The sequence below is a fragment of the Chiloscyllium punctatum genome, chromosome 32, assembly GCF_047496795.1.
Source record: "Chiloscyllium punctatum isolate Juve2018m chromosome 32, sChiPun1.3, whole genome shotgun sequence".
Taxonomy (NCBI): domain Eukaryota; kingdom Metazoa; phylum Chordata; class Chondrichthyes; order Orectolobiformes; family Hemiscylliidae; genus Chiloscyllium; species Chiloscyllium punctatum.
Genome location: NC_092770.1, coordinates 19,074,435 through 19,362,792, shown reverse-complemented (window position 1 = coordinate 19,362,792; position 288,358 = coordinate 19,074,435). Strand labels below are relative to the sequence as shown.

At 42.7% G+C, this 288,358-nt stretch overlaps 1 protein-coding gene across 4 annotated transcripts; it reads left to right on the top strand.

Moving 5' to 3' along the window:
* Positions 1–99,807: 99,807 nt before the first annotated feature.
* kitlga (kit ligand a) lies at positions 99,808–284,561 on the top strand. Of its 4 annotated transcripts, none has more exons than XM_072551822.1 (10): positions 99,808–99,867; positions 187,335–187,448; positions 198,541–198,603; positions 211,668–211,826; positions 212,139–212,301; positions 242,343–242,468; positions 268,051–268,187; positions 268,273–268,334; positions 271,906–271,983; positions 275,043–284,561. In XM_072551822.1, exons 1-9 carry the CDS (start codon positions 99,853–99,855, stop codon positions 271,961–271,963), a joined length of 897 nt encoding a protein of 298 aa, XP_072407923.1. In that variant the 5' UTR covers positions 99,808–99,852; the 3' UTR covers positions 271,964–271,983; positions 275,043–284,561. The 4 variants fall into 4 exon arrangements, with proteins under 4 accessions (XP_072407923.1, XP_072407922.1, XP_072407921.1 ...); XM_072551821.1 differs by lacking the exon at positions 99,808–99,867 and adding an exon at positions 124,356–124,911; XM_072551820.1 differs by lacking the exon at positions 99,808–99,867 and adding an exon at positions 177,053–177,168.
* Positions 284,562–288,358: the final 3,797 nt, after the last annotated feature.

The window sequence follows — 288,358 nt, the reverse complement described above, 5'->3', positions numbered from 1 at the left end:
GGAATGCTGTGGGCATTCACATAGAGTGATAAAATGTATTTATCAGTAATATTAAAAAATTGAAAATGTTAAATTCTAACATTTTCCAACTGATCATAATTTGCAATATTATGTTAAAAAAACTTATATTTGATAAATATTTCTTCATGTTTCTCAGATCTCCAAGGCAAAGTAGGAGAAATCATACCTTTCGGTGAAATTGTAAAAGGGAGGTAGTGAATTGACGGCTTGTTATTTTTAATTCTGTTACTTCACTTCAGAGTGGTGTAAAATGAATTGACAGTGCACTTTCCTATATTTTACCCTATCACACAAATTCAGGATCTTTCTCAGCACCTCTAATTGTATTCTAATTCAGGGGCTAACTTGTGTATTGATCAAACATATCTCATATTCCACCGTGAGGTGAATGGCCGAAAATATTTTTGCCAATGTTCATTGGCCAAGAGATCTGGAAAAGACATGTACATCTGCTTCAAGTAAGGATGTTAACGCCTGTCTGACAATCAAGGTACAGAGACATCAGTTTCATATCTCTTATGGAGGAAGCTGCCTCTGATAATGCAGCATCCCATCAGCATGACAACAAGGTATCAGCCCATCTGGGATCATACACCGAAATTTTAAAACATAACTAAGAGAAGGATATGCAATTCATACTAATCTGCTATATAATAGGATCATGGCTGATCTCATCTCAGTCTCAAAACCAGCATCGTGTCCATTGTCCATAACCCTTTATCCCATTACTAATTAAAAATCTATCTCTTCCATAAATTTGTTCAGTGTCCCAGCATCCACCATATTCTTGGGTAGTGAATTCCCCACATTCCCAACCACTTGAAGAAAGTAATGTCTGAATATCTCTGTTTTAAATTTGCCATTCATTCACCTAAAACTATGACCACTTGTTCTAGATTGCCCTACAGGGGAAACATTGGTTCTACATCTACTTTGTCAACCTGCTTGAGCATTGAACTTGAATGCATGACCTCTTGACTCAGGAGTGAATAAGAAAGCCAAGCCAATTGAATCAAAGTGACACATCAGTGTCAGGTTTACATTTGCACAACCAACTTTCTGAGATTTAGCTTTAAAGATAGAAACATTTTCAGAGTCCAAACCCAGCAGCCACTGTATAAATTTTCTTAAGATAATCTGGAAACACGAGTACACCCTTTACTAGGCTAGCCAAAACAACTGCTTCCCATTGACAAAGTTCAATCAATTTCCAGGATGGGTTGCCTCCCTGTTAGTGTTCAGGACCAGAAAGGAATCTGACTTGCAGAATTTCCTTTGGAACTATGTTCCAAGCTATTTTCCACCCACTGTATCGTTTATCAATATAATTCTCAAATTACAAAGAATAGTTTACAAATGTTGGCTTGGTTTGTGTTCTGAGCTTAAAAATGTGTTGCTGGAAAAGCGCAGCAGGTCAGGCAGCATCAAAGGAGAAGGAGAATCGACATTTGTGTTCCCTCAAGTCTTGGAGACTGTAGACTAATTTGACTAATGAAGGCGTTTAAATTGGTTTTGATAGAGTTGACAGAGAGAAATGATTTACTCCGAAAGAACAGTTAAGAGTGATAGGACATCGTAGTTAATCAACAGAGAAATCGAAGAGCATTTTGTTTGCACACAGTGCAGTGTAAATGTGGAACTGACTCACCTAAAAGGCTATAGATGCTGAGGAACAATCATAGGCTTCAAGACTGATGGATAGATTTTTTTGTGTAAGGGGATCAATGTACAAAACCAGGGGAATACATTGGTGGGGTAGATGAGCTATAATCTAGTAATATAATGAAACTGGTTTGTGGGGATGAATAATCTATCCTTGTTCCCACTCCTAAAAATTAAACTGTGTTTCAAACTATCCAAATATTTGTGTTCAAGGAATCCAACCTTCTTCATTATTAAGCACATTCAGTGCTAATAAATATGTCTTCCCTCCCTTATAGAAGAAATTATGAATGTTTTCTCTGTGTACAATGTGACAAATTCATAAATACAATTTCTAAGAAGGAAGTTAAAGAACTTGTGTTTATGAAATAACTCAACACGTTTCTTAGGACTTTATATTGTCTTACTGAAATAGAAATTAGACTATCAATCTTTGAATCCCATCAGTTGATTTAATACCTGGGAGTTCCTGGGGTATTCCAAGGATCTTACAGCTTTGACGTGTCAGACCTAACTCAACTCTATTTTCCAAATAACATTATAGTGAATTTTTGTTTTATAATTCTGTTTTACTACTGCAGAAGTCACAGATGGCGTTTGGGAATAATCCAGCTGTAAAGAAACAGAGTTTAAAAAAAACTGCTTTCCTTTCACATTGGTGGTTGAACATCAGTACAATAACATCCTGCTGGGGAGCGGTTTCCAGGCATACACACCCTATCCTGAAACTCAACAGTGGTGATTTCTATTCATCTGAACGATTTGTTTACTTCCTTGCATTATCAAGGTTAAGTAAGCAGAACAACCCAGCCAGGAGATTATTGGTTACCATGACCCCAATATTATACTGGAATTCATAACTGGAATCCAGTCAGGGTTAACTTTGTGCTCCCACAGTCTTATTGCTGTGTGTCCACAGTGGTTGAATATTAGAATTGCTTATTGATGTGGTAGAAATGGGGAGCAGTGCCTACCTGAACAGATTCTGGCACTGCTGGTTCTCATCTCAGTCTTCAGGTACTTGTCAGTAAAAATGAGCACACTGGACCTAATTCCAATAATGTATGACTTTTCTTACAAATATACACATAAACAATGTGCACTGGCTTCTACTAGGGCACCCTAGAAGGCAGAATAGCATTTTTGTTTGAACTGGGGAGCTTTGGATTCACTCTACATGCTGGTCCCCTTTTAACTGTGACTGTTATTTGAAAGAATTTCCTCATTTTGAACAATTCTCCAGAATGTTTGTAGCGGAACAGTAGGCATCTATCAACTGGAGTTGTTTGATATTTCTTTGCGAAAACTTATCATCCCCTTGGTAATTCACGGTGATGTTTTCCAGTCATTTTTTTCAATGTATACACTCTCTCATTTTTCTTATTTATCTGTGTCCCACTCTGCAGCAGCTGTGACACTGGGGAGAAGCCACAGACCTCCCACGACCATAGGTGCCTTCAAGCTGAGCTGAACGTTGTGGGGGAAGGGATGGTGTGGAATGGAGGCAGGCTGATAGAGAGATTTTCATGTTAGGATCCACATACAACAAATTATAGAAGTATCACTTGACAGAGGGGAACAGCTGTTGTTTGGGCAAATCGCTGGAAAGAATTCAATCCAATTGGGAGGCAGTGAGCCTGAACCTCACAAGGAGATTGCTTTGACGGTGGTACATGACAGGAATGAGACCTGGTACTGCTGAATTCTTAACATTGGGCTGCAATCAAATTATCCAGCCAGTACATTCCAGCAGTGTACCCTCCCTAACCTAAGACAACATAGTAGCATAGCATAACCCATTAGTTATCAACTATAATTGGATAGCACTTAATAGTATCTGAGTCAAAATGTAATGGGGTCCAGTCCTAGCCCAATGTGTGACCTTAAAAGTAGTGCTGACATTCCAGAGGTGCCATTCAGATCTTCTCAGATGGTTGCACAAAGTTCACACTGACTATTGAAGGAATGACATTTTTGAACCATGTTTACTTGTAATGTGGGTAAGTCCAGCAGCCAATTGATAAGATAACTTGTTTCTTAGTGCTTCCATTGAGAGATAAATGCCAGGACACTGGGTGAGTTTCTGGTCCATGAAATGATACTGCGGGAACTTCGCCAGCCACCTGAAAAGGCAGACAGAATGACGGCTCTTTCAGCTCACCATTCATACAGTACAGCACTGAATTAATAGTTGAGCTATTCTGCTCAAGTCGTAGAATTGTACTTGAACTCAAAACCTCCTGGCCGAGAAGAAAGAATGCTACCTCAAGCCAAGAACACTGACAATCCCAGCACATAAAAGAAAACTGAAAGTTTAGAGCTGAACTTTCCTGCTTTCCACATACGTAAATCTGAGGGTGAGTTATCTGACCTTATCAGAGAGGCCATCTTCAAATAAGAAATTAGACCAAGGGCCCCAGCTGGTCTCTGAGGTGGATACAACACATCCGCCAGCACTCTGTGGTGTCTAGACCATTTTTTATCTCTCAATCAATATCACTAAAGGATTATCTGGTCATTAGAACATTGCAGTTTGGGGAATCTTGTGCACATATTGACCTATGTTACAAACAGTGACTACAATTTAAAAATACTTTGTTGTCTGTACGAATTTCAGGAATTCCAGAAGTTGTCAAAGGAGTTATATAATTACAAGTCCTGATTTTCCTTACACTCAAAATCGTGAGTTGTTACAATAATTTGATCCTGATTGTGGATATCATGCATTATCTGCATTTTATCACAGCAAAGACAGACTTTAATAAAAATACTTGAGATACCAGATCTCTTGAGGCACTTTATTCAAAGTGCTCTTGAACTGTAGTCATTGTTACTACAGTATAAGAAATATCACAACATTTTTCACAGTAATCTCCTACAGCCAAAAGATAAACAAACAGATCATCTGACTGGCTTAGAAATAAAGATTATCCAAAACTCTCCTGCTGTCCTTCAAATAGTGCTATTAGATCCCTTACTCCAGATTGAAAGGGCAGGCAGGGCCCTCGGTTCAACATCTCTTATGTCATCTATAGCTTGGTGTCATATTTTGTTTCATGATGCTCACATAATGACAATTACCTTGCCACTTACACACAGTGGAGCTTGTTATCTCCTTGTAGCCACTCAAACCCAGACCTTTTGCCTAGTTGGCCCACCTAGGTCTCTTAGAGATGTTGGCCCATTCCCCCATTGACTTCCAGCTCTCCAGCTACCATAAGTGATTGTGGCCTGCATGACTAATGGCTCTGCTCTTTGGCTCAATGATGCTGCCAGGTGGTGTGGCTAGGTATCCAGCATTTGTGTAACTGCTCCAACTCTCCTTCCTGTTTTTGTAACCACCATCAGAGCCTTCCAAATCACAAGTCCTGCCCTTCTGTTTATTTCCTTGGCCCTTGCCATGGCCTCTGGCTCCTCTTCTCCCTGACTTTAGCCAATCAGCTTGCAAAAGACAATAGTCCCTGCAGCAAGGGGCCAGAGGAACCGATGTGTTCTTGCCCACCATTATCACCTGCTGTCAGAGTCTGTCTGTCAGGAGAGAGAGTGAAAAGAAAAGGGAATATCCTTCATGATTAAATCATTTCAGTGGTAGGAATGGATGAAGGGAGATGGACATTGAAGACATTATGGGTGAATTTTAGTACCTCAGTTTTTACTGAAATATGACATCATTTTCAGGCTGGGACTCTAACTGTAAGAAGGAGGGCCTTCCAGCTGCTGGTTCCGGAATGCAACTGATTCAAAGCCAAACCTGGGGCTCTCCCATCAGGATGATGCAGCCACTTTGTCAGAGGTATGAGTTTTGATTACAGGGACCATAGCAGATTTCATAAGAATATAATGAAACATGGGACAGAAATAGGCCTCTTGCATTTTCCTCTTTTTTCAGCAAGATAGTGGAAAACTTCTGAAATAACTCCACCAAGGCCAGTATGCCGTCTCCAAGTCATCCATTACTTACACGTGCATAGTACTTGACACTGATCCAGCTTCCTCAGAGCCAGCTCTTAGAGTGAACAGAACTTCTGACACTCCCATTTATATATATCAGCCAGGGCTCCCTGATTTGTTCAGATTAATAGCCCGAATCAAGGTCAAAGCTGGCTGACCTTGTTATAATCACTACATCCCTCCCCCTCTGAGGACATCAGCTGGTTCCTTTTCTTTGTAGCTGTTTCTGGGGCTTGTTAGCACCGTATCAGATTCCTCCAACTCTGCCTCTGATACATGTAGAGTGTAAGTCATAGTAGGTCACCTTTTATGCCTGGCGCCTCTCGGAAGAAATTCATTCTCTTCTTCAGGTGGCAAAGGTATTGAGGTGGCAGCAACAGTCTTGTCCATCTCAGATTCCGAGGTATCGTCAACGCTTCACAGACAGGGAGTTTCCGGAACAGTCAGAAAGGCTGTCAAGTAGTTGGTCATGTACTGCTCCCGCACCGCTTGCAGGTTTGCAGCTTTCACATGGTCCATATGCTTGTTCAGGCCCTTCACACCTACTCAACTTTGTACGTCACTGGACCTGACCTTGCATTGACTATGTATCTTACCCATGCAGGGCCATTCCCGTGGTTCCAACACCAAACTTTGTCCCCTGAAGTAAATTGTCCCTCGAGCAAAGCAGCGTCTTGTGTATGTCACTGGCTTTCCTGATGCTATTTTACCCTGCCCTGAGGTGGGAAGGTCAGATTTAACCTGGTGCAGAGTTTTCTCCCCATTAGCAACTCTGTTGGAACTATCCCTCAGTTGCATGAGGGATGGTCTTATAATCAAATAGGAACCTATTTGGTATTAGTTTGGTATCTAGTAAAGCTATAGGCTGTTCCTTTGAGCCTGCCTTCAACATTTGGACTGCTCTTTCTGCCAGGCCATTCGATGATGGATGGTATGGGACTATCCTCATATGATGAATACAATTTGACTTTAGGAAATATTCAAATGCGTTGCTGGTAAAAGATGGCCTTAGTCTGTGACCAACACTTGCAGGAGTCCATGTATTGCAAAAGATGCGTGCATTTTACCTACTGTCATCCTCATGTTTGATGAATGAACTCTATACTCATCCAGCCACTTTGACAGGGCATCCACAATGACTAAAGAATGTTGAGCCCATGAAAGGACCTTCATAGTTGATGTAAAACCAATTCCAGGCTTTACCCAGCCATTCCTAGCCAAGGGATGACACTAAGACCGATGGAGTAGCAGATAGTGAAGGGCGGCACGGTGGCACAGTGGTTAGCACTGCTGCCTAACAGCGCCAGAGACCTGGGTTCAATTCCCGCCTCAGGCGACTGTATGGAGTTTGCACATTCTCCCCGTGTCTGCGTGGGTTTCCTCCGGGTGCTCCGGTTTCCTCCCACAGTCCAAAGATGTGCAGGTCAGGTGAATTGGCCATGCTAAATTGCCCGTAACCTTAGGTAAGGGGTAAATGTAGGGGTATGGGTGGGTTGCGCTTCGGCGGGTTGGTGTGGACTTGTTGGGCCGAAGGGCCTGTTTCCACACTGAAAGTAATCTAATCTAATTTAAAAACTATCAGAGAATACAGCAGAACATAAATAGATCGGAGAGTTGGGCAGAGAAATGGCAGATGGAGTTCAATCCAGGCAAACGCAAGATGGTGCATTTTGGAAGATGCAATTCAAGAGCCAACTATACAGTAAATGGAAAGGACCTGGGGAAAATTGATGTTCAGAGAGATCTGAGTGTTCATGTCCATTGTTCCCTGAAGGTGGCAATCAGATCAGTAGAGTGGTCAAGAAGGCATACGGCATGCTTTTCTTCATCGGATGGGATATTGAGTACAAGAGTTGGCAGGTCATGTTACAAAGAACAAAGAAAATTTACAGCCCAGGAACAGACTCTTCGGCCCTCCAAGCCTGAGCTGATCCAAATGTACTGTCCAAACCTGTTGGTCAATTCCTAAGCATCTGTATCCCTCTGCTCCCCACCTACTCATGCATCTGTCTAGACACATCTTAAATGATTCTACTGTGCCTGCTTCTACCACCTCTGCTGGCAACGCGTTCCAAATGCCCACCACCCTCTGTGTGAAGTAGTTGCCGTGTGTATCCCCCTTAAACTTTCCACCTCTCACCTTGAAAGCATGACCTCTCGTTATGGAATCCTTCATCCTGGGAAAAAGCTTGTCTCTATCCACGCTGTCTATACCCTTCATGATTTTGTAAACCTCAATCAGGTCCCCCCTCAATCTCTTTTTTTCTAGTGAAAATAAACCTAACCTACTCAACCTCTCTTCATAGCGAGCACCTTTCATACCAGGCAACATCCTCGTAAACCTTCTCTGCACTCTCTCCATAGCGTCCACATCCTTTTGGTAATGTGGCGACCAGAATTGTACACAGTATTCTAAATGCAGCCGAACCAATGTCTTGTACAATTTTAACATGACTTGCCATCTCTTATACTCAAGACCCCTTCCAATGAAGACAAGCATACTATATGCCTTCTTGACCACCCTATCCACCTGTGCAGCAACCTTCATGGTACAATGGACCTGTGTTGCTAGATCTCTCTGCCCATCAACTTTTCCCAAGGCTCTTCCATTCATTGTATAATTCGCTCTAGAATTAGACTTGCCTAAATGCATATTTGTCTGGATTGAAAGCCATCTGCTGCTTTTCCACCCAACTCTCCAATCTATCTATATCCTCCTGTATTCTTTGACAGTCCCTTATGCTTTCTTTTACTCCACCAATCTTTTTATAGGATTTTGGTTCAGCCACATTTGGAATACTGCATCCAATTCTGGTCACCACATTACTAAAAGGATGTGGGTGCTTTGGAGAGGGTGCAAAGGAGGTTCACCAGGATGTTGCCGAGTATGGAGGGCACTAGTAATGAAGAGTGGTTGAGTAGATTTGGATTATTTTCATTAGAAAGACACGGTTGAAGGGGGACCTGATTAAGGTTTACAAAATCATGAGAGGTATAGACAGGGTAGTTAGAAAGAAACTTTGCTCCCAGAGTGGGGAACTCAGTTACTAAGGATTACAAATTCAAAGTGAGAGAGGAAAAAGTTTAGGCAAGATATGCTTGGAAAGTTTTTTACGCAAAGAGTGGTGGGAGCCTGGAACACATTGCCAGCAGAGATGGTAGAGGTGGGCATGATAGCGTCATTTAAGATGTATCTGGACAGATACATGAATGGGCAGGGAGCAGAGGGGTATAGACCCTGAGAAACTAGACGACAGGTTTAGATACAGAATATGGATCAGCACAGGTTTGGAGGACTGAAGGGCCTGATCCTGTGCTGTAATGTCCTTTGTTCTTGTTCTTTGTTGCGAAGGGGCTGCTGACCGTAATTTTTGTCCTTGTTGGCACTCTGGGGCACTCTACACCAACACGTCTATGTCTGCATCCAATCCTGGCCACCAAACATAACATCTCACCAACATCTTCATTTTGGAAACTCCTGAATGACTCTGGTGGAGTTCAGCCTCTAGCTGGCGGTGGCCTTTGCTCAGGACAATCACTCTTGCTCCTCATAATAATATGACAGTCTCTACTGTGATCTGGTCTCTCCAGGTCTACAGTCTTAGAGTCATAGAGATGTACAGCGTGGAAACAGACCCTTCAGTCCAACTCATCCATGCCTACTAAATATCCTAAATCAATCTAATCCCATTTACCAGCATTTAGCCCATATCCCTCTAAACCTTTCCTATTCACATACCCATCCAATTCCTTTTAAATGTTGTAATTGTACCAGCCTCCACCACTTCCTCTGGCAGTTCATTCCATACACGCACCACCCTCTGTGTGAAAATGTTGTCCCTTAGATCCCTTTTAAATCTTTCCCTTCTCACCTTAAACCTACAACCTCCAGTTTTGGACTCTCCACCCCAGGGAAAAGACCTTGTCTATTTATCTTATCCATGCCCCCCATGATTTTGTAAACCTCTAGAAGGTGACCCCTCAGCGTCCAATGCTCCAGGGAAAACCGTCCCAGTCTATTCAGGCTCTCCCTATATCTCAAACCCTCCAACCCTGGCAACATCCTAGTAAATCTTTTCTGAACCTTTAAAGTTTCACAACATCCTTCCTCTAGCAGGAAGACCAAAATTGCACATAATATTTCAAAAGTGGCCCAAACAATGTCCTGTACAGCCACAACATGACCTCCCAACTGCTGTATTCATTGCCCTAACCAATAAAGGAAAGCATACCAAACACCTTCTTCACCGTCTATCTGTGACTCCAATTTCAAGGAACTATGGATCTGCACTCCAAGGTCTCTTTGTTCAGCAACACTCCCCAGGATCTTCCTATCTAAAAAGGTTTCAGTTCTGGTTGTGATAGCCCTTTGATATCCCCCCTCACCACCAGCTGGTTCAGTTTTGCCAGGGCTGGATCTTTCTGCATCGAAAATCTGATATTCAGCTGTGATTTCCATTATGGACCTTTTCAGTGACAGTACCACTAGTGGTGGATCTGCCAGAGGGAGGCAGTTCTAGAATCCGCATTTGCTACTCGACCTCCTAGTTGGTGTTTTAACTTGTAATTATACGCACTTAATTTTAGAGCCCATCGCTGAATTTGGCCTGAAGCTATGGGAAGCTCTGCCTTTTCCTCTTTAAGTAGTCTTAACTGGGGCTTGTGGTCCATTATTATTACATACTAATATCTGTACATGTATTCGTGGACTTTCCAGAGTCTGCACTCTGGATACCATCCTGTGAGATCTCTTTCTCAATTTAGGTCTACTGGGACTCTTGTTGGCTTGAGTCCGCATACCGACAGCAACTATAATGGTTTGCCGGCCCAGATCCTGAAAAAAATTCTGTTTGGTTGAGGTTTGGCTTTGTTTTGGGGCTTTGCTGTGGGCTGACCTAGAGTCTCTCTGCTCAGGATATGACCCGAGTGAGGCTATATAATTGCCTTCACTCAAGTGGTGTCCCCCAAGCTCAGTCAGACTGACGAGGGTGACCACTTTCATCAGAGCACTCTGCAACTCATATGCTCAACCTTCCACATTTTCCAATGATAAAACGAGTTGCATTGCCTGTTTGAAGTCCAGTTGGGCATCAGCCAGTAGGCACTTTTCCATGGGTTACATCATTAATCCCACTCTCATTGCCACTGAAATAACTCCACAGCGGCTGGTATCCTGCCACCAAGTCACCTTTTATTTACACGTGCAGAGTCCTTGACACTGATCCAGCCTCCTCAGAGCCAACTCTTAAGAGTGATGAGAGCCTCTGAAGCTCCTATTACTATTTTTTCTTTTTTTTGGCAGTGGTTGTTGTCATCGTAAACTTTAATAAAGCATTTTACGATGGTCCTCATGGTAGGCTGTTCCAGAAGGTAAAGTCACACAGGATCCATGGTGAATTGGTAAATTAAATACATAATTGGCTTGGTCATAGAAAACAGAAGGTGGTTGTAAAAGGTGTTTTTCTGAATGGAAGTCTGTAACCAGGAATCTCCTATTATCTCTGTCAGCCAGGGCTCCCTGATTGGACCAGAGTAATAGCCCCAATCAAGCAACTCATATTCTATGAGGTCCACCTGCCTGACCTCATTACAGTCACTACAACTTCTTTATCAATTCTACTGTGTTAACTTTTCCTATTACTTCCCTAATGCCCAAAATTCTATCCGTCTCTACCTTGACAATAGAAAATCACTGAGCATCTACAGCTCTCTGTGACTGAGAACACCAAAGATTTACAATCCTCTGAGTGAAGAAAATTCTCCCCCAAATGTTCAATTCTTTATTCAGAAATCTAAAGTCTTATATGAATGCATTCTTCCTTTGTTTAGAACCTAAAACACTAGCACTGCTGTCATGTCTGGTCGTGAGCTGCTAAAGGTTACTGAGTGAAGTTTAAATCAATCTAATTCACAGTTTAGTCACCCGATATCTCTTTGACTTGAGCTTTTTTTTTATCCGCAATGGAAAAAAATTGATCAAAGCAACTGTAGAATAAGTCAAAGATCTTGTTGCCAAGGAATAAGACAGAATACTGACATATGGCTTATTCAAACACAGAGCAGGAAAAGGCAGTATTCACCTCAATGGGACTTACAGAGGTCAGGTATATGTCACATCTACTGTTCGCTCTGTTCCAAACTTTTTAACAAAGTTGTGCCCTAACAGTACAGAAACAGCCTTTCAGCAATTGTGTTTGCTTCTTCTAACACACAATGGTTGCCACCAGCACAACAGCCTGCATTTGTACAACAACTTTAATGTAACAAAACAGCCCAAAGTGTGTCATCATAGCAATATCAATCATTTGATGCTGAGCCGCAGAAAGGGTTATCAGGACAGATGAAGAAAAGCTTGTTCAGAGTTAGGGTTTGAGGAGATATTTAAAAAATGAGAACTCACTCTACCTAACAGACCTTGGGGAAACTAAATAAAATGACAAACACAAAACAGATTAGCATGTAAAGTTAAAGCAAGTAAGATTGGGATGGTGTACTGACATGGATGGAGAACTGATTGGCAGGCAGGAAGGAAATAGTAGGAATAAACAAATCTTTTTCTAGTTGGCAGGCAGTGACTAGTGGGGTACCACAGCAATCAGTGCTTGAACCCCAGCTATTTACAACATCTAATAATGATGAGGGAACTAAATGTAATATCTCCATGTTTAAACAAAGCTTGGTGGGAGATGGAACTGTGAAGAGAATGCAGAGATGCTCCAGTGTGATTTGGATAAGTTGACAGGTGGCATATGCCTGACAGGTGAAGTCTAATGTGGATAAAAGTGAGATCATCCACGTAGATAGCAAAAACAGGAGAGCAGAGTATTACCTGAATGGCACTATTTTGGAAAAGGGGGAGGTGCAACGAGACCTTGGTGTCCCTGTACACCAGTCACTAAAAGTAAGAATGCAGGCAACAAGCAATGAATAAGGCAAATAGCATGTTGACCTTTATTGTGAGACATTTTGAGTACAGGAGCAGAGATGTCTTGCCACAGTTGTATAGGGTCTTGCTGAAACCATTTCTGAATTTTAAAAACTGTACAGTTTTGGTCTCCTTATCATAGGAAGAATGTTCAAGCTATGGAGGGAGTGCAACAAAGGTTTGCCAGACTGATTCCAGGGATGGCAGCACTGACATTTGAATAGAGATTGCGCATGTTAGGACTTAGCAATTCAGTGGAGTTTAATAGAATGAGGGAGGAATCATACAGAGACTTATAAAATTTGAACATGACTAGACAGGATAAATGCAGGAAGAATACTCCAGATGACGCCAGGGAGTCCAGAACCAGGGATAACAGTATAAAGATCCACATTTAGGACTGAGAGAAGAAAACTTTTTTCTCCCAGGCAGTGGTAAGCCTGTGGAATTTTCTGCCACAGAAAGTTTTCAGGAAGGAGTTAGATATAGTTCTCAGGGCCGAAGGGATCAAAGGGTATGAGGAGAAAGTGAGAACAGAATATTGAGCTGGATGAGTGGCCACGATCATATTGAATGGCAAAACAGGTTTGAAGGGTCAAGTGGTCTATACCTATTTTCTATGTTTTCATGGTGAAGTGTGGAAAAAGAGTAAAATCTGCCAATCTTTCTCCATAAAATATCTCAATCAATTGCTCACCATTGAAGACTTCCCAATGCATTGATAATTATTGTAGTTAGCTTTGTTTTTCAATGTATTATGTTTAAAATACTTACCCAAAAAGCACTCATTTAAGATACTTGGCAAGATAAAACCTTTGGAAGAGAGATGAGGTGATTTTATTTTGCCACAGTGAATTGTTTTAGTTTGGCTTGTGGTGACTGAAAAGGGGGAGATAAGTAGTTTAACTAAGAACTTTCAAAAGGAAATTATATATGTAGGTCTGTATCTTATTCTTTTCCATTTAATTTCAAGTTTGTTGCATTATTTGAAGGGATTTTCACTGTGAGGCCCAGAGAATTTTCTCACCATATCACCAGGTTGGATCCTATCCTGTCTTGCCATGAGTTATTCTTGTAACAACTCACCATTCAGAGGATATCCTGGAATTTACCAGAATCTTTGCATTCACATCATCTTTAAAACTCATTGTGCACCTGAACAAATGTCAGTCTGGAGTTGCATTGTATGGTTCCTGACATTAGCCTTGAACATGGCAGACAAGGGAGGTTTGGCATCCCGCTCTGCTGGCAGGGGCTTGGAGATCCTAATGGATGGAGTGGTTAGACTTCCCTTCCTCGGGACCAGTAGTTAGGTCCACAATACCAACCTGCTCTGAGATTGCCATCTGGGTCGGTGCATTCTTAGGCATCTAAGGAATGCACAGCAATATAGGAAGAAGGTCAATGACTTTTTCCACACTGCCATCATAGGTGCCAAATCTTCCCTCCAAAACCTCACATTCACTCTACCACTACTACTGTACCCACCTGCCATTAAGGCTCATGTTCTACCACTGTAACTATTGCCTGCACCATCTTCCCTCACTCACTCTTACCCACCCAAAAAACAACTTGCTAACACTGCACGCCCTCAACGCTTCCTAATCACTTGCCCATCTTCCCACTTACAGTAAACGTATTGGCTATTACTTCCATCTTCATTAATAGCTGCTTCACTCTCATTCCAAGAGGAAAACAGCCTACAATAGGGCAAATATAGTCAAGTAAGGTGGCGGTCTGCCAAACATTTGGCTCTTTATCCCTAATGTGGAGAGGATCCTGAGTGGCTGACTGACCATCATGAGTGGCTGACTGTGTCCAAGCCTCTGGACTGGTATTAAAGTCTGCCCTTGTTTATTGTGCTAGGAGTTCCTGAGCTAAGGCTATCCCTCTTATCTTGACTGAAGATGGCTGATGACCATGACTAGCTTCCTAGTTATGTGCCTGCACTGAATAAGGCAGGACAGAAGTAATGTAAGGTTGGCTTCACTGACTGAGGGTCAACACACTGAAAAGCAAAATAAAACAGTACAAGGCCGAAATGCTGTGAGCATCCAAATAGGGTCGAAGTGAACAAATGCTCAAAGAGTAAGTGTAACCTTGTCTAGTCCATGAGCTAAGTCCATGTCCCTGACAGCATACAATCCTTACTGCAACATAATGAAGACAATTGCTGAAATGCAGAAGAGTCCTGTAAGTGGATCAGAGATGTACTATGATGGTTCTTAGAGGCTGGCTTATGTCAGATGCCAGTGCCGTGAACAAAGGGTGCATGTGGGCAGTGCCCATGAAGCGTGCCCTGAGATCTTGATGCCTGGTGTCCAACATGAAGGTCCTTCAGAACAAATGGTGAGCTGAATTTAGTAGATACTCCTTTTGATTTCCACCTTGAGGTTCCTCAATATCTGATTTGTTTGGTCTTGGTAATAGAGGATGCTGGATATTATTGCCATGAGTTGTGTCATTTACAAGGTGTTTAACAAGCTACAATCACCCTTATTTGGCAATTCACTGAAGCTTTGTGAGACACTCATCTTTTTCACTTGTGAAAGTAAATAAAGTCGAGCGAGATTCTCCCAATGTCGAAAACAGTCTTAGACTCATAGAGCCAATGAGATGTACAGCATGGAAACAGACCCTTTGGTCCAACCTGTTCATGCCGACCAGATATCCCAACCCAATCTAGTCCCACCTGCCAGCACCCAGCCCATATCCCTCCAAACCCTTCCTATTCATATACCCATCCAAATGCCTTTTAAATGTTGCAATTGTAGCAGCCTCCACCACTTCCTCTGTCAGCTCATTCTATACATGTACCACCCTCTCCGTGAAAATGTTGCCCCTTAGGTCTCTTTTATATATTTCCCCTCTCACCCTAAACCTATGCCCTCTAGTTCTGGACTCCCCATCCCCAGGGAAAAGACTTTGTCAATTTATCCTATCTTCTGCCTTTGTTGGACTTCTTGTCTGATTCTGACAAAAGTCTCATCATTACCAACAATGCTCAGACCCAGAAGTGGAGAAATATAGAAGGCTATGGGGAAAGAGCAGGAGAACGGGAACCTGCACATTACAGGTACAATAAACTGTACTTCTGTGCTGTACAACTCTGCCACAAATAGCATTTGGAAAACCATTCTGGAGTGAGATGTAATCAAATCCTGAATGATTCCTGGGATAGAGGCAAAAACAAGAATTATGATCGAGATTATTAATGATTAATGGTTAAGGGGCTGAATCTGTTGTGTTTAAAGTAGTACAAGCAATTTTAAGGAGTGGATAGGAAATGGAATAGTTCACAAAATGACTCATCCATCGAGTGGGGAAATCCTGAACAAAGCAGAGGTAACATGAGATTTGCAGACTGAGCTGATTAAAAACAATTTTACGAGAACTTTTGCCCTGTGAGAATGGGGAGTTCGTCAGTAAAGAAAACAATGATGCAAAATCAACTTTAAATTAAAATAGTAAGTGTTGGGAACATTCAGCAACTCAAGCAACATCAGTGGACACTTTCTTTCTTTCATGGATCTGAGTATCACTGGCAGTGTCATTTGTCAGATTTTTGAACTAGGACATTTCAGAGCATACATAAGAGTCAGTCATGTTGGTGCACATCTGAAGTCAAATATACCTGAGATATGGTTAAGGACAACATATTTCCTTCCCTAAAGGATATTAGTGAACCAGATGATGTTTTTACAGGAAACAACAATGGTTTCATGGTCCCTATCACAAAGACTTGCTTTACATTCCAGATTGCACCTGCATGCTAGCTTTCAGTGACTCATAAACAAAGCCAGCCTGGTCCCTTTGGGTGCCAACACTTCCCAGCTTCCTATCTTTTATTTGGTGGGAAATTGGGAAGTGTTAGTTTTAGTCTGTTGATCAATTCTCAATCCATACTAGTTTATTACCATGAATCCCTTTCGCTCTTACTAACTGACGATGTGTGTGACCTTAGCAAAAGCCTTCTTAAAATCCAAATACACCACATATACTAGTACTCCTTCATTCATAGTAACAATGATATTCTCAAAATGAATTCTTTCAGGTTTTTCAATTAGTTTCCTTTCATAAATTCATTTTAATGCTACCAAATTTTGTCATTCTTTTCCAAGTGTTGAATTATCACATCTATTATTAGAGATTTGGATCGGCATGACCGAACGGCCCCCTTCTCTACTGTGTCATTTCTATGGTTCTATCAATTCTAACGTTTCCCCAAGTAATAAAAATCAAATTAACATGTCTGTAGTCCTCTGTTCTCCCTCTCCCTATGTTCTTAAATAGTGACGTCGCATTTGATACTTTTCAGTCTGCAGAAAACTTCTGGACTCTGTAGAATTTTGAAAGATAACCGCCATTGCATCCATTATCCCTATAACTATCTTCTTCAATATTCTGGAATGTTGCTTATTTGATCCAGATAATTTATCAACTTTCAGACCAGCTAGCTTTCCAAAAACCATGTATTTACTAATATTCGTTTGTTTCAGTTCCTCAGTTTCACAGTTCTGTTGAGTATTTCTGATGGATTTTCTGTATCTTCCTCCATGAAGACAGACACAAGATCTGTCTTTAACATCTCCATCATTTCCCTGTGCTCTACGATAAATTCTCTTATCACCATCTTTAATGAGCCCACATTTATCCGAGCTAATCTTTTCCTGGCAATTGATTAAAATTCCATCTGCTTCATTAGTGAAGGAAATCCACCATCCTTCTCTTGTTTGGCCTATATGTGACTCCACACCCACTATAATGTGGTTATAACTTAAATGATCCAGCAAGCCTTTCATACATCCTTGAAAGTGGAGTCTCAGGTAGATAGGATAGTGAAGAAACGTTTGGTATGCTTTTCTTTATTGGTCAGAGCAATAAGTATAGGAGTTGGGGGCCATGTTGCGGCTGTACAGAACATTGGTTAGACCACTTTTGGAATATTTTGTGCAATTCTGGTCTCCCTCCTATTGGAAGGAGATTGTGAAACTTGAAAGGGTTCAGAAAAGACTTTTAAAAATGTTGCCAGGGTTGGAGGGTTTGAGTTATAGTGATAAGCTGAACAGGCTGGGGCTGTTTTCCCTGGAGCATCAGAGGCTGAAAGGTGACCTTATAAAGGTTTATGAAACATGAGGGGCATGGATAGGCTCCCTCCCCACCCCTTTCCGCCTTCTGCAAAGACCATTCCCTCTGTGACTACCTGGTCAGATCCACATCCCCCTACGACCCACCCTCCCATTCTGGCACTTTCCCCTGCCACCGCAGGAACTGTAAAACCTGTGCCCACACCTCCTCCCTCACCTCTATCCAAGACCCTAAAGGAGCCTTCCACATCCATCAAAGTTTTACCTGCACATCCACTAATATCATTTATTGTATCCGTTGCTCCCGATGTGGTCTCCTCTACATTGGGGAGACTGGGCGCCTCCTAGCAGAGCGCTTTAGGGAACATCTCCGAGAAACCCGCACCAATCAACCAAACCGCCCCGTGGCCCAACATTTCAACTCCCTCTCCCACTCTGCCGAGGACATGGAGGTCCTGGGCCTCCTTCACCGCCGCTCCCTCACCACCAAACGCCTGGAGGAAGAACGCCTCATCTTCCGCCTTGGAACACTTCAACCCCAGGGCATCAATGTGGACTTCAACAGTTTCCTCATTTCCCCTTCCCCCACCTCATCCGAGTTTCAAACTTCCATCTCAGCACTGTCTCCTTGACTTGTCCGGACTTGTCCGACCTGCCTATCTCCTTTTCCACCTATCCACTCCACCCTCTCCTCCTTGACCTATCACCTTCATCTCCTCCCCCACTCACCCATTGTACTCTGTGCTACTCTCTCCCCACCCCCACCCTCCTCTAGTTTATCTCTCCAAGCTTCAGGCTCACTGCCTTTATTCCTGATGAAGGGCTTTTGCCCGAAACGTCGATTTCGCTGCTCATTGGATGCTGCCTGAACTGCTGTGCTCTTCCAGCACCACTAATCCAGCATTTGGTTTTCAGCATCTGCAGTCATTGTTTTTACCTTGTTGATTTTAACCCTACTGCGAATCCTCTTGCAAGGATGCCTGCCTTGAAGAAGTTTTCCTCCTCTCTCTACAAGAATCTCAGGGAGTCCCTCTCCCACTGCAACTCCCAGGTCATTTCCTCTGCTCTGATGCTCTTCAACCATGTTGTGAAACAAACTCGGTACCACAGCCACATTCGCTTCCTCAGTGCATGCCTCCATAACCAACTCATCCCACACAGACTCCAGACCACCTTTAAACCAGCAGAGTTCGGACCCGAACAGGACAAACAGTACAGACTACAGATTCAAAAACACCAGCAACAGTTCTCCTTCAAGATCCTCCGCTCCACGCTTGCAGCAATGCGCCAGCACCTAACCTCTCTCCAGTCAGCCCTGCCCCAGCTGAGGGCCACACTCTCTCAGAATTGCAAAGGACCCACTCTGTACTACATCCTCAGGAGAATTCATACTCTCAACAAACAGTATTTCAATTCCATCTCAAACATCAAAAACTGTAAGTACAACAAACTTTTATCCACCCACCTCCATAACCAGCGCTCCTCAAACATTCCAGAAGATTCCCCTGGCCTCGGAAACGCCATTAGCCATGCGGCTGATGCAGCTACCATCCCCACGCTGAGTGATGATGTCACTTCTGCCCACATCATGGCCACTCCCACAGCCACTTCCGGCCCTCACATCATCGCTGATGCCACACGCTCAGTGACTTCCGCCACCCCTACTGCCATGATCACCACCACTTCCGGCTCCACTGGCGCCACTCACCTGCATTCTGCTGACACGCCCCCCACAGACCCCACTGTCACTATCCCCACCCCCCAGAACCCCGAGGGGAACATTACCCCAGCTCATGCCTCCACCCCCATTCCCCCCACCATCACACCCACTCCAGGTACTGGCTCCGACCCCACTCCCAGCTCCACACCCGCACCAGATCCCAGCTCCCGGCCCTGCCGAGTTTTCACCATCCCTCCAGACCTCCCACTCACTGAGGACGAACGATCAGTCCTCAGCAAAGGACTCACCTTCATCCCCCTCCGTCCACGCATCAATGAATTTAATACACGCCGTGACATCGAACAATTCTTCCGTCGCCTCCGCCTCCGAGCTTACTTTCACAATCAGGACTCCCGCCCACCTTCAACACACTGCATCCACCTGGACACCCCGCACTGGCCTATTACCTGCCCTCGACCTCTTCATTTCCAACTGCCGCCGGGACATTAAACGCCTCAACCTGTCGACCCCCCTCCCCCATTCCAACCTCTCACCCTCACAACGCGCAGCCCTCCAATCCCTCTGCTCTAATCCCAACCTCACCATTAAGCCAGCGGATAAAGGGGACGCAGTGGTAGTTTGGCGCACTGACCTCTACACCGCTGAAGCCAAACGCCAACTCGAGGACACCTCTTCCTACTGCTCCCTCGACCATGACCCCACCCCCCATCACCAAACCATCATCTCCCAGACCATACAGAACCTCATCACCTCAGGAGATCTCCCACCCACAGCTTCCAACCTCATAGTCCGGGGACCCCGCACTGCCCGGTTGTACCTCCTTCCCAAGATCCACAAGCCTGACCACTGTGGCCGACCCATTGTCTCAGCATGCTCCTGCCCCACTGAACTCATCTCTACCTACCTTGACACTGTCCTATCCCCCCTAGTCCAGGAACTCCCCACATACCTTCGAGACACCACCCACACCCTCCATCTCCTCCAAGACTTCCGTTTCCCCGGCCCCAAACGCCTTATCTTCACCATGGATATCCAATCTCTCTACAGCTCCATCCACCATGACCGGGGCCTCCAAGCCCTCCATTTTTTCCTCTCCAGACGTCCCCAACAGTACCCTTCCACTGACACTCTCATTCGTTTGGCCGAACTAGTACTCACCCTTAACAATTTCTCCTTTGAATCCTCCCACTTCCTCCAGACCAAAGGCGTAGCCATGGGCACACGTATGGGCCCCAGCTATGCCTGTCTCTTTGTTGGCTATGTAGAACAGTTGATCTTCCGTAATTACACCGGCACCACTCCCCACCTCTTCCTCCGCTACATTGATGACTGCATTGGTGCCATCTCGTGCTCCCGCGAGGAGGTTGAGCAATTCATCAACTTCACCAACACATTCCACCCTGGACCATCTCTGACACCTCGCTCCCCTTCCTGGACCTCTCCATCTCCATTAGTGACGACCGACTTGACACTGACATTTTTTACAAACCCACCGACTCCCACAGCTACCTGGATTACACCTCTTCCCACCCTATCTCTTGCACAAATGCCATCCCCTATTCCCAATTTCTCCGCCTCTGCCGTATCTGCTCCCAGGAGGACCAGTTCCACCATAGAACACACCAGATGGCCTCCTTCTTTAGAGACCGCAATTTCCCTTCCCACGTGGTTAAAGATGCCCTCCAACGCATCTCATCCACATCCCGCACCTCCGCCCTCAGACCCCACCCCTCCAACTGTAACAAGGACAGAACGCCCCTGGTGCTCACCTTCCACCCTACAAACCTTCGCATAAACCAAATCATCCACTGACATTTCCACCACCTCCAAAAAGACCCCACCACCAGGGATATATTTCCCTCCCCACCCCTTTCCGCCTTCCGCAAAGACCGTTCCCTCCGTGACTACCTGGTCAGGTCCACATCCCCCTACGACCCACCCTCCCATTCTGGCACTTTCCCCTGCCACCGCAGGAACTGTAAAACCTGTGCCCACACCTCCTCCCTCACCTCTATCCAAGGCCCTAAAGGAGCCTTCCACATCCATCAAAGTTTTACCTGCACATCCACTAATATCATTTATTGTATCCGTTGCTCCCGATGTGGTCTCCTCTACATTGGGGAGACTGGGCGCCTCCTAGCAGAGCGCTTTAGGGAACATCTCCGAGAAACCCGCACCAATCAACCAAACCGCCCCGTGGCCCAACATTTCAACTCCCTCTCCCACTCTGCCGAGGACATGGAGGTCCTGGGCCTCCTTCACCGCCGCTCCCTCACCACCAAACGCCTGGAGGAAGAACGCCTCATCTTCCGCCTTGGAACACTTCAACCCCAGGGCATCAATGTGGACTTCAACAGCTTCCTCATTTCCCCTTCCCCCACCTCATCCTAGTTTCAAACTTCCAGCTCAGCACTGTCTCCTTGACTTGTCCGGACTTGTCCGACCTGCCTATCTTCTTTTCCACCTATCCACTCCACCCTCTCCTCCTTGACCTATCACCTTCATCTCCTCCCCCACTCACCCATTGTACTCTATGCTACTCTCTCCCCACCCCCACCCTCCTCTAGTTTATCTCTCCACGCTTCAGGCTCACTGCCTTTATTCCTGATGAAGGGCTTTTGCCCGAAACGTCGATTTCGCTGCTCGTTGGATGCTGCCTGAACTGCTGTGCTCTTCTAGCACCACTAATCCAGTAAATAGACAAAGTCTTTCCATGTGGTGGGGGAGTCCAAAACTGGAGGTTGTAGGTTTAAGGTGAGAGGAGAAAGTGCGGACTGCAGATGCTGGAGATCAGAGCTGAAACTGTGTTGCTGGAAAAGCGCAGCAGGTCAGGCAGCATTCAAGGAGCAGGAGAATCGAAGTTTCGGGCACGTACCTGAAGAAGGGCTCATGCCCGAAATGTCGATTCTCCTGCTCCTTGGATGCTGCCTGACCTGCTGCGCTTTTCCAGCAACACATTTTCAGTTAAGGTGAGAGGGGAAAGCTTTAAAAGGGACCTAAGGGGCAACATTTTCATGCGGAGGGTGGTGAGTGTATGGAATGAGCTGCTAGAGGAAGTGGTAAAGGCTGATACAATTACAACATTTAAAAGCCATCTGGATGGGTATATGAATAGGAAGGGTTCAGAGAGATATGGGCCAAGTGGTGGCAAATGGGACTAGAATAATTTAGGTTCAATAGTCACAGGTGAGGTGCCGGAAGACTGGAGGTTGGCTAACATGGTGCCACTGTTTAAGAAAGGTGGTAAGGACAAGCCAGGGAACTATAGACCAGTGAGCCTGATGTTAGTGTTGGGCAAGTTGTTGGAGGGAATCCTGAGGGACAGGATGTATATGTATTTGGAAAGGCAAGGATTAATTAGGGATAGTCAACATGGCTTTGTGCTTGGAAAACCATGTATCACAAACTTGATTGAGTTTTTTGAGGAAGTAACAAAAAGGATTGATGAGGGCAGAGTGGTAGATGTGATCTATGTGGGCTTCAGTAAGGCTTTCGACAAGGTTCCCCATGGGAGACTGATTAGCAAGGTTAGATCTCATGGAATACAGGGAGAACTAGCCATTTGGATACAGAACTGACTCAAAGGTAGAAGACAGAGGGTGGTGGTGGAGGGTTGTTTTTTCAGACTGGAGGCCTGTGACCAGTGGAGTGCCACAAGAATCGGTGCTGGGTCCTCTATTTTTTATCATTTACATAAATGATTTGGATGCGAGCATAAGAGGTACAGTTAGTAAGTTTGCAGATGACACCAAAATTGGAGGTGTAGTGGACAGCGAAGAAGGTTACCTCAGATTACAACAGGATCTGGACCAGATGGGCCAATGGGATGAGAAGTGGCAGATGGAGTTTAATTCAGATAAATGCAAGGTGCTGCATTTTGGGAAAGCAAATCCTAGCAGGATTTCACACTTAATGGTAAGGTCCAAGGGAGAGTTGCTGAACAAAGAGACCTTGGAGTGCAGGTTCATAGCTCCTTGAAAGTGGAGTCGTAGGTAGATAGGATAGTGAAGAAGGTGTTTGGTATGTTTTCCTTTATTTGTCTGGTCTCCTTCCTATCAGAAAGATGTTGTGAAACTTGAAAGCATTCAGTAAAGATTTACAAGAATGTTGCCAGGGTTGGAGGATTTGAGCTACAGGGAGAGGCTGAACAGGCTGGGGCTGTTTTCCCTGGAGCGTCGGAGGCTGAGAGGTGACCTTATAGAGGTTTACAAAATTATGAGGGGCATGGATAGCGTAAATTGGCAAATGCTTTTTCCTGGGGTCAGGGAGTCCAGAACTAGGGTGAGAGAGGAAACATATAAAAGAGACCTAAGGGGCAACGTTTTCACATGGTACGTGTATGGAATGAGCTGCCAGAGGAAGTGGTGGAGGCTGGTACAATTACAGAATTTAAGAGGCATTTGAATGGGTATATGAATAGGAAGGGTTTGGAGGGATATGGGCCGGGTGGAACTAGATTGGGTTGGGATATCTGGTCGGCATGGACAGGTTGGACCGAAGGGTCTGTTTCCGTGCTGTATATCTCTATGACTCCATGGCTGTAAGTCACTGAGTTCAAGGCCCTTGCCAACACCATCCATAAAAAAATTCTGTTCCTTTTGTCCTTGCATGTTTTTCTAATTTCCCTTTAAACCTTCTTCTGCTATTCACATCAGCCTCCCCTTGTGGTAGCAAGTTATAAGTTCTAAACGTACTTTGGCTGATGATTTTTCCTTATATTAGTAATCATATTATATTTATTCCCCTTATTTTATTCTCCTCAACAAGTGGAAACATCTCAATGTCCATACTGTCAAACACTTAGAAAATCATAAGACCTCTATCCGATCACTCCATGGATAGGGCAAGGAGCCTCAGTCCATTCAGTCTATCCTGACAGATATAATCTCTCAGTTCTGTTGTCATCCTCATAAATCTTTTGGCACTTTCTCCAGTGTCTTGAGTTCCCTCTTACATATAGAAGTTTCATATTCTGCCTACTAAAAATTCATAGAATATCAATTACCCATTCATCCCAACATAGCAGCAAGGGTGAAGGCCCTCAGAGCTGAGTCTGTCTTTTTAAAGTGTTCTTTGGGAATGTTCCAAAGCATTCCCTAATTTGGGAATGTTCAGTTGAGTCAAGACAAATTCTTGAGCGACTAGTGGGTTCCGTGAGATCTAACCTAAACTTGGAAGAATTGTAAACACTAAGGAGGGCTGTGTGGATCTCACAAAGAACATTGACAAGTTGGTGGAGTTTGCGATGAGGTTCAATGCAGGGAAGTGTGAGGTAATGCACTTTGGTTGGAAGGACACTAAAAGCAATGAAGGTATAACTCTAAAGGGATGTATAGCAGAGGGACATGGGTGCAAATGTGTACAGATCCTGAAGGTAACAGGACAAGTGGAGAAAGCAGTGAATAAAGCATACAGTATTCTGATCTTTATTGATAGGGACATAGAGTACAAGAGCAAGGAAATGCTGTTGAGCTTGTACAAAACACTTGTTACACCTCAACTGGAATATTGTGTACAGTTGTTTGTGCCATATTATGGGAAAGATGCAAATTCATTGGAGACACTGTGAAAGTGATTCCTAGAATGGCTTCAGATATGAGAAACTTCAGCTATGAGGATAGATTGAAGAAGTTAGGATTGTTCTCCCTAGAGAGAAAGAGATTGAGAGGTGATCTGATTGAGGTTTTCATAAGTGGACTGATCACAGCAGGGTAAAGCTATTTCTGCTTGTAAAAAGTATAAGAATGAGAGAGCATAGACTTTAAGTGATGTGCAAATGAAACAAGGTTGATGTGTGGACAAAATATTTTCACACATCACTTTGTTAGAGTATAGAATGCACTGGTTGGAAATGTGGTGGGGCAGGTTCAACTGAGGGCATCACATTTTTTTTGGATTGCAATGGTATGTAGGGGCAGAGAATTAGCACCACAGTAATAGAGCCAGTGCAGGCACAATGGCTTCTTTCTGTACTGTAGTAAATCTGTGATTCTGATCTTAAACTTAATAAAAGTGTAAAAATTTACATACTTTGTCTGACTATTTAAAGTTGGCATTACATGCAGTGTAAACCAATTCAGTTTCAAACAGTACATTATATGGATAATATTTACAATATTATTTCATTGTCACGCATACAGCTGAGACACTTCACTCATATTCCAGCACCTCAGTATACTGTGGCTGAAAGGCCATAGTGGCCTTTCCCTAGTATGCCTTAGTGACAATTGCCTCGATCTTTAATATGTATCTCAGCATGTATCCCGAGAGCTTAGGAAATATGCCTATCTGTAATGTTTGGTGGCGAGCAACTCTTTGAACTGAAGACCAGCAAGTTTCAAATAGTGGAATTCTAGCACTGTACTTGTTCTGAAAAAAGTGTCATATCAGACTTGAAATCTTAACTCTGTTTCTCTCTCTCTACAAGTGCTACCAGATCTGCTGAGTTTCTCCAGCATTTTCTGTGTTAGTTTCAGATTTTCTGCATCTGCAATATTTTGCTTTTATTTGAAACCTAGTTAAGGAAGTGACTCCAAAATACCAAGCAAATTAGTATTACATGTGTGTGTTACAATAAAATCCACAATTCTGTTATACTTCTCTTTTCAGAGCCTGACCAGAATGAAACTGAAAATGATTAAAAATAAAACATTTTTGAGAACAATTCTCATTTTTGCCAACTGTGTCTCAGCTGATAGCTTTCTCATTCCTGTGAAAAAGATTTGTGGAAATCCCATTCCAGAACTTAACAGCTCAAAGCTGCTGTATGTGTAATATAAAGGGAATGCTGTACCAATGGAGGACACATAAATTGAGGCCCCCCCTGCTTGCTTGTAGCTACATATTAAAGTTAGGATTAGATGGAATAAGATCTAACAGCATGACTTCCAGAGGAGTGAAGGAAGTTTCCTTTCTCCTGTATTCAATCAATACTTTGGAACCAAAGAGCAAAGAACTGTAGATACTAGAAATCAGAAACAAAAATAGAAATTGTTGGAGATGCTTAGCAGGTGTGGCAGCATCTGTGGAGAGAAAGCAGAGTCAATATCTTCTGTCCAGTGATCATTCTTCAGAACTGGAATCTGAAATGTAAAGAGAAAAATGTTCTAAATACTCAGAGGGTCAGATATCAGGCATGGGAAAGAAAAACACAGCTAGCCTTTCAACTACAATGATCATCAATTAAAACCCTCTTTTGATTCTTTCCTTGTCTCATTATCACCCTGTTTCACTTTGCTCCACCATCTCTTTCGTTATTTATTCACTCCTGCCTTCCACCCTATATCAGATCTTCAATTGTTTTTCTTTGCTCCCTTACACCCTGCCTTTTCACTGCCTCAAATTTGCTTAAAACCTGTTATATCTCTTGCTTTTTCAAGTTCTCCACAGATGCTGTCTGACTTGCTGAGCATTTCAAGCATTTTCTGATCTTATTTCAGATTCCTTACAGTATTTTGGTTTTGTTAGGTATTTATTGACTGTAGATGTCATCATTAATTGCCCTGAGAGTATTAAATAACAACCACATGTGGGCTCTGGAGTGATGTCTTCCCTAAGGGACAATTCTATTATTGACCATCCCCATTTGGCTCAAAGAAGGTGCTGACATATCGATTCTTTGAACAAATGCATTCCCTGTGCTGATGTCGCCCATATCCCTTTGGAAAAGATGTTAGGTAAGTGACTCTGGGATATTGACCTTGCTGATAGCAATAGGCTAAGATAGCTTAATTATTTTGTTTCTTTCTCAGATCGATCTCAGGAAATCTTCTATATTATCTAGTGGATGTCAGTGTCTTTAACTAGGGATACACCTGGTTCTAGTGTGTAGTTCAGCTCCACCAAAATGGAATATTACCATGACCCCGTAAACTTTACACCATTCTGGATATCCATCCTATATGCATTTGAAATGAGCTGAATTAGCTGTACACTGATATTTGTACATTTGAGGACAAGTAGAATATTTTGATGAATGATATTTTCAAAGGTTTCAGCCTGTAGTTTCTACTACCGGGCACCACATTTGTTGAAAATGGCAATCTTCATGGCGTTTTGGGTTTTGCAACTGTCCAACAGGTTTCACAATTTTTTTTCTTGGTTCCTGTCAACATAAATTAATTGAATTGAGTTTGTCAAACTTACCATGTTTGCAAATGAGCTCATACTCAGCACAACATACTCAATTATATGTCCAACACTATAGTAAATACAAGACCAAAACTGTAATTAATACAATCCCAGAACTGTAATCAATCTAGGCCCAAGGCTGGAATCAATACAATCGAGATTAGAGTGGTGCTGGAAAAGCACAGCAGGTTAGGCAGCATCCAAGGAGCAGGAAAAATCGATGTTTCAGGCAAAAGTCCTTCATCCGGAATGGAGGGCTTTTGCCCAAAACGTCAATTTTCCCTGCTCCTCGGATGCTGACTGACCTGCTGTGCTTTTACAGCACCACTCTAATCCAGACTCTGACTTCCAGCATCTGCAGTCCTCACTTTTGCCCTGTAATCAATACAATCCCACAACTGTAATCAATATATGCCCAAGGTTGTAGTCAATACAAGCCCAGGACTGTACTCAATACAAGCCCAAGATTATGATCAATTCTAAGCTTGCATATAATCAAAGCAGGTCCAGCACCATAGTCAGTACAAATCCAGGATTAGAATGAATATAATCACAGTGTTGAAATCAGTACAATATGAACACTCTAATAAATATAAACCCCGTACTTTAATCCTTTTAAGTCAACACAGTAATCAATACAAGCCCAACACTGTTTTCGTGGGGGTCTGCATAAGTACACATTGTGCTGAATCTTATATTATTTTTGGCCAAATGTAAGTTTCATTGAAAAAATATCCAAAAGGACTGCAGGTGCTGTAAATCAGAAACAAAAAATGGAAAAGCTCAGCACGTCTGGCAGCATCTTTGAAAAGAAATCAAAGTTAACATTTCGGATCTGGTGACCCTCAGAACTGGTTCTAAGCAGTTCTGAGGAAGGGTCACTGGACACGAAATGTTAATTCTGATTTCTCTTCACAGATGCTGCCAGACCTGCTATGCTATTCCAGCAACTTCAGCTGCTGTTGTTAAGGAAAATGTCACCCTGCTTTGGAAGCAAGGATCTGGAGGTGGATGTGGTGCACAGATGTCCACTACCTCAAGGACCAGCAACAGAGGCCATGGCACCAGAACATGCCAGCCTGGTCTGAGCTTGCCACCATGGCCGATGCAGTCTCGACCGTGTGCAGTCCTTCAATATAGGAGGAAGGTAAATGATCTTCTCTACTTCTCTACTGTAAGTGCCACTATCTTCTCTCCAATACCTCATAGTCACTACATGTCTGCTACTGTGCCAAATTCCCACCAAAGCTCATGCTTTACCAGAGTCACTATTAGCTGCAACATCTTCCCTCACTCACTCTCACCCACCCCAATCACTGACACCATTAATGCAGCATGGCCCTTGTGCTGTCTACTCACTCACTCAAGAGACTGCTTTTTTGTACCTTGCCCATCAGCCACAGTTACCAGGCTCACAGCGCTGCTGTATTGCATTACCATTTGGATTCAAAGTAACAAAAATAACAGCTGTGCCACCCATTTTCATCTCTCTTAATAGAGTCATGAAGATGTAGAGCACATAAACAGACCCTTCAGTCCAACCTGTCCATGCCGACCAGATATCCCAACCCAATCTTGTCCCACCTGCCAGCACCCGGCCCATATCCCTCCAAACCCTTCCTATTCATATACCAATCCAAATGTCTCTTAAATGTTGCAATTGCACCAACCTCCACCACTTCCTCTGGCAGCTCATTCCAGACACATACCACCCTCTGCGTGAAAGAGTTGCCCCTTAGATCTCTTTTATATCTTTCCCCTCTCACCCTAAACCTATGCCCTCTAGTTCTGGACTCCCCCAACCCAGGGAAAAGCATTTGCCTATTTACGCTATCCATGTTCGTCATAATTTTATAAACCTCTATAAGGTCACCCCTCAGCCTCCAATGCTCCAGGGAATACAACCCCAGCCTGTTCAGCCTCTCCCTATAGCTCAAACCCTCCCACCCTGGCAACATCCTTGTAAATCGTTTCTGAACTCTTTCAAGTTTCACAACATCTTTTCGATAGGAAGGAGACCAGAATTGCACACAATATTCCAACAGTGGCCTAACCAATGTCCTGTACAGTCGCAACATGACCTCCCAACTCCTGTACTCTATACTCTGACCAATAAAAGAAAGCATACCAAACGCCTTCTTCACTATCCTATCTACCTGTGACTCCACTTTCAAGGAGCTATGAACCTGCACTCTTTGATCAGCAACACTCCCTAGGACCTTACCATTAAGTGTATAAGTCCTGCTAAGATTTGCTTTCCCAAAATGCAACACCTCGCATTTATCTGAATTAAACTCCATTTGCTACTTCTCAGTCCATTGGCCCATCTGATCAAGATCCTGTTGTAATCTGAGGTAACCTTCTTTGCTGTCCACTACACCTCCAATTTTGGTGTCATCTGCAAACTTACTAACTCTACCTCTTATGCTCACATCCAAATCATTTATGTAAATGATAAAAAGTAGAGGACCCAGCACCGATCCTTGTGGCACTCCACTGGTCACAGGCCTCCAGTCTGAAAAAGAACCCTCCACCACCACCCTCTGTCTAATACCTGCCTCTTTCTCATTCTGGGAGAAAAACTTCCCACAATAGAGTCAAGTTAGAAGGTGTGTTGCTCAGCAATCAGGTCCTCATCCCTGATGTAGAGGGGATTGTGACTCTGACCACTATGAGCAGCTAACTGAGTATGTCAAGTCCTTAGACTGTTATCGCAGACTGCACTTGATTTACCTTGCTGGGATGGCCTTATCACACACTACCTCCTTTGACTTGACTGAGGTCTGCTGACAACCATGAGAAGTTTCCTTGCTTTGTATCTACTCTAAATGTCAAATCATTACAGCAGTACTGTGTGCCTGGAATCTGTGGCTGACGGTAAAGTGCAAAAACGCAAGGCAAAGCAGGGATTCTCTGATTATTCAGGTACACTTGAAGTGAGTAAGCGGTGAGAGAAAGCAAATAGGACAGAGAGGTAGCCTGGTCCTGTCCACGAGCAAGGTACATGTCTCTCAGTGTAAAGTGTCCTTGCTGCAGGATTACAATGATAGTTGCCACCGTACCCCAAGGTGCTGCATTGAAGTGCAGAAGCACTGTAAGTGGATTGGAAATGTACCATGAGAGTTCTTAGAGGTTGGCAGATATCAGATGGATGTGGGGTTTGTGTGACCAGTGCCCATGGAGCATGATCTGAGATGCTTGTGCCTGATTCAAACATAGAGGTCCTTAAGAACAAGTTGTAAGTTGAATTTGCCAAGTACCCAGTCTGACTTCCATATTGAGATTTTTTGATAGGATAGGGAGATGTTAAAGAGGCAAGTTCCAGCATTAGCAATGTTGTAGTATTAATAGTATGGTGCACAAACGCTAATCCCTCTCAATAAGCAACTTATTGTTACCTAATGAGGATCTGGCCTCAACACCCACAATGTAGGTAAAAGGCACAGCAAGTGGCTTCCAGAGTCAAGGTATGCTTCATTGGACGTGCTTCAAAGTTCCGTCACATTTCTCACTATCACCCATGTTCATTCAGGCCTCCATAACGTTCCACCTAATTTTTATTTTCTTTCGGTTTAGTGTTTTGCAGAAGTACAAAACAAAGAACATGCATTCATGTAGCACTTTTCACAACAACAGGATGTCTCAGAAATAATTTGCAGGCAATTATTTTGGGAGATTAATTGTTGTTATATGTAGGAAAAGCAGCAACCAACTTACTCCCAGCAAAACCCCATGAACAGCTATTAAATAATTTCAATAAATGGTCAAATATTGACTCTTAGGTGTTTGTTGAGAGATAAAAGTGGTGCAAAATTGCTGAACATATTGGACTCAGCATGTCAGGCAACATCTGTGGAAAGAAAAACAGAGTTCATGTTTCAGGCCAATGACCATTCTAACAAAAGATTATCAAACTGGGATGTTAACTTCAAATGGCTTCCTTCTGTGTTATTATGCAAGAGGTAATTTGTTCAGGAGAAGTCTTTGGCCTATTCGTGTTTAGAATGCTAATGTTTCAAATCCTCTCTGGTCCAGTATTTGAGACTGTCTAGACTGCATACTCTTACACCCACTGCCAGTGTGGGGGCTTTCAAGTAGCTGACACTACTTCACTTCTCCGGACCGGACTTGCCAACTTTTCATTCAAGTTACCAGTGGTACATTCGTCAACACACCCCACCCCATGTGAAAGCAAGTGAACAAAATTTATCGTACTGCCGTGTTTATATTGGCTATTTGTCACTGTTGTGGTTTTGGGATTGCTTTCATAACAGTCTAAGGTAGTACATGTAAATAACCTTCCAGATATCTAACCATCCCCAGAAGTGGTGAATAGATGAATTCAAACATTAGTCGTGTTTACCTGAAGCCCATGCTAAACATAAATCAACTCCACATTCCATATAAAGGAAGTTATTATTAGAAACCTTGAGCTACCAAGATGTAATTAACCTTACACACCATTGACCAGGTCATGCATGTAGCCAGTCTTGCATAGAGATTATTGATACCTCCAGTAGAGGCCCCAGAAATATTCATTCCAAATTCATTATCCTGAACAAAATCTTGCCTCCTATCACCAGCAGCTGATGAATGTGGTAGCTCTTCATACGCAGCCTTTCTGCACCTTCCTCCAAGAGGAATGCAGTGTTATCATTGACGGTGGCAGTGGCTGTGAGGATATTCTGCAGTCTAGACAGTCTCAACCACCAGACGGAAGAAGATATGTGTGTCCAAGTGCTGCAATGGTAAACCAGTAGTAGATGATGTCAAATTTGAAAGTAGTATTTATAAATACTATAACCCTAAAGCTTTTGGAGCTGCTATTTGTAGATTAGTGTTGTATGGATTTCTATAAGAAAACAAAGGAAGATTTGCCTTTATCTAGTTTCATTCACAACCAAAGGACATTGTTCAGTGCTTTATGAAGCATAATTGCTGTTATAATGTAAGAATTAAGACGGCCAATTTGCACACAGCATTCTCCTGCAATCAGCAATTTGATAAAGACCAGATAATCTCTGTTTGTGATTAAGACTATCTGATAGATATTGACTAGGAGAATAACTCTCCTGCTCTTGGTTGAAATAGTTCCACAGGAGTTTTTATGTCCAGCTGAGAGAGCAGTCTCATCGCAAAGACAAATTACAAACAGTGTAGCACTCCCCCAGTACTGCACTGAAGTGCCAGCCCAAATCATGCGCACGTTTCTGGATTTTGACTTGCCCACAACCTCTGATTCACAGGTGAGTGTACTGCCCACTGAACCAGAACATTTTCCTTTCTGCTCTTGCATTGAGCATGAGCATTAAATTATTGTCAAAGGGATGCCTGTAAAGATGTTAACACTGCTAATATCTGCAAATTTCATGAACAGCTATTAAACGGCGTATATAGCAGAGAAAGAATGATTTGCATTTCCATAGCCCCTCTCACGAACTGATGATATCTTGACAGTCAGTGAAGTACTTTGGAAGTGTAAACATTGTTATAATGTAGGCAAACAATGTTATCATCACTGAATCCCCCACTAGCAACATCTTGAGAGTAATAATTGATTAGAAACTCAGCTGGACCTACCACATAAACGCAATGGAATCAAGAACAGGTCAGAGGCTAGGGATACTGCGGCAAGTAACTCACCTCCTGATTCCTGAAAGCCTGTCCACCATCTACAAGGCTCAAGTCAGGAGTATGATGGAATACTCCACATTTGCCTGGATGAGTGCAGCTCCAACAGCACTCAAGAAGCTTGGCAGCATCCAGGACAAAGCAGCCTGCTTGATTGGTAACACATCCACAGCATCCACTCCCCCCAAAATCGATGCTCAGTAACAACAGTGTGTACTATCTACAAAATGCACTACAGAAATTCACCAAAGATCCTTAGACAGCACCATTCAAACCCACAACCACTTCCATCTAGAAGGATAAGGGCAGCAGATATATGGGAACATTGCCACTCATCATCCTGACTTGGAAATATATCACTGCTCCTTCACTGTCACTGGTCAAAATCCTGGAATTCCCTCCCTAATGGCATTGTGGACTGCGGCGGTTCAAGAAAGCAGCTCAGCCCCATCTCAAGAGCAACCAGCCAGCGACACCCACATTACACAAAATGAATACATTTTTAATAACCAATGCATGCAGCATGATCCCACAAACAGCCATGTGATTATGACCTAATATTCTGATCCAGTAACGGTCAAAAATATTATCCCGGACACTAGCTGATTTTCTTCAAAATAGTGCCGGGGTCTTTTACATCTATTCAATCACTTCTGACAATGTAGCACTGTCTCAGTACTGCACCATCAGCCTAGATTATGATATCTTGTCTCTACAGTGAGACCAGAATCCACAATTTAACTCAAAAGTCTAGTTTTATTGGCCACTCCTAATTGCCCTGAGAAGGTGGTGGTAGACCTTTCTCATGAATTGATCACATCAGGTTTGATGCGACTGAGGGTCTAATTAGCCCCCATCAAGAGTAAGGTTTACTGGAGTCATTTATAGGTCAGACTGAGTAAGTAAGGTGTGTTAAGTATTGATAGGGTGTTTCTGAATTCAGCCACTTAGTATCAAGTACTAACTTCAAATCCAAATAGGTGGAGAGAGAACAGATTTGAGGATGAAATCTGAAAGCCCTGTCACTCAGGGAGCAGCTTACAGGAAGCAAAGCATATGGTGATTCTGAATCAGGGAGTACCCAGATTATCTGCAATAATAATTTACGTTTGGAAAGTACCTCCAGAGAATTCCCCTGGTAATTTCTCAAGAGTGTTCGACATAAAATTGACACTGTGCCAATGAGGGAGTCTTTTGAAATGGTGACTGAAAGCTTGGTCAAAGAGAAAGGATTTAAGAAGTCTCAAAGAGACTGATGAAGGGAATTCCAAAGTATAGGGCTCAGTTTGCTGATGGCACAACACCAATGGTGAGTAAAAGGAGTGGAGTATATACAAAAGGCCAGAGTTAGAGGAACATAGAGGGTTTGGGGAACTTCAGAATAATTGGAATTTGAGGACAAAGATGAGAATTTTAAAATAGAGCTATTAGTTGATTGGGCTGGTGATCATAGGGACGGATGGCTGAGCATGTTCTCTGCTGGTTAGAGATATAGGTAGTAAATGTATGAAATTGTACAGCAGTAGTTTAAATGTCATGTAAACTGGAAATTCCTTTACATGTCGCAGTTTATCCTGAAAACCAAGGTCAGGATTCAGGCATGCCACTGAAGTGCAGCAAGCCATTCAACTGAATTAAGTGAAGGGCCAAAACACTGAATGTCACCTTCAGAAAGCTTTGAGACAAATAATACTCATATTGTTCAACAGAGATGCTGACTTCTGAAAGATCTAATGTAAGGAACAGCTGCTCCCAGGCCCATTGAATATTTGCTGGAGTAGAATATACACTGAAAGGAGAGAAACAAAAACCTGCCCTTACATAAGACAATCCATAAGCTCAGATAATCACAAATTAGTTTTTCACATGTAGTCACTGTTGTAATGTAGGAAACGCAGCAGCCATTTTGAGCACAGCAAGCTCCCACTAACTGCAAGGTAAAATGTATTTTAATAATGTGGGTTAAGGAATAGACTTTTACCAGGTCAGTCAAAAGAACTGTCCTTCTTCAAACAGCACAGCAAGATCTGTTTCTGGTAAGATGATGGTGGAGAAGGACGCTCCAGCCAGAGCTCCTCCACATCCTCCGGTTCTTTTTCTTTATTTTCTCCCTCTCTCTTCTCAGCCTTGGACACATGGCCCAGCCTCTGAAGCAGGGTTGGCAGTCGGCGACCCTGAGTGGATATGCTAGTGACCTGTCGTGGGAACACCACTGCCAGCAGGTAGAGTGGAGATACCAGAAACCAGTGGCCCAAAGCAAGGATACCAGCAGCTGAGGGCAGGAGCAGGGGTAGGAGCCCAGTGTGGGTGTGGGGGTATTAGCCCAGTGTGGGAGTGGGGGTATTTGCCCAGTGCAGAAGGGGGGGTGTTAGCCCAGTGTTGGAGCTGTGATATTAGCTCAGTGTGGGAGCAAGGGTATTAGTCCAGTGTGGGAGCTGCGGTATTCGCCCAGTGTTGGAGTTGGGGTTATTAGCCCAGTGCAGGAGGTGGGGAATTAGCCCAGTGCAGGGGTCAGTGTATTAGCCGAGTGCAGGAGTGGGGATATTAGCTCAGTGTTGGAGCTAGGGTTATTAGCCCAGTGCAGGAGCATGGGTAATAGCGCAGTGCGGGAGTGGGGATATTAGCCCAGTGTTGGAGCAGGTGGTATTAGCCTAGTGTGGGAGCAGGTGGTATTAGTCCAGTGTGGGAGCAGGTGGTATTAGCCCAGTGTGGGAGCCGGGGTATTAGCCCAGTGAGGGAGCAGGGGTATTAGCTCTGTGTTGGAGTGGGGGTTATTAGCCCAGTGTTGGACCAGGGGTATTAGCCCAGTGTGGGAGTGGGGATATTAGCCCAGTGTTGGAGCAGGTGGTATTAGCCCAGTGTTGGAGCAGGTGGTATTAGCCCAGTGTGGGAGCAAGTGGTATTAGCCCAGTGTGGGAGCCGGGGTATTAGCCCAGTGAGGGAGCGGGAGTATTAGTCCAGTGTGGGAGCCGGGGTATTAGCCCAGTGTGGGAGCTGGGGTATTAGCCTCGTGCAGGAGTGCGGCTATTAGCCCTGTGTTGGAGCTGCGGGTACTAGTCCAGTGTGGGAGCAGGGGTATTAGCCCAGTGTGGGAGCCGGGGTATTAGCCCAGTGAGGGAGCGGGTGGTAGCAGCCAGTAGTCAGACCGTGTGGAGGCTCCCTGCGCTTGTCTGCTATGGAGAGCCCTTGGAGAGAGATTGTGATGTTTGTCTTTTTAACTTTGCATCTTGTTTTTCTGGGAGAAAGTGAGGACTGCAGGTGCTGGAGTTCAGCGCTGAAAATGTGTTGCTGGAAAAGCGCAGCAGGTCAGGCAGCATCCAAGGAACAGGAGAATCGACGTTTCGGGCATAAGCCCTTCTTCGGGCTTATGCCCGAAATGTCGATTCTCCTGTTCCTTGGATGCTGCCTGACCTGCTGCGCTTTTCCAGCAACACATTTTCAGATCTTGTTTTTCTGACCTATCATTATGCTGTGTATCGCTGTAAAGTAACTTTTTTTCTTCATTTCTACATTCTGTAACTCAGGATTGTACCTCAGTACCTTTGTACCTAAGATGGCACTGTATGTGGCGACTTATAAACGTGTCGCTGTACTCATTTGAGTACATGTGTCAATAAAGTTAATTCAATTCAACCCAGTTCTATTACAGAGAGATCAGAGAGGGTATCTCATATGTGCAACAGTACCTAGAGTATTCCTCTCAATAAATGTCAGTCTGCATGGCAGGTGATGGTATTGAATTAAATCAATAAATCTGGTTTCATTAATGGTAACCATGAAACTATCACTGATTGTTGTAAAATAAAAACGTAGACAGTTCTCTAGTGATTGTTATAGGATAGATGTTCAGAGGTAGTTTTTTTACTCAGAGAATAGTAGGGGCATGGAATGCGCTGCCTGCAACAGTAGTAGACTTGCCAATTTTAAGGGCATTTAAATGGTCATTGGATGGGTGAGAATGGAATCGTGTAGGCTTCAGATTGGTTCCACAGGTGCAACATCAAGGGCCGAAGGGCCTGTAATGTGCTGTAATGTTCTATGTTCTATGTCCTTTACAGAGGAAAATTACCTTCCTTAACTGATCTAGCTTCCATTTCACTGCAGATACACAGCAATGTGGTTGACTCTTAACTGCCCTCAGAAATGGCCTAGCAAACCACTCAGTTCAGGGTAATTGCTAGTCTTGTTGCCAGTGACACCCACATCCCATGAAAGTTTTTTTTAAAATCTGAGGAGTGGGAGTTGCGAGCAGAGTTCAGATTTGAAGCAAAATCAATATGACGGCAAAGTTTTTTCACAAAACAAATGGCTAAGGCCTGGAATGCATTTCCTGAGAGTTCGGAGGAGGCAAGATCTTTTGAAGCATTCAGAAGAGAGCAAGGAAAGGGAGCATGCGCAGAATTACAGGGAGAAGGTGGGCCAACGGGACAAGGCTAATTTCTCTTTTGGAGAGCCAATACAAACTAGATGGGCCGAAAAGCCTCCTTCTGTGCTGTAAAATTTCTGTGATTCTGTGAGCAATGTGTATGAACCCCAAATCCGAGTACACAGGAACCTCGAGTATCCAAAGGACATGGATGGGGAGTATTTCGTTCAGTTAATTGAATGCCAGATAACGTAGTTAGCTATGCATCGGGACCTTGCAATCTTGTTGAGATAATCTGGAATTTGGTTAATCGAATGTCGGATAATCGAGGTTCCTCTGTACAACTAGATGATAACGATAGGTGATAACAGACAACCAAAATCAAGTAATCCTTGCCCACTGACACCTCTGCATGTTAGTAAGCTCAGCAGTTTATTGCAGGAGTAATTACAGCGATATTCACTTTGTTGGGGAAATAACTGGCATGGAAAATAACGCAATGTATTGTCACTGATAGAATCAGAAATATCAAGGAGGCTATATGGCCCATCATCTGCTCTCTACCCTACCCTACACCCTTGCAATTTCTTTTCAAGTATTTATCCAATTTCCTTTTGAAAGTTACTATCTTACCTGTTGCCAACACCCTTTCAGGCCTCACATTCCAGATCATAAATTCACTGTTAAAAATCAATTCCTCCTCTCCACCTCTGTTTCATTTGCTAATAATATTAAATTTTGGCTCTCTGTTCACTGACCTTATGCTAAAGGAAACTATCTCTCCCTACCTTTTAAAATAGAATAGAAATTTATTATCACGTGTACTTTTACGTGAAAAATACAGTGACAGGTTTTATAAGTCACCACACCACGGCATGTACATCAATAAAAGAAGTCATATATAAAAACAAAATAAAGTAAATTAAGACAAAGTTCATTACAGTTCAGTTAATGGCACCTGGGCTCAGGGATTAAGGAATAATTGAATACACTGAAGAGACAGCTGGGACAAGCCACCATTCTGGGATGAGACCATCATTCTGGAACAAGATCACCATTCCAGGCTCCCAGAATATTGGCCAGAAGCCTCCGCCAAAGAGGACAGCCCTGCTGGGCTGAGACCATCGCTCCTGGATGAAAACACAATTTTGAACACTTTCCCTTCTGTTCCATGGAAGGCAATCCTAGCTTCTCTAGTCACTCCATGTAATTACGATATCTATAACTATTTTGGCTCTCTATATAACTATTGTGTGCGGCATGGTGGCACAGTGGTTAGCACTGCTGCCTCACAGCGCCTGAGACCCAGGTTCAATTCCCGCCTCTGGCGACTGTCTGTGTGGAGTTTTCACATTCTCCCCGTGTCTGCGTGGGTTTCCTCCAGGTGCTCCAGTTTCCTCCCACAGTCCAAAGATGTGCAGGTCAGGTGAATTGGCCATGCTAAATTGCCCGTAGTGTTAGGTAAGGTGTAAATGTAGGGGTGTGGGTGGGTTGCGCTTTGGCGGGTCGGTGTGGACTTGTTGGGCCGAAGGGCCTGTTTCCACACTATAATGTAATCTAAAAAAAATCTATTTGGAAACCTTGGGGATCGAATACTTATGTACGTGAAACATTGGACAAGGTGCAGGGAAAGGGACTGTTAATAAACTGCAGGCTATTGTCTCAGTTCTACTCACCACTAAATTTTATAGCTTATTTTAATCAGTCGCTGATGCTTACTATTTTAATTAACTTCAGACCCTAAAGCAGGTTTAACAGGTGAACTTTTCCTTTACCTGAAAACAATAGACCCACATGCCAGACCACTGTTGCTTTCTCTTTTCAAATAGGGGGTGATATAATCTTGTACCTCTCAGTTACATGATCCTACATTAGTTTTCTCACTGAATCGTATCAAATTCTTACAGGATGTGACAGGGTGAAAATAGGTAGAATGTTTCTCCTGGTTGGTGACTTTAGTACCAAGAGATGTTAACCTAAGATGTCTCAGGTTAAGGGGTGTGCCAGTTAAGACTGAGCTGAAGTGGAATTTCTTCACTCAGCAGTTGACAGGTCATTGGAAATCTCTACCCCAGGGGTTGTAGAAAGCTCATTATTAAGCTGGTTCAAACCAGAAATTCTGGAGATTAATGACATTAAGGCATATGGTGACAGTACAATTGACATTGAGGAAACCAGCCATGATGTCAAATGGCGAACCAAGCTCAATAGGCTGAACAATCTATTCTTGTTCTGAGGTTCCTAAGAGACTAAAAAACAGAAGTAGGATCGTTATATCAATAATTTGCGCATGTCAATGTAATCCACTGCCACAGTCAGTTAGCCAACCAGTTATTATTAGCAGAAACAAGTTCTCAACTGTTATATTTGTAAAGATAATGAAAATAATAGGACAACTAACCCTGAGGGCGCGAGGAACGAGAGCATGATGGGGGAGGAGATTGGAGTTCAGGATTGAGGCTATGACACAAGGAAAATTAGATTGTGAGAAAAGATTTGGATGACATGTTTATGCAAACCGCTCCTTAGAAGTTCCTTCTACCCAGTCTTGTGAGAGAAATTGCGGGATATTGGCCACCAGCTCAATTCAACAATGAGTAATGGAAGTTTAACTCTGATGAGATACACTGGGATGTAACATGATGAGAGTGCAAAATTAGACAAGGTGAATCATTAGCCCATTATGTATCTGGCTCCCATTTCTATCTCCATTCCTTTCTGAGGAGAGTTCAGAAGGTAATTAATAAAATTAAAAATTGATGAGGCCATTGTTTTATGTAGTCAGATATTACGTTTAATGTATTGCATGAAAACCTGGTGAAAACAGATTTAATAGTAAAATCCACAAGGCAATTAAATAACCCCTGGCAAAGGATACACAACAACAATTCATATTTATCTAATGCCTGTTTAACACATTAAAAATTCAAAGGAACTTCATAGGCACATTTTAAAGCAATGATATGTACTCAGCTATGTAAGGCAATATTGGATAGATGTCAAAAAAGCTTGGTCAAAGACTTAGGTTTTAAAGAGTGTCTTAAAGGAAGAAAATAACATATAGGGTATGAGATGTTTAGAGAAGGAATTCCAGAGCTTAGATCCCAGGGAGCTGATGACCTGGCAGTTAAAACTGCAAATGTTCAAAGGCAAGAATTAATTGAACAAAGATATTTTGAATGGCTATGAGGTGAGAGGAGAGAGGTTTCTGAGATTGTGGGGCACAAACGCTGGAATAATTTGAAACAAAAAATGAGAATGTTAAATTCAAAGCATTTCTTGGCTAGCTGCCAATGTGGATCAACAGGTGATGGGCAAAACAAGACCTAGGTGAGAATAGAGTTTTGGATGACCTCACATTTGGGTAAATGTAAAACGTAGGGAGTCAGCCAGTAGTGACAAAAGAACTAGAAGCAGAATGAAATTCTTTAAACTTTTATTCAGTGACTTTGATGTCCTGAAAGATCAGCAACAGCAGATGCAATAGTCACTTCCAAACTGAAATTGGAGAGCGGGTGGAATTGGACAGCAAAATAGCTCTTTTAAAGTGGCTGTTGAATGGACACCTGCTCACTGGATAGAAAGTGGAGCAGTGTCTAAAGGAAGATCATTTCTGTTGCTAATTGTATTTCAGTCTCATTAGAAATATTCGTAACAAAAGAACCCTATTTGTCACATGGTGCCCATGTCAATATTAACCATGACATGGCCACCATTTTAAAGCCTTGGCCCTGCTCTTTATGCATTTTATTCAGGTCAATTCCAATGTGCATTTGTTCAGCCTCCCATGTTTTACATTATCTGTAAACTTGAGCTCAGCTAAAACTTTACTTAATTGCACCAAATCCCATTCACCCAACATTGGTTCCAGGACTGACTGTGATTATAAAATTAGCGTCCTTTTTTTTCAAATCCCTCTCTTCTTTATCTCTGTAATCTCTCCAACAACTATAACAGTTTGAGATGTCCTACTCCCACAAATCCACCCTTTCATCAACCTCAGTTTTCATTGCTTCAACAGCCACATGCCTTCAGATACTTAGGCCCGAAGCTTTAGAACTCCCTTTTTAAATGCCCATTTCTATCTCCTTCTCCTACTTTACAACATTCCATTTTGACACACCTTTTGATCATCTTCACGAATGTGATTCAATGTCAAATTTTGATTGATAACGCTCCTGTGTAGCATTTATGTAATTACATGTTGCTGTTGTTGTTCATCTTTAGCCTCAATCATACAGTGCTATTTATTCCCAAATGCTTACTGCAAGTCAGCTCCAAGATTGCAAAGCAAATGCAGCTGGAATATTAACAGTATTAAACTCCTGGCAGGAACTTTAGTGATGGTTAATCTCTTTGAGCGCTCCTTGGCTCTTGGGTGTGTGGCTGATATGCTATTTACAGTAGATTCACAGTTTAAACACATTCCACAAATGATACAGTAAACATGCCAGACTAGCGTCAGACCGCAGCAAAGCTCTGACTGGCATTACCTTCCCTTCGTCAACTGTAGCCAGAATCTCTGACACATGTGATCATTTGCACATTGCTACACTGACTGACTGAGTGCTTGAGGCTCCAACAGGAAATGTTGCATTTGCACAGCACTTGTTGACCGTTCTAGGTGAGTCTAATGCTTGCAGCCTCAGCATTTCCTAATAAAGCCTGCACTGTTCGTCAGTTATACACATTAACCCAGTATGTAGCTGAACAGTGCTTTAAATGTAGAAAACACTGGCTAGGCTCCAGTTAGAGTATGGTATTCAATTTTGATCACTGCATTTTAAAAAGGATGTTGAGATCTGGAGAGAGGAGACTGACCAAAATGGAGGTAGGCGTTAGGGACTTAAGTTATGTGGATGACAAGATCAGATCAAGCAAAGAAGGCCCAGTGAAGAATAACCAGGAATTCAAAATGATGAAGGGGTTCAATAAAGTGAAAAAAAGAGAAACAGTTTCCACTGGTCGGCAAGTCAGTAACCAAAGCATTCAATGTAACTGGCAAAATAATCAGGAGATAATGAGAATTTTTTTTATACAGTGATTTGTTGTGATCCAGATTGCACCTGCCTGAAAGAATGGGGTAAAATGATTCAGGAGAAGTTTTCAAAAGGGAATTGGGTCACTACTCAAAGGGGAACCAGTAGGGCTATGGTGAAAACGCTGGTCAGTGGCACTAATTAGATAGTTCTTTCACAGAGCTGGCAGAGGCATGATGGGCTGAACAGCCTTCTTCTATGCTCTATGACTGCATGAAAAGTGTTAAAGGAATGAATTCCAAACCACAGTGCGAATATCAGGGGACTTACAGATTAATGATGAAGATGGGTTTCAAAAGGTTATGACAGAAGTGAGAGGCATAAAAGAGTGATAGTTATGTAACTGAGCTAGCAATCCTAATTCCTGAACCAGTAATCCCTTAAAACAAGAGTTCAAAAAATTTTGATTTGCAATAAAGCGCAGGCTATACAACTAAAGATTCTCCACAGGGCCCACTTGGCCCCAGAACAATGAGCAACATTTAAGAAAGGAGCATACCCAAGGTTTCCTAAATGCAGAACAGATACCAGTACTCTCACACACTGCTTATGATTGTGTCATAAGATCCATAGGTACTGGGGTGCCATAGCGAACATGTTGGAGAGAATCTTGGAAACGGATGTTAAGGCGGATCCAGTATCCCTCCTTCTGGGACTGCCGAATCTGCCTTCACTAGATAAGTATGGGAAGAGGTTATTCAACATTCTCACGTATTGTGGATTTGTGGTGCTGGAAAAGCACAGCAGTTCAGGCAGCATCCGAGGAGCAGTAAAATCGACATTTTGGGCAAAAGCACTTCATTTACCTATTCTCACGTATTGTGCAAGGAAGAACATTCTAATGAGCTGGATCTCGGAAAACCCCCTTGGTTTTACAGGATGTTGTAGGTTAGTGATGCTGTATGTCCCCCTGGACTTTCTTACAAATGTAGTGCACCAGAAATCAGAACTATTTTATAAGATGTGACGGCCCGACTTGAACCACATGGACACGGACTTATCAGCCATACTGATCAGGGCCTTTGAATAATCATGAAGGCTGGATTTAATGGCCTGGGGGCCCGGGGGGGCAGGGGGGTGGGTGGGTGGGTGGGGAGGAAGCCTGAATAAATGAATAAATAAATAAGGGTATATTAGCTGATGCTCCTGTTGGTGGGAGCCTCAGTGGGGGAGTGTCGAGTGATATAAATTAAATTAAGTTAGTTTAGTTCAATTCATGTTAATTTAATTTAATTTGTTATGTTTAATTATTTATTGAGTTGCAATTTGGGAAGATTGTTTTGTATCTCTGTAATAATTTTGGTTTGTTTTGTAAGGTAGCGTAGTAGGCAGTTTGTTGATGTTGTATTATAAGATTATCTTTTGTACTTTACAATTTTGTGAAAAAAAACTTTCTCAATAAAAAAAAATTCATTGTTGTACAGGAGTGTAAGGGTCTGAAAGAGATGATAGCAAAGAGCACCTTAAGCACCCCACTTAAAAACTTGTGGGCAGAAAATCTAGATTCGTAGAGTCATAGAGATGTACAGAATGGAAACAGACCGTTTGGTCCATACCAATCAGATATCCCAATCCAATCTAGTACCATTTGCCAGCATTTGAACCATATCCCTCTAAACCCTTCCTATTCATATATTCATCCAGAACCCTTTTAAATGCTGTAATTGTACTAGCCTCCACCATTTCCTCTGGCAGCTCATTCCATACCCCCTGTACCAACTTCTGCATGGAAGGGATGGAGAGGGGCTGGGAAGAGAGTCAGGATGAGAAGGGAATTTATTTGAAATTGGAGAACTCAATGTTGAGTCCTCTGGGCCTTTCTGACATGACATCCTTGGCCTCCTCCACTGCCACAACGAACCACACTGCAAATTGGAGGAACAACACCTCATCTTCGCCTGGGCAGCTTAGAGCCTGGAGGACTCAACATTGAGTTCTCCAATTTCAAATAACTTCCCTTCCCATCCCCTGACTCCCTTTCCAGCCCCTCTCCATCCCTTCCACTGCTTCCTGCCACCAATCAGATTCATTCCACCCATTAACCAAACTCTACCTCTCTTCACTTATCACCACTTCACCACCCTGCCCCTGCCACCCCCTTTATCTGCAGCTCCCCCCCACACCCATCCCAAGTCCTGAAGAAGGGTTACACCCAAAATGTCGACTTCTTCACCTCGTGATGCTGCCTGGTTTGCTGTGTTCTCTCAGCCTCCTGCCTTTTATTTTTACCCAGTCTGGCCTACATGTGATTACAGATCCACAGCAATGTAGCTGACCTTTAAACTGTTCTCTGAAATAATTAACTGAGTGAAAGTGAAAAAGAATGTCTTGTAGCTAAGGAAGAGTCAATAAAGCGTTATTTCATCACCTAAGAGGAACCAAGCTTTCAGTTTGGTTGGGATTGATGTAGGGGAACACCTGCATATGTCTTTAAACATGAAGTCAGTTTTCACTTTCAATGAGCAAAGGACACACTTATTAGTTTTGATTTTTCAATTACACAATTTCAGGCCAGTGTAAAAGTACAAATCTTCCCCCAAAACCAAAGTGTTCCCAGAAATAACTCAATGACACTGATCTTGAGTACATACACTGAGGCTTGTTTCTCAAAGGATTGTCTGACTTTAACAAACTCCACCCTGTTTTTTTATAAAAGATAGCAAGATATGTCTGTGAAAATCCTTAAATGGACAGCATGGTGGCTCAGTGGTTAGCAATGCTGCCTCACAGTGCCAGGGACCCCAGTTAGATTCCAGGCAACTGTCTGTGTGGAGTTTGCATATTCTCCCTATATCTACATGGGTTTCCTCCGGGTGCTCCAGTTTCCTTCCACAGTCCAAAGGTGTGCAGGTTAGGTGGTTTGGCATTTTTCATAGTGTCTAGGGATGTACAGGCTAGGTGGAATAGCCATGGGAAATGCAGGGTTACAGGGATAGGATAGGAGGTTGGGTCTGGGGTGGGATGGTCTTCGGAGGGTTGGTGTGGACTCAATGGGCCGAATGGCCTGCTTCCACACTGTAGGGGTTCTATGATTACACAAGTCTTTCAAGTCAGGCAAATAGTTAGACCTATAAGCCTTACCCACAGAAGCAAATTATAATGTGTATTTTTTAGTCGATTCACAGAACCTGATCGCACAGGAAGAGGCCACTTAGCCCACCATGTGTGCTAACTAAAATCCATCAGTGAGTCCCACTCTGCTGCTTCTTCCCCTTCAAGGTTTTCTCCTTTTTGGAGACTACTATTGAATCTGTCTACACCTTAAGTTACATAATTATTTCTTCTCACATCTATCATCCTTACTCTTTGTTAGCTTAACAAGGTGTGATTGAATTGACTCTTTTTAAAACATACTTTCATTTTTTAAGAGAGAAAGGTATCCACCAGGGAGTGAATCCTTCATAAATTAATCTTATTGCAACAAACCAAGGGGGCAAGTGATTAAAGAAAAGGAGTCAGTTCTTTCTTCTTGACCTGGAAACTTCATATAGCACCTTTAATATAATAAAACATTCCAAGATGCCTCACAGGTTCATTATCATTTTAATGGCAGTCAGGCTGCAACCATAATGAATGGGGCAATCTCACTCAAGAATTCATTATAACATCAGTAAAAAAAATCCAATGAGCCCATTTGGAAGAACTGTAGAGGCATTCTCCACATGTCCTGACAAATCCATCCCTCACCCAACCTCACAAAAAACACAAGGGTAGAAGGCAGTTGCATAGTTAGGCAAGAATAAGACATTACCTAGGAAACTATCCACATGAGTAAGTTGCAACTCTCTGAAATCTGCAACTCTAAGCTGAAGTTGGAGACATTTGTTTGGTGGATTCTGGACAGAGGGAAATTGCCCCTGGAAATTTTAAACTTGCCAGACAGTTCCCAACTATCTGGAGACCAGATCTGGACTCAGACTGCACCTGAAGAAAGATCCAAGTGTATAATGCAGCTCTTTTTCCTTGGAATACTTATGGATTATAAATCCAACATAGTCCTCATTGTACATGTTTCCTCTATAACAACAGCACAAAAGTGTGCTTTCGGCTGTAAAGCACTTATGATGTCTTAGAGTTACAAAAGGTGCAATATCAAGCAATGTAAATTCTGTCTTCCTGCTCATAGTTCATTTCCTTCATAGTAATGTAGGAATTGTTGAACAAAAACAACAACTTCCATTCATATAGCACCTTTAATATAATAATACATTCCAGGATGCCTCACAGGGTCATTATAAAGCAAGATTGGACACCACACCATTCAAGAAGATGATAGACAGTTTCAGAATTTGGGGCAGGCATTTAAAGAGTGGTGAATCTTGGGAATTTTCTGCCCCAGAGAGCTGTGACAAACTTAGCTATTAAGACAGAAATTGATAGATTGCTAAATATTAAAGATACTGAGGGATCTGGAAATAGCACAAGGCAATGTTATTGTAGAATGGTAGTTGAATGGCAGAGCAGACTTGAGAGAAAAAATGGACTATTCCTACTGCTATTCTCTATACAGGTCAGATGGCCAAAAGCTTGCTCAGAGATGTAGGTTTTATTAAGTCAGAGGGGCAAAGCAAGGACAGAGGCCAAATGCTTTATGGAGCTTCGGCCCAGGCAGCTGAAGGCATACACATCAATATAACGTAATTAAAATTGGGAATGCTCACGATGACTAGCACAGGTACCTTGGATAGTAGTGTTACTGGGAGAAAGTGAGGACTGCAGATGCTGGAGACCAGTGTTGAAAAATGTGGTGCTGGAAAAATGTGGTGCTGGTCCTGAAGGATTCCTGAAGAAGAGCTAATGCCCAAAACATCAATTCTCCTGCTCCTCGGATGCTGCCTGGCCTGCTGTGTTTTTTCCAGCACCACATTTTTCAACTAGTAGTGTTACTGGAGGAGATCATCAGCGAAATCATGAGGTACAATGAGAGAATTCCAGAGGTTGGAGCCTTAAGCTGAAGACCAAGCTCCATCTCATTTGGACCTGATAGTCACATGCTAACAAAAAAAATCATGCTTTTAAATAACCAGAGTAATCAATGTCTATAAATTAGTGAGGCAAGCCAGCAGTTGAAGAAAGCTTTGTCTTAAGTCACTTTTACTGTTCAAAGCACAGTACACATCAAAAGTAAAATCACCATAGTCCCACTCACTGATTAGAGAGAGACAACTGGGCATGAATTTAACCTAAGGTCACCATGCCTCAATGAGGGGCAAGATCAAGAAGCTGGTACAGAACTGAGGCCATGCTATTGGTGTTACTCTGCATCACAAACCAGCCACCTTTGATAACTGATCCCTTACACTTGATATATTACAGACACTACACAGCACACTATATTCTACATGCTATCCACACTACTGCACACTATATTCTACTTGCTATACTAGATATGCTGTATATTGTTAACAACACTACATACATTGCACACATTATACTACACACTACACACATGATATGCTAGTCATACTACATGTTACACACAATATGTATAAGACAACACAATATATTACTACACTATATTGCCACTACCATTCATACACTACACTGCACATTAAAACATTGCACAGCCTACATATTACACACAATGCACTCTATCACACTATTCTCTACACACACTATATGACAATTTAACTGCACGCACGACACTACACAACCCATACTGCACACTACAAACATTACACACATGATAAAACACATTACACTACACACTATACAACATGCTACACCATATACTACACTCAAACAGTACTCAATACTACACACATTACACACTATAATACACCATACACTACAAAAATTACATCCAGTATGAATTCTATGTACACATTACACACTATGCTACACACATCATACCTGAAATTCCTGATATACTCTCTCTAAAATGTATTCCCTGGGGTGGGGAAGTCCAGAACTGGAGGGGCATAGGTTTAGGGTGAGAGGGGAAAAATATAAAAGAGACCTAAGGGGCAACTTTTTCATGCAGAGGATGGTACGTGTATGGAATCAGCTGCCAGAGGAAGTGGTGGAGGCTGGTACACTTGCAACATTAAAGAGTTATTTGGATGGGTATATGAATAGGAAGGGTTTGGAGGGATATGGGCCAGGTGCTGGCAGGTGGGACTAGATTTGGTTGGGATATCTGGTCGACGTGGACAGGTTGGACCGAAGGGTCAGTTTCCATACTGTACATCTCTGTGACTCTATGACTGTATGACAGATGACAAGTTTTGTGTGATGTTGATTGAGGGATGAATATTGGCCAAAATCCCAGCGATGGCTCACCTTCAATACAGCTTTAGCTCACCCTGCAAAGAAAATACCATCTTGGATGAATGCCACATCCAAAGGCCAGCACCTCCGATAGTACAGCACGCCCTCAGTACTGCATTGGAATGTCAGTCTTGATTCACTTCAGTAATTGCTCCAATGAGGAGACCTGGGACAGTTTAGTATATTGAAGGCAATGTGTATATGCAAATTGTTATTTTACCAGCTGGATTAACCTTGACTTTATTTAACAGAGTCATATTAGGGGAAATATGTACAGGAATACAAAATGTTCCTTTGTTCCAATCATTAATGTATGGAATATTTTGATCTATAAAATTGTAAAGATGCATTTCAATGATGTTGAAGAAACTTTGGACATGCAAAATTGCACAGATTTCTCAGTGTCATAGTGTGGTTTGATTGTCAAAATGCTGAAATTTACTTCTGCAAGCTTTTTGAAAAGTTACATGGCTGGAGTTGTATTCTTGAAGTTAATTGCTCAGACACATGGTATGTTAAATTTAGTGCTGTGAAGTGTGAACTGATACATTTTAATGAATGTTGAGAAGAGGTAATACAAATTAAGTGGTACGGAAGTCACACAAACAGCAATATGTATAGATTACATGTACACAAATCTTTGAGGGAACAGGACAAATTGATAAATACAGGAGACAGTATAAAAGGATCTTTGCCTTTATAAACAAATATAAGAGCCAGGATGTTATACTATGTGTAATTGTCTGATTTGCTGTTAGCTGGACTATTGCGTTACTTTAGGAAGGATCTCAAGTTTTGAAGAATGTACTGAAAAGATTTATCAGAAAGGTGTCAGAGAGGGGAACGCGGAGAGATTAGGGAAACTAGCTGTGGTGTTCTCTTTAAAACAAAGAAAGTTAAGGAGAGATTTAATAGGTGTAATCAATATCCCCATGGCTGGTTTTGATGGATTAAATAAGGCGAAACTATTTCCTCTGAGGGAAGATGATACAGATTTAAAATAATTGCCAAAAGAACTGTGGGGAGATGTGAAGAATATTTTGATTTGGCAAGTCATTATGATGACGGCTTGAAAGGAGGGTGTAAGCAGATTCAAAAGTAACTTTCAAAAGGCGATTTAGAGACAAACTTAAAAAGGAAAACAACTTTAGAGCTGAGGGGAAAGGAACAAGGACAAATTGGTTGTTTTATTCAAAGAATCAACACAGACACAATGGAGCAAATGATCTACTGTGTTTTAAGACTCTCACTTCAGAAGTCCTCTTCAGAGGCCAAATGCACTAACATGTAAATGGAAAGTAGAAATGTGCAGAAATGTTGTTGGAGACTTCACTCTTGGTGAGTAAATCACGGGGTGGAGAGGTTTAGTGGTTGGTGGTGGGGGTTGAGGGCAAATATGGAAGGCATTGGTTCAGTATTTGACTGAAGTAGAAACTGAAATAAAACTATAATTAAAATCTTTAAGTTGTGCTGCTTAATGAGACTCTGCACAAAATGTATAAAGCAGATTTTTTACATTTTTGTTCTGTGCTGCTTTGAGCATCAACTGAGCCATATCAAAAAAGCCCTTCGTCTCTGACAAACGAATTGATTGTAGGCAGGAAAAATGAACCCACCTCCTCAAAACCACATGAGAGATCAGATAAAAAACAGAAAATGTTGGAAATGCTCATTGGATCAGTTAGGACCTATTGGGAAAGAAACAGAATTAACAAGCCAGAATTTCAAAGCAGGATCAGGAATCCCAAATGTGGGAGCTTTAGGATCATTTGAAATTGAAGCAAATGTGGTCGATGCAGTCCAACATTTCCACTTTGCCACTCAACTGCATCATAGCTGATCTTCTGCCTCAGTGGTTCTTTCTCATGCTACCTTCATACCATTTGATATCTTTAATACATAGAAATGTTATTGTCATGATTGTAACAAGACAGTTTACTTCAAGGGATCAAGTTTGGTGTTGAAAATACGGGAATGGGCTTGCATGGGTAAGAGGCATGATCAGCATGAGGTCAGGTCCCATGATCTGCAAAGTTCAGGTAAGAGAGGCAGTTATCAAAAGCACATGGATCACATGAAAGCAGCAACCTCACAAACAGGGCACAAACAAAACATACCTGGCCCCTTGGAACATTAGCAGCTGTCAGAATCCATTGGTTCTTCCCCTCCACTGGTGCCGATGAAACCTCTGAGGACGAGGTAGACACAACAGGTGTCGAAGCCTCAACACCATTACCACCTGAAGAAGCTGATGAATTTTGACAGAGACGCTCCGGTTACAAGAGACAGGATATGGTCCGGTACATGCTCCCACTTTCTGAGGCAAAGTAAAAGGAACTAGATCTTGTACAAAGACACCCCAGGAGAAGCTACGGGAAAAAGAATATGCTTACATCCCAGGACTTAGAGGGGAAGGGTTGTAGTGATTGTAGTGAGGTCAGCCAGGTACACCTCAGGGAATATGAGTTCTCTGATTAGGACTGTTAACCTGGTCCAACCAGGGAGCTCTGGCTGACAGATATAAACAGGAGTAATAGTGGTTCTGCTCACTCTAGAAGCCAGCAGTAAGCTAGCTGGGTTGGTGTCATATACTATGTACATGTAATCAAAGGGTTACTTGGTCATAGGACATTGGCCTTTGTGGAGTAATTTCCTGTATTACTTTCATGGATTTCTGTCTTATTTTGAGGGAGGGAAACAAAGAGAGGAGGACCTGTAAGAGATACACAAAGTGGGAAGGAGGTTTGGAACAGTCCATAGAGGATATTCTAAATGACTTAACTTAGGAGAGAGTAGCAGACATAGTGTGAACTGAAGGAGATACACAGATCCTGGAGGAGAATTATAAATACGCCGAGTTTGAAAAAATACTCGCATGGTGACAGAATGGAAAAGTTATGAGTTGCTTGATTTGTTAGTTACTGCTATTACTGACTCTGTGTAAAGTGCTAAAATTGAGAAAACATTACTTATTTATACAGCCTGTAGTTACATAACTCACAATCATTTCAAGGGCTCTAGCAATGTGATTCTCAAACTCTGGGTCGTGACCCAGAGTGAATGCCAATATTTTGGTGTTTTAGCTCTGAGGGAGTAACACTGGTGCAGGCACTGACCGAGTGTCAGCACTGCAGGGTCGCAGTGAATTCCCGCAGTGCCTTTAATCATGGGCCTGTGCCAATGGCCCAATCCTCAAGGCCTGATTGCAGTCTTGTAACACTATTGGAAAAGTAGGTAGGTTTAACTTAAAATAGTGTCTAGATGAGAGTGGTGCTGGAATAGCACAGCAGGTCAGGCAGCATCCAAGGAGCAGGAAAATCGACATTTCGGGCAAAAGCCCTTCATAGTGTACCAGAGTAGGAGCTGGATGTAGCTATTAAAAATGATCGTATGTACCTCCTCCAAGTCCCCCTCTATCCCTTTCCCTCCTTAAACATAAGACACTGATGGATTTCCAGACATTAAAGACATCAGTGCAATGTGGGGGATAGTATGGGAAATGGCATTGAAGCAGAACATCAACTATGATCCAGTTGAGTGGCAGAGTGGGCACTTTGCTCCATTACAGGCCTGATCATGGCTGCTACCTATCTGCTATGCTGATATCAGGCAGGTTAGAGACCCTGACTTCAAAGTTCCTAACCCCAGTTTCAAAACTCACTGCTTGTGCACAGTTGCACCAATCACTTCTCACTCTTCATTGGAAAGAAAAAGAGCTGTGATAAAGAATTGCTTCTTCAAACAATCTCAAGAAGCTTACTTTTTTATTGTCCATTCATGGGATTTGGGCATTGCTGACTGGACCAGCATCTATTCCAAGTCTGGATAGTGACAGGATTGGAGGAGAACTTGCAGGTGGTGGTGTTCCCATGTGTTTGCTGCCCTTGCTTACCATTGGTAATGGTAAGGGTTGAAACTGGAGTCTAAGGAATCTTGCTGAATTTCTGTAGTGCATCTTGTGGGTGACAGGCACTGCTACGACTGAGTTTTACTGTTGAAAGAAGTGGATGTTTGTGGATGTGGTGCCAATAAAGTGAGCTGCTTTGCCCTGGATGGTGTCAAGCTTCCTCACTATCCTTGGAACTGCACTCAGCTCGGCAAGTGGGGAGTATTCCATCACACTCTTGACTTGTAAATAGTGGACAGACTCTGCTGGCCAGGAGGTGATTTAATTGCTGCAGGATTCCAAGCCTCTAACCCACTCTTGTAGACTCAGGATTTATATGGCTAGTACAGTTCAGTTTCTGGTCAGGATGCTGTTCGTAGGGGATTCAATGATAGTAGGCCATGAAATGTCAAGGTGCGTTAAATTCTTTCTTATTGGAGATAGTTGCTTGGCTGTAATGTGGTGTGAATGTTACTTGCCATTTTTCAACCCAAATCTGGATATTGTCCAGGTGCTGCTGCTTTAGGACACAGACTGTTTTATTTTCTGAGGAGTCTCAAATGGGGCTAAACATTATTCAGTCATCAGCGAACATCCCACTTGTGTGACTTTATGTTGGAGAGAAGGTCATTGATTAAGTAGCCAAAAATGCTTAGACCTAGGACACTACCCTGACGAACTCCTGCAGAGATAGCCTGGGTTTAGATGGCTCACCTACAACCACAACTATCGTCGTTTGTGTTAGGGAAGACTCCAAACTCTGACAAATGTTCCCTCTCATTTGCATTGACTCCAGTTTTGCTAAGCTTCCTTGATGCCACACTCAGGAGAAATTGAGGACTGCAGATGCTGGAGATCAGAGTTGAAAAGTGTGGCACAGCAGGTCAGGCAACATCCGAAGAGCAGGAGAATCGATGTTTTGGGCATAAGCCCTTCATCAGGATGCCACACTCAGTAAACATGGTCTTAATGTCAAGGGCTGTCACATTCACCTCTGGAATTGAGCTCATTACAGCTGTCCCTGTTTGAACTTTGGCTGTAATGAGATCAGAAGTTGAGTGGCCCTGGCAAAACCCAAACTGAGCATCTATGAGCAGGTTATTACTCGGCTTGATAGCACAATTGATGACACCTTCCAACATTTTACCAACAGCCAAGAATAGACTAACACATGGTAATTGACGGGTTAGATTTGTCTTGCCTTTTATGCATACAACATACTTGAGCAATTGTAAGCTAAATGCCAATCTTGAGCTGCACTGGAACAGCTTGGCTAAGGATGCAGCAAGTTATAGAGTCATAAAGCCAGACAGAACAGAGACACACACTTCGGTTCAACCAGTCAATACTAACCATAATCCCAAATGAAACTAGTCCCACCTGCCTGCGCTTGGCCCGTATCCCTCCAAACATTTCTTATTCATGTATTTATCCAAACGTCTTTTAAATGTTGTAACCATACCTGCACTCACCACTTCCTCTGGAAGTTCATTCCATGCACAAGCCACTCTCTGTGTAAAAAGGTTGCCCCTCGTGTCTTTTTGTAAGTTTTCTCCTCTCACCTTAAAAACATGCCCCCTAGTCTTGAAATCCCCCACCCTACGGAAGAGATACCTGTCATTCACCTGATCTATACCCCTCTTGATTTTATAAACCTTTATATGATCATCCCTTAACCTCCTACGCTCCAATGAACAAAGTCCCAGCCTATCTAGCCTCTCCTTACAACTCAAACCATCCATACGTAGCAACATCCTGGTAAATCTCTTCTGATCCCTGTCCAGCTTGATAATATCCTTCCTTTAGGGGGGAAAGTGAGGACTGCAGATGCTGGAGATCAGAGCTGAAAATGTGTTGCTGGAAAGGCGCAGCAGGTCAGGAAGCATCCAAGGAGCAGGAGAATCGATGTTTTGGGCATGAGCCCTTCTTCAGAAATGAGGAAAGTGTGTCCAGCAGGCTAAGATAAAAGATGGGGAGGAGGGACTTGGGGGAGGGGTGTTGGAAATGTGATAGGTGGAAGGAGGTCAAGATGAGGGTGATAGGCCGGAGTGGGGGTGGGGACGGAGAGGTCAGGAAGAAGATTGCAGGTTTAGAAGGCGGTACTGAGTTTGAGGGATTTGACTGAGACAAGGTGGGGGGAGGGGAAATGAGGAAACTGGAGAAATCTGAGTTCATCCCTTGTGGTTGGAGGGTTCCTAGACGGAAGATGAGGCGCTCTTTCTCCAACTGTCGTGTTGCTATTGTCTGGCGATGGAGGAGTCCAAGGACCTGCATGTCCTTGGTGGAGTGGGAGGGGGAGTTGAAGTGTTGAGCTGCGGGGTGGTTGGGTTGGTTGGTCCGGATGTCCCAGAGGTGTTCTCTGAAACGTTCTCCAAGTAAGCGGCCTATCTCCCCAATATAGAGGAGGCCATATCGGGTGCAGCGGATGAAGTAAATAATGTGTGTGGAGGTGCAGGTGAATTTGTGGTGGATATGGAAGGATCCCTTGGGGCCTTAGAGGGAAGTAAGGGGGGAGGTGTGGGCGCAAGTTTTGTATTTCTTGCAGTTGCAGAGGAAGGTGCCGGGAGTGGAGGTTGGGTTGGTGGGGGGTGTTGACCTGACGAGGGAGTCACGGAGGGAGTGGTCTTTTCGGAACACTGATAGGGGAGGGGAGGGAAATATATCCCTGGTGGTGGGGTCCGTCTGGAGGTGGTGGGAATGACGACGGATGATACGATGTATCTGGAGGTTGGTGGGGTGGTAGGTGAGGAATAGTGGGGTTCTGTCCTGGTGGCGATTGGAGGGGCGGGGTTCAAGGGCGGAGGAGCGGGAAGTGGAGGAGATGTGGTGGAGGGCATCGTCGATCACGTCTGGGGGGAATATTGCGGTCTTTGAAGAAGGAGGCCATCTGGGTTGTACGGTATTGGAACTGGTCCTGCTGGACACACTTTCCTCATTCCTGAAGAAGGGCTCATGCCCAAAACGTCGATTCTCCTGCTCCTTGGATGCTGCCTGACCTGCTGCGTCTTTCCAGCAACACATTTTCAGCTCAATATCCTTCCTATAACCAGTATTCCAGAAGAGGCCTCACCAACATCCTATACAACCTCATCATGATGTCCCAACTCCTATACTCAAAGGTTTGTGCAGTGGAGGCCAGCGTGCTAAATGTTTTCTTAATCACCCTGTCTAAATGTGATGCCAATTTAAAAGAATTATGTACCTGAACCCCAATGTCGTTTTGTTCTACAACACTACCCAAGCCCTATTTTTAATACTATAATCCTGCCCTTGTTTGTTTTACAAAATGCAATACCTTGTTTTTATTCAAATTAAACTCCATCTTCTCAGCCCATTGATCCAAATGACCCAAGTTCTGGAGCACAAGTCTTCAGGACTATTTCCGAAATGTTGTCAGGGCCCAGTTAATTATGTTGCTTGTGATATTGCTTGACTGAAATGTTTAATGAAGCTTTAAATTCACAATTTATTTTCTCATTTGTTTCCTACAATAAGGAGAAGGAATAAGGTGGTGAGATGATGTCATTACCATGTGTAGGTTGTGGAATTAACAACAAAGGCATTATTAAAGGTTCCTCCCACTGCAGCCTGGGATACATGTCATCTTGGCCTGAAGATTTATTCACTTTAAAGCCTGCTAGAACTGCTATTACCGCATCTTTCTCAACGCTAGTTCATTCAATTATATCACAGTCCCCTGCTCTGATTTCTATACCTTCATCATTTTTTTTGCTACAGTGAATGCAGATGCAAAGCACTCATTATAACGTTAGCAAAGCCACATAGGATGTGTCTTTGAGGAGTTAAGATTGGCATTAACTGAATCATTACAAACAGCTGCCTTCCAAGAAAAGTTTTTCCAGATGAAAAGACTATTATATAAGCAAACCATCGAAGACTGCGTTGCTCATCCACAATAAATAGAAGCAACTTCCTCCGAGTCTTAACAGTTTGCAAGATGCTTGCTGTGATAAGTTGCAGGAACCATCACCACATGCTTGCTGGGGTCCAGGCTATTTCTGGCCACACAATGACACAAGTGTTGCTATCGAGTGTCGATTTGATTGCTTTTGTCAAAAGGCAAGTAGTAGCAGGAATGTCTGGGTAGCTGATAACGCGATGGAGAGACAGCATGAATTACTGCTCAGATATATGTCAGGGCCAGACAGTGTGGGTGTTTTGTCAAAACACACAGAGGCAATGAGCTGGATTGAAATTAAAAGAAATCACCTTTTCTGGTTGTTAACATTTTAATCAACAGATGAGAATTTTATTGCTGACTGTAAACTAAATGTGTTTTCCAAACTGCGGGCTTGTGGATTCTTTTGCAGCCAGTCTAACCCAGGCTGGTAAAGTGAACAAAACAAAATCAGGATAAACTCTTTGCTCGTTTGAACCTTGCTTTACACTATACATGCCCTAAAGGCTGACTACGCAATGTGATAATTATGCAAAGTTAAGTACCTTACATTCCCTATATGAGAACAAGTTCATTCATTATTCTAAAGGATCCTGTGAATAGCACAATACAACAGCAGCAAGGTAATCATTTAGATTTTATACCATCATTCGAATATAATCTTTGTGTTAAATTTATTTCTCGACCTCTGCAAAAAATAACTCCATTCGGTGAATTATTTCTGTTTGTGTTTCAGACACAGGTGCACTCCTTATAACCCTATAAAGATTCCTTCTTGCAAAAGTGATAAAGAAAAGCAACTTACATTTGTAAGGCATCTTTCATGACGTCACTATGTCCCAAAGTGCTTCCCACCCACTAAAGTGGGTTTTGAAGTGTGGTTACTATTGTAATATAAGAAATGCATTAGCCAATTTACACACCACAAGCTCCTACAAACATCAATGAGTTATGTGACCAGACTGTTCTGATGAAAGGTCATTCACCTGAAGTGGCAACTGTATCTCTCTTTCTCCCCAGTTGCTTCCAGACCTGCTGAGTTTTTCCAGCATTTTCTTCTTTTTTTTGATGACAAGATAGTTAAGAAATACATATTTGTCAGAACCCCAGGGACGGTTATCATTCTCTTTCTCGAGTAACGTCATCTTTAACATCAAATAATGGGTACTGATGCAACAGCACTACTATCAGTGTGGTACTCACTCAATATTTCTTGTTGCCACCGTATTTAAATGGCTAGTCCAGTTCAGTTTCTTGTCAATGATAATTCTCAGAATGTTAATAGTGGGGGATTTAGTGATGGTAATGCCACTGAATGTCAAGGGAAATAGTTAGATTCTCTACTTTTGGAGATAGTCGTTAACTGATACTTTTACTGTGAATATTATTTGCTACTTCTCAGCCCAAACCTGGATATGGCTGAGGTCTTGTTGCATTTGGAGGTGAACACGTTAGTATCTGAGGAGTAATGGTGGCACTGCTGCCTCACAGCACCAGGGTCCCAGGTTCAATTCCAGCCTCGGGCGACTGTGTGGAGTTTGCACATTCTCCCCATGTCTGCGTGGGTTTCCTCCAGTTGCTCTGGTTTCCTCCCACAGTCACAAAAATGTGTCGGTCATGTGAATTGGCCATGCTAAATTGCCCATGGTGTTAGGTGCATTAGTCAGAGGGAAATGGGTGTAGGTGGGTTACTCTTCAGAGGGTCGGTGTGGACTGGTAGGCCGAAGGGTCTGTTTTCACACTGTAGGAAATCTAATCTAATACGCAATCATCAGTGAATATCCCCACTTTTGATTTTATGATGGAAGGCAGGTTTTGTCATTAGGTAAACTAAGACAAGAAGGAATAGTAGATGGCCTTGGTGAAAGCAAGATATAAGATCAGAAACATACCTCAGCCTCAAATATGAGACCAAGGTTACAAATAATCTAGCTAAATCTCAGACTGTTGCAAAGGAGAGTCAGTAACTCAGAAGTGAACTTTTAAGGTATTCACAAATCAGAGGCTCATTAGTCCAGATGTTTTGATAAGATATGCATAACTGATAAGTAGATAGAATTTTAAAAGTTTGTACAAACCATCTACACAATCACTTTCAAGAACCAATAATGTCATTGCATTGCTTAACAATTGTGGTAATAATGAACATATATCCCCATAACAACAATGACTGTAAGAAAGACTTTTTTTATCCAGAAGGGTTTTTACAGTCTCAGGACATCCCAAAGTGCTTTACGGCCAATAATGTATCTGTTGAACAAGATTAAAACGTATAAAATTCTGACAGGTCTGGATAGACTGGAAGGAGCGATGATGTTTTCCCTGCCAAGAGGTACAGAACAAGGGAACATGATCTCAGGTAAAGTGTACGTTGTTTCAGATTGAGATAAGGAGCAATATCTTCAATCAGAGTGTGGTGAACCTCTGGGGTTTTCCACCACAGTAGGTGTGGAGGCCAAGACGCCAAATATATTTCAGAAGCAATAGGTTCCTAAAGGTGTCAAGGGGTGTGGGCGGAGGGGGGAGAACAGGAATAAGGATTGTATCAAGGATCAGCCATGATCATGTTGAAATGTTCAACATGAGTGGTTTCGATGAACTGAATGACCTTTGTCCTGCTCCTGCTTTCTATCTCTCGATATTGAATTTCTTGTAATATGGGAGACACAGCAGCCAAGATCACAGCAAGCCCCCACTGATAGTACTGTGACAATGGCAAGAAAGTCTGTTAATTTAGTGATATTGAATGAAGAACAAATATTGGCCAGTATTGCAGGAACACACCCAGGGACAAGTCCCAGCATGGATTCGAGTGGACCCAGCGTGGACCTGGTGGCGACAGGGAGTGAGTCCTCACTTATTTGACCAGGACAAGCACGGGACCTGGCATTGGATTTAGCGGCTGCTTCATCAGTGGAGATGATGTTAGGGATGTAGGCCCAGCAGCAAAAGATAGTGCCTGAGGATCGCTGACTTCATCATTGGCTGGGTCCAGTGCTGGCGGCGGCAAAGCAGTGGTGGAAGGGCATCAGGCCGACATTGACAAGATGGGCCCTGTGGCAAGACATGTGACTGGTGGGTCCAGCGCTGGTGGTGTTGAGGGGGTGGTGGAAGTGAATTGGCCCATTGTGAAGGATGATGCCTGAAGGGTGCCAACTTCAATGATGGTTGGGTCCGGTGTAGACGGCAGTGAGGCAGTGGGAGAGGGATGACAGTACAAACATTGTTGATGATGAGCTGGCTCAGGACCGATGGACTCTTTTTAAGCTTTTTTTTATTCTTCTAACCATTCAAAATGGCACTAGATTGTGGTGAGAGTGGAAAAGCTTTTCACTGTATTTTACTGTTTTTTCACTGTAAAATACATGTGACAATAAAATAATTCACTCCCCTGCTCTTCTTACAATAGGACTTTTTAAATTAATTTTTTTCATTTCACAGGATGTGTGTGTGTCATTGGCAAAGCCAGCATTTCTTACTATATAACTGCTCTTGAATTAATTGATTTGCTAGGCCATCAGAGGGTTAAGAGTCATCCACATTGCTGTGCATCTAGGCTGGGTCAGATAAGGATAGCAAATTTCCTCCCTGATACATGTGGTGAATCAGATGGGTTTTATGACAATTGATACTATTATCCTGGTCACCATCACTGAAACTAACGTTATATTCCAGATTGATTTAAGTGGATATTAAATTCCACCACCTTCCATAGTGAAATTTGAATCCCACTAGTCCAGTGGCTTGTAATTTCACCTGAGACAGCAGAGGGGGCCTTGGTTTAATATCTCATCCAAAAGACCACAGGACCAGCAGTACAGAATTCCCTCAATACTGCAGTGAATCATTAACATAGATTATATGCTTAATTGTTTAGAGTGGAACTTTAAATCCTAAATCCACAGACATGACTTAATGCACAACTTCTTCAGCTTTCATGTAAAGAACAGCTTCTTGACATCAGCAGACTAAATTTGTCTTTTGCTAGTTTGAATCTGCCCCCTTGTGTCCTAATTTCACCATTTAGTTCAGTCTGACAAACAAGATTCTCATCCCATTCCCTTCCACCTCTCTAATTTCCTATGGAAGGAAATCTGCCATCCTTAACCAGTCTGGCCAATATGTCACTCCAGGCCTGCAATAATGTGTTTTAACTCTTAATTGTCCTCTGTAATGGCCTGGCAAGCCAGTCAGTTCAGGGACAGTTACAGATGGGCAATAAATATTGGCCTTGCCAGCGACATCCAGATCCTGTAGATTTATTTTAAATTGTAAAATCATGTCAGTTCGGAAGGCAAAGGACTAATAGCTAGTTGACACATAAAATCTTCTTTGCAGGTGTTGGCGTCTAGGATAAAGTTATTGGTCTGGTAATCCAAAGGCCCAGATCGGATCAAGGGTACAAATCCTACCATCATAATTTAATATCCAATCAATACATCTAGAATAGAAAGCAGGTGTTGGTAAGGGTGACCATGACAACTGCCATTGATTATTGTAAAACCCATCTGGTTCATTAGTGTCTTTTAGGGAAGGAAATCTGCTGTTCTCACCTGGTCTGACCTACATGTGACTCCAGCACCACAGCAATGTGGTTGATTCTTAATTCCCCTCTGAAATGGCAGGGCAAGCCACTCAGTGCATAGAGAATTGGGAATAGGAATAGAAGTCTTGCCAGGAGCACCCAAATCCCATGAAAGAAAAGGAAAAAGGCATTTCCTTCCTGGCTTTAAGGCCCAAATCTCCTGTTTTTCTTTATGACTCAGAGGGGAGTCCACAGCCCTAGCTCTTAGGTCTTGCCCTGCTGTGCCTCCAGTGTTTTATTGCCTCCATTTGTGCCTCAATAGCCTGTGTTGAACATGATGGAAGATCTAGAAAATCCTTGAGAGAGTAGAGGGAGTCAGCATTACAAGAGAACAAAAGAATCCATCCAAATTTAATTTATTGTTAATTATGCCTTTTAAATGATGTTATGTTGCAAGATGTTCTCAGACAAGGCTGTTCCCCTTCTGGGTGGCTCAGTGGTTAGCACTGCTGCCTCGCAGTACCAGGGATGTGGGATTTCTAACCTCAGGCAACTCTCTACGTGAAGTTTGTACCTTCTCCCCATGTCTACTTAGGTTTCTGCCAGGTGCTCTGGTTTCCTCCCATACTCCAAAGGTGTGCAGCTTAGGTGGACTGGCTATGCTAAATTGCCCCACAGTATCTAGGGATATGCAAGCAATGGAAAGTGTGGGGTTATGGGGGAGGGGTGGGTGATGTTTTTCAGAGGGTTGGTACAGACTTGATGGATCAAAAGGCCTCTATCTGCACTAGAGGGATTCAATGACTCTATGGTTTTAATTTTCTATCAATGGACAAAACTGTGTTCATTGTAGGGTGACACACCTGGTCAGCTGGGGAATGGCAATCGAAGAGACGCCAGACTTTTACCACAATAAATTACATTTATGTAGGGCTATTAAACAACACAATGTCCGAAGGTGCTCTATGGTGCTTTAGGATCGTGAAATTTCCCAGGGACTGGCATTAAGATCACTGCTTTATTTAATCTATATTAATGAGCATGTGCAGGGCACAACTTCATAATGTGCAGATTGCTCAATATCTTTTAATGTACTGTGAACCAAAAGGAGAATAGTGACAGACTTTTGGAGGATGTGGACTCATATTAGAATGGGTAGACATTTAAAAGATGAACTTTAAGGTAAAGAAATGCAATGTGCTACATTTCAGTTGGAAGAATGAGCAAAGGCAAAATGAAATAAGAGATACAACTCTCGGGGGATCAGGAACAAAAGGACTTGGTGGGTATATGTGCACAAATTGTTGAAGGTAGCAGGGCAGGTTGAGAAAGCAGTTAATAAAGCATAACAGTTCCTGAGTTATGAGGGTATGTAGTAAGGATTTATGTTGGACTTTAATAAAAAATTGGTTTGGACTCACCTGAAGTAGCATGTCTAATTCTGAGCCATCACACTTTAGGAAAAATATGAAGGCTTTGGTGGATGTGCAAAAAACATTCACAAAATTGACTCCAGGGATGAGAGATTTCAGTTATGTAGATGGATTGAGGAAGCTGGGACTATTCTCTTCAGTGAAAAGAATGTTGAGAGGAGCTGTGGCAGAGGTGTTCAAAGTCCTGAGGTGCAGACAAACCTGGAGATAAAAAAAATTGTGCTCCTGCTGGTGGAAGTGTAGAAACCCAGCCAGAATATCCAAAGAACTAGAGGAGGCATGGTGGTGAATGACTTTATGCAGTGAGTGGTAACGGACTGCGTGACAGTACAGATGGTTTTCCAAATGGAATTGGATACTTATACGAAGCTAAAAGAATTGTAGGACTGTGGAATCCAGCAGGGGAGTGAGCTTCTCTTGCAGTGGGTTAGAAAGTCTCCTTCTACGCTATGATTCCATAATATGACTATTGATGGATCTCCGCAAGTGAAAACATCTTCCCTACATTTACCTTTCAGCAGCAGCCAACTGTTCTGCTCATTCACTGACTTGGAGTTGAACTAGAATTTTGGAAGCAAGTTGACAAGTCGAACAAGTTGGCAAAAATACTCTTGATAGTGGTGAGCTTTGTGTCACCAGGAAGGAGGACATAGTCTAAAATCCAAGATAATCCCCAGTTGAGAGATTGGTTTGTTTCATTTAGCTCTGGAGATGATTCACAGATTTGACATAGAGCAAAGAACCTTAGAGCCCAGGAACAGGCCCTTCGGCCCTCCAAGCCTGCGCTGATCTAGATCCTCTATCTAAACCTGCTGCCTATTTTATAAGGATCTGTATCCCTCTGCTCCCTACCCATTCATGTATCTGTCTAGATACATCTTAAATGATGCTATTGTTCCTGCCCTACCGCCTCTGGTGGTAATACGTTCCAGGCACTCAACACCCTCTGGGTGAAGAATCTTCCCTGTATATCTCCCCTAAACTTTTCCCCTCTCACTTTGATCTCATGACCCCTAGTAAATGAGTCCTGTACTCTGGGAAACAAGTTTCTTGCCATCCACCCTGTCTACACCTCTCATGATTTTGTAGGCCTCAATCAGGTCCCCCCTCAACAGCTTTCTTGCCAAGAAAATAATCCTAATTGACTCAACCTCTCCTCATAGCTAGCACCCTCCATACCAGGCAACACCCTGCTGAACCTCTTCTGCACCCTCTCCAAAGCATCCACATCCTTTTGGTAATGCGGCGACCAGAACTGTACACAGTATTCCAAATGTGGCCGAACCAAAGTCTTATACAACTGTCACATGACCTGCCAACTCTTGTATTCAATACACCGTCCGATGAAGGAAAGCATGCCGTATGCCTTCTTGACCACTCCATTGACTTGCATTGTGACCTTCAAGGAACAATGGACCTGAACACCCAGATCTCTCTGTACATCAATTTTCCCCAGGACTTTTCCATTTAGTTTGCTCTCAAATTGCATCTTCCAAAATGCATCAGCTTGTATTTGTCCATTTTTCTGCCCAACTCACCAATATTCTGCTGTATTGTCTGACAGTCCCCTTCACTATCTGCTACTCCACCAATCTTAGTGTCATCTGCAAACTTTCTAATGAGGCAACCTACACCTTCCTCCATTTTTGTATATCACAAACAACAGTGGTCCAACACGATCCCTGGTCACAGGTCTCCATTTTGAGACATATTGTAAGATAAGCGATTTCTCACTCATTCATTCCTTGCCACGTCTGCCTGAACCTCTAATATACTTTCTTTAAGTCTTTTTATCAATCACTGTTTTCTACCAACTTTCTCTGGACTCATTTTTCAATATTCCTGTGTATATATTTTTCTCACAACACTGAATACAACTTTCCTCTGTCCGTGAACTCCACTTTTCCATCTCTCCCCTTTAAGTGAGGCTGGGTCCAGTGCTTAGTTTATAGTCATAGAATCACAGAGATATACAGCATGGAAACAGATCCTCCAGCCCAGCTCATCATGCTGACGAGATATCCTAAATTAATCTAGTCCCATGTGCCAGCATTTGGCTCATATTCCTCTAAACCTTTCCTATTTTTGTACCTATCCTGATGCCTTTTCAAAACTGTACCAGCCTCCACCACTTCCTCTGTACCAACTCATTCCATACACACCACCCTCTGCATGAAAGATTTGCCCCTTCGGTGCCTTTTAAATCTTTCCCGTCTCACCTTAAACCTCTAGTTTTGGACTACCCTATCCTGGAAAAAAAGATCTTGTACATTCATTCTATCCATGCCCCCCATGATTTTATAAACCTCAGGCTCTGACACTCCAGGAAAAACAGTCATGGCCTATTCAGCCTCTCCCTATAGTTCAAACCCTCCAATTTTGGCAACATCTTTGTAAATCTTTTCTGAACCCTTTCAGGTTTTGCAACATCTTTCCCACAGTAGGTTACAACCATTTTTTTTCACATACCCTCTTCCCATGTCTTAACTTACAGCAGGCCTTGTTCACAGATTAGCCCAGTGCTCACTTCCACTTCAAAACATTTCACCGGCTAATAAGTACTGTGAGACCTCCTGAGGTAGTGAAATATATAATATCAGTTCAGGTTTTTCCAATCCTCATGTGGAAGTTGGCATCTTCGCTAATGTAGTATTCCCTTAGCACTGCCTCGGAGTGTAGACCTAGATTCAAGTCTCTGGAGTGGGGCTTGAACCCATGACCATCTGATTCACGGAAAAGCATGAGCCATAACTGTCACCTGCTAAATGGTGATATATTGATTTTTTTTATCAGTAATATTATAAAAATTATTACACTGCTTCATTTGGTTCTAAACTTTAAAATCAAATACAATCTGTGCTTTCCTGCACAGTATTTTCTAACAATTTGTTATGTCACATCAACAGTAGCATTCTGGTTTGAGTGTCATCCATTTTGAATTATAAAAGCTTATGGCACTTAAGGAACCCCATCATGCCTGTGCCAACTCTTTCAAAGAGCTTTCCTTTTAGTACTACTTCTTCTTGAGTTCTCTGCCCAGAGCTGGTATGACCCACTGCAGGATTGCGCCAGGAGGCAGGTTCTGAATTAATCCTGGCCAGGTTGGCGTCTGAACCCTGTGCAGTTGACACCAATCTAATCCAGATCAGCTGCCTAGCCAAGAAGTCCGTGTTGCTGTTGTAGCCAAGAGTCATGGTTAGTGATGGCAGAAGCTCTATTTGCTTTCCATCATGTGGCCAACCAGGAATCTCACCCATCCTTTTAATGTGCGCTTGGCTAACTTTGGTGAGATTTACAAGTTAATGAGCACATCTGTCTTGGCCATTAAGTCCTGGAGAGGTGGGGGGGTGCATTGAACCTGGAGCTTCAGTTCACAAATAAGGATATTACCCACTTCACCATAAGATCTCCTTTGTACTATTGCATCTGTTTTCTCCCCAATCCTTTTGACAGTTTCTATTAAATCTACTTCCATCACTCTTTCAAAGCCATGAATTCCAGATCACAATGACTCAATTTGTATAAAAAGAGTCTTCATCTCAACTCTCATTCGTTTGCTCTAACTTGAAAAATATTTATGCAGATGTTTTCTCTCCCTGCATTTATCTCATCAGTCAAATCAGATAAGAGCAGTTTGCTGGCAAAAAAATGGATGTATTAACTTTCTAAATAACCTGCTATGTACATGTTAGTCATCATGGGCAATCTACCCTCAGACGCTGTTTAAAGATTTGTAAAAAGAATGATTTATTGCGGGATATTTCTTCTGGGATTGTCCATCCATGAACACCGCTGAGGCTAAACGCCAGCTCGCAGACACCTCCTCCTACTGCCCCCTTGACCATGACCCCACCTCCCACCACCAAACCATCATCTCCCAGACCATCCAGAACCTCATCACCTCAGGGGATCTCCCATCCACCGCCTCCAACCTCATAGTCCCACAACCCCGCACCGCCTGTTTCTACCTCCTGCCCAAAATCCACAAACCTGACTGCCCCGGCCAACCCATTGTCTCAGCCTGCTCCTGCCCCACCGAACTCATCTCTGCATACCTCGACACAGTCCTGTCCCCCTTAGTCCAAGAACTCCCCACCTACATTCGGGACACCACCCACGCCCTCCACCTCCTCCATGATTTTCGCTTCGCCAGTCCCCAACGCCTTATCTTCACCATGGACAACCAGTCCCTGTACACCTCCATTCCCCCATCATGAAGGACTTAAAGCCCTCTGCTTCTTCCTTTCCCACCATACCAACCAGTACCCTTCCACCAACACCCTCCTTCGACTGACTGAACTGGTCCTCACCCTGAACAACTTCTCTTTCCAATCCTCCCACTTCCTCCAAACCAAAGGAGTAGCCATGGGCACCCGCATGGGCCCCAGCTATGCCTGCCTCTTCGTAGGATATGTGGAACAGTCCATCTTCCGCAGCTACACTGGCCCCACCCCCCACCTTTTCCTCTGCTACATCGATTACTGTATCAGCGCTGCCTCGTGCTCCCACGAGGAGGTTGAACAGTTCATCCACTTTACCAACACTTTCCGGCCCCGACCTCAAATTCACCTGGACCTTCTCACACTCCTCTCTCCCCTTCCTAGACCTTTCCATTTCTATCTCGGGTGACCGAATCGACACGGACATTTACTATAAACCGACCGACTCCCACAGCTACCTAGACTACACCTCCTCCCACCCTGTTCCCTGTAAAAACGCCATCCCATATTCCCAATTCCTTCATCTCCGCCGCATCTGCTCCCAAGAGGACCAGTTCCAAAACCGTACCACCCATATGGCCTCCTTCTTCAAGGACTGCAATTTCCCCCCAGACGTAGTCGACGATGCCCTCCACCGTATTTCTTCCACTTCCCGCTCCTCCGCCCTTGAGCCCCGCCCCTCCAACCGCCACCTACCACCCCACCAACCTCCATGTCCAGCGTATCATCCGCCATCATTTCCGCCATCTCCAAACAGACCCCACCACCAGGGACATATTTCCCTCCCCTCCCCTATCAGTGCTCCGAAAAGACCACTCCCACCCTTCATCTGGTCCACACCCCCCACCAACCCAACCTCCACTCCCAGCACCTTCCCCTGCAACCGCAAGAAATGCAAAACTTGCGCCCACACCTCCCCCCTTACTTTCCTCCAAGGCCCCAAGGGATCCTTCCATATCCGCCACAAATTCACCTGCACCTCCACACACATCATCTATTGCATCCGCTGCACCCGATGTGGCCTCCTGTATATTGGGGAGACAGGCCGCCTACTTGCAGTAAAATTTCAGAGAACACCTCTGGGACACCCGGACCAACCAACCCAACCACCCCGTAGCCCAACACTTCAACTCCCCCTCCCACTCCACCAAGGACGTGCAGGTCCTTGGACTCCTCCATCGCCAGACCATGGCAACACGACGGTTGGAGGAAGAGCGCCTCATCTTCCGCCTGGGAACCCTCCAACCACAAGGGATGAACTCAGATTTCTCCAGTTTCCTCATTTCCCCTCCCCCCAACTTGCATCAGTCAAATCCCTCGAACTCAGCACCGCGTTCCTAACCTGCAATCTTCTTCCTGACCTCTCCGCCCCCACCCCATTCCGGCCTATCACCCTCACCTTGACCTCCCTCCACCTATCACATTCCCAACGCCCCTCCCCCAAGTCCCTCCTCCCTACCCTTTATCTTAGCCTGCTGGACACACTTTCCTCATTCCTGAAGAAGGGCTTATGCCTGAAACGTCGATTCTCCTGTTCCTTGGTTGCTGCCTGACCTGCTGCGCTTTTCCAGCAACACATTTTCAGCATCCGTGAACAAAGAATTGTTATCCACAATTAACATCAAATGTGTATTAGCTATATATTTTCTTACTGAGATAGTAATCAGAAAAAAATCTGGTCCATTTGTTATAATACCTCAGTTAAGGTCAGACTGGGTCAACATATTGTAAGGCAGACGTCCCAGTGAAGCAGTGAGCAAGATATTTTTTCAAAGAGGTGTAATTGAACTAAACAGCTTGGAAAATCACCTCTGATTCTAATCAGAGCAGACCCATCTTCCAACACACCTTGACAGGTGACAAACGCAGAGTCAGGAAAAGGCAAATGAAAGTAATTTCTCTCTATCAAAAGGACAGGCAGATGGGAAGAGGGGGCAGAGTTGCCTTGTTAGTAAAAACTGAAATTAAATCAATAGCAACCATCTAGAAAGACAAGGGTGACCTACAAATGGGAACACCCTCACCTGCAAATTCTTCTCCAAGCCACACAACATCCTGACTTGGAATTGTCGTTCCTTCAGTGTTGCTGGGTCAAACTTCTGGAGCTGCCTCCTCAATGCTGTTGTGGGGCTGCCTACAGCAAATGGACTACAATGGTTCAAGAAATTAACACAACACCACTTTTCATAAACCTGCAAATTTTTTTTTAAGAAGTGAGATTTGGAAAAGAACCGAAGATGACACAAAAAGGAAAGCACGTCTATGCAGAGTCACCAGAATCATTGTACACTTTTCACTTTATTGTGGTACTTCTGTACTTGAGTACACGTGACAGTAAAAATCCACATCTAAATCTAAAAAATTAAATCCTTTTCCATTTCTGTCATTTGCTCTTTATTGGTGGCAATGCCAATTATGGGATGAATTGCAAGTCAGAAACCACAAAATGACCACAGCAGTGTGCTACACCTTAAACTGTTTTCCTTAAGATGATTAATTAATAAGCTGCCTTCAGCAGCCCCCTGTCTGATTAGGAACTGTAGCCAAGTCCGAGCGTCAAGCTCCAATGTTGTATAAGTGAATGATTCTGAATGGGTTAAATCTGAAAACTTGCATTACAATCCACACAATCTGATGATGTCATGCTGGTTTGAGCAGGGATAAGACAAAATATCTTAGATTCTCATGGAGACTAGACCTATATCTACCTCAGCATTAATAGCAAGGTTCAATAAATGAATACAACATTTACTTAGTTGCTATCATACGATGAACAGACAAGTGCCTCTTTCTCATTAAGACTCAATACCAGTTGTTCCTCTGCCACTATAAACCAATTAAGCCCTTAGACCTAGTCAAAGGAGAAATGATCGGTCACTGCATTTTTGTTACATTCTGATCATGGAGTATAACTCCAGATCACCTATGCACATATCAAACCTCAATTACAACATGTGATTTTTAAAAGGGGACTGCTACAGCCAAGAAATAGCTGCAGATGTAAATCAGGTGGCTGTCCAGAGAGAGAGTCCCAAGCATGTCACTTTGACGAGTTGTAAAGGAAGTTTCAAAGGGATGGCTTTGAAAGAGTGGAAATTTAATATAAAATGAATTGTAATCTCCTTGGGGTTGTCTCAAAATGTTGACTGAAAAGGCAGCAGTGAGATACTATGTTTTCTGTTTTTTGCTTTCAAGAATACACAAGGACAGGTTAAAACCAAATCAACTCTGGTCCACATGTGCTTTTGGAAGAGGATGTGCCAATGGGCTGAGTTCATATATGGGTGTGAGTGTGTTGTGAAGGTCAAATTTGAAGAACCATCCATTAGACATCCCTGCATTAAAGATAAGATACCTCTCTCTTGTTCTGAGAGCTAGAAGCCAGCAAGATGGTCAAAATAAAGCAGGACAAAAGAATTAGCAGATGATACCAAAGTTGGAGGTGTAGTGGACAGCGAAGAAAGTTACCTCAGATTAGGCCAATGGGCTGAGGAGTGACAGATGGAGTCTCATTCAGATAAATGCGAGGTGCTGCATTTTGGGAAAGCAAATCTTAGCAGGACTTATACACTTAATGGTAAGGTCCTAGGGAGTGTTGCTGAACAAAGAGACCTTGGAATGTAGGTTCATATCTCCTTGAAAGTGGAGTCGCAGGTAGATAGGATAGTGAAGAAGGCTTTTGGTATGCTTTCCTTTATTAGTCAGAGTATTGAGTACAGGAGTTGGGAGGTTATGTTGTGGCTGTACAGGACAGCGATTAGGCTACTTTTGGAATACTGCGGGCAGTTCTGATCTTCACATTGGAAGGATGTTGTGAAACTTGAAAGGGCTCAGAAAAGATTTATAAGGACGTTGCCAGGATTGGAGGAATTGAGCTATAAGGAAAGGTTGAATAGGCTGGGGCTGATTTCCCTGCAGCGTCGAAGGTTGAGGGGTTTCCTTATAGAGATTTATAAAATTATGAGGGGCATGGATAGGGTAAATAGACAAAGTCTTTTCCCTGGGGTAAAAACAATGACTCCAATGTAGAGGAGACCGCATCAGGAGCAACGGATACAATAAATGATATTAGTGGATGTGCAAGTAAAACTTTGATGGATGTGGAGGGCTCCTTTAGGGCCTTGGATAGAGGTGAGGGAGGAGGTGTGGGTGCAGGTTTTACAGTTCCTGCGGTGGCAGGGGAAAGTGCCAGGATTGGAGGGTGGGTTGTTTGGGGGCGTGGACCTGACCAGGTAGTCGCGGAGGGAACGGTCTTTGCAGAAGGCAGAAAGGGGTGGGGAGGGAAATATATCCCTGGTAGTGGGGTCTGTTTGGAGGTGGTGGAAATGTCGGCTGATGATTTGGTTTATGCGAAGGTTGGTAGGGTGGAAGGTGAGCACCAGGGGCGTTCTGTCCTTGTTACGGTTGGAGGGGTGGGGTCTGAGGGCGGAGGTGCGGGATGTGGACGAGATGCGTTGGAGGGCATCTTTAACCACGTGGGAAGGGAAATTGCGGTCTCTAAAGAAGGAGGCCATCTGGTGGGTTCCTCCCTCACCTCTATCCAAGGCCCTAAAGGAGCCTTCCACAACCATCAAAGTTTTACTTGCAGATCCACTAATATCATTTATTGTATCCGTTGCTCCCGATGCGGTCTCCTCTACATTGGGGAGACTGAGCGCCTCCTAGCAGAGCGCTTTAGGGAACATCTCCGGGACACCCGCACCAATCAACCACACCGCCCCGTGGCCCAACATTTCAAATCCCCCTCCCACTCTGCCGAGGACATGGAGGTCCTGGACCTCCTTCACCGCCGCTCCCTCACCACCTGACGCCTGGAGGAAGAACACCTCATTTTCCGCCTCGGAACACTTCAACCCCAGGGCATCAATGTGGACTTGAACAGTTTCCTCATTTCCCCTTCCCCCACCTCACCCTAGTTCTAAACTTCCAGCTCAGTAACTGTCCCCATGACTTGTCCGGACTTGTCCTACCTGCCTATCTTCTTTTCCGCCTATCTTCTTTTCCACCTATCCAGTCCACCCTCTCCTCCTTGACCTATCACCTTCATCCCCTCCCCCACTCACCCATTGTACTCTATGCTACTTTCTCCCCACCCCCACCCTCCACTGGCTTATCTCTCCACGCTTCAGACTTACTGCCTTTATTCCTGATGAAGGGCTTTTGCCCGAAACGTCGATTTCGAAGCTACTTGAATGCTGCCTGAACTGCTGTGCTCTTCCAGCACCACTAATCCAGAAAGTCCTTTCCCTGGGGCTGGCGAGTCCAGAACTAGAGGGCATAGGTTTAGGGGTGAGAGGGGAAAGATATAAAAGGGACCAAAGGGACAACCTTTTTCATGCAGAGGGTGGTGCGTCTGTGGAATGAGCTGCCAGAGGAAGTGGTGGAAGCTGGTACAATTGCAACATTTAAGAGGCATCTGGATGGGTTTGAATGTGAAGGGTTTGGAGGGATATGGGCCGGGTGCTGGCAGGTGGGACTAGATTGAGTTGGGATATCTGGTTGGCGTGGTCAAGTAGGACCGAAGGGTCTGTTTCTGTGCTGTACATCTCTCTGACTCTATAATTACCTGGTACCTGGTATCTGCGAATATGATAGGAAACACTAAGTATAACCTGCAGGATTGTACTGGAGTCTCCAAGAATTGAAAATTAATCTCCAGGACACTGCAAGCAACTCAAAAGAGCAGGAAAAGTAAATAAATCCCTCCCCCTGCCTTTTTAACACTTTGGGGCAGTGATGCTTTGTGTGGAAAGACAAATTGGTGGATAATGGTGTTTTGGGTCGACGAAAGTTTGCAACTTTCCATGAGAAAGAAAAACAAAGAATAAACAATGGCAGGAGAAAAAGTTGATTATTCCCAAAACCCCTGAGATGGCTTTGGAGAGGAGGATCATGATAAAATTTCATAAGGTTGAACAGCTGCCTGACTTGTTATTGCATCGGAGGCTTTTTCCTAGAGATACAGACACAGATTTGGCTGTGATCCCTGATGCAGTGGTAGGAATCAAATTAATTTTGATAATGAGCCACTTATCCTCAATTTTCCAGTCTGCAAAAGATTTTCCTGCTGCCGCACAGGACTCCTGTTCAATCAGGAGACTGAACGTAGAATAGTGATAGCTAAATATCCAAGGGTAAATTGAAGGTTTAAATAAATTTTCTGCTAGAAATTCACAAAGGCGATCTGTCCCCAAGCCATGCAGACGCTTTATGGAGATTGACGACTGCTAGTGCTTTCTTAGTCTGCAGTAATGACAGTGACTTTGCTCCCATTGAAGGTATCTTTATGGCAATACTGATAGTTCTGTTGATGTCCACAGATCACTGACACAATGAAGGTGGCAGGTGTCTCTACCCACAGGTTGTGCTGAGTGTGGTATTACGACCAGACTCCAGATGAGATTCCCTAAGGTATTCAATTCCACATAAGATTGTCAAGCTCCTAGGTGAGTAGTGTTAACCAGTGAGTAGTGTTAACCAGTGAGTAATGTTAACCAGCTCTCCTTCTTTCTTCACCCACCTTCTCAATCGGTTGCGAATCAGGATTATTTTACAAAGGATCTCCTCCCTTGTGAATAGCTTTCTCCTGGATCAAAATAGTTCATTTTTTAAATGAATCTAATTTCACCAGGTAACAGAGTGAGTTTATTAGTTACCGGATGTGTGAAGAAATAATGACAACACACATGCGCACAAATAAAAGCAAAGTACTGGACATGCTGGAAGTCTACAAAAATAAAAGCAAAATTGCTGGAGAAATTCAGCTGGTCTGGGCAGTATCTGTGGAGAGAGGAACAGAGTTAACATTTTGAATCCAGTATGATTCATCTTTGGAGCAGAAAATGTGTTGCTGGAAAAGCGCAGCAGGTCAGGCAGCATCCAAGGAACAGGAGAATCGACGTTTCGGGCATCAGCCTTCTTCAGGAAGAAGAACTGAGGATGGGTTGTAGGGGGCCTTCCGCAAAGACCGTTCCCTCCGTGACTACCTGGTCAGGTCCATGCCCCCTACAACCCACCCTCCATCCTGGCACTTTCCCCTGCCACCGCAGGAACTGTAATACCTGCGCCCACACCTTCTCCCTCACCTCTATCCAAGGCCCTAAAGGAGCCTTCCACATCCATCAAAGTTTTACTTGCACGTCCACTAATATCATTTATTGTATCCGTTGCTCCCGATGCGGTCTCCTCGACATTGGGGAGACTGGGCGCCTCCTAGAAGAGCGCTTTAGGGAACATCTCTGGGACACCCGCACCAATCAACCACACCGCCCCGTGGCCCAACATTTCAACTCCCCCTCCCACTCTGCCGAGGACACGGAGGTCCTGGGTCTCCTTCACCGCCGCTCCCTCACCACCGGACGCCTGGAGGAAGAACGCCTCATCTTCTGCCTCGGAACACTTCAACCCCAGGGCATCAATGTGGACTTCAACAGTTTCCTCATTTCCCCTTCCCCCACCTCACCCTAGTTCCAAACTTCCAGCTCAGTAACTGTCCCCATGACTTGTCCGGAGTTGTCCTACCTGCCTATCTCCTTTCCCACCTATCCACTCCACCCTCTCCTCCCTGACCTATCACTTTCATCCCCTCCCCCACTCACCCATTGTACTCTATGCTACTTTCTCCCCACCCCCACCTTCCTCTAGCTTATCTCTCCACGCTTCAGGCTCACTGCGTTTATTCCTGATGAAGGGCTTTTGCCTGAAACATCGATTTCGCTGCTCCTCAGATGCTGCCTAAACTGCTGTGCTCTTCCAGCACCACTAATCCAGAATCTGGTTTCCAGCATCTGCAGTCATTGTTTTTACCTTCACGAAAATGTACCTGGTAGTTGGTCCACTACCTTATCTGGATGAACTTAATCTCTTGAATTTCTTTCACAGTGAACTCTTCCCTGCTAACTCAGTATTTGCTCCATACTATCATGTGGGGGACTTCTTAATCTCATGAATTTCCATCATGGAAGATGTTTGCTCTGAATAAGCAAGCACTTTCTTCCTTGTGGTCTCCTGGACTTCTGAACTAGACAAATGCCTTATGATTTGAACAAGTATTTTCTTTTCTTTCAGTCTATGTTGAAACCAAGCAATTTCATATTTTTCTGCCTGTGAAACTTGCTGGATTGTGGTCTGGTTTCCATGATGTAAAAGTAGCTCTACTTTGTCCAAGCAAATCTTTTTCACAATTTGCTGATATGTCTTAGTTGATGCACTTTAACATTTTGAATAAATTGGACATAGAGTCACAGAGATGTACAGTACAGAAACAGACCCTTTGGTCCAACCTGTCCATGCTGACCAGATATCCCAAACCAATCCAGTCCCTCCTGCCAGCACCTGGCCCATATCCCTCCAAACCCTTCCTATTCATATACACATCCAAATGCCTCTTAAGTGTTGCAATTGTACCAACCTCCACCACTTCCTCTGGCAGCTCATTCCCTACACATACCACCCTCCGTATGAAAAAATTGCCCCTCAGGTCTCTTTTATATCTTTCCCCTCTCACCCTAAACCTATGCCCTCTAGTTCTGGACTCCCTCATCCCAGGGAAGAAACTTTGTCTGTTTATCCTATCCATGCCCTCATGATTTTCAAAAACCTCCATAAGGTCACCCCTCAGCCTCCGATGCTCCAGGGTAAACAACCCCAGCCTATTCAACCTCACCTAGAGCTCAAATCCTCCAACCCTGGCAACATTCTTGTAAATCTTTTCTGAACCCTTTCAAGTTTCATAATATCCTTCCAATAGGAAGGAGACCAGACTTACACGCAATATTCCAAAAATGGCCTAACCAATGTCTTGTACAGCCGCAACATGACCTCCCAACTCCTGTACTCAATACTCTGACCAATAAAGGAAAGCATACCAAACGCTTTCTTCACTATCCTATCTACCTGCGACTCTACTTTCAAGAAGCTTTGAACCTGCACTCCAAGGGGTAGTCTTCCTTGTGAACTTACCCATTTTCCACAACCTTAGTTGAGTTACCGAAGGATTGCTGTTCACTCATTACCATCTGTGTCACTGGCATTGTTGATTCTGCTTTGAGATATGTTCTTCATTGAAGATAGGAATGGAAAACACTTTGACTATGCCTATAAGGCTTGTAGCTTTGTTTCTGTTGACAGTAAGGGACGGTTCTTTTAAGCTCCATAGTTTCATTCTCTTGGTTTGGGTTCCACCATGAGTCTAGACAAACCAGTGAACTCTTATACCAGTTGATCCTTGACCAGTTGGTTGACAACAGTGTGTTTCTGATCTAGTTGTTCTCTTGAAACATGTTATATTCCTTCTCCTACCACAAGAATGTTGAGGCCAATGTATGAGTGTAGGCTCAAAATGAAATGTGTGTTCTGAAGAAGGGTCATTGGAGTCAAAATGATTTCTCTCCACAGATGCTGCCAAACTAGCTGAGTTTTTCCAGTAATTTCTGTTTTTGCTTTTGTTTCTGATTTCCAGCATTTGCAGTTCTTTTGGGGTTTTTTTTGTTAAAAGTGAAATGTGTTAATTGTGAACTGCTCATACATTTTCAACTCTCAAGTGCTGTCTGCGGTTGCAGCGTTATTTACAGCATACCTTTAATCTTAGGAGCAGTTCTACCTGGATTATGTAGTCTCATCTTCGTAGGCTGTAACCACTGTTTCTTCAGCCAAGGTATTTGATCTGATAGAATAGTAACACTTACTCCTGCATCAGGCTTAAACTTCACAAGATGTGCATTCAATAGGTTATTTGAGAGTCAAGTTGGTTATATCACTCTCATTTAAAACCACAACTTATCCTAAGAAAATCTTTGCCATCTTTTCTTGTGGAGGCATATTGCCTTCTGCAGGTATCATTTTGAAAGAAGGGGTTCAAACCATAAAAATTTCTTTGAAGAAGTAAGCATTTGGCTTTTCTGAAACTGTGTCTTCCTTCCACTTATCATTTTGAAATGACGTATAGTCTTACGGGTTGTGGCATTCTTGTGTTATAGCCAACCATTGTCTGTATCTGTGTAGCTTTACTATTCTACCGTGCTGATACTGAATCTTAGATGATATGTTGGCTTGTCACATATCCCTTTAAACGGTCCATATCATATAAAGTGAATAGGCCCTGTTGCTATCCTGAGGTAGGATTGTTTTTCTCCTCTCAGGATCTGAGAGTCTTCCTGGTTTCTGCTTCCAGAATAATGTTAATAATTTTCTCTAAAGTTAAATCTTTCTTGGGCTATAATAAATCTAACAAATATTCATTAATAATTCCAACAAAAATCCTGTCTCTTGTAATATCTGATTTCATAGTTCCATGGTCCATTTTGAGCTCATGTGTATGGTTGATGGGGCTGCACTTGGAGTATTAAATTAAATTCCCCTGGAAACTGAACTCTTTTCTCAAATCTTGTTCAATCAAGAATTTTATTTGCTGTCAGATTAAATTTTCAAAGGTTTTTAAAACTTTATCAAATCTCTCTGTATTGTCTTTGATATTTTGGTGATTTATTGTTTCATCGGCTATAGGACTCGCTGAATACAATAGGATCATAGAATCCTACAACACGAAGACAGACCCTTCGGCCCAAACAGGTCTATGCTGACCAAAATGTCTATCTATACTAACCCCATTTCCCTGCACTTGGTCCATATTCTTCTAAATATTTCCTATCCATCTATTTGTCCAAATGCCTTTTAAATGTTGTTACTGTATCCACCTCAAACACTTCCACTGGCAGCTCATTCCATATGCATTCCACTCTCTGTGTAAAAAAGTGGCCTCTCAGGTTCCCATTTATTCTTTCCCCTCTTACCTTAAACTGATGCTCTCTTGTCCTCAATTCCCCAACCCTGGGAAAAAGACTGTGCTTTCTTCCTATCAATGCCTGTCATGATATCATACACTACTATAAGGTCCCCTCTTCACTCTCCTATGCTATAAAGATAAAGGTCCTAGCTTGTCCAACCCCTCCCCATAGCTCAGTCCCTTGAGTCCTGGCAACATTCTTATAAATTTCTTCTACACTCTTTCCAGTTTAGTAAGATCCTTCCTATAGCAAGGTGACCAAAACTGAATACAATACTCCAAGTGCAGCCCCATCAACCATACAAATTGCAACATAACTTCCCAACTTCTATACTCAATGCCATGACTGATCAAGACCCATGTGCCAAACGTCTTCTTCACTGCCCTGTCTACCTGTGACTCCACTTTCAGAGAACTGTGCACTTAAATCCAAGGTCGCTCTGTTCCACTACACTCCTGAAGGCCCTACCTTTCTTCATGAAATTCCTACCTTGATTTGACTTTCCAAAATAAGGGTGGCATGGTGGCTCAGTGATTAGCACTGCTGCCTCACAGTGCCAGGGGCTCGTGTTCGATTCCTGCCTTAGGTGACTGTCAGTGTGGAGTTTGCACATTGTCCCCGTGTCTGCATGGGTTTCCTCCCACAATCCAAAGATGTCAGGTCAGGTGAATTGGCCATGCTAAATTGCCCCTAGTGTTAAGTACATTAGTCCGGGGTAAATATAGAGTAGGGGAATGGGTCGGTGTGGACTTGTTGGGCCAAAGGGTCTGTTTCCATACTGGAGGGAATCCAATCTAATAATAAAATGCAAGACTCCACGCTTATCTGTGTTAAACTCCATTTGCCATTTCTTGGCCTATTTCCCCAACTGATCAAGGTCCTGATATAATAATGTATTAACTTAATTATAAGAAAAGTCCCATGAATTCTGGAGACCTGAAATAAAAACAGAAACTGCTAGAGAAATGCAGTTGCTCTGATGGCATCTATGGAAAGAGGAACAGAGTTAACATTACGAGTCCAGTATGGCGTTTTTGTAACCCTTCTTCAGAATGCATTAACTTGTTCAGCCTCAGATATATTTTGAAGCAATTCTGCATCCAAGGATGTGCAGGATAGATAGATTAGCTATGGGAAATGCAGGGTCACAGGGATCAGGTAGCAGGGGGAATTGGGTGGGATGCTTTTCAGAGAGTTAGTGTGGATTCGATGGGCCAAATGGCCAGCTTCCACCATAGGGATTCTGTGATTTTATCTTAAGAATTGTCTTAATCAAAAATCCAATCTTCTGTTCCATTTGACCAATCCCTCACATTGAGAAGAATCGCTAACAATTGCAAAAAATTCAGTGTTTATTTATTCTTATTCCTTTAAACCTATTTTAAATCTGTAGCATCTCAATGCTGTTTACAATTTACTATCTTCAGGCTTGTATCTTTGTATTCAATCTGTTTTAAATTATTTTCTTTAAAGTGGCTTCAGATGTTTAAGTTCAACATTCAGATTCTAACTTTACTCTGAGGCCATTAATCACTTCCTGCAGAGTCTTCTCTACTAAGCTCTCTGTTTTTTCTCAGCATGGCTCTTTTTGATTTCCCTGTGTCTCTCGGAGATAAAGATCCTGTTCTGGAGTACTGATTTTGTTCTACTGCATTTCCCGCACATGCTGCCAACTGTCGGTTTTCACATCTCAGCTGCTGACTGACAGTCTGTAATTCCTTCAAATGACAATATTCTTAAAATGTTCTTCAAAACTTTTTTTCTTCAGGGTCAAATAGAACTTGAATCCACATTGCTGCTTACCACGTCATATCCTTGGATACTGTTGCTGTCAGCGTGACATACCTTCTGGTTACCCCCTATTGTTGGCTTATGTCTGGGGTATCTTCTTGCCACCAATCTGTTCATTATTAAATCAAAGGTGTGTCTAATTATCAGAAGTGGAGGACAAATCACTACAGAGAAAGGCCACTTATCTTAAATAACAATGTATAGTTTATTGCATGAGAGTAACAAGTATAATTAACATTAACTAGTTGGGCATGACTATCAGTGACCAGATATGTCACATATGTCTCTATTGGGACCTTGTGCAAGACTAACTGTTTCTTCACCTAAAGACTGCGTAACATCATCAGGTTGGATAGAGCTAATATAATTTCAACATTAACTCTTGAAGGACCATTATCTTCCACCACATTCCCCACTCTCCCACATCATTGGGTCTCTCTCCTACAGAAAGTTATCTGCTTCTCTATCACAGGGAAACCATCAGGCGAGCCAAACCAGAATAAGAACAAGGAAGCCAAAGCCTGTTACTTATGTCCATCCCAGTACTTTGTTCTGAATAGACAGGCCCCACACTTGATTAAGATCTGGATGATATTTGTAGCTGACAGTAGTGAGCTTTCCTTCTTTATATATTTCAGCAGCTATGTCTCAGTTGGTGGTGCTTTCTTCTCTGATTCATTATGATTTGAATTCAAGTCAACTCCAGAACTTCAATGTTAAAATGAAGGCTAACCCTCCAATGCAATACCAATAATGTGCTGCATTGTTGGAGGCATTAATCCAAGCCCATATCCACACTTTTGGGTGGACATAAAAGACATGTCTTACATTTCTTTGAGGAAGAAGAATGGAGTTATCCCAGGTGTACTGGCCAATATTTAATCTTCCACCACAAATCCAAATTACCCCAATCATTATCACAGTGCTGTGGACATCTGCATTTCCTCCACTACAATCATGGCTGTTTTTGAAAAAGTACTTCATTGACTGTAAAGCAACGGAGGATGTCCTGTGATCACAGAAGGTGTTATATTAATGCAGCAAACCTTTGTAAAGGTTACTGTGAAAGTTACTTGCCAAGGAGGCTATTTAGCACCCCCAAGCCTGTCCCACCATTCTTAGATAGGAATTGATCCATATGTTAAACCCATCGATTTTATATCCCTTCACACACTCAATAAACAAAAATCTATCAAACACAGTTTGGAAAAATGCAGTTGTCCCTAGAGTTAACAACTGTTTGGAGAAGAGAGTTCGAGATCTGTTGAATTCTTTTAATCATAAGAAACATCTTTCATCCCTTAATCTCCCTTGATCAAACAAATGTAAGCCTAGTCTATGAAACCTGTTCTCTTTTCAATCCAAGTATAATTCTGCATTGTATTCCATCCAGAGTCCTGTATTCTTCCTTAGGTGAGCACAACTCAAATAGCTACTCCTAATCAATTTAACTTCTATAAAAAAAGATTTGAAACCAAGTTAATTAACTAAAGCTGCTTCTAACATTCTAAAAGATTCAGGTTAAGTCCAAATATGTTAGATACTTCCATCAGTCAGGGTAAGTGGGGTGAAGATTTGAGGGATGAATTTTCTTTATAAATGCAAATTATAAGACATTTTGTTGTAGCTCCTATTTTTCTGATTGTCAACTGTTATTAGTTGCAAATGGTGTATTGATTTATTTCTGTATTTGTGTCTCTCAAATGTAGTGATGATGAATTATGATGACTTCTTTGTATATAATAATATGATACCTTTCAAAGTAATGATATAATGATGTTGCTGTATGTGTCTAACGAGAATGTATTTCAATGACTTTAATGATATAGTCATATATTTCTCTATGTTTGCAAATTATATAATGATGCTTTTCAACATATTTGTACTTTAATAATGGCCTACATTTTATACTGAAAACAACATTAGGGGTACCAACACTCTCCCATCATTGAATATTAACTTTAATAGAAACTTGTGCAGTTAACTGTAGAAATCTGTCAGTGTTGTCAAATTTGCCCTGTTAACCTAAAAGATTGACAATACCAGTATCTCACTGAGTGACAGAGCATTCAAATACATGTAACAGTGTGAAATTGTAGTACAAACCCATAAAAGTGACAGGATGGCAGTGTTACTCCAGTGTAAGCAAAGTTGTAATGGTGTGAAACGGCTTAATTACTTTCAAGCATCCTTTCTGACACTGAAAATTAAATTTTACTAGTGTGGAGTCTAGTGTTGAGAATGTAATTATTGTTGGCAATTTAAAAGAGAGGAAGTTAAATTTTTTTAACTTTTTATTTCTGTTTCATTTACTTTTCCCCTTTAATTCCAAATTCTTTCCTGCTCTTTATTTTGTTTTCTGTTCCTGATTCGACATTTAAATCAAAATATATCTAACACTCTCTGTTTAAGTCTTTGCTTGGCTAAGTAAGGGTTCTTCAATGTGACAGGTCCCAGATTTCCCAGAGAGGTTAATATGCCAAAGTTGCTTTCTCATAGCACAAATCCCAAGGGTGATAGCCCATGGAAAGTCTTTGACAGCAAATTGTGTCACGTTAATTTTTGTCCAAAGATGACTGCAAAATCTGACAGAAAACAATTTCAATTGTTTTTCCATTTGTTCATGGAATGTGGGCATCACTAGCTAGAAGAGCATTTAGTGTCCATTTCTAATTGGCCAGAAGGCAGTTAAGAGTAAACCACATTACTGTGGGTCTGGAGTCATTTGTAGGCCAAATCAGATAAGGCCAGCAGATTTCTTCCCTAAAGGAAATTAATGATCCAGATGGGTTCTAAAGAGAGTTGATGGTCCTTACATAGTAGGCATTAGGATAGCTTTTCAAATCTCATCATCTGCCATGGAGACATTTAAATCCAGAACATTAGATTAGGTCTCTGGATTACCAGTGACATTAGTACTGTATCACCCCTTCCCCCATGCATGTAATAAAAAGATGCTTAATTCTTTTTAAAAATTTAAGAATTCTAAATTTTAAAGGCCAGATCCAGCTTTGATAAATTACCAGACCTAAAGAGTATAGGTTTTGAAAGTGGGTGTGAATTAATTTTACACCTTGACAGTCAACCTGTGATGCATTCAAGTCCAGCTGCAAACTGAAAACAACAAATCAGTGGATTTCCCCATTACATAATCCATTAAAAACTGACCACATGCCAAAACCGTAGACTTTTAGTCTGATCAAAAGGCTAAAGTCAAAAAGGGACAATTTTAAAAGAATGTCCTTGAGGATTTGGGAGAGTTTTCCAGAGTGTAGGCAGTTGAAGTCAAGGCCAGCAATTGTGCATAAAACGGAAGTGAAGCATGCACAAGAATTCGAGTTGAAGGTTGAATGGCTGGAGATTACAGACAGTGAGGGGAAAAGCAGTAGAGGAATTAACCATAAGGATTTGAATTTTAAAATCAGCATTGACAGATCAAGTTCCGATGTAGGTCAACAGGCTGATGGGTAAATGGGACTTTGTGCAAGTAAGAACTTAGACAATGAAGTGTTCCATAACTTTTCTTTCAAGGAGATAAGCAATCCTGACTCATTCTGTTGTAATAGCCCACTAATCATATTCTCCAGATACTGTCTCATCTCCAGTATAACGACAAATAATTGCTTGGGAAAACAGAACTTAAATGTAGCCAAAAGAAAACAAGAAATTGTTTTCATCTTCATCAGAAGCAGAAGGCAAAAAACAGACTTGCTAAAAAGGACTCTACTTTATATGGTGTAAGAGAGCACTGATTATTTGGGCCATCGTTGGTATGGAGATGGGCCAACAGTTAACTGTCAATCTTACTTCTCAGACCAGACAGATAGAATCCGTTTGAACAGGTCATTGCCATAGGGATGAAGCAAAGATTGGCTGCCTCCATGACCCCCTTTTGTATGAACAAATTCCTTTCACCTAAGTACAACAGTGCTTTGTGTATTTATATGTGTAACTTCTGCTGTATACATGCACAGGACCCTTCTTTATGTAAGCAGGGGAGTTTGTGCATACACTGCAACTTCTTCAGAAAAAAAGGTTTAGGAGCCAGTCAATTGCTGCTGTATTTCCCTGGCAACACCCTATTCAATCAGAATATACCTGCCTGGTCTGAAAATCAAGATTAATAGTTAATTGTTCTTGCTACAACTCCATACCTATGATGGCCCAACTAAGCAGCACCCCCTTCTCATGCTGTATAAAATATTGTCAAGTCTGTTTCCTGTATCCTAGTTTTGATGAATGCAAGCTGAAAAATATCAATTTCTTTCCTCCTTTTAGCAATGTCTGAATCTCTGGCAGCAGAGCATCTGCCTGTGTCTCTCTGTGCTCTTTTTGTCTTTGTCCACGTGAGTGTCTGTATATATTTATGTTTGTACATAAGTATGTCTCACAACATATGTTACATGTGGTAGAGTATTTTTAGATGCTCTGCCAGAAGCAGAAGACAATGGAGTTTGATGACAGAGGGCAGTTTAGTTGTTTTTTTTGCTTTAGGGTGGCATTGTTTTAACAGACTCAAACTAGAAACTTCAATGAGTCTGAATAATTTCTTTTTCACTGTTCCAGACTTATTGCTTCTCCCTGCGAGGAAGTAAAGGCCCATTTTAATGACATGAAGTAATTGAAAGATCTGTAGTAGATTAAAAATGGATCTGTTTCCAGAAATATTTAAATAACACTAGCTTTCCGTTATGGTAAACAACAACACCTTATTGTTTAAGGTTGTTATTATATAGAGACTACATAAGATAGCAATAGAAATTGCCACAAAAGCAGAGTGGGGACATATCTCTCCTCTGTGTTATAGCCAGATTCCAGATGAGAGTCCCCAATTTCGGGTGTTTTTTTAATTCACTCATGAGATATGGATATCATGGGCTAGGCCAACATATATTGCCCATCCCTAATTGCCCAGAGGCCAGTTAAGAGTCAACACAGTGCTGTGGGTCTGAAGTCAGATGTAGGCCAGAATAGGTAAGGATGGCAGATTTCCTTCTCTAAAGGGCATTAATGAACCAGATTGATTTTTCTGACAATTGACAATTTGTTTCATGGTCATCATTAGACCCTTCATTCCAGATTCTTGATTGAATTCAAATTCCACCATCTGCCATCATGGGATTTGAATCCGGTAACCAGAATATTACCTGGGTTTCTGCATTAAGTCTACAGCAATAACTAGGCCGTTGCTAGTGGTGAGAGTGACTCCTTTTGTTGTCCTTTTTCTTTTGTCTGTTTTGCTAGCTCTCTGGCTGCTAACACTCAGAATGAAATAATTTTTTTACTTGTGATATAGGGGTGACAAGGGCATAATTCTTTGACTGTGATTTTCATAGCATGCTAATGTTCAAACCCATGTTAGCCCATATGGGTAGGCAGAAGTGGGCACTGCAGATGCTGGAGATTAGAGTCAAGATTAGAGTTGTGCTGGAAAAACACAGCAGGTCAGGCAGCATCCGATGAGCAGGAAAATCGATATTTCGGGCAAAAGCCCTTCATCAGGAATTCCTTCACAGCAGCCTGTCCTGCTGTGTTTTTCCAGCACTACTCTCACCTTGAGCCCATATGGGTACCATAGTACACAGAACCTCTGTCCCATTGCGTACTCGGGTTTTAAATGGGCAGGTAAGGCTATGAAAATTCACTAAGAATGCCAAGAATATGGCCCTGGATTTTTGAAAACAGACCACAAGACCCTTAGAATGGGCCATGAGCAATTGCTAGTCCGCTATAAACTCTGCAGGTCTATTGACGAGTTGACCTTTCTTCAGGGGTTTAGATATTGTGGCTTGGAAGCGAAATGGACAATGTTTACATGAAAATGCAATTTTTTTAAACCAAATTTAATTGCAAACCAAAATGTTTTGTAAAGATTTATGATTATTGCACAAAACCATACAATTACTTGAATTTAAAATGGCTCCTACAAGCCTAGTTAGACTTTAGAGACACTTTGTTTAAACCAAGTGTGAAGGTTTATTTTGGTAACGAGGTCAGTCTGTGACCCAGCACGTTAACTGTTTTGCTCTTGTTAATTTTTAAGCCAACTCAGCCATAACAATAACAATTAATCCCAAATTCTCATCCTTGCGCTGACGTGCTTTCACAGCTGGAGATAATTTAGCCGGCATTGCCGATGATGAAGGGCAGGCACAGGTATGGGTAAAATTCAGACAAATATTTATGGAACTGGGAGTTTCAACTTTAAAATGTTTATGGAACCAAATATGTTTTCAGATACAATATTTACGTTCTGTATAAAGGCTTGAAAAAGCTCGTAGGCATGTCGAGCTAATTCTAGGTTTAATCTGGTTTTGAGTAGCCCACGTTACGAAATGGTTTTTTTGTACAACACCCACACTGTGAATAGGAGCTGTGTTCCATGTGGGACTTGCTTCCTTGCCTGTTGGTCAGTGAACGAGTGAGAACAGGTCTCTGCCCAGTTGAGACCAGTCATGTTCATGGAAAATTACAACCTCTCTGATGAAGGAGTGAAGAATGAAGGAGATGAAGAATGTCAGATTTCATGAGTTCACAGTCTCATAAATGTGCATAAATCAAAGGACCACACAATGTAAAAGGAGGACATTCAGCTCATAATGTCTGTGCTAGTCCTTTGAAAGAACTATCCAGTTAGCTATGCTCTTAGCCATTCTTTCCCATTAGCTCTTAAAATTATTTCCCCTTGCAAATAATTTAGCCAATTCTCTTTCAAACATTAGCCTTGAATCACTTCCAATGCTCTTTCAGTTAGTCATTCCTGATAACTATTGTTTTATGTCTCATAGTCAGAATGTCAGTAAAGCTTTAAGAGACAGGCTAATTATACCATCACTGTATCACAAAATGTGACCTGAAGGTTAAAGGACTCCATCTTGACTTGGACCATTCGAAGCATGACATGTTACTGGAAGCTTGCTGCTCTCTTTTGTATTCTAACAGCTTAATGTTAGCCAGACACTTATTTATCTGTGAATGTAATATTTCTACATAATAATTAGCTGGAATAAATGCCTGTTAGATTCTCCAATACCATAATTTCCATGCCCAGTTTTCTTTTTATTCCAAGGAACATGTAAACATTGCCACATCAAAAAGAAAACACTGCTAGAGGCAAACTTACATCAATAACAACTAGCCATATGCAAAAACAGCAATTGTGGCAATAATCTTAAATTTGTTTATTGAACCTGATGTCAATGGAAACCATCAAAACCCTCCATGTGTTTGAACAAGTGTATCAAATCTCCTCTTAATCTTTTCTATTCTGAGAAGAAAAACTCCAGAATCCCCAGACCCCTCTATACAACTCAAGTCCCTCATCCCTGGTACTATTCAGATAAATCTCCTCAGCACCCTCCTCCCCTACAGAGTTTTGAATTCCTGGATTACACACTCTTTTCTGAGCCGGTGAGGTTGATGGAGGATGAATGATGGAGGATACTTGGAGAGAGCATTTAATATACATTGTTTCAGAAGAACACAACAATGTTGCTATCCTGCACTATGTTGATTAATAATTTTCCCAAAATCCCTATGATATATGCATTCATCAAGGATTATGAAGTGGCATTTAAATCAAACCACATAGAGACAAAATAAAGAATAGGTCATTTTAGACTGAGATGAGGATGAATTCCTAAACTCAGACAAGGTAAATCTTTCAAATTGTCTATCCCAGAGGTTTACAGGGGCTCAATCATTGAGCCATATTTATGACAGATTTTAATGGAGCCTAATAACTTAAAAGGATATGTAGATGGTGGAGAAAATATTATAGATGGAGACATCAGCCACCATCTATTTGATTGGTGAAGCTGGCTCCAGTGGGTGAATGGCTTAATCATGCCACTATATCCATCATTCCTATGATACAGGACTGAACACAACAGGAAATAAACAAGACCAGCTTCACACCAGCTCCATTACACAGCAGGAACTTCACTTGTAGAATTTTGAAAGCTTGACCGAGAATTTTGCATACAGAATCACAACTTACATTTGCACAGAGGCTTTGATATTACAAAAGTGCTTGAGGCATTTCATCGGAATGCTATGTGATAAAATTTGACACCAGACCTAGTGAAACGATATTAGAACAGGTATCCTGTGTGCATTAACCTAAGCCGTTTGTACAGGATAAGGCTCACTCTTTAATAAGTGATTCCAACTAGAAAGAAAGCAGGAGTTTTCATTTATAAAACACCTTTTTGATGTCCTAGAATGTGTACAGTCATGTAATCATTTTTGAAACATAATCATTGCTGTAATGTAGAAAATGCCGCAGCAACTCCCATAAACAGCAATGTGATAATGGCTCAGCGACCCAGGTTGTTATGATGTTAAGTAAGGGATGAATATTGACTCAGATACCTGGGTTTAATGCTTCAGCAATTCCATGATTTTTTTTTAAACAGGATCTCAATTTAACATTTAATCTGAAAGACCAAGCAGGAGTGAGGATGATGAAATCTGTCTTGAATCACTGATTTCCAAAAGCAACAGCTCAACAGTCAACACTCCATGCTTCATGAACCAGCCAGATATACTGATCCATGTAACGTTTAACCTTTGTCTTTTGTTTTGGGACTCACTTCCTATTCATAATGTGTGTGTTTGTTAGATTATTTTTTCTTTGCATACTTAGTAACCTATAAACTCACTCATTTATTAGTTCACAAAAGCCTGGGTAAACTGACTCCTTTTAAAACATAAAAGTATTAGATCTGGACGAAAGGCATTCACAAAGAATAGACCTTTGTTATACTACAATAAAAACAGAATATGCTGGAAAAACTCAGCAGATCTGGCAGTATTCATGGAGAGAGAAGCAGAGATAATGTTTCAAGTCCAAAAACTCTTCATTGGAAGAATTCTAAAGCAGAGATTTTGTCTTGCCTAGTGATTGGATCGAGGTTGGTCAGGTGGATCTTATTGACTATAAGTTCCCTGAATGGGGCTGTTAACCTGGGCTAATGAGGGAGTCCTGGCTGACAGATATAAACAAGCATTGCAGAGAGTCTCTTCACTCTATGGACTAGCTCTCAGCTAGCTGGTCAGAGTCCATGTTTTGTGTGCATGTAAATAATGGGTGACTTGGTGATGGGATACAAGCCTCCATGGAGTTATTTCAGCCCCAAAACATTAACTCTTATTTTCTCTCTCAGGTGCTGCCAGACCTGCCATCTTTGTGGTTTTTAAAAATTTTTTGGATTTCCACCATCGATGGTATATTAATTTTTAAACTAACTCGGTTGGGACTGCTGTCTAAGGTGTGGTAGCTGAAGGGAAGTCAATTCATCTCCCCCCCTCCCCCCCCCCCCATCTCCTCAATGGGGAGCTTTAAGATTTGGAATATCAGTCTGGAACCTGAATAATTTGGAAAATCTTGCTCAGGTCTGGTCATAACAGATTCTGATTAACATCCCGGTGATAGTGGTCAGGATATCTCTGTTGTGCTGTTCTGGTCTCCAGTTTAACTGGGGACATTTTATCCTTCGCAACAAGAATCCAAAAAATGCTCTTCGACTTGACTCTCTTACGTACCCTCACTTTCTATTATACCAACTGCAGCAGGCTCAATTAAATTTCACCCCTGTATTCTGCTTCTCCATTGTTGTTGCTGAATATTTCCAGTATTTTATATTTTTATTTCAGATTTCTAGTAGTATTTTTGTTGTACTTTAGTTTGTGTTGAAAGTTTGCATCTTCTTAAGCTACCTGTTTTAGGAAATAGGACGTTGAATGATTAACATTGAGACATTTCTCACTGCACTATTTATACAAGGCTATACTGAAGAACTTTTACAAAAGAATTATCCCTTACTTTCTACGTTACAAATCACAACACTTCAAACTGACTGCATTTGCTGTAATGTGCTGTCTACCAGACATAAAAAGTCACTGGATCAATGTGAAGTGTTTTGTGTTGAAATACAAATTATAATTACCATTTCTTCACTTGTTCTTGAGAATATGCATTTTAGTAGGTTTTCAAAACTGTAATAACTTTAATTAATTGACTACATACTATTGAATGCTTCAAAACAATTGCGCATGATTCTCTGTTCTTCACGAAAACAAATTAGCTCAAAAATCTTCTTGAGAGGATTTAAACGAGTACACCATTTTACTTGCCTTCAGAATAAATTGACTGAGGCTCTTTTTATGAACTGCTGTAAGATTGTAGCTAATGAAATGCTGTTGTCCCAACTGTGTGAGATCAGACGATGGTTCCAGGCTCAAGATAGTGGGCTCTCTTTCAAATTGCTTATGACATTCCTAGGTGCAGATAACCAGCACACTGTATGGTCTCATTATCACAGCGTTTTGTGAAGAGGCAATTGTTCAGATTTAGCTGTCTCGGGTTAGCCTGACTCAGCAGAATTTTTGTAAAGTTTACATTGCTGCTTTCCATCAGGGAAGCTGAATTCTTCTATATTTACAAAGCGAGGCCAGTGTAGTGCAGAAGGAAAAATGATTTAAACATTGTTTCCAAACAGGAATCCCATCACAGGTCCAAAGGTTCTATCCTGGGGCATGTGGACCATTTTCATGCATGACTCTGGGTTAATACTAGGATCTATAGTCTCCTGGGAACCTTTAATTCAATGGTCACATGCACAAGGCAGAGTAAACTGACCCTTTAACCTAGAAAGGAACTAGGAAAACTCCATAAAGACCATTGTATCTATCAATAATTCATCAACATCTCTAACAAACTGCCCATTCACTTACAGCACTATTAAAACATTCATTGCAGGAACACTTGAATGGCAGATAGAGGCCATTCAGCCCTTCAAGCCTGCTCCACCAATCAATAAGATCATGGCTGATTTGATCGGTCTCATCTCCATTTTCATTTCTGTCCCGCAAACTTCTTGATTTCCTTGTTGATTAAGAATCTATCTTGAACACACTCAATGACCCAATCTCTACCACTAATGCAGGAAGATAATTTTATGATCCCAGCTACCCTTCCCTCCCACCAAATCCTTCCCGGATATTTTAGTTCCTCCCCAATCAATTACCCCTCCCATGGATTTTTCCCTGGAATTGATTTTGGCCCTCCCAGCCAATCCCTATCCTTACAGAACACTTCTGCCCTCTCTCTCAGTGTTGCCCCTTCCATTTATTTTCTATCCTGCAAAGTCTCCCAAGTGCGATTCAGCACTGTCCTCTCTTCATTACCCCAGCTCTGAGGAGTAAGAGGTTAATGTAAGTGATGCAACTGATGTTCTAATCAAGACATGAAGTGAATAGTTTGAGAAAGAGACTGAGAAAGAAGATACAGAGTTGGAACAACTGTACTATGCATACCATGGAGATTACTGTTAAAGTGGAGCAGACTTATATTACACCAGTTGAAACACTAAAAGGTTTGGGACAAACCAACCCAGACAGACGGTGGTGTAGAAGCTGTTATACATGTTCCATTAAGAAACTTGCTCATGTTATCAGCACTATATTACAGCATGTGACCTGAAAGTATGAAGATCTTATGAGCACCACCTTACTTGGGATCACTGGGAACATGATATTTAGATTTAAATTTCGGTTTTATTGCCATATGTACTCAAGTACAGGATTCAAGAGTACAGTGAAAAGTGTACAAAGTCCACACAAGGCGCCATCTTCAGTACAAACTACCGATGCACTTTGTTACAGAAATGGAGAAATAAAGAAATAAATTAGAAAGCTGATGGCTGTTGCTGTTAAACTTCATCCCTGGCCACTGCTCTCTACTGCCACCATACAGGCTCATGCTGGGCTCCAGCCACTGCCTCTATGGCTCCAGTCTTACAAATGCTCGAGGTCCATGCTTCGCTCACTCAAGGATAACTTCTGGTAGGATGGTTCAAGCAAAACAAAGGGCCATACCATTGGCATATCACTTGAGGATGAAGCCATAGTGACTAAGGCAACAACAATAATGTTCCTTAGGTACAGCCAACACAATTGTCACAGTCAGTGTAGTGCACCAACAAGACAAAATTTAGAGATCAAGTTTCTTGCACTGGCCAGTTTTTTCTCGATGTCTGTAATGAATGGGGCATTAAAGGACATTGGCAACTCGTGCACAAGAAATCTAGTTATAAAGGGCAAGCCAGGTCCCAGAACAGGTACAACTCCACAACACTGACAGCAAGGGAAATGTTAAGATAGTGCACAATCATAAACATGCCAGCAAAGTTAAGAGTCAACCGAGTAAAAGGCAAATGTTAAAGGATGATCAAACTTTCCATTTTGTCAACCTCGCTTAATACAGTATAATGTGATCAGAAGCTTTTACAACCATTAATTTCAATTCAATTTAATTCAGTTCAATTCAATTACTATTATATGCCCTGAAAAGGCAAGACCACATACCCTAAGAGCTATAATTGACACAGGAGCTAGTGGCAACATAGTACCATCCTGAAAGACATATACCATAGCCATTGGCACTCCATGGTACAGACTAAAAGAGTGTATAACAAATTACCAATTCTATGCATTGGCGAATCACACTGCAGTGCCAGTACACAATCTCATCTTAGCTTCTCAACATCCTCTTCCTTTAGATACTAACAGACTGACAGCCAGCAGGCACAGTTTTTAATATAGTCACAATTCATGAGATTCAAATTGTGCCCACTACAGACCACATGTAACACAATCAAATCAGTCAACAATCTCTAAGAGTTTGACTTTGAAGTGAATTATAAGTTAGGTACTAGAATGATTACATTTCACACGTTGAGCAGATTACCCAACCTCTCATAAAGACCGAGGCATTTTTCTTGATCCAAGTGTTGATGATCTACACTATGAAGTTGAAAATGTTCTCTAGGTTGACCTGTTACACTTTGGCCAGAGCCGTTGTAAACAGTTGCAACAGACAATTGCCACAGGTAAGCAACTACAAGTGTTGCAAAAGATCATTATTCAGGAATGGCCTGAGGGTATTAAGGACACCTCTATGATGATTCATTAACTTTGGCCACACAGGGATGAACTGATTTCATCACAAATTCTTTTCAAGGGTAAACAAGTCCTCGTAACTAAACCACAATGCCAAGATGTCATGTCCATGTTACACCAGGGACACTTTCGATGTTCAGTACTGGGCAGAAGTGGATCAAGATATTCAATCACTCATGAATGCATGTGAGGCACACTAAATGTATTCCCTCCCCCCCCCCCCCCCCAGCAACAGAGGGAGCCTCTACATCCGCACGTTTCATCCACTCCTCGGTCCGAAATAACAACAAACCTACTCACCGCACAGGGCACTTAGGTCCTTGTTACAGAATACTTCTTTAAATTTCCAATTGTTCGACTTCTTAACCGTCATTGACACAATGACTACTATTTTCAATTTTTAGTGCCCTGGAATAGACCATGTCTGACAATGGACCGCAATGCACCAACAAACCATTTCATGTGTATCAAATAGGGACTGACCCATACCACATCATTACCCTACTATCTGTGCTTCACACTCTAACAAAACGATTGGTAGACCATATCAAATCAATGGTCCCGTGTCATAGAGACATACAGCACGGAAATAGACCCTTCGGTCCAACCAGTCCATGCCAAACATAATCCCAAACTAAACTAGGCCCACCTGCCTGCGCTTGGTCCATATCTTTTCTCTTCATGTGGTTATCCAAATGTCTTTTAAACATTGTAATTGTATCTGCATCCACCACTTTCTCAGGAAGTTTATTCCACAAATGAACCACCCTCTGTGTAAAAAAATTGCCTCTTATGTATCTTTTAAATCTCTCTCTTCTCACCTTAAAAATATGCCCCTTGTCTTGAAATCCCCATCTGAGAGAAAAGACAACTACCATTAACTCTATTTATACCTCTCAATATTTTATAAACTTCTATCAGATCGTCTCTCAGCCTCCTATGCTTCTTGTCAAGAACGAACCAAGAGGTGTAGAGGAAAGGATAGCAAAGATGATTCTCGATAGGAGTGAGAGAGACAGGGTAGTTGTCATGGGGGACTTTAACTTTCCAAATATTGACTGGGAACATTATAGTACGAGTACTATAGATGGGTCAGTTTTTGTCCAGTGTGTACAGGAGGGCTTCCTGACACAGTATGTAGGCAGGCCCACAAGGGGCGAAGCCACATTAGATTTGGTACTGGGTAATGAGCCCGGCCAGGTGTTAGACTTGGAAATAGGTGAGTACTTTGGTGATAGCGATCATACTTCTGTTATGTTTACTTTAGTGATAGAAAGGGATAGGTGTATTCCACTGGGCAAGAGTAACAGCTGGGGGAAAGGCAATTACGCTGCGATTAGGCAAAATTTAGGAAGCATAGGATGGGGAAGGAAACTGCAGGGGGTGGGTACATTAGAAAAGTGGAGCTTATTCAAGGAAAAGGTCCTGTGTGTGTCCTAGATAATTATGTACCTGTCAGGCAGGGGGGAAGCTGTAGAGCGCGGGAGCTATGGTTTACAAAGGGAGTGGAATCTCTGGTCAAGAGGAAGAAGAAGGCTTATGTTGGGATGAGATGTGAAGGCTCAGTTAGGGTGCTTGAGGGTTACAAGGTAGCCAGGAAAGACCTAAAGAGAGAGCTCAGAAGAGCCAGGAGGAGACATGAGAAGTTGTTGGCGGATAGGATCAGGGTAAACCCTGAGGCTTTCTATAGGTATTTAAGGAATAAAAGAATGACAAGAGTAAGATTAGGGCCAATCAAGGATAGTAGTGGGAAGTTGTGAGTGGAGTCAGAGGAGATAGGGGAAGCACTAAATGAATATTTTTTGACAGTATTCACTCTAGAAAACGACAATGTTGTCAAGGAGAATACTGAGATACAGGCTACCAGACTAGGTGGGATTGAGGTTCACAAGGAAGAGGTATTAGAAATCCTGCAGAGTGGAAAATAGATAAGTCCCCTGGACCGGATGGGATTTATCCTAGGATCCTCTGGGAAGCCAGGGAGGAGATTGCTGAGCCTTTGGCATTGATCTTTAAATCGTCATTGTCTACAGGAATAGTGCCAGAAGACTGGAGGATAGCAAATGTGGTTCCCCTATTCAAGAAGGGGAGTAGAGACAACCGTGGTAATTATAGACCAATGAGCTTTACTTCAGTCGTTGGTAAAGAATTGGAGAAGATTATAAGAGATAGGATTTATAATCATCTAGAAAATAATAGTTTGATTAGGGATAGTCAGCACGGTTTTGTGAAGGGTAGATCGTGCCTCACAAACCTTTTGGATGAGAGTAAACCGGTTGATGTGGTGTGTATGGATTTCAGCAAGGCATTCGATAAGGTTTCCCACAGTAGACTATTGTACAAAATGCGGAGGAATGGGATTGTGGGAGATATAGCAGTTTGGCTCAGTAATAGGCTTGCAGAAAGAAGACAAAGGGTGGTGGTTGATGGGAAATGTTCATCCTAGAGTCCAGTTACTAGTGGTGTACCGCAAGGGTCGGTGTTGGGTCCACTGCTGTTTGTCATTTTTATAAATGACCTGGATGAGGGTGTAGAAGGCTGGGTTAGTAAATTTGCAAATGACACTAAGGTCGGTGGAGTTGTGGATAGTGACGAAGGGTGTTGTAGGTTACAGAGGGACATAGATAAGCTGCAGAGCTGGGCTGAGAGGTGGCAAATGGAGTTTAATGTGTGAGAATAAGTGTGAGGTGATTCACTTTGGTCGGAGTAACCGGAATGCAAAGTACTGGGCTAATAGTAAGATTCTTGGTAGTGTCGATGAGCAGAGAGATCTCGGTGTCCAGGTACACAGATCCTTGAAAGTTACCACCCAGGTTGAGATGGAAGTTAAGAAGGCATACAGTGTTTTAGCTTTTATTAATAGAGGGATTGAGTTCCAGAACCATGATGTTATGCTGCAGCTGTACAAAACTCTGATGCGGCTGCACTTGGAGTATTGTGTACAGTTCTGGTCACTGCATTATAAGAAGGATGTGGATGCTTTGGAAAGGGTACAGAGGAGATTTACTAGGATGTTGCCTGGTATGAAGGGAAGGTCTTAAAAGGAAAGGCTGAGGGACTTGAGGCTGTTTTCGTTAGAGAGAAGAAGGTTGAGAGGTGACTTAATAGAGACATACAAGATAATCAGAGGGTTAGACAGAGTGGACAGGAAAAATGTTGTCAAGGAGAATACTGAGATACAGGCTACCAGACTAGGTGGGATTGAGGTTCACAAGGAAGAGGTATTAGAAATCCTGCAGAGTGGAAAATAGATAAGTCCCCTGGACCGGATGGGATTTATCCTAGGATCCTCTGGGAAGCCAGGGAGGAGATTGCTGAGCCTTTGGCATTGATCTTTAAATCATCATTGTCTACAGGAATAGTGCCAGAAGACTGGAGGATAGCAAATGTGGTTCCCCTGTTCAAGAAGGGGAGTAGAGACAACCCTGGTAATTATAGACCAGTGAGCCTTACTTCAGTTGTTGGTAAAGTATTGGAAAAGATTATAAGAGATAGGATTTATAATCATCTAGAAAATAATAATTTGATTAGGGATAGTCAGCACAGTTTTGTGAAGGGGAGGTCGTGCCTCACAAACCTTATAGATGAGAGTAAACCAGTTGATGTGGTGTGTATGGATTTCAGCAAGGCATTCGATAAGGTTTCCCACAGTAGGCTATTGTACAAAATGCGGAGGAATGGGATTGTGGGAGAAATAGCAGTTTGGCTCACCCCTTGTTCCATGTATGGTGACAGCGAGCATGAGGGGACATAGCTTTAAATTAAGGGGTGATAGATATAGGACAGATGTCAGAGGTAGTTTCTTTATTCAGAAAGTAGTAAGGGTATGGAATGCTTTGCCTGCAACGGTAGTAGATTCGCCAACTTTAGGTACATTTAAGTTGTCATTGGACAAGCATATGGATGTACATGGAATAGTGTAGGTTAGATGGGCTTCAAATTGGTATGACATGTCGGTGCAACATCGAGGGCTGAAGGGCCTGTACTCTGCTGTAATGTTCTGTGTTCTATGTTCTATGTTCTAAGATGTTTGCATTCCGTTTCTGCGTTTTCGTGCAATAGATTACCATCTCCAGCACAATTTATGCTAAGAGAAAAAGTGAGAACAACATTGCCCAGCAATGAATTGTCTAACCATTTTAAAAGACAGACCATTACTCTTCAAAGACAAAGGAGAATGAAAGAGATACACAGCAAGCAGGCAAGTAAACATTTACCATACTACACTGGCAGAATGTAGAAAAAACAAACACCAATACTTTGATACCAGCAAAGATTTCTAAAGTATGCAACCAGTCCAGATCATATGAAATCCTTATTGATCATGATGCTAAATTGCAAAAGAGGAGAAAGTGAGGACTGCAGATGCTGGAGATCAGAGCTGAAAATGTGTTGCTGAAAAAGCGCAGCAGATCAGGCAGCATCCAAGGAACAGGAGAATAGACGTTTCGGGCATAAGCCCTTCTTCAGGAAAGAAGGGCTTTCCTGAAGAAGGGCTTATGCCCGAAACGTCGATTCTCCTGTTCCTTGGATGCTGCCTGACCTGCTGCGCTTTTCCAGCAACACATTTTCAGCTACATTGCAAAAGAACCAAACTCTGTTCAAACCAGAGTATGACACAGCAATCATGTAGAATTATTATGTTGAAATACATGCCTGTGCACAACAACATCCATCTGGTTGGGATCTTTAATCTTTGGGAAAAAGGGGGATTTGGGTTATGTCTCATGTCAATATGTCAGTATCTCATGGTCAACATGTCAGTGTCTCACAGTCAACATGTCGGTATACTTGAGTGAGATAACTTAAAGCATGACACACTACAAGAAGCTTTCTCTTCTGCAGTAATCAAATAGGTTAATCTGAGCCCAGACATTCAGATGTGCCTGCGAATGTAATATTGTATAAATAATTCAACTGCATTAAATGTCCTTTGGAACTTACAATGCCACGCTATCCTTGCCTTGTTTCTTACGTTTTGAGGGATAACATAAGCAGTTCTGCATCAGTTAAAATATCCTACTGGAGGAGAAACCCACATCATAAGTCCCTACCATAGTCACCAAAACATCCCCAGCCCCTCTCAAATATGCCTCCAGCCTTCTTTCCAATCCTACCCATAGCAACTTCTTTTTAACACTCCCTACCCTCACTTGTGGATTGTCTCCATCTCTGACCCTTGCCTGTCATTCTCGTTCTCTCTATGAGGCCTAGCTAGTGACTTTTAAAGTTTTAGCATAACCTCATGGCTTTTCTGTTCTATAAAATACAGGATACCCTCTGTGTACAGATGACATCATAAAAACTTAAACTGGTCGATACGATAACTTCAGAAGAGGATTTTCCTTGACAGTTATTAGGTGAAATATTCTAATCTTTGTGGCGGAGGCAAGTGGTGTGGGTGCTGGGTGTTGAGAGATTTGTCTGTGAGACTATAAAATTAATGCAGGCAGTCTACATTTAAATAAATGTTCAATAGACAGTTAAAGAACCTCAGGATTCCTTCCCCATGACCAGTGTCCCCACTTGGTCCTATTCTTTAAAATAAACTTGCATCTCATCTGCTCTCTAGCTCAGAGTTACTCCATATGGATGCAGTGTACACCCATGCAGTGTTGCCACCTGCCCCCTAAGCAGCTGCTTTTAGGCAGGAATGTGAGGCTTGCAATGTGAGAGCATAGCATCTCTAAAAGGAGGCCTGCTATTTTTCCTACTAAATCTTCTACTGTGGGAGAGGCCCGTCCATCTCCTCTTCTGTTCCCAATCAGGCAAACCTCCATATAGAACGGAGAGATTATCTTTCAGTGTGTGCAGCCATTCTGTAAGCATTCCAAACAGGCCAGCTTTGTCAAGTAGTAACTGGAAGTGGGGCCTTCATATGTATATAGTTTGCACAGCCTGTAAGATGTGCCACTTTACATTTCTTATACCTCATAGGCAGAATCTTCTGGTCCTGAAGGAGGTAAGGCTGACTTCATTGTGAAGAGGTCCATGCCAAACCTTCCCTCCCCAATAATATTTGAGCCCCATCAAAATGGCCAATTAAGGACTACTTCCACCCAGTTGGAAGTGGGTCAGTTGACAACCGGTATTCCTGGAGCGAGAAACTGTGCAGGCTGCTTTATAGACCCACAGATGATGGGGTGAGGGGGCTCAATCAAAGGCACTCAATAGCTTATAGAGATGATGTACATATGGCTGGGCGACGGCCACTAAGGATCACCAACTGACCACCCTGGCTCTAACCACCCCCAGACTGGTCACATGACACCCACAAATGGTTTGCATTCTGCCCCCTCCAAAAATCATTCACCCTTGTCCTAGCTTTTTGGACATTGTCCTTGGTCTTCTGGCAGTAGCCATCGCCACCTATTTGGCACTGCCAAGTGGGAAACCTGCTGGCCTCTGATTGGCTGCCACTTCCTGTTGGGAGGGACTTGATTCCTGACATAGTGTCCTTCTAGGTGCCTGATGGCTGGGAGACATGGTGGGACTTGCTCCGACAAATCAGCACAGCTGTCTTAATGTTATTTCAGGCAGCCTGCCAAACTCAGAAGATTCTGCCCTTTTATATTTCAATATCAAGACATGAGAAAATAGTAACTTTAAAGAAAATTGATCCCCGTTCTTTGTTCATAGAGCAACCATCTGGTCAGGCCAGTGTTTTTCTTTGAAGAACCATTTGGGTGGAGAATGTGTGTATGCCTCAAGGTAAATGTCACATGACTTTGGCAGACCAGGAAGCACATTTCCACTCAACTGCAATTTCAATTCAAATCCCCCTTTTCATGCAGAAAATGCATGCATTATCATATAAATTTTGAATTACCCAAGTTACCCAATATACAATGGTTGTTTTATGCATTAACAGTTCGTTATTTGTATGAGTCTCTGCATATGCATTGCATACATAGTGATTAAATTGCATTGATATCTTACTGACATGCACACATGTTGTTGTTGGCTGTTCATCTGGGTGACGGTCCTTTCCAAAGGTATTTCAGCCTCGTGTCATTTGTTATTGCATGGCAACTGTTGTTCCATTTCAGTTGTTGGGTTGCTGTAGACTTCTGGGTCTAACGCTTGACTGTGCAAATATTGAGTTGACCTCTTCCTGACAGCTGCTTGCAGCGAAGAAACACCTTCTCCAGTTGTATAAACATGCCTGGAATTGTGATTGTACACCTACTCATTCACTTCCACCATGTATGATTGATATAACAACTGCTGTATGCACATTCAAAGTTGTGATTTGAACTGATTTTTGTTGTGATAAGATTAGATTAGGTTTCCTACAGTGTGGAAACAGGCCCTTCAGCCCAACTAGTCCACACCAACCCTTTGAAGAGTAACCCACCCAGACCCATTCCCCATATTTACCCCCGACTATTGCACCTAACTCTATGGGCAATTTAGCATGCCCAATTCACCTAACCTTCGCATCTTTGGACTGTGGGAGGAAACTGGAGCACCCAGAGGAAACCCACGCAGACACGGGGAGACTGTGCAAACTCCACACAGACAGTTGCCCGAGGCTGGAATCGAACCCAAGTTCCTTGTGCTGTGAGATGAAAGTGTTGAAGGTTTGTACCCTGACTGGCTCTCCAATAGTAAACTCTGGCAACGGTTTGACAATTTTGTCAAAATGAAATTTAGCAAAATGAAATTTGGCTTTCTGTCATTTAAATTTGCTTTTGTCATTAACATCGGTTACTATTTCTGGCTTCAGGAACTGTTTTGCTCTTAGAAGAATAGTTTGTGGTATTCGTCTTTATACTGGACTACTCTCCCTGCCTTCAATAGGTGTGGTTCTCCACTCTATGTGCTGGATTTGCTTGATTTCTTCATGATTACATTGCTGATTTTCACTGCCACCTCAGCCTTTCCATTTGACTGGGGATATTGTGGAGATAACAGATGGTGTTGAATTTCCCAGACATTTATGAAGCAGCTGAATTCTTCATTCATTAACTGAAGCCCATGGTCACACGCTACACTGTCAGAAATGCTGTAATAGCTGAAGTGAGATGATCCTTTCATTTGATAATCTCAGCAGCAGTCACTGAAGTCAACTGGTCCACCTCCCAGTCGTCAGAAAGGTTAGACTGACAACATAGTCAAAGAGTTATACAGCATGGAAACAGGCCCCTCTGTCTTGCTCATCCATTCCAACCAGGTTTCCTAAACTGAACTAGTCCCATTTGCCTGTATTTGGTCTATATCCCTCTAAACATTTCCTATCCATGTACCTGTCCAAATGTCTTTAAATGTTGTAATTGTACCCACTCCACCACTTCCTCTGGCAGCACATTCCATACATGCACCACACTCTAGGGAAGAGGTCTTAGATGTTCACCTTATCCAGATTCCTCATGATTTTATAAACCTGATAAGGTCACCCTTCAACCTCCTTACACTCTAGGTTAAAAAAAAAGTCTCACCCTGTCTCGCCTCTCCTTATAACTCAAACCTTCCAGTTTCAGTAACATCCTTGTAAATCTTTTTTCGCACAATTTTCAGTTTAATAATATTTTTCCTGTAGTAGAATGATCAGACTTGTACACAGTACTCCAAACATGGCTTTACCAATATCTTGTATAACTGTGACATGACGTCCCAACTCTTAAACTCAGTATTCTGATCAGTGAAGGCAAACATGCCTAATGTCTTATTCACCACTCTGTCTACCTGAGATGCCACTTTCAAGGAACCATATACCTGCACTCCTAGGTCTTCCTGCTAGACAACATTCACCAGGGCTTTACCGTTAACTGTGTAAGTCCTGCCTTCACATTTATCTGATTAAACTCCATCAGCAATTATTCTGTCCAATGGCCTAGTTGATCAAGATCTCATTGCACACTTAGATAACCTTCTTCACTGTCCTTTATACCACCAATTTTGGTGTCACCTGCAAACCTACTCATCATGCCTCTTGTATCCTCATCCAAATCATTTATATAAATTATGAACAACAGCGGACCCAGCACTAATCCTTGGTCACAGACCTCTATCACCACTCTCTGCCTCCTATTGTCAAGCCAATTTTGTACCTAATTGGTGAGCTCTTCCTGGATCCCATGTGATCTAACCTTAACGTGACGAACCTTGTCAAAGGCCTTGTTAATGACCATGTAGGCAATGTCTACTGCTCTGCTTCATTTTTTTCTTCTTGGTCGCCTCTTGAAAAACAATTTCCCAAGCACAAAGCCGTGTTACCGCTAATCAGCCTTTCCTTTGCAAATGCTTGTAGATCCTATTTCTCAGAATCCCCTCCAGCAACTGACATTACGCTCATTGTTCAGTTCCTGCCAGTTTCATCTATAGTCTGTCTAGATGTCATGTGTCATCAGTGGCTCTTCAACTTGCTTAGCACTGTACTCATTACAGGCACTGTACTTGCGTATGTGGTCCTTGATCTTGTTGCTCATGTTTGACCAGCAGAGCACAAATCTTGCCTTCCTAAGACTTGATCTGATTCCCTGGTGGCTTGACTGGATTTGCTTTAGCATCTCTTCTCTAAACTCCTCAGGATTAATGGCACTAATATCTTAGTACAAGATGCTATCTTGGGCTGTCAATTCATCTCATCTACCCAATACTCAATGTCCAGATGTGTGCTTGATCCTCGCAAGTTATACTTATATCACGACTTCTTGCAACACATGGAGAGTTGTATAAGTTGGTTAGTTCACCTTATTTGAACAAGACGCTTGTCTGTTAAACTTAATGTCCCTGTTAACGATGACTTCCAAAGCACAACAAGCTGTTGCTGCACATTGGGTCGTGGAGATTTCACACACTTATACTTTACTCTGCTTTCACCATTGGGACAGCTGAACATCTAGAACGAGGAGTCACTATTCAAAAACCAGGATCATCCATTTAAAACAAGATGGAGTGAAATGTTTTCTCTTACAGTATCATGACCCTTTGGAACTCTCTGAGAAGATGGTGGAAGTAAAGTGATTGAGTATTTTGAAGACGAAAGTGGATGAATTCTTGTTAAACGAGGGGGTGAGAGATTATCAGGATAGGGAAGAATATCGATTTGAGACCATAATCAGCTCAGCCATGAAAATACTGATTGATGGAGCAGTCTCGAGGGATTGAATAGCTTCATCCTGCTTCTAATTTGGAAATTTGTATCAAACAAAAGCAGAAATCTCTTCAGTTCTGAAGGGTGAGTAGACTCAAGGCATTAACTCTGCTTTCCTTCCACAGATGCTGCCAGACATGCTCAGTTTTTCCAGCAATTTCTATATTTGTATGTTTCAGATCTCCAGCATCCATAGTTCTTTATGCATTGTATTGGAAGTTTGTATATTCATCTGGAACTATGGTTATGCCAACAGTATGTGCAACTACCTGGATCTCCCAAAGGACATTCAGAATGTAATTATAAAGCTATTGCTTTCATCCAGCTTTAGTTGCAAGTAAACATCCTTCGCATTCTCAGATAGTGAGGACTTTTGCCTTTCTTTCTTTGTCTGACTGGCAATATAAGCAATCTCTTTAGCACTAGATTCCTTTGGTCAATGTATACTCTTCAGTCTCCAGATTGTCTCTGTGCTGCTTATCCACCCTGTAGGAATGTCACTTTCTTAACTACGCCATTCTTTTCCAGTTCTTTGATCTTGTCTTTCAGGCTGGCCCTGAGAGCAGCTCAAACCTTCCTCGGCAGATGTCAATTGGTCTTACAACTCTCATGTAACTGGAGATGATATTCTCCTGGAAGACAACCTAACCCTGTAAAGACATCCCTAGGATTTGTTCCACAGTCAATAGCTAAGTGTGCTGTGCAAAGACTACTTTTATCTTTTTGGACTGTATATTTAAAAATAGAAAAAGTTATTGCTTTAATCCAAGGGACTACTGAAGAAGATGTAGCTAGGGAGGTGATGCACCTAGTGGCATTCTCACTAGACTGTTAATCCAGAGACCCAAGTAATGTTTTGGGGACACAGGTTTGAATCCAGCCATGGCAGATGGTGGAATTTGAATTCAGTAACAAAAAATCTGGAATGGAGTCTAATGATGGCCATGAATAAATTGTCAGAAAAACATATCTAAGTTTGCTAATGTCCTTTAGTGGGAGAAACTGATATTCTTACCTGGTCAGGCCTACACGTGACTCCAGATCCACAGCAATGTGGTTGACTCTTAAACTGTCCTCTCAGCAATTAGGGATGGGTAATAAATGTTGGCCTAGTCAACAACGTCCTCATCCCATGAATGAATATAAAAAACAAGTTATATGAACACGTTGTGTCTACAATGTTATCTTATTCAAACAATGGAGAAAGATACTTGACACTTCAACTCAGTGGTGTATTGTCCAGGGACAGGTTTGCCTGGTTACAGGCAGTTGATTGGTTTTCGTTCGGTACCAGTTGTGTATGCTCAGGAATACCCGGTATAGTATCAGTTTCTAGATTGGTTTCTGGGAGAATGGCTGCAGCTTGGTTTTTGGAAAATACAACAGCCACGTCCAGCTTGTGAAAGAGTCAACCTCCTCCTTGCTCTCCCCAGTGTGAGTGTGGGAGTAAGAAAATCCCAAACAGCTGAATACTCGCTCTGCAAAGTCATTTTTTGAAAGGAGAAAAGGAGAAACACCTGCGGAGACGCTGAAATTTAAATCCTCAATGGGGACCTGAAAGGTTGAGAATCGATCCATACATTTGTGTCATCAAAAGTCAAAAGGACTCAGAAGGTAACTAAAGGTAAACATCTCACTGACATCTTCCCAGACTCCTGCCAGAACTGTGCTACACTGAACTTTTCTTTCATTCCTTCTCCACTGGTAATACTTAGGTTCGTCTTGTCTCTTTTATGTCTGTGTCCTTGTTTATGGGAATTTAGGTTATATAGTGTTACAAGTTAGTAATTTATGTTTCTTCCACCAATTAAAAACAATCTGCAATAAATAACTTTTCCTGTGAAGTACAGAAACCTAATGAATATTCTCTTTTCATCTGGTTTAACCTTTATCAGTCAGGTAAATTGGCAACTTTGGATGGTTTGTTTAAACCTTGTCATATTTGTGTAGTCTCGTGGGACTTGATTTCCAGCACTTCACCACAGTGAGTCTTGACAGATGTGACGGGTTGCAAGTCTCTTTAGAAACATGAAGAGTTACTAGTCCAAGCCTCGACTTGTTCTGGCTGAGATGAGTCCTTCTTGCTTGCTGTCTATGATCTGGAATGCCAGATTTTCACCTGTTTTATAGCACAAGACTCACAGAGTATTTTGTCTTCTCAGCACAAGTATGATGCTATCATAAAGCATTAAAGTCACATTTATTTCTGGGTTCCTGTAATGAGCCAATTTGCACAAGACTGTGGAAGTCATAATGCTCTATATGAGGCAGAGGTGTCTATCTGACTTTTTATGATGTCATGTCAACGGACCAGAACGCCAAAACATTTATGAATATCTTGAAGTTTTAATTCCAGCACATGGTGTTTTTTTTGAATAAAGGACTGCTTCATCCAAAAGACAACACCTCTGAGACTGCAGCACTCCCTCGGCACTTCACTCACAATGGCAACTGATGTTTGAGACTCTGAAGTGGGACTTGACCTCAGTGTCCTCTGACCCAGACAGACTGATGGATTACCCACCCCACTATCAGCAATGTGAAGTCAGGCAATTAGCCCAAGAAATGCTGACTAGAGAAGAAATAGTGGCAAAATATCTCTCTCTTTCACCACATTCCACGCAAGACTAAAAATTGTTCCCAGCAAATAAAGGATAGCTCTTGACTTCTGTCTTGGAAATATGATCAGAAATGAACCTCAAAACCATTGTGTTTATGCTTTGTCTTTTAGTCAAAAATATTTATTGAAACAGAGTGCATCTGGAGTGGTTATTGAAGCTAGTGATGTGAAGGATTTGAGCCAACTTGATGGTTCACCTCTGGTGACTGTTCCTTTCCTCCAACACAGTCATGCCTGCCCAAGCCACTTCCACCCCTGATGGCCTTACCTTAAACAAACCCATTTGTACAAAGGACCATCAGAAATTAGGCAATCTTGTGGAAATAAACAAAACAAGTCATTTAGGTATTCGATACAACTTTCCAACTTTAATTCCCACTACTGGAACAGCTGGAGCTTATAATGATCACCGCCCATTGCCAAGGACTGTTTAATGATTGGCATTGTTGTGTTGTTGCTGGGTAATTATTACCAGACCTTGGACAGGATTAGAGCAGTCACTGTTTTATTTGGCACTGGGACCAGAGACAGGATTTCAAACTGCCCAGAGCTACATAGTTTGCTTTGAAATGAAAGAAAAATATGCACAGTCACATTCCCTTCTGAACTGCAGCCAATTGTCAGGCTGAAAGGATGAATGGACACTACCACAACAGTCAACAAAACAAAGTCTAAGTGGATAAGAACACAACAAATTGCAAATGTTGGAAATCTGAGACATGAACAGAAATTGCTGGAGAAACTCATAAGGTCTGGCAGCATCTGTGGAGAGAAAGCAGAGTTAACATTTTGAGTGCAGTGACACTCCATCTTGCCCAAGGCAGCAAGGGAACTCCATCACCTGCAAATTTCCATTTCACAGAATCACAGAATCCCTACATGGTGGAAACAGGCCATTTGGCCCAACAAGTCTACACCGACCCTCTGAAGAATAACCCACCTAGACCCATTACCCCACCCTATTACTCTACATATACCCCTGACCAATGCACCTAACCGACACATCCCTGAACACTATGGGCAATTTAGCATGGCCAACTCTCCACCTTAATGGAGATAAGACTTGGCCTTAAACATCAGAACGTTTTCCATACTTTTTGGTTTTCTTTTATTTCTGCTGATTTTTTTTAACATGCTCTGGTTTTGTAACCAAGATGACACTAGAGAATGGTGACTCTGCACACTTTCCACTGTAATCATATATTCCTATACTTGAGTGCACATGACAATAAAATCCAATTCTAATTCTAGATAGGCTTCTCCTCAATCATACTCTAGGTACAGCAAAGAAAATTCAACTCCTCAACTCTCTCTTTTAGAGTCTCCTAAAATGTTGTTCTCCTTTACAATGGTACTTATTGCAAATTGAGGCCAAGAAAAGAAAATTCAACCAAAAGTATCTTTTCATCAGCAATAAAGTTTCAAAGGGATCACATGTATCACCCAAAAGTAGCTAATTGCTGGAAGACAATTAACTAAATTTCTATTCATGTGTTTTGAACTTGCAGTCTCTGCCAAGTTAAAGAAATGGGAAATCCACTTAGAGAGTGAACAAAATTATATTTTTGGGAATCATTTTTGAAACTAGGCCCAACCATCTTCAGCTGTTTCATCAATGACCTACCATGATAAGGTCAGAAGTGCGAATGTCCACTGATGGCTGCACAATGTTCATGACTCCTCAGATACTAAAGCAAGTGCATCAAGACCTGGTCAGTATCCAGGCCTAGACTGATACTTGGAAAATAACATTCATGCCACACCAGTGACAGGTAAGGACCATCTCCAACAAGAGAGAATTTAACCATTTCTCCTTGGCATCAAATGACATATCTATCATTGAATGTCCCTCTCAATATCCTGTGGGTTACAATTGATCAGAAACTGAACTGGATACATTCTAGCCACAAGAGCAGGTCAGAGGCTGCTAATCCTGCAGCAAATAACTCACCTCCTGACTTTCCAAAGCCTATTCACCAACTACAAAAAACAGGTCAGGAATGTGATGGAAAACTCCCCACTTGCCTGGACTGATGCAGCTCCAACAACATTTGAGAGGCTGGTGCACCACATCCTCAAGTATCCACTCTCACCACCACTGACACTCAGTAGCAGCAGTGCATATTATATACTGAAAAATGAAAGGACTGCGAATATTATAAATCAGAAACAAAAACAGAAGTTTCTGGAAAAGCTCAGCAGGTCTAGCAGTATCTGTGAAGAGAAATCAGAGTTAATGTTTCGGTGCAGTGGTCTGGCCTTCTGTGGAAGGGTCACTGCACCTGAAACATTAACTGATTTCTCTTCGCAGATGCTGCCAGACCTGTTGAGCTTTTCCAGCAATTTCCGTTATTGTGTCTATTATCTACAAGTTGCACTGCAGAAATCAAAGCTCCTGAGCAGCATCTTCCAAACCCATGACCACACATAGACATAGAACATAGAATATTACAGCACAGTACAGGCCCTTTGACCCTCGATGTTGTTCCAGACTTTTATCCTACTCTAAGATCAGACTAACGTACATACCCTTCATTGTACTAACTTCCATGTGCCTATCGAAGAGTTGCTTAAATGTCCCTAATGTATTTGACTCTACAACCACTGTTGGCAGTGCATTCCACGCACCCACCACTCTCTGAGTAAAGAACCTACTTCTAGATATCTCCCCTAAATCTTCTTCAGTTAACTTAAAATCTAGAAGAACAAATCCAGCAAATAAATACCTGCAAGTTTCTCTCCTAACCACTCACCATCCTGATTTGGAATTATGTAGCTGCTCCTTCACTGTGGCTGGGTCAAAATCCTGGATCTCCCTCCCTAACAGCATTGGAGGTCAACCTATAACATACAATCTACAATCTTCTCAAGGGAAATTAGGGGCAGGCAGTAAATGCTGACCCAGCCAGCAATGCCCTTGTCCCATGAATGAATGAAAAAAGTACTGCTGCTTTATCTTGGACAACTGGATTTACTGTTTTGGAGACTTGCTGCTAGATCCTTCCCATCTGCCCAGAGACTCATTCCCTCCACACAGAATTAGCCTTGATGTGCAAGCAATGGGGATGAGACTGGTGTCCACCTCCTTCTTCAGCATTTGCATGGACATTCCAGAGAACAATGAGATTCATTGAGATTCATCTCAAGCAGCTCTGCAACTCAGCACTTTGGCTGTTCCTGGGACACACACCAAGACCAATAGCAATAGTGACTAGAGAACCAGCAGCTTGGTGAGAGATGCTCTCTGGTCTGCCTGAAATCTGCTGGTCTTCCAGTGCAAAGAGTTGTCCTCAACTCAGTAGTGTAGACTGGCACATTCCAAGATCTAGCACCAAGTGCAATAAGGTTTGGGGCAATCAGCACAGAAATACAATGGGGAATGGTTCCAATCTAAGGTGGTTCAACCATAGATTAGATTCCCTCCAGTGTGGAAACAGGCCCTTTGGCCCAACCAGTCCACATCGACCCTCTGAAGAGTAACCCACCCAGATCCACTTCCCTCTGACTAATACACCTAATGTATTAAATTAGCATGATCAATTCACCTGACTTGCACATCTTTGGACTGTGGGAGGAAACCGGAGCACCCGGAGAAAACCCACACAGACACAGGGAGAATGTACAAACTCCACACAAACAGTCACCCAAGGCTGGAATCGAACCTGGGACCCTGGTGCTATGAAGCAGCAGTGCTAACCACTGAGCCACCGTGCCCCCAATGGTACACTAAGGGGTTGGAGACTGTGGAACTTCTTGGGCTGTATCCCCTGGTGTGGAATGTATCTAGTAAGTATCACATTTACTGATATTATATTGAGGCACTTCAGAGTATGACATGCTGTGTTGAATTTTATTGCACTTTCTGTAATTGCAACGTGAAATATTTGGGATGTAGATCTATAAACCTGAGAGTTGCAAAGTTACACAATAGAAGTTGGTTTCAAAACCCAATGAAACAATAAGGTGTAAAGATGTGATATGAAAGTGAGTTAAGGTGTATTAACTATAACTGATTTTCTCATGTGCCAGTTCACCTTTGAACCCTTGGTGTGTTTCTTTTAATTAGGTGAAAGGAGTAGCTTTTAAGAAATGCCTCAGAGGAGGAAAACAAGCCAGGGAGGCAATAAAGAACATATTCAAAGTTACTCAAAACACAGTCAGGGATCCAATTCATTTTAAGGCACACACTTAACTGAGAAAATAAATAGTTGGGCCCTAAATTGGAAGGCCCAGTTTGACCCACAGAGCTGTCTGAATGTCTCAAGGGCACCAGGAGATAAATTTGCTGGTCATTATCAATTGCTACTTTTAGGATCTTACTGTGTGCAAATTGGTTTCTGTCTTTCTCCAAGATATAACAGTGACTCCTCTTCAGAAAGTGCTTCATTGGCTGTGAAGCTCTTTGGAATATTCATAGTTGGCAAAAGGATTTTTTTTTTAAAATGCAAGTTAATCCTTTGCTAATCTGAGTACATATTTTACCAGTGTCAGTGAGTAGCAGCACCAGCTGTCACAAAAGGATGGAACTGTTTGTTTCAAACATTTCCAATGGATATTGTCCTCCAAAAACAAGATTAAAACCAATTGCCCTTAGAGCCTATTAGTATCTATACTCTTCCATTCACCTCTTTACTAGCCCCAATTTTTAATAACTCCATTCCATACCTTCTATTGCCTGACTCCTAAGCTCTTAGATTTCCTCCCTCACGTTATTCAACTTTCTATCCCTTTAACCTCCTCTTTAAACTAACCTCCTCATGCCCTCATGTCTCCTGATGTGTTTCAGTGTCAAATCTCTGATAATCACTTCCATGAAGAACCTTAGGAAGTTTTTCTCACATTGAAAATATTACATGAAGGTGTATGTTGATGGTCCTGCAATATAGAGGAACTAGCATGGGAAGCCTCCATCTAGTGGTAAAACTGTGGAGTCACTGGCACAACTGGATATCCCAAATAAACAGAGCATGACAAATTTATTATAGATCAACATTCATTTTAACTTCATATATTTCAATGTAGATTTTGGTAAATGATTTAATGTTCATTGCAGAGGACGTACAGGCCCCCCTAACTGAGAGATGAATATTTAACAAGTCCAATTTGATTTTCTTTTAGTTTGTGGACTCAAACACATTCATGTATTAATAATCAAGTTATTATGTACATCATAAATGGCATAAATAGCACTGCCTTTGAGGCTGGGGACTCTGAGCAAGTCAGCAAATAAATGACAAAGGCATAAGTAGACACTCAAATTATTTTGTGGGGGAACAGAAGGGAGTGCATCACCATTTGCACAACTCGTGCAGGCTCCACTGAGATGTAGTAGCTCCCATCTTCCAGCAGAGGGTAGAATTGTATCAAGTAATCCAGGTCTGTAAAGGAGAGACTTTGACCCTTTTCAATTCATTCATCCAGATCTCTCATTGAAGCAGGCTTCTCTCCCATGCTAATTAGTTCTTCAAATAACTTTATCTTTTTATTTTTCCCTGTGATTATTTTTCTGTTTTTGGTATTTATTTGGAAGTTATAGTTGACAGCAACAGGACGAGTGAGGTTCAGAGAGGTGGAGTGCAGGTTAATCTACCTGTATGGATGAAGGTGAGATCTAAGTGTTTCCTAGCCCTGGCCATTGCTGATGAGATGGAAATGGCATGACCAGGAAAACAACTGCTCTCCCAAGTAGAATGTGAGATTCCGGATTAGCAGAGTGCAGTTTAAGAATATGGACTTTCCCATTTAAGACTCAGCTGAGGAGAATTTATTATTCTTTCAGGTCACTTGTCTGTGAAATTCTCTTCCCCAGAGAGTAGGAGTGGAGTCATTGAATATTTTTTCAGGCAGAGGTGGACCCTTGAAGAACATGATAGTCAAAGGCATAAGTGGGGTTTGAAGCCATAGTCTTATTGAAAGGCAAAAGTGGTTCTAGAAACTTACTGCTGTTCCTAATTCTTGTAGTAGAATCATAGAATCCCTACACTGTTGAAGCAGGCCATTCAGTCCACCAAGTCCACATCAATCCTCCAAAGAGCATCCCACTCAGACTCACCCCATCCCTGTATTTTCCCACGGCTAATCCACCTAGCCCACACATCCCTGGACACTATGAGCAATTTAACACGGCCAGTCCACCCAACCGGAACATCTTTGAACTGTGGAAGGAAACTGGAGCACCCAGTGGAAACCCATGCAGACACAGGGAGAATGTGCAAACTCCACACAGACAGTTATTCAAGGCTGGAGTCAATCCCAGGTCCCTGGCTCTGTAAGGCAGCAGTACTAACCACTGAGCTGCCCCTGTGTTGTTGAAATGATTCCTGGAGATTTGACAGACTAACAAGGTAAGCCAGAACTTGTATAACCTTCTCATCACGTATTTGGGTAGATTTTGATGACTGATGCAAAAACCGGTTTTAGATATATGATATCTAAAGATATCATTATATTATATTTAGATATAACCAGTTTTAGATTCATTTCCCGTGACATCCCACTCTTGTTAATAAACTCTGCAACCTTTGACCTTTGAACGATCTTACAATGCAGAAGGAGATCATTTTACTCATCCTGCCTGAGTCCAATGAAAAAGAGAAACCCATCCCAATCCCACTCCCACCTTTGCCCTTACATCTGCCATTCTTTTTAAATGTGATGAGCGTTGATTTGGGAAAAAAGTGGTCCAAGTGATGGATATGTTTGCGTTCAGTTCCAGGAGAGAATAGGGAAGATGGGATTGTTGCAGCAGGGAAGGCTGTGGTTTTGGGATGTTCAGACTTACATTGACAGAGCAGCTGGCAGACAGGCCCATAACCTGAGGGCGCCAGTTGGCAGAAGAAGCAGAACGGAGATTAAAAAGAAACATCTTCACTCAGCAAGCGGTTACAATCTGGACTGCACTGCTGGATGCAGACTCAGTGATCATCATTGAAAGGGATATGGATCAATAACTGAGAAAGAAGTGTCTGCAGAATAATAGGGGGAGGGGGATGAATGGGATCACCCTTTAAAGTGCTGGCACAGATAAGTGGGGTTTGAAGCCACAGTCTTATTGAAAGGCAAAAGAGGTTCTAGAAACTTACTGCTGTTCCTAATTCTTGTAGTAGAATGGGCTTGATGGGCTGAATGGGCTTCCCCATGCTGCCGAATTCCTTGGTATAGGAAATCCAACATTGATCAGGTTGGAAAACAAGGGCCGATGCATACTGACGTATGGATTCGCTCAGGCCACCATGGAGGTCAATTATAGCACACCTCACAGCAGTTTCTTATTCACAGAATCTGCCAACAAATGTGGATGCTGGAAATCAGAAACAAAGACAGAAATTGCAGGGAAAGTTCAACAGGTATGGCAGCATCTGTGGAGAGAAAGCAGAGCTAACATCTTTGAAGAAAGGTCACTGGTCCTGAAATGTTAACTCTGCTTTCTCTCCACAGATGCTGTCAGACCTGTTGAGTCTTCCCAGGAATTTCTCAGTTTATTGCTCATTGGTGGATAAGCAGTATCCCTGGCCAGGCCAGCTATCTTAATTTCTCTTGAACTGAGCGTTTCAGTTGCTCAGCCATTTCAGAGGATAGTTAAGAGTCAACCATAGCACTGTGGGTCTGGAGTCACATGTAGACCAGACCAAGTAAGGATGGCAGATTTCCTTCCCTAAAGGACATCAGTGAGTAAGATGAGATTCGGAAACAAGGTAAAACTGGCAGTTGTCATGGTCACCATCACCAAGCTTGGTTTTATATTCCAGATGTTTTAAGTGTCTTTAAATACAACCATCTACCACAGTGAGATTTGAAGCCACATCACCAGGGCATTCGCCTGGGTCTCAGGATTTCCTGTCATGTGATATCAGCACTACGCCATCCTCCTTTAGACCAATATTGTAAAGAAAGGATTTGTATTTATGTAGCACTTTTCATGGCCTCAGGACACTCTGTAGTGTTTTGCAATCAATTAGGTTCTTAAGATTGTTTCTAGGCCTCAATATCTTCAATCTTGAATTGCGTTGAGTCCACAAGATGAGAATCAATCCCACAGCGGTAAGTATCATAGAATCCTTACAGCATGGAAACTGGCCCTTCGGCTCAACAAGTCCACCCCAACCCTCCCAACAGTAACCTACCCTATTACTCGACATTTCCCCTGCCTAATGCACTTAACCTACACATCCCTGAACACTACGGGCAATTTAGCATGGCCAATTTACCCAACCTGCACATCTTTGGACTGTGGGAGGAAACCGGAGCACCCAGAGGAAATCCACACAGACACGGGGAGAACGTGCAAACTCCACACAGACAGTCGCCCGAGGCTGGAATAGAACCCGGGTCCCTGGCGCTCTGAGGCAGCAGTACTAACCACTGAGCCATCGTGCCACCCCAGTTCTTGGGGCATGGGTTCAGGCAACACCCCCACCTCCCACCAACACCATAGGCAGATGGTGGAAGTCTCCTGTTCTACTTGGGGATATTGTATGTGGTGAAGATGAGAACTCCCCTACTCAACGTCCTGTCATGTTGCGGCTGTCTTTTATGGAATTTGGCCTCCCATTGCTGCAGCTTCTTCAACATCACTTTTGTGTTTCAGTGACCAGGTGAGACACAGTGCTGACAATTCATCAAGAAGAAAGAAAACTACTTGCATTTATGTAGTGCCTTGCCCCACCTTTAGATGTCCCAAAGCATTCCATGGTCAACTGTGTGTTCTTAGAAGTGAGATAACTTGGGATCTGTTTTAGGTTGAGGGGATAACTGTTTTTTAATTATTCATTCCTGGATTGTGGGCAGCACTGGCAAAGTCAGCATTTATTATCCAACTCTTCGAGTCAACCATGTTATTGGGGCCTGAAGCCAGGTGTAGGCCAGCAGTCCTCCCTGCCACCAACCGGATTCATTCCTCCCGCTGACCAACCAGGTCATACCCTCTACCTGTCTTCATCTATCCCCACTTCACCACCCTGCCTTTGCCTCACACCCACCCCCAGTCCTGAAGGAGGGTTACATCTAAAACTACTTCACCTTCTGATGCTGTCTGGCATGCTTTGTTCTTCCAGCCTCCTACCTGTCTACTTTGAATTCCAGCACTTGCCATTTATTTGTCTGCAGCCAGGTTAGGGTAGCAGATTTCCTTCCCTAAAGGGGCATTAGTGAGCCAATAATTAACAGGGGTTACATGGTTGCCATTAATTAACTTTCTTTCACTCCAGAATTTTAATCATAATTCACCATCTGCTATTGGTGGGGGGGGGGGGGGAGGGGAGGAGGTGGAATGAAGTGCTTGAACCCGTGTCCCAAGAACTGGCATCCTGGATTACTAGTCAAGCGATATTACCTCTGTGCCACCAGCTATCCTTGAATGATTAGCCACTGGATCTTTCTGACCTACCTGAGAGGGAGATGGGGCCTCAATTTAATAGGAGAAAGTGAGGACTGCAGATGCTGGAGATCAGAGCTGAAAATGTGTTGCTGGAAAAGCGCAGCAGGTCAGGCAGCATCCAAGGAACAGGAGAATCGACGTTTCGGGCATCAGCCCTTCTTCAGCTCTTCTTCCTGAAGAAGGGCTGATGCCTGAAATGTCAATTTTCCTGTTCCTTGGATGCTGCCTGACCTGCTGCGTTTTTCCAGCAACACATTTTCAGCCTCAATTTAATACCTCATCTGAAAAACACAATCCCGCCATCACCAGGAGCATTGGGATAGGTTATTGGACAAGGGACTTGGACTGACCAGAAGCAAGTAAACTCCAGGTTATAGCTGCTGTATAATGTGAATTGCAATAAAACAGGATGAGAGATAGTGGGATATTAGTATTTCTCTGCGGATTCAACCAGAAGACCCACAATGTTGCTGAGAATTCTCATGTTCCTCTGTTTCTGCGAGTGGTCGCTTTCAGTCTGCTGTATTATTCTCATGGACAAAAATTTCTGAAATGCAGAAGGTCAGGAAAGCAGCAAAGAAAGAGTGTACAGAAAGAAACTGAAACGATTCACATGCACAGTCATAAACATCTGGAGTGGGTTACATCAATTGACACTTCAGCACAGGAGGTGGACCTGGCTTTCACTGAACTGAACCCCTGTCATAGTTGATTTAATACAGATTCACTTTCCATGCTGCCTCCCCAGCTTGCTCTGTATTGTTCTTTAAGTAATTACAGTAACCAACACCCTCCTGAAGACTGTAATAGATTTCAGATTTCAGCTGTGACAAAACGTTCCTCATGCTCACAATAACTCTTTGCGTGAAAGGATTTATCCCCTTTTATTTACTTTAAGGGCTTATTTTAAGGTCACAGACTCATGGCTTTGATGTGCCTGCCAATGGGAACCATCTGGGCCAAGAATTTCGTCTCCAGGTTGGCAGTAAGTTTGTGGGAGTAAGCCTCATACAAGCTTGTGTTTCGACAGTGGCTCAGGAAAAGGTTTGAGGAAACTCTTGCCATTCATGTTTACATTATCCCCATCTGCTGGTCCCATCAGTAAGGGAGCCAAGGGTCATGGAGATAAAGCAGGAAGATGAGGTTGAGGATTATCAGATCCATGATCTCATTGAACAGTGGAGTATCTCAATGGGCTGAATGGCCTACTTCTAACCCTATGTCTTATGGTGTTATCTTTCGGCTGACATAAATACACCAAACAACCCATTACCTCTCTGCTTGTTCTTTGCAAGAACCCATTCCTCTGCTCTGTCACTGTAACCCTGTAAATTTCTCCTTTTCATGTCTATGTCTAATTCCTTACTTCAAGTTCAAACTGGAGTTTTCAGGCATGAAAGAATCTCAGCCACATTGCTCTCATCTCATTTATCATGACAGATTTATGAATCCTTCTCTTCTGTTCAGTACGAAGGAATAAAACACTACGTGTTACAACCTTTCCCTGGAATTCATCTTGATTTTGTTTTTCCTTCACTCATGGTTTGTGCTCATTGCTGGCCAGCCTAGCATTTATTGCCAATCCCGAACCACCTGTTGAGATGTTGCTTTTTAAAATCACTATAGTCCACTTGCTGCAGGTCAATACCATTAGGGTAGGAGTTCCAAGATTTTGACCCGTGATCATGAAGGAACAGCAACATTTTTCTACATCAGGATGATGAGTGCCTTAGAGAAGAACTTGCAGGTTGTGATGTTCCCATGTATCTGTTGCCCTTGTCCTACTATATGGTAGAGGTTGCTGGTTTGGAACATGCGGTCAAAAATCTTTGGTGAGTTGTTGCCATTTATTTTGCTGATAATGCAGACTGCTGCCACTCTGCATCAGTGGTGGACAGAGTGAACGTTCTTACTGTTATATGAGGTGCCAGTCAACTGGCCTGTTATGTCCCAGTTATTTTGAGCATCTGATAAGAGCTACGCCCATCCAGGCGAGTGGAGAGTATTCCATCACACTACGTTCAGGAGTCAGGAGGTGAGTTATTTGCTGCTAACCTCTTACCTGCTGTGGTAGCCACAATTCTTATAGGGCTGGTCTAGTTCAGTTTGTGGTCAATGATAACCCCCAGGATGTTGTTTGTGGGGCATTCAACAATAATGAAGCCATTGAATGCCAAGGAGAGATGGTTAGATTGTCTCTTGTCTGAGATGGTCATTACCTGGCGTTGTGAGGTGTGATTGACACTTGTGCAAGACATCAACATGACATTCCAAGTGAGCAAATTTTCTGCAGTCGTAACCACAAGTAAGAGCCATAGCAGTAGGGGAGGTTGCTATTCTTTGTTGTAATGTGCAAATCGTTGGCAGCCAATTAATGCATAGCAATTTCAAGTGACAGGAATGTGGGGATGACCAGACATTCGCTCTTAATGATGTTGGTTGTGTGATTAGTATTGCCCACACACCAGGGAAAACTTCCTGCTATGTTTGATTCGGCATTTCCGGAAGTTCCCTTATAAGGACCACTAGCTAATGTTGAAGTTTAATTGAAGGGTAATTATTAATTTGGTTGGGACATTGGCTGTGAGACAGGAGACAGCGAATGGGCAGGTACTGTCATTGCCAGAATGTGCCTGGTGGTCTAAGGATCACTGTATGGACCTCAACTGTGTTCCAATCTCTCTCTCCCTCCAGAGGTTGTGTGAGGTCTGCAAGCATCCTCTTATAAAATAAAAACTTATATTCAGCATCATTTCTCTTTGAAAAGGTAGGCTGACCTGCAACACATTGCTGTCTCACACAGTTCCCCACCCAGCCCTCCCAAATGTTTTTAGTCGTCCCTGAACCTCTTCCTAATGTTTGTAGTGGAGCTAAATTGAGGGAAAGTGATGGGGTCATGTTAATATTACAGAATTAATAACCGTGAGGTCTAGGTTAATCCTGTAGGTTGCAGGTTCAAATTGCATCCAAACAGCTAAGGGAGTTTAATTTCAACAAATAGCTACATTCAGTAAATGGCAACCAATCATTGATTGTATATGAAAGAAAAATCAGATTCACCATGTGCTTTAAGGAACAAAATCTGCTCTGGTTTCCAGAGGATTCCAGACCCATTGCAATGCCGGTGATTCTTAAATACCTCCTAAAATGATCTAGGGATGGTACACTTGCAAAATGCTGACTTTGTGAATTATTAACATGGATTTCGTTAATGGTGAAGAATGCTGTCACTCTCCATCTGTGATGGACAGGGTGAATGTTGACAGTGTCAGATGAGCTGCCAATCAAATGGGCTGCTTTAACAGAGGTGATTTCAAGCTTTTGAGATATCCAGATGGGATTTTACAACAATTGGCAATGATTATGTTAGACCGGCTTTTTTAGTTCTGGATTTTTTCATTGAATTCAAATCTCACTCTTTGCCATAGTGGGATTCAAGTCCATGTCCCCAGAACATTGATTGGGAGTTGTGGATTATTACTACAATGACATTAGCATCACACCATCATCTCCCTTGCATTGTTCAGCTTTCAGTCTAAGGAAAGAACTTACATTTATAAAACACCTTTCACGACCTCTGGGCATCTGAAAGCACAACTAGCTAGTGAAATTCTTTTGGAGTGTACTCACTTTTATAAATTGGTAGTACAGAACTTGAGAATTGCTGCAAAAAGATTAAAATTAAAACAAATATGAAAAAATTGAATTCAAGGGGCCCTGTTCATTGTATTCAGAAAGGACATATACATTCAACTGAACAAAGTAGGTAACAGTCAATTTTTGTTTGATTCTCAGGGCAATGACTTGTCCAATTTGAGTAAACCTGCTTGCTTTAAATTTAAATAAAACTTGGCAATTAATTGTCAGTCATCATCTAACTCGAGCATTCTCCACAGCAAGTCACAAGTGTAATGGAATACTTCATATCTGTCTCGATAAGTGCCACGCTAAGGGCACTTAGGAAACTTGATACCATTCAAGTCAAAGCATCTGCTTGACTTGGACCACATCCAAACACACCACTCCCTTCACCACTGATGGTTAATGACAGCAGGACATACTGTCTACAAAGATTCACTATCAAAAGAAAAATGCCTCTATCAATCAGAGACCACATGCCTACCAATTAGCACATCATTCTCATGCAGTACAAAACATTCTCTGTTACTTCGATATTTCTTGTGATTTATCTTGATATGTGCAAGATGCAAAACTTCCGTAAAATGTGTCTTGTTTTAAGCAATACTGTAGTGAATATGGTAATAATATGAAATACACCAGACAATCTGCTCACAGCATTGCGATAGCACCTAGATATTTATTTTAAGTAATGTTGCTTGGTTGATAAACATGGGGTGGGAAAAGGGGAAGCTCCTCCCCCATTCAGCAGAGTAACCCATTGGGATGTTTTGCATACAGATGGGGTGTCATCTTAATATTTAATCTGAACGTTGGCACCGCCGACAGCGCAGCATTCTCATGGTATTTCAGCAAGCTTTCGTGTTTCTGGAAAAATACAGCAGAACTTGTTCAGATGGGCTGAGGAGTGGCAGATGGAGGTGCTGCATTTTAGGAAAGCAAATCTTAGCAGGACTTACACATTTAATGGTAAGGTCCCAGGGAGTATTGCTGAGCAAAGAGACTCTTGGAGTGCAAGTTCATAGCTCCCTGAAAGTAGAGTCACAGGTAGAAAGGATAGTGAAGAAAGCTTTTGGTATGCTTTCTTTTATTGGTCAGAGTATTGAGTACCGGAAATGGGACGTCATGTTGCGGCTGTACAGCATATTGGTTAGCCCACTGTTGGAATATTGTGTGCAATTCCAGTCTCCTTCCAATCGGAAAGATGTTGTGAAACTTGAAAGGGTTCAGAAAAGATTTACAAAGATGTTGCCAGGATTGGAGGATTTGATCTATAGGGAGAGGTTGAATAGGCTGGGGCTGTTTTCCCTGGAGCGTCGGAGGCTGAGGGGTGACCTTATAGAGGTTTATAAAATCATGAGAGGCATGGATAGGATAAATAGACAAGGTATTTTCCCTACATCCAAAACTTGAGGGCATAGGTTTAGGGTGAGAGAGGAAAGATATGAGTCCTAAGGGGCAGCTTTTTCACACAGAGGGTGGTAAGTGTATGGAATGAGCTGCCAGAGGAAATGGTGGAGGCTGGTACAATTGCAACATTTAAAAGGCATCTGAACGGGTATATGAATAGGAAGGGTTTGGAGGGACTAGATTAGGTTAGGATATCTGGTCAGCATGGATGAGTTGGACCGAAGGGTCTGTTTCCGTGTTGTACATCTCTATGACTCTATGACTTTATTTGTGCTGAGCTTCTCCCAGCGATGGAACAGGAAGGGGACTCCATTCCAGCTTACTGTTTCTTACACAATTCCAATTGGAATTGAAAGTGCCATCATGTGCACAGGAAACACGTGATCACATGGCAAAGCAAGTGAAACCACTGTCAGCTGACCATGCCGTCTCTGTTGGTGGACTATAAAAGAAGCTCCTGATCAGACAGGAAGATCCTGCTTCACGGACACAACTTTCCTGACCAATTCCCTCTCACATAAGACTGGAGAGCACAAAGAGTATTTTTCACTTGTAAATTTGTCACATTACATTGGTTTCACTTTATTCATATGCATGTCATTGTTATTTGTTGAGACCAACACAGTCAAGGAGCTAAGGGCATGTTTCACTCATATTAATGGTTACAGGGAAGTTAGGGACATTTCCTTAACTAGAGAGGAAATATGTTGTGTTTTCGTGTCCAGTGTTCATTGAATGTTTAAGTTATTGTCCAGTGTTATACTCACTGCCCCCCCTGTGGGATATGGTGAAACATCAGCTGACCTTCCTTCTATGCATTTGAAGGACATTCTCACATAGCACTCCCAGAGTGGACATTGTGATGTTGTGAAACTCAATGCAGTGTATGGACTCTGTCAGCTAACACCTTGAGATGGACCGACATGTGGGCAGCACTGACACTGCCCTTTAGACTCCTAGCTTGACTGATTGTTCAGGGCGGGCAGGCGGAGATTGGCAGCTTGTGTGCAGGCTCTGGATCTGTAGGGCTGAGTCAGTGGTGGTGTTTAGGAGGGGGTTCAGGTAATGGAGAAGGGGAAGAGGAATCCAGGGGAGGGTGGAATGTGGGTTTGGAAGTGACAAGGGGCTGCCATCCCACTTTTTTGTCCTTCTGTTCAGAGGTCCGCATATGGCAAAGACTTTTGGAAAAAGAAGTCAATGCCAATCACCATGCGTGGACACTCAGACTGACTACACACTCCAGATGCAGTCTCACCACTGACCTATTTAATCTGGAGCATAACCTCACAACTTTTGTATTCAATTCCCTTTGGAATAAACTATAACATTGTCTTAGCTCTCCTGCATTCTAACCTATTGGGATTCATATATGAGGACACCCAGATCCCTCTGCTTCTCAGAGCTCTGCAATCTTTAACCATTTAGATAATTTTCTTGTTGTATTTTTCCTGCCAAAATGGACAATTTCATACTTTCCAACATTATACTCCATTTGTCCACTCATTTAACCCATCAATAAGTTTTCTAACCTCCTTATGCCACTTTCAACAGCTGACTTTCCTACCTTTCGTTCTGCCATCCAGAAAACTGGCAACCTGACCTTACGTTTCTTCATCAGAAGTTATTTATATAAATTGTAAATAGTTCGGATTCCAGTATTTGTTACAACTTGCCAATCTGAAAAAAGACACACTCACACCTCCTCTCTGCTTCCTGTTAGTTAGCCAATCTTCATTCCATGCCCATATGCTCCCCACTGCACCATGAGCTATTATTTTCCAAGATAACCTTTGATGGGCACCTTACCAAACACTTTCTGGAAATCTAAGCACAGCATACCCATTGGCTCCTCCTTCTTCCACAGTGCGTGTTACTTCCTCAAAGAATTCCAGCCAAGGATTAAACAGAACATGCTAAGATTTTTGGAGGGTTTCTTTTTGTTAATTTATTCATTTGTGGGATGTGGGTGTGACTGAATGGCCAGCATTTATTGCCCATCTCTAGTTGCCTTTGACAAGGTGGTGTGAGCATCCTGCTTGAACTGCTGCAGCCCACCTGCTGTGGGGATTAACCCACAACACCATTAGGGTGGGAATTCCAGGATTTTGACCCAGCGACAGTGAAGGAATGGCAATATATTTGCAAGTCAGCATGGTAAGTGGCTTAGAGGGGTACATGAAGGTGATGGTGTTCTCATATATCTGCTGCCCTTGTCTTTCTAGATGGGAGTGGTTGTGGGTTTGGAAGGCGCTGTCTGAGGTACTTCGAAAAATTTCTGCGAAGTGCATCTTATAGATAGTACATAGCTACTGAGCGTTGGTGGTAGAGGGAGTGGATGTTTGTGGATGTGGTGCCAATCAAGTGGGTTGCTTTGTCCCGGATGATGTCAAGCTTCTTGAGTGTTGTTGGGACTGCTCTCATCCAGGCAAGTGGGGAGTGTTCCATCACATTCCTGACTTGTAGATGGTGGACAGGTTATGGGGAGTCAGGTGGTGAGTTGCTCACCACAGTATTCCAAGAGTCTGACCTGCTTTCATAGTTATTATTTTTATGTGATGAATTTCTAGATTATGATAACCCCCAAGATGCTGATTCAGTGATGGTAACGCCATTGAATGTCAAGGTACAGTGGTTAGATTGTCTCCTATTGGTGATGATCATAGCTTGGCATTTGTGTGGCATGAATGTTACTTGCTGCTTATTAGCCCAAGCCTGGATATTGTCCAGATCTTGTTGCATTTGAACATGGATTGCTTCGGTATCTGAAGAGTCACAAATGGTGCTGAGCATTGTGCAATCATCAGTGAACATCCCCACTTCTGACATGATGATGGATGGAAGATCATTGATGATGCAGCTAAAGATGGTTGGACCTAGGACACTACCCTGGGGAACTCCTGCAGAGATGTCCTGGAGCTGAGACGACTGACCTCCAACAACCAAAACCATCTGTATGCGTCAAGAATGACTCTAACCAGTGGTTTGCTCCCAGATTCCCATTGATTCCAGTTTTGCTAGCACTCCTAGATACCACATTCTGTTGAATGCAGCCTTGATGTCAAGGGCTGTCCCTCTCCCCTCCCCTCTGGAATTCAGCTCTTTTGACCATGTTTGAACTAAGGCTGTAATGAGGCCAGGAGCTGAGTGGCCTTGGCTGAACCCAAACTGGGTGTCACTGAGCAGGTTATTGCTAAGCAGGTGCTGCTTGATAGCACTGTTGATGACCCCTTCCATCACTTTACTGATGACTGAGAGTAGCCTGATGGGGCGATAATTGGCTGGGTTGGATTTGTTCTGCCTTTTACGTTCAGGGCATACTTGGGCAATTTCCCACATAAACAGTGGCAATTTCCCACTGGTAAATACCAGTGTTGTAACTGGACTGGAACAGCTTGGCCAGGAGAGCAGCTTGGATAGAGAACTGGCTCAAAGGTAGAAGACAGAGGGTGGTGGTGGAGGGTTGTTTTTCAGACTGGAGGCCTGTGACCAGTGGAGTGCCACAAGGATCGGTGCGGGGCCCTTTACTTTTTGTCATTTACATAAATTATTTGGATGCGAGCATAAGAGGTACAGTTAGTAACTTTGCAGATGACACCAAAATTGGAGGTGTAGTGAAGAGCGAAGAGAGTTACCTCAGATTACAACAGGATCTGGACCAGATGGGCCAATGGGCTGAGAAGTGGCAGATGGAGTTTAATTCAGATTATTGTGAGGTCCTGCATTTTGGGAAAGCAAATCTTAGCAGGACTTATACACTTAATGGAAACGTCCTAGGGAGTGTTACTGAACAAAGAGACCTTGGAGTGCAGATTCATAGCTCCTTGAAAGTGGAGTCGCAGGTAGATAGGATAGTGAAGAAGTATGCTTTCCTTTATTGGTCAGAGTATTGAGTACAGGAATTGGGAGGTCATGTTGCGGCTGTATAGGACATTGGTTAGGCCACTGTTGGAATATTGCATGCAATTCTGGTCTCCTTCCTATCGGAAAGATGTTGTGAAACTTGAAAGCATTCAGAAAAGATTTACAAGGATGTTGCCAGGGTTGGAGGATTTGAGCTAAAGGGAGAGGCTGAACAGGCTGGGGCTGTTTTCTCTGGACCATCGAAGGCTGAGGGGTGACCTTATAGAGGTTTACAAAATTATGAGGGGCATGGATAGGATAAATAGACAAAGTCTTTTCCCTGGGATCAGGTAATCCAGAACTAGAGGACATAGGTTTTGGGTGAGAGGGGAAAGATATAAAAGAGATCTAAGGGGCAACTCTTTCACGCAGAGGGTGGTACGTGTATGGAATGAGCTGCCAGAGGATGTGGTGGAGGCTGGTACAATTGCAACATTCAAGAGGCATTTGGATGGATATATGAATAGGAAGGGTTTGGAGGGTTATGGGCCAGGTGCTGGCAGGTGGGACTAGATTGGGTTGGGATATCTGGTCGGCGTGGACAGGTTGGACCGAAGGGTCTGTTTCCATGCTGTACATCTCTATGACTCTAAGTCTTCTGTACAATTGCAGGAATGTTGTCAGAGCCCATTGCCTTTGCACTATCCAGTCCATCCGACCATATCTCCATATCATGTGGAGTGGATCAATTGACTGAAGAATGGTCTGTGTCATGGTGGGCAGAACTGAATGAGGTTTATGTGATTGCTGACACTCCAAATGCCCTCTTTGCTCTGTGTAAGATAGCCCATATCATGTTTCTGAAAAGGGCAGATGAATTCTCCCAAGTGCCCTGGCCTGTGTTTGTTCCTAGTTCAACATCACAGTGGAGAAAATGCTCTGGTTAGGTTTACCTTGTGGGATCTTGCTGGCTGTGTGCCAATGGGCTGCTGCATTTCCTAAGAGCATTGCAAAGTAGGGGTGGCTAATATTTCATTTAAATGCTGATATTTCATAGTGAGGCTCTTTGGGACGCCCGGAGGTGTTGGAAGGCGCTATGTCAATGCACGTGGTTTCATTATACAGTCGCCTTCCGTTAAGGAGTGATAGCGGAACCAACCCCGAGGCAGATTCAAAGTCCAACAGGCCGGAATAAATCATTAGGTTACAAACTGCCTCGGACACTGCGTGCTACCGAGAAGAGATCAGGAGCCTGAGTGTGTGTGTGTATGGGATTGGAATGAGACTGTGTAAACAGTCGGACAGACAAATCTCCGGCGGAGCTGATATCTCTCCGTTGATCTCTCAATCCTGAAAGTCCAGTTTTTTTTTGTTTAACCTGAGTATCCTCGGTGTATGTACTCTGTCTGTCTTTGCTACCAGTTCACTTTAAGCAGGCGTGTCTGCTCATTCTGGCAAAGGAAACTGAGTGGAATTTCTCTCTTGATAAACACAGAGACAGAAAAAGAGAATAAGCTCGAATCTTGCAATTTGCAGGAACGGGTGCCCCGGACAATATGAACTGGCACTGTCGGACTTAAATTAACAGTATATAATTGTGGAGAAGCGAGAAATCATCGAAATTCCTTATGAAGGAGGCAAATGTGAGTAAATTAAGGTACTGGGCTGGAGAAATGATTCGTTTACAAGTTGGAGACATGAGGGTATATGTATCATGGGAGTATGGGGGCAGAGGGAGAGAGATTTCTGAGTTGCGCTGGGTACCAATCTCCACGTGTGTGGTTAGTTCAGGTGAGTTTATGACTGAGCAGAAATGCTTTATATTTAAAAGTCTGATTTTAATCCACACTGAACAGGTCTCTCTCTCTCTCTCTCTCATACTCACTAAATCTCCTAAACTGGTTAAACACAGAGTTACAATTTCTGAGTAAAGTTAAACGTTACTGTTGTTTTGCCCCGGCACGTTCAGCAGGCGATAACGTGGCTTTAACCTCCTAGGGTTAACATAACAGAACTGATGATTTCTTTAAGACTTTCAATTCAGGGGCAACTCGTTTATGCAGAGGTTGGATTCATTCAAAAGAAAGTAAACATCGGTGCAGAGTAAGTGATTTGGAAAGTTGTGGAACTGAAACTAAGCAATATTTAATCCCGGACGTTTTAGCTGTGAATCTGTGATATTGCTTACCACCAAATTCGGGATTTGTGCAGAAGTTTTCACGAATTTTTAAAAACCATTTTATTATAACCTGTGGTAGACTTCAAGGTTGTCCCATTTTGCAATACTGGTCAAATGAACCACATTCCAAGAATAGCATGTTTTTTAAAAAAATTGTACCCTTTAACAAAGAGAAACATCCCGAGGTTTCTCACAGGATGCATTATTGTAAAGGAGCCAGAGACAGGCATCAGGAAAAGGGAGACAACATTTAATCAAAGTAGGTTTTCAGGTACATCTTAAAGGTTAGGGAGGAATGGTGGGGGGAGGTGGGTGTGTGGGTGGAGGTGTAAGAGAGAAAGAGATATGACAGAGAGAAAGTAAAGGGGGAGAGATTCAGAGTTTAGTGTCCAGGGTAGCTGGAGGCACAGCCTTCAGTGGGGGATGTGACGAAAATCCTGGCGGTGCCCATAGAAGCCAGAACTGAACAGAATTGAGATCTGAGAGTTGCGCAGGGCTATAGGAGGTTATAGAGAAAGGGAGGGGTTGAGGCCAGGAAGGGATTTGCATCTGAAAAAGTCAAGATTCACATCCAGGAGCTGGTGGACAAGAGGCCATGAGGAGAGTTAGCATACGGAGGTGTGGCACAATTAAATCAGAAGATCCATGTTGCCGTAACGTGCGCTTTATCTGCAAGTTGTAGTCTGGAGCTATGAGTAGTGATGGTAAAGGTTGCAATTTTTTTCCCAAGATGTGACTGAAGAGCACTCTCTCCCACCCTTAGTCTGTGTTGGAATGATTTACATGTTCATTCACAACTGTTTTGACTGCATTATATAAACACTTCCCTTGGACATCAAATCATGGAGTTGGACCCAGAGATTCTGGCTCAGAGGTGGAAATGCTAGCCACTGCGCCATATGAACTTGGTTTCCCATACAGCTATTGCAATAAATTAGCTGATGTAATCTATCATTGTGTATCATTGGTAGCAGTGGAGGAAGTGGGAGGCCATGGATGCTGTTTAACTGTTTATTTGGCCTGCCCTTTTAAGGCAACTCCTCTGACTAAGGATCTTGAAGTCATTGCAGCTGCTTTATAAATTTATGCATCAGCTACAGCTCAGTTAGGAGCCTCTCGAATCAAGTTCTACTCCAGGTCTTGAGCGTGAAGATATCAAAGCTGAAACTCCAGTCCTGTGCTGAGGGAGTACTGCACTATTGAAGGCCTTGTTTGTTTGGATGAGAAAGTCAACTGCTTTCTCTGGTGGATTTGAAAAGACCCCTTGGCTCTATGTTTAGAACAGAGCTGGGGAACTCTCCTTGGTGACCAGTTTATTTGGTCGCTATCACGGTGCTGTTTGTAGGACCATGCTGAGTACAAATTAGCCTCTGTAGTTCTTGCATTATAACTATACTTCAAAAATACTGCACTGGTTGTAATGCAGTTTAAACTGCCCAGTTATTGCAAAAAGCATGATAAAAGTGGAATCTATCCTCTATGCTGAGATAAATGACGATTGATAACTCTTACTTTACAACATTTATATAAAATGGTGTTTTACCAAAGAAATACTGTGGTCCAAAGCTTGGCAGATACAAGTTAGACATAATCACACATTCTGATCACTATTAGCAATGGCTGAAGCAGGGATCTGTAACTCAATCGCTCTTGCACCATTCCTTACTCTGCACAGTAGTTTTTATAAGTCACAGTTCAAATGGAAAATGCCTTTAAACATTTCTCGCCTGGTAGAGCAGTCAAGTGATTTGATTCAAAGCATTGCTTTATTATGAGATAAAGATCAAGCTCTTTCTACATTGTTTAACCTGGGGTAGCAGGACTGTTCTGACTGATAAGGGACCATTTGTAGAGTTGTCTGCCATACAACAAGCAGGGGGATTAAAATAATCAGGAGAGGGAACTGCTCCTTGTTGTTAAGATTTAATTTGCCAAAAAGCAGTTTTCTTTTTGGGTGTGTCATTGACACCTCAGGGATAGCTGGGACTCCAAAGCAGACTCACTGACCCAGAGGAAAGGACACTGCCTATGCACCAAAAGAGTCTATGTCTCAATTTGCGAGGCAGAGTCAGTTGCCTTGAAATTTGGGGAACAGACTTCTGGAATTGCTTGTCTCTTAGACATCGCAATTCAGGACATGCAGGTGGAGTAAAGCTCCTTCGAAAAGGATGAGACGAGTTATCTCCACTAGCCCAGCCTCCCATCCTTTTTAAATGCACCTTTGTGTTGTCTGCAACTTCATGGATTATGGTTCAGTATCTCAGACAGAAGGTTAAAGCCTCAAGTCCCATTCTTTAATCATACATAGGATGTGGGTGTCACAGGCTGGGCCAGCATTTGCCTATCTCTTGCCTCTTATAACATGCTTATTAAAACCTATCTCTTTGACTAAGTGTTGTTCACCTGGGCCCTATACCTCCTTAAATGGCTTGATGACAAAATTTGTTTAAGGCGCCTCCTTTAAAGTGCAGCGGGAATTTATTACAATGTTAAACACACAATATAATTGACTAACATTTTTAAAATGTTTCTCATCGATACTGAATGCCATATTGTTCAGATTTACCAGTCCAAAGGAATTTATTGCCTTCACTTCCTGAGAATGTTTTATCAGTGAATAGAGCAGTCCAGCATGAATGATGGGGAAGATAAAGGTGATATACTAGATCCACCACAGGGCATGCGACGAATGTAAAGCAAGATGCATATCAAATATAAAATCTGGAAGCTGGTCCAAAAAAACTCATTGTCATCAGTGGACCAAGCTGCAAGAAGTTTTCTTTGTCATTGACCTACTTAGTAATTCAGCTCATATGACTGCCATTTTTATAAATGACATATAAAGTTAGCATCAATCACTCAGAAAACCAATTGCTTGCCTCAGGCATTCGTGGACAAGAAACCCAACATGCCTACTGGCTCGGGTCTAAGCTATCATTGAGTGCCATTGTTAGTTCTTACAATGGCTCTGAAGGTTCTGATTACTCATCTCTACTTTCAGAGAAATTACAAATGAGTAAGAAATGCCAACATTGCTGGCACACTTCCCAAGAATACACAAAAAAATTTGGACTATGGCGTTTCAGGAAGGCAGCTCACCACCACCTCCTCAAGGGCACCTAGGGACGGGCAATGAATGCTGGCCAGCCAGTGACACCCACATCACACAAGAGCATTAAAAAAAAACTCCTTGTCTTAAAAACAAAAGAGTGAAAGTGACCCTTTTGAAGAACAACACAATTGAATGGCACAGGAAGGGTTAATGCTGGGAGCTACTTGAGACTGTACCCAAGATTTACTAATCTGAGACAGAAAGGAGGAGAAAGTGAGGACTGCAGATGCTGGAGATCAGAGCTTAAAAATGCTGCCTGACCTACTGCGCTTTTCCAGCAACACATTTTTAAGCTCTAATCTGAGACAGAAGTCAGGATCCATCTTTGCCTTTAACACCATATGACCTACCCCCGCTGCTGTATCTTAAATTCTTGAACACACCTTCAAATTAAATTGCTTATCCTTTTCCAGCAAAGCCAGCTCCAAGTTAGGGTGGTGTGTGATCAAGAGGAGACTTGCAGTTGGTGGTGTCTCCAAATATCTACTTTGCCTCTGTAACTCTAAGTTGAGGGTTTGGAAGGTGATGTTGGAGGAATCTTGGCCGGTTGCAGCAGTGCATTTTGTGGATGGTACACACCGCTGCTGCTGAGCATCAGTGGTGGAGGTGGTGCCAATGAAGTGGGGTCAGCTTTGCCCTGGATGGTGTCAAGCATCTTGAGTGTAGTTGGAGCTGCACCCATTCAGGCAAGTGGGAAGTATTCCATCACAATCCTGACTTGTGCCTTGTAGATGGCAGGCAGGCTTTGGGGGATACAGAAGCTGAGTTATTCGCTGTAGCATTCCCACCCCCTGAGAATTTAATCTGGGACATTAAATGCTCCCTCCATGACAAGAGCTTTCATCTCACCTCCTGAAGTTCAGCTCTTCTGTCCATGTTTGGATCAAGGCTGTAAATGAGGTATAATGATGGGCCAACTGATCTCACTGTATTGTAAGTTTCACTGATTTCATACAACATGTATTTTAAAACTTTTTAATCTAAACAAAATAAGCTTAAAGTATTTATGTTAGCTTCCAAAAGGTGTAATTCAGCAAGTGAGCATGTTCCGTGATGGTCAGGTGCTCAATGATATTGTCAGCATTCGCGGAGGAAATTCCTTTCTTGTGAGGTTACTCCCTAGTGGCCCTACAATGATGAACTGGAGTGCAAAAGGTTGCAGAAATGGCAGGAGACCAACAGTGTTCCTGGTAGTGCAGTTCAGGCTGACCTGTTCCCCTATTGTTTATTGCACTTGAAGTGGAACATGATTTAAAAGAGATGGAACTGTGTGAAATGTTAATGGAATCACGAAACATAGGAGAAGGAGTAGGCCTTTCAGCCCCTCAAGCCCGCCCCTCCATTCTAGACCATGGCTGATCATCTCTGTCAGTGCCTGTTTCCATGCTATCCCCGTTTGCCCTTAATGTAATTGGAATGTAGAAATGTATCAATCTCTGTCTTGAAGATGCATAATGACTAAGCATTAACAGCTCTCTGGATAAGGAAATACAAAGATTCACTGTCTTCTGAATGAAAAAAAAACTCCCCATCTCAGTCTAACTGGCTTGCCCCTTATTCTAAGACTGCATTCCTTGGTACTAGATGTGATCCACCCAATCAGGGGAAAGATCCTTTCTGCATCTGCCATTCTGACAATCCCTTTAAGTATTTTGAAGGTTTCAGTGAGATCATCCTTCATTCTTCAAAACACTAGGGAACAAAGCCCCAAGTTTTCTTAATTGTGGCACATCCAGTTGTCAATGGCAGTGGACAGTTAAACACCTGAGAGTGGCAAGGGTGTAGTGTGGCCAGGGGATTTCAATCTCCATCTACAAGAACACTCACAGCAACACTCTCTCTGGCTGAGCTGGCCAAGTCCTGAAGGATGTAGCTGTTAGACTGGAGGTGAAAGTACAGATGAGAGGGTAATATGTGCTTCTTGTCGTCACCAATCCACCTGGTGCAATGCACCTGCCCATGACTGTACCAGTAAGAGTGACCACCTCTGTCCTGTTTTTACATTGAGGATGCCCACTGTTGTGTTGTGTGGCACTATCCCTGTGTCAAATGGGATAGACTTACAACAGATCCAGCGACTCAAGGATGGGCATCCACAAGGGCCATCAGCAGCAGCTGAACCATATTTAAGTACAGTCTGTAATCTCATGGCATATCGTATAGCAGATACAAGCCAATTCCCCTCCAAACCACTCAACGCTCTGACTTGGAAATATGTCATCATTCCTTCACTTTGCTTGGTAAAAATCCTGAATTCCCTCCCTAATAGCAATGTGGGTCAAGCTACAGGACATGGACTGAAATAGTTCAAGAAGGCAGCTCAAGACCAAATTTCTCAAGAGCAACTAGGCACAGGCAATAAATGCCATGAGTGAATAAAATCCAATGTCCTCCACTCCGTCATTACCAAGGAACTAGGATATCAACCTTGGTTCCATGCAGAGGGGCTTCTCAGGAGATGCACCAAGTATATCTAAAAATAAGGTGAACCAACAACACGGGACTACTTGCATGCCAAATAGCATAACCAGTAAGTGATGGACAGGATTAAGTCATCCCAGAACTAAAAGAATTGTTTTAAGCTCTGTAGTGATTGCAGATCCAGTTTTCAGTGGTGGTGTACAATTAAACAACTCTCAAATTTTCTCCACCAGTATTCCCACCCTCAATGAAGGGGGGTCCCATTGCATCAATACAAAGGACAAGAGAAATATCTTTAGCCAGAGAGGAAAATCAATCTTGGTCTCTTCTGAGGTCCCAAGCATCACAACAGTCAGCCTTCAGCCAATTTGATTTACTGAACATATTATCAAGAAACAGATACAGTTTTAGGATGCTGCAAAGGTGATGGGCTCTGACAATATTCTTGTAGCAATTTTGCTATAGTCTGTGTCACACCCTTAGCCAAGCTGTTATCAGTATAGCTACAACACTGGCAACAGCTCAACAGTTTGGAAAATTGCCCAGGTATGTAATATTTACAAAAGGCTCAGGATAAATTCAACCGGACCAATTACCAAGAAATCAGATTCAATAATCTGCAAAGCGATTGAAGTCTGTCAACAGTGATCAAGTAGCAATAACCAGGTCACAGACACTCAGTTTGGGTTCTACCAGGCCACTTAGCTCCCAAACTCTTTACAGCTTTGATTCAAGCTTGGATAAAAGAGCCGAATTCTAGAGGCGAAGTGAGACTGCCCTTGACATTAAGGCAACCAAGCATTGCAGAAAGAGGCCCATGCAAAACCGAAGCAGATGAAGAGGGCGAAAGCTGTCTGCTAGTTGGCACCATACCTGGCACAAAGAAAGATGTTCTGGTTATTGGAGACCAATCATCTCAGCTCCCAAGACATCACAGCAGAAGTACCTTCTGGATAGTTGAGTGAGGCAAGGGAGGAAATAGCAGATGTGTAGCAAAAATTTTCAATTCCTGTCTGGCCACCAGAGAGGTCCCAGAGGAGTGGAAGACAGCTAATGCAGTACCATTATTCAAGAGGGGAGCAAGGGATAAACCAGGAAAGTACAGACCAGTCAGTCTAGTCTCAATGGTAGGGAAACTATTGGAAGCAATTTTGAGGGACAGAATTAATCAGGAACAGTCAGCAAATGGAATTCAATCCAGATAAATGTGAGGTGATGCATTTGGCAGGACAAATAAGAGGAGTGAAAGGAATAAATGATGAGCAATAGGACCTTGGGAAGAACCAAGGGTCAGAGGGACCTTGGTGTGCATGTACAGTACGCTGGTCCTTTAAGGTATCAGGACAGACAGATTATGTGGTTAAGAAAACATAAGGGATGTTTGCCTTTATTATTCGAGGCACCAAGTTTAAAAGCAGGGAGGTTATGCTGGAACTGTGTAAGACATTGGTTATGCCACATTTAAAGTATTGTGTGCAGCTCTGAAAGGGATGTGATAGCACTGGAGAGGGTGCAGAGGATATTTACCAGGATGTTGTCTGGGTTGGAGAGTTTCAGTTATTAAGACAGTTTGGACACACTGGGGTTGTTTTCATTGCAGCAAAGGAGATTGACAGGGAACATGATTGAGATGTATAAAATTATGAAGGGGTAGACAGGAAGAAACATCTACCCTTGTCAAAGGGATCAATGATCGGGGGTGTAGATTTAAGGTAAGGGACAGAATGTTTAGAGGAGATGTGAGGAAAAACATTTTCACCCAGACGATGGTGGAAATCTGGAACTTGTTGCCTGTAATGATGGCAGAGGCAAAAACTCTCTTAATATGCACTTGTTATGCCAAGGCATACAAGGCTATGGGCCAAGTGCTGCAAAATGAGGTTAGCATAATAAGGTAGTTGTTTTTGACTGGTGTGGAAGTGATGGTCCAAAGGGCATATGACTCTCATTTCCATGAACAAACCAAATTCAGCTACTTCGTTAACGACCTTCCCTCCAGCATTAGGTCAGAAGTGGAGATGTTTGTCGATGTTTGAAAAATGTTCAGCATCATTCCCAATGCTCAGATATTGAAGTAGTCAATGTCAAAATGCACGAATATCCACATTCGGGCTGAAAAGTAGAGTGTGATGGTTGTTCTAAAGGACCATATCTTTGTTTTGTTTGGATTATAAACTTGAAAATGGAAATTGAACACAAATGGGATTATATGGTGTAAACTTTAGCCTCACACGTTTATGTTACTTTGTAGAGCAGTGAGATGGATGTTTTGAGAGAGTGGCACCAGAATCTTTGGCTTAAGGTAATCTTTGCCTTTTGGGTGGACCAGCTGCACTTGATCATGGATCTGTGAGTATAGTGCACTCTGAAACATCCAGAAAGCTGCAAATAAGAAGCATTTTTCACAATTTCCCTCTGTGAGTGAAAGTCACAAACCTGAAAACTCTGAAAGGAAAAACGTCAAATACAAGAAAAGTCCTGTGTCCACCTGATTAGATTTTGAATTAAGCATTGACCAACATTCTGCAGACAACATTGTGTCATCATCATCACAAAACCAAACAAGGTAACTGTGCGAATCAAATCATTCCACCTGGACTCTTGGATCACAGAATTTGTTTTTCCCTTTCTTTCTTCTTTTATCCACAACATTTATGTCAAACTGTCTGCTTTTGTCTGTGAATGAATATGTGTGTGTTCAGCATTTTGAAGGGATATGGCTTAAATTGCATAATAGTAATGAGTAACCCATTTTTCTTTAAGATTTATTAAAGAATAAGTTTGTTTACAATGAATACATTTATTTTTCTGTTAATTATGCAATCTGGGGAGAATTGCCATTGTCCTGAACAGCAATCAGAAGGCTAAAGGGTCATCTTGGTGGTTTAATTAGTAGTTACATGTTTATGACAGCTCTGGAACAGTGAGACTTAATTATCAGTGCACTTTTCCCACTTAAGTCATAAGAAGCCGAATTGCCTTTTTGTTATAGAGACTCAGCTTCCCACCTATTATTGTAAACTTTCTTTTGCCCTTCCACCAATCCCAGATGCTTTGCCAGTATTTCAATTATTTCTGTCTTCTTGGCTTTGGCCAATACTTCTGCCTCAAATTCTGTCTGTCCATCTCCATCACCGGTGACTGACTTGACACTGACATTTTCTACAAACACACTGACTCGCACAGCTACGTGGATTACACCTCCTCCTACCCCGACTCCTTCAAAAATGCTATCCCTTATTTCCAAATCCTCAGCCTCCACCACATCTACACCCAGGAGGACCACTTCCACCACAGAGTACACCAGACAGCCTCCTTCTTTTAAAGACCACAATTTCCCCTCCCACATGGTTGATGATGCCCTCCAACGCAAGTCATCCACACTCCACACCTCCGTCCTTGAACCCCACCCCTCCAACTGCAACAAGGACAGAACACCCCTGATTCTCACCTCCCACCCCATCAACCTCCGTATACATCGTATCATGTTCCATATTTCCGCCACCTACAAATGGATCCCACCACCAGAGATATATTTTCCTCCCCACCCCTATGTGCTTTCCGTAAAGACCATTCCCTCCGCGACTACCTAGTCAGGTCCACACCCCCCCCACATCCCCCCAACAACCCACCCTCCTCTTCCAGCACGTTCCCCTGCCACCTCAGGAATTACAAACTCTGCACCCACACCTCCCCCCTCACCTCTATCCAAGGCCCCAAAGGAGCCTTCCACATCCATCAAAGTTTCACGTGCACTTCCACACATGTCATTTACTGTAGCCATTGCTCCCGATGCGGTCTCCTCTACATTGAGGATACAGGACGCTGACTGGCAGAGTGCGTCAGAGAACATCTCCGGGACACCTGCACCAACCAACCAACCGCACCACCCTGTGGCTGAGCCCTTCAACTCCCCCTCCCACTGCACCGATAACATGCAGGTCCTGGGCCTCCTCCATTGCCACTCCCTTACATCCAATGCCTGGTGGCAGAATGCCTCATCTTCCGTCTTTGACCCTCCAACCCCATGGCATCAATGTGGATTTCACCTTTTTCCTCATTTCCCCTCCCCCCACCTTATCCCAGTTCCAACCTTCCAGCTCAGCACCGCCCTCATGACCCATCTCATTTGTCCATCCTTCTTCTCACCTATCCACTCCACACTCCCCTCCGACCTATCACCTTTGCCCCCATCCACCTATTGTGCTCTAAGCTACCTTCCCCCTAGCCCCACACCCCTCTCATTTATCTCTCGGCTCCCAGCCTCATTCACGATGAAGGGCTTTTGCTCCTCAGATGCTGTCTGACCTGCTGTGCTTTTCCAGCACCACACTCTCGACTCTGATCTCCAGCATCTGCAATCCTCACTTTTTCGCTTAAATTTATTTGTCAATCCCAGCTGTGGGGCTATTGTTAACTCTCCATAAATCCACCAGAGATACTTGTTCCGATTACAGAATGGTTTTAGCTGCTTCTGATACTGTCTCACTTTCGTACGAGATACTTGGTTTCTGACCGTTCATCCTTTTATCACTTAAACTAATTCCGCTTGCATTCCTGTGTTGTCCATGTCAAAATATTCCAGCAGTGAATCTTTAGATCTTTGTCATGATTTAACTGGGAGGCGTGCCTCCCTGTTCCTCAAGCCGCTAAATGTAGAAAGTCCCAGTGAGATCACTAAAATAACCGATTTGCCTAACTGCCTGCTATTCAGGACAAATGCAATTCATGCCAGATTTCATAACTAACAGAAAGTATTGTGATTCATTGTAATTTACATAGCTTTCACAAAAGGGTGAAGAATAGATTCCAAATCTACCACTATGCAACTTAAACTATACCCGTTTATAAACCCCAAAACATACGCACTGACGTATGATTAAAACAGACAAAAATCAGAGCAATTGACACAAATATATACGTAGATGAAAAAAATCATCAGAGGAAACCAAAATTCCAAAAGGTCACAAAATGATCTCTCACATATCCTTTTGATTTTTGCGATGATAGTTCAGTGTTGTCAATAATGTGATGGTTGTTCTTCAGTTCGCCAGTTCATCTGATAGACCTAGGTATTTTATTGTTAGAATTCCCTCTTTTAAACTTTTTTTTGTTCTCTTGTCTTTGACCCACACAAAGGGGGAGGGAGTGAGGGAGATGTTTGCAGGTTCTAGATGTCTCTGGCTGCTCCACACTTGCAAAAAGAATAATCTGAAGGCTGTTGTCAGGCAGGCATCTTAACTCAAAAGATTCTTGGTGCCAAAAAAATCTCAAAGTGTTCTTCCTTAGAAAAGCAACATTGTTTTTCATGGCATAAAAATATATGCTGCACAATTCAGTCGTTTTCCAAGTTGAAAAATTCTCCGGGTATCTTATTTAAATAGTGTGTCCAACTTCCATTTTCCAGTTTATAGTCTAAAGGGAGAATTAGCTGCCCCCTTACAGCAGGGTAACCCTTTGAGAGTGAAATTCAGGTTCCACACAGATTGTTAGGAACCTCAATAAAGTAATTAATGGTTGGTACCCAAGATTGCAGGAAGAAGAATTGATTATGTCACATAAACATGTTAAAGCTATATCTTCATAGAGAAGAAAATAAAGTGAGTCAGGTGAGCGGTAGCGGATGACAGAAATGATGAGAGTGAAATAGAATAAGATGGTTATTGGCAAAGCAAACCGACAAAGCAACCAGCCAGTATGGAAATACTGGAACAGTTAGACAATGTCTACAATACTATAACATTTCTTAAAGGAGGGACCATAGGTAGGTCTAGTTTGCTTAATTGGGAAATATAAGGGAATCTGTAGAGATGTACTATTTAGCTCGGCATAATTTGGATATAGGGGAATCCGTACCAATAAAACAACATCCTTATCAGTTTAGCCCAGTAAACAAACTCAGATTGATTCAGAAGATTGATATATGCCAGAAAATGAGCCCGAGTGAAAGCAGTGGAGTTCACTGGTAATGTTAGATCCTAAGATGGAGAGGTCAACTAGATTCTGATTACACTACGAAAAAGTAAATGCAGTAGTGAAAACTGATTCATAACAATTCTTCAGTTAGAAGATTGTATGATAGGCTTGACAGTGGCTCCTTCTTTTCTAAGATCGCTGTGCCATTAATATCAAGTACTAAAGAGATTTCAGCCATTCTTACATCAAAGGACTTATATCGAAGTCAAGTCATGTCAAAGAGTTCTGAATTAAGCCATAGCTAAAATGTCCAACTGGATAGTTCATTTTGACAAAGTTATAATATACAGTGTACCAAGGAAGTGTATGTAAGTTAATAAAAGTAACTGTTTAAACAAGTACAATGAACTGGTTAATAATAAAGCTTGCCAAAAGTGAATTTGCAAAAATGAAGATAATCTATCTGGAACAAAGTTTAAAAATCAAATAACACCAGGTTATAGTCCAACAGGTTTAATTGGAAGCACTAGCTTTCGGAGCGCTGCTCCTTCATAAAGTGGTTGTGGAGGACACAATTGTAAGACACAGAGTGGAAGAATGTAAGGGACAGTATTTATTCCTGTTGGACTGTAAACTGGAAAATTGAAGTTGGACGACGATCTCGCTAAAAGAGTCAGGTATCTTTTTAAAACTCAAAAATCGAATGGGATTGTATGGTTTGGATGTCAGGTGCACAATATTCAGTTATTTTTTAGACCAGTGAGGTGAATACCTTATAAGACAGAGTGGCATCATAGTTTATAAGTTAAGGGAAGAAAGGCCTTCAGTTGGTTCAGCTACAGTTTGTTACAATGTGTTACAGATAGTGGAGTGCGGTGATAGGGTCCTTACCTCTGAGCCAGGAGGCTTGGGTTTAAATCCCACTTCATGAAGCATCTCTGAACAGGATGATTAGAGAATATCTACAGACAAGGAAGGTGATGACCTAGTGGTATTATTGGGAGACTAATAATCGAGAGACCCATCGAATGTCCTGGGTACGAGTGCCAGTTTCAGCTCTTCCATCATCGTTTTATCACAAACCAAGTGCCTTCTGACCTCGTCTGCCATGACTTGATGTCTGAGCAGTGGAATCTTGCTGACTGTTGTACAAGATCTAACGCGAGAGTTGGTCATGGAAGGCCCATAAATCCTTTATTCCACTGGTATCAGCTCATTACAAACAGTACAAGGGGAATTAAGCTTATAGATGGAAGACACAACACAGAGCCAGCGACCATAATTCTATTAGTTTTAAAATTGTGATGGAAAAGGATAGACTAGATCTAACAGTTGAAGTTCTAAATTGGAAGAAGGCCAATTTTGACGGTATTGGGCAAGAATTTTCAAAAGCTGATTGGGGGCAGATGTTCGCAGGTAAAGGGACAGCTAGAAAATGGGAAGTCTTCAGAAATGAGATAATGAGAGCCCAGAGAAAGTATATTCCTGTTAGGGTGAGGGGAAAGGCTGGTAGGTATAGGAATGCTGGATGACTATAGAGTCAATGAGATGTACAGCATGGAAACAGACCCTTCGGTCCAACCTGTCCATGCCGACCAGATATCCTAACCCAATTGAGAGACACATGCCAGCACCCGGCCCATATCCCTCCAAACCCTTCCTATTCATATATCCATCCAAATGCCTCTTAAATGTTGCAATTGTACCAGCCTCCACCACTTCCTGTGGCAGCTCATTCCATACACATACCATCCTCTGCGTGAAAAAGTTGCCCCTTAGATCTCTTTTATATCTTTCCCCTCTCACCCAAAACCTATGCCCTCTAGTTCTGAACTCCCTGACCCCAGGGAAAAGACTTTGTCTATTTATCCTATCCATGCCCCTCATAATTTTGTAAACCTCTATAAGGTTTACCTCAGCTTCCAATGCTCCAGGGAAAACAGCCCCAGCCTGTTCAGCCTCTCCCTATAGCTCAAATCCTCCAACCTTGGCAACATCTTTGTAAATCTTTTCTGAACCCTTTCAAGTTTCACAACATCTTTCTGATAGGAAGGAGACCAGAATTGCATGCAATATTCCAACAGTGGCCTAACCAATGTCCTGTACAGCCGCAACATGACCTCCCAACTCCTGTACTCAATACTCTGACCAATAAAGGAAAGCATACCAAATGCCTTCTTTGTTATCCTATCTATCTGCGACTCCACTTTCAAGGAGCTATGAACCTGTACTCCAAGGTCTCTTTATTCAGCAACACTCCCTAGAACCTTACCATTAATTGTATAAGTCCTGCTAAGATTTCTTTCCCAAAATGCAGCACCTCGCAGTAATCTGAATTAAACTCCATCTGCCACTTCTCAGCCCATTGGCCCATCTGGTCCAGATCCTGTTGTAATCTGAGGTAACCCTCTTGGCTGTCCACTACACCTCCAATTTTGGTGTCATCTGCAAACTTACTAACTCTACCTCTTATGCTCGCATCCAACTCATTTATGTAAATGACAAAAAATGACCGACCCTTGTGGCACTCCACTGGTCACAGGCCTTCAGTCTGAAAAACGACCCTCCACCACCACCCTCTGTCTTCTACCTTTGAGCCAGTTTTGTATCCAAATGGCTAGTTCTGCCTGTATTCCATGAGATCTAACCTTGCTAATCAGTCTCCCATGGGGAACATTGTTGAACACCTTACTGAAGTCCATATAGATCACATCTACTGCTCTGCCCTCATCAATCTTCTTTGTTGCTTCTTCAAAAATCTCAATCAAATTTGTGAGACATGATTTCCCATGCACAAAGCCATGTTGACTATCCCTAATCAGTCACTGCCTTTCCAAATACATGTACATCCTGTCCCTCAGGATTCCCTCCAACAGCTTACCCACCACTGAGGTCTGGCTCACCGGTCTATAGTTCCCTGGCTTGTCTTTACCGCCCTTCTTAAACAGTGGCACCGCGTTTACCAACCTTCAGTCTTCCGGCACCTCACCTGTGACTATCGATGATACAAATATCTCAGCAAGAGGCCCAGCAATCACTTCTCTAGCTTCCCACAGAATTCTCGGGTACAGCTGATCAGGTCCTGGGGATTTATACACCTTTATGCGTTTCAAGACATCCAGCACTTCCTCTGTAATTTGGACATTTTGCAAGATGTCACCATCTATTTCCCTACAGTCTATATCTTCCATATCCTTTTCCACAGTAAATACTGATGCAAAATACTCATTTAGTATCTCCCCCATTTTCTGTGGCTCCACACAAAGGCCGCCTTGCTGATCTTTGAGGGGCCCTATGCTCTCCCTAGTTACCCTTTTGTCCTTAATATATTTGTAAAACCCTTTGGATTCTCCTTAACTCTATTTACCAAAGCTATCTCATGTCCCCTTTCTGCCCTTCTGATTTCCCTCTTAAGTATACTCCTACTTCCTTTATACTCTTCTAAGGATTCACTCGATCTATCCTGTGTATATCTGATATATGCTTCCTTCTTTTTCTTAACCAAACCCTCAATTTCTCTAAAGATGCCTTTAGCAAATAAGATTAAGGAGAAGCCAAAGGGATCTTGCAAATGCATAAAGGTCAAAAGGGTAACTAGGGAGTGAATAGGGCCCCTCAAAAGTTCAGCAAGGCAGCCTTTGTGTGGAGCCACAGGAGATGGGTGAGGTACTAAACAAGTATTTTGCATCAGTGTTTACTTTAGAGAAGATTATGGAAGATATAGAATGTGGGAAAATAGATGGTGACATCTTGAAAAATGTCCAGATTACAGAGGAGGTGGTGCTGGATGTCTTGAAATGCATAAAGGTGGATAAACACCCAGGACCTGATCAGGTGTACCCTAGAACTCTGTGGGAAGCTAGAGAAGTGATTGCTGGGCCTTTTGCTGAGATATTTGTATCATCAATAGTCACAGGTGAGGTGCTGGAAGACTGGAGGTTGGCTAATGTACCATTATTTAAGAAAGGTGTTAAGGACAAGCCAGGGAACTATAGACTGGTGAATCTGACATCGGTGGTGAGTAGGTTGTTGGAGGGAATCCTGAGGGACAGGAATTACATGTATTTGTAAAGGCAGTGACTGATTAGAGGTAGTCAACATGGCTTTGTGTGTGGGATATCATGTCTCATAAACTTGATTGAGTTTTTTAAAAAACTAAACAAAGAGGATTGAAGAGGGCAGAGTGGTAGACATGATCTGTATGACTTCAGTAAGGCGTTTGACAAGGGTCCCCATGGGAGACTGGTTCGCAAGGTTAGATCTCATGGAATACATGGATACAGAACTGGCTCAACTGGAGACCTGTGACCAGTGGAGTGCCTCATGGATCAGTCCTGGGTCCACTACTTTTCGTCATTTATATAAATGATTTGGAAATGAACATAGGAGGTATAGTTAGTAAGTTTGCAGATGACAGCAAAATTGGAGGTGTAGTGGACAACAAAGAAGGTTACCTCAGATTACAACAGGATCTTGATCAGATGGGCCAGTGGGCTGAGGAGTGGCAGATGGAGTTTAATTCAGATAAATGCGAGGTGCTGCATTTTGGGAAAGCAAATCTTAGCAGGACTTGCACAATTAATGGTAAGGTCCTAGGGAGTGTTGCTGAACAAAGACTTTGGAGTGCAGGTTCATAGCTCCTTGAAAGTGGAGTCGTAGGTAGATAGGATAGTGAAGAAGGCGTTTGATATGCTTTCCTTTATGGATCAGAGTATTGAGTACAAGAGTTGGGAGGTCATGTTGCGGCTATATAGGACATTGGTTAGGCCACTTCTGGAATATTGCATTCAATTCTGGTCTCCTTCCTATCGGAAGGTAGTTGTAAAATTTGAAAGGGTTCAGAAAAGATTTACAAAGATGTTGCCAGCGTTGGAGGATTGAGCTATAGGGAGAAGCTGAATAGGCTGGGTCTGTTTTCCCTGGAGCATTGAAGGCTGAAGGGTGACCTCATAGAGGTCTAGAAAATCATGAGGGGCATGGATAGGGTAAATTGACAAAGTATTTTCCCTGGGTGGGGGAATCCAGAACTAGAGGGAAAAGGTTTAGGGTGAGAGGGGAAAGATATAAAAGGGACCTAAGGGGCAACTTTTTCACGCAGTGGGCGGTGCAAGTGTGGAATGAGCTGCCAGAGGAAGTTGTGGAGGCTAGTACAATTGCAGCTTTTAAAAGGCATCTGGATGGGTATATGAATAGGAAGGGTTTAGAGGGATATGGGTCAAGGGCTGGCAAATGGGACAAGATTTGGTTGGGATACCTGGTCAGCATGGACAAGTTGGACCGAAGGATCTGTTTCTGTGCTATACATCTCCACGTCTCTACTACTCTGGACAGAGAATAAAATAGAAGAATACAGAACAAGAACAGGCCTTTCTTTCCATTATCTCTGTGCTGACCATGATGCTAGTCTAAACTAATCCCATCTGTCCACAAATGGTGTGCAACCCTCTATTCCCTGCATCTTCATGTTTTCATCTAGATCCTTCTTAAATGTTGTTGTCATATCTACTTCTTCCACCTCTACTGGTAGTGAGTTCAAGGCAACTGTTACCCTCTTTGTGAAAAATGTACCTCTTACATCCCCCTTAAACTTTCTCCTCCTCATCTTAACCTATGTCCCCTGGTATTTTACATTTTCACCCTGGGAAAAAGACTCTGACTATCCACTCTATCCATGCCCCATATTTTTGTATACTTCTATCAGGTCACCCATGGTCTAGTGAAAACAATCCAAGTTTGGCCAATCTCTCCTTATAGCTAATATTTTTCATGATTCCCTGAATCCTGAAATATTCAGTTCAATCTTGTCCAATTCAGAATTCTGTTTGTTTTTAAATTAAAATAATTGTCAAATAGTCTTTAAAATGTCATCAAAAATGTTTGTGTCTTCTTTTATTTTCAGTTTATTTCTAACACTGTCAGCTAAAAGACCTATTGATTACAAAAGAGTATTAACCTTCTCTGCTTCTGAATTTTTAAATTAACTTTGAAGCATTTCTGTATCTTAGAAATTGTTTTCTCCATGAAGTCCAATTTGTGTTTTGTGGGTCAGAGAAATCTCTGATCTTCATTCTTCTAGAAAGCATTATGTCTTCCATTCCTTTTTAATACATTGATCAACCTTATGATTTTAAAGATCCTTTAAATCTATATTCTTTCAATATTGTTTTGAATCTGATGTTTTTTAAGCTTGCCTTCTTGTGCTCAGAAATGTACTTCTATTTTAAATTGATATACAAATTATTTATGTTTTCTTTATTTTCTTTATTAGCCATTCTTTGTCAATTCTGTTTCAGTAGGGAAGTGTGCCATTTTATTTAATACAGCTTTAAATCATATTTACTGGTTGTTCTGTAGTGATTAACTGTTTCTAGCTGTTAAATCTTTTCTCTTGTATAGGCTGTTCTACTTTTAAAATTAGAAGAAAATAATTTTAAATTAAGTCAAAATCAGAAGAAATGTCAAAAGCAGTCAATCGCCTCTGGAATTCAACTCTTTTGTCCATATTTGAGCCAAGATTATAATGTTGCTGTAGCTGCAACTTTACTGATGATTGGATGAAACTGAATGGGTCAGAATTGGCCATGTTAGATTTATCCAGCTTCTTGTCTAGAGGACGTAACTGGACAATTTTCCACTCTGTTGGGTAAATGTCAATGCTGTAACTGTATTGGAACAGCATAGCTAGTAGAATGGCAAGTTCTGGCACATGAGTCTTAAGTACAATTGCTGGAATGTTGTTAAGGCCCTTAGGCTTTACAGTAGCCATTCCTTCATATCACATGGAATGAATTGAAATTGCAAAGGACTGACATCTCTGATGCTGTGGATCTATGGTGGAAGCTCCGATTGTTAACCCACTTGGCATTTCTTAGTAAAGATTGTTGCAAATGCTTCAGCCTTATCTTTTGCACTGATGTGCCAGGCTGCCCCCTTGTTTATGATGCGGATATTTGTGGAGTCTCCCCCAGTGAGTTGTTTAATTGTTGATCACTACAACTTAGTGTGGCAGGACTCATCTCAGTAAGTATGTGCACATTATATAAATGGTTCGCAGTATTAACGAATACTAACAAGAGGTAAAAAAAAAGGCATGAGTGCCTCTATCAAGAGATCACGCCAAACTCTGCTGATTCTCCACCCAGAGGCTGTCTGACATGATGCATAACTATTCCCTTGTTTAACACAAGCTTGATTCCATGCCCAGGGGTCAAACTGGCACTATAGTGTTTCAAAAGAATTTAAGCTTTAAAAACGTCCCAGAAATACAGCTACCAGATACTAACTTCTTAACCCAAGGTCTCAACTGCTTCAGATCTCCGATTGCCAATTCCTGGCTTAACAACATGGTAGGTATCTGTATGGAGCTGCTAACACTTAGCTCAGTTAACCGGTGTTTGGAAATGCACTCTATTTTGATCTGTAATAATTGAGATGAGTGGAAGAGTAGCATTTAAGTCCTGTTATACCAAGAACAAGGGAGATATACAAGGGAGATCACTCATCAGTTACTATTGGACTTCTAATTTTTCTGTATTTTTGATGGTGGACTGAAATAGGGAAAGGATTGTTTTAAAAGCAAAGGATTGTGGAAAGGATTAATGCAAGCTGTTGGTACTGCTGTTTTGTTCAGTCAGTGGAGGAGGATACAACACATGAACTGGAGCCAGGCTGAGGATGCAAGAGGCTTAACAGGGAAGAAAGATGAACTCGGGCATTGTTAGGAACATGGGACTGGGATATCATAGCAATTACAGGGGTATGGCTCAGGGATGGACAGGAGTGGCATCTTTATGTTCCAGGATACAAATGCTATGGAAGAATAGAAAGTGGAGTGAGAGAGGAAGGGAGTGGCATTTTTGATAAGGCATAGCAGAACTGCTGTACTTAGGGAGGATATTCCTGGGAATACAACGAGGGAAGTTATTTGGGTGGAACTGAGAAATAAGCAAAGAATGATCACATTATTGAGATTGTACTATAGAACCCCCCAATAGGCAGCAGGAAATTGAGAAACAAATTTGTAAGGAGATCTCAGTTATCTGTAAGAATAATAGGTTGGTTATAGTAGGGGATTTTAATTTTCCAAACATAGACTGGGACTGCTATAGTGTTAAGAGTTTAGACAGAGGGGAATTTGTTAAGTGTTTAGAGCACTTTGGGGCAAGTGACCATAATTCTTTCGTTTTAAAATAGTGATGGAAAAGGACAGACCAAATCTAAAAGTTAAAATTCTAAATTGGAGGAAGGCTAATTTTGACAGAATTAGGCCAGAACTTTTAAAAGCTGATTGGGGGCAGATGTTCTCAGGTAAAGGGACGGAAGGAAAATGGGAAGCCTTCAAAAATGAAATAATGAGTGTCCAGAGACAGTATGTTCCTGTTAGACTGAAGGGCAAGACTGGTAGGTGTAGGGAATGCTGGATGACTCGAGAAATTGAGGTTTTGGTCGAGGAAAAAAAAGGAAGCACATGTCAGGCATAGCAGAGATCAAGTGAATCCTTAGAGTACAAAGGTAGTAGGAGTATACTTGAGGGAAAGCAGGAGGGCAAAAAGGGGACATGCGATAGCTTTGGCAAATAGCATTAAGGAGAATTCAAGGCGTTTTTATAAATAAATTAAGGACAAAGGGTAACTAGGGAGAGAATAGAGCCCCTCAAAGGTCAGCAAGGCAGCCTTTGTGTGGAGCCGCAGGAGATGGGAGAGATACTAAACAAGTATTTTGCATCAGTGTTTACTGTGGAGAAGGACATGGAAGATATAGAATGTGGGGAAATAGATGGTGACATCATTGAAAAATGGAGGAAGAGGCGCTGGTTGTCTTAAAATGCATAAAAGTGGATAAGTCCCCAGAGCCTGATCAGGTGTACCCTAGAACACTGTGGGAAGCGAGGGAAATGATTGCTGGGCCCTTTGCTGAAATATTTGTATCATCAATAGTCACAGGTGAGGTGCTGGAAGACTGGAGGTTGGCTAACGTTGTGCCACTATTTAAGAAAGGTGGTAAGGAAAAACCAGGGAACTATAGACCAATGAGCATAACATCAATGGTGAACAAGTTGTTGGAGGGAATCCTCAGGGACAGGATTTGCATGTATCTGGATAGGCAAGGACTGATTAGGAGAAAGTGAGGACTGCAGATGCTGGAGATCTGAGCTGAGAAATGCCCGAAACGTCGATTCTCCTGCTCCTTGGATGCTGCCTGACCTGCTGCTCTTTTCCAGCAAGGACTGATTAGGGATAGTGAACATGGCTTTGTGTGTGGAAAATCATGTCTTACTAACTTGACTGAGTTTTTTGATGAAGAAACAAAAAAAGATTGATGAAGGCAGAGCAGTGGACGTGATCTAAATGGACTTTAGTAAGGTGTTCGACGAGGTTTCTCATGGGAGACTCGTTAGTAAGATTAGATCTCATGGAATACAAGGAGAACTAGCCATTTGGATACAGAAGTGGCTCGAAGGTAGAAGACAGGGTGGTGGGGGAGGGTTACTTTTCAGACTGGAGGCCTGTGACCAATGGTGTGCCACAAGGATCGGTGCTGGGTCCATTGCTTTTGGCATTTACGTAAATGATTTGGATGTGAACATAAGAGGTATAGTTAGTAAGTTTGCAGATGACACCAAAATTGGAGGTATAGTGGACAGCGAAGCAAGTTACCTCAGATTACAACAGGATCTGGATCGGATGGGCCAATGGGTCGAGGATTGGCCGATGGAGTTTAATTTAGATAAATGTTAGGTATTGCATTTGAAAAGGCAATTCAGGGCAGGACATATACACTTAATAGTGAAGTCTTGGAGAGTATTGCTGAACAAAGAGACCTTGAAGTGCAGATTCATTCTTCCTTGAAAGTGGAGTCGCAGGTAGATAGGATAGTGAAGAAGGCGTTTGGTATGCTTTCCTTTATTGGTCTAAGTATTGAGCATAGGAGTTGGGAGACCATGTTGCGGCTGTACAGGACATTGGTTAGGCCACTTTTGGAATATTCTGTGCAATTCTGGTCTCACTCCTCTATGAAGAATGTTGTGAAACTTGAAAAGGTTCAGAAAAGATATACAAGGATGTTGCCAAGGTTGAGCTATAGGGAGAGGCTGAATAGGCTGGGGCTGTTTTCCTGGAGCGTCAGAGGCTGAGGAGTGATCTTATGGAGGTTTTTAAATCATGAGGGGCATGGATAGGGTAAATAGACAAGGTCTTTTCCCTGGGGTGGAGAGTCCAGAACTAGAGGGCATACGTTTAGGGTGAGAGGGGAAAGATATAAAAGGGTCTAGAGCAACTTTTTCATGCAGAGGGTGGAGCGTGTATGAAATAAACTATTAGAGGCAGTGATGAAGGCTGGTACAATTGCAATATTTAAAACGCATCTGGATGGGTAAATGAATAGGAAAGGTTTGGAAGGATAATGGCCAAGTGCTGGCTAATGGGGCAAGTTTAGGTTGGGATACCCAGTCAGCATGGACGAGTTGGACCGAAGGGTCTGTTTTCGTGCTGTACATCTCTATAACTCCAATGAAAGAGGTATCCATTTCTCTCAGTAAAAATGCCTGAGGAAAGCCAGTTTATTTCCCCTTAACAGTTAGTACAGGCTGTGGCTTTTACCCAATAAATCAGAGACTTTACAAATATGAACCAGTCATCCTGTATCTCCTGTAAGCAAGTGAATGATCCTGGAGAAGAAAGACCAAGAAGTAACACATCATGACAAACTAAAGGGATCATTTTAGTGAATCTTATGAATAGGGGCCATTGCACGGCTTTCCCAGTCTTCCCTACCACCAATAGCACCCATGATTCTGATGTCTATGTCTGTCTGTATATGCGCGAAGGATGAATTTTATAAAGGGGTTAGGGTAGAGTTATATGTTGGTGCGAGTGGTGCTGGTGGTTCATAGTTGGTTATCTGTAATAAGAATCCCTTTATTTGCAATGAATGTCATTCTTGTTCTGTGCTTTCTGACAACTTGGATGTGAAAACAGTTAAATTGGGGAATTTTGTGTACTTTTAAAAAGTTTTTAACTTTTGTGACATGGGAGTAACAGGGCTTGATTTCCAGCGTGTTACTTCAATGAGGCAAAACAGTATGAAGTTGTTAAGTTGAATTATATAAGAATACAAGGACTAGCAGTAAGAATAGGCCATTCAACTCAACAAGCCTTCGCCAGCATTAGCTAAGATCATGGCTGATCTGATTGTGAGCGCACCTCTCATACCTGCTTCTCCCCATTATCCTTGGCTCACTTGTCAATCAAAAACCTAACTCAGATGTTAAAATATTTAATTATGCAGCCTCACTGCTGTCTCAGGGAGAGAATTTCATATATGAACGAGCCTCTGAAAGAAACAAAATTCTCTTCACCTTATTCTTAAATAGAGGACTTTTAACCTTTAAACTGTGCTTTCCAAGTTCCAGACAAGTCCACAAAGGAAGACCTTTTCTTGCATTCACCTTTTCATAGTCCCTCAGGATCTCATTTATTTCAATATATTTCATTCTTCTAAACTCTACAGGCCCAGTTGGATCCTTCCTCATGATCTAACCCCTCCAACCAAGGAATCAATCAGGTGAATTTTCAACGGCTTCTAACGTAATTGCAGTTTTTGGTGCTGACAATGACAGAAACTCTGTATATTGAGTACTTTTGTGTTGTAGCTTCAATGTGAAAGTGATCGTTCTGACTTTGCATCAGGCTTCAGCTGGTTCAGTGAAACTTGATTTCATTGTAAAATCACTTAGTACAAGTTGGGAGAAGGGCGTTCAGACTATAGTGCCTGTGCCAGTTACATAGAACATAGAACAGAACAGCACAGGAACAGGCCCTTTGGCCCCAACATGTCTGTGCCAGCCATGATGCTATTCTAATCTAATCCCATCTCCCTATACATGGTCTGTATCCCCTATTCTCTGCCTATTCATGTGGCTGCCCAAATTTCTCTTAAACTTTGCTAACGTACCTGCTTCTCCCATCTTCCTGTGCAGTACGATCCAGGAACCTACCACTCTGTGTGAAAGACTTGCCTTGTACATTTCATTTCAACTTTTACCCACTCATCTTAAATCTATGCCCCCTAGTATTTGACATTTCCACCCTGGGAAAAACTTCATTGAAAAGTCATCCAATTAGTCCCATTCCCAAATGCCCTGTCCCCCTAATCCCAAGCAAACTCCCTTTTTTGATTTCTTCATTCATGTGATGCAGATGACACTGACAAGGCCAGTATTGGTCACTGATCCCTAATTGCACTTGAAGTCAGTGGCTTGCTTGGTCACTTCAGACAATCATGTTGGTGTGGGTTGGGAATCACAGGTAAGAAGGCAGGTTTCTGTCTTTCAGGACCATCAGTAAACTGGATGGGTTTGCAACAATTGATTGTTGTAGTCATGGTCCCCATTTCAATTCCACATATAATTATTTGAAATTCAATTGCCCCAGCTGCCATGGTAGATTTGAACTCAGGCGCCCAAAGCATTAGCCTGGGCCTTTGAATAATAACTGGAGTGTTGTGACATTGCCAGTATTCCAGTGTCTCCTCAACATTCCAATTTGGACACTGACTTGTTATACTTTATCGGGGTCACAGCACAAAACAGCATAGTTTGGCACCAGCGCCGTAGTGTATTTGCTTAGATTTACACGGTTGTTAAAAACTCATTTGGTTCTCTGATGTCTATTAGAGAAGAAAACGTTTCATCCTTACCTGGGCCTGGCTTTAAATAAGATTCCAGTCTCATAACAATGCAGTGACTCTTAAATGCCCCTCTGAAATGACCCAGCAAGCCATCCAGTTCAAGAGAAATTAGGGATGGGTGCCAAATTCTTGCCTTGCTAACAACGCACATGTTCCATGAAAGCATTTAAAAAACCTAATTCGTTGTTACTTTGTGACAGCTTTTGATCAAATAGCAGTGAGTGACACTGCCTGGTCGAAGCCTAACTGACTAACATAGACTAGCACAGCATGAGTAAGTGGGCAAGAGCATGGCAGAATGCATCGCAATGAGGTATTCTTCGACAAACATCTTTCCAGTATGTAAATGTAATTTGTCCTTTTCATCAGGATATAAAGCCTCCTCAGATATTGAAGCAGTCCATGCTCAGTCTGGACAATATCCAGACTTGAGTTGAGAATGGCAAGTATCATGTGTGCTGCACAAATGTGAGGCATTGACTATCTCCAATAAGAGGTAATCTAACTACTTTGCCTTTATATTCATTGGTGTAACCATCACTGAATCCCCTACTATCAACATCCTGAGGATTACCACTGACCAGAAACTGAACTGGACTCACCACATAAACAAAGGGGCTACAAAAGAAGGTCAGAGGCTAGGAATATTGTGGCAAGTAACTCACTTCCTGACTCCCCAAAGCCTGTCCACTATCTACAAGGCAAAAGTCAGGAGTGTGATGGAATACTCCCCACTTGCCTGGATGAGTGCAACTTCAACAGCACTCGAATAGCTTGATATCATTCTGGACAAAGCACCCGCAAGCATCCAGTCCCTCTAGTACTGATGCTCAGTAGCAGCAGTGTGCATTGTCTACAAGGTACTCAAAGATCCTTAGACAACACTCTTTTCAAACCCATGATCCTTTCCATCTAGATGGACAAGAGCAGCAATGTGGGGACAACACCATCTGCAAGTTCCCCTCCAAGCCACTCACCATCCTGACTTGGAAATATATTGCCATCCCTTCACTGTCACTGGGTCAAAGTCCTAAAATTCTCTCCCGAATGGTATTATGGGTTTATCTAGAGCGCAAAGAGTGTAGCAATTCAAGAAGGCAGTTCAGCATCATCTTCTCAAGGGCAACTAGGGATGAGCAATATATCCTGGCCAGCTGGTGACTCTCCTATCCCCAAGTGAGCAAAGGAAAATTTTGTGTTTAAAAATATCAATTTGGTGGGGGAAGGCAAAATGTAGAATATTTTTTGAATGGTGAGAAACTGAGTGTTTCCATTCAAAGAGTCCTGGACATCCTTATGCATGAATGAAATGCTGTTAGCATGCAGATCCAGCAGATAGATATAGTGACTTTTTAATCATAAAGTGGTTGGTGTATTAGACTAGAGGAGTTTTACTACAATGATTCAGTGCTTTTGTGAGGCAGTGACTTGGAATACTGTGTGTGCAGTTTTGTTTTCATAACTGAAGGAAGGACCTATCTGTTTCAGTTCCTAGAATGGAGAGAATGTTCTATGAGGTAAAATTGAGTTGACTGGCTCCATATTCCCTGATATTCAGAAAAATGAGAACTGATCTAAATGGAAGATATAAAATTCTTCTGGGGCTTGATGGAGTGCTTATGGAACAAATGTTTCTCCTGGTTGGAAGACCTAGAATCTGGGGGCAGTCTATCAATAAAGGCTTTGCCAATTAGGACTAAGAGGAGGAATTTATTCACTTGGAGGCTGGGTGAATTTTTGGAATTCTCTGTTCTCTGTGAAGGCTCAGTCATCGATTATTTTCAAGTCAGAGATCAATAGGTCCGAAGGGAATTGGGTATACAGGGATCATGGGGGGCCATGAAGCTGAGGTTAAAGATCTTACTGACTGGTGGAGACAAATGGCTTGCTCCCAACTACATCTTTATTTGATGCATAAATTGATAACTTCATAATATAGTTATCAAATGAAGACAGGAATAGGCCACTCAGCTGCTTAGACCTGCTCTGCTATTCTAGTTTATGGTTGCTTATCTACCTCAGCACCAATTTCCTAACTTTCTCCATATCCCTTACTGTCATTTCTGTCTAGAAATCTATTGATTTTTGTTTTGAATATCTTCAGTGATTGAATTTATAAAGACATTTGGTGTAAAGAATTCCAAAGACCCTCTGAGTTAATACATAACTCCTCTTTTTTCAGTCCTAAATGGCTTTTCTCTTACTCTGAGATTGTGGTACTTCATTCTAGACTTCTAGCCAGGGGAAAATGTCCTTTCTCCAGGCTAGCTCTTTCAGAATTTTGTAAGTTTCACCCCTTGTGAGATCACCTGTCACTCTTTCAAACTCTGGAGAACACAGACACAGTGTCCACAATCTTTCCTTCTAGAATAGTCCTGCCGTCCCAGGAATCAGTGAACCTGTGCTACACTCTGTTGAGGAAAGGTGCCTAAAACTGTGCACAGCACTCAAGATGTAACCTCACTTATGTTGTATGCAAAAGAAGAAAGACATCTTTACTATTGTACTCAAATCCTCTTGTGATAAAGCCATTTGCTTTCCTAATTGCTTGCTACACTTGCATAGTATCTTTATTATGCAAGAAGGTTATTAGTGTCTCTTTGGACATAACATTTCTCACCATAAATCTACATGTCTGTTCTTCCAACCAAGGTGAATCTCGCTTATCCACATTATGTTTTACCTACCATGCCTATTGCAGAATTGCATCAAATTTTCAGCAATGAAACTGACCATTCAAGTCCAGTTGACCATATTCATCTTTCCCTCATTCTGTTTCATCTCACCCTATAAACACATTCCCCTATTTCTTCTTCCTTCATGTGTTTATCCAACTTCCCTTGAAATGCATTGATGAGATTCACCTCCACTATTGCTTGCAGCGGTGTTGGCATTCTGTGTGTGGTGAATTTCGTTGGAATTCCCTGCTGCAGTTATCAAAAACTATCTTATCTTCAGAGTCCCTGCTTCGGGGGAATCTGCTTTGGCAAATGACAGGGTTAAGCTCTCAATAGTGGAAGCATCAGAAATGTAAAACTGCCACCCAATTCTAACAATGGACTGCCGCTGTTGTTTCACTTTTCAGCATCTGCTGCAGTCTGAAAGCCAGTTAGACTGTAAGTCAGCGCAGTCCACAGTCATTGAGTTCATTTCAGTGGCACCTCTAAAACCACCACCAATGTCAGTTATAGTCTACAGAAGGTGGTCCTAGAATATTAGCATCCTAGAAGCATGATCATCATGGGACCAGCCTTTCCTACAATACCACGCTTCTAGCTTGTGCAAAGTTGATGCAGAGATGTCCAGTGTGGTTTCTCCCATCATCTTATGCTTAAGAATTCACATTCTATATCCTTACAGCTCCCAGCCACCCTGTCCTTCCAGACCCTTCTCTTTGATGAATCTTTGATCACCCTCTTTCAGTTTCAATTGTGTTTCTGTGAAGCTTCTTTCCACATTCTAGGTGCTATGTCAATGTAATTTGTCCTTTCTATCACAATGTAAATAGCCTTTAGCTATTGGAGAAAGTTCACTTAACGATAAGTGAACCCTTTGCTGGAGTCAGTAGATCTTTTACCATAAATTAGAAAAACACAATGTTTTTGATAGGAAAACAATCTAATTCACAAAGATGACTCAGGATACATTATGTTTGGGGAGGAAGGAGGTTACCTATCGACCAATGGGTCCCATCATCAAGGTTTTTTTATACCTCTTGGAGGTTGTTGGATATGTTATGATAATAATGTTGATGAACAAGCAAACCAGAGGCCCAGGCTAAGGTTGTAGGGACATGGGTTCAAATGGCACCTGATGAAGTTTTAACTCCGTCAGTTAATCTGGAATTGATTGCTAGTCTCAGTAATAACTATGGAAATCATATTGATGGCCCTTTTAGGGAAGGAATGCTGACATCCTTATGCAGTCTGTTCAACGTGTGACTCCAGGCACACAGCAAAGTGTTTGATTCTCAACTGTCCTCTGTAATGCCGAGCAAGCCATCAAGATTTATGGGCAATAAACTTAATGGTAGGCCTCTGGGGAGTGTTGCCGAACAAAGAGACCAAGGGGTACATGTTCATTGTTCCTTGAAGGTGGTGTCACAGGTAGACAGGATAGTGAAGAATGCATTTGGTACACTTGCTTTCATTGGTCAGTGCATTGAGTATAGGAGTTGGGAGGTCATATTGCAGCTGTACAGGATATTGGTAATGCTACTTTTGGAATACTGTGTTCATTCCTGGTCTCCCTGCTAAAGAAAAGATGTTGTGAAATTTGCATAGAACATAGAACATTACAGCGCAGTACAGGCCCTTCAGCCCTCAATGTTGTGCCAACCTGTGAAAATAATCTGATGCCCATCTAACCTACACCATTCCATTATTATCCATATGTATGTCTAATGCCCATTTAAATGCCCTAAATGTCGTGAGTTTACTACTGTTGCAGGCAGGCCGTTCCATGCCCCTACTACTCTGAGTGAAGAACCTAATATCTGTCCTAAATCTATCCCCTTTCAGTTTAAAGCTATGTCCCCTTGTGTTAGCCTTCACCATTCAAGGAAAAAGGCTCTATATGTCCACCCTATCTAACCCTCTAATTATCTTGTGTGTTTTGATTAAGTCACTTCTCGACCTTCATCTCTCCAACATAAACAGCCTCAGTTTCCTCAGCCTTTCCTCATAAGACCTTCCTTCCATGCCAGGCAATATCCTCGTAAATCTCCTCTGAACCCTTTCCAAAGCTTCCACATCCTTCCTATAATGTCGTGACCAGAACTGCACACAATACTCTAGGTGCGGCCTTACCAGTATCTTGTACAGCTGAAGCATGACCTTATGGATCCAAAACTCAATCCACCTAGCAATAAACGCCAACACAGCATATGCCTTCCAAACAACCCTATCAACCTGAGTGGCAACTTTCAGGGATCTATGTACATGGACACTGAGATCTCTCTGTTCATCTGCACTGCCAAGAATTTTACCAGTATCCCAGTACTCTGCATTCCTGTTACTTCTTCTGAAGTGAAATACCTCACACCTATCCGCATTAAACTCCATTTGCCACTTCTCAGCCCAGGTCTGCATCTTATCTATGTTCCTCTGTAACCCACAACATCCTGAACCTAACAATCCTTTGAATGAAAACTATTCTATATTTGAAAGAGTTCAGGAAAGATTTACAAGGCCGTTGCCAGGGTTGGAAGGTTTAAGCTGTAGGGAATAGGCGAGGGCTGTTTTCCTTGGAGCGTCGGAGACTGAGGGAAGTCCTTATAGACGTTTATAAAATTATATGGGGCATGGATAGGGTGAATAGCCAAGGTCTTTTTTTTTTCAGGGTAGGGGAGTCCAAAGCCAAGGGGCATAGGTCTAAGGTGAGAGGGGAAAGATTTTGAAAGGGAGCTAAGGGGCAACTTTTTCATGCAGAGGGTGGTGTGTGTATGGAATGAGCTGCCAGAGGATGTGGTGCAACATTTAAAAGGCATCTGGATGGGAATATGAATAGGAAGGGTTTTGAGGGAAATGGGTCAAATGCTGAAAAAATGGGACTAGATTAGTTTAGGATATCTGGTCAGCGTGGACAAGTTAGACTGAAGGGTCTGATTCCATACATCTCTTTGACTGTATAAATTGGACTAGATTAATTTAGGATGCTGGTCAGCATGGATGAGTTGGACGGAAGGGTATTTTCCTGCACTGTGACTCTATGACTGTATAATTATCAATAGGCAATGAATGTTGGCATTCCTGATGAAATCTGCATCCCGTGAAAGAATAAAGGGAACTGAAAAGTCTGCTGTCGATTCGTTGATAGAGATTGGTTATGATGACTTGGTTTTTTAAATGGTCTTTGTCTGAACAAAAGGTTAAACAGCTTTTGGAGTGACCACCGGCTACTAGGCATCTTTGACATTAGAAGGGATGAGTTCAAGTCACATTCTAGACAGCCCTGATGCAAAACAAAGTGGAAGCTTCTAGTGAATAGCCTTAAACAATACTTCCCAAGACTTTTCCCACTGTAACTTAAAAACAGCTGTGACCCCTTAAGGAGGACAAGACCTGTTAGAGATTGATGGTGGTGTTTACCATTGCTGCCTCAGTCCTCATGACCCCAAACGTTCAGCCTGTGACCCGATTTGGGGTCTCGAATCGCACTTTCAGCAGAACTAGCCTAAAACCAGTTAGCGGTCAGCTATTGTTTGGCCCTCTTGTAATTGTTTACAGCTGCACTTGTCGCTGGTTATAAACTGATAAGAAAACTGGTGTGGTTTGTCGTAATGTAAACCTTTGCCCATTCCTGGGTGTGTTTTAAATCAACATTATTGTCCTGTGCTGTTTAATAAGCTGGAATTGAATCACTCCCAACTGTTCAGAAGATTGCTTCTGCCAATCCTAATGAATTCCTGACCCCAGCAGTCCTTTGAATGAAAACTATTCTCATCTCCCCCTTTTTGATGAATTTAAATCTATTACCTCTGGTTACTAGTCCACACACTACAGAGGGAATAGTTTGGCTTTATCTCCTTTGCAATGGTGGGTTCTTGGGTTTGGTATCCCTATCTCAGAGCTGTAAGCTCTGCGTTCAAATCCTACTTTCATCAAAGAAGATGCATTTGTGCTTCAACTCAAACAGTTTGAGTATCAACCTACAATACAACTCACTCAAACACAGGCCCAGTGGTAAGAATGAGAGTGACTCCTGGCAAACCCTTTCATTAGAGAAAGTTGGATCATCAACCCTGACAGTCAGTATCCCCAGTCTACAAGTGCAAGTGGCAAATTGAATCTTCTATAGTACATGGAACTCTCTGACTGTAACTTCATTTTAACGATAGTTAGAAAACAGATCATTCTAATCTTCTTTTTTCCAAATGCTGATTTATTTCTGATCAATAATATTTTCTTGTGGAATTGGAAATCCAGTTGATTGATATAATCAATGAAGCAAAAACTCTGCTGGGCGTCATTGACCACAAGTGATAAACAGGTGTCAACAGTTCCCAATAACAAAGATGTTTAAAAGCAGTCAGAAAATGATCATACTGGTTTTAAGGGAACATGCAAAAGAAGTGTAAAGTGGGGAGGTGGCAGGGAGAGGGACCTGGGGCATTTCTGCCAGCGGGTGATGGAGACCTGATCTGCCAGTGCTGCTTGCTTGAGGGTATGGAAGGGCAGGGTATTGACCAGCTCCTTCGCTGAGCAGATCTGGAGTTTAGCTCTGAGGCAGAGAGTGGGAATTTGGAGGGCTGGTGGAACAGCTGTTGTCGGACCTTCCAGGAAGCAATGCTGAAGGATCTCGGGTAGGAGTGAACTGGATGCAACCCACTTGTCGCTACAAAAATACCCTCGACCCTTGGAGGACGTTTTGGTCCTTTCCTGAGAGTGGTCTCTTTAAGGTCCTGAATGGTCTGGTGCAAACAGACGGAGGTTTATCCAATGGTTGCCAAAGTCAACAATGGAATACAAAAGCCAACCAAGGATGCTTGCTTTGCATATTTGTGGAATCTCAAAATAGGGCATCAGGCAAAATTGGCAAGGGAGCTGCTCATCCCTTTACTGGCCCTTCTGAAAGTGACATCAGGTTCCTCCTCGGACTGGTGTGCCATGCTCCGAAGGTTCCTCACCCTACTTGCATGAGCCAGGCATCCATTCCTCCCTTGAGAAATGAGTTGCCTCCAGATGACAATCTTCTCCAGACTAAATACAAACACACAGCTTAGATGAAAAGAAGTTTCAGTCATCCTGTAGACTGCGGTTAATTAATAACAGATTTTGTTGAATCACAGCTTAGCTTTATATCCGGTTGTGCCCACAGACACAAGGTTATAAATCGTACTCCTTCAAAGCAGAGTTTGCTGCTGTGTCTTAGGTGCACCGAAACAACAAATTTGCAACATATTTAAGAACAGTCTTTGGCCTTTATAATGTAATGTTTACCCATAAGTTGAAATGGGTTTAAGTGAATATTAACAAAGTCAACAAGGTAATCAAGTGAAACCAACCTAGTCCCACCGGCCCATATCCCTCCAAACCCTTCCTATTCATATACCCATCCAGATGCCTTTTAAATGTTGCAATTGTACTAGCCTCCACCACATCCTCTGGCAGCTCATTCCATACACATACCACCCTCTGTGTGAAAAGGTTGCCCCTTAGGTCTCTTTTATATCTTTCCCCTCCCCCCCAAACCTATGTCCTCTAGTTCTGGACTCCCTCACCCCAGGGAAAAGACTTAGTCTATTTATCCTATCCATGCCCCTCATGATTTTATAAACCTCTATAAGATCACCCCTCAGCCTCTGATGTTTCAATGAAAACCACCCCAGCCTATTCAACCTCTCCCAATAGCTCAAATCCTCCAACCCTGGCAACATCCTAGTAAATCTTTTCTGAACCCTTTCACAACATCCTTCCGATAGGAAGGAGACCAGAATTCTTGGACATTCCAGTATTTTCAGGTGGTTATTTTTGTTAGGGGTCGCATTCAGGTTGGGGCTAATATTTTGTTGCCGCAGGGTAAGAATGCAACATGGTCCAGGTATTGATATAATTTCAAAATGCAGGAGATTGATTGATTGTTACAACTAATCAACATGATTTTTAATAGCTCCTTTAATCTGGAGAGTTGCTGTCTAAACAAACAAGAATTGACAGCGAGCCAAAGACAGAGATACTGAGAGGAATCTTAGCATCGTAAAAATTCTTTGGGTGTTAGAACAATACATGATCCCTACCCTAACTGTGTCCAACGTCTGCCCACCTGCATGGCAGTGAAGGGAGCGCTGGGTCCATAGCTGGTGATTTGGGGTTGGCTCCTAGCAGGTGAAAGGGCACCAGGTTTAATGCTGGTGAAGAAGTTCAGCTTCTGGGCACAGAAAAGGGGGTGGGAGTCAGAGGAGCTTAAAGGGCCCTGGTTCAGAATGGGTGGGGGTGGGTCAGGTAAGGGGTTGGGTCCAGAGCAGCTGGGGCGTGTTGGGTCCTGGGAGTGTCAGATCAGAGTGCATGTGCTATTTGGGCATATACGAAGTGAACATAGGGCCAGCTGAATAGTTATTCAAGATTTAGATTATGTCTTTCATGTTCTAACCTTTGCTGAGTAGCTATTTACTTAATTACGTCAGAACCCTCCAAATACTCCAATTTAAACAGAGACTTTCAGAGGATTCCTGACATAGAGAAGTTGCTTGTAGGGCGGCACGGTGGCACAGTGGTTAGCACTGCTGCCTCACATCGCCAGAGACCCGGGTTCAATTCCCGCCTCAGGCGACTGACTGTGTGGAGTTTGCACGTTCTCCCCGTGTCTGCGTGGGTTTCCTCTGGGTGCTGCGGTTTCCTCCCACAGTCCAAAGATGTGCAGGCAGGTGAATTGGCCATGCTAAATTGCCCATAGTGTTAGGTAAGGGGTAAATGTAGGGGTATGGGTGGGTTGCGCTTCGGTGGGTCTGTGTCACTTGTTGGGCCGAAGGGCCTGTTTCCACACTGTAATGTAATCTAATCTATTCGAATCTTCAATTTCTGAGGCAATTCCTTTGGAGTCTGTTACAGAGGGTGCTCTTCAGAGACCCATGCACTCTATCTGTATACACTGGCATTATGACTGTCTGAGCATTGGATAATCCAGGACAAACAGCTCAGCTCTGATCTTGTTGAATAGTGGAGCTGGCTGCAGGGCTAGAACAGCCTAATTCTGCTCCTAATTCATATTCTGTGTGTGAACCCCTGCCTTTCCTCATCCAAGGTCACCTGTGCATGGATGATAGGATTACATCCACTCTAGAGCAGCTGGCTAAATGTTGGTGAAAGAGGTGTGATTCCATATTAGATTGGATTCCCTACAGATTAGATTCCCTGCAGTATGGAAACAGGCCCTTCGGCCCAACAAGTCCATACCGACCCTCTGAAGAGCAATCCACCCAGACCCATACATTTACCCCTGACTGAGGCACCTAATGCTATGGGCAATTTAGCATGGCCAATTCACCTCACCTGCATATCTTTAGACTGTGGGAGGAAACCGGAGCACCTGGAGGAAACCCATGCAGACAACGGGATGTGCAAACTCTGCACAGACAGTTGCCCGAGATGGGAATTGAACCCGGGTCCCTGGCGCTGGTTGATCTAAGAGGTGGGCAAAGATTAGAGGTGGAAACATTTGGGGGAGGGATTCTAGGTCTTAAATCCAGACAGATGTTGGTCGCTTTTTTTTAAGGAACACTGTCATTTTTTACTGCAGCTGTATGCATGTGGGTATGCACAATGCAGAACATTTTAATTGTCTTTTGAAAATGTTCCAAAGACCAGCCCCTCTTTCATCAAAGGAGTTTATGTGAGGGTAGACAATTCTTTGTGTTGTTTCCAAAGCGGTGGTGAGATACCGCACATTGCCAAGACTATTTGTTCTTTGCAACTGCAACGCTGGGAGCCACTCTGCTTCCCAAAATCCCACCCACCTCCTCCCGTTGAGCTACCCCTATGGTGTACAAGAAAAACATGAGGATTTAATCTACATTTATGCAGTTCTCTTCATGCTTCCAGCATGATTACTCGCACTTCACAGCTGAGAAATTACTTTGTAAAATTGGTAACTAATTTGCACGCTGCAAATTTCCTGCTTCACAAATTGATGTTGGCTGGGATGCCAGGGGCATTCCCCTGTTCTTTACCTGGCAAAGTTAAAAAATCACACAACACCAGGTTACCTCGACGTCATGTTCTTTATCTGAACGGAGCTGTAAATGGAAACAGATCATTCACCCAGCAATCCGTGCCTAACTGATGCAGACAAAGAAGAAATCACCTCTTGCTTATAGTTATATCTCCTCAATTGTGTCCAATACACAGTGTATGCTGCAAATTGATCTCCAATTTCAATGCTGATGTAGTAAGCCTGAGGTGATCTTGGAATAACAAAAGAAAGACTTGCATGAACACTTTCGTGGCCTTAGGACATTGCAAAGCACGTTACAGACTATTTTTGAATACTTTTTGAGTGTACTGTCAGAAGTGCAGTCGCCAACTTCAACAGGACAATACAGTAATTCATACCAGTGGAGGAAATTCAGCAGAACACTAGGGACCTCCCTGTTCTTCTCCAAACAAGTGCCACATGATCATTAACATCCATCCATCAAATCACGCTATTCATTGGCAGCCAGTTCAGGTTCTAAGCTCTGAAATTCTACCTCCCTTTAGGAGGCACCTTAAAACTTTCCTCCTTTCACGAAGCATTTGATCACTTGCTTCAACAGCTCTTTATGTGGCTCAATGTTATATTTTGATCACTAACAATGCTGCAAAGCTACAAAGATGCAACGTGTTGTCGTTGGAAGTTGGTGTTGCCCAATTATGTGATGGTAAGACAGTGTGATTCTTACAAACATACAAGTTAGAATCATAGAAACCCTTCGGTATGGGAAGAGGCTACTCAGGTCTTAGAGTCTGCACCGACACTCCAAAAAGCAACCCACCCAGATCCAGTCCCCTACTCTCTCCCCATATCCCTGCATTTCCCATAATCCACCTAGCCTGCACATCCCTAGACACTATGAGCAATTTAGTAAGGCCAATCCACCTAACCTGCACATCTTTTGACTGCAGGAGGAAACCAAAGCATCCGGAGGAAACCCACACAGGCAAGGGGATAACGTGCAAATGAGCTAGGACCATAAGTGAGCCATTTGGCCCCACTAGCCTACTTACCATTCAATACAATCCTGACAGGTTTGACTGTTTTCAACTGCATTTTCCCTTCCATTGGTATCACTCACCAGCTGTCCAGCTACCTGATAGTACATATTTTAGAGCCTCTCTGTGTAAAACAAGGTCAAATATTTCTAAATGGGTATTACTGGCAGCAAAGCTCACTGCTTGAATTAAATCAGGAAATGATAAAGTTACTCAGGTAATCAGCTATCCCTACCCATAGGGCTTAATTATCCTTCATAGCTGGCTGGTTTATTTACACAGTATTTACAGTGTTAAAAGTGAAAGAAAGCAGACTTTCCAGTTATACATAAGAATCATTTGGCAGGAATCGAGGCAGGAAAATTGGGTAGGAAGGAATTCACATGAGAAAACGCAGCTCCACGGCGTTTATGAGATCCTTTCTGTTTGGACTTCCACTCCAGGCAATTATTTCACAAAAAATAGCATGCATTGTTATACCGTATATACTTGTGTAAAAGTCAAATTTTTTTAGACTATTTTTTAAGATTAAATTTATGGGGCAGAGTATTACATTTGTACTACTTTTGAGGGGCTGAAATTCAGTCCAAAATACCACATCATTAGCAGAAGCCCCAATTGATCCCTAAACGAATAAAGAAAAACAACACAACAAATAGACAATAGAAACAAAAATGAATTAATAAGCTTTATTTATACATACAAAAAGTGAAGTAGAAATATAATACTGCTTTAAATTACAACTACATGGTACAAATTAAATTAAACATGTCAAATACAAAAGTTCATTAAAATTCTACAAAATCACACTGTTCAACATCTTCAGCACCGAATAAAGCTTCATAATTTGGAGGACATTTTTACACAAAATGATGAAGGAATTTCAAACCTCAACTAGGTATATGTCTGTGCTCGGTGAGTGCCATAGGGGAATTGAGCTCAGCTGAGCTGCACATAAAGGGAGGTTGTCACCTGACTCTGACTTGATGCATCTTAAACTTTCGCGCCAAACTGGTATGAATTGTAGATCAAAACTCATAACAGCACAAGAAAAAATTAACTTCCTCCTCATAACATTTACGTATAGGATAGTACCTTCACTCACAAATGTTGACCTGTTATCTGTGAGGTCAACCTTTACATGAGATATAAGAAAAATTCCAGATTTTTTGACCAAAAATGGGAGTTCAGCTTTTACTCAAGTATATACAGTAGTTCTTTTCACCATGACCACTTGTTCTGAAGCCCTGGACCAGAGGACGCTTTAGTCCTATGTCCAGTCTGTCCAGCCCTGTAACAACTTTATATGTTTCGATGAGATCTCTCATTCTTCTAATCTCCAGTGAGTTGGCCGAGTTGATCCAATCAATCCTCATAGGATAAGCCTCCCATTCCAGGAATCAGTCTGCTGACCCTTCGCTGTACTCCCTCTATGGCAAGTGTATCCAGAACCTCGCACAATATTCCGGGTGTGTATAGCTGCAGTAAGACTTCCTTTCTCCTGTGCCATATTGAGGCTGAGATATTAAGTATATTCATGGCTAAGAAAGACAGATTTTTAATCAGTAAGGGAATCAAGGGTTATGGCCAGTGATTGGAATGAGGTCAGCCAGGTGGATCTCATAGAATATGAGTTCCCTGATTGGGGCTGTTAATCTGGTCCAATCAGGGAGCCTTGGTTGACAGGTATAAACAGGGAGAAAGTGAGGACTGCAGATGCTGGAGATCAGAGCTGAAAATGTGTTGCTGGAAAAGCGCAGCAGGTCAGGCAGCAACCAAGCATTCCTGAAGAAGGGCTCATGCCTGAAATGTCGATTCTCCTGCTCCTTGGATGCTGCCTGACCTACGCTTTTCCAGCAACACCTTTTCAGGTATAAACAGGGGTCAGGGCTTCTGCTCACCCTATGACCCAGCTCTGAGCTAGCTGAGTCAGTATCATGTGCTATGCACATGTAAAGAAAGGGTGACTTGGTGACAGGATACAGGCCTTTGTGGAGTTATTTCAGTGGTGATGACAAAAAACACGTGCATGAAGAGATTCACTCGCAATAGTTGTCTTTGAATTGGAGTTCATATTTCCAGAATCATGCCATTGAAGACTGGGCCCAGTATATGGAAAGAATGCATTACTTTTTCTGGGCAAATGACATTGGGACAGAAGGGAAGTAATGGATAATTCTCCTGACAGTGTGTGGACCCACAGCTTTTTTGTTATTCGGAGCTTAACTTTCCTGGAGGCACCAGTTACTAAAGAGTTGGTGAATTTAGTTAAGGAATATAACAGCTGCAAACCTCCTCTAATTTTGAAACATGATCAGTTTTACTCAACCGTTCAGGAACCTGGGGAATCCGTATCGAGATTTTTGATGAGGTTTAGATGACTGGGAGAGGCATGTGATTTGGGTTTAACCCTAAGTGAGATGCTGAGTTTGTATGTGGGATTAATGATGTAACCATGCAAAAGCACCTATTGGCTAAAGCCCAACTGAACTTTAAACAGGCACTACAACTGGCTTTGTCATGAGAAAACGCAGCAAGTGGAGGTTATGAGTTACAGGCTATGCTGTAGATAGTGGACACCCTCATCAGGCTGATTGAGCTTGGGAGACACCACTTGAGTGAAGGTAATTGTATAGCCTCACTCAGGATATATCCTGATCAGAGGGACTCTTGGTCAACCTACAGCAAAAACCCCAAAACAAAACCAACGCTTGTGCAATAGTTAAGATTTTCTCAAGATTCCAGACTGTCAAGTTGTTGGAGTTGCTGTTGGTATGTACCCAGGGAAGTTTGCCCAGGGACGTAATCTGGGTGAAACTGAGAAATAAGAAACGGATGATCACCTTCTTGGGATTGTATTATAGACCCCCTAATAGTCAGAGGGAAATCGAGAAACAAACTTGTAAGGAGATCTCCGCTATCTGTAAGAATAATAGGGTGGCTATGGCAGGGGATTTTAACTTTCCAAACATAGACTGGGACTGCCATACTGTTAACGGTTTAGATTGAGTGGAATTTTCTGATTCAGTATGTGGATCTACCTACTAGAGAAGGTGCAAAACTTGACCTACTCTTGGGAAATAGGTGTCACTGGGGGACCACTTTGGGACCAGCGACCATAATTCTATTAGATTTAAAATAATGATGGAAAAGGATAGACCAGATCTAAAAGTTGAAGTTCTAAATTGGAGAAAGGACAATTTTGACGGTATTAGGCAAGAACTTTCAAAAGCTGATTGGGGGCAGATGTTCGCAGGTAAAGGGACAGCTGGAAAATGGGAAGCCTTCAGAAATGAGATAACGAGAATCCAGAGAAAGTATATTCCTGTCAGGGTGAAAGGAAAGGCTGGTAGGTATAGGGAATGCTGGACGACTAAAGAAATTGAGGAGAAAGTGAGGACTGCAGATGCTGGAGATCAGAGTTGAAAATGTGTTGCTGGAAAAGTGCAGCAGGTCAGGCAGCATCCAAAGAGCAGGCGAATCGAAGTTTCGGGCATGAGCCCTTCTTCAGGAATCAAGCTTATGCCCGAAACGTCGATTCTCTTGCTCTTTGGATGCTGCCTGACCTGCTGCGCTTTTCCAGCAACACATTTTCAGCTCTAAAGCAATTGAGGGTTTGGTTAAGAAAAAGTAGGAAGCATGTGTCAAGTATAGACAGGCTAGATAAAGTGAATCCTTAGAGTATAAAGGCAGTAGGAGTATACTTAAGAAGGAAATCAGGAGGGCAAAAGGTGAAATGACGTAGCTTTGGCAAATAGAATTAAGGAGAATCCAAACGGTTTTTACAAATATATTAAGACCAACAGGGTAACTAAGAAGAGAATAGGGCCCCTCAAAGATCAGTAAGGCGGCCTTTGTGTGGAGCCGCAGAAAATGGGGGAGATACTAAATGTGTATTTGGCATACGTATTTACTGTGGAAAAGGTATGGAAGATATAGACTGTAGGGAAATAGATGGTGACACCTTGCAAAATGTCCAAATTACACAGGAGGAAGTGCTGGATGTCTTGAAGTGCATAACGGTGGATAAATCACCAGGACCTGATCAGGTGTACCCGAGAACACTGTGGTAAGCTCGGGAAGTGATTGCTGGACCTCTTGCTGAGATATTTGTATTATCGATAGTCACAGGTGAGTTGCCGGAAGACTGGAGGTTGGCAACATGGTGCCATTGTTTAAGAAGGGTGGTAAGGACAAGCCAGGGAACTATCGACCAGTGAGCCTAACATTGGTGGTGGGCAAGTTGTTGGAGGGAATCCTGAGGACAGGATGTACATGTGTTTGGAAAGGCAAGGAATGATTAGGGATAGTCAACATGGCTTTGTGCGTGGGAAATCATGTCCTCAGGGGCAAGAGACCTAAGGGGCAATGTTTTCACACAGAGGCTGGTACATTTATGGAATGAGCTGCCAGAGGAAGTGGTGGAGCTAGTACAGTTGTATCATTTAAGAGGCATTTGGAGGGGTATATGAAAAGGAAGGGTTTGGAGGGATATGGGCCAGGTGCTGGCAGGTGGGACTAGATTGGGTTGGGATATCTGGATGGCATGGACGGGTTGGACCGAAGGGTCAGTTTCCGTGCTGTACATCTCTGTGACTCTGACTCTATGTGGATTTGAAACAGCAAAAGAGCTCCATTAGACCTACATTGAGTCAGAAAATTCATAAGCTGATATCCAATTGAGTGAACATCCTGGAAAGTCCACCTGTAGCTGGTTTTGGAACAGTTAAATTGCTTAGCAACTTTGAAATCGGAACCAATCAAAATAAATACCTGATTAAATGGTCACCCAGTTATACTGGAGGTTGATACTGGCACAGTTGTGTTAGTGATTATGAAACCAGGCTTTACCAAAATTCACTCTGGACTCCAATCTTAAGTTTGCATTGGACCCTAGCTAGGCTGAGAAACTATGCCAGGGACACCTTGGAGATTAAGGGGACAACTTCATTCCAAACTTTTATGAGAAGCAGCTGGTTCAGTTATTGCTAATTGTAGCAAAAGGCTCGGGTTCAAGCTTGATGGGGCAAAATTCGTTGAGAAATATTCAACTTGATTGGCCCAACATTTTTTGATTAGAAAATGGCTGCATAAGTGACGTTCTAATTAAATACCTGAATATTTTTCAGGGAGGTCGAGGGACTATCAAAGGGGCAAATGCCAACTTGTATGTCAGCCATGACATGGAGGTGCTTGTGTTGGACTGGGGTGGACAAGGTCAGAAGTCGCACAATTCCAGGTTATTGTCCAATAGGTTTATTTGAGATCACAAGCTTTTGGAGCGCTTTGAAAGCTTGTGATTTCAAATAAACTTGTTGGACTATACCTGGTGTCGTGTGACTTCTGAGCTTAAGTGTTGACCAGGAAGCAATTCCACAATTCTGCAAGGACCACCCAGTGCCCATTTGCCTTACAGGCAAAAGTAATCAGGAGGCAGGACAGTGAAACAATCGTTAAGCCAGTCCAGTTTGCGGAATGGGCAGCACCAGTCAGACTGATTTTGAAGCCTGATGGGTCAGCTCATCATTGTGCGGATTTCAAACAAATGGTGAATTGCTGCTCACAGTGAGATAAATAACCAATCCATCGCAAAGAAGACCTCTACGCAAAGCTGGTGTGGGGAGATGGAAGCGTGTGGGATGTAGGGGTTTGCTGACCTTCAGAAAGCTCAACATGAGCTATATGTACATGCAATTGTGGTTAGCTGAGGATTTTTAGAAGTAATCTACACTTAATACCCAGAAGGGTTTGCACCAATATGCATTTTGGGGTATCGTCAGCCTGTGCCTTTTTCCAGCGAATGATGAAGAATGCTTTCCAAGGTCTACCCCAGGTCGCCATTTATCTGGATGATGTACTAATAACAGGAATGACCAATATTGAGCATTTGGAGAATTTGGACTTAGTGCTTAAACGTTTCTCCAAGGCACGCGTACACCTTAGGAGAGAAAAATGTGTGTTCTGTGCACCCCAAGTGTCTTACTTGGGCTACAGAACCAACAAGACTGGGTCACACCTGTTGGAAGATAAAGTGAGGGCGAACAAAGGTGTCTTGGCTCCCACTTCTGTACTGGAGCTGAGGTCTTTCCTTGGGCTGGTGAATTATTACAGAAAATTCATACATAACCTGGCCTCCATCCTGGCACCCCTATATTTGCTACTGAAAAAGGGTCAGCCTTGGAAATGGCCCCGTAGCCAAGATGTAGCCTTTAGGAAAGTGGAGAAGCAACTATCATTGTCTGAGATGTTGGCACACTACAATCCCAAGCAAGATGTGGTGCTGACACACAGTGCGATCATGCAATACCTCCCCATACGGTGTCAGAGTAGTGTTGACTCACTGGTGGCTCAGCGGAGAGGAACACTCGATAGTGTATGCTTCCTGGTCTTTGACTGATCCCAAAGGAAGGCAGACAGAGAAAGAAGGTTTGGCGGTTATCTTTGGTGTGAGAAAGTTCCACAATATCTCTATGGATATTTAATTGTAACAGACCACAAATCCCTACCACAGCTACTTAAAGAAGCTGTGCCGTCCATACCTTCACATTAAATTCTGAGTGTTTATAATTACAAGTTGGAACACTGTCCAGTTGAATTCTGAGTGAGTATAATTATAAGTTGGAACACTGTCCGGTTGAATTCTGAGTGAGTATAATTATAAGTTGGAACACTGTCCGGTTGAATTCTGAGTGAGTATAATTATAAGTTGGAACACTGTCCGGTTGAATTCTGAGTGTTTATAATTACAAGTTGGAACACTGTCCGGGACGCCAAGTGGCAACTGCCGATGCCTTGAGCTGCTTCCCTCTGGTGAATACACCGGTTCTGCCACTGGAAGAGTCTGTTCTGATTTTAACCTTTCTGTACACCCTTCCAGTCACCATCAACAATAACAGATTGTAGACACAAAAAGGTCCGATCCTGGCAAAATCAAAACGGTTGATGGTGATGGGGAAATGAAAGGGCCATCACACCCAGAACTGAAACCTTTCTGAATCTTTGTGGGGAGCACGAGTGACTGTCCCAAGGCAAGGTCGCTGACAGATATTGGCTGAACTCTGCAAGGGCCATCCAGGGGTTACCAAAATTAACTTCTCAACAACACCTTATGTCTCTTGGCCAGGATTGGATGCTGACATTGCTGTGTGGGGCAGTGCCCAGAGTACCAACAATGACAGGTATTACTGCCAGCAGCTCCCCTTTAGACAGGTAAACCCTGCACTCGGTTACATGTCAACTATGCTGCTCCTTTCATGGGTTCAATGTCCTTAGTCAATGTGGATGCCCACTCAGTGGTTGGATGTGCATAGTGTTCACTTGCCAAAGAGGGGGATGATGATTGTTAAGCTGTGAGCATCTTATTCAAGACATGGATTCCCAGAGGCATTGGTCACAGACAACGGGCCATCATTTTAACAGTAGGGAATTCAAGTATTTGTTAAAGTTGAATAGCATTCGTCATGTAAGGACTGCTTCATACCATCCACCATCCAATGGTCTGGTGGAAAAAGCAGTACAAACTTTGAAGGCAGACTTAAAGAAACAGCCTACAGCTTCACAAGATACTAAACTATCCCGGTTCCTGTATGATTATGGGATCCAGCAATTACAAGGACAGCTACAGCAGAGTTGTTAATGGGTAGAAGATGGCACACCTGTTTAAATCTGATCTTCCAGAGCCAGGTGTGTTGGGGGGCGAAGCAGCATCAGGGAACGCAAAATCAGACACAAAACTCCTCTGTGAGAGGGGCAGTTTACTTCAGGGGACAAAGCTTTTTGTCAGAACCACGGGAATGCCCCTGCATGGGTTAAAGGCATGGGTGACATGAGGCCAGAACCTGTGATGTGCAAAATTCAGGTGGGAGGAGTGGGCCTGAACAAGCATGTGGACCACACAAAAGCTGCACTATCGTAAATGGGACAGGAGCAAAACATATCCGGCCCCTCAGAACATCTGACAAGGCTTACAGAACCTCTGGGTCCTTCTCCATCTTATGTTGAAGAAGGATGAGATGGACACGGCAGGTGTCTCAGTCTCTACACCATTACCTTCTGAAGGTAAATTTCAGCCGAGACACTCTGGACACGGTAGTATCCGAGGCAGAGTTGGAAGAACCGAACACCTCAGGAGAAGCTACAGGAAAAGAATGGGCCTACGTTCCCAGACCTAGAGGGGAAGGGACATAGTGATTGTAGTGAGGTCAGCTGGGTGGAACTCATAGAATGTGAGTCCTGATTGGGGCTGTTAACCTGGTCCAATCAGAGAGTCTGGCTGACAGAAACATGAGTTTCTGGGGGTTAAAAAGGAAAAGAAAAAAAGGAAAAAAGAAATAAAAGAGTTTCAGAGGTTCTGTTCACTCTCGCAGCTGGCTCTGAACTACCTGGGTCAGTGCCATGTACTCTGCATGTGTAAACAAAAGGTGTCTTAGTGACAGGATACAGGCTTTTGTGGGGACAAGGTGGGAAAATGAAGTTAGGATTGTTAGATCAGCCACAATCTCATTGAAGGGATGAGCAGACTCGATTGCCTGAATGGCTACTTCTGCTCCTATGATTTATAGTCTTATGGTCCTACACAAATCTTCTTGAACTGAAGACCGATGAATGTATAGAGTCAGAGTCATACAGCACAGAAACAGGCCCTTCAGCCCAATTTGTCCAGGTTTCCTCAACTCGACTAGTACCATGTACCTGCATTTGGCCCATGTCCCTCTAAACCTTTCCTATCCAAGTACCTGTCCGAATGTCTTTTAAATTGTACCCACCTCTATTGCTATCTCTGGCAGTTCATTCCATAAACACACCACCCTCTGCATGAAAAATACAGCCTCTCAGGTCCCTTCTAAATTTTGCACTTCTCCCGTTAAACCTATGCCCTCTAGTTTTGCACTCCCCTACTCTAGGGAGTAGGCTCTTGGCTATTCACCCATCTGTATTCCTCATGATTTTATAAACATTATAAGATCACCCCTCAGCCTCCAACGTTTCAGGGAAAAAAGCCCCAGTTATCCAGCCTCTCCTTATTGCTCAAACCCTCCAGTCCCGGTAATATCCTTATAAATCTTTTCAGCACCCTTTTCTAGTTTAATAACATTCTTCCTATAGAAAGGCAGCCAGAATTGTATGCAGTACTTCAAATGTGGCCTAACCAATATCTTTGCAGCTGTAACAAGACGTCCTAACTCCTATACTCAGTGTTCTAACCAATGAAGGCAAGTGCGCCAAATTGCACCCTGTCTACCAGTGATGCCATTTTCAAGGAACTATGTACTTGCACCCCTAGGTCTCTCTGTTCAACAACATTCTGCAGAATTTGGGAGGTAAGGGTCACCAGTAGTGTCCCTGCTGACTGCATCTTTGGGAAGTGTACTCAACTCCAGCTCCTCCAAAACAGTGTTAGGAAACTGGGAGCTGGATGAACTTCATTCATTCGGGAGGCAGAAGGGTTTATTGAGAAGAGTTACAGGGAGGTAGTCACACGTCAGGTACATGAAGAAGGTCGATGGGTTACCATCAGGGGACGGAAAGGGAACCAGCAGGCAGTACAGGGATCCCCTGTGGCCATTACCCTCAACAAGTATCATCTCGGATACTGTTGGGGGAACGACTTACCAGGGGTAAGCAATGGGGCACAGGTCTCTGGCACATAGTCTGTCCCTGTTGCTCAGAAGGGAAGGGGGAAGAGGAGCAGAGCATTAGTCAATAGACAATAGGTGCAGGAATAGGTCATTCAGCCCTTCGAGCCTTCATTGGGGACTCCATAGTTAGGGGAACAGATAGGACGTTCTATGGGGGCAAGAGAGACTCACGGTTGGTGTGTTGTCTCTCAGGTGCCGGGGTTCGTGATGTCTCTGATCATGTTTTCGGGGTCTTTGAGGGGGAAGGGGAGCAGCCCCAAGTCGTGGTCCACATAGGCACCAATGACATAGATAGGAAGAAAGGTGGGGATCTAAGGCAGAAATTCAATGAGCTAAGGTGCTTAGAGCTAGAACAAACAGAGTTGTTGTTTTTGTTTTGTTGCCTGTGCCACATGCTAGCAAGATGAGGAGTAGGGAGTGAGAGGAGATGAACAGGAGGGAGGGTTTTTGATTCCTGGATAATTGGGCCTCGTTCTGGGGTAGGTGGGACCTCTACAAACAATATGGTTTTCACCTGAACCAGAGGGGCACGAATATCCTGGGGGGAAAATTTGCTAATACTCTTCAGGTGGGTTTAAACTAATTCATGGGATGGGAATCGATATTGTAGTTTGAGTATACTGGAGGTTGAGAGTAGTGAAGTCAGGACTAAGATTTAAAGATCGCAACAAGTTGGTGTTGAAGTAGACACACTTCAAACCAAGTGCATCCGGAATAAGGTGGGTTGGTACCTGAGATTTCAGAGACGTGGGTAGAGCAGGGTCAGAAATGGTTATTGCAGGTTCCAGGATTTAGATGTTTCAGTAAGAACGGAGAAGTGGTGTGGCACTGTTAGTCAAGAATAGTATTACAGTTGCAGAAAGGATGTTTGGGGACTCGTCAACTGAGGTAGTATGGGCTGAGGTTAGAAACAGGAAAGGAGAGGTCACCCAGTTGGGAGTTTTCTATAGCCCTCCAAATAGTTCCACAGATGTAGAGGATAGGATACAAAGATGATTCTTGATAGGTGTGAGAGTGACAGGGTAGTTGTTATGGGGGCTTTTAACTTTCCAAATATTGACTGGGAATGCTATAGTTTAAGTACTTTAGATGGGTCAGTTTTTGTCCAGTGTGTGCAGGAGGGTTTCCTGACACAATATGTAGACAGGCCAACAAGAGGCGAGGCCACATCAGATTTGGTATTGGGTAATGAATCTGACCAGGTGTTAGATTTTGGAGGGAGGTGAACACTTTGGTGATAGTGACCACAATTCAGTTATGTTTACTTTAGCGATGGAAAGGGATAGGTATATACCACAGGGCAAGAGTTATAGCTGGAGGAAAGGCAATTATGATGCGATTAGACAAGATTTAGGACGTATAGGATGGGGAAGGAAACTGCAGGGGATGGGCACAGTTGAAATGTGGAGATTATTCAAGGACCAGCTACTGTGGGTAATAAATATATACCTATCAGGCAGGGAGATAGTTGTCGAGCGTGGGAGCCGTGGTTTACTAAGGAATTTGAATCTCTTGTCAAGAGGAAGAAGAAGATTTATGTTAGGATGAGATGTGATGGCTGAGTTGGGGTATGTGAGAGTTACAAGTTGGCCAGGAAATACCTAAAGAGAGAACTAAGAAGATCCAGGAGGGTACATGAGAAATAATTGGCAGATAGGATCAAGGAAAACCCTAAGGCTTTCTATAGATATATCAGGAATAAAAGAATGACTAGAGTAAGATTAGAGCCAATCAAGTATACCAGTGGGAAAATCAACTAGGCGAAAGTGAGGACTGCAGGTGCTGGAAAGGTACAACAGGTCAGGGAGCATCTGAGGAGCAGGAAAATCGATGCTTCAGGGAAAGGCTTTTCCTCAAAATGTAGATTTTCCTGCTCCTCGGATGCTGCCTAACCTACTGTACTTTTCCAGCACCACACTTTCAACTCCTACTAGTGGGAAGTTGTGCGTGGAGTCGGAGGAGATAGGGGAAGTGCTAAATGCATGTATTCACACCAGAAAAATACAATGTGGTCGAGGAGAATACTGTGATACAGGCTAACAGACTAGATGGGATTGAGGTGCATAAGGAGGTGGTGTTAGCAGTTCTGGAAAATGTAAGAATAGATAAGTCCCTAGGATTTATCCTAGGATTCTCTGGGAAGCCAGGGAAGAGATTGCCTAGCTTTTGGCATTAATCTTTATGTTGTCATTGTCTACAGGAATAGTACCAGAAGACTGGAGGATAGCAAATATTTTTCCCTTGTTCAAGGAGAGTAGATACAATCCTGATAATTAAAGACCTGTGAGCCTTACTTCAGTTGTGGGTAAGGTTTTGGAAAGGGTTATAAGAGCTAGGATTTATAATCACCTGGAAAAGAATAAGTTGACTAGGGATAGTCAACATGGTTTTGTGAAGGGTAGGTTGTGCCTCACAACCTTATTGAGTTCTTCAAGAAGGTGACCAAACAGTTGGATCAGGATAAAACAGTTGATGTGGTGTATATGGATTTCAGTAAGGTGTTTAATAAGGTTCTCCACAGTATGCAATTGCACGGAGGCATGGGATTGAGGATGATTTAGCGGTTTGGATCAGAAATTGGCTTGCTGAAAGAAGCCAGAGGGTGGTGGTTGATGGGAAATGTTCATCCTAGAGTTCAATTACAAGTCGAGTACTGCAAGGATCTGTTTTGGTTCCACTGCTGTTTGTCATTTTTATAAATGACCTGGATGAGGCCATAGAAGGATGGGTTAGTAAATTTGCGGGTGACACTAACGTCGGTAGAGTTGTGGATAGTGACAAAGGATGTTGTAGTTTACAGAGAGACATAGATAAGCTGCTGAGCTGTATTGAGAGGTGGCCAGTGGAGTTTAATGCAGAAAAGTGTGAGGTGATTCACTTTGGAAGGAGTAACAGGAATGCAGAATACAGGGCTAATGGTAAGATTCTTGGTAGTGTAGATGAGCAGAGAGATCTCGGTGTCCAGGTACATAGATCCCTGAAAGTTTCCACCAAGGTTGATAGGGTTGTTAAGAAGGCATACGGTGTGTTGGCTTTTATTGGTGGAGGGATTGAGTTTCAGAACTTTGAGGTCATGCTGCAGCTGTACAAAACTCTTGTGTGGATACATTTGGTGTATTGCATACGGTTCTGGTCACCGCATTATAGGAAGGATGTGGAAGCTTTCAAAAGTGTTCAGAGGAGATTTACTAGGATGTTGCCTGGTATGGAAGAAAAGCTAATGGACTTGAGGTTGTTTTCAATAGAGTGAAGAAGGTTGAGAGGTGACTTAATTGAGACAGATAAGATAATCAGAGGATTAGATAGGGCGGACAGTGAGAGGCTTTTTTTCCTCAGTTGGCAATATTTAGCACAAGGGGACATAGCTTTAAATTGAGGAGTGATAGATATAGGACAGATGTCAGAGATAGTTTCTTTACCCTACCTTTAGTAGGGGTGTGGAACGCACTCCTGCAACAGTAGTAGACGTGCCAACTTTAAGGGCATTTAATTGGTCATTGGATAGGCATATGGACAAGAATGGATTAGTGTAGGTTTATATGGGCTTCAGATTGGTTCCACAGGTTGGCGCAACATATAGTGCCAAAGGGCCTGTACTGCGCTGAAATGTTCAATGTTTGATTTCCCAAGGCCCTAACATTAACTGTGTCACTCCTACCCTGGTTTGTCTTACCAAAATGCAACACATGATATTTGTCTGAATTCAACTCCATTTGCCCTTCCTTGGCCCGCAGGCCCAGTTGTTCAAGATCCTGTTGTACTCTTAGATAATTTTCTTCACTATCAATATACTATTTTGGTGTCATCCACAAACTCATTCACCATGCCACCTATATTCTCATCCAAATCGTTTATATAAATGACAAACAACAGTGGACCCAGCAGTGATCCTTGTGGCACACCACTGTTCACAGGCCTCCAGTCTGAAAAACAACCTTCTGAAAGGCTACCATCCTCTGTCTCCTACAGTCAAGCTAATTTTGTATCCAATTAGCTTGCTTTCCCTGGATCTCATATGATCTAACTTTACTAACCAGTCTGCCATGCGGAACCTTGTTGAATGCCTTACTAAAGTCCATGAGACAACATCTACAACTTTGCCTTCATCCATTTTCTTGGTCACCTCTTCAAAAAACACAGTTTCTTTGCACAGAGCTATGCTGACTATCCCTAATCAGTCCTTGCCTTTCTAAAGGATCTTTAGAAAGATCTTGTCTCTCAGTGCCCTCCAACAAGTTACCCACGACTGAGATTAGGCTCACCAGTCTGTAATTCCTTGGCTTTTCCTTGCAGCCGTTCTTAAATAATGGTAAAACATTAGCCACACCCCAGTTTTCTGGAACCTCCACTGACTGTCAGTGATACAAATATCACAGCAAGGGTCCCAGCAACTTCCTCCCCTGCTTCCCATAATATCATGGGATACACTTGATCAGGAGGGATTTAGCTAGCTTTATGCATTTTAAGACCTCCCGCACTTCCTCTTCTGTAATGTGGACTCTTTTCAAGCCATCACTATTTGCTTCACTAAGTTCCCTAGCTTCCATGCCTTTCTCCATGGTAAATACTGATGTGAAATATTCATTTAAGATCTTACCCATCTCCTGTAGGTCCACACATAGATTATCTTGTCGACCTTTCAGGGGCTCTATTCTCTCCCTAGTTACTCTTTTGCCTTAATATACATGTAGAATCTTTTTGGATTCTCCTTTTATCCTATCTGCCAAAGTGATCTCATGTCACCTTTTTGCCCTGCTGGTTTCCTTCTTAAGTGTTCTCCTACAGCCCCAATACTCCTCGAGGGATTCATTTGATCCCAACTGTCTATACCTGTCATGTGCCTCCTTTCTCTTGACGAGAGCCTCGATATCTCTAATGATCCAATGGTCCTTACTCCTGTCAGTTTTGCCCTTCACACTAACAGGAACGTGCTGTCCCTGGACTAGTGTTATCTCATTTTTGAAAGCCTCCCACTTGCCAGGCGTTCCTTCACCTGTGAAGAGCCTCCACCAATCAACTTTTGAAAGTTTCTGTCTAATACATTTAAAATTAGCCTTGTCCCAAGTTGGAACTTTAACTTATGGATCAAGCTATCCTTTTCCATAACTATTTAATATTAATAGAATTATAGTCGCCCACTGGTCCCAAAGTGCTCCCCCACTAACACCTCAGTCACTTGTCCTGCCTTATTCTCCAAGAGGAGCTCACATTTTACCCCTTTTCTAGCAGAGCCATCTACATTTTGATTGAGAAATTTTTACTGGATACTCTTAACAAATTCCTCCTCACCCAGGCCCTTAACACTATGACAGTCCCAGTCTATGTTTAGAAAGTCAAAATTCTCAACTGTTACAACCCTATTATTCTTACAGCAATTTGTTATCTCCCTACATACTTGCTCCTCAATTTCCCACTGACTATTTGGGTGGCCTATATTACAATCCCATCAAAATGATCATCCCCTTCTTATTTCTCAGATGCACCTATATAGTCTCACTGGATGATCCCTCAGGAATATCCTCTCATGTACTGCCGTGATGTTTCCCCTCATCAAACACGTGTATTGTTTAGACTGAATGTAGATGCAAGCAGTTTCCTAGTGTCATTCCTGACAGAGACTTGCTAAAGGTGCTCAGGAGGGTTTAAACTAGTCTGGCAGGGGGGTGGGACCCTGAACAGTAGTGAGACAAAAGAGAAGGTTGAGGATGGTACAGAAGTCAAATAGAGCAAGTTAAATAGACAAGGCAGGAAAGAGTATGGCAGGGAATGACGGAAGACTGATGAGTTAAACAGTATTTTTTTTCAATGCAAGAGGCCTGACATGTAAGACAGATGAACTCAGGGCTTGCTTCCCTGTCTAACCTTCCTGCCAGTCCTGTCCCTCCCTCAGCCAGGTTTCTGTAATTGCTATGATATCCCAATGCCATGTTCCTATCCGTGCCCTGAGTTCAGCTGTCTTACCTGTTAGGCCTCTTGCATTAAAAAAAATGCAGTTTAATTAATCAGTCTTCTGCCATTTCCTGCCGTACTCTTTCCTGCCTTGTCTATTTAACTTGCTCTATTTGATTTCTGTACCAGCCTCAACCTTCTCCTTTGTCTCATTACTGTTCAGGGTCCCACCCCCCTGCCAGACTAGTTTAAACCCTCCTGAGTAGCTCTAACAAATCTCCCTGCCAGGAATGACCCCAGAGGCACTGCTTGCTTCTACATTCTGTCTCAACAATACTATTTTTTTGCCTAGAAGATTGAAAATAATTTTGGTGAGTTTATCGAATTGTGACTTGACCTTGTAAGAAGTTGAACCAAATTGTACCTGTCTTCCGATCCTGATCCCTCTTTGTCACCAACCTTCCCACAATCAATGATCCATGAGTTTCTAGCTGCATTGACTCCATACGTCATTACAGTGTAGAATCATTTATAATTCTCAAGTTAATACTTACACTTCCTCATTCTTGCTTTTCATTATTCACAAAAATGCCTTTGGTTTTCCACCAAAATAAAGAGAGAGGCTTGCCACCCAGTGAGTGAAGAGATAAGCATAAGAGACAAAGTTTAATCTTGTGCATTCCATTGGTATCGCTGTATCCCTGGTGGCTTATACAGTGTGCTAATAACTATTTCACTCCGTAACTCTGCATAACTGCTGACAACTGAAACACTATGAAAATGCACCACTTTGTTTTAGTTCAGTGAGTCGTGTTTTGGCAACTTTGCAGAGACAAAACTTTCTTCACTCCTTTCAATGAAGTAATTATGAAAATGAGCAGTAAAAGATCCCTGGAGAATCAGCACTGTCATTTAATTTTGCCAGTCAAGGTAAATAAATTTTAACAAGAAGATTTTGAAATGTGTCCCACCATTGAAGGCAAGCAAGCAAGCAGTCGATAAAAAGGAATGATTACCACTAGCCTCAAATCTTAATCAGAAGATGTTACAACTTTGTTAGAATAGCTGCGCTGGACAGGTTTGAAAGGAAATTCCTCAGGAAATGCCTCGTAGAAATCGAAAGTTTAATTGTGAGTAAAAAACTTTGCAAAGTGGCTGAATTCTACTTTGACTGAAAAATTAGAAGTTTATTCTCCTCTGCTAATCCATTTTGGAAAAGCAAATTAGGGCAGAACTTTTTCACATAAAGGTAAGGTCCTGGGGAGTGTTGCCAAACAAAATGACCTTGGGGTGCAGGTTCATAGTTGGTTGAAAGTGGAGTCACAGGCAGACAGTGATGAAGGATCTGTTTCCATGCTGTACATCTCTGTGACTGTCATCCAAATCTCATCTGCTTTTAGCCCAATGCCCGTTCTCCCATCACCCATAATTGACATTGGTTCCTGGTCTGCGAACATACCACTTTTAAAATTCTGCTTCTTGTTTTCAAATTATGTCAACATCTCACATCCCCCACTTCACCGTCCCGAGCTCTGTAACCACCTCCAACCTCCCACAGCCCAGCCGCATCTCTGCACTCCCCCAATTCTGTCTGCATACGTGCCCTGATTTTTATTGTTCTGCCATTGGTGGGAGTGCCTTCAGCAGGTCACATGGTGGCTCAGTGGTTAGCACTGCTGCCCCACAGAATCAGGGACCCAGGTTCAATTCCAGCCCCAGGTTGACAGTCTGTGTGGAGTGTGCACATTCTCCCTGTACCTGTATGGGTTTCCTCTGAGTGCTCTGGTTTCCTCCCACAATCCAAACATGTGCAGGTTAGGTGGATTGCCATACTAAAGTACCCATAGTGTCCGGGAGTTTGTAGGCTAGGTGGATTAGCCATAAGAAGTACAAGTTTAGGGTAGTTGGGAATGGGTGTGCGTGGGATGTTCTTTGGAGGGTTGATATGGGCTGAATGGCCTACTTCCACACATAGGTTTCTATCCAGGTGCTAAACTCTGGAAGAGAAAAGGCTGAGAATATTCAGCAGATCTGGCAGCATCTGAGGAAGGAGGAATAAAGTTAACATTCTACATTCAACATTATTCTTCAGCGTTCCCAGGTGACCAACATCCACTGTAGTTTGCTTTTACTTTAGTATTGAATTCTTAAATACCCTCATGAATATCTCTGCCCTCTCACCTCCTTAAAGATGTTTATCAAAATATAGCACTTTGTACAAATTTCTAAGACTTCCTTAATAATCCATAGGATATTCTTAAACTATATCAAGCCCAGGTTATGGTTGATGTCCAGACTACTATAAATTTGGATACCACTCTATTAAATAAAGACATGACAGGGCTTCTCACACCTTCTGGAACATTCTGTGGTACATGAGAATTCAGTAGCATTCCTCATAGTCCTGCCCCTTCAGGAAGCAAAGTCAGTGGGTCATGGGTTTCAGAACTTCAGCAGTAGCTGGAATCACTGTGGTGCATTCATGAGGCTGAGAGCTATGTGAGTAATCATCCTGGATTTTGGAATGAAGATGATATGTGAGTTGGGGAGGAGGATTGTGAATTATTGGATGAATAAGTATTATGAGAGTGATTAGGTGGTTTGGCTTTCTTGGAAATGGATAAATCACCAGACCCAGAAGAAATACATTCCAGATTTCTGGGGAATACAAGGAAGCAAAGAACAGGCTCTGGCCATCAGCTTGGCCATAGGCATGGGGGACAGTGACACTCCTCACATTGTACCATTATTCAGAAAAGGAGAAAAGGATATGCCAAATATCCACAGGTCACCCTAACCTCGGTAGTGGCAAATTATTGGAAAACTTCTGAGACACAGAATCACAATTCGGAAAAGCATAGTTTAGTCAAATGTAATAAACGTTTTATTTAAGAAAGGCTATGTCTGACGAACTTGCTTGGACTTTTTGAGATGTTAACAAATAGTCTAATTAGTGTAGAATGGTTGATGTAATCTACATAGAATTTATCTGTTTCTTGACAATAACTGACCAGGCAGACACATTATATAGCTAAGATCTTAGGAGCTAATAGGAATGTGGCAAGACAGATCCAAAATTGGCTCATTGGCTGGAATTAAAGTGTAAGGATTGATGGATATTTTGTGACTGGAAGGCTGCCACTGGGTACCTTGTTTTTTTTGGTAACTAACAATGAATCAGAATTAATTGCAGAGGATGTGATTCAGAAATCTGCAGATGATATAAAAACTAGCTGTGTGGTTGATTATTGAGGAAGAAAGCCCCAGACTGCAGGCAGATGTCAATGGACTGGTCGGATGGGCAGAAAATGACAAATAGAATTTAATCCAGAGAATTGTGAGTTCGTGTGTTTGAGGAAGGTAAGGATTCATGAGAATGTGATGACTGTTTGGATTCTGAGAAGTGAGGATGCACATAGGAATCTTGGAGTTCTTGAAAAGTAAGCAACCCAGTACTGAACCCCACAAAACCTCCCAGGCACGTCTCTGCACTGCTCTGGTGAGACAGCTACGAAGTGTTTTTTAGTCCTTCAGCCATAGCCACTGTTTCCTCAAGAAAACCTCCTTTTTGGTCCATAATCTAAATGACCCTTTCTTGAATCACTTTTCTTTAAATTGTGCTTGGGGTGTGGGCATTGCAGACTGGCCCAGTTTAATGTTGATTGCCTTTTAGAATCGTTGAATCAAAGAATCCCATGCAGCCCATCAAGTCCACACTGATTGTCTGAAATGCATCCCACCCAGACCCAGTGCAATTCCTCCGCCTCTGCCATATCTGCTCCCAGGAGGAGAATTCCACTCCAGAACATCCCAGATGGCCTCCTACTTCAAGGACCGCAATTTCCCCTCCCCTCCCCCTCCCACGTGGTCAACGCTGTCCTCCAGCGCATCTCCTCCACTTCCCATACTTCTACCCCTTAAACCTCTACCTCCAACTGCAACAAGGATAGAACCCCTCTGGTCCTCACCTTCCACCACACCAATCTCCAGATACGTCGCATCATACTCCACCATTTACAGTCAGACTCCTCCACCAGAGATATAGTTCTCCCCACCCCTATCAGCACTTGCAGAGACCATTCCCTCTGCACTCCCTCGTTAGGTCCATGCCTCCCCCCACCAATCCCACCCAGCACCTTCCCTTGCTGTCGCAAGAGGTGCAAAACCTGCACCCACACCTCCCTCCTCACTTCCATCCAAGGCCCCAAAGGATCCCTCCACATCCAGCAGGAAGTTTTCTACACATCCAAGCGCCTCATCTACTGTTTCCGTTGCTCTCGATGTGGTCTCCCCTCTACATTGGGGAGACAGGATGCCAACTCACTGTTTCAGAGAACATCTCTGGGATACAAGGACGAAGCAAGCCCACTGCCCAGTGGCTGAACACTTCAACTCCCTCTCACACACCACCAAGGACATGCAAGTCCTGGGCCACCTCCGCTGCCAAATCCAAGCCATTTGACACCTGGAGGAAGAATGCCTCATCTTCTGCCTTGGGACCCTCCAATCACATGGTATCAACATCGATTTCACCAGTTTTCGCATCGTCCCTCACAACACCTCATCCCAGATCCAACTCTCCAGCTCGGCACCTTCCTCTTGAACTGTCCTACCTGTCCATCTTCCTTCCCACCTAAGTGTTCCACCCTCCACTCCGACCTATTGCCATCAGTCCCTACCTGCATCTACCTATCGCCTTCCAAGCTACCCCAGCCCCATCCCCATCTCTATCTATTTCTCAGCCACCTCCTCTTCCCTCCACATTCCTAATGAAGGGCTTAACCTCGGTTGTTGGTAAAATTCTAGAATCCATCATTAAGGATGAGGTTTCTAAATTCTTGGAAGAGCAGAGTCTGATTAGAACAAGTCAACATGGATTTAGTAAAGGGAGGTCATGCCTGACAAACCTGTTGGAATTTTTTGAAGAGGTAACAAGTAGGTTAGACCAGGGGAACCCAGTGGATGTGGTCTATCTGGACTTTCAAAAGGCCTTTGATAAGGTGCCACACGGGAGACTGCTGAGCAAGGTGAGGGCCCATGGTGTTCGAGGTGAGCTGCTGGGATGGATTGAGGATTGGCTATCTAACAGAAGGCAGAGAGTTGGGATAAAGGGTTCTTTTTCAGAATGGCAGCCGGTGACGAGCGGTGTCCCGCAGGGTTCGGTGCTGGGGCCACAGCTGTTCGCATTATATATTAATGATTTGGATGAGGGAACCGGGGGCATTCTAGCGAAGTTTGCCGATGATACAAAGTTGGGTAGACAGGCAGGTAGTACTGAGGAAGTGGGGAGGCTACAGAAGGATCTAGACAGGTTGGGAGAGTGGTCCAGGAAATGGCTGATGAAATTTAACGTGAGCAAGTGCGAGGTCTTGCACTTTGGCAAAAAGAATATAGGAATGGACTACTTTCTAAATGGTGAGAAACTTAATAAAGCCAAAGCACAAAGGGATCTGGGAGTGCTAGTCGAGGATTCTCTAAAGGTAAACATGCAGGTTGAGTCTGTGATTAAGAAAGCGAATGCAATGTTGTCTCTTATCTCAAGAGGGTTGGAATATAAAAGCAGAGATGTACTACTAAGACTTTATAAAGCTCTGGTTAGGCCCCATTTGGAGTACTGTGTCCAGTTTTGGTCCCCACACCTCAGGAAGGACATACTGGCACTGGAACGTGTCCAGCGGAGATTCACACGGATGATCCCTGGAATGACAGGTCTAGCATATGAGGAACGGCTGAGGATACTGGGAGTGTATTCGTTGGAGTTTAGAAGATTAAGGGGAGATCTAATAGAGACGTACAAAATAATACATGGCTTTGAAAAGGTGGATGCTAGAAAATTGTTTCTGTTAGGCGAGGAGACTAGGACCCGTGGACACAGCCTTAGAATTAGAGGGGGTCATTTCAGAACGGAAATGCGGAGACATTTCTTCAGCCAGAGAGTGGTGGGCCTGTGGAATTCATTGCCACGGAGTGCAGTGGAAGCCGGGACGCTAAATGTCTTCAAGGCCGAGATTGATAGGTTCTTGTTGTCTAGAGGAATTAAGGGCTACGGGGAGAACGCTGGCAAGTGGAGCTGAAATGCGCATCAGCCATGATTGAATGGCGGAGTGGACTCGATGGGCCGAATGGCCTTACTTCCACTCCTATGTCTTATGGTCTTATGGTCTTATGCCTGAAACCTCTGGTCTTCAGATGCTGCCTGACCGGCTGTGCTTTTCCAGCGCCACGCTCTTTGACTCTACTGCCTTTGTTCTTCTAGATGGTAATGATTGCATATTTGGAAGGTACTGTTGAGGGAGCCTTGCTGAGTTACTGGAGATGCTACATACTGCTGTCACAGCACATCCTGAGCAAAATGTGTAAATATTAAAGGCGGTGGATGGCTTAGCAATTAAGTTGACTGCTTTGTCCTGAATGCTATCAAGGTACTAGAGTGTTGCATGAGGCACATCAAGCTGTATAACTGTTTATAAAAGATGTCTTGAGTTCTACTCTATGCCACACTTTATCTTTTGCTGCTTTAATTCACTATAGCAATTGCAATAATTCTGAGACCGGAATCACATCACTAAGTCACTCTGCATTTACACATGAGCAGCCTTGACCATAGTGGAATGAGCTGCCAGAGGAAGTGGTGGAGGCTAGTACCATTGCAACATTTAAAAGACATTTGGATGGGTATATGAATCGGAAGGGTTTGAAGGAATATGGGCCGGATGCTGGCAGGTGGGACTAGATTGGGTTGGGATATCTGGTCGGCATGGACAGGTTGGACCGAAGGGTCTGTTTCCGTGCTGTACATCTCTATGACACTATGACTATGACTCATACAGAATCAGGAACCAGAATGTCAGTATCCCTGACTCTCAACCTTTTTATGTCAACCAGGGCTCCCTGATTGGGCCAGATTAACATCCCCAATCAGGGAATGTATATTCTAAGATGTCCAGCTGGCTGACCTCATTACAGTCACCACAAACCTGTCTTATTTAGTCCTCCGCTGCATTATGACCTTTAACATTTGACATTTATAATCTAGTTTTGATTTCATTTTAATCACTGTTTCTTTGGTGATCCAGTGAGCCTTAGCTTTGGATGCCCCACTTTCCATTTGCCCTCATGGGAATACATACTCCCTGTGCCTGACCCATCTCTTCTTTGAGGTTTACTTGTTCAATTAGTTTTGTCTTTTTATTACAAACCAACTTGACCAGTTCACATCCACGACTGCTTGTTCCTTATCCATTTCCATAACTATTCTTAACTGGTAATGTTTATGGGTCAGTGTTCCCCATTGCTCCTCTGCTCAGAAATGCTGCACTTGCACCCCCCCCCCTCCCCCCACCCCACCAACACTCATTGCCCCGATGTCAATCCAATCCTACTTTCTTCCTCAATGGGATGGGATCAGATTGGTCAAGAAATTTATTGTGTACACAGTTCAAGAATTCCTTCCACTGTTTGCTTTTCACTCTATTATTTTCTCAGTCTAAATTAACACAATTGATTCCTCCATTAGCTTTAGTCATTGTATTTTTCTGAACTGCAGATATACTCAGCAATATGAACGTTCAAAGATAGAAGACAAACACCATAGTGGTTATAGTTCCTTCTTGAGGAATTTTGTTGGTGTAGAATCGTGGAAAGCTTATGGCGCAGAAAGCAGCCACTTTCCCCTTCTGTCTGAGCCAGTCAATACAAGAGATGCTCAGCCTCATTCTAGTCTCCAGCGTTTGGTCTGTCACCCTGCAGGTTAAGGCACTTGAGGTGTATATCCAGACGTCTTTTAAATGAGTCAAGGGTTTCTTATTTAAAAGGAATTGTCTGCTCATATATGGGTTAAATTAATTGTTCTTCTGTCTGGCTTGTTCCTTTGCAAAGCTGTTGACATCCACTCCAAATCAAAAGATGGCTCAAAACCAAGAGTGGAAAATATTCGAACCAGAGCCTATGTTTGCTTTTCAAAATGATAAAGTGCATGATCATGGGAACAATATTCTGGAGGGAGATGGAACAGCCAGCTGTAAATCCCAGGATAGCCCACTTAATGTGAGTCATGTCCTTACAACGAGCTACAGTATCATAAAACACTACTGATTAAGATAGAGCTTAATGACAGGAAATGTGAGCAGTGTCAGTCTATTAGCTGCAAATCATTTGTTTCTCAATTAGCCTCAAATGATGGCTTGCCTGTCTGTATTGATTAGGGGTTTATCAACCTTAGGGTGGTCACCAATAAAAATGTGAAATGGGGTTTTAGTTGAGCTAGGCCTGACCTTCTTTTCATCCTCAGTTTTAATTGTTTCAACAATTAATGGCCTGCATGCATCTGCTGAAGTCCTCAGCACTGGAATTCCTGTGAAAAACTTTCTCCAGCTCTCTTTTATCCATTACAACCCTTCTCAAAGTTTTGACCATGTTTTTGTGTATTTCTTTGTGACTCAGTATCAGACTTTGCATTGGGGAAATACCTTGGGTATTAAAGAGCATTTTATGAACACATTTGCTATCATTGTTGCTAAGCAACATTTGAGTGCTGGACCTAGGAATTGTGGGTTAGAGTAAGAGGATGGTGAAAAAGCAGGAGTAGTGGACATATTACTGCTGAGATTTGGGAAGAATTTTGTTGATTCAGCAGAAATAACTGAGGGAATGCTTCTTGCACCCACCCTCCAAGCTGACAGGAATTGGAAGCAAATGCCAGGGACATCTAAATAAATGAAACATATTGATTGCAGTTAAATTTTCTGCACAGAGTGAGCTGTTAGATGCCAAAGATTGGGTGGGCAAGAAACATTTCTTAACAAGAGCAGAAAATGGTGCAATTTGGTTTACATGTACATAAAACGTATCACATTGACCAAGCTTTTGGTCACTTGTTTTTAATATCTCCTGATGTGAAATGATGTCAAGTATTTGTCTGATAGCATTCTTGAAAACCACTTTCAGAAATTTACTGTGGTTAAGGTGCTATTTAAGTTCAAGTTGTTTCTGTGAACATAACCATGTCTGATGTAGGTAAATGGAGATGTGATGATCTATTTCCTATGCATTTTGCAAGTATAGCTAATGCATACCATAAGTTGCAAAATAGTGTTTGTTTTTACTGCTATCAGGGAAGACTTCCTGTAGCAATACCACATTAAATTGAAAGATAGAAGACTTGAATCTCATTCTACTTCAACAGGATCAAAGCCATGACTAGGGTTGAAGTGGTCGCTTAACTTGATTTTGTTTATTCTTGTGCATATGGAATGTGGACGTCACTGGCTGAGGAAGTATTTGTTGCCCATTTTCATTTATTTTGAGAAAGTGGCAGTCTCAATCAACCTCTGCAGTGCAAATGGGGGTTAGGGATGGGGTTGTAATAATATGTGAGCTGTTTGACAGGTGATCAAGATGGATGAAGCTCCTTTGAGTGATGTAATGGTGGGGAGAAAAAGCCAGTATGGCCAAGAGGGAAGCTGTAGCAAGTTTCAGTGCATTAGCACAAGATCAAATGTGTTGCACTGTAGTGCTCTATCTGACCTACCCACCAGCTGCTGAATTTTCACAAGGGACTGTGTGCATCTAACTCTGCTATATATAAACTCCTCAATGCACCAGCACAAAACAATTGTTCCAAACTGACACATCACGAGGTATATTAGAGGCTAATAGGTCTCATATAAACTAAAGGTTGCTGATTTGATTTGATTTATTATTGTCACATATACCTAAGTACAGTGAAATGTATTGCTTTGTGTGCAGTACAGGCGGAACATGCCATACAAAGATGATAGGATGATTCAACACAGCAAGGAACATACAGTTATAGCTGCAAAGAAGGTGCACAAAAAGCAAGATTAACATTAGATTTGAAATTTGAGAGGTCCACTCAAAAATATAATAACAGCGGGAAAGAAGCTGTTCTTGTACCAATTGGTACATGTTTTTAAGCGTTTGTATCTTCCGCTTGACAGAGGAGGTTGGAAGAGATTATAACCAGATGTCTTTGATGTTGGCTACCTTTCCAAGACAGCGAGAAGTGTAGATGGAGCCAGTGAATGGAAAGTTGGCTTGCATAATGGACTGGGCTGTGTTCACAACTCTCTGTATTTTCTTATGGTCCTGGGCAGAGCAATTGCCGTATCCAGCCATGATGCACTCAGATGCATTATGGTGCATCTAAAAAGGTTGGTGAGAGTCCGTATGGACATGCCAAATTTCCTGAGCCTCCTGAGGGAGAAGAGGCGTTCTTGACCATTGCGTCAACATCAGTGGTCCAGGATGGATAGTCATTCCTAGGAACTTGACAGGTTGCTGTTTGTTTTGTTACAGAAATTTCTTGATAGCTTGGCAGCATCTGTAAATTCCTATTTTCTCCTAACGGTTAGAATAAACTAACCTTATGCCTTATGCCTCTCCCTCATATTTCATGAAGCTCAATAGCCATGTTTGCCATCATAGCACTTCATGGAGAAGGTCAAAAATATATGTACCTGAACACTTATAACTTTTCACTTAGTTTTGACCGTGTTGCAATTTTCTTTCATTTCAGACTTTAATAAACAGCGTGATTTACCTGCACTTGTTTCTGCCCACCATATTTGGAGGACCTATATGCAAAACAGGCAACCCAGTGACTGATGATATAAAGCTTATTGATGAATTGGTAAGTAAGCAAGTCAAGAAATTTCTTATTTAATATTTATCGTGGAAGATGGACATCACTAGAAAAGACCGAGCAGATGAATGCATGGCTGAGGAGCTGGTGTATGGAAGAAGGATTCACATTTTTGGATCATCGGAATCTCTTTTGGGGTCGAAGTGACCTGTATAAGAAAGACGGATTGCACCTAAATTGGAAGGGGAGTGATATACTGGCAGGGGGATTTGCTAGAGCTGCTCGGGAGGATTTAAACTAGTAAGGTGGGGGAGTGGGACCAAGGGAGACAGTGAGGAAAGAGATCATCTGAGACTGGTACAGTTGAAAACAGAAGCGAGTCAAACAGTCAGGGCAGGCAGGGACAAGGTAGGACTAATAAATTATTTAAATGCAAGGGGCCTAACAGAGAGGGTAGATGAACTCGAGGCATGGTTAGGAACATGGGACTGGGATATCATAGCAATGTTGCGGTTCTGTTCGCCGAGCTGGGAATTTGTGTTGCAGACGTTTCATCCCCTGTCTAGGTGACATCCTCAGTGCTTGGGAGCCTCCTGTAAAGCGCTTCTGTGATGTTTCCTCCGGCATTTATAGTGATTTGTATCTGCCACTTCCGGTTGTCAGTTCCAGCTGTCCGCTGCAGTGGCCGGTATATTGGGTCCAGATTGATGTGCTTATTGATTGAATCTGTGGATGAATGCCATGCCTCTAGGAATTCCCTGGCTGTTCTCTGTTTGGCTTGTCCTATAATAGTAGTGTTGTCCCAGTCGAACTCATGTTGCTTGTCATCTGCGTGTGTGGCTACTAAGGATAACTGGTCATGTCGTTTCATGACTAGTTGGTGTTCATGGATGCGGATCGTTAGCTGTCTTCCTGTTTGTCCTATGTAGTGTTTTGTACAGTCCTTGCATGGGATTTTGTACACTACATTAGTTTTGCTCATGCTGGGTATCGGGTCCTTCGTCCTGGTGAGTTGTCTGAGAGTGGCTGTTGGTTTGTGTGCTGTTATGAGTCCTAGTGGTCGTAGTAGTCTGGCTGTCAGTTCGGAAATGTTTTTGATGTATGGTAGTGTGGCTAGTCCTTTGGGTTGTGGCATGTCCTCGTTCCATTGTCTTTGCCTTAGGCATCTGTTGATGAAATTGCGGGGTATCCGTTTTTGGCGAATACATTGTATAGGTGTTCTTCTTCCTCTTTTTGCAGTTCTGGTGTAAAGCGGTTGCATATGAAAGCAACCACCCTGACACACACACAAGAAGTTGCATCAAGACACTGTTCAAAAGGGCCACAACATACTGCAGTACACCAGAACTGCAAAAAGAGGAAGAAGAACACCTATACAATGTATTCGCCAAAAACGGATACTTGCGCAATTTCATCAACAGATGCCTAAGGCAAAGACAACGGAACGAGGACATGCCACAACCCAAAGGAGTAGCCACACTACCATACATCAAAAACATTTCCGAACTGACAGCCAGACTACTGTGACCACTAGGACTCATAACAGCACACAAACCAACAGCCACTCTCCGACAACAACTCACCAGGACGAAGGACCCGATACCCAGCATGAGCAAAACCAATGTAGTGTACAAAATCCCATGCAAGGACTGTACAAAACACTACACAGAACAAACAGGAAGACAGCTAACGATCCGCATCCATGAACACCAACTAGCCACGAAACAACACGACCAGCTATCCTTAGTAGCCACACATAAAGATGACAAGAAACTTGAATTCAACTGGGACAACACTACTATTATAGGACAATCCAAACAGAGAACAGCCAGGGAATTCCTAGAGGCATGGCACTCATCCACTGATTCAATCAACAAGCACATTGACCTGGACCCAATATACCGGCCACTGCAGTGGACAGCTGGAACTGACAACCGGAAGCGGCAGAGACAAATCACTATAAATGCCAGAGGAAACATCACAGAAGCGCTTCACAGGAGGCTCCCAAGCACTGAGGATGTCACCTAGACAGGGGACGAAACGTGAACAACACAAATTCCCAGCTCGGTGAACAGAACCACAACAACGAGCACCCGAGCTACAAATCTTCTCCCAAACTTTGAATATCATAGCAATTACAGAAACATGGCTCAGGGATGGGCAGGACTGGCAGCTTAATGTTCTAGGATACAAATGCTACAGGAAGGACAGAAAGGGAGGCAAGAGAGGAGGGGGTGTGTTGCATTTTTTGATAAGGGAGAGCATTACAGCTGTGCTGAGGGAGGATATTCCCAGAAATACATCCAGGGAAGTTATTTGGGTGGAACTGAGAAATAAGAAAGGGATGATCACCTTATTGGGATTGTATTGTAGACCCCCCTAATAGTCAGAGGGAAATTGAGAAACAAACTTGTAAGGAGATCTCTGCTATCTGTAATAAAAATTGAGTGGTTATGGTAGGGGATTTTAACTTTCCAAACATGGACTAGGACTGCCATAGTGTTAAGGGTCTAGATGGAAAGGAATTTGTTAAGTGCGTACAAGACAATTTTCTGATTCAGTATGTGGATGTACCTTCTCGAGAAGGTGCAAAACTTGACCTACTCTTGGGAATGAAGGCAGGGCAGGTGACTGAGGTGTCAGTGGGGGAGCACTTTGGGCCAGCGACCATAATTCTATTAGATTTAAAATAATGATGGAAAAGGATAGACCAGATGTAAAAGTTGAAGTTCTAAATTGGAGAAAGGCCAATTTTGATGGTATTAGACAAGAACTTTCAAAATCAGATTGGGGGCAGATGTTCGCAAGTAAAGGGACGGCTGGAAAATGGGAAGCCTTCAGAAATGAGATAACGAGAATCCAGAGAAAGTATATTTCTGTCAGGGTGAAAGGGAAGGCTGGTAGGTATAGGGAATGCTGTGTGGCTAAAGAAATTGAGGGTTTTGTTAAGAAAAAGAAGGAAGCGTATGTAAGGTATAGACAGGATAGATCGAGTGAATCCTTAGAGTGTAAAGGAAGTAGGAGTATAGTTAAGAGGGAAATCAGGAGGGCAAAAAGGGGACATGAGATAGCTTTGGCAAATAGAATTAAGGAGAATCCAAAGGGTTTTTACAAATACATTAAGACAAAAGGGTAACTAGGAAGAGAATAGGGCCCCTCAAAGATCAGCAAGGCGGCCTTTGTGTGGAGCCGCAGAAAATGGGGGAGATACTAAATGAGTATTTTGCATCAGTATTTACTGTGGAAAAGGATATGGAAGATATAGACTGTAGGGAAATAGATGGTGATATCTTGCAAAATGTCCAAATTACAGAGGAGGAATTGCTTAATGTTTTGAAACAGGTAAAGGTGGATAAATCCCCAGGACGTGATCAGGTGTAACCTAGAACTCTGTGGGAAGCTAGAGAAGTGATTGCTGGGCCTCTTGCTGAGATATTTGTATCATCGATAGTCACAGGTGAGGTGCTAGAAGACTGAAGGTTGGCTAACGTGGTGCCACTGTTTCAGAAGAGTGGTAAGGATAAGCCAGGGAACTATAGACCAGTGAGCCTGACCTCCGTGGTGGGCAAGTTGTTGGAGGGAATCCTGAGGGACAGGATGTACATGTATTTGGAAAGGCAATGACTGATTAAGGATAGTCAATGTGGTTTTTTGCGTGGAAAATCATGTCTCACAAACTTGATTGAGTTTTTTGAGGAAGTAACAGAGAATTGATTAGGGCAGAGCGGTAGATGTGATCTACATGGACTTCAGTAAGGTGTTCAACAAGGTTCCCCATTGAAGACTGATTAGCAAGGTTAGATCTCACGGAATACAGGGAGAAACAGCCATTTGGATACAGAACTGGCTCAAAGGTAGAAGACAGAGGGTGGTGGAGGAGGGCTGTTTTTCAGACTGGAGGCCTGTGACCAGTGGAGTGCCACAAGGATCGATGCTGGGTCCTCTTACTTTTTGTCATTTACATAAATGATTTGGATGCGAGCATAAGAGGTACAGTTAGTAAGTTTGCAGATGACACCAAAGTTGGAGGTGTAGTGGACAGCAAAGAGGGTTACTTCACATTACAATGGGATCTTGATCAGATCGACCAATGAGCCGAGAAGTGGCAGATGGAGTTTAATTCAGACAAATGCGAGGTGCTGCATTTCGGAAAAGCAAATCTTAGCAGGACTTATACACTTAATGGTAAGGTCCTAGGGAGTGTTGCTGAACAAAGAGACCTTAGAGCGCAGGTTCATAGCTCCTTGAAAGTGGAGTCGCAGGTAGATAGGATAGTGAAGAAGGCATTTGGTATGCTTTCTTTTATTGGTCAGAGTATTTAGTACAGGAATTGGAAGGTCATGTTGCGGCTGTACAGGACATTGGTTAGGCCACTGTTGGAATATTGCGTGCAGTTCTGATCTCCTTCCTATCGGAAAGATTTTGTGAAACTTGAAAGGGTTCAGAAAAGCTTTACAAGGATGTTGCCAGGGTTGGAGGATTTGAGCTACAGGGAGAGGCTGAACAGGGTGGGGCTGTTTTCCCTGGAGTGTCGGAGGCTGAGGGGTGACATTATAGAGGTTTACAAAATTATGAGGGGCATAGATAGGGTAAATAGGCAAAGTCTTTCCCTGGAGTTGGGGAGTTGAGAACTAGAGGGCATAGTTTTAGAGTGAGAGGGGAAAGATATAAAAGAGACCTAAGGGGCAACTTTTTCACACAGAGGGTGGTACATGTTTGGAATGAGCTACCAGAGGAAGTGGTGGAGACTGGTACAATTGTAACATTTAAGAGGCATTTGGATGGGTACATGAATAGGAAGGGTTTGGAGGGATATATGCTGGGTGCTGGCAGGTGGGACTAAATTGGTTTGGGATATCTGGTCGGCATGGATGGGTTGGACCAAAGGGTCTGTTTCCATGCTGTACATCTCTATGACTCTATGATAGCATGTGTTGCAAATCCCCAGATGCCCTGGAGAAGATGGTGGTGAGCTGCTTTCTTGAACCGCTGCAGTCCTTCGGGTCTAGGAACGCCCACAATGCTTTAGAAGGGGAATTCTAAGATTGTGTCCTAGTGACAGTGAAGAATGGTGAATATATTTCCAAGTCAGGATGGTGTATAATTTAGAGGGGATCTTGTGCGTGCAATTTTTCTAATATGTCTACCGCCTTTCCAGGTGATCAAAGCACCTTTCAAAACCAAAACTGTCTCAGGATCCTGAATGAGTTGCACAGTGTATCTTGTTGATGGCATTAACTAATGCCATTGTGGTGATATAGGGAGTGGATGTTGAAGGTGGTGGTCAGATGCCAAACAAGCAGCCCGGATTGAAACCTTGCGAATATGACTTAATTTTTATCAAAGAAATGTATAAAGATAGACATGAGGAGCAGCACGAGGCCATTTGACCCTTCAAGCCTGCTCCACCATATGCAGTACGCTGATTCTCTTATCACAATGCCATATTCCCAATTTTTCCACATATCTCTTTGAAATCCAAAAATTCATATGTCTTTGTTGAATATATTCAATCACTTGGCCTCCACAGTCTTCTGTGGTAGAAAGTTCCAAAGATTTACTACGATTTGAGCAATGAAATATTCCCTGATCTCAGTCCTAAATAGTCAACCCCGGTGTCCTGAGATTGTATCTCCTAGTCTCCCCAGTCGGAGAAAACATTCATCCTCATCTAGTCTGTCCAAACTTGTTGGGATTTTCAATCAGATCCCCTCTCATTCTTCAAAAACACCAGAGAATACAGGCCCAGTCAAACTAATCTCTCCTCCTAGAACAGTCCTGCCATCCCCAGTATCTGCCTAGTGTACCTCTTCAGCAGTCCCTCTACGGCAAGCCTATCCTTTCTGAAGTTGAGAGACTAAAACTGCACACAATACTCCAGGTGTGATCTCGAAGTCCTGTATAACAGCAGTAAGACATCCCTATTTTGAACTCAAATTTATTTTGCACCAAAGGCCAAATATCCAGCTTTCCATCTAGAGGAATGGAGTATAAGGATGCAGATATGATGCTGCAGCTCTACAAAACTGTGATTAGACCCTGGAGTACTGTGAGCTAATCTGGGCACTATTCCTTAGGAAGGATATATTGGCCTTGGAGGGAGTACAATTTAGAATTATAAGAATGATACCTGGACTTCAGATGTTAAGTTATGATGAGATTTTATACGAATTAGGCCTATTTTCTCTCGAATGTAGAAGGTAAAAGGGTGATCTGATTGATGTCATCAAGATAATAACAGGAAATGATACTATCTCCAATGGCTGGGGATTATAAAACTAAGGGATTATAAAACTAAGTCTAAAAATGAGGGCAGACCATTCAGGACTGATTTTTGGAAACACTTCTACACACAAAGGATGTTGGATGTTTGGAACTGTATTCCACAAACAACGATGGATGCAGGATTAGTTTCAAATCTGAGATTAAAAAACTTCTGTTAAGCAAAGATAGTAACGGATATGGCACCAGTCAGGTGAATAGAGACAGACCACAAATCAACCATTATTGAATGTTGGAAATAGGTTTGAGGGACTGAATCGCCTATTCTTGTTCCTAATGCCTTACTGCATCGGCCTGGTCACTTTCATTGACTGAAATACAAGGACACCCAGATCCCTTTGTACATCCACACTTGACAATATGTCAGCATTTTATATAAGACTCATCCTTTCTGTTTTTCACACCAAAAAATATAACTTCACTTTTAGCCGCATTGCAAGGCATCCTCGATATCTCCAGCCACACAGTCAACTTAAAGAAACAAGAGCATGTCTGAAGCAAGCATAGATTCATAGTCACGCAGCATGGAAACAGACCCTTCAGTCCAACCAATCCATGCCGAACATAATGGTAAACTAAACAGGTTCCCCCTGCCTGTTTCTGGCCCATATCTCTCAACTTTTCCTATGCACGTATCCATCCAAATGTCTTTTAAACATTGTAATTGTATCCACATCCGCCACATCCTCAGGTAGTTCATTCCACATGTGAACCACCCTGTGTGTAAACAATTTGCCTCTCATGTCTTTTTTAAATCTCTCTCCCCTTACCTCAAAAATGTGCCCCCTTGAAATCCCCTATCCTTGGAAAAAGACCACTACCATTAACTCTATCTATACCTCTCATTATTTTATAAACTTCTATTAGATCGCTCTTCAACTTCCTATGCTCCAGTGAAAAAAGTACCAGCCTTTCTTCATAATTTAAACCTTCCAGGCTTGGCAACATCCTGATATCTCTCAGAAATGTCCCAAAATGCTTCCCATACAATGCACTTCCTTGAAACTAAGTCAAACGGTTGAAGTAACAGCTGTTTGTACACAGCAGGATCCCACAAACAGTAAAAACCAATTTGCTCCATTTTGCATGGTGTTGGTTAATTTGGACCAAGGCATGAAACTTAATTCAATCAATACTTCTGAGGGGTCAGATCCTGAGTTTATTCTTATGGTTTAACTGGATCTTGTATTATTTATTGTTAAATTAAAAAATGAGGCCAGCTGGGGAGCAAGCCAGGGACTGTTGGTTTGAACAGGATTCATCCACAGTCAAGTACTGTTGTATTGTCATTTCCCTGTCAAGGAAGGAATTTATTATCCAAACTAAGATGCTCAGAGAAAGTGTTGGTGGAACCTCTTCTCAAATTGCTGGTGTTTTGATATGGAGTGGCTTACTATGCCACTTCAGGGGGCAATTAAGAGCCAAGCACAGTGACATTGGTCTAGAATCACAAATAGACAAGTTGGGGAGCAAGCAAGGTAGCATTGGTTGGAACAGGGTCCCAGCAGGTCTCCATCTTGAGAGAAATCAAATTGGTGAACATGAGGGAACACAAATCTGTGACAAACAGCATCTCCTGTGGCAAGAAGATTTAGTTGCAGCGCATCAAGTTCACCAAGGCTGATTCCATTATAAAAGTGGTCATAGCGATTAATAATTGGGAAACAATATGACAGACACTTAACAAAAAAAATGTAAGGATTTATAGCTCGAACGTGCATATAACCATGTAGTTAGACTTATTATTACTCAACCATTAATCCAGAGACCCAAGTAATGTTCAAGGTTCAATTCCTGCCATGGCATATGGTAGAATTTGAATTCAGTAGAAATTTGCGACTAAGAGTCTAATGATTACTGATTGCTGGGGAAAAGCCCCATCTGGTTGATTAATGCCATTTACGGAGGGAAACTGCCTTCATGTCTGGCCTACATGTGACTGCAGTCTCACAGCAGTGTGGTTGCCTCTTTACTGCCCTCTGGGCAATAAATGCCAGCCTAGTCTGTGAATGAATGGAAAAAAAAACAAGATTTTTAACAGACAGGTGTCACAGGTCTGATCCTATTTTCATGCCGTGAATTAGAAGGTTTTGCATACAAGTTTCAACCCAAAGATGTGAGCACCAAATCTAGTCTGGCATTTGCACAGTGGCTCAGTGGTTAGCATTGCTGCTTCACAGTGCCAGGGACCTGGGTTCAACTCCAACCTCAGACAACTGTCTGTGTGGAGTTTGCACGTTCTCCTGTGTCTCTGTGTATTTCCTCCATGTGCTCTGGTTTCCTCCCGCAGTCCAAAGATGTGCAGGTTAGGTGAATTGGCTGTGCTAAATTGCCCGTAGTGTTTAGGGATTGTAGGGTAGGTGCATTAGTTAGGGGTAAATGTAGGGTAAGGGAATGGTTCTGGGTGGGTTACTCTTCAGAGGGTTGGGTTGGGCTGAAGGACCTGTTTCCACACTATTGGGATTCTATTCTAATACTGAGGTTGTGCTGCTTTGTCAAAAGTGCTATCTTACAGCCGTAAAACCAAGGTTAGATCTGCCCTTTCAGATATGAGTAAAAGATCTCATGGAGCTATTTTGACAAAAAACAGAAGAGTCATCCTGGTTAACATCTCATTGCTGCTGGTGGGAGCTTGCTATGTACAAATTAACTACATGAAAACAGGGTCCGTAAAGCATTTTACAATGTCTTGAGATTGTGAGAGGCAAGGATCAAACCTATTTACTGATCACAATACAAAACATTCTTTGAAATAAAACAGTTCTCCGTAAACCACTCTTAAAAGGCAGACCGGAATTATTGAACATGTTCTTTCGGCCAAAATCAATTCTATTTTTTAACCAAATTTGTTGTCATTAGTGTTCATTAGATTGTGCTAATGGTCAAGTTGTCACACAGCTATCTCCAGTCCAAAAAAAAACTTATCGGTTTCATGTGGAAGCCAAAGAGACCCAGCCTTACCAAGTCCTGCAGAGTATACATTCATCTTTCACTCATGCAGGCTATTCAGCCCAACTGCACTTTCTGTAACTTATGCTTCATTCAAACCTCCACCCCCTCTATTTCATCTAAACCCAACACAGATCTTTCTAATTCTTTCTTCCCATAAGTGTTTATCTAGCTTCCCCTTTAAAGCATCCACAGTATTAACCACAATTGCTCCTTAGAGTAGTCAGGACAGAAATATACAAAGTAGGTACAGATTGAGGCCACTTGGCCCCTCAATTAGATCCACCCATGCTCCTGCCTGACTCCCTAATAGCCTTCTACATAGTAGCTTCTTAAGAATCTATCTACCTCTGCTGTGAAAATATTCGAGAACAGTCTTTTGAGGAAAAGAGTTCCAAAGACTCATGATCCAGTGACAGAAAATGATCTTAAATGGGTGTCACCTTATTTTCAAACAGTGATCCCTCGTTCTTGATTCTCAAAGTGGAAAAATCTTTTTCACACATGAGTTCTACATTCTAACCCCATTATTTTTCCTGAATTCATTACTGGATTCATTAGTGTCTATCCTGCTCTTATGGCCCAGAGATCAGGGTTTTCCCCCACAATTGAAAACATTTTCTGCACTGCTGCTCTTTCAAATGCTTTCACAATTCAGGAAATCTGTTTGGTCCTCATTCACTTTCTAGAGATAAGAGCCTTAGCCTGATCAATCTTTGAAGGACTGAGCCACGATGGTGGCAACAGCTTCTCGTGACTATCAATGAAAGACCGAAATGGTGAAAAATGTAAGTAATTCAGGAAATCCAGAATGACAAATAGAAAAATATTATCAATGCAACGCAGATGAGTCAGAATTTGTGGAAAGAGCAAATTCGAACATTTGTTTTTATTTGTTCATGATTGTGGATGTCATTGATTGGGCCAGCATTTGTAATCCATCGCTAACTTCCCCAGATGTGGAAGAGCTGGTGTTGGACTCAGGTTCATCAGATGGTTGAAGCAGCACTCCAAAAGCTAGTGCTTCTAAATAAACCTGTTAGACTATAACCTGGTGTTGTGTGATTTTTAACTTTACCAAAGAAAGTGATGGTGAGTTCCTTTCTTGAATCACAGCAATCCTTAAAGCAGAGAGACACCACAGTGCTACTAGGGAGAGAATACCAGGACTTTGCCCCACTGACATTGAAGGAATGATATATTTCTGAGTCAGGATGATTAGTGGCTTGGAGGAGAATTTGCTGCTGGTGGTCTCCCATGTATCTGCTTTCCTTGTGCTTCTGGGTGGTAGAGGTTCTGTTGAAGGAACCTCGGTGAGTTGACTCACTGCATTTTGTAGATGGCACACCCCGCTGCTGCTGTGCATCACTGGTGAAGTGAGTGACTGTTGAATGCAGTAGTTGGGGTGTCAGTCAGTGAGCTGCTTTGTCTTGGATGGTGTTAAGCTTCTTGAATGCTGTTTAAACAGCACCCATCCAGGCAAGTGGGGAGATTTCCATCATGCACCTTCCTTGTGTCTCATAGATGATGGACGTGCATTGGAGACAGGAGGTGCGTTAGCCATCACAGAATCCACAGCCTGTGGTTTGTCCTTGTAGCCAAAGTATTTATATAGCTGGTTCACTTCAGCTTCTGGCCAAAGGTAATGTCCACAATGTTACTTCGAGGTTATATCAAAGCAGAGTATGAGCTGGTGATGATGACCATGGCTTTTGACTGTAATTGTTGACTGATGTGTTGTAGTTCCAGCTATGTTTTTTTTTATTGGTCTCTTTTCAATGCAGTTGTCTCTCTGGCAACATTAACTGTGTACATTTTAAACAGTTGGCTCACTAAAGGGGAAATACACTATTTGTAAAGTGTCAGATTATTTTATTCTTCTTAAAATGTTTATTTTTGTTTTGTTTAGGTTGGAAACTTGCCAAATGATTACAAAATCCAGATAAAGTATATTTCTAAAGTGCCTAATGTGGTACGTATATTTTGATTCAGTTTAATAAGTTGCACGTGCATTTGAATCACCTCATGTCTACACAAACATCAGTTAAAAAAAAAATGCTCCCTGTTTGGCCTCCTTCTTCGCAATCCATCTACAAGGCATGTTTCTGGAGCTTAATAGAATGTTTCCCAATTGCCCAGATGAGTGCAGCTCCATCAACACTCAAGAGGCTTGATACCATTCAGGGAAATGCAGCTTGCTTCACTGGCACCCTATCTACCTACACACGTTGCATGCACTGCAAAAATTGAGAAGGCAATTCAACATGGTCTTCTCAAGAACATTTGGGAGTGCGCAACAAATGCTAGCCTTGCCAGCTATGTTGAATACCAATAAATAATAAAAAAAACTCAAGCTCTCTGCAGCTCCATGTTTGCAACTCTACAACATGGCTGACACACATGCATGTTCCCAGGGTAGGGTAGCAACTATGATAGGAAGCATCCTTGGCCGTTTCATTGTATGACCTCCTACACCATCGAGTCAAAAGCCCTCTTCTCCTTCCCTAATATTTGTACAATTAATAAATGAAAGTGTTCAAATAAATTGTTTAAAAAAACTATAAATTACATTTGATGGCTTTTCAATTTTCCCCCATGTCCTGGCACCCAAGGCAATTGCAGACAGACACAATGCCACCTAAGGGAGTAGGAAAAAGAACCCTTGAACTAAGGATCGGAAAGAACAAGGCAAAATTAACCCCAATTTCTGTATGTTCTTATGCATTGCTGTCCAGTTAAAGTAAAGACCGAAATTTGTCATTCATTTGTAGTAGTCATCGACATCTCTTTCCTGATTAATTCAAGTGATGGGATTAAAGAATTTCATGTAGCTTGGAACATGACTCAATCAGATCTGTTGACCAGTTTCCAAACTACCTCATTTCTATTTCAGTTGGCTGAGTGACAGACAGCAGAGATTAGCGGTGAACTGATGACTTTTCGAATGAGGAAGTGCATGGTGTATCAAATGTTTACTTTGAGGGGCATTACTGACCTCAAATGTGCAAGGAATGATTTCAAAATTTCCAGCTAACACAAAGTTGTGAAAAGTGGGGTCAGACTTGGGGGCTGAACAGCGTACTCCTGCTCTGAATTAATGTGTTCGCAGCGCAGAATCCTTGAATATTTCCGACGCAGAGGTAAATAGTTCCTTGTTAGGCAAGAAGTGAAACGTTTGTAGGTGGGAATACAAATGTGAGTTGACAATCTGATCAACCCAACTCTTCATGTGGAATGGAGCATGTTCAAGAGATTGAGTGCTCTGTTTCTACTCCTAATTGGTATATTTATATGTTCACCTAGATTTCAAGAGAATGGAGGTAAGCGGATGGAATGTGCAGACATATAGCAGATGATTAATGCAAAGAAGTCTGGCGTGGTATGTGTTGGCAGAAAGGACAAGGAGGAGTAATATCAAATTAAAGATACAATTCCAAAGTCAGTTCACGAACAGAGGAACCTTGCATAGATAATTTGAAGATGTCAGGGTAGGTTACAAAGCAGTTCAATGCAGCTAAACGTGAGGTGATTCACTTTGGGAAGAATAACAGGAATGCAGAGTACTGGGTCAATGGAAAGATTCTTGGTAGTGTGGATGTGCAGAGGGATCTTGGAGTCCATATACATAGATCCCTGAAAGTTGCCACCCAGGTTCATAGTGCTGTTCAGAAGGCATATGGTGTGTTAGGTTTTATTGGTAGAGGGATTGAGTTCGGAGCTGTAATGTCATGCTGCAACTATACAAAATGTTAGTGCTGCTGCACTTGGAATATTGTGTACAGTTCTGGTCGCCATATTTCGGGAAGGATGTGGAAGTATTGGAAAAAGTGAAGAGGAGATTTACCAGGATGTTGCCTGGTCTGGAGGGAAGGTCTTAGAGGAAAGGCTGAGGGACTTGTGTCTGTTCTCATTGGAAAGAAGAAGGTAAGAGGGGATTTGATAGAGACATACAAGATGATCAGAGGATTAGATAGGGTAGACAGTGAAAGTCTTTTTCCTAGGATGATGGCGTCAGCTTGTACAAAAAGGCATAACTACAAGTTGGGGGGTGATAGACTTAAGACAGATGTCAGAGGCAGGTTCTTTACTCAGAGTGGTAAGGGCGTGGAATGGCCTACCTACCAATGTAGTTAACTCAACCACATTAGGGAGATTTAAACAATCCTTGGATAAGCACATGGACGATGATGGTTAGTGTAGGGGGACAAGCTGAAATAGTGTAGGTTAGATGGGCTTCAGATTGTTTTCACAGGTCAGTGCAACATTGAGGGCCGAAAAGTCTGTTCTGTGCTGTATTGTTCTATGTTCTATGTTCTAAGCCATTTTGGATCATGAGCTTTAGACACAAGTACAATGAGAAGGAGTGGGCCATTCAGCCCTTAATTCTGGATTAGTGGTGCTGGAAGAGCACACAGTTCAGCCAGCATCCAAGGAGCAGCGAAATCGACGTTTCGGGCAAAAGCCCTTCATCAGGAATGAAGGGCTTTTGCCCAAAACGTCGATTTTTCACTGCTCCTGAACTGCTGTGCTCTTCCAGCACCATTATTCCAGAATCTGGTTTCCAGCATCTGCAGTCATTGTTTTTACCTCGTTGATTCAGCCCTTAACCCCATCCACCATTCTATAAGGCCATCTGATTTGGCCTCAACTCTACTTTCCTCTCTAGATGCTTTGACTGCCTTGTCAATTAGGAATCCACTTAACTCAGCCTTGAAAATATTCACTGACCCTGCCCCTATTACTCTTCAGGAAGAGGATCACATTTTCCAAGAAGCCTCTGAGAGAAACCATTTCTGCTCATCTCCATCATGTTTTTAAGCTTTCCAACAAGGTCCTTTCAGTACCTACCCTGTCGAGACCTTTCAGAACCTGCCATGTTTCAACAAGGTCACCTGCCATTCCTCTAACTTTCAGTGGATTTCAACACCAACCTGTCCAGCTTTTCCTCATAAGACAACCCATTCATTCCAGGATGATCTATGAGAATGGCAGCAGGGACATGGAAATCAGTTACAGGGAATAGATTTGAGAAGCTGCGTTAGTCCTCCTTAGAGAAGTGAAGATTAAATGGAGATTTGATGAAACTATTATGCATTTAGACAGAATAAATAAAGGGCAATTGTTCCCATTGGCAGAAATATCAAGAACCAGAGGCCACTATTTGGAGATGCCGGTGTTGGACTGGAGTGTACAAAGTTAAAAATCACACAACACCAGGTGAGAGTCCAACAGGTTTAATTGGAAGCACTAGCTTTCGGAGCGATGCTCCTTCAGGTGGTTGTGGAGGACACAATTGTAAGACACAGAATTTAGAGCAAAAGTTTACAGTGTGATGTATCTGAAATTATACATTGAAAAATACCTTGATTGTTTGTTGAGTCTTTCATCTGTTCGAATACCATGATGGTCTCACTTCTTTCACGTGTAAATCACAAAACTTTTTTTAAATGTTACATTCTCAGGTTAACTCTAACAATTGGTGTTAGCCAGACAATGTTGAAGGTGTTAGCCCCCTGTGTTCCCTGTCTGTGCCATAATGTTTAGACTGATTCTAATCTAAAATGTATGTTAACAAAGTTTTTTGTGTGTGTGTGTGTGTGTGTGTGTGTGTGTGTGTGTGTGTGTGGTGCAATGGTGGTCACCTGTAGTGTGACATGAACCCAAGGTCCCGGTTGAAGCCCTCCCTATATACACAGACACGCACACAGACATACACACTCCTACAGACACACACACACTCCCACACTCACATGTATCTTCTCACAGACTTCAACCACTCTACACTCCCACACACACATACTCACAACCTCCCACCCCCCACATACACACACACACGTACACATTCCTGCAGACGCACACACTCCCACACTCACATGCACCCCCTCACCGATTTAGGCACTCTACACTCACATACATGCGCATATACACTCTCTCTCACTCACAACCACACACACACACACATGCACAAAAACCCACATGCACACATATGCATATATGTTTGTGGGGTGAATTTGTACTTGCAGAGTTATATTGTACTTTGCTCAAAAACTGCATGAATTCATGTAAGACTTTGTTAACTCACTTTTTAGATTAGAATCAGTCTAAACATTATGGCACAGACAGAGAATACAGGGGGCTAACACCTTCAACATTGTCTGGCTAACACCAATTGTTACAGTTAACCTGAGAATGTAACATTTTTTTAAAAAGTTTTGTGATTTACATATAAAAGAAGTGAAACTATCATGGTATTCGAACAGATGAGAAACTCAACAAACAATCAAGGTATTTTTCAATGTATAATTTCAGTTACATCACATTATAAACTTTTGCTATAAATTTGTGTCTTACAATTGTGTCCTGCACAACTACCTGATGAAGGAGCGGTGCTCTGAAAGCTAGTGCTTCCAATTAAACCTGTTGGACTATAACCTGGTGTCGTGTGATTTTTAACAGAGGACACTAATTTAATTTGATTGTCAATGTCGTGATATGAGGAAAGTTCCTTTCACACAGCAAGTGTTTAGGATCTGGAATGTGCTGTTTGTGAGTAGGTTCATTTTATGATTTTCAAATGGGAATTGAATAGGAACCTGAGGAGGAAATGATCACTGGCATAAGGTGAAACGATGTGGGAATAGGACTAGCTGAGTTGCTGATGGAGAGTACTAGCATAGCTTCAACAGGTCAAATAGCCTCCTTAGTGCTGTACCATCACGATTCTACAATGTCTACTGAAGTAGTGGCTCCAGTTATCTCGTTCACTGTGTTGTGTCCCCAAAGATTTAGTCCTTTGGTTGGAAGTTATGGTTGGTGTAGATAATGCCACAAGAATGTGTTGTGAACTGGGTTTGAGAGCAGTATGAACAGGGCATTTTGAATGCCGTATTCAACTCTTTTATATATTTTTGACAGGGTATCCATATCTCATTTGTGTCTTTAAGAACCTTACAAGCAATGATGTATGTTTGAAATGCAATCATCATTATTCTACTGTAGAAACTACAGCAGTCAATGGACACAACAAGCACCCACAAACAGCAGCATAACAAATGACTTCTTAATCATTTCTTGGTTGACAGGTAAATACTGGCCAGAAGATCAAGGACAACCACACTGCTGTTCATTAAAACTGGTGTCACGTGATGTTTTACAGTCATGTAATGAATCAAGACCTCAATGTGACACTAACCAAATGACAATACAACACTCCCTCTGTACTAAATGTTTGATATTCAACAGTTTGGAGTGTGCTTTGAACCCACAATCTGTGATACAGCAAGAACAACTTGTAATTATGTACTTGGCTCCTAATTAATATATTCCTGTGGACCAGTACTCAAGAGCCAGTTTAGATTAGATTAGATTCCCTACAGTGTGGAAACAGGCCCTTCGGCCCAACCAGTCCACACCAACCCTCTGAAGAGTAACCCACCCAGACCCATTTCCCTCTGACTAATGCACCTAACACTATGGGCAATTTAGCATGGCCAATTCACCTGACCTGCACATCTTTATTAGGTGGTCCTTTCTGTTGTGTAAGGGCTCTAGGATTCAGGCGCAACCTTTTGATGATTTCACATAATTGCTCATAATGGGCAAAAATAGCACAGTGTGGGCGGAGCTAAAAGAAGAGAGAAACACATGGAGAGCTGGATGGAATCCTGAAGTCTAGCCATGTGAACGATAGAAACATGGGCAGAGAAACGTGGAGAGTGAACTGACTACTATCAGGCGATAGAGCTCATGGAATGATCTTTCTGTAATGCAATATGAGATTAGAGTCTGGTATGTTCCTGAATATTATGCATTGTAGTATTCAGTCTTAGTATGTAATTGACAATGTTGTAACTCAAGCCTGAAGACTTCTGTTGCCTTCTGTTGCTCAACTTTCTTTCCTTTCTGTAGGCATGAAACCACTAAACAAAAACCTTTCAAAAGTGAATTCCTTTGAATATCCTAATTACCTGAAAAGCAGCACCAGCTGCAGATTTGTGTTTGTAGATTTGATTTTGTTTAATCTCATCCAGGAGGACACCTAGCAATCATTCTTGTTGATTTGCTATTACCAGTTGCACAGTGGAACTTGCATTTCTCCCGCACTGACATTTCACAAATTTTTCTATTCTTCCGTGTGTTTGTGAACAGACAATTAGCTCTCCATCTTCTTTGTCAATGTCAGTAGCTTTAATCTTTGAGGAATAGAACATGGCAAGTTGATCTCGCCTTGAATGCAGGCAGTGAAATAGGAGTGTGATAAAAGATAGGTAAAGTTCAATCCCCAAATACTTGAGTTACTTATTGACTCGCAGGGGATCTTGCAATACTTGAATTTTCTTCCTGTTTGAAGTCCAGTTTTCATAATCTAGACTTTTGATATAAATTCATCAACAAATTATATCGAATACCAAAATTGCAGAGGTTGCATATTTTGAGAATGTGCTAAATAATGTCTTTACTATCTTGTGGCCTTAGACTCACGTTATATTGCATTCAGCATGATAGTGAGGCCTTTGTCTCACGCTTTTCATGTAATAAAATGTTCCACGTTTCTTCAGAGGAGTTTTATTAACCAAAAATTGAGTGAATCACATAAGGGCAGGCAAACAAAGTGATAATTTTTAAATTCATTCTTGGGATGTTGGTGACAGTGACTAGGCCAACATTTATATCCATGTCAGTAACTGTGCTTGAACTGAGTGGCTGCTGGGCCGTTTGGAGGCACCCCATTGCTGTTGATCTGAAGTTAGATGTAAGCCAATAGATTTCCTTCCTTAAAGACCAGTGGTGAACCAGGCAGCTATTTACAATGACCAACAATAGAATAGAAACATACAGCACAGAATAGGCCCTTTGGCCCATGATCTCGTACCAAGGATTAATCCTAATCTAAAATAAAATAACCTAACCTATGCACCTCTCAATTCACTGCTCTCCATGTGCATGTCCAGCAGTCGCTTAAATGTCCCCAATGACTCTGCTTCCACCACCACCACTGGCAACGCATTCCATGCATTCACAACTCTCTGTGTAAAGAACCTACCTCCTCTATATCTTCCTCCTATCACCTTAAAACTATGATCCCTTGTGGCAGTCAAACCTGCCCTGGGGAAAAGTCTCTGGCTATCTTCCAGAACTGGACACAATATTCCATGTGTGGTCTCACCAGCATTTTGTAGAGCTGCAGCAAAACCTCACAGCTCTTAAGCTCAATCCTTCTGTTAATGAAAGCCAAAATACCATATGCTTTCTTAACAACTCTATCCACTTGGGTGGCAACTTTGAGGGATCTATGCACTTGAACACCAAGATCCAGCTGTTCTTCCACACTGCCAAGAATCCTGTCTTTAATCTTATATTCAGCATTCAAGTTTGACCTTCAAAATGCATTGCTTAGCATTTAGCCAGGTTGAACTCCATCTGCCATTTTTCAGCCCAGCTCTGCATCCTGGCAACATCGCACTGCAACCTGCAACAGCCCTCGATACTATCAATGGCACCTCAAACCTTTGTGTCATTGGCAAATTTACCAACCCACCCCTCAACCTCCTCATCCAAGTGATTTATAAAGACTACAAAGAGCAGAAGCCCGAGAACAGAGCCTTGCGGGAAACCACTCACCACTGATCTCCTGGCAGAATAACGTCCATCTACAACCACTCTCTGCCTTCTGTCAGACAGCCAAATCTCCCTGTATCCCATACCTCTTGACTTTATGTATGAGCCTACCATGGGGAACCTTATCAAATGCCTTGCTGAAGACCATATGCACCACATCTACTGCCTATCTTTCATCAACCTGTCTCGTCATCTCCTCAAAGAACTCAATAAGATTTGTGAGGCATGACCTGTCCCTCATAAAAACCATATTGACTGCTTTTAATCACGCCATGCTTTTCCAAATAGCCATAAATCCTATCTCTCAGAATTCTTTCCAAAACCTTGCTGACCACAACCGTAAGACTGACTGGTCTGTAATTGCCAGTGATTTACCTATTACCCTTCTTCAAAAGAGTAACAACATTTGTCTCCCTCCAGTCCTCCAGTATGACTCCCATGGAGTGTGAGGAAGCAAAGATCTTCGCCGGTGGCTTAGCAACCTCTTTTCTCCTGGAGCAACCTAGGATAAATCTGGTCTGGCCCCTGGGGATTTATCAATCTTAATGTTTGCCAAAACTTCCAGCGCATCAACTTCCCAAATCTCGATCTGTTCAAGCTGTTCCCTGGCTCCTCAAAGTTCTCATTCACAAAGGTCCCTTTCCTCAGTGAAAACTGAAGCAAAACACTCATTTAGGGCTTCACCTACCTGCCCAGACTCCACACACATGTTCCCGACGCTATCCCTGACTGGCCAAACCTTCTCCTGCCAAGCCTTTCCTGTGCCCCTCCTGGCTCTCCTCAGTCCATTTCTGAGCTCCTTTCTAGTAAGCCTGTAATTCTCTAAAGCTGTGCTAGATCCTGGCTTCCTCCACCTTACATAAGCTACCTTCCTTTTGACGATTTAGAAATGCCAGTGTTGGACTAAGGTGTACAAAGTTAAAAATCCCTCCACACCAGGTTATAGTCCAACAGGTTTATTTGGAAGCACTAGCTTTCGGAGTGCCACTCCCACCTGATGAGGGAGCAGCGCTCCGAAAGCTAGTGCTTCCAATTAAACCTGTTGGACTACAACCTGGTGTTGTGATTTTTAATTTCCTTTTGACAAGAAGCTCCTCTATTCTTGTCATCCAAGGCTCCTTAATCTTACCCCTTCTTATCTGTCTCCGAGGAACAAATTTATGCATCACTCACAACAACTGTTCCTTGAACAGTCTCCACATGTCTGATGTGCCCTTTCTATGGAACAATTGCTCCCAATCTGTACTTCCCAACTCCTGTCTGATAGCGTCATAATTTCCTTTTCCTTAATTAAGTACTTTCACATGGTAACTGCTCCTTTCCCTCTCCAAGGCTGTGGTAAATGTGAGACAATTATAGTCACTGTCACCAAAGTGTTCTCCCACCGCGAGATCTGACATCTGTCCTGGCTCATTACAGAGCACCAAATCCAAATTGGCCTCTCCCCTCGTCGGTCTGTCTGCATACTGAGTAAGGAAACCCAGTTCAGGTGCAACCCATCCTTCATGTACAAGTCCCACCTTCCCCAGAAGACACCCCAATGGTCTAAGTATCTGAAGCCCTCCCTCTTGCACCAGCCTCGCAGTCACGTGTTAAGCTGCACTCACTAACTGTTCCTCATCTCACTATCTCATGGCACCAGTAGCAAACTTGAGAACACTACTCTACTCGTCCTGCTCTTCAGATTCCAACCTAGCTCTCTGTAGTCACTGTTCAGATCCTCAATCCCTTTCCTGGCTATGTCATTGGTGCCAATATGTGCCACGATTTCTGGCTGCTTACCGTCCCCCTTCAGAATCTCGTAAACCCGATCGGTGACATCCCGGACCCTGGCACCGGGGAGGCAACATACCTTCCCGTTCCTGCCCACAAAATCTCCTGTCAATCCCCTATTGAGACCCCCACCTCTAACATTTTTCTATTCTCCGCTGCCCGCTCCCCACCCTCCACTTCCCTTCTGAGCCACAGTGCCAGGCTCAGTGCCAGAGACCTAACAAATATGGCATTCCCCTGGTAGGCCATCCCCACCAGCAGTGTCCAAAACAGTATACTTATAGCTGAAGGGAACGGCCACAGGGGATCCCTGCTCTGTCCATCGGTTCCCTTTCTTCCCCCTGACTGTAACCCAGCTGTCCTTATCCTGTGTCTGGGAAGTGACCACCTCCCTGTACATCCTCTCAATTTCTCCCTCAGCCTCCCGGGTGACCTGCAGTTCATCCAGCTCCAACTCCCGTTCCCTAGCTCAGTTTTCGAGGAGTTGGAGTTGGGTGCACTTCCCGCAGATGTGGCCAGCGGAGACATGTGTCATGCCTCTCACCTGCCACATTTGCAGGAGGAATATGCAACTACCCTAACAACCATACCTCACTAATATGTAAGCCCACACAGGACTAAACAAGGAGGAGAAAAAAATAAAAACCTGAAGAGCTTACTGAGTTGACAGACTCTTAAGGTTAGAGGAGGTGGGTGGGAGGGAGAGCCTATAGTGTATTGTAGGGCCTCTGGTTTAGCTCTCACCCACTTAAAAAAAAATCACTTACCCTTCCTGTCAGCCCTCGTGTCTCTCCACTCTCTCTCACTGCTCTGTTAAAAATGGAGGCTGACTCCTGATGTAAGGTCCATTTTAAGTGGGAAAACTCACCCTTCCCGGCAGCCCTCGTTTCTCTCTCCTCACCGCTGTGTAAAACATAGAGCCAAATAGCTGATAGTTTGGCAGTCATCATAATTCCAGATATTTATTGAATTTCACCATCTGTCTTAAATGCGATTGTGAACCCACACCCTCACAATTTAAACTGAGATACTGGATTACATTATCATTGACACCACCACCTCTCCAAGTTTTAACGAGCCTCTTAAAGGAGGAAAGAGAGGTAGACGATCTTAGGAAAGGATTTCTAGAGCCAAGGACCAAGAGAGCCAAAAGGCACAGCCATCAATGGTGGAACAATTAGGAATACTGAGGACTCCAGAATTAGTTAAGTGCAGATATCCTAGGCCTAGAGGAGACCACAGAGTCCCATGCCACAGCTGACAATGATGCCAAGAAGGTGACAATTCCCTTCTGCTATGTTTCAACCTTGGAGCATGACATGTTCCAGCTGCGTGACTCATAATGTCTACGTGACTCATTATATCGTGCAGCCTGACAGAAAGGTTTGACATCACAGCTTGCTGTGTCTTTCAAAAATACACAAACCATTCACTGTACACTTTATCAAAACCTTACAAGCAAAACAAATTTTTAAAGAGCCATCAAAGTAGTCAGTTTATTCATGTTTGCTTCAGCGTTATAAAATCCCCAGATGATCTCACCTTTGAGCAAACTAATTAAGTTTGGATGGGGGGCCTTTGTTTTGCATGTCACTGATGAATAACAATACAACAGAGCTTAGTCCACAAACTGCTTGTTGTTATCAACACTCTCAGAATACAGGCTCAATATTCAATGACTCTGTGGCTCTGCAGATAATAGACTGAGTTCTGAAGTTGGTGGATTCCGGCCCAATTTAGATATTTGAGTCTGAATCAAGACTTTGCACTCCCAGTGTACTGGTGAGAAAGTGCTGAGATATCAGAAATGCTGACTTTTAAACGATACATTAAACCAAGACCCCTTACCAGTCAGGTGGATGTAAAAGATCCCAAGACATAGAGGGCTCAGGGAGCTCTCATCCTTGCCAATATTAATTGCTCAACTAACATTGCTGAAACAGATTATCTGTCTTTATCAAATTGCTGCTGGTGGGAGCTTTCTAAAGGGAGAGAGAAAATCACCATCATCCTGGTAGACAATAGGGCTGCTGTCACATTAGAGAGAGAGAGAGAGAGAGAGAGATGACTAGTGGTCATTTAGATGGAGGGTCACCATAGTACAGGAAGGTTGAGAAGATAAGATGGTCTTAGTAACCTCAACTAATACATAATTTGGAGATGCCGGTGTTGGACTGGGGTGTACAAAGTTAAAAATCACACAACACCAGGTTATAGTCCAACAGGACTATAACCCCTGTTTGACTATAGTCCCTGTTGGACTATAACCTGGTGTTGGGTGATTTTCAACTAATACAGAAATTGAACATGCATTGTAAGCCACCCATAAGATTATAAAATGTAGGAGGAGAAATCATCATTCTACCCACTGAGTCTGTTGCAACACTGATAAACCTCACCTCCACATACCCTGCCTTGTCCACATAACCCTAGTGATTCTCTTTCTGATTTTAAAGTCTGTCCATCAAAGCCATGAATATTTTTAAAGACTCCTCCTTGACAGCTCACTTTGGTGAAGAATTCCACAGATTCACTACCCTCTGAAAGAGGCAATTCCTCCTCAGCCCTGTCTTAAATAAGAGGCCCCTTACCCTGAGATAATGCCGTTTGGTCTTAGTCTCTCCCAAAAAGAGAAATGACCTTTTTGCATCATCCACGTCTCCCTAGAACATTGTATGAGTCAATAAGGTCATCTCTCATTCTTTTAAACTCCAAGAGTACAGGCCCAACTTACCCAATCATTTAACACACCCAGGATCGACCAAATGAACCTATTCTGGACTGCCTCAAATGGCAGAAATCTCTCCTTAGACAAGAGTACCAAAATTATTTACAAAGTTAAAAGCCACACAACACCAGGTTATAGTCCAACAGGTTTAATTGGAAGCACACTAGCTTTCGGAGCAACGCTCCTTCATCAGGTGATAGTGGAGGGCTCAATCCTAACACAGAATTTATAGCAAAAATTTACAGTGTGATGTAACTGAAATTATACATTGAAAAATTGATTGTCTGTTAAGCCTTTCATCTGTTAGAATACAGTGATAGTTTCAATTCTTTCATGTGTAAATCCCAAAACATTTTTTTTTAAAAGTTGCATTCTTGGGTTAGCTTTTGTTGAAAAGTGTGGTGCTGGAAAAACACAGCACGCCAGGAATCACTCCTGAAGAAGGGCTTATGCCCGAAACGTCGATTCTCCTGCTCCTCGGATGCTGCCTGGCCTGCTGTGTTTTTTCCAGCGCCACATTTTTCAACTCTGGTCTCCGGCATCTGCAGTCCTCACCTTTTCTCCTTCTCGGGTTAGCTGTTAACAATGGTGATAGTTAGACAATATGTTGAAGGTGTTGGCCCCCTGTGTTTCTGTCTATGCCATGATGTTTAGATTGATTCATCATGGCATAGACAGAGAACACAGGGGGCCAACACCTTCAACATATTGTCTAGCTATCACCATTGTTAACAGCTAAGCCGAGAATGCAACTTTTTAAAAAGAAAGGTTTTGTGAAAGGTTTTGGGTGAAAAACATGTCTCATTCATTAAACCCTGAAACCCAGTGTAATCTGATAGCTATCCCCCTAACACCAATACATTTGGATTCATCATTCTGAACATCAAGTAATTTCTGAATTCTCTCTCACTGTGCAGACTGATACATGTTGGCTGCATTTAACAGTGCCTGAAATGTCATTCAGCTTGGATGTACTTCTTGAAAAGTTTGCCAAGAATTCGTCAAATTATTTAATTATCGAAAATCTGCACCGGATTCTGGATGGTATCCACAACTGCCTATCCGACGACAAGAAGGTACAGTCTTTATTTGCATGTTTAATCTGACAATGTCTTCCACTGTCTGTCTGCAATTGAGCAGTCATAGCGCGTGGGGGCAGTTGCTACAGGCTTCAGTTTCTGCTTCATGAAGTTCCTTTCAGAACTTTTAAATTGTTTTGCATATATTTGGGAATAGTGGAGTTGAGCTCTGATCTTGTTGAATGGCAGAGTTGAGTAAAAGGGAAAAGTGGTTCAGTACAGGTCTTCTAGTTTATTTGTTCCATGCACTAAAAGCAGACTTCAAAAAGCTGGATTCGGTGTTTAACTTTATTTCACATTTCTATTCAGGACTATCATGAAGAATCTGAGTTCAGTTGTGAAAAGTCCAATCTGGAGCCTAAGCAATACTTCAGTTACTTCAATGAAATCATTACTGCCTTCCAATTAGCAGAGGATACCAATCCATGTGATGCAGAGGCTATCTGCAGGCCGATAGAGCCACCAGACGCAGGTAGAATTTTTGATGCTCCATAAATATTGCTGACTTTCTTTAAGCATTCATGTGAGATTTAATGCAAGATGCAAGATGCAAGGAAACCTCAACAATGATTGAAATTTTCACTTAAGAGTTACATTTCATTCTTCCTTCCAGTAAGGCATGTGTATGCTGTGCCTCAAGAAGGATATCATGGCTTTAGAGGAGTGCAGGTTGGTCAGACTGTTGCTTGTTAGCTTGTATAGACTGGAGTTGTGTTTCCTTGAGTATTGGTGATGTTATCATGGTGTTTAGCTGAATAAATTTGCATTTACTTCACACCATTCACATTCTCATGATGTCCCAATGTACTTTGCAACTCATAAGTACTTTGTATTAAGCTTCGGAGTGTATCGGCTGTAAAGTGATTCTGGGCCAACTTGGATTGTTTTTGCCACGTGTCCGAGGCTGAGGCCGACCTGATAGACGTGTATAAAATGATGTGAAAGTGAGGACTGCAGATGCTGGAGATCAGAATCGGGATCCGATGGAAAGGCGCAGCAGGTCAGGCCGTATCCGAGCTGCAGGAGAATCGACGTTTCGGGCATAAGCCTTTCATCAGGAATGAGGCCCGTATCTGAAAAGCTTCAGGGCAGAGGAGATGACCTGTGGTGTGCAGTGAGAGAGGGATTCACTAAAATCCTTGTAGAGGGAGGAGGAGAACTTCTTCAAGGTAGGCATCCTTGGAAGAGGCTTCGCAGTGAGGTTATAATCAATGAGGAGCAAGTGTGGACTGCAAATGCTCAAGATCAGCGTCGAAAGTGTGGTGGTGGAAAAGCACAGCCAGTCAGGCAGCATCTGAGGAGCAGGCGAATCGACGTTTCAGGCATAAGCCCTTCATCAGGAATGAGGCTCGTCGATTCTCCTGCTCCTCGGATGCTGCCTGACCTGTTGTGCTTTTCCACCACCACACTCTCGATTTGTACAAAATTATAACAGGTATATATAGAGTCAATAATCAGTGTTTTTCTCAGGGTGGAAATATCAAATACAAGAGGGCAAAAGTTTAAAGTGAGAGGAAAAAAATTAAAGATGTATGAGGCAAGTGTTTTACACAGAGGATGAGAGGAATGTGCTGCCAAAGGAGCTGAAAGAAGTAGAAACATTAGCAAAATATAAGAGGCATTTAGACAATGCATGGATAGGCAGGGAGTAGAGGAATACAGTGCAAGTTGGTGGGACTATCTTAGAATTGCATCATAGCCGGCACAGACATGGTGGGGTTGAAGGGCTTGTTTCTGTGCTGTACTGTTCTATGTATGTATTACTCAAATGACAGCACTTTAGAGCAATTCGCTAGCATCAGACTGGATGTTGTGTCTCTGAAAGAAGATTTGAATTAATACTTGCCTACAGTGCCAAGAATACTACATATTCAGCCATCACTGACACTTAATAATCACAGAATTTGATAGGGTTGATTTAAACTATTTTGTCTGGTTTGGGCAGGGCATTGAAAAGAATTTTGGTATAATTCTAAATGCACGGTTTGAAGATGATGTCAGGAAGCAGCTCTCCCCAAAGGAACTATTGAGTCCGTTAGGCCTAACAGAATCCAAAACAGGTTAATGAATTAAAGATGCACATCATCAGAATAACAATTGCTATTTGCAATTACATAGTGATGTAACGTGTGGTCCCAAGGTTCGTAGGAGTATTATCAAACAAAATTTGACACCAAGCCAATAAGGAACCACTAATGTAAGTGGTGAAAAGCTTAGTCAGCAAGTAGATTTTACACTTCGTATTGTCAGGAGGAAAGAGTAGCTGGAAACTTTATAGAGAGAATTCCGAGTATAGGGAACTGAGGGCATGGATGCTCAAAAGGTCAGGACCAGAGGAGCACAGAGATCTTGGAAGGGGTTGTGGGGCTGAAAGTTTAGTGAGGCCATGGAATAATTTGAAAAGAAGGAAGATCATTTTACAGTTGAGATGTTGCCTAACCAGGTGCCAATATAGGACACCAAATGCAGGTAGGAGTGGGTGTGTGTTAGTCTGCAGACCCAGGTTTTTAAAAAGCCAACCAAGAATATGTTGGAATAGCTGAGTCTGGAATTAACAAAGTAATGGCTCTGGAATAAGCAGCAGTTGTACTGAGGCAGGAACAGAGTTGGATCTTATCACAGAGGAGGAAAGAGGGATCATAATGTTAGAGTAGATATGCACTGGGAATGATCTAACTGAATGGCAGAACAAGCCAATTCCCTTCCCTTTGCTACCAGACAGTCAGATGATGAGAGCTAACCAAAGGTGCAGTTACAATGCAAATGTCCTGTTGATGTAAAGGGAGTCTGAAACCACTTCACTCTTGTCCTAATTAGCCAGCATTTTCAAATAGATAGGCAATCCCACCAGAACTGCAGTAGTGGCTTATACCATGAGATCAAATCTCAGCATATCACCCAGTCAGAAAGCTGGCATTAAACCTATAATGGAAACAGGTTATCCATTCTCATTCAATGAAAATGTACATTTAGTAGTTTCTGTAGCAAGAAGCTTGTCTCCAGAGTAAACTTTATATTGAAAGGTAAGGCGAGGTGGTGCAATTGATGAAAATGTCTCTGGGATAGTGATAGGTTAATGCTTTGAGGATGTCCTTTCAGATTCCTCTATAGTAGGTGATGAAATTTGAATTCAACGGAAATGGAAATTAACTCCTAGGCTAAGGGTAGCCATAATTGTTAATTGTTATAAATTAATGTCCTTTAGGGATGGATATTCATTGTCCTGGTCTGGCCTCAAGGTGAATCCAGACCCAACAGCAATGTGATTGACTCTTAACTGCTGCCTGGTCAATACATGGTTGCCCAACCAGTGACAACCATATCCCACGAGTTAATCTTTTTTAAAAATGTGTCCCTTTTTTGTGTATAGTTAGTGAAGGCTTATTAATTCTCAAAAAAAAGGAAAGATGTGTTGATCAAGTTGATGTGAAGCTCTCAATTTTAAAATGTTCCATGTTGAAAATTTGCATTTGGATTTGGCAGCCTTGACAACTTATTTCATAAACTTCCTGAACCACTTTGGATTCAGAAATACAGCTATAATCGTTTTGCTGACATGGTACTCATTAAGAAATTACATAATGTAAAAAGGATAATCGTTTCAAACATACTTCATAATAACCTTAATAGTTGGTTGCAATTAGCACTTGATTCTGATCTTTGGATTAACGCCCAAATGAAACGCCCGTTAAATGCTGCTTTTAAAAGCTAAATCCAGTTGCTTGTGTTGGTGTTTGGTGTTTAAAACATTAAAAGGATTCCATAGGGCGAATGCAGAGAAATGATTTTTCTCCTGATGGGGGAATCAAAAATGGAAGGACTGAAGCTTAAAATTAGAGCTGGGCCACTCAGGGGGGTCTTCCTGCATACATCATTGGACACTGGAAACCTTTGAGATTTTCAGCCTCCATATGCTGTGGATGCTGGAGTTCATTTGGAACTTTCAAGGTTGAGATCAATCAATTTTTGATGGGTAGGAGATGGGAGTGAGGGGAGATTGACTTGAATCTAATTGAATAGTGGAGAAGGCTGGTGCTGGATAATATTTCCCCCCCCACCCCCGCCCTGTTCTAATAAAAGGCCCAGAGTTGATTCAAAGATGGTGATGCAATTCACTCCACAGGCTCAAATGGTATATTAGTGCAAAGCATTGGTTTTACATTCATGTGGAAATCATCACTCACTTCTTTGTTAATTTGTGTGTCACAGGCCAAGTCTTCTCATTTCCTCTTGAAATATTTTTTAAAAAACAATAAATTTTGACAATGACAGATCTTCAGCTGATAGGTATGTGATAAGAGAAGTGAAACTTGTTAATGGAAACCAGACATCTATACATTCATGGAATGGAATGGACAAGGCCTAACAACTGAGGAAGGACAATGACATTAAATCATGCATGAAGCATTCAAAGACATTGAACTAAAGGGTATTATGCTCCTCTGTAAGAGAAACACTCTGCTCTGCATGTCCTCAGGATGTCCCACAAAGCTTTGTAATCGAAGAATTCCTTTTGGGAATGGCGTCACTGTTTTATTCGGAAAAGCAGTCAATTCACTCATAATGTGGTAGTGTGCTGAATGGTTAATTAATATGCATTGTTGACGTTGAGCAACTAGGGCACTGTGAGAAGGCTTCTTTCTTTGGAATTGTGGCCCTGGGACTCACCATAACAGGGAGGCAAAGCATTGGCTTGATATCTCTCTGAGCAGAGTGGCTCTGTAGGTTATGAAGCATTTCCTCAGACTTGCACTGTCAGCTTTGATTTTGTGCTCAAACCTCATTGTGGATCTAGTGTAGGCAAGAGTGCAATGAACTGGATAAAGCTTTACTTAATGATGCTAATAATAAGGGTACAGGATCATTTTGTAGTCAGCCACTTCCAAAGATTGTTTGCCAGAAAGCCACAAACCTAATATTTGGTCTTTTTTTAAATAAATAAATTTACAAACTTCTAAGTGTTTACGTGATTATGCACAGATGAAAACAATGAAGGATGAAGCCAACTGTTGCCTGATGATATTTAAGCTGTTATTCAATATGGGGAGAGAGCATTTGTAAAACTCTGTTACATATGAGCAACTTCATTTATTGAACTTCTTTTCTACCAACAATAACTTGCAGTTATCATTGACCTTTAATGTAGTAAAGCAAAATTGATGGAAAGGAGATAAATGGGGATAGTAACTCAAAACCTGGTGAATGAAAGAAGTGGCTTTTAAGGAGCATCTTACAGGATGGGAAATGTTGTCCAGAACTTAGAGACATTTCAGGAGAGGAGTGAATAGTTATAGGACTGGAGAATGTTCTAGAGATGGGGAGGGATGAGGGTACAGAGATGATTTGAAGACAAGGAATAAATGTTGAAGCTATTTTCATAGATTGTCAATAGAGTGAATTAGAGTTTTCATATTGTATACTCATGGTTATAATTTTAAGCATGTAGCAATGTCTTGGCAAACTTAAAGCTTCTAATAACTACCTACATTCTCATGCTTGTTTTTCTGATTCTGTTTCCATTCCGTGTTTATAACTGTGCTGTCTTGCCTGCCAATGGAAGACACAGCCATAATGGAATCACCGGTGGAAGCTAGGGATGCGCAAGAAGTCCGAGTTTATGAGTTAATGGGAGCATTGTAGGGATGAAGGAGGCAAGAGAAAAATCAAGGGGTTAGGCCATTGGGGAATCCAGAAAACAGGGATAGAATTTTAAAATGAAGCATTACTGGACAGGGGCCAATATGTGCTGTCGTATTAGTGAGCATTAGTCCACAGTATCTCAACTGAAGAGTCCTGTGAGAAAGTAATTTGTGAAAGGACAGATGCTGCAGGCTTTGTCCTTCTTGTGAAAATTCCTTTTGGAAGGAGAATCTATTTCTGTCTGTAGTATGTCAAACTGGAAGCAACCATAGAGTTTTTGGATGTCTAAATGGACTCTTGCGAGTTAGATAATTATTCCAGATGTTAATCCAAATGGGGATAATTGTCAACTAGTAAACAACTGTTTTAGTCTAATCCAGGACAGGCTAGAGGTCTTTCCATGAAAACAGTCATGTTAACCTGGAAGGCCATGTGGCTGCTTATTTCACCACCCTCTTGGATAGCTGAGAGATATACCCTTGGGATTGTTCAGTGCTTCAGCCAGTTTGTCTTTGTTAGACGGGGTGGAAGCAGGTAGTCCACCCCTTCTCCATTAAAATCTCCAGCTGAACATTATGGAGGTGATTGTAATTGTAAAAGGAAATAGATTAGAAATTTTACACTTCATGCTGTTTCTGCCAAATATTTCCAATGTTAATCACATATGTCTTTGTGTGCATCACATTTACCAGCTATGGCTCAGATGGTAGCAGTCTTGCCTTTGAAAGTGGGGATTATGGGTTTAAATCTTGCGCTTGAGAGTCAGTCCATGACCCAGGCTGAAACTCCAAGTGAGGGATTGATGCCTTGCCGATGAGATGTTAAAGTTGTGCCCTCGTGGATAGAAGAGTTCCCATGGCAACACTCTAAAGGAAAGCAGAGGTGTTTTCCAGTGTTGCCCCAGCTAATATTGATTCCCTCAGACACATTTCTAAGGCAGATTATCTGATCATTAGCTTCATTGTGTATAGTTTCGATCTCCTTATTTAAGGAAGAGCCCTGTTATGGTGCAGTGGCAGTGTCCTTGCCCCTAAACTGAGAGGCCCTTGTTCAAGTCATGTGTAATAACATCTCTGAACAGGTTGATAAGAAAAACAGGTTAAGGAAGGTGTAAATGCATTGGAAACTGTTCAGAGGAGGTTTACTCAATGGATACCTGGAATAATTGGGTTGTCTGCAAGGAAAGCCAGGCTGGACTTGTTTTTATGGATGTTCAAAGGAAAGGAGTGATTTGGTTTTCGTGTATAAGACCAAGAATAATGACAAGATGGATGTGGAAAGGATGTTTCCTCTTGTGGGTGAGCTTAGAACTAAGGGGCAGTGGGGTTTCCCTTTTAGACAGAGATAAAGGGTTTTTTGTCTCAAAGAGGATTGTACAATTCTTGGTCTCTCTGCTCAGAAGAAGGTGGAGACAAGGTCATTGAATATATAGTCGGTTGTGCTATAACACACTTTTCGAGGTAAAAACAATGACTGCAGATGCTGTAAACCAAATACTGGATTAGTGGTGCTGGAAGAGCACAGCAGTTCAGGCAGCATCCAACGAGCAGCGAAATCGACGTTTCGGGCAAAAGCCCTTCATCAGGAATAAAGGCAGTGAGCCTGAAGCATGGAGAGATAAGCTAGAGGAGGGTGGGGGTGGGGAGAGAGTAGCATAGAGTACAATGGGTGAGTGGGGGAGGAGATGAAGGTGATAGGTCAAGGAGGAGAGGGTGGAGTGGATAGGTGGAAAAGAAGATAGGCATGTCGGACAAGTCCGGGCAAGTCAAGGTGACAGTTACTGAGCTGAAAGTTTAGAACTAGGATGAGGTGGGGGAAGGGGAAATGAGGAAGCTGTTGAAGTCCACATTGATGCCCTGGGGTTGAAGTGTTCCGAGGCGGAAGATGAGGCGTTCTTCCTCCAGGCGTCTGGTGGTGAGGGAGCGGCGGTGAAGGAGGCCCAGGACCTCCATGTCCTCCGCAGAGTGGGAGGGGGAGTTGAAATGTTGGGCCACGGGGCGGTTTGGTTGATTGGTGCGGGTGTCTCGGAGATGTTCCCTAAAGCGCTCTGCTAGGAGGCGCCCAGTCTCCCCAATGTAGAGGAGACCACATCGGGAGCAACGGATACAATAAATGATATTGGTGCATGTGCAGGTGAAACTTTGATGGATGTGGAAGGCTCCTTTAGGGCCTTGGATAGAGGTGAGGGAGGAGGTGTGGGCACAGGTTTTACAGTTCCTGCGGTGGCAGGGGAAAGTGCCAGAATGGGAGGGTGGGTCATAGGGGGCTGTGGACCTGACCAGGTAGTCACAGAGGGAACGGTCTTTGCGGAAGGCGGAAAGGAGTGGAGAGGGAAATATATCCCTGGTGGTGGGGTCTTTTTGGAGGTGGCGGAAATGTCGGTGGATGATTTGGTTGATGTGAAGGTTTGTAGAGTGGAAGGTGAGCACCAGGGGCATTCTGCCCTAAAGGAGCCTTCCACATCCATCAAAGTTTCACCTGCACATCCACCAATATCATTTATTGTATCCGTTGCTCCCGATGCGGTCTCCTCTACATTGGGGAGACTGGGCACCTCCTAGCAGAGCGCTTTAGGGAACATCTCCGAGACACCCGCACCAATCAACCAAACCGCCCCGTGGCCCAACATTTCAACTCCCCCTCCCACTCTGCCGAGAACATGAAGGTCCTGGGCCTCCTTCACCGCCGCTCCCTCACCACCAGACGCCTGGAGGATGAATGCCTCATCTTCCGCCTCAGAACACTTCAACCCCAGGGCATCAATGTGGACTTCAACAGCTTCCTCATTTCCCCTTCCCCCACCTCACCCTAGTTCTAAACTTTCAGCTCAGTAACTGTCACCTTGACTTGCCCAGACTTGTCCGACCTGCCTATCTTCTTTTCCACCTATCCACTCCACCCTCTCCTCCTTGACCTATCACCTTCATCTCCTCCCCCACTCACCCATTTTACTCTATGCTACTCTCTCCCCACCCCCACCCTCCTCTAGCTTATCTCTCCATGCTTCAGGCTCACTGCCTTTATTCCTGATGAAGGACTTTTGCCCGAAACGTCGATTTCGCTGCTCGTTGGATGCTGCCTGAACTGCTGTGCTCTTCCAGCACCACTAATCCAGTATAACACACTTTTCTCCAACCTGAATTGGCTATAACGTGATTTTAGACCATTATTTGCAGAACGTGAACTTTACTTACCTGTATTGGCTATAGTGTGATCCCAGTCCCATTGGTTAAATGGTGCTGCTATCACACCATTTACTTATAATGCGGAATCGCACAGGAACGGAACTGTAGTGTTGTATCAGAACCAACCGTCGTTAAAGTGGAGGTCGACAGATTTCTGTAGACAAGGGAATCAAAGATTATTAGGGACAGGAAGGAATGTGGAATTCCAAATGTAACCAGATCAGAAATGCTCTTCTTGAAGGGCAGAGTAGGCTTGAAGAGTTGAATGGTCTACTTCTGTTCCTAATTTATATACTTTTATGAAACAGTGTTGAAATAGTCTTATTAAAAGAGCTATATGTTCAAGACATTTAATGTCTCTTCTTAGGCTTTATCTTCAATAGAATGCAGAAGTGCACAGCTAAATAAAGATATAAAATTCTCTCAGAATTAGAAGAGCAAACATTTTGCTTTGCCCAGCTTTTCAAATGATGCACAGAAGTGATTAGGGAAATTGCACTTCAATCAAGGATCAAACAACTGAACTGAAAGTAAAATACTGCAGATTCTGGAGATCTGAAATCAAAACAGGAAGTGCTGGAGAAACTCAATAGGAATGCCATATAAAACCAAAAGAACTGTCAATGCTGTAAATCAGGAACAAAAACACTAATTGCTGAAAACGCTCAGCTGGTCTGGCAGCATCTTTGTAGAGAAATCCGAGTTAATATTTCGGATTGAGTGACCCTTCCTCAGAATGCCTGAGTTCTGAGGAAGGGTCACTCAACAGAAGACGTTAACTCAGATTTCTCTCCACAAATGCTGCCAGACCTGCTGAGCTTTTCCAGCAATTTGTGTTTTAGGTCTGTCAATATCTCTGGAGACAGAAACAAAATTAGAATTATTCCGTGTTTCGCTCTCTGCAGATGCTGACGTACCTGCTGAGTTTCTGTTGTACTTTCTGCTTAAAGACAAAGAGTTTCCCCTGAAAAAGCCTCTGTGCTTAATAGTACATAAAATTCTCCTTAATAATGAATTGGAGTGGTGACCAACAGTAGATATTGTTGTTTGTTGCTGCCTGCTACAGAAGTGATGGAGAGCAAAATCAGCTTCTTTTACTCTTGATTTTTTGTTGTGAAAGAGCTTTATTGATTTATTGAGTGACACAAATTTTAACAACTTAATAGTATAAAGTTGTTGGAACTGCTGGAAATGTTCAGCAGCACCCATGGACATAGAAACAAAATTAACATTTCAGTTGGTGATCCTGCATCAGAATCTACTGACCGTTGTTCCATAGATTTGCAAGTAAGCTGTTCCTGATTCCAGCAATTACATTCACTTCTTCATGTCTCTTGAATTTTCTTTTTTGTTCTTCCAATCTCTTCACGGCCTTGTGCCTCCCTATCTTAGTAATGTGGACCACTGCTCAACTCCTCCAAGCACCTTTGGGGTTTAACCGCTGAAACGTTGGCAGCTGTGCCTTCAGCTACTGAGGCCTTAAGTTCCTCAATACCTCTATTCCTGTCTGCTCTGTCACATGTAGACAGAGTGGTTAAGAAGGTATTTAGCAAGTTTACTTTTATTACTCAGACCTTTGAATAGAAATTGGGACGTCATGTTAAAGTTGTACAGGACATTGGTGTTCTGGAGTACTGTGTCCAGTTCTGGTCACCTTGTTATATTATTAAGCTGGAGAGGGTTCAGAAAAAAATTACCAGGATGTTGCCAGGAATGGAGGGTTTAAGTTATATGGAAAGGATGGATAGGCTGGGACTTTTTTCACTGGAGCAGAAGAGTTTGAAGGGTCACCTTATTGAGATTTATAAGATCATGAGAGGCATAGATAAGGTGAATAGCAGGCATTTTTTCCCTAGGGTGGGAGATTTCAAGACTAGGGAACATAGTTTTAAGGCAAGAGGACATAAATGTTAAAAAGACATGATGGGCAACTTCTTTACACAGAGGGTGGTTCATGTGTGGAATGAACTGTCAGATAATAGTGAATGCAGTTACAAATTTAAAAGACATTTGGATAAGTACGCAAATAAGAAATGTTTGGAGGAATATGGGCCAAGCACAGGCAAGTGGGACTAGTTTAGCTTTGGATGATGGCTGGCATGGACTGGTTGGATTGAGGGCTCTGTTTCCGTGCTGTATGACTTGTTGACTCTATGACCATGACGCTGATTTTGGGAGACAGCAATTTAGAGGGAATGTCACTAGGCTTGTAATCATGAAGATGAGACTAACTAGTTTCAAATACCTCCTCTGCAACTCCTGAAATTTAAATAGAAGCAATTAATTTGGTATGCAAAGCTATTCTTGGTAATGATGATCAGGACAATTATCATTAATTGTTATAAAATCAGATCTGGTTACTTAATGTCTCTTGGGGAAGGAAAGCTGTGACCTTTACCTGGTTTAAACGATGTGTGACTCCAGATCCACAGCAATATGGTTCACTTTTGATTTGAGCAGCTTGCCAGGGTCATTTCTGTGATGGGCAATAAATGCTTGCACAGATGGCATTGCACACATCCAATAATTGACTTTTTAAAAATTCAGAGGACTTTAGGCATGGTCATTGTTGAACCCTTCAATGAACCTGGGCAGTCATTAGAAAGTGTTATTTTGTTGTTTTTAAGATCTATGTACCTTTAGGAAGTGGATATGCTAGTAAACCAAGGACCAGGCTATAACCACACAGCTAACTGTCATTTGTAGGCTGGCACAAGCAGACTTGGAGGAGGTTACATACGTAATTTTCTGTTACCACAGGTTGTAGTCTGAGCTGTTCAATAAACCTTTGAGGATTTTCAAATAAACTGAATCCATGCTACTTAATCTACATTAGTTACAAGTAATATATGACCAGCTGTTCTTGGTGACAATACATAATGGTGACAGCACATGACAACAAATGCCCTGTGTTCTGTTAAGCCTGAATTGGCCTCATCAGCAATTTTCAGACTGGTGGAAAACAATCCTCCTCTGCAAGTGGTAGCCAACAATAGTATAATAACATCATAATGTTGGGTTTTGGGCTCTTGTGATGCAGTGGTATTGTCCCTACCTCTGGGAGAGATTCACATCCCACCTGCTTTGGACAGGTGTCATAACGTGCCTGAACTGGTTGATTTTAAAAAAAAATAATAACATAGAAACCTCTAAATCCTGCTATCATTGTGGTGAAACTTAATAGTTTTATTAGAGAAGATGGTGAAACATTTTCCTTCGAAGTGGTTAGAATTAATTAATCAGAGATTTCCCTAAGCAGTTGTACAATGATATATGTTTGGGGTGGGATAGGTCTCTTCCCACTGGGTCGAATCTTGCATTCCTGGAGACTGGAGGCCAGCAGCTGTATAGTTCTTGCTCCCTGGTGGGCCAAGAGCACATACTGCGGGGAGGATGAGCAAGCTGCCCACACCACCATTTAAGAAGTTTAATTACCCTCAATAAGTCTTTCTGTTGCTGAAGCAAACAATTTTTTATCCACCAACCACATCAAAGACAATTAGTCCTTTAGTAGAGTGCTTACACCGTCAATCACAATGTGAACTCAGCATCGCTGATAGATAAATAGCTTTTGAACTTCTATAACTCAGTTCATCTCAGCTTCAGCCATGGGAAATGTCAATAATGAAATCTTTTGAAACTGTAGGAACAAATGGAAATACTTTCTCTAAGCCTCAGTAGATTGCCTGTCAATTAGTGCAGTTTCTTTTTACTTTAACTGGCAGCTGCAACTGGTTTTGACATATTTAAAGAGCAAGAGATATACCCCTGTATTGGCTGTGGTAACATAGAGAGACTTGGTCACTTAGTGCTTGTAATGAGGACCATCGAATTTAAGTTCTTTGATTGGGGCAGTTAATCTGGTCCAATCAAGGAGCCCTGGCTGACAGATTAAAAAGAGGAATGTTGCCCATCCCTCTTCCGCATGTCTGCCCCTCTTCTGCAGTTTGTCAGAGCCCGGGTATCCCTGAAGAAGGAGCACGCAGTGTCCACCAACACCCTTGAGATTTTCAGGGAAAGGTGGGCACCGCAGGGATTGGAGTGTATTATTTCCCCCTCCAACTCTATTTTGATTTAATCCCTGCCCTCCCTTTCACTGTTTGACCACACAACATTACCCTTTGAGGTGAAGGGCACTGCTTGTCACTGACCACTCAGGTGTTTCCTTTCTCCCTGGTGGTGGAATATAAATAAAGATTACACACTTTTTTTCAGATTAGATTCCCTACAGTGTGGAAACAGGCCCTTCAGCCCAACAAGTCAATACCGGCCCTCTGGAGAGTAACCCACCCAGTCCCATTTCCCTCTGACTAATGCACCTAACACTGTGGGCAATCTAGCATGGCCAATTCACCTGACCTGCATAAGGAAATCCACAGAGACACAGGGCAAATGTGCAAACTCCACACAGACACTTGCCCGAGGTCAGAATCAAACCTGGGACCCTGGTGCTGTGAGGCAGCAGTGCTAATCACTGAGCCACTGTGCCACCCTGTTGTTTTTCATTGTGTCCAACACCTGCACACACGCGACATGGGTGCTGGGAAAAGTAAGCACTACCTCTGTCAGGTGGTAGTGTGGGGGGGGTGGGAAAGAAAAAAAAGAACAGGAGTGTCAGAAAACAAAAAATGGGAAAATAAAATAAAATAAAAAGGGGAATGTCAGAGATATTGGCACTCTGATAGCTGACTCTGAAGAGGCGGTAATAAAGTTAAGGACTGTTTATGTGTAAATAAAGGGTGACTTGGTGACAGGATTCTCGCCTCTGTAGAGTTATTTCAGTCTCCTCACCAAATGTAAGAGCATTTCAGGATATGTAAAAAAAATGGAAAATGAAACAAAAAAGAAGCTGGTGATTCCCATTCCAACTTTATCCTGATTTAGCCCCTCTCCCTCACCTTAAACAGTCTGCATTGCCCATAACAGGCTTGGCACATAAATTAACCATTTGGAAAACTCATGTGATTTACTGGTGATGGTTAATCGATTTTTTAAACATCACAGGTCATTTGGTGATTGGACAAAAACAATTAGTTTTGCGTAGGAGCACTACTCGATACAAGAAGAGGAGAGCAGGAGATTTAAGAAACTACAGGTCATGACATTCAATGGATCTTACCCATCCCTGAAGAGCATTTAAACCTCCTCCATTAATTCCTGATTCCAACACTGCGGGAGCGAAGGTCCTTGGTATAACAACAATAATGTCTCAGCAAACTCAGCATTAATTCCAAATGGCCTCAATGACTTTAGGTTTCCTGTTTGTGTGATTCTACCTGAAATGGTGCAGCCCTACCATTTTCACAAATCTCCAGCATCAGCCCTGCAAAAAGCCCCAAATACCAGAGAATCTCCCTGAACTTTTGATCTCTTTCTTTATTTCTGCAGTTTTTTTTATTGATGTGGAGATGCCGGTGTTGGACTGGGGTGGACAAAGTTAAAAATCACACAACACCAGGTTATAGTCCAGCAGGTTTATTTGGAAGCACTAGCTTTCTGAGCGCTGCTCCTACATCAGGTAGCTGATTTATTAATTCTGGGTTTTGTAACCAAGATGGTGCTAGACAATGTTAACTTTGTGCACTTTTCATTGTACTCCTGTATTCCTATACTTGAGTACATGTGATAATAAAACGGAATTCTAACTCTAAACTCAGGTCCTAGCTGTTATTTCTGTAAGTCTCAAAGGAGAGAGATTTTGGTGCCATTTGTATCAGGCAAACTCATCCAGTAAGGTGCCGGTCAACCTTTGTGCTGTGTGCTCAGCAATGTACGGAGCTTGGACTGTGGGAATAAACACACAAGCTGGCCTTAGAACGGAAAAGGACATCCTTCAGCTTTGTTTGTTTACTAAACCAGAGGGGAAAAGGCAAAAAGATAAAGAGTTCAGTTTCAGACTAAAAGTAGCACAAGTCAAATACACATATCTGGAAGGAACCATGAGCAGAGAATCCAGGCTGATAATTACAATACAGTACTGTGGCAGTGTGGCTGTGTTCAAGGTGCTCGTTAAACTGAGCCTCTGTCTAGCTTGTCAGATGGATGCTAAGGATCCCATAGCACTATTTTGTGAAAGAGTCTCCATCAGCGTTTATCCCATAATTTATCCCATAATATAAGATCCTGAGGGGTCTTTTTTAAAAAATTCATTAATGGGATGAGGGCATCACTGAGGTCAGCATTTATTGCCTAGAGGGCAGTTAAGAGTCAACCGCATTGCTGTGAGTCTGGAGTCACATGTAAGCCAGACCAAATGGGTTTTTCTGACAATTGACTCATGGTCATCATCAGACTCTTAATCCTGGATGTTTATTGAATTCAAATTCTACCATCTGCTGTGGCAGGAGTTGAACACAGTCCCCAGGACATCACCTGGGTTTCTGGATTAACAGTCCAGCTATAATGCCACTAGACAATTGTCTCCCCCTTGACAGAGTGGATATGGAAAGGATGTTTCCAGTTGTGGAGCGTCTAGAACTCGAGGTCACTATTTGAACACAAGGGGGTCATTCATTTAAGATAGCGATGAGGCAAAACATAATGCTTCAGAGGGTTGTGAGTCCTTGGAACTCTCTTCCTCCAAAAGAAATGGAAGCCGAGTATTTGGAATTTTAAGGCACTGTTAGATAGATTCTTGGTAAACAAGGGATTGAAGAGTTTTCGGAGCACGTGGAGTTGAGGGTGCAGTCAGATGGGTCATGAGTTTTATATAGTGTCCCAGCAGATCAAGTGGCCTACATTGCTCCTAGCTCATCAGTATCAGAGTTAGAGATGTTGGTTTCTTCAAGGTTCAAACAGCACAACTCCAGAGTTGATTGAGAGCAGATGGTGTTCATTGTACTTTGAATTTAAGAGCTGATTTCTGATCCCGTTACTGTAGTGTGGTGACTATCACATGGCTGGCTCCATGTGAAAAGTCACTGTTTCAAAGCAAGGCACAAACATTTGACTAAATTGCTCTTGTCCCAGTGAAAAGCTACTTCCAGAGGATGCTTATGGTGCAGTGGTAGTATCCATACCTCTGGCCTAGGATATCTAGGTTCCGCTGCAAAGGTGTGTAATAATATATCTAAGTGAGTTGATTAAGAAACTATAAAAAGACTAATTTCTACCCTAGTGGGGTGTTGGTTTCTGCACAGGAAACAGGTCCACAAAGGAAAGGTGGAAGCAAATGTTTAAGCTAAACTATTGATTTATGGTAAAATGCTTTTAAATCTCTGAAATTATTTTGCTGTCTTATTCTGCATATGGATTTTTAAAATACATTTGTGGGATATGGATGTCACTGGCTAGCTAGCATTTATTGCCTGTCCCTAGTTGCCCCTTGAGAAGGTGGCGGTGAGCTGCTTCTTGAACCACTGCAGTGCACTTGCTGAGGATTGACCCACAATACCATTAGGGAGAGAATTTGAGGATTTTGACCCAATAACAGTGAAGGAATGGCAAAACATTTCCAAGTCAGGATGGTGAGTAGTTTGGAGGGGAACTTGAAGGTGGTGGTGTTCCCATATATCTGCTGCCCTTGTCCTTCTAAATGGAAGTGGTTGTGGGTTTGGAAGGTGCTGTCTGAGGACATTTGACAAATCTCTGCAGTGCATCTTGTAGATAGTACACACTGCTGCTACTGAGCATCATTGGTGGAGGGATGCTTTTGGATGTAGTACCAATTAAGCAGGCTGCTTTGTTCTGGATGGTGTCAAGCTTCTTGAGTGTTGTTGAGATATTGGTATATGAAGCGATACATATGTATGTATCTCTCAAGCACTGTCAGTAAAAAGAAGCTGCTTAATCATCATCACATTGCTCCTTAATCACTATCACATTGCTCGTTGTGAGATCTTTCTGTGCATGTTTCCTACATGACAATGATGATTATGCTCCTAAAGAGCTTCCTTAGCCATAGAACACACTGTGATACGCTGTGGTTGTGAAAGGCACTATATATTTTTTTCAAGGCTTTCTCTGATTCAGTGAATGAGTGCTACCAGAGTGTGATTGGTATATGTCAAGAGTATGGTGCTGGAAAAGCAAAGCAGGCCAGGCAGTATCTGAGGACTAGGAGAATCGACGTTTCAGGCATCAGCTCTTCATCAGGAATTGGTATATGCAGGGATATTAACAAAGCAGTTTCGGATGTGCAACTTCCAGTATCCCAATTTCAGAATCAATCCTCCTTCCCGTAACTTTAATGAAGGCAAAGATCTCTTAACTGTTGGATTTGGCCAAACATCCTTCTGATAATATTTTCCAATGCTTGATCTTACATTCATGCAATGATTTTATAAAGATAAAAAAACCCCACAATATATGTGTCACTAAAGCTTGACGTGGTTCCAAACGATACAAGAATTTATAGAGACAACGGAGCAACTTAAAAAGATGAAAAATACTCTATTACTGTGAAAGAATGGAAAATGACAAATGAATAAAGAATAATCCTGGAGCATCACACAAATGCTCAAATTCCAACAGCAGTCTCTACCTCCCACAGTTTATCAGATCCATCAAATCACCAGTGAAGGCAAGGTCATCAGGTTAGAAAGGAAATGCAATGATAGCATCTATACAGCTGTACATAGGCTACACCATCCTGTGTTGACTGATCACAGACTGACTTCAAAGCCACTTTTCAGCTAAGTGCCAAAACCTGGGACAGTTTGTGCAAATGGAAAGGTCAATGGTTAAAAGCAGCAGTTTTGGTGAAGCCAGGTTGTTTTGTTTTTGAGAGGTGTGACACTGTTCATTCTTTTAACCATTTGAGCAGCAGAGTAGACAAATATGAGCATGTAAAATGGATAGTCAGTTACATTTTCCTCTTCCAACGTCTCCCCATCAACTCCACCTCGTCACCCCTTCACCCCACCCCGTCACGTGGACTGAGGCTGGTGGTAGTGTTAGTGTCATGGGAATTGTAATCTAGAGGCCTGAACTGATATTCTGCTGACATGGGTCATCTCTTCAGAGGACGAGTAATATTGAACTCAGAAAGTGAATGACTTTTTTCCTCTTGACCAATTTTACCAGACCCACCGAGTTTCTCCAGTAGTGTTTTTATTTTTTACGTTCAGATTTACAGAAGTACAATCATTAATGTGTAGGAAAAGTGTGGTGCCACAAATGGCAATATCCAGTTAGTCTATTGTTTTAGGGGATAAACATAGACCCAGACTGTGAGATTTCCCTTCACCTTCTAGAAAGTGGTGCTGTAGGATCTATCTTATCCACTGAGAGGGTAGACAGGGGTTAGGATTAACAGACAGGGACACTGCAGCATTCCCTCAGTATCGTACTTCCCATATCAGCCTGGATTCTCTGCTCATAGAGCACAGAACATAGAAGATAAAACATTACAGCACAGTAGAGGCCCTTCAACCCCCATTGTTGCGCCAACCTGTGAATCCAATCTGAAACCTATCTAACCTACACTATTCCATTAGCATCCATATGTTTATCCAATGACCATTTAAAAGTTCTTAAAGTTGGCGAGTCTACTACTTTTGCAGGCAGAGCATTCCATGCTTTTATTACTCTCTGAATAAAAAACATACCTCTGACATCTGTCCTATATCAATTTAAAGTATGTCCCTTCATGCTAGCCTTCACCATCCAAGGAAAGAGGCTCTCACTATCCACCCTGTCTAATCATCTTGTATGTCTCTATTAAGTCACCTCTCAATTATCTTCTCTCTAATGAGCTTTCAGATCATTTATGTATTTGACTTAACCTACTTTTAGCTTTCAACTTTCATTGTTTTCCTGCCTAGTTTAATAATTGTACAAAGCTAAAGGAAATGCTTTCCTAAAGGCAGATTACATGTCTATTCCCAGAGTCTGGGCACAGTGCATAGTCTAAGCACACAGCATGAAACTATAGTTGTAAAGGAATTGTGAAAACCCCATCTGGCTCAGGGAAAAAGATCTGTTCGGTCCTGCTTTTGTCTAAATGCGACTCCATGCGTACTGTCGGTTAAATAACTAAGGAACAGTTTTAAAGAGTCAGCACAGGCACACTGGGTCAAATTACCCCTTTCTAAGTTGATAGTATCTGGTGAACCATACCATACCTTGTGTTGTTTCACAGTCATAATGTTTTTGAGTGGTTCTATCAGATGGTGAGGTTCAGTGCTGTAAGATTCCTATTCCTAGCCTGCTTTGGTAATAATTAAGCAATAATAGATCACAGGGCAGACCTGTAATGGGAGACCTTTTCTGCACCAGTGATTCTTTTGGCATAAACTGTGGTCAGGTACAAAAATCCCCAGCCTAGCTACAAGTCCCATGATCTGTACATATCACTGAGTATGTTCCAGAATAGAAACAAGTCATGAGATCAAAAACTCCCAAGAGATTGGAATACTAGGTAGGGAAGCCTTGCTGTAACTATGCAATTGTATTGCACCTTGGTGAGACCATGCTTGGAGTACTACATAAAGATTGAGATTCTTTAGCCAAAAATGGATATACACACCACAGAATGAATGCAAGAAAGGTCAGAGTTTTGCTGCTGGGTTAGGTTCTTGGAGTCTGGTGAACCCAGCCTTTCAAAATGGCCACTTCGACTGGATTTTCAGTCAGCAGCAGATGGGAGGACTAAGGAGACTGTGGGGTAAAGGATATTGGTCTTGATTACAAAATTAGGTCAGGCAACCCTGAAAGAATTGAGGACGATGCCAAGTGTGAAGCCGCTGGCAGAGGTTCTACCTCAGGGATCTGGCACTGTGTCCGAACTTCACAGATGAAGAAGAAAGCATGGAAGATTCCACTTACCATCACTTCACATGCTCCCGAAGCCTCATCCATGCCAACCATGACCCTACCATCCATGGCTCCTCATAAACTCCATGTCAACCCATTTCTCCCTGAGCAAGACGCCTGGCCCTTCTGCCTCCCATGCTATTGCCCACATCCCCATGGCTCTTTATAGCCCTACGGCCAACATCGTGCCAACTCAAACTGATCAATGCCCCATCCTTTGTCCACATATATACCACACCAACACACTGAGTATTTACTATGAATTGACCTCGGGACCTGTGCAGAGATGAGATATATTAAAGTTCTAGAAGTAAACTTCTAAATGTCTGTTACAGGCTTCACTGTATTAAAAATATAAACTCATTTACGACAGTTGTATTACTTCAAGCAATCAAGCCTTGTAAGAAGACCACTACCTTCTCAAGGGACAGTTATTGGTGTGCAAGAAATGTGGAAGCCTACATCCCTCGGACATGTAAATAGGAAGTGTTAGACTGATAACCATTGAAGTCTCGAAGATTTAGTGATCTGTTGATGTGTACTTAACTGCTCAGGCCTACATGTGATTCCAGATCCACAGCAATGTGGTTAACTCTTAACTGCACGCTGGAATGGCCTAGCAGGCTACTAAGTTCAAAATCAGTTAGGGATAGGCATCAGATACTGACCTCGGTAAAAACAATGACTGCAGATGCTGGAAACCAGATTCTGGATTAGTGGTGCTGGAAGAGCACAGCAGTTCAGGCAGAATCCGAGGAGCTTCGAAATCGACGTTTCGGGCAAAAGCCCTTCATCAGGAATGAAGGGCTATTGCCCGAAACATCGATTTCGAAGCTACTTGGATGCTGCCTGAACTGCTGTGCTCTTCCAGCACCACTAATCCAGAATCAAATACTGAACTAACTCGTGAAGCTGACATCCTGTGAATGAATAAAGAAGTTCCTGAGGGAATTTGGTAGAGTGGGTACTGACAGGATGTTACCTCTTGTGAGGGAGTCAAGAACTACAGGGTACAGTTTAAGAACAAGAGGACTCTCTTTTAAGGGAAAGGTAAGGTGAAACATTTTCTCTCCGAAGTTATTTGTGTGAAATACCATTTACCAGAAAAGATTGGAGGCTGATTCACTTAATTTATTGAAGGCAAAGTTGGAGAGACATTTTTAAGGACAGGGAAATCAAGGATTATGAGGAGAGGATGGCAGATGGAAAAGAACCACAGCCAGATCAACCATGCTCTCATCATATAGCAGGATGGGATCGAAGGGCTGAAAGGCCTACTCCTACTCCTAAGTCCCTGTTCGCATTTAATTCAAACACACAATCCCATCTAACATTCATTGGAATTCATAGTCCCACATCAACGAATCTATAAACTCTTGTAACTGTAAGTTAAACAGAGGAATGTCAGGCACTCTGCCCTGATAAAGAATGGTTGTTAAATCAGTGCTGAGGAATAGAAATCATCAGGTTTTTGTCAACAGAATGAAATAGCGAACAAGTGCTTTTTTCAAAACTGAGGACAGGACATTGAAAGTTAATTGCAACCCAATGCAAGAAGGCAAGTTAATAATTGTTAACAGGAAATGTGCCTGGCACTGACAGTTTAAAAGCTAGAAGCTCAGTGAAACACAAACTCTGGAATCACTTAACAGGCAGCCCAACACTGAGCTAATGGGGCCAAAGAACTCAATGGAGGGAAAATCCCCATATATTATTTAGACTAGTGCACATGAAATATTGAATTTGGCTTTTATTTCTGGTGCATATCCCACTCTTGATACGTAATCTAGTCTAGAGTGACTGAAGGATAGCTGCATTGTGTTATGACTCACTGGTAGCATGCTGTAAATTGAACCCTACTATTCCCAGAGTTGTACTAAATGTTGAAGTTTTTATTTTAAGATACACATACTACCCCTATTTACCTGACTTTCGGACCAAAGTTGATAGAAAGCAAAGACCAGGTTTCTGTGCTAAACAAGAATTATAATGCATTGTGAGTTACAAAAGTATAGGTATAGGTAAACAGATATAAACCATTGATAGAAATACTACTAACTAAACTTCTAATCTCCTTTTGCATTTCCCCTTACACACACAGATAAACACATAGGGAAAATAGATTACTGGCAGAGATAGAAAAATAGGAAAGTGCTCTTTGCTTCCTGTATTCTGAGTTTGAGATGATTTTTCTTTGGCAGCCAAGCCCATGTTGTTCAGATGTCTTTCTCTGGAAGCTTCCACTAGTTTGTAAGAAGTACAGAGTAGTTGATTCACTTGGAAAATGTCTCTGATTTATTAATTCAAAAGTCACAGCTCACAGCAATTGCTACAGGTGAGGTAACTGATTTTCCATCAGTTTAAACAGAAGATTTTACTGCAGAGAACAGGCAACTTCTGGTCTAGGAGAAGATCTGTGCACTTCTCCTTCTTTCTCTCTCAGTGCCTCTATAACTTGTTTCTAGCTCCAAGCCACCAAATAACCAATCACACAGTTGTTGGCAAGTGAAAGGTTTCCATTATTAATAACTGGTCACTATTCCATAGACCAATCAACTTCTTGTCACCAGCCAGCTCCATCTGAATACAACACGCCTCAGCTCCTCTTCACCTGCAATTCAAATTTTAATGACTACTTATTCAAATAATTATTTACACCATGCTTGCCATGTGTGTCAAAATGCTTTTCAAAACAGGTAGCACCTTTACAAACCATGCGTTTTGAAAACGGTTCTTGATAATTTCAGTCCACAGTTCTTTTTATACATAAAATAAAAGGATGTGGTTCTTACAATTGTCAGTGCTGCCTTTTTTTTATTCAGGTATAAATCCAAGGCCTTATCTGCCCTTTAGGTGTGGATTAGATATTCCACTTGGAGAAAAAACATCCATCCCTGATGTGTTTACGAGTATTATTATAATCACAACTCAAAAGGAGCTCCTTCATTCAGTAAATGATTACACTAAGGTATTGACAGTACCAAATATCTGGAATAAATAGTTGATCCAATGATGATAGGTTGGGCGGGCTAGACTTGCTGGAGAAAGTGGTGATTTGATAGAAATATATTTGAAGGGTCTTGATAGGTTAGACATAGAGTGGATGTTTCCTGTTGTAGGTGAAATTGTATTCTGCTTGAGCGTTATTTTTCTGTTGTAGTTCTTTGTGTTTCCTGGAGATGATTTTAGTCAGGTCCAGATGACCTATATCAGGGTGAATCTTGGTGTGTTTGGGTTTTTCTGTATGAAGAATTGTGAAGTAAGTAGTTTCTTCTGGAAATCAGGGTGACGTTTCTAGATTAGATCAGATTCCCTACTGTATGGAAATAGGCCCTTCAGCCCAACAAGCCCACACTGACCCTGCAAAGAGTAACCCACCCAGACCCATTCCCCTACCCTATATTTACCCCAACTAGTGCACCTATGGGCAATTTAGCATGTCCAATTCACCTGACCTGCACATCTTTGGATTGCGGGAGGAAATCGGAGCACCCGGAGGAAACCCACGCAGACACGGGGAGAATGTGCAAACTCCACATGTTAGGATCTTTTACTCTTGAGGTTCGTACACACTTGATGCAACTGCAACACACCAACTTCTGTGAACAAACAACGAAATAGTATAACACAGGCTTTCTGGAGGAACCTTTAACACACACCTCACAGAGCTTACAGGGTCATGGTAAAAGCTCTCTCTGAACAGAGGAAACTGTTAAAGATTATTAAAGTTAGGGCAAGCTCGGTGACCCCCTTTGACCTCCCTTGCAGCTGTGCAAGGTTGAATCAAAGTGAGGCTCTGAACAAAGAAAGCGCTTCCCTTTTATACAGGTCAGTTGCAATGCTTACAGATGCTCTGGCCACTGCCTCTTAGTCACATGCCACTCAAGACAATCCCCAGTTACTCACAGTCACATGTTACCCCAGGTATAAGGACAGGATGAGATCAGCCTTGGAGATAATGCAAATGTTAATGCCCTAATCCTGAGGAATCGTTATGCAGATGATTTCCTGACTCAGCGCTTTCCCAACACAACACAGATGCGACACACCTCTGGCCAGAAAGCATTTCTGAATGGGAGAGATTGAATTGATAGTTTAACTTGACAATGGCAGGGAGTAATGTCTAAATGAAGTGTAAATTACAATGGATAGTCATCCACATTCTTTCATGGCTTTTGTCCCGCCCAAAGACAGTGCAGTTTAACCCTTTACTATTACATTAATGTCCAGAGAGATAGTCCCATTTAATATTACTGTACACACAGACAGTTGCCCAAGGCAGGAATCAAACCTGGGTCCCTAGCACTGTGAGGCAGCAGTGCTAACCACTCAACCACCATGCTGCCCAATCTCATAAGGACTTTTCTCAAACCGTTTAAAAATAAGGTGTCACCCACAGGTGTTTTTTTTTATTTCTCACAAGGTTCGTGAGACTGTGGTACTCTCTTATTGGTGGAAGCAGAGCCCTTGAGTATTTCTAATCTGGGGTAGATAGACTGGTGAGAAACAAGAGGGTGAAAGATTATCGGGAGAGGGAGGGTAAACAAAGTGTGGAATAATTAAGTCTGCCATGGTCTTATTCAATGGTGGAGCATGTTCAAATGGGCTTCTCCAGCTCCTAATATGCAGGTTCATATGTATGTGTAAAGATCCTGCTGCCACAGGGAGTAGTAAAGGCAAATTAACATATTACTACGTTTAAAGGAAAGTTGGATAAGTACAAAATCCAGAACGGAATAGAAAATTGGCTGAAATGAAACAAGGAGGGAGCAAACATAAACACCAGCATTGAGCCTGTGTCAATGTGATATGTTTAATGTAGACAGATCTTAGATCCAAACACCAATAAAATAGAGATGCAGATGGAATCACATCCCCATCTCACTACAAATAGAATCATGTCCCCATCTTAGTACAAATTAAATCATGTTCATATCTCACCTCCTTTTGTCTCTACAAAACTGATCATTTTAAACAAATAGCTCCCTTTCTCAGAAGGGGTTTGTTAGCTCAGTAGGCTGGATGGCTAGTTTGCAATACAGAATGATGATAATAGTACAGGTTTAATTCCTACACCAGCTGAGCTTACCGTGAAGCATTCTACTTCTTGACCTCTCTCTCACCTGAGGTGCAGTGACCTTCAGGTCAACCACCGCTAGCTGTCTGTTATTTACTGATGTGTTTCCTATGTCACTACAATGTCCACACTTCGAAAGTTCTTCATTGGTTGCAAAGCTCTTTGAGGTTATGTGTGATGCTGTGTACGTGCAAGTCTCCCTTTCCTCCTTCACATCTGAAAAATGACAGACTTACTGAACAGTTCACAACGAGAGGTTTTCAATAACAGAGCAGTGTTATCATCTGGTAAGACTGTGGCATCTTATATCTTTACCATTGCAATAGTTGGAATGATTTCAGTGATTAATTGTGGATCAAAAAGGAATTAGGTGAAGAGTACTCAAAGTGACAAAGCATCATCATGTTCTCAAAATTCATCACCCATAATATCTAATCTCTTTTGTAAACTGTTCAGTAAGTCTGTCAGTTTTCAGATTTGCGGGAGGAAAGGGAGTCTTGCACGTACACAACATCACACTTCACCTCAAAGAGCTTTGCAACCAATGAAGAGCTTTTGAATTGTGGACACTGTAGTGGTTAGGAAACACGTCAGTTAATTTTGTGAACTGCAAATACCCACAGACGCCACTGTGAAGATAATCTGTCTCCTATTGATGTCGGTTGATGATAAATATCGATACAGACTTCTAGGGAAATTCTGCCACCTCCCCCCCCCCCCCGCCCCATCCACCACCCACCCCACCCCAGTTTATCCTCACCTCCCCTACCCAGTGATCATCCATGACAACAGTATCACAGAATTTAAAGTATTACCATGCAGAAAGAGGCCATTCAGCCCATTGTGTTTGCACTAGCCCTTCAAATCCTCACCTTAGCCAATCTTCTGTTTTTTCTCCATTTCCTTGCACATTACATTTATCCAGAAAATCATCCAATATCCTCTTGAACGCCTCCATACTCTTTTGAGTAGCCTCAGGATCTTTTATATCCAATTACAGTAGAAGGAATAGTTTGGGGCCTCAGATTCGCAGCTTCATGAAAAGAAATGCTCCCTCAGCAAGGCTTGGGAGTGTCAGCTGAGTTTGTAGTGTCTGGACTGGAGGTTGAACCAATAGGGCAGACAGCTGAGTTCTTCAGCAGTTGAACCAATTTGGAAAAACTCTTTTTGGTTTCAATAATAGCAACAATCTTTCAATATCTAGATAGCATCTTCATTCAGTTAAAACACCTTAGGGTATTCTCCCATGTGTGTAAAATGTTTGACTCGGAATTACGTTTGAGATAATTACAAAGACAACCAGAAGTCTGGCTTTTGAAAAGAGAAAAGGAAGAGATTTACGGGTGCAATCCCAAAGTTTGGGGCCCAGCTGCTGAAGACATGGTCACCAATGACAGGAAATGTAAAATTGTGCCCGCTGGAGACTGCAGAATTTGAGGAGTTCAAGGTCTCAGAGAGGATTGTGGGATGGAGGAGATGACAGAGAAAGGGCACATGGAGGAATTTGAAAACAAGGGTGGGAAATTTTCAATTGAGGCACATGTTGACCTGGAAGCCAGTTAGGTAGGTTAATAGGTGGTTGTGCAAGTTGATTGTAAACCGAACAAATGGCTGTCTGACATGATCTGAAGTATCCAGTGATGTTAATATTCATGTCTTATGAAGTTTCACATGTCCCAGTTCCCAGCAGCCAGAAGCAGGAACTTTAGGTAGCTTCAAAAGTTATTACAAATATTGCATTTCACTCTCACCGCTGTCCAGCTGGCAAATCACATCAGCAAAAACTTGCTGACTATAGAGTGGGAATTGTACTAATAAATTAGTCATGACATTTCCAAGTCTGTCGATTTGTTGATGTACCTGCTTGCAACATGTGGAGACACGCTAGATAGAGGCATCTGTTGGCTGAAGCTAGCATCTACACTGTAACCTGTTGGCATTAAGTCAGATGATGTTAACTTAGAGGGAATCATTTCCAGCTTACATTCTGAGTGCATTGTCAAGTTTGACAGAACCTGCCTAAATTTCATTGGTATTGGGCCAAGTTACTGTCAAAGCATTGGAAAATGAAAACCATTCCCAGCAAGGTACAAGAGAAAATGCTGTCTAAAAGGTATGATAAAAGTTGGTGCATGCCCTCGATTTTTAACAATGTCTAAGTATATTCAATAACATGAAACTCAATATCCATTAAGTCTGATTTAAGACATGATAGGAACAAGTTATAGAGTTTAAGTGAATGCAGGGTCTCATAGATGTATAGTCCTTCCAGGAAAAGGAAATGGGATAGCTCTCATGTAGGGCAGCACAGTGGCTCAGTGGTTAACACTGCTGCCTCACAGTGCTGGAGACCCAGGTTCAGTCCCTGTCTTGGGCAACTGCCTGTGTGGAGTTTGCACATTCTCCTTGTGTCTGCATGGGTTTCCTCTGGGTGCTCTGGTTTCCTCCCACAATCCAAATGTGTGCAGGTCAGGTGAATTGGCTATGCTAAATTGCCTGTAATGTTAAGTGTATTGGTCGAGGTAAATAATGGGTCTGGGTGGGTTACTCTTTGGAGGGTCGGTGTGGAACTGTTGGGCCAAATGGCCTGTTTCCATACTGTAGGGAATCTAATCTCCTTAACATAATATATTTATAAGTTTGTTTCTTGGTTAGATTTTTGATTTCCTCATTCAGTTAGTCCAGACATATAGAAACCCCTCCAGCAGAGCTTCCAGTAGAACCAGCTGAGTTATCTAGACACCTGGAGGTTGATAATTAGAGAAGCAAAAGACACAGGTTTGCAATGATGGTATTGACATACTACTCACCTGCAACGTGTACAGAGGAATCTAAAAGAAAAGGGTAGACTTACAATTATGCAGCACGTTTTCTAACCACTGGACACGTCAAAGCATGTTACAGCCAATGAAGTGTGTTTGACATACATTTGCTGTTGTAATGTTAGTTATCTTCATGTGTTCATGTGCTGTAATTACCACTGGCAAGGTCAGCATTTGTTTGCCTTGAGAAGGTATCTTGAGCTGCCTTTTGAACCGCTGGTGCCCATGTGCTATAGGTTGACCCACAAGGCCATTAGGGAAGGACTTACAGGAATTTGACCCAGTGACTGAAGGAACGGTGACATATTTTCAAGTCAGGATGCCCAGTAGTTCGGAGAGGATTTTGCACGTTTTTTTCTTGAAATACCTGTGGAGTTACACCTGCTCTTTTTCATGGTTGGGTCCATGCCAGGATATCCATGAAGAAGCAACACCCAGAGTTCACTCGTAAATTCAAAGTATTCTGCAACTGGTAGGCATTGTAGGGCCTGAGATGAATTATCAGCCCAAAGTTTTAATTTAAACTGCATTCATGGTGTTTGTGAGTTTGAACCTTGTACAGTGTTCCTTTAAGGTGCTGTTATTATTATATTTGGTCTTGTGCAGTCTGGTTAAGTGATGTAATATAGTATATAGAGAGACTACTGATTCAGACAAAGAACACTTTGGCCCCAGGCCCCAAAACCTCCCTTAGGAAGAGACCCCCTCAATTTGATGTGTCTCATGGAAATTCCCTTTGCCCCGATCCAGTATGCATGGAGAGGTGTCCTGTACAGGTTGCAGCTGCATATCCCCCACCTCCTCACCTTTGTCAACCATCCGGATGCACTGTGGCACTCCACCCTGCGGTCCAAAGTGGCAGGGGTGGGGTGGGGGTGGGGGTTACTCCTGTAAGTGGCTCTCTGCATGGGAGATCTTCGTCACTGGAGATCTAATGTGGAGGGTGTTACACACATCAGGCAGTAGTTAACTAGGATGGTTCATGAACTCCCAGGCTTTTTTCACAACTTCAATGACACTTAGGTTCTATGTGTACGTGGGCTGCGGGAGGCTACAATCTCTATTTCATTATTTGAAGGGACTGCTTCTATATTTTTGCTTGCTCTTCAATGCAGAGAGAGGCGGGCAAGTCAAATGAGTCTGGCCAATATGGCCATTAGTATGTCCAGGGAGCAATTTGTGGAGGGAATCACTAGACTCAACTGCCTGCTTCTCTTCCATGGTTACATCTGCATCAGGGGCACCCTGAAGACGGGACACAATAGGATAATTGGGACTCTCACAACCAGTGATCATTGCAGCAGTAGAGTGCATTATCTCCTCTTACACTCAGTGGCTAATTGAAATTTGGGTCATTACATCTGAGTATTGTTACACTGTTCCTGCTGCTCTGTAATTTGGTTAACTTAAATGGTTTGTAAAAGAGCATGAAGAGAGACTGCTGGGATAGTGAGGAAATTAGATGAAAGCAAACCATTTATCAAAAATAGGCGCTGTGTCCAGTATCACATGCCATTAGCCAGTTTGGCAGAAGTAAGTTTGTCATTTTGGCTACATTACTGCAACAGTGTGGGGGTGCTGAATCACTCAAGACATTCAAGAACCCACCCACCCACCCCTTAACCCCTGGCCCCAGGTAAGTTTTATTTCTGCCAAAATCCTGCTGTTAAATAGTCCCCAGGGTCTGGACAGCAAGCTTGCAATAAATACACAGTATTAAGTTGCTTATGTGGAAATATTAGATATAATGCACATCGTGCTGAATGATAAATATTAGAGAACTGGTCTGGATTAAGAAAAATCTCTTTTCTACTCTTAAATACTTCCAGACAGGGAGATTAATAGTGGTCAGAGCAGCAAGGAATATTAATAAAGCAGGCAAGTGGAGTCAAAATTCCAGTCTGCCAATATCTAACTGAATGGTAAAACAGGCTCAAGGAGCTGAAAGTGAGGACTGTAGATGCTGGAGATCAGAGACAAGATTAGAATGGTGCTGGAAAAGCACAGGAGGTCAGGCAGCATCTGAGGAGCAAGAAAATCATTCCTTGGATCTGCCTTGACCTGCTGTGCTTTTCCAGCACCATTCTAATCTTGTCAAGGAGCCGTTCCTATATATGAACATGGGGAAGCACAGGTATATCCCTGGATTAATAGTCCGATGAAGCTCAGGCTAATGCTGTGGGGATGTAGGTTCAAGTTCCACCATTACAGCTAGTAGAATTTATCTTCAATGAATGAAATCTAGCACTTAAAATTGATCAAAGTACCAGTGACTGTGGGACTATTGTTGATTGTCATTAAAACCCTCTGACTGTACCAATGCCCCTTTTGGGAAGAAATTTGACACTGTTACCTGGTGTAGCCTCTGTAACGCCAGACCCACAGCAATGTGGTTGGCTTTTAACTGCCCTCTACATTGGCTGAGCAAGGCACTCAGTTCAGGGGCATTAGGGATAAGCATGCAGCACCCACATCACCAGGAACAATCAATAAACATTTCTTAAAATTAGGGTGCATCTTGTCAGTCATGTTAATTAAAATATGTGTTTGCTTTATTCTTAATAACATTTCTTCCATGTTAAGGTGGTTTGTGTTATTCCATCCAGTCCTATCTAATGTTTTGTGTCAAATGTTGACAACGGGGTAGGAAAGGAAAATAACTGAAGTGAGTATAGCACCGGGATTCCAACTCCACATTGGCTTCTGGGGCCTAGTGGGGAGTTAGATTGTAGAAGCTGCTATCTAAGAGGTATAATAGAGGTGAAAAGTGTGAAAGCAGAAGTGAGATAAACCATTGAGAGATGGAGAGAGAGAGAGGGGAATAAGAAGCAATACTGTTAGGTTTAGAATAAGAGACATGGATGAGGCCTGTGTGGAGCATAAGTACCAGCATATACCATTTGGGCCAAAAGGCCTGTCTGTATGCTGCAGACTCCAAGTAATTTGTGGGAGATTCAGTGAAAGAGTCACATAATTTGTGAAGTGTCTTTCTTTCATGTAACACACTGACAGCACCCCAACCTTTTCTACCCAGGGCGTGGCTCCAACTCCACTGCACATACTCTGGAGCAGACAAATAAAACCCGTGCACCAAAGTGTGAACGCACACATCCGGAGCTGGGTAGGCTGGTCCGTGCTAAAAGACACTCTCTCACAGCCAGTAAGTATTTACCAATCACTGCATTAGGCAAGGTTTAGAGTGACCCTAGGCCTATTTATGAGTGGTTATGTGAGGATGCAAATCTGTATCATGTGGATTGTTTGTGGGCAAGAATGTGTTTCTACATAAATGTGCGTGAACAAATGGGTGAGTGCATGTGTTTGTACATATGTGTGAGTGAATGTATGTTTGTACGAATCTGTGTGAGTTGAGGGAATTGTATGTGTGTGGTGTGTTCTTGTGTATACATAGGATGACCAAAAAAAGGAAGAAAATAAACATTGAAGATAAATCGTCAAGTAAGATAAAAATGGACAGTAAAAGCTTCTTTAAATATTTGAAAAGGAAGAGAGAAGCCAAAATGAACATAGGCCCCTTAAAGGATGAGGCTGGGAAAATATTAATGGGTAAAAAAGGAAATGGTACTAGAATTAAATAAATTCTTTGCATCAGTCTTCACAATAGAAACATTAATAGCATTCCAAACATACTAAACTATGGTTTCCTCCCACAGTCCAAAGATGTGCTGGTTAAGTAAATTGGCCATGGTTATTGTAGGGTTCCAGGGATAAGGTAGAGGAATGGGAATGGGTGTGATGCTGTTTGGAGTGTTGATATGGACTCAATGGATTGAATGGCCTGCTTCCACACACTGTACTAATTCTATGATTCTAATGAGCCTGAAGGCTAATAGAAAGAATGTAATAACAAGGCACTTAGAAATGTATATTATAATCAAACAGAGTCAGTGTGTCTTCATGAAGAGGAAATCGTGTCTGATAAATTTTTAGAATACTTTGAGGAGGTACAAAGCACAATAGATAAGTAGATGTAACCAATAGATGTAATACATTTGATATCCAAAATGCACTTGATAACGTACTACTAAAGAAACTACTTAATAAACACTCAAAGTATGGGGATAGTATATTCAATCGATAGAGAATTGGCTAATTAATAGAAAAAAAAATTCAAATAAACGCGACCTTTTCAGGATGGCAGCCTGTGATTAGTGGGGTACCACAGAAATCAGCACTGGGGCCACAGTTATTTCTAATGTACAATAATGACTTGGATGAGGCAAGTAAATGTATTCTTGCCAAGTTTGTGGATGTCACAAAAATAGGTCGAAGACAAGGGGTGAAGATGGCACAAGAGTCTGAAGAGGGATATAAACAGATTGAGTGAGTGAAAACTTGGCAACGTATCATACAGTAGGAAAGTGTGCAGCTATGCATTTTGGCAGGAAGAATAAAAAGAGTTGAATATTGTTTAAATGGAGAAATATTGCAGAAAGCTGAGTAAGGAGAGATTTTCTTATGAGGAGAGATTGGGCAAATTCATTGGAGTTTACAAGAATGAGAGGAAACCTTCTTGAAACATGTAAGATTCTTAGGAGGCTTGACAGGTAGATGTGGGGAGGGGTTGTTTCCTGTTGTAAGACAGTCTAGAGCCAAGAGTATAATCTCAAAGTAAGGGATTTCCCATTTAAGACAGAGTCAGAAGTCACACAACACCAGGTTATAGTCCAACAGGTTTATTTGAAATCACAAGCTTTCGGAGTGCTGCCCCTTTGTAAGGTGAAGTGGAGGGAAGCACACAGGCACAGAATTTATAAGCAGAGAGACTCTCTTTCTAAAATAAATGGTGTCCATTAATCATGGGTGAATTTAATCTTCATGTAGATTAGGAAAGTCAGATTGATGAAGGTAGCCATGAAAAAGAATTCATAGAGTGTATTTGGGACATTCCCCTAGAACTATATGTTGTGGATCCTAACAGGGATCAGACTGTTTTGGATCTGGTGATGTGCAATGAGGCAGGTTTAATAAATGATCTAAGAATAAAAGATCCCCGTAAGACAGTGACCTTAACATAGTAGAATTTAACATTCAGTTTTTGAGAGAGAGAGACTTGGGTTGGAAGCTTGTGCTAAGCTTAAATAAGGGTAATTATAAAGGAATGAGGGCAAAACTGGTTGGAGTGAACTGGGAAAGGGGGTTAGCAGCAAAGATGGTTGAGGACCAACAGCAGACTTTTAAGAAAATAGTTTACGACTCACAATAAAGATATATCCCAGTAAAGAAGAAGGGGGTAAGTCAACAATGTTAACCAGGGAAGTGTGGGACAGTATTAATTTGAAAGAGAAAACAGACAAAGTGGGAACAATTAGTCGTAAACCAGAGGATTTGGAAAGTTTTAAAAATCAACAAAAGATGACCATTAAAAAGGAGGGCATTCTAGAGTCACAGAGATTTACAGCATGGAAATAGACTGTTCAGTCCAACTGGTCCATGCCGACCAGATATCCCAACCCAATCTAGTCCCACCTGCCAGCACGAGGCCTATATCCCTCCAAACCCTTCCTATTCAAATACCCATCCAGATGCCTTTTAAATGTTGCAATTGTACCAGCCTCAACCATTTCCTCTGGCAGCTCATTCCACACACATACCACCCTCTGTGTGGAAAAAGTTGCCCCTGAGGTCTCTTTTATATCTTTCCCCTCTCACCCTAAGCCTATGCCCTCGAGTTCTGGACTCCGCCACCCCAGGAAAAAGACTATGTCCATTTATCCTGTCCATGCCCCACATTATTTTATAAACCTCTATAAGGGTAGATGTAGGGGTATGGGTAGGTTGCGCTTCGGCGGGGCGGTGTGGACTTGTTGGGCCGAAGGGCCTGTTTCCACACTGTAAGTAATCTAATCTAATCAAAAGGTCACCCCTCAGCCTCTGACGCTCCAGGGAAAACAGCCCCAGCCTATTCAACCTTGCCCTATAGCTCAAATCCTCCAATCCCGGGTACATTCTTGTAAATCTTTTCTGAACCCTTTCAAGTTTCACAACATCCTCCCAATAGGAAGGAGACCAGAATTGCATGCAATATTCCGAAAGTGGCCTAACCAATGTCCTCTGCAGCTGCAACATGACCTCCCAATTTCTGTACTCAATACTCTGACCAATAAAGGAAAGCATACCAAACGCCTTCTTCCCTATCCTTTCTACCTGCAACTCTACTTTCAAGGAGCTATGAGCCTGCACTCCAAGGTCTCTTTGTTCAGCAACACACCCTAGGATCTTATCATTAAGAGTTGTTGAACCTTGAGGATAAACTTGCAAGTAATATCAAGGTGGACTGAATGAGCTTCTTTAAGTGTATCAAAGTGAAGAGGCCAAGGAGAACATAGGCTCCTTAGCATATGAGACTGTGGATATAGTGATGGGGAATTCAGGAAATGACAGAAGATTAGATAAATACTTTGCACCAGTCTTTTGAGTAGAACACACTCAGAATAGTCCAAAAATACTAAATAATTAACGGGCAAAAGGAGGAAAGGAAACAAACACAACAACTACCACCAGAGATAATGGATTAGAGAAACTCATGGGACTAAAGACTGAGAAGTCCCCTGGACCTGATCCATTGCATTGTATGATATTTAAAGAAGTAGCTACAAAGATAATGGATGCACCAGTAGTAGCCTTCCAAGAATCTTTAGATTCTGGAAAATTCCCAGAGGATTGGAAAACTACCAATTTTAAACCTTTATTGAAAAGAGAGGGAGGCAAAAAAAACAGGTATTTACAATCCTGTTAGCATCACCTCTGTTGTTAGGAAAATGTTAAGAGTCTCTTTTGAAGGATGTAATAGCAGGTAACTTAGAAATACATAATATGATCACATTCCAGACTTGTGCATTGTAGGTGGTGGACAAGCTTTGAGGGGAGCATGGGTGCCTCAGACTTCTTAGCCTCTGACCTGCTCTTGTAGCTGCAGTATTTATATGGCTGGTGTGGATTAATTTTTAGTCAGTGGTAATCCTTAGGTATTGATTGTGGGAATTCAGCATTGGTAATGCCATTGAAAGTCAAGAGATGATGGTTAAATTCTCTCATGTTGGAGATGGACATTGCCTAGCATTGGTAAGGCACCAATGTTAGTTGCTATATATCAACCCAAGACTAGATGTTCTCCAGGTTGTACTGAATATGCATACAGACTGTTTCTGAGATGTCATAAACAGGTATGCAGAATATTGTTTAATCATTGGTAAATATTCCAACTTTGACCTTATGAACGAGGGAAGGTCATTGATGAAGATGTTGGGCATAGGACACTATCCTGAAGAACTCCTGCTGAGATGTTCTGAGATGACTGACCTCCAACAACCACAACTCTACTCTAGGCATCAATTTGTACTAACTATAACTCTAACCAGCGGAGAGTTTGCCCCTTTTTACTCTTTCATGGCTTGTAAGCATTACTGACTAGGCCAGTAGTTATTGCAAATCCCTAATTATGCAGAAGGTAGGTGAGAGTCAAGCATACTGCTGTGGGTCTAGAGTCACAGGTCGGCCAGATCAGGTGAACATGGCAGAATCCCTTCCCTAAAGGACATTCATGAACCAAGTGGGTTTTTATAATCATTGAATGTGGTTACATGGTCACAGGTTGGCCAACTTAAAACTGTCCTATTGACTCCCAAGTTTGCTAGCTTTGCTTGCTGTCATACTCAGGCAAATGTGTTCTTACAAGAGCAGTCACTCTCACCTCACATCTCGAATTCATGTTGGACCCAGGCTATCATAAAGCGAGAAGCCTAGTGAGCAGGGCATATCACAAACTGAGTGTCAGTGGGTAGACTGTTCCTTTGCAATTGCCTCAACAGTCCTGTCAATAATCTATCCATTACTTTGCTGCATGTCAGTAGTAGACTGATAGGTCAGTAACTGGAAGAGTTGGATTTGTCCTGCTTTCTTGTATTGGATGTACCTGGGAAAATTTCTACAGTGTCATATAAATGTCAATGTTATAGTTGAATTAGAATGGAGTAGGCCTAGCTAGTTCTGGAGCACATGCCTTCAGTACCACGTTGTCAGAGTCCATAATTTTTGCAGTATCCAGTGTCTTCAGCTATTTCTTTACTTCAAATGGAATGAATCAAATTGGCTAAAGGCTGGTATCTATGGTACTGGCAACCTCATATGAAGGTTGAGAGGGGTCATCCACTTGGCACATCTGGCTGAAAATGAAGCAAATACATTAGCTTTGTTTTTTGCATTGAAGAGCTCACTGTTATTGAGAATGGGAATATTTGTGAAGCTATATTGTGTCTATTCTGTCAACCAATTCTTTAGATTAGATGCCCTACAGTATGGAAACAGGCCCTTCAGTCCACCAAGTCCACACTGATCCTCCGAAGAGCAACCCACACAGACACGTTTTATTGGAAGTTTAATTGTCCACCGCCATTTGCACCTGGACGTGGCAGGACTGCAGATTTTAGATCTGATCCAGTGGTTGTGAGATTGCTTAAACCCATCTGTTGCATGCTGTTTTTTGCTGCTTGGCATACAAATTGTTCTGTTTTGTAGCTTTACCAGATTTACATCTCATTTTTAGATATGCCTGGTGCTGCTCTTTATATGCCATACTGCACTCTTTGTTGAACCAGGGTTGATCTTCTGACTTGATAATAATGGTAGAGTGCATGATATGTCAGTCCATGAGGTTGCCCATTGCGTTGGAGAATAATTCTGCTGCTGTTGATGGCCCACAATGTCTCATGCATGCCCTGTCCTGAGTTGCTTGATCTGTTTGAGGTCTGTGTCATTTAGCAAGCTAGTAGCACCATGCAACATGATGGAGAATATGTTGAATGTGAAGGCAGGACGTCATCTCCACAAAGCCTGTGCAGTGGTCACTCATACTGTGATAGATGGACATCTCTACAGCAGATAGATTGGTGACTTCAAGGTCAGGTAGATTTTTCTCTCTTGTTGGTTCCCTCATCACTTGCTACAGACTCAGTCTATGTCCTTTAAGGCGAGCTAGTTCAAAAAGTAGTGGTGCTGCCAAGCCATAATTGGTGATGAACATTGATGGCCCAGAGTATATTCTGTGCTCTTGCCACCTTCAGTGCTTCTTTCAAGTGATGTTCTACGTGGAGGAGTCCTGATTCAGTAGTTGAAGGGGGGTGGGGGAAGATGGTGGAGGCTGGTAGTTGGTGGAGGTTTCCCGGAGTGCATAAAAAGATATGAGGCTTAATTGAGTTTGGACTCAATGTTGAGAACTCACAGGGCAGTTTGTCCCTGACTCCATGCCACTGTGCAGCCACATCTGCTAGATCTGTGCTGCAAGACATATAGGACATAACCAGGGATGTTATTGCTGGTACCTAAGACATTGTAAGGTTTGATTCTGTGGGAATGACTGTCAGGCTGTCACTTGACTGGTCTGTCAGATAGTCATCCCAATTGTAGAGCAGTTAAGGGCAAACCAGTGGATGTGGTACATTGGGTTAATAAGGTCCCTCATAAGGGGTTATTGTGCAGAATTAAAACACATGAGATACAAGTTAATACAATAACATGGATCAAGAATTGGGGCGGCACGATGGCTCAGGGGTTTGCACTGCTGCCTCACAGCGCCAAGGGCCCGGGTTCAATTCCCGCCTCAGGTGACTGTCTGTGTGGAGTTTGCACATTCTCCCCGTGTCTGCTTGGGTTTCCTCCCACAATCCAAATTTGTGCAGGTCAGGTGAATTAGCCATGGTAAATTGCCCATAGTGTTAGGTGCATTGGTCAGGGGTAAATATGGGGAATGGGTCTGTATTGGTTGCTCTTCGGAGGATCAATATGGACTTGGTGGACCGAAGGGCCTGTTTCCATACTGTAGGGAATCTAATCTAAAGAATTGGTTGACAGAATAGACACAGAAAATGGATCATTTTCCGATTGACTAGCAGGTTACTGTAAAGATCAGTGTTATATATCAATGACCTGGATCAGAGAGCCAAATGCAACATTTCTAAGTTTGCTAATGACACAAAACTAGGTGGGATTGTAAGTAGCGAGGAGGATACATGGTGGCTTCAAGGTGATTTAAACAAATTGAGTAAGTGAGCCAGAAAATGGCAGATATAACACAACATGGCTAAATGTGAAATTATCCACTTTGGTCTGAAAAACAGAAATGAAGAGCATAATTTAAGTAGTGATATGTTGGGAAGTGTAGACGTACAAAAGGATCAGGGTGTCCTTGTACACCAGACAATGAAAGTAGACAGACATGTGCAGCAAGCAGTTAGGAAGGCAAAGGTTATGTTAGCCTTCATTGCAAGATTTGAGTTCAGAAATAGGGATGCTCTACTGCAACGTTACAGGGTCTTGGCAAGATAATACCTGGAGTATTACATTGAGTTTTGGTCTCCCTACCTAAAGAAGAGATATATTAGCCATAGAGGGAGTGTAGCAGAGGTTGATTAGACTAATGAAGGATATGACAGGACTGTCCTATGAAGAGAGATTGGATCAACTGGGCCTGAATACTCTAGAGTTTAGAAGGAGAGGAATTTGATTAAAATGTACTCAACTGTAACAGGGCCGGACAGACTAAATCCAGGGAAGATGTTTTCCCTGGTAGGGCTTCTAGAACTAGAAGACAAAGTCTCATGATACAGGGATAAACTATTTAGGAATGAACTGAGGAAGGCAGTCTTTACTCAGAGGGTAGTGAAACTGTGGAATTATTAGCCACAGAAAGCTGTGAAGGCGTTCATTGAATATATTCAAGAAAAAAAAGATTTTTTAATGTTAAAGCTGTTACGGGATATGGGGAAAAAGTGGGAATATAGTATTGAGATATATTCAGATATGATATATTAAATGGCATTGCAGACTTGAAGGACCAAAGTACTTGCTTCTGCTCCTAGTTTCTATGGAATAACACGAAGACAGATATCCTCCCCTGAAGAACATTCATGAAACCAGATGGGATTTTATGACATGGTCACAAAGGATAGCTTTTAGTTCCAGATTTAGTTTTGGTGATTTCAAATTTCACCATCTGCCATAGTATTATTGAAACCCAGCTACTCTGGGGCTCTGGATTATTGCTCCAGTAACATTACAACCACTCCAACACCTCCCTCACGTGGATCATGCTAAAGAAATAGAAATTGTTATTGTTGAAGTATGCCAATACTAGTTTGGATATGTTTGACAAACAACTGAGTGTGGTGTTAGACACCTCTCTAGCACTCTAGTGTTCAGGTATCTTACAGCTAATACCATGAAAGCTGCATCACTTTAGCTGTAAGTAAAATAGTTTACTTGCCAACATTTGAAAAGACAAACACCGTGGAGTGGGGTGATGTAGGTGGCTCTTTTTGGGAGGCCAGTACAGAGCCAGTGCCTAACTTCATGTTCTTTATATGATTTCATTCGGATTGGAGAAAGGACACATAAAATTGTTATAATGGGATTTCACAAATGAAGGGAGGCACTTCTGACCCTATGATTTCATCAACAGCTTTGGAAAACGATCAGTCAGTCAGCATGGAGCTGCAGTGCTCAAAAGAGTAAATGAAATAATGTGCATTTATATAGCACCTGTCATGAGATCAGGATGTTTCAAACACTTTACAGCCAATGAAAGGCCTTGAAATACAGTCATAGTTGTAATGCAAGAAATGCTGCAGAACGTTTTTAAAGGTACTGCAAGCTCCCAAAAAAAGCAATGTGATCAATGACCTGAGGACCCTTTGGTTTAATGCAGGATAAAGATTGAAAAGGACACCCACCTTCCCTCTCAGGGAGAGGTAGAAGATCTCATGTCATGATTTTGAAGCATTCTGCCTGATCTCCAGGTCAGTGTTACCCAACAACTAACATTGCTCAGAAGTATATACTCTGGTTATTGATCACAAAAGTGTTTCATTGGCTGTAAGGTGTTCTGGAGTATCCTGAGCTCACTACAAACACATTTAAATGGACATTAGCTTTATCAAATGCACAAACTATTTAGTTCCAATCCTGTGCTCTTTTCCCAGAGCCTTGCAAACCTTACCAGGAGGGTAGGGTACTGGGAAGTAACAGCACAGGAGTGTGAGGGATTTTTTTTTTGTTTTAATTTGTTCATGAGATGTGGGCACTGCTGTTGAGGACTGCATTTATTACCCAACCCTAAACACCGAGAGTCAGCAGTTCAGAGTTCGCCACAATGCCTTGGGTCTTGAGTGATGTGTAGTCCAGACTGGGTAAGATTAGTGAACTAAATGGGCTTTTATGACAAAAGAAAGTTGGTATATGGCTGCCATTACACTAGCCTTTTACTAAGTTTCATCATCAATCACATTGGGATTTGAACCTACCTCCTGAGATATTAACCTGGTGTTTAAGGATTACTAGTACCAGTGACAATACTACAGTGCTACTATACATTGCTAAAGGCATCAGAAATTTGAGACAAAGTGCAGAAAAAGTTGGAAGCTTTCAGCAGTTCGATATATTATTGGGGTGGGGAGGTGTTCCCACATTGATGATTTGGCTGTAACACTTTTATACAAACACCTTTACACCCCACAAGCAACCTCATTGTGACAGACCTCTCTGCAGATGTTGCCAAATCGACAGAAGCTTTTGGCACGTTTCCTGAATCTGTCACTCTTAACAAGCCTAACGGGGTGTGGTATCATAAAGTTATACAATTATACTGTAGAGGTTTTCCAACCCATTAAGTCTGCAACAACAGTAAATTGCTCTTACTGTTCTAATCCCACTTCCAAGAATTAGGCGCTTTGAATACTAAAGGTTGTGAGGCTTCCCGCTTCAACTAGTGTCCCAGGCAGTGCATTCCAGATTCCCGTATAGTCACTTGGAGGTCAAGGAAGTGGAGGGGCGATACTGTATTAAATCCTCAGTTGAAAACGTAAATAGTGCAATGTCAGAGCGTGGCAAAATGTAAATAGACGAGGTAAAAACAATGACTGCAGATGCTGGAAACCATATTCTGGATTAGTGGTGTTGGAAGAGCACAGCAGTTCAGGCAGCATCCGAGGAGCAGTAAAATCGACGTTTCGGGCAAAAGCCCTTCATCAGGAATAAAGAGCTGGAAGTTTGGAACTAGGGTGAGGTGGGCCCTCCTCTAGCTTATCTCTCCACGCTTCAGGCTCACTGCCTTTATTCCTGATGAAGGGCTTTTGCTCGAAACGTCGATTTCGAAGCTACTTGGATGCTGCCTGAACTGCTGTGCTCTTCCAGCACCACTAATCCAGAAAATGTAAATAGAGCAGAGCCATAAAAAAAGTGAAAATTTGAAAGCTTTACACGTGACATCCACCAGCAATGAATCATTGTCCTTCATCACAAAAAATCGTGGGAATATTCTATTCATGCTTCCCTCTGATTTCAAAACATCTGACTTCCTCAATTTGGCAACGAGTCACATTACAGTCTTAATACAGAAGTAGGTAAGATCCAAAACCTAGACCTGTGCCAGATTGAGTGAGGCTGTGGTCAAAGGTTGATTGAGAGTCGTATAAGAAGTGGGCTTCATTCGGTTAAGCCGTTCCCTCATCCAAATTGGAACTGAGAAGACCCCCCATGCCCAAAACCACATTATACCAATCCTCTTGAGAAAGATAGTATGGGATCAGGAAGAGGTTATTCAGCCCCTTGAGCCTGTCCTGCTATTCAAGGAACCTGTATCTAATCTGCATCTTGACTCCACTTACTCAGTTAGTTCCATCATCCTTGCTCTGCTAAAATCTCACTTGAAATTTTGAATTGAAAACCAGCTTTTGAAGGAAAGAATCCCAGAATCCAATAATTATTTGTGTGAAGAAGTAGCTCCTGATCACCTCAAAAGGGCTTAGTTCTAAAGTTGAGATGTTCTGAAATCCCCACTTCAGATGAAATAGTGGCTCTCTCTATCTGCCTTGCTGAAATCATTTAATCGTGTTACATGTCAATTTGATACCTACCAGATGATATGTAATGGGAGCAAGAATAGGCCATTTGGCCGTTCGTACTTGCCTCCATCATTGTATAAAATTATGGCTGACCTGCCACAGGCCCAATTTCTCTATGTCCTTTTACTCCCCTGTATTTCAAAACTCCAGCTGCTTTCACTTTAAATACCTTTCAGTGATTCTTTTTTTAAAAACAGTGTGGAAACAGGGCCTTCAGCCTAACAAGTCCACACCAACCCTCCAAAGAGTAACTCACCCAGACCCATTCCCCTATATTTACCCCTGACTACTGCACCTAACTTACACATCCCTGGACACGGGCAATTTGGCATGACCAATTCACCTAACCTGGGAGGAAAACTCATGCAGACACAGAGAAAACCATGCAAACTACACACAGACAATTGCCCGAGGCTGGAATTAGATTAGATTCCCTACAGTGTGGAAACAGGCCCTTTGGCCCACCAAGTCTACACCGACCCTCCGAAGAGTAACCTACCCAGTCCCATTTCCCACTGACTAATGCACCCAACACTATGGGCAATTTAACATGGCTAATTCACCTGATCTGCACATCTTTGGATTGTGGGAGGAAACCCATGCAGACACAGGGAGAATGTGCAAACTCAACACAGACAGTTGTCTGAGGCTGGAATTGAACCTGGGACTCTGGTGCTGTGAGGCAGCAGTACTAACCACTGAGCCACCATGCCACTTTATCCTCCATCACTCTCTGGGGTAGAGAATTCTAGATGTTTACTACTCTCTGGGAGAAATACGTTCCTTGCCATCACAGTTTTAAATGACTACTTCTTATTCCAGAACAAAGTTCCGTAGATCGTGATTCCTTCCACTACCAGAAAGACCCTGTCAACATCTACCTCGTCAAGCCCCACTCAGAACTGTCTCTGTTTAATAAGATAAACCTCCATTCTTCTAAAATATAATTAATAAAGCCTTAACCTATTTAGCTGGTGTTGATAAGTCAACTCCATCTCCCCTGAAATCAGCCCAGTGAATCTCTTTTGAACTGCCTTCATTGCCAGTACTTTGCTTTGTAAGTACAAAAAACAAATCTGTACATAGTGCTGTATGTGCAGCAACACCCTGTACAATTGTAACAAGGCAATAAAAGCCAAATTTCCATTTGCCTTCTTGATTACTTCTTGTAGCCCCATGTGAACCATTTGTGTTTTATGCACAAGAACACCCAGATTACTCTGCGCTGCACTTTTTTTTTGGAGTCTCTCTCCATTTAAATAATTGCCTGCCTTTTGATTATTCCTACCTGACGTGCATGACCTCACACTTTGCTGCCCTGAACTCTAACTGCCAGGTTTTTGCCCACACACTAAAGTTATTTATATCCCCTTGCAGATTCCTTGTGTCCTTATCGCAAGTAGCCCTTCCACTTATTTTTGTACCATTAGCAAACTTCAATACATTTTCTCCAGGTTACGAGTATAGACAGTAACTAATTGAGACCCTAGGGCTGATTCTTTTGGCACTCTTCTAGTTAAATCTTTCCAACCTAAAGGAAAATCCATTAATCCTGACTCTTTGTATGTTAACCAATCCTCAATCTGTGCTAATACATTACTGTAAGCTTCTAACTTGTGCAGTAATCTCTTATGAGGTATCTTATTAAATATCTGCTAGATCTCCAAATGCTCATTTACTGGTTGTCCGTTATCAGCTCTATTTGTTAAATTCTCCTAGACGCATGAGCCAATTTGTTAAACATGATCTCCCATTCACAAAACCATGTTGACTGATTACGTTAAGCTCTTCTAAAGGACCTGCTGTTTCTTCCTGAATAATGGACTCCAGCATTTTCCCACTGACACCTGTCAGGAGTTTGTTTGGAGAAATATAATTGGGTCCTATTGTTTTGGTTGGATCGCTGTCATCACCTGACCCCTCTGCCTCTGATGTAAGTGCATTTGTGTGGAGCCTGTAGCAGCCATTGCACACAGCACTTAAAACATGGTGTCAGCAGTGGAGCAGCTGAAAATGAGTGGATTTTCAGATTTGATGGAGAACCAGCTACTGACAGAAAAAACAAAGAAATGAAAGGAAATATAAATCAAAGTATCTTCTGGGAATCTGAAAGACTTCCAGATATCTTACTCTTTAACTTACTCTTAAACTCTGCAAGTTGAAATCTTACTTCCATTCCAAGACAAGAATTATAACTGACTTTCCTTCTGATTTCAACACCTTCTTGATTCTATGACTGTCAGCATTGTAGTCTCAATGACAGGAAACAGACTGGACATTGGAGATTCACCAAGGGTTTGCATGGTCTCAGTCGTTTCAGCCATGAAGGGAGAGGAGATAGTTTGGGATTGTTTTTCTTCGAGCAGAAATGGCGAAAGGGTGACCTGAGTGAAGTACACAAAACTATGAGGGGCACAGATAGGGGAAGGAGGGAAAAATGTTCCCCTTATTAAAGGGGTCAATAACCAGGGGCACACGAAATGACAGGAGGTTTACAGGGAATTTAAGAAAGAATTGTTTTCACATAGAGGGTCGTGGGTCATGGATAAAAGGGTGGCAGAGGCAGGAACCACGATTTAAGAAGTATGTAGATCATCACTAGAGCGCACAAGAGTGCAGGCCAAGTGTGAAAAATGGGACTGAAATAGATAAGTGCTTGATGACCAGTATGGGCATGATGGGTTGAAGGGCCTCTTTCCTCGCTGTAAAGGTCTATCATTCTAAAACAGAATTGAAGAATTTTCCATTCCATTTGTGCTGGAACATAGAGTCATAGAGATGTACAGCGTGGAAACTGACCCTTCGGTCCAACCCGTTCATGCCAACCAGATATCCCAACCCAATCTAGTCCCACCTGCCAGCACCTGGCCCATATCCTTCCAAACCCTTCCTATTCATATACCCATCCAAATGCCTCTTCAATGTTGCAATTGTACCAGCCTCCACCACTTCCTCTGGCAGTTCATTCCATACAGTACCATCCTCTGTGTGAAAAAGTTGCCCCTTAGGTCCCTTTTATATCTTTCCCCTCTCACCCTAAACCTATGCCCTCTAGTTCTGGACTCCCCCACCCCATGGAAAAGACTTGTCTATTTATCCTATCCATGCCCCTTATAATTTTGTAAACCTCTATAAGGACACCCTTCAGCCTCCGACGCTCCAGGGAAAACAGCCCCAGCCTGTTCAGCCTCTCCCTATAGCTCAAATCCTCCAACCCTGACAACATCCTTGTAAATTTTTTCTGAACCCTTTCAAGTTTTACAACATCTTTCCAATAGGAAGGAGACCAGAATTGCATGAAATATTTCAACAATGGCCTAATCAATGTCCTGTACAGTCACAACATGACCTCCCAACTCCTGTACTCAATACTCTGACCAATAAAAGAAAGCATACCAAACGCCATCTTCATTATCCTATCTACCTGCGACTCCACTTTCAAGGAGCTATGAACCTGCACTCCAAGGTCTCTTTGTTCAGTAACACTCCCTAGGATCTTACCATTAAGTGTTTAAGTCCTGCTAAGATTTGCTTTCCCAAAATGCAGCACCTCGCATTTATCTGAATTAAACTCCATCTGCCACTCCTCAACCCATTGGCCCATCTGGTCAAGCTCCCATTGTAATCTGAAGTAACCCTCTTCGCTGTCCAATACACCTCCAATTTTGGTGTCATTTGCAAACTTACTAACTGTACCTTTTATGCTCGCATCCAAATCATTTATTTAAATGACAAAAAGTAGAGGGCCCAGAACTGATCCTTGTGACACTCCACTGGTCACAGGCCTCCAGTCTGAAAAACAACCCTCCACCACCACCCTCTGCCTTCTACCTTTGAGCCAGTTCTGTATCCAAATGGCTAGTTCTACCTGTATTCCATGAGATCTAAACTTGCTAATCAGTCTCCCATGGGGAACCTTGTCGAACGTCTTACTGAAGTCCATATAGATCACATCTACCGCTCTGCCCTCATCAATCCTCTTTGTTACTTCTTCAAAAAACTCAATCAAGTTTGTGAGACATGATTTCCCATGCACAAAGCCATGTTGACTATCCCTAATCAGTCCTTGCCTTTTCAAATACATGTACATCCTGTCCCTCACGATTCCCTCCAATAACTTGCCCACCACCGACGTCAGGTTCACTGGTCTATAGTTCCCTGGCTTGTCTTTACCGCCCTTCTTAAACAGTGGCACCACATTTGCCAACCTCCAGTCTTCCGGCACCTTACCTGTGACTATCGATGATACAAATATCTCAGCAAGAGGCCCAGTAATCACTTCTATAGCTTCCCACAGAGTTCTTGGGTACACCTGATCAGGTCCTGGGGATTTATCCACCTTTACCCTTCAAGACATCCAGCATAGTAGAATTTGATGCAAGTTTTACAAAGCATACTGGCATCAATGCTGTGAATGTAGCAAAGTATCATGCACACCAGTGACTCCCACAGTAAAGAAAAAGCACTCTTGAGCGTAGATATTTCTCTGAATACTTTTTTACTTGAAGTCAAACTCAATGGATTTGACATTGGAAATTCAGATGTGAGTTGGGTGGGGGAGGGCATTATTTTCCAACCCCTATTGGAATATTGATTTCCAGTCTATATTGGACCTTCCAGTTTTTAATTATCTATTAAATAAGTGTAAAAGTTATTACTCAAACCGGGATGATACTGTGATTGGAAAAGCAAGTGTGGTAACAGCCATTCATGTGTTCCAATGGAAACTGCTCTAACTTGCTCTAACATACAAAGATGACAGATCAGTTTCAAGTTGAACTTCATTTAAGAAGTAACTTGAAGTTCCGAATCCTCATTATGATTCATATGAAGGAAAATAGCACATATTGCTTGTTGATCAAAAAAAGACTTATGGGTAAAGTGACTAAGGAGAAACTGAAATTGAATGTGCCAAGTGATCTTTTTAAGGATAATCTTACTGCATTATCCCTATGCCTGTGCCAACTTTTTCAAATCATGCACATTCATCTGCTTTCCCTGCAAAGACCTCGTAATTTTGTAAATACCCTTGGTTCTGCTATAACGTGATAGTTCTGTTCTCTTGCAATCCCGTGTCTTGAGAAAATCACTTAATAGCAGCACCATTTAAACTAATGGAGCTGGAAGCACGTTATATCTAATACATACTTTAAAGGTTTGCACTTTAGAAGCTGTCCCCGATTCGTCAATCATGTTTTAGCAAATTTGCATTAACGAAACGCACGTTATAGCAGAACGACCTGCGTACATTTTAAATTCCAGTTCTTTGATCAAATATTTAGTTTGCCTTTTAGTTTGTAAAATAAGCTTTTCATTTTGCAAACTTCCGAGAATATTACGAAACATGACAAATTGTATTCAATCGGCAGTGAACGAGCTGTGGTTTTTCTGTGGAATTATGTTGCTGCAGTTAATTTCGCCATTAAATCATTTTTATAGGGAACCTGCAAATTACCGGCTCAATGCATTATTATCTCTGGGTGTGGCAATTCCTGCTGTTCACAATAAACATGTGACTAGTTTGGTCTTGTCATAATTTTACCTATTTATGTTGCATTGAAATTATTGTTATATAGCCGTTCCCCTCACATCTGAAGATGTCTTTTGTTCTTTATTGTACGCATTACCACTCCCAATGGTACTTGTACACTTTTGCAACTTAATCTCCTTTGCCCATCACCCTACCACAGAATTTTTATTCCACTCTTCCTGCATCCAACTCCTTTCCACTGACTTGAAACCAATATATTTCTATTTTACTTCAGTTCCAATGAAAGGTTCACCTCACCACGATCAAAGAAGGAGGATATTCGGTACGCCCTGTATATACAGTGGCTCTCCAATGGAGCAATTCACCTACTGCAACTTCCTGCCTTCTCCTGATAATCCTGTACATTCTTCCTCTTCAGATAAAAATTCAATTCCCTCCTGAACACCTCAACGGAACCTGCCTACACCTCTCGGCTCTCTCTGTGAGAGGGTCCCTTTCAAATCTTTCTCCTGTCACTTTGAAATTATGTATCTAGTTTTGAGCTCCCTCACCCTAGGAAAAAGACCTTTGCTATTCACCTTATCTGTGCCCCTCATGACTTTATAAATCTCTGAAAGGTCACCCCTCAACCTCCTATGCTCCAGTGAAAAAAGTTCCAGCTTATCCAGCCTCTCCTTACAATTCAAACCTTCCAATCCAGTTAACATCCTTGTACATCTTCTCTGCACCCTCTACACTTTAATAATATCCTTCCTATAGCAGGGTGACCAGAACTGGATACAGTACTCCAAACATCATCTCATCAATGTCCTGTACGAGCACAACACGACATCCCAACTCAATAATCTGAGCAATGAAGGCAAACATTCCAAATGCCTACTTTGTCTGCCTGTGACACCACTTTCAATGAACTATATACCTTAAACCTGAGATCTCTCTGTTTTGCAATACTCCCCAGAGCTCTACCATTTACTGTGTAAATTCTGCCCTTATTTGTCTTAACCAAAATGCAACTCCTCACATTTATCTAAATTAAACTCCAACTGCCACTCCTTGATCCATTAGCCCAATAGATTAAGATCCCCTTGTAATCTTAGATTACTTTCCTCAGTGTTTAATATACTACAAATTTTGGTGTCATCAGCAAACTTATAAAACATGCTTCCAACATTCTCATCCAAACCATGCAGATCAGTGACAAACAACAGTGGTTAGCACTGCTGCCTCACAGCGCCAGAGACCCGGATTCAATTCCCGGATCAGGCGACTGACTGTGTGGAGTTTGCACGTTCTCCCCGTGTCTGCGTGGGTTTCCTCCGGGTGCTCCGGTTTCCTCCCACAGTCCAAAGATGTGCAGGTCAGGTGAATTGGCCATGCTAAATTGCCCGTAGTGTTAGGTAAGGGGTAGATGTAGATGTAGGGGTATGGGTGGGTTACGCTTCGGCGGGGCGGTGTGGACTTGTTGGGCCGAAGGGCCTGTTTCCACACTGTAAGTAATCTAATCTAATCTAATCTAATCTAACAGTGGACCCAGCACCAATCCCTGCAAATCACTGCTGGTTACAGGCCTCCAGTCTGAAAAACAACTGTCCACCATTTCCCTCTGTCTCCTATCATCAAGCCAATTCCTTAATTGGCACTTGCCACATGAACATATTCCTCATGATTCATTTTTTTCCTTTCCAATTAACTTAATTCTATGCCCTCTGCTTCTTGATCCTTTGACCAATAGTAACAACTTCTCCCTGTCCACTTTGGATCTGAGGGATCTTGACAAGATAGATATTGAGAAGATGTTCCTACAAGCATGGGAGTGTCTAACTAGAGGATATAGTTACAGAATAATGGCGACGCACATTAAAACTGAAACATGAAGAAATTTCTTCTCCCAGAAAGTCGTAAATGTCTGTGATCCACATCAGCGAGCCGGCAGGAAAGAGGAGTTGAAGTTTGAGGCAGTTCAGCTCAATCTTATTGGATACATCTCAGAAGTAAAGATGGATGTAAAGTATTCATTTTGTACCCTGGTCATGACTCTTGCCTCTAAGTATAAATCCCCTTTTTGATTCCCAATCAGCCCTCTATTGACTGAAGTTTGTTATCTGGACCCAATCTTGCAAATTTTTTCAGCACCTTCTCTCATGCCTTCCCATTTTTCCTGAAGTATGGAGCTCAGAACTGGATGCAATACTCCAGTTAATGTTGAATTAGTGTACAGTATATCATCTCTCGGCCCTTGTATCCTATACTCCTTGTAATAAAGTCGAAGATATTGTGTGCCCTTAATAACCGGGCTGTCAATCTGACTTGCTACCTTCAATAATTTATGCACACATCCACACAGGTCCCTCTGTTCCTTCACCCTCTTTTGGAATTGTACCATTTCTTCACAAAAAGACAAGCATCAGTTTCTTAACAAAGATCTACCCGGATTTCTGAAGGATTTGTAATTTCTGACCAATCTATCTGGTCATGCAAATGAAGGATACGACAATGCCAATGAATGTTGTCAATATGGTATTTGATATCTTACCACACTAGATTATAACAAAAATGGAAGCACACAGAATTGAAGGGAATCTAGTGACTGAGTTCAATAATTTTGTGAAGTAGAAAGCAGCCTCTTTAAGGATAAAGGATTCATTCAGTCTTGGGGCAATGTGCGATTGATTTTGTGTAATCAATAAGTTGTTCATGATGTCGATAATGTCTGATGAATGTAAGGTTTTTTTAAACACATGTTACAACAGTGGTTGCCAGCCCTTTAAGGCACAGATCACTATCAAAATTTGATGTTGAGTGTAAAACAGTAACTACCCGAAAGAAAACCATAATCCCAAACTAAACTAGTCCCACGTACCTGCACATGGCCTATCCCTCCAAACATTTCTTATTCGTGTACTTATGTAAACATCTTTTAAATGTTGTAACTGTACCTGCATCTACCACTTCTTCTGAAATTTCATTTCATTTTACACACGAATAAAATGCCCCTTATGTCTTTTTTTAAAATCTTTCTCTTCACACTTTAAAAATAGTTTTGAAATCCCCCACCCTGTGGAAAAGACATCTGCCATTCACCTTATCCATGCCCTTCATGATTTTATAAACCGCTGTAAGGTTGTCCTTCAATGTACTAAGCTTCAGTGAAAAAGGTTCTATCCCATCCAGCCTTTTCTTATAACCCAATCCCTCCATTCCCAGCAACATCCTGGTAAATCTCTTCTGAACCCTCTCCAGCTTAATGACATAAGAATATCCACACCTGAGACTGTGCATTATCTACTTGTGCCTTGAATTCTGGGTTGGAAAGTGTGATAGGTTGAGACTGCTAGTCATATACAGTCCATCAAATGGCTATGTATGAGGCAGGTTAGATACATGGCCCTGATTATCTTTGTTTGAGAGAACAGTGTCTCACGGCAGTACGTGGAGTCAATATAAATCTGTACTTTTTAAAAACACAGGATGGCAGGAGTGGAAATTTTTCTCTGCTTACGAGACCCTCAAATTGCTCCATTTCTTGATCTGTCTACTAGCCTAATTTCATTTTGTATAGTAATTATTTCCATATCAACTCCACTGCTTTGTAAATCAAACATCTGATGGAGCTTGGTCGTCAACCTCCAGTGTCTACATGAAGAAATGGATTTGAGACAAACACCATGATTTGTCTCATCACAACATATAGAGTGTGGGGAAAGAGATGGTGACATCCTGAAAATGTCCATATTACAGAGGAGGAAGTGTCGGATATCTTGAAATGCATAAAAGTGGATAAAGTCCCAGGACCTATACCGTAGGACTCTGGGAAGCTAAGGAAGTCTTTGCTGGGCCTCTTGCTGAGATATTTGTATCATCAATAGTCACAGGTGAGGTGCCTGAAGACTGAAGGTTGGTTAACGTGGTGCCACTATTTAAGAAAGATGGTAAGGACAAGCCAGGGAACTATAGACCAGTGAGCCTGAAATCAGTGGTGGGAAAGTTGTCGGAGGGAATCCTGAGGGATATGATTTACATGTATTTGGAAAGGCAAGAACTGAATAGGGATAGTCACATGGCTTTGTGCATGGGAAATCATGTCTCACAAACTTGATTGAGTTTTTTGAAGACGTAACAAAGAGGATTGATGAGGGCAGAGCTGTGGATGTGATCTAAATGGAGTTTAGTAAGGCATTTGACAAGGGTTCCCCAGGAGACTGATTAGCATGGTTAGATCTCATGGAATACAGGGAGAACTTGCCATTTATATACAGAACTGGCTTGAAGGTAGAAGACAGAGGGTTGTGGTGGGGGGTTGTTTTTCAGACTGGAGGCCTGTGACCAGTGGAGTGCCACAAGTAGTGCTTGGTCCACTACTTTTTGTCATTTGTATAAATGATTTGGATGTGAACATTAGGAGGTACAGTTAGTACGTTTGTAGATGACACCAAAATTGGAGGTGTAGCAGACAGCGAAGAGGGTTACCTCAGATTACAACAGGATCTTGATCAGATGGACCAATGGGGTGAGGAATGGCAGATGGAGTTTAATTTTGATAAATGTGAAGTGCTGCATTTTGGAAAAGCGAATCAGAGCAGGACTTATACACTTAATGGTAAGGTCCTAGGGAGTGCTGCTGAACAAGGTGACCATAGAGTGCAGGTTCATAGTTCCTTGAAAGTGGAGTCGCAGGTAGATAGGATAATAAAGAAGGCATTTGGTGTGCTTTCCTTTATTGGTCAGAGTATTGAGTACAGGAGTTGGGAGGAGAAAGTGAGGACTGTAGATGCTAGAGCTCAGGAATGATGAAGGGCTTATGCCTGAAAAGTTGATTCTTCTGCTCCTCGGATGCTGCCTGACCTCCTGTGCTTTTCCAGCACTACACTGTCTGCAGGAGTTGGGAGGTCATGTTGCGGCTATACATGACACTGATTAGGCCACTTTTGAAATATTGCATGCGATTCTAGTCTCCTTCCTATCGGAAGGATATTGTAAAATTTGAAAGGGTTCAGAAAAGATTTACAAGGAAGTTGCCAGGGTTGGAGGATTTGAGCTACAGGGAGAGGTTGAATAGGCTGATACTGTTTCACAGGTGCATCAGAGGCTGAGGGGTGACCTTATAGAGATTTATAAAATCATGAGGGGCCTGGATAGGATAAATAGACAAAGTATTTTCCCTGGGGTGGGCGAGTGCAGAACTCAAGGACATAAGGTAAAGGGTGAGATGAGGAATATACAAAAGGAACCTAAGGGGCAATGTTTTCATGCAGAGGATGATGCGTGCATGGAATGAGCTGCCAGAGGAAGTAGTGGAGGCTGGTACAATTACAGCATTTAAAGGATGTGGATGGGTATATGAATAGGAAAGGTTTGGATGGGATATGGGCCAAGTACTGGCAAATGGGACCAGATTAGGTTAGGATATCTGGTCTTTTGCCCGAAACGTCAATTTTCCTGCTCCTCAGTGGCTGCCACTCTGATCTAAACTCTGGTTTCCAGCATCTACAGTCCTCACTTTTGCCTAGGATATCTGGTCAGCATGGATAAGTTGGACTGAAGGATCTGTTTCCATAAGACCATAAGACACAGGAGCGGAAGTAAGGCCATTCGGCCCATCAAGTCCACTCCGCCATTCGATCATGGCTGATGGGCATTTCAACTCCACTTACCCGCATTCTCCCCATAGCCCTTAATTCCTCGAGATAACAAGAATCTATCAATTTCTGCCTTGAAGACATTTAGCATCCTGGCCTCCACTGCACTCTGCGGCAATGAATTCCACAGGCCCACCACTCTCTGGCTGAAGAAATGTCTCCGCATTTCTGTTCTGAATTTACCCCCTCTAATTCTAAGGCTGTGTCCACGGGTCCTAGTTTCCTCACCTAACGGAAACAATTTCCTAGCGTCCACCCTTTCCAAGCCATGTATTATCTTGTACGTCTCTATTAAGTCTCCCCTTAATCTTCTAAACTCCAATGAATACAATCCCAAGATCCTCAGCCGTTCCTCATATGTTAGACCTACCATTCCAGGGATCATCCGTGTGAATCTCCGCTGGACACGTTCCAGTGCCAGTATGTCCTTCCTGAGGTGTGGGGACCAAAACTGGACACAGTACTCCAAATGGGGCCTAACCAGAGCTTTATAAAGTCTTAGTAGTACATCTCTGCTTTTATATTCCAACCCTCTTGAGATAAATGACAACATTACATTCACTTTCTTAATCACGGACTCAATCTACATGTTGACCTTTAGAGAATCCTCAACTAGCACTCCCAGATCCCTTTATACTTTGGCTTTACGAATTTTCTCACCATTTAGAAAGTAGTCTGTGCTTTTATTCTTTTTGCCAAAGTGCAAGACCTCCCATTTGTTCATGTTGAATTCCATCAGCCATTTCCTGGACCACTCTCCCAAACTGTCTAGATCCTTCTGCAGCCTCCCCACTTCCTCAGTACTACCTGCCTGTCCACCTAACTTCGTATCATCTGCAAACTTCGCTAGAATGCCCCCAGTCCCTTCATCCAGATCATTAATGTATAATGCAAACAGCTGTGGCCCCAACACTGAACCCTGCGGGACACCGCTCGTCAGCGGCTGCCATTCTGAAAAAGAACCTTTTATCCCAACTCTCTGCCTTCTGTCAGACAGCCAATCCTCAATCCATCCCAGTAGCTCACCTCAAACACCATGGGCCCTCACCTTGCTCAGCAGCCTCCCGTGTGGCACCTTATCAAAGGCCTTTTGGAAGTCTAGATAAACCACATCCATTGGGTTTCCCTGGTCTAACCTACTTGTCACCTCTTCAAAGAATACCAACAGGTTTGTCAGGCACGACCTCCCCTTACTAAATCCATGTTGACTTGTTCTAATCAGACTCTGCTCTTCTAAGAATTTAGAAACCTCATCCTTAATGATGGATTCTAGAATTTTACCAACATGAAGGATCTGTTTCCGTGCTGTACTTCTCTATGACAGCATGACATCTAATTGCTGAAATCACAAGCTGAATTTGGCTAGCTTAGTCGGTGTGCACTAGCTTTCTGGGTAGAACCATTAGCCTTTCATTTTTTTCTTGTATTTTCTTAAAAGTGGTGCAGCGTTGAATTAGGAGGACCACAGACCCCCTTTTTGATTTGAATGCATTCACAGCACTGTTCATATGTGCTACCTGTCTAACCTTTCCCTACAGTTCACAGTTCAGCTCATTCGATTTTGGTGTTATATTTGTAGGGAGCTTGAAATTGAGCAAACAGCCATTGCCCAACAGCTCACTGCATACTTCACTCCTTGATTTAAGAAAAGTAACAATTTCAAGCATCAGAGACTCTATGATTAACCAACTAGTCATGACCTATGTGTTGGAGACCATTGAGTTGGAAGATGGCGAAAGAGTTGTAGGCACAGAAATCTTCTTCACAGAGCCACCTAATGGCTAGAGGTTGCAACCTCACGCTCACAGAACTATTGAATGAAAGACATACAAAATAGGAGCAACTATTGGTGGCACGGTGACTCAGTGGTCGCACTGCTGTCTCACAGCACCAGGGTCCTAGGTTCAATTCCTGCCTGTCTGTGTGGAGTTTGCATATTCTCCCTGTGTCTGCGTGGGTTTCCTTCCACAATCCAAAGATGTGCAGGTCAGGTGAATTGGCCATGCTAAATTGCCCACGGTGTTAGGTGCGTTAGTCAGAGGTAAATATAGGGTAGGGGAATGTGTTTGGGTGGGTTTCCCTTCAGAGGGGCGTTGTGGACTTGTTGGGCCAAAGGACCTGTTTCCACACTGTAGAAAATCTAATCTAATCTAAAATATGGACCATTCAGCTAAGAACAGTTATAGCTATAATTTGGGAAGTGCAATAGCCAATCTGTATACAGCAAGCTCCCACAAGCAAGAATGAGATAGTGATTGGATAACCAGTTTTCTTTTTCATTTGTATAATGTTGACTTAAGGACATATATTAGCCAGGGGACCATGTTGTCTTTCAAGTAGATCTGTCACATCGACGGAGAGGGAAGTTAAGGCATGTTCTTCACAATTCATCCAAAAGGAGGTACTTCTGACAGTGCAGCACTCCAGCATTATTGCATTGGCAGTGTCAGCCTAAGGTTAATGTTGAGATCTCTGGAATGGGACCTAAACCAGCAAGAATCCCATCCACTGAGCCACAGCTGATAGCAGGCTGTGAGGTTTGTAGACAGGGAATGTATGTGGATTTTTTACACAGATTTGTGAAGCAGCTGATAATTAAAACATTACTTGGGATATGGCTGGGCAGGGCCAGAATCTGGTTTCCAGCTTCATTGTTTTTACCTAGTTGATTTTAACCCTACTGCGAATCCTCTTGCAAGGATGCCTGCCTTGAAGAAGTTTTCCTCCTCTCTCTACAAGAATCTCAGGGAGTCCCACTCCCACTGCAATACTCTATACCACTTTCTCCCCACCCCCACCCTCCTCTCATTTCTCTCTCCACCCTGCAGGCACTCTGCCTCTGTTCCTGATGAAGGACTTTTGCCCGAAACATTGATTTTCCTGCTCCTCAGATGCTGCCTGAACTGCTGTGCTTTTCCAGCACCACCCTAACCCACAATCTGGTTTCCAGCATCTGCAGTCATTGTTTTTAATCTATAAGACTGGGCAACAAATCATTGCTTTTGTAAAGTGATATAAAATGATGCAAACTGTTTTTGGCCCAACAGACCTATGCTGTACTCATGCTCCCTAACAATCACCTCTCACCTTTCTTCATTCAATCTCATCAAGATGTCTTTCTATTCCTTTGTGTGCCACATATTTATCTCAATTCGCATAAATTCATCAACAATGTATACTGTTTACTGCCTGTGTCCCTGTGCTAGTGAGTTCTACATTCTCAGCACTGTCCAGTAGAGTCCTCCTGAACTCCCTACTGGATTTGTTGGTCATGATGTAGAGGTGCTGGTGTTGGACTGGGGTGGACAAAGTCAGAAGTGACTTGTCAGCAAGTTATAGTCCAACAGACTTATTTGAAATCACAAGTTCTCGGAGCGCAGCTCCTTCATCTGGATTTGTTGGTAACTACCTTAGATTATCGACCCCTAGATGTGGTCTCTCCCACATGTGGAACCATCTTTTCCATGTCTACTCCATAAAGATCCTTTCCTGATCATAAAGATCTCTATCAGGTCAACTCCTCAGCTTTTTTCTTAAGGAGAAAGGGCCTCTAATCTGTTTAATATTTTTTGATAGACGTTGTCTCCCAAACATTGAACGTGACATTAGCTGTTGCATTTCATAATGAAGGTGACCTGTTTAATGTGGGAAAGATTTACAATGGCGGATTAACAAAGAAGTGCTATCTTTTATCAACAGGAGATCCAAATACTGTGAAAGGACAATGTGCTAACTGTGTCACATCAGTCGACTATTTACCCGCTATTGGAATCAGCATTGTTTGCACTGTGATCATCACTACATTTCTCACATATCTGGTTATCAGAGTGCAGAAGGTGAGCTTGCTGTCAAAATTGCTTGCAATTGAAAATTCAATCTGGCTGCAGTCTATTGACTTCCAATGAATACCTGTTTCCACAGCACTGCGAAAGAAACAGAAGAATTAGAAATTACCAGACAGACGTAGAACAGGAACAGAACAGGTTTGATATCTTAAATGCAATTTTGGGTGTTAATGGCCTTGAGTTTACCCAAGTGTTATTACAACAGTTAAGACCATTTTAGGGCATTCACTGCTTGTTATTAATAAAATGCCCCTTGGATACTTTAAATATGCAAATTGAGATTTTAAGCAGTAGAGTTGAGTGAGGAATTTGGGAGGGGGGTTAATGAAGAATAAAGGATCCTAATGAATGACTGTGGAAAAGATTTACAGAATTACCCAGCAAGTTGCCGCCAGCTGGAAAATTGTTTTCCTACCATTGCCTCATCAAAACATTTAGCTAAAAACAAAAGCCCCACAAATAGCAGACTCAGTTTCATAGAGAGTTCACATTATAGCTCCTCAACAGGACACTGGCTCAGGATCAATCCTTTATTTCCTGATGGGTGGAGCTTGTCTTGTGATTTTAGTCAACCCTTTCAGGTGCTGCATGTCCTATGCATCAGTAGCCAATTACAATACTCTGCTGAGGGATAAGTGTTGACCAGGACCCCAGAGAGCTGTCCTGCTCTACATTAAAGAAAGGCAGTGATTACTGACCTATTTTCATCTTCCTGCTTCAATATCTCGTCCAAAACAAAGCTGCACTCCCTCAGTACTACACTGATGTATCTGACTGGATCATGGCAAGTGAATATGGTCGATATAAAATACCTTCATAGGGAATCGCAACCAGTTTTATATCACACAAAACTTAATGGGGGAAAGAGGAAATGAGGCACGATGTGGCAAAAGCAGCCAGTACATTCAGACCCATGTGGACACTGAAGTCCCAACTTTCTGACTTCGAGGTTAGTGTATCACAGTTCTGATACTAAAGCCCATTGCAAATTGTGATAAAAACCCTTCCTGTCAATGCACTGATTTTATAATTTTGATTTTGAATTGATAGTATTTCTTTCTGTCACTGAAATGTTTCTTGACTTCACTGCAGCAATTCCAATAATGGCACTACAGTGAGAATCAGGTAATGAGAGGTGTACTCCACAGGAGCAAGAGGAGGCCATTCAGCCCTTCATGATAGCTGCACGATTCAATGAGATCCTGGCTGATTTTCTACTTCAACGCCCATTTTCCTGCACTATCCCATATCCCTTGATGTAGAAATCAATTGATCTCAGTCTTGAACACACTCAATGACAGAGCTTCCACAGCTCTCTGTGGAATTTACCATCTTCTGAGTGAAGATATTCCTCCTTAGCTTGATTCTAAATGGCCTGCTCTTTATCTTGAGACTTGCTATTTCTATGTGCAGGCTTTATGCCTACATTAAAAGGGATGAAAAGGAGTTTGTTAGGAGCAATCTGAACATTAAGTATAGGAACAGGAGTAGGCCATTCAAAGCCATGAGCTTGTTCCACCATTCAGTCAGACCATGGCTGATCTCTGGTCTAATTCCATGTACCTGCCTTTGGCCCATAATGCTAAGAAATATCCCTCAAGAATGCTTTTATCTTTATCGTTAATGTAACAATCAGTCAAAGACATTGATGAGAAGCACATAATATTTTGTCCAGACATTTGATAACAAGGAGGTGTGCTGCCAATTAAAGGGGTACAACTTCCAGTCTCCTTAACACATTATGTACCTGGGGTGCACATACAAGGTGCACTGAAGCACTCTGCTGGGCTTTCTTCCACAGTACCTCGCAGCCCCTTCATCCCAGGAACAGAGATTTAAAATGATTGGCAAAAGTATCAGAAATGGCATGACAGATTTTTTTTTTCACCCACCGAGTGGCCAGGATTTGGAATGCACTGACTGATAGGGTGATGGTTATGACTTTGGAATTCACTTTTGATAAATTAGATAAATACCTGAAGAAGAAAAGGTTGCAGTGATTTAGAGAAAAAGCAGGGAATTGGCCTTCAGTGGATTACTCTTTGAAAGAGACTGGTTGAGTTCAATGTTCTCCTTCTAAGACCATAAGACATAGGAATGGAAGGAAGGCTATTCGGCCCATTGAGTCCACTCTGCCATTCAATCGTGGCTGATGGGCATTTCATCACCAATTACCTGCACTCTCCCCGTAACCCTTAATTCCTTGCGAGATTAAGAATTGATTAATCTCTGCCTTGAAGACATTTAATGTCCGCGCTCCGTGGTAATGAATTCCACAGGCTCACCACTCTCTGGCTGAAGAAATGTCTCCTCATTTCTGTTTTAACTTGACCCCCTCTAATTCTAAGGCTGTACCCACAGGTCCTAGTGTCCCCATCTGACGGAAACAAATTCCCAGCGTCCACCCTTTCTAAGCCATGCATTATCTTGTAAGTTTCTATTAGATCTCCCCTCAACCTTCTAAACTCTCATGAATACAATCCCATGATCCTCAGCCATTCATCAAATGTTCGGCCTACCGTTCCAGGATCATCTGTGTGAATCTCTGCTGAACATGCTCTGTTGCCAGTATGTCCTTCCTGAGGTGTGAGGCCCAAAATTGGACACAGTATTCTAAACAGGGCCGAACCAGAGCTTTATAAAGTCTCAGTAGCACATCGCTGCTTTTATATTCCAACCCTCTTGAGATAAATGCTAACATATATTTGCTTTCTTAACCTTTAGAGAATCTTGGACGAGCACTCCCAGATCCCTTTGTACTTTGGCTTTATGAATTTTCTCACCATTTAGAAAATAGCCCATGCCTGTATTCTTTTTTCCAAGTGCAAGACCTCGCCCTTGCACACATTGATTTTCATCAGCCATTTCCTAGACCACTCTCCTAAACTGGCTAAATCTTTCTGCAGCATCTCCACCTCCTCAGAACTACCTGTCTGTCCACCAACTTTGTATCATCGGCAAACTTCACCAGAATGCCCCCAGTCCCTTCATTCAGATCATTAATATATAAAGTGAACAGCTGCGGCCCCAGTACTGAACTCTGTGGGACACGATCTGCCATTCTGAAAAAGAACCTTTTATCCCAACTCTCTACCTTCTGTCAGACAGCCAATCCTCAATCCATGCCAGTAGCTCACCTTGAACACCATGGGCCCTCACCTTACTCAACAGCCTCCCATGAGGCACCATTGGAAGTCTAGGTAGATAACATGCTGTGCTATCCTATAATTCTGTAGATGGGTAGCAAGGTATCACTCATTCCATGTCTTAAGTCACCTTTGTCTTACCAGACCACAGGAACAACTGGTGGTGATTTAATCTGAGGACCACCACAGGGGAGAGATTGAGAAGAAGAGTCCTTCATAATAACCTCAGCCAGTATAGAAATTGAACCCATGCTGTTGGCATCACACTGCTTTGCAAACCAACTGTCCAACCAATTGAGCTAAACCAGTCTCCATGCCTCACTATTATCCAGACTGTGATGGCTAACCCTTCCATTCCCTCACTTCTTGCTCTTCTGCCTCTTCACCTACAGCCGAAGCTTCAATATGAAATTGCACTAAATTGTTACTGAAACATTGCTGAATTTAATGAAAAAAATAATTCAGTCTGAAAGCACCTTCTATTGCAATCTACAATCTACTGAAAATCTTACAAAAACGCCTGCTTTATCACGATAATTAACCCTCTGATTGGTGTTGCACAGGGAAGGGATTGAACAACAAGGCCAATTCATCCTTGAAAATCAAGAATCTCTTACATAAAGTCAACAACTGATAATGGGGTAAGTCACTTTTAAGTTACCAATTGGATGTAATTGCACAGAAGGTACAGCTCAGAAGCAAGCCATTCAGGTCAACTTGTCCAGACATTCATACTTCAAACAAGCCATCTCTCACGAAGTCTAAGTTGGGCGGTACGGTGGCTCAGTGATTAGCATTGTTGCCTCACCGCGCCAGGCACCCAGGTTCAATCCCAGCTTCTGTCAATTGTCTGCGTAGAGTTTGCACATTCTCCCCGTGTCTGCATGTGTTTCCTCCAGGTGCTCTGATTTCCTCCCACAATCCAAAGATGTGCAGATCAGGTGCGTTGGCCATGCTAAATTGCCCATAGTGTTAGGTGGGTTAGTCAGAGGGAAATGGGTCTGGGTGGGTTACTCTTCAGAGGGTCAGTGTGGACTTGTTGGGCCAAAGGGCCTGTTTCTACACTATAGGGAATCTAATCTAATCTAGCTCAGCCTATAGGAACATAGGAATACAAGTAGGCCATTCAGCATGTCAAGCCTATCCTGCCATTCAGTACAATCATGGCTCATTTGAACACCTTATCTAATGTCTAGTTTCTTTATCTAGTTTTTCTCCAATGGAGCTGTGCTATTCCAATAGATCTGCTGGTCTGTGAAGTCCAAAGAAAGTTCACTAGGTTTATCCCAGGAGTGGAGGGGCTGTTTTATCATGAGTGGATGAATAAGTTGGGCCTGTACTTGTTGGAATATGGAAGAGTGAGAAGTGACTTTATTGAAACATACAAGATTCTTAGGGGATTTCACAAAGTAGATGCAGAGAGGTGGTACGGTCTCTCAGAGGTTAGCACTGCTGCCTCACAGCATTGGGGACCCGGGTTTGATTCCTTCCTAGGTGACTGTCTGTGTGGACTTTGCACATTCTTCCCATGTCTGCATGGGTTTCCTACAGGGGTTTTAGTTTCATCTCACAGTCCAAAGGTGTGTAGGTTAGATGAATTGGTCATGCTAAATTACCCATTGTGTCCAAGGAAATGCAGGCAAGCTGGGTTAGCCATGGATATACAGGGTTATAGGGATGGGGTAGGTCTGAGTGGGAGTCTCTTCAGAGGGTCAGTATGGACTTGATGGGCTGAATGTCCTGCTTCCACACTGTGGGCATTCTATGATTCTGGGTTGTTTCCCCCTCTGAGAGAGTATAGGACCAGAGGGCATAAGCTCAGTGTGAGAGATTGCCCTTTTAAGAAAGAGATGAGGAGGAATTTCTTCTCTCAGAGAATAGCGAATTTGTGGATTTAGCACAGAGCACTATTGAGGCTGGGTAATAAGTACATTCAAGACTAAATCAGACAGATTTTTAATCGATGAGGGAATCAAGGGTTCTGGGAAAAAGATAGGAAAGTGGATTGTCAGATCAGTCCTGATCCCATTGAATGGCATGTAGTGATTGGAGTGAAGTCAGCCAGGTGGACCTTATAGAATATGGGATGAAAGTGAGTACTGCAGATGCTAGAGATTAGAGTCAAGAGTGTGGTGCTGGAAAAGCACAGCAGGTCAGGCAGCATCCGAGGAGCAGGAAAATCGTCGTTTCGGGTAAAAGCCATTTACCCAAAACATAGATTTTCCTGCTCCTCGGGTGCTGCCTGATCTGCTGTGCTTTTCCAACACCACACTCTTGACTTACAGAAGAGGAGTTCCTTGATTGTACCAGGTTAACAGCCAATCAGGGAGCCCTGGCTGACGAATACAAACAGGAGAGTCAGAGATTCTGTTCACTCTGAGAGCTGGCTCTGAGGGATGAGATTTGGTATCAACGACTTTGCACATGTAAATAAAGGATGACTTATACCAGCCTCTGGGAAGTTATTTCATAGCAGAACAGATTCAGTGGGCCAATGGCTTTCTTCTGCTCCTAGGTCAAATGGTCTCTGCTAGTGACATAGTGGTGTAGTGACAAGAAGAGAGATTTGCCTAAAAGAAGGGAAATGATTGGGAAAAATATTCCTGGCTGCAAGCTATTCTGGAAAGGAAAAGGAGGTGAACATGGCAGTAGTAATTAGAAGAGAGAAACACTAGATCAGAATAAGGGGATCAAAACTGAATTTATTTGTTTGGAATTATGGAAAAATAGCTGAGATACTACGACTGGACATCTAGGATATGTCACCAAAGTTACAGGCAAATTATGGAAAGATGCCAGAACCATAGGGAGGTGATAGTGGGAGACTTCAACTAATCTAATTGCGATTGTAACAGTATAAAGGGCAAACGTGTCTACAAAGGAAGTTTGTTAATCAGTTTGTTTGCAACTCAAAGAGAAAGGAAGAATTTCTAGGTTTAATTCTAAGGATTAAAATGAAGTGAGTGGCATATGTTTCAATGGAGGAGCATTTGGGGAACAGTGACCATAAACATAATTCGAACAGTTATGGACAAGGATGAATCAAGTGTAAATGTACTTTTATCTTGAGGAGGAATTATTTCATTTAGTTGTAAAGGAACCTGACTCAAGTGAATGGGAATTAAAAATAAGTGGGATGACTCAGTGGTTAAAACTCAAGCCCCACGGCACCAGGGACCCAAGTCCGATTCCACCCTCAGGTGACTGTCTGTGTGGAGTTTGCACATACTTCCCATGTCTATGTGGATTTCTTCTGGATACTCTAGTTTCCTCCCACAGTCCAAAGATGTGCAGGCTCAGTGGATTAGCATACTAATGCAGACTAACAGGGATAGGGTAGATCTGGATGGGTGCTCTTTGGGGGGGTTGGTGTAGACTCAATGGGCTGGATGACCTGCTTCCACACTTCAGAGATTCTATGAAGTGGATAACTCACCAAGGAACAATGGGGAACCTTAAAGAAAGCAATGGTTCATATAGTGCGAGATTTAAAGGTGAAGGTTTGCAAATGTTACGCCTCTACTCATTTAGAGAGAAGGGGGTTAAACCTGGCGGAAATCATAAAATGTTAGAAAGTGCAAGACTTTGGGGGAAAAGATATAGTTTAAACCAGTATATTTTATTTGGATGGTAAACACTGAACCAAAAATGACAAGCCATTGTTCTTCAGCTCGTGAATATTCTCTGTTTCTATTCACAGGTACCCAGTTTTCACTGGAGGATTTTTCTCTACACATGTAATATATCTATTTGACATGAAGTAAGGATTGGGATTGGTGCAATGAGTCACTGGAACCCCTCTGGCATCCTACTTACAGGAACGTCCATCCAGAAAGTGAAGCAGATATATTGGCTGGACAGAGTGTGTGTGTGTTTTCAGAGTGGAAGCCTTCTTAATATCGTCCCTATTTGCCAAACACAATATATCTCCATCAGACTGCAACATGTAGACAGACTCAGTGAAACTAACTGAGAGGTCATCATTGGAACTGAAAGAGGAAGCAGGAAGTGAGCAGAGGCTGATATCTTGTGAGGATTATTAATGTTTTCGCCTCTTAATAGTGCAAAAATATACACTGGGCTTTCACAGGCATTAGTTTAACTCCACATAATTTATTACACGTAGTGACTGGGTTACGTTATTTCATGAAAAGAACAAGAACAGTCTCTCAATATTGATTCTGAAGGATAGATTATTTCAGCTAAAATTAACTCAAGTAAATCTGTTTTAAGATGGTTTTCTTGCTGGAGTGTTAGCCAGAAGGACAAAAAAACAACTTTCTGCCCATATCCATTCTGCTCATTAATTGTTTTGCTGTTTGTGGCAGCTTACTGTGCAGAAAGTGGTACATTTTCTGCTGGTGAGGCAGTGGCGTATTGATAATGTCACTAGAACCCCAGTTCTAATGTTCTGGGGACCGGGATTTGATGGTGAAATGTAAATTCAGTAAAAAATTAAATTTAATCTAATGGTGACCAAGAAACAATTGTTTTAAAACCCATCTGGTTCACTAATATCCTTTTAAGGAAAGGAGATCTGCTGTCTTTTACTTGATCTGGTCTATGTGAGACTCCAGACCCACAGCAATTCTTAACTGTCCTCTTAGCATTTAGGGATGGGCAATAAATACTGTCCAGCAAGCGATGCCCACATCCCATGAATGAATAAAAGCAATACTAGACTGACTACCCTTCAAAACTACCTAATTGACTGAAAGATGCTTTATAAGTTCACATATCTGCAGTTTCACCTGATTGACAACTTGTGGCTTAGTGGGTCACACTCTCACCTGAGCCAGAATAAGACCACAGATTTGGCCACAGAAGTGCAGTACTGAGGGAGGGCTGTACTGTCAGGGGTGCTGTCTTTTGGATGTGGCACTAAACTGAGCTATTATCTGCCCTTTTGAGAGGATGTAACAAAAATGCTATTCGAGAATGGGGGCAAGGGAAAGTTTTCTGTAGCCTGACCAATAATTTAACCAAGATGTCTTTTCATGTATTACAACACTGTAAACAGAATTTCAATGGCTATGGAGCTTTTTGTGGCATTTTGACGCTGAGAAAGAGGCTCTTTCATTCTGAGCAGTGAGTACAGCTTTGGCTTTCAATTATCGCATCTTAACCACAAAGTTCCAGAGACTGACAGCAGTTAGACATTGAAGCAAGTAAGAACAAGCCCCTGAGGAATCTTTCCAAATGGGTCCAAGAGCCATTAAACTGAACTGCTGAACTTGTTATAAAGAGGATGATTGCGTATTAATGGAATTCCCAATGGGAACAACTGATGTGTTGCTCTCCAAGTAAGAGAACTGGAAATCAGGGAAGAGGCAACAGATATTAACTGAGGGGAAAAAAATGGTTCAGAAAAATAAATCCCATAGTGTAGGTGGTCAGCAGAATATTACAGTCTGCAGAGTCATTGCTAAACACTTTGACTATACAGTCATTCCTCTGTATCCATGAGGGTTCTGTTTCTGAAAACCCTGGGAATGATGAATTAGCGAGTGCAGAGTTTAATAACATATGCTTAAAAATAAGGTTAGATTCCCAGGCCTCAAGATTATGACTTTTTGCCTATTATTTCTGGGGTTTTGTTTGGGTCAAAATAATAAACGCTAAAAGTTGTGAAATAAAAGTTAATATTAATAGAATAAAATATTAAAAGCAATTGCAGTCTATTGTAACTTACTGACAAAGACGAGATGTTCTGCATACCAGGGCCAGGCGTTGATGGGGGTCAAAAAGTGTGGCACTGGAAAAGCGCAGCAGGTCAGGCAGCATCCAAGGAGCAGGAGAGTCGACATTTCAGGCGTAAGCTCTTCATCAGGAATGAGCTTATGCTGGAGATGTTGACTCTCCTGCTCTTCGGATGCTGACTGACTGGCTGCACTTTTCCAGCTCCACACCTTTTGACTGAATTCCAGCATCTGCAGTCCTCACTTTCTCCCAGGCGTTGATGGGGTGGTTAATGGGTAGTTGCTCAGTGTGGAAGGGAGGAGGATGTGTAGACGTGTCTCCCTCCCAGCCAGTCTCCCCAGATGATGCGCACTCCTCCTGTACCTCCATCTGATGGATGTTGTCAACCTGTTAATCTTCCCTTTGTTCAGTGTTGAGGGGAAGCAGGTCAGAGAGCAAGATTGTCAGGGAAGTGAAAGTGGTCGCTGATAGGCAACTTTTGCTCACGGATTTTGAGTGATTGATTACTTATGTTTTTGGTGTGTGAAACAATTGCATAGAGGCCTGTATCCTGTCACCAGGTCACCCTTTAGTCACATGTATATGGTACCAGCCAGCTCAGAGCCAGTGCCTAGGATGAGGAGATTCTCTGACACTCCTTTTATATCTGTCAGCCAGGGCTCCTTGATTGGCCCATGCACAACAGCACAAATAGGCTGTTTTGGAGGAATGACTGCAAATAAAGACCATTCATTTTGAACATACCTGCCAACATTCTAATGTATCAATGTAATTAATTGTGGTTACATCCTCGTCTTCAAATCACCTCTGTAACTTCGCCTCTCCTGATCCCAGTCATTTCATCCAGTGCTACAAAACACATCAACTATCCAGCCCAACAACCTGATCTTCTATGATCTCCAGGCCCAGCTTTTTGCCTATTCCCATCTTCCAGCAGTCCACCAATGCTGGGTCTTCAGTTGCATAGGACCTGAGCTCAGAATTCCTAACCCTAAACCTCTCCACCTTTCTCCTCATCATTTTCCTGTTTCTTACAACCTTACCACTTTGAACCCAGCTTTTGGTCGCCTGTCCAAATATTTCCTTTTGCAACTCGTTGGTTAGAGTTTATTTACTGACAAAGCTGTTGGACACCATAGGGAAGTTTTGCAATGTTTGAGGTGCTGTAACAATTCAGGTTGTTGTTGTCGTGAGCGTTTTAGCTGGATGGCTACAATGATTCGAAGGAGCAAGAAATCACAGGCAAGATTTCAATTTCCTTTTCTTTTAAATGAAACATTTCTGGATTTTAATTGTTACACTATTTTTAGGCTCTCTGTTACCAAAACAATACCCGTGTACCTGCCAACCCATGTGATTTCCTCTGACATTCCACCATTTCCCAGTTTAGTCCGATTTCATTTTCTCCGCTATCTGAATTCAGCTCCACTCTTCGAGCAGTGTGACCTGCTGTAATTTTTAAAAAATCTGATTCCGTTCTCTCCAGCACAACCCCCTCAAAAAAGATCTTTTAAAAGCATTCTCCCAGAATTTACTGTTGGTGGTCTGATTGGAGGAATTTTAAAGACCTGATATGCCTTTGGGGCTGCAGATGCAGTGGAGGAATCTGTCCAAATTTCCTGGCACTGGGACTTGGAAACACAATGTACATGGAATGTGCCAAGAAACTGTGGTCCTGGCCAAATTTGAGGCCCTCTGGCTGTTGTTAACAAATAAGCAGCCCACAGGCCAGAGAAAGGTTTTGGGGAAGCAAAGCCATTTTCAAAATTTTCCTGTTCATTCACAAGATGTGAGCCTTGCTCCTAAGGAGCAACTTTGTCATGCAGAGGGTGGTGCGTGTATGGAATGAGCTGCCAGAGGAAGGCTAGTTCGATTTAAGAGGCATTTGGATGCGTATATGAATAGGAAGAGTTTGGAGGGATATGGGCCGGGTGCTGGCAGTTGGGACTAGACTGGGTTGGGATATCTGGTCGGCATGGACGGGTTGGACCGAACGGTCTGTTTCCATGCTGTACATCTCTATGGCTCTATGCTGACAAGCGATAGCTTCTTTCGTCTCACTCTTTAACATTTTGTTTCCTTTTGTTCTGTTATGGGATGTCGGGGTGACTGGCCTGGTCCAGCATTTGTTGCCCATCCCTAATTACCCCTGGGTTGCTTGGGTCGTTTCAAATTCAATGCGGTTGACTCTTAATGGCCCACTGGACACTTAGGGATGGGCAGTATATGCAGGTGTTAGCCACATTGCTGTGAGTCTGTAGCCACATGTTTGGTACACTGATTAAGGGCAGAACTTTCATTCCATTAAGCACATTGGTCAACTAGATGGGTTCCTACCCATTGTCATGATCGCCTTTGCTTTTATAACTCCAGATTTACTCATTTCACCACCACCTTCTGCCATGCTGGGATTTGAACCCATGTACTCAGAGCATTAGCCTAATGCAATGGATTGCCAGTGATATTACCACATACCACTACCTCCCCTTGCTTGAGCAGTGTATCAGGCCAAGAGTCAACCACATCACTGTGGGTTTGGCATTGCATATAGGTCAGACTGGGTAAGAACAGCAGCTATCCTTCCCCAAGGGTCATTAGTGACAGGTTGACTTTTCTACCAATCTGGACACGATTATGGATAGTAAATTCTTATTCCAGATTTATTTATTGGATGTACATGTACCCAACTGTTGTGGTGGGGTTTGAACTCAGGTCTTACCTGATCATTAAGCTAGGTTACTGGATTGCTCAGCCAGTAATCTAACCACAAAGCACTAATTACTTCACAGCTCAAATTATCTCCATTGTGGTCAGTAGAGGATTCACGTGCGTATTTGAGCCTGCATTTGTACAGGGCAAGTAGAAGGAAAGGGTTGGGATAGACCCCTTTCAAGCACAGCTAGTTTCACTTGACTCAATGGGCATCAGTATTGTTTCTCAATCAGGAGGTTGTTGGTTGAAGACCAGAGACTGTAACATTCTCCAATACAGAACTGGGAGAGAGCTGCACCGCCAGGAGGGTGCTGCCTTCCAGGTGAAGTGGTCATCTAATACCTCACCTGGTCTCTCAGATGAATGTAAAGTGGCACTATGGACAAGGAAATTCTCCCCAGGGTCTCAGTTGCTATTTATCCCTCAAATGGCAACATAAAAAAGCACAAGAAATCTGGTCATTACCACACAGCTTTTTGTGGGAGTTTGCTATGTGTGGATAAACATAAAACATACATTACAGTACCGTACAGGCTCTCTATGTTATGCCGATATGTAAAACCGATCTGAAGCCCATCTAGCCTACACTATTCTATTATCACCCATATATTTATTCACTGACCATTTAAATGCCCTTAAAGTTGGTGACTCTACTACTGTTGCAGGCAGTGCATTCCACACCACCACTATGCTCTGAGTAAAGAAACTACCTCTGACACCTGTCCTATATCTATCACCCCTTGATTTAAAGTTATGTCCCTTCATGCTAGCCATCACCATCCGAGGAAAAAGGCTCTCACTGTCCACCCTGTCTAATCCTCTGAATATCTTATATGTCTCAATTAAGTCACCTCTCAACCTTCTTCTCTCGAACGAAAACAGCCTCAAGTCCCTCAGCCTTTCCTCATAAGACCTTCCCTCCATACCAGGCTTCCAAACAAACTCGCTACCACAGCCACATTTGCTTCCTTAGTGCCTGCCTCCGTAACCAACTCATCCCACACGGACTCCAGACCACTTTAAACCAGCAGAGTTCAGAACCGAACAGGACATACAATACAGACTACAGATTCAAAAACGCCAGCAACAGTTCTCCTTCAAGATCCTCCGCTCCACGCTCACAGCAATGCACCGGCACCTAACCTCTCTACAGTCAGCCCTGTCTCAGCTGAGGGCCACACACTCTCAGAATTGCAAAGGACCCACTCTGTACTACATCCTCAGGAGAATTCATACTCTCAACAAACAGTATTTCAATTCCATCTCAAACATCAAAAACTAAGGACAACAAACTTTTATCGATCCACCTCCATAACCAGCGCTCCTCAAACATTCCAGAAGATTCCCCCAGCCTCTGGAACTACTCGGAATCCATTAGCCATGTGGCTGGTGCTGATTGATGATGTCACTTCCACCCCCATCATGGCCACTTCCACAGCCACTTCCGCCCCTCACAATTCCTCATGCACCACACATGACATCACTTCCACCCCTCACATCATCGCTGATGTCACACGCTCAGTGACTTCTGCCCCCCCCCACTGCCATGTTTGCCACCACTTCCACCCCCACCAACGCCACTCACCGGCATTCTGCTGACATGCCCCCCCACAGATCCCACTGTCACCATCCCCGCCCCCCAGAACCCTGAGGGGAACACCACCCCTTCTCTTGACTCTACCCCCATTCCCTCCACCACCACACTCTCTCCAGTTACAGGCTCCACCCCGACTCCCAGCTCTACACCCACACCAGATCCCAGCTTCCAGCCCTGCCAAGTTTTCACCATCCCTCCAGATCACCCCCTCACTGAGGACAAACGATCAGTCCTCAGCAAAGGACTCACCTTCATCCCCCTCCGCCCATGCATCAATGAATTTAATACATGCTGTGACATTGAACACTTCTGCTGCCTCCGCCTCCGAGCTTACTTTCACAATCAGGACTCCCGCCCACCTTCCGAGGACCCCTTCGCCCACTCCAACACACTCCATCTACCTGGACACCCCGCACTGGCCAATTACCTGCCCTCGACCTCTTCATTTCCAACTGCCGCCGGGACATTAACCTGTCTACCCCCCTCCCCCACTCCAACCTCTCACCCTCACAACGCGCTGCCCTCCAATCCCTCTGCTCCAATCCCAACCAAACCATCAAGCCAGCAGATAAAGGGGGCGCAGTGGTAGTCTGGCGCACTGACCTCTACACCGCTGAAGCCAAACGCCAACTCGAGGACACCTTTTCCTACCACCCCCTCGACTATGACCCCACCCCCCCCATCACCAAACCATCATCTCCCAGACCATACAGAACCTCATCACCTCAGGAGATCTCCCACCCACAGCTTCCAACCTCATAGTCCGAGAACCCCGCACTGCCCAGTTCTACCTCCTTCCCAAGATCCACAAGCCTGACCACCCTGGCTGACCCATTGTCTCAGCATGCTCCTGCTCCACTGAACTCATTTCTACCTACCTCAACACTGTCTTATCCCCCCCTAGTCCAGGAACTCCCCACATATGTTTGAGACACCACCCACGCCCTCCACCTCCTCCAAGACTTCCGTTTCCCTGGCCCCCAATGCCTCATCTTCACCATGAATATCCAATCTCCCTACACCTCCATCCACCATGACCAAGGCCTCCAAACCCTCCATTTCTTCCTCTCCCGACGTCCCCAACAGTACCCTTCCACCAACACTCTCATTCGTCTGGCCGAACTGGTCCTCACCCTTAACAATTTCTCCTTCGAATCCTCCCACTTCCTCCAGACCAAAGGGGTAGCCATGAGCACCCATATGGGCCTCAGCTATGTCTGTCTCTTTGTTGGCTACATAGAATAGTCCATCTTCCGTAATTACACCGGTACCACTCCCCACCTCTTCCTCCGCAACATTGATGACTGCATTGGCACCACCTCGTGCTCCCACGAGGAGGTTGAGCAATTCATCAACTTCACCAACACATTCCACCCTGACCTTAAATTTACCTGGACCATCTCTGATACCTCCCTCCTCTTCCTGGACCTCTCCATCTCCATTAATGACAACCGACATGACACCAACATTTTTACAAATCCACCAACTCCCACAGCTACCTGGATTACACCTCTTCCCATCCTACCTCCTGCAAAAATGCCATCCCGTATTCCCAATTCCTCCATCTCCACCGTATCTTCTCCCAGGAGGACCAGTTCCACAAAATACACCAGATGGCCTCCTTCTTTAGAGACCGTAATTTCCCTTCCCACGTGGTTAAAGATGCCCTCCAACGCATCTCGTCCACATCCCGCACCTCCGCCCTCAGACCCCACCCCTCCAACTGTAACAAAGACAGAATGCCCCTGGTGCTCACCTTCCACCCTACCAACCTTCGCATAAACCAAATCATCCGCCGACATTTCCACCACCTCCAAACAGACCCCACTACCAGGGATATATTTCCCTCCCCACCCCTTTCCGCCTTCCGCAAAGACCGTTCCCTCCGCAACTACCTGGTCAGGTCCACGCCCCCAAACAACCCACCTTCCAATCCTGGCACTTTCCCCTGCCACCGCAGGAACTGTAAAACTTGCGCCCACACCTCCTCCCTCACCTCTATCCAAGGCCCTAAAGGAGGCTTCCACATCCATCAAAGTTTTACCTGCACATCCACCAATGTCATTTATTGTATCCGTTGCTCCCAATGCGGACTCCTCTACATTGGGGAGACTGGACGCCTCATAGCAGAGCGCTTTAGGGAACATCTCTGGGACACCCGCACCAATCAACCACACCACCCTGTGGCCCAACATTTCAACTCCCCCTCCCACTCTGCCGAGGACATGGAGGTCCTGGGCCTCCTTCACCGCCGCTCCCTCACCACCAGATGCCTGGAGGAAGAACGCCTCATCTTCCACCTCGGAACACTTCAACCCCAGGGCATCAATGTGGACTTCAGCAGTTTCCTCATTTCCCCTTCCCCCACCTCACCCCAGTTCCAAACTTCCAGCTCAGCACTGTCCCCATGTCTTGTCCTACCTGCCTATCTTCTTTTCCACCTATCCACTCGACCCCCCTCCCCCCTGACCTATCACCTTCATCCCCTCCCCCACTCACCTATTGTACTCCATGCTACTTTCTCCCCATCCCCACCCTCCTCTCATTTATCTCTCCACGCTTCAGGCTCTCTGCCTGTATTCCTGATGAAGGGCTTTTGACCAAAATGTCGATTTTACTGCTCCTCGGATGCTGCCTGAACTGCTGTGCTTTTCCAGATCTATTCTAATCTAGACTCCGGTTTCCAGCATCTGCAGTCATTGTTTTTACCTAACATCATAGTAAATCTCCTATGCACCCTTTCCAGTGTTTCCACATCCTTTCTATTATGCGACGACCAGAACTATGCACAATACTCCAAGTGCAGCTGCACCAGAGTTTTGTACAGTTGCAACATGACTTCATGGCTCCAAAACTCATATTGTCACCCAATATAAGCCAACACACCGTACGCCATGTTTCCCACACTGCAAAACTTGCAAAGTGCTATGTGGTATTCTGAGGTGTGATTGTTTTATCACCTAAACAAATCATAACTTCTCAATGGGAGCGGAAAGCAGAGATATATTCATAGCCAAAAGTGTCAACAGTAATGTTTGTGAGTCATTTTGCATGATGATGTAACTGTGTTTGACTTAAAGATTTGTTTAACATATTCGTCTTCATTCATTGAGCTGTGGATACAAAGATTTTGTTTTGTGTTATACATATTTTAAGCTCCTAGCATATTCACTGTGCCCAATGTATTTTTAATAAAATTCTTGAAACCAATTTTGATTGTCGATTGTATGTAATTTTTCCAAGAGTCCACAATGATTGGACAATCCCCAACTTCTTCACAGGACACGGGTGAACAAAGTCCATGCATCTGTAAATGCTGAATATTGGTTTGCAAAAACATGGAGTAGAGAAGGATCTGGTTCATGTTGGTGTCTGCAAGACTGTGATAAGCCACTTTACTCTTTAGCCACCTCCTCGACCAAGTATTGTTTTTTGCGAAGATAAAACACCTGGACTGATAACGGAAAAATACCCTGGAAAATATCTCTCCAGCTATCAATAGGATTGCATAGATCAAATGTTTTCTATAAAGCTAATTACCTGGAATTGGTCATTCTATAGGTTGGAGGAGTCAAACTATATCATCTGATAACATAATCACTGGGAATCCAGAGCATAATCTCAGACTATAGTCTCTAAAGTGGGACCAACAGATGTCTGGGTAATCTTGGTAACAGTACGAAAGAAGCTGAAGAGCCTTACATACCCGTGAAAGATCAGCAATGGAGAAATTCCTGCCTAAAAGCAAATTACTGCGGATGCTGGAATCTAAAACCAAAAGAGAAAATGCTGGAAAATCTCAGCAGGTCTGGCAGCAGCTGTAACAAGAGAAAAGAGCTGATGTTTCGAGTCTAACTGACCCTTTGTCAAAGCTAAGAAAAGGGAGAAATAGGGAGGTATAAATACTAGGCTAAGAGAAGGTGAGTCATGGCTCCAGAAGCAAAGGTAGCAATAAAGAGGTGATAATGACAGTGCATAGAGAGATTATAGGGAGATTAGAAGCACCAAGGCTGAAGCAGGTGCTATGTGACAAAATATGGGAGGGATGGGTGAAGCAGATGGAAAACGGGAGAAGGGTAGCAAAGGGGGAAGAGGAGAGGAAAAAGGTGGTGAGAGAGTGGGGAGTGAGAGAAAGAGAAACAATCAAGAAATAAGAGGTACAGAACAGTGAAAAAAATAAAATTACGGAGCAGAATGAAAACAGGGGTCGAGCTGGGATAATCATCTGAAGTTGTTGAATTCAACGTTGAGACGGGCAGGCTGTAACATGCCTAGATGGAAGATGAGATGCTGTTCCTCCAGTTTGCGTTGAGAAACTCCTGCCATTGGATCTCCAGTCTGGTTCCATTAACCTCCCCTCCACAATATTGGCAGTACATTTTCTTTCATCAAGATATGGGAAATGCTGCCAAAGCCAACATTCACTGACGATGTGTTTCCCTGGGAATGTGGTTCTTACCTTATCATTGATTCTTATCTAGTGGTTTGGTACAACCTGCAAAGCAATTTCAAGAGAATGTTAAGTGTCACCAATGTTAAGTGTGGTGGAACATTAAGGCCCGATTGGACAGGATGGCGAGTTAGATATTGGATGGAAGGTCTGGATAAAACATTTGCCTTAATTTACAAATCTCTTCATGTTGGAATGGGGTAGGGTGTAAGACGGGGGCCAGTGGGCTGGGGAAAGTCCATGAGAAGATTTTTAATTAAGAACAAGGATTTTGAATTGAATCTGATGACACAAGCACTCACCAAAGTGATGACCAAGACTTGGTGAAGCATAGCATTTAGACACTCGCAACTTTGACCAGTCCATATTTGTGTATGGTTTGGTGACTTCAGGAGATCCATGGGAGGACGTTGGACAAGTCAAAACTGGAAGGAGAGAAAGGATTCAGATGGGTGGAATTGGAACAGAAAGAGATATGGCATTTGAACCTCAACTGTAGACATCCAAGTGCATTTAAATCAGAAAACTGAAAACTGAGAAAAGTTTGCAAGAGGAGAAACGATTTTTAAAAATGGACACATAAAAGGAGATACTAGGAAGGGTTTCCAAAAGCTTGGTTAAAGAGATATGAGTTTTTAGTGTCTTAAGACAGAGATGGAGCAGGTGAGGCAAAGGTTTAAAGAATGAATTCCTGAGATTAGGTCATGGGTAGGTGAAGGCAAGGCTATCAGGGGTAGAACAAAGGGCGGTAAAGCTACACAAAAGACTGGAATAAGGGGATGAGTGAGTCTAGCTGCAGAAAGTTACAGAAATAGGGAGAGCTGAAATCTTCAGAGGAAGGTAACCATGCAGGCAGTAAAGAAAACAAATAATATCTTGGCCTTCATAATGAAAGGAACAGAGTAAAGGACAGGGGTGTCTTGTTGCAGTTATACAAGGTCTTTCCATGATCACACCTGGATATTAAGTGCGATTTGGTCTCCTTATCTAAGGAAGGGTGTTCTGGCTTTGGAGGGGACCAATCAACCACACCGCCCTGTGGCCCAACATTTCAACTCCCCCTTCCACTCTGCCAAGGACATGGAGGTCCTGGGCCGCCTTCACCACCGCTCCCTCACCACCTCATCTTCCGCCTCGGAACACTTCAACCCCAGGGCATCAATGTGGACTTCAACAGTTTCCTCGTTTCCCCTTCCCCACCTCATCCCAGTTCTAAACTTCCAGCTCAGCACTGTCCCCATGACTTGTCCAGACTTGTCCTACCTGCCTATCTTCTTTTCCACCTATTCACTCCACCCTCCTCTCTGACCTATCACCTTCATCCCCTCCCCCACTCACCTATTGTACTCTATGTTACTTTCTCCCCACCCCCACCCTCCTCTCACTTATCTCTCCACCCTTCAGGCTCTCTGCCTGTATTCCTGATGAAGGGTTTTTGCCTGAAACATCGATTTTACTGCTCCTCAGATGCTGCCTGAACTGCTGTGCTTTTCCAGCACCACTCTACTCTCTGGTTTCCAGCATCTGCAGTCATTGTTTTTAGCTCAGGAATGCACAAAGGTTTGCCAGACCATTCTAAGGATGTGAAGTAAATCATTTAGGACTGAGATGAGGAGAATGGTGAGCCTGTGGAATTTGCCACCACAGAAAGCAGTCGAGGTCAGAACATATTCAAGAAGGGATTGGATATAGTCCTTGTGCTAAAGAGATCAAAGGATATGGGAGAAGCGAGTTGGATGATCAGCCATGATCATATTGAATGGCATGACAGACTGGAAGGGCTGAATGGCCTACTCCTGCTCCTATTTTCTATGTCTTAGATAGCTACATGTTGACCACTATGTCAGAATTGGAAATGATTTGACTTAATACATTTGTGAAGACCACTGTACAATTCAGAACCAGGTGTACCTGATTTCATTTGACTTGATTTATTATTGTCACATGTACCAAGATATAGCGAAAAGTATTGTTTTGTGTGCTAACCAGACAAATCATTCCTTACATATGTACATCAGGGTAATAGAACAGAATGCAGAATACTATGCTATAGAGTCATAAAGATGTTCAGCACGGAAACAGACACAGAACATTACAGCGCAGTACAGGCCCTTCAACCCTCGATGTTGTGCCAACCTGTGAAATCAATCTGATGCCCATCTAACCTACACCATTCCATTATTATCCATTTGTATGTCCAATGCCCATTTAAATGCCCTTAATGTCGGTGAGACTACTACTGTTACAGGCAGGCCGTTCCATGCCCCTATTACTCTCTAACTAAATAAACTACCCCTAATATTTGTCCTAAATCTATCACCCCTCAATTTAAAGCTATGTCGCCTCATGTTAGCCTTCACCACCTGAGGAAAAACGCTCTCACTGTCCACCCTATCTAACCCTCTGATTATCTTATTAGTCTCGATTAAGTCACCTCTCCAACAAAAACAGCCTCAGTTCCTTCAGTCTTTCCTCATCAGGCCTTCCTTCCATACCTGGCAACATCCTGGTAAATCTCCTCTGAACCCTTTCCAAACCTTCCACATCCTTCCTATAA

What these genes read in the sequence shown, in the direction of transcription:
- kitlga (XM_072551820.1), top strand. Translation starts at nt 177,088, where the DNA reads ATGACCCCAGAGGCACTGCTTGCTTCTACATTCTGTCTCAACAATACT. An exon ending in TGGTTATCAGAGTGCAGAAG is followed by an intron (nt 268,188 to 268,272) that starts GTGAGCTTGCTG and finishes CTGTTTCCACAG; the next exon opens with CACTGCGAAAGAAACAGAAG. An exon ending in GTAGAACAGGAACAGAACAG is followed by an intron (nt 268,335 to 271,905) that starts GTTTGATATCTT and finishes GGTGTTGCACAG; the next exon opens with GGAAGGGATTGAACAACAAG.